Below are 288,358 nucleotides of genomic sequence, written 5' to 3'. Positions count from 1 at the left end.
CTTTCCTGGGTTCAGGATTGTTCTCCATGACTGTTGTTGCCACCACTGTCCCCTGGGGTCTCTTCTGTCTTCTACACAGACCCCATAAATCAGATCTCTTCTGGTGCCTGTTGGCGTATCTTTTTAGGCTATCCTAATATGGAAAAAAATGACTCACTTCTTTTTTCTTGTCTTTCTCACTCCAACTTCAGTTTGGAATGTTTTCTTGGTCTTTGTGGAGGAAATTGTGGGGGAACTAAGATAAAACTGCTGGATTTCAGTCTACCATTCTGGCTCTACTCCTCCATAGTCTTTTCAAGGCTCTTTCTTATGGTATATTATGACTTCTGAAAGCAGGCTTCTTCATGTAGGGAATTTGAATCAGTTGATCAAGTCAAATGAAGTCTTGGCATGGGACAGAACCTGGTTACAATGCCACCAATAATATTTGAATTGTTATTTAGATATTTTTGTGGTATTCCATTGAGGCAAGATCCTTCCACAAAAGTAAGGGGAGGAGAAAGGGAAGACAATTTGATTAGTGTTTTGAAACCATGTCTTCATATCAAAATAATCTTATAAAACCAGATTTTAAAGGAAGAGAAAGATATACATATATGGAGAGGACCCATACAAAATATTGCCTAGGTAGATCAGAGAAATCTATTAAGTAGAATGCTGATCCTGTCTCTTTTGATGGTAACTGATCTTTTGTCACCTAAGAACAAAGTGATATTCCTAGCTTTGGAATTAATACCTATTGGATTTGAAGAATTACTGCAACAATCTTTACTGAGATCTCAGTCATGCATAAGCATGCATAAGAAGCCAGGTATGAGGGGATTTTTCAAGTACATCATAACTGAATAGAACTTTCTCAAGTTGGTGTGAATTCTACATTTTTACACATCTTAATTGTGAAATATAGATTCCCCAGAAGTTTGAAAAGAAAATTGCAATCATTTTCAGATTTTGAATATCATCACTTCATATATCATTGCCTTTATAGGAATTTCTAGCTGTTAAATACATATCCCAAAAACAATTTATGTTCAAGAATATACTTTGTTGTTTCCTTTTCAATTCTAACTTGATCAATTTGATTTATAGATTAATATTTATTATTGGAGTCTCCATATAAGTATAACTCCAGGGTCAAGGCTGCAAGAAATGAGGTGCTTACTAATAAGTGAAGTCCTTCAAAAGTTCTAAGGACCTCAGTATTAGAAAGACATTGAGAAGCTAGTGTAACAAGACAACAACCAATAGAGTGAAGGATCTAGAGTTCATGCCTTTGGAGAATCTTTGAAGAGAACTAGGGATGCTTAATCTGGAGAAATGAAGGCTAAAGGAAGATAACTGGCTTAAAGTCCTTGTAGGTTTGGCAATAGCTAGAGGAATGGGCTTATTCTGCTTAGCCCTAGAAAGAAGGTCCAGAAACAACAGATACAAATTGCAAAGAGGCAAATTTGAGTTTGAAGTCAAGAAAAGTTCCCCTAAAATTAGATCTTTAATGGGATGAGTTGTCCCTAGAGACAGAGTTCCTTGATTGATTCCTTGTCATGTAGGCTGCCATGGAGGTTATTTTTCATATGATTTAAATTAGCTGATGTCTGAATTTCATTCCAACAATTTGTATAATTCTGGTGTTTTAGGAACAAATGACTCTAGATCAGTGTCAACAAAGAAGGACCGAACATATACTGAATTTACTGGGGATGAAAGAAGGGGATAAACATTCATTAATTATCTAATATTAGTCAGCCACTGTGCTAAAATGTTTTTCATACATATTTTATTTGATATTCACAACCACCCTGTGAGGTAGGTGTTATTATTCTCATTGTACAGTGGAAACTAAAGCAAAGAGCCTAAGCCATAGAACTAAGGCTGTGTGAGACTAAATTTAAACTACTATCATCTTCCTGACTATAAAACTGTCTTCTATTCAGTGGATCATATAGATATAAATTGAATAATAAACAGACATAAGAAATTTAGCTCTGTAAATGAAGAGATAATCTAGTCTAAGACTCTCATAGTCCAGAAATTACTCAAGTGTAATTTCTGATAATCAGTTTCTTTGAGAGATTTGACTGCTTTACTGAGCATAGAAAAATATATTTCAGGGCACCTAGGTGGCACAGTGGATAGAGCACCAGCCCTGGAGTAAGGATTACCTGAGTTCAAATTCAGCTTCAGACACTTAATGATTGCCTGTGTGTGTGTGTGACCTTTTGCAAGTCACTTAACCCCATTGCCTTAAATAAATTAAAACAATATATTTCTCAGATTAAATGTCAAATATTTCCAACTATAATTTGTACTCAAAAGCACTTAACTTGGGAAAAAATAAAATCATTTAAATTGACATTATTTCAAAAAGGTAATGCTAACACCCACAAGTCAAAGACTTAAAACAACCACCTTTACCTTTGTCATACTACTGGCTCAACCTGAAGAGAATTGCCAACTGAAATATTAAACTTTTCACTAATACCACAAATTTTTCATAGTTGTAATACTTCAAAAATCCTCCTTTAACTTCATATTTCTTAGGACTCTCAGAAAAAAATTAATATAGTACTTTCTACATTTTTGGAGGCGAACAAGAAGAACAAAGAACAAAGAAGAACTCAATGGGCACTAAGATCCTTTAGATCTCAGATTTAGTCAGATTTCTTATTTGTGGATTCATAGCAAAATTTTTCTAAAACATACAGAAGGATAGATGAATCAAGTAACTGTATATGGAAATCTCAAAAATTTATAATTTTCAACTTGTGTATTTTTTTAAATTTTTTTTTTCCATTTGTGAAAAGGAGATCAGTAAAGGAATCGGTGAGGGGGAGAAAAGATACTATTTTGTCCTTGGCCAAGAACAAGGGATAACAAATGAAAAACTCATGCAATCTGATCAATAAATCTCACAATATCAGGGGAAATGAAGGAGGGTTTTGAATGAATGTTATGTGATGAATTACAAGAAGTACCTGACAAAATGGGTAGGCATCAATAGCTTGTAAAATTTGGAAGTAAATACCACAGAAAATTTGGTCAAGCCCTAGGAAACTTGAAGAAGTATGTATATCTAGAACCAAGTCTCTTAATCTTTTTTATGTGTCATGGACTCCTATGTCAGCATAGCAATGTCTTCTCAGAATAATGTTTTTAAATACATAAAATAAAATATATAGAATTACAAAGGAAACCAAATATACTGAAATAATTATCAAAGTCCTTGGATCCTTTGAAGTCTATCCATGGACCCTGTGGGGTTAAGTGTACTCCAGGTTAACAACCCATGATCTAGAGTTTTGTTTTGTTTTGTTTTTTAATAGCTTGAAGTTAATAATCAACTTGACAGGAATAGAATAAATAACCAAAGAAAGACTTTCTAATTCATATTTATTGTGATAAAAACATATTAACTTTACATATAACACAGATGGGGTGAACAGTCACTTCATCATGTAATGTCTAGAGATTACTTCACTAAAATGGTTTCCAAGCATTGGCTTCTAAGAGTTCTACAACATCATATTTCTAATTTCTTTAGCCAACAGAGCCCTGAACATATCTACTAAAATGTATATAATATCCAGTATAAGGAGTTAAGTCATTACCAGTAGTTGAAAGTTGAGTTAATTTATCAAATGACTATTATCCAAATAAATTTAGAGGGAAGGAAGCATTAGAAAAGAGTTTTTGATGAGGAGAGTGGGGCATGAAAGTTCTAACACACATTCAGTCCAGAAGGGTAAGATTTGGCAGGATGACACAAAACACTGGTTAAAGGAGGAGAGAGGAAGTCTGGGAAGCAAGAGAAGAAAGATGTTCAAAAAATAAGATTATGATATTTTACATTTGTACAATGCTTCATAAAATAAAGCATTTACAAAGTACTAGAGGAACATGGAAGGATTTTCAAATCAGAGCCTTGGCTCTGACAAATAGATGAAAATTCAGATAATCATTCTATCATTAAACATCCAAGTATCTACTATATCTGGGATACTGCTAGCTACTAAGTAAATAAAGACAAAAGTTCCTGCTTTCAAAGATTATACATTCTGACAGGGAGGCAATATGAACATAAATAGGAACATACAAAGCAAATCCAAAGCAGAAGAACAAGGCGACCTCAGAGAATAAGACCTGACAGCAATACTTAAAGGGTAGTACAGGAAGGGACTTATATCAAAAATGATGCTTGTTTTGGGTCTTAAAGGAAATCAAGAGTCCATAAGTCAGATGCATAGGGAGTACTTTCTAGATGTGTGTGTGTGTGTGTGTGTGTGTGTGTGTGTGTGTGTGTGTGTGTGTGTTGGAGAGAGGGTTACAGCTATGTTCTAATTATAGAATTATGCATTTCTTGTATATGTGTCAGAATCATGATAGAAATCAGATTGCTCTAAATGAGAATGGAATCCTCAAACCCTACAAAGAAATACAGAGTTCCTACACAGTCAAGTTCGTTTCTCACTGGGTTATGAGCGTCTACTGAGTGTAGAGAAGGAAATGCAGAAACTATGGAGGACATGAGTTTTATACCTTCTAAGGTACAGAATGCAATGCAATTTCTCAAAGCAAGGATGATACAAATAATGATTAATATCCCTATCAGCCAATGAAGCTTAATACAGTATGGTAAAGTTCCAGCACAATACTTCAAATGCCTTAACTTCAATTTTGTTGAGAAGACTGAGTCTATCACTTGTGAGTTCCTACATTATCTATACTCTCTGCCTCAAAATGGTTCTGAGAAACTTTATCTTCCTTTTCTTCTGTCTCAGAGGAAAATATCTCCTTCCTTTTTTTTTTCCTGAGCTAATACTTTCATCCGTTATTTTGGTCCTGCAAACCTGGTCAAGAACCTTATCCTTTCCCTGACTAGTATTTTAAATCTCCCCTTCACTGTTGACTTCTTGCCTTATGAATAAAAACATATTCTTTATCTTGAAAAAAACATTGACTTTATAATATTGTCAAATACAACACGTCTTCTTTCTTTGGCTGATGACATTCTGTAAGAATGATCTACTGAATTTCCTTACTCTTTGCTCACTAATTCCTTGAAATTAACTTGTGCTTTCCTTCTATTTAAATTGCACTCAAAAATCATTATTGATGTCTTTATTAAAACCAGTGGCTGTTTTCCTTAGCATTCATTCTCTTAAACCTCTTTTTCATGCCCCACATGTGGATATTCCCTAAGGTGTAGTATGGAGAACTTAGATAGATAAAAATAGATTTATGGATGGAAGGAAGCTTGGAGTCCATTGAATTTAGCTCTCTTACTTTACAAATAAGACAGAAAGAAGCAAAATGATTTGCCTAAAGTCACATATGTAATAAATGATATAGATTTTGAATTCAGATCCTCTGACTTCATCTCCAAACTTCTTTCCATGATACAATGCTGTTTCATCTCCTCTGATCTTTTATTTCTACATTTTCTCCTACAGGAATCTTATCTGTTCTCTTGATTTCAAATTTGAGTAGTATGGTAATATGAAAGGACTTTATATATATATATATATATATATATATATATATATATATATATATATATATATATATATATATATGTGTGTGTGTGTGTGTGTGTGTGTGTGTGTATATATACATGTGTTATGCATATATTTCTCCTAGTTCTGTTTGTTTTGTCTTGCTTCTATTAAATGTTTTCCTAGTTTTATATGAGAAACCATTCCCTAAATAATTTCTATTTTAATTGATATTTATTTTTCCAGTTACAGGTTATAAAAGTTTTTCAACATTCATCCACATGCATATGCACATGTTTAAGTTACATAATTTCTTTCCACCCTCCCTTCCCACTGCTTTCCCCTCAGTGGTGAAAAGTCAGGTGAATATTAGACAAGCACATTAATATTTAACATGATCACAGATTAGTCATTTTTGGGAGGAGTAATTGGGAGGATTAAGGGAAAAGAAAGAAAACCACAAGATAGGAAAAAAATAAATAAGAGAAATTTTTTAAAAAATGAATGTAGACTCAATTCACATTTTATAGTTTTTTGTTTTGTTTTGCTTTGGTTTTTTTTTTTTTTCCTTCTAGATGGGAATAGCATTGTGCATAGCCAGTCTCCTAGGGCTATCCTAGCTCGCTGAACTGTTGAGAAGAATTGCAGTCATTAATATTGATCAACTCACAATGTTGTTAATATGTACAGTGTTCTCCTGGTTCTGCTCCCTTCACTCATCATCAGTTCCTATCATTGCATGCTTCTCTAGAGCTGGACCATGTTTGGTTTCTTATAGAACAATAGTTTTCAATAACATTCATATACTATAACTTGTTTAGCCATCCCCTCAATTTAGGGCATCCCCTCAATTTCTAATTGTTTGCTATTACAAGAACTTCTATGAATATCTTGGGAACATGTGGGACTTTTCTCATTTTTATAATTTCTTCTGGATATAGGCCTAGTATTGCTATTGCTGATTCAAAGGACATGATCAATTTTATTGTTCTTTGGGCATAGTTCCATATGCAACTCTCTCTCTCTCTCTCTCTCTCTCTCTCTCTCTCTCTCTCTGTGTGTGTGTATATATATATATATATATATATATATATATATATATGTTAGAAATGAGACTTTTATCAGAACCTCCTGCTATGAAAATTTGTTTCCCAGCTTTCTGTTTTCTTTCTTATTTTGACAGCATTTTATTAGTGCAAAACCTTTTTAATTTAATATAGTCAAAATCATCCATTTTACAATTTATAATGTACTCAATTCTTGCTTTGCCATAAATTTCTTCCCTTTCCATAGATCCATCAAAGAAAGTATTTCTTGGTCTGTTAATTGGTCTATGGGGTCACACTTTATGTCTATCTAAATTTTGTACCCATTTTGACCTTACTTTAGTAAGGAATGAGATATGGGTCTTTGCTGAGTTTTTGTCATACTATTTTCACATTTTTTCCAATAATTTTTGTCAAATAGTGAGTTCTTATCCTAGAAGTTGATGTTTGGGGGCTTGTCAAATAGTAGATTACTATAGTCATTTACTACTATTTCTTTTGAACCTATTCCAATCCATTCATCCATTATGCTATTTGTTAAACAGTACCAGGCAGTTTTGATGACTGCTGCTTTAGAGTATAGTTTTAGATCCAGTACAGCTAGGACTTCATTCCTTTACACTTGCTGTATCAGTTCCCTTGATATTTTCGATCTTTTGTGCTCCAGATAGATTTTGCTACTATTTTTTTCTCGCTCGATAGAATAGTTATTTGGTAGTTTCATTGATATGGTCTTAAATAAGTAATTTAATTTGGGTAGAATTGTCATTTTATTAAAATTGTTATTATTAGAATTATTATTTGAATTATATATATTATTGGAATTGCCATGTTACCTCAACCTAACCATGAGCAATTGACATTTTTCTAAATGTTTACATCTGACTTTATTGTGTGAGAAGTGCTTTGTAATTGTGCTCATACAGTTTCTGGATTTGTCTTGGGAAGTAGATTTCCAGGATTTAATATTGTTTGCACTTACTTTTAATGGACTAACATTTGTTTTGTTTTTGTTTTGCTTCCCCTTTCCATTTACCTTTTTATTCAGCTCTTGATTCTTTTATCTGTTCAATTCTCATCTTTTTATTAGAAAATTTTGGAAGTCCTCTATTTTGTTGAACATCCTTCTTTTCCCTGATAAAATATACTGAATTTTGTAGGGTAGTAAATTCTTGGTCGTAATCCAAGGTCCTTTGCCCTAGGAAGTGTTTGCTCCAGGCTCTCTGGTCCTTCAGTATTGAAGTATTAATCTGATTGTTTTTCTTTGTATTTATATTGCTTTTTTTTTCTTTCAATGGCTATTTTGTCTTCTTACAGATTTGGACAGTTTCCCTGATAATTTTCTGTAAGATGTTTTTCATGATCTTTTTTTGATCTAGGCTTTATCTAGGTTGTCCAATAATTTCTAAAATACCTTTCTCAGATCAGTTTTCCAGGTCACTCATTTTTTAAAAAGGTATTTAATGTTTTCTGCAATTTTTTCAGCCTTTCTATTTTGTTTGATGGAACTTTGTAGTCTCATAGATTCTTTGGTTTCTATTTTGCCCAATTCTACTTTTTAGGGTTTTATTTTCTTCAGTTAACTTTTGTGTTTCCTTTTCCAGTTGGTTAATTTTGCTTTTTGCTGAATTGTATTCCTTTTTCAGTTGGGCAATTTGAGTTTTAGATGAGCTGCATTCCTTTTCCAGTTGATCAACTTTATTATTTTTTTTTTGAAGCATCACATTTTTTTTTTCAGTTGGTTATTTTTGCTTTTAAAGGAGGTGATTTCTTTGGTCAATTTTTCATAATTTTCTTGCATGCCTGTCAGTTCTTTTTTTCTTGCACTCTTCTTACATTTTTAAATTCTTTTTTAAGCTCTTCTATGAGAATTTGGATTTGAGTCCAATTCATAGATTCCTTTGAGACTTCCCTTGTAGGCAATTTTTCACTGCTTTCTGCTCCTGAAGTGGCATTGTTATCATCTTTGTCTGCATAGTAGCTCTCTATGGTGAGCGTTTTTTTAGGTTTTTTGCTCATCTTGATTGTTTGAACTATAATCCTGAGCTTTTGGGAGTATAGATGCAATGTTTTTATGTTAGGACTGAGGTTTGGACCTTGACTTGTCATTGGCCAAGACATCGTCTATGTGGTCCAGGCATTGCCTTTGCAGAGGTTTGCTTCCTCCTTTATGTCCAGGTTGTGCCTATGCAGTGGTTGGTTCCCAACCCAGTCCTGTCTTTGAACCCAGTATTTCCACAATTCAGACTTTGAAGTTGGGATCCTACCTTCTGACTTGTTATATAGCTACTGGCATCTATGTTGTTTTCAGGTTGCTAGAACATGGACTCTACTGTGGATAAAAACCTCCTAAAAACCACCCAGCTAGGCTTTACTTCTTTTTTTCCCCCCAAAGAAACAGATCCTACACAATGTCTACAGATGAAAACTTCTTTGGATCTTATCTTTTTTTTTGGTGGGATCTGTAGCTTTAATGTCTGTGTAGAGACTTCATTTAGTATTGTATATAGAAAGTCTCTGGGAGCATGCTAGCTTCATTCCACCATCTTGACTCCCTCCTGGAAGTCTCCCTAAATAATTTCTAACAGCAAAATATTATTTTTAATGTTTTTGCGAGTAAATGGGGTTAAGTGACTTGCCCAAGGTCACACAGCTAGGTAATTATTAAGTGTCTGAGGTCACATTTGAAATCAGCTCCTCCTGACTCCAGGACAGGTGCTCTATTCACTCAACCACCTAGCTACCCCCAACAGTAAAATATTGTTCCAAATTTGTTCAGACATTACTCAATTGAAAGAAACACCCTAAATTTACAATTCTTTGAGAATGTACAATCACTCAAAAAGAGCTACTACAAAGAATTTTGTGTATATATATATATATATATATATATATATATATATACTTTTTCACTTTCTTTTATATTTTCTTCATATAGAACTAGAGTTATATTACAGGGTTAAATAATAAGCAGTTTGTACTAATTTTTGTAGCAGAATTCCAAGTAGTTTTGATTCAAGTCCTGATTTATATCATTTACTATCTGTATGACCATGGGCAAATTAGTTTCATATTCTATTGATTACTTATATTTTCTTCCTCTGAAAACTCTATTCATATAGCCTTTTACTCAGTTGAGTAATGATGCTTATTTTTATAAATTTGGATCAGTTCCCTAAATGTCTTTGATAAAAGTTTGTATCTGAGCAAAATAATCTTTTCCTAGCACCTGGTTAGAGTTCCAGTTTATTGTTACTGAACCCAACCACCAAAAGTTAACTTGAAAGCTCTATAGATTGTTCTTCAGGACAAGTTTGGCAGGCTTCTCAATGGTCAGAGTTTCCAACTGGCCTTTGGGCTAGAATTGAGACTGCTCTATTCTTGTTCAGAATCACACAGTTTCTGCTACTTGGCAAATACACAGATTGGGGGCTGTGACTGTTACTTGCCCTGGATTGTCACTCTTATGAACAGGTTCCTTTCCCACTCCTCATGGGATCTGTGATCCAACTCTCTCTATATATAGATATAAGCAATAGAGTTGCCAGGTGCTATTAGATCCTTCCATCCTGGACTACTTTTTGTCTTTTGGCATAGCCCAAGGTTTCAATTCAGTTTCTATTCAGGGACTTACCCTCCTGACTAAATACTATCGCTAGTGTCAGATCTCTGTCACCATATGCCATTGGATGATCTCTTCTCGAAACTAATTTTTCTTACATATTGCTTTTTTGATATCACCTTCTCCTCAATGTCATTTAGTGACTAAGATCAAACCAAAACTCCTATCAAGGCTGGTCATCTCCATTTTAACATTGTCAAATTTATGGCTGTAACAGTCCTTAGCCAATACCCTCATTTTATACCCAGAGAAAGTGAAGCAATTTGCTTCCAGATCTTGCTCAAGACTTGCTCAAGATCATACCAGTAGTATGTAGAAGTATATATCTGTTAATTTTAAAATTCAATGTGCTTCCTATTACAATTTCATTGTGCCTTCTCTAATCTATCTTTCTCAGTGTTTCTCCTATGATTGCCTTAACTTTTTTCTGTTTGAATTTTTCTCCTTCCTGGTCTCAGTGACTCTATACTATTGTGGTCCTCAAGAAATCTTGGAAAGTATATTATGATTTCCTACCTCTGTGGAGTTTGATGGCATCTTATCTCAGTCTGAGTTTTTTTTTTTCTCTCCTCTCTACTTGTTTAAATATTACCTATCCTTCAAAGTCTAGGTCAGATTTACTTCATCCATTTAAATTTCCCTGACTACCTTAGCCTGAAATCCTTTAGAATTAACTATGTAGCACTCATAGGACACATGTAATAGAAAAGTCTACTGCCTTATGATATTCCTTTTTCATAAGCATGATTTGACTCCCCCAATTATATTACATGATTCTTGGAAGCAGGGCCTATATCTTATATTTTATTATCTCCCTTTTGTATCTAAGACAGTAATTTCCTCCTAGTTCAATGAACAATTATTCAAAGATTTTAAAATTCACTGAAGTCATATACATATTCTTCCATATATTATGGAAATAACTTTATTTCTTGAAGTCTTTGTCAGTGGTAATCAGATGCTGGCAGAACCTACAACATGCAATGGACCACATGACTTGTGTTTGGGGACCAACTTATTTGAAAAAGGATCTTCTTTTAGCTTGGCTAAAAGCAGAGGTATTGAATGAGTCATGACAACCCATGAAAACTATCTACCAATGTGCAGAGAAGTTTTGATTTGCTTTGATGAAGAAATAATCAAGTCAATGAAGTTATAAATACTTGGTTAACAAACATAAAATTGGTAAGTGATGTTTAGAAGAGACATTGTTAGGTAAAGAACTAACAGAAAAAATTAAAATATATCAAAGTAAGTTCCTCATTAGAATTTTTTTAGGAGAATACATGTTCAGATTTTTCTCTTCTTTCCCCACCCTGCTAAACATGGAGCATTCCTTTCTTTTTTTGTACATATGCCTTATCAAAAGATCTTAGAGGAGATTAGTTTCTGGTAAACAGCTTACTGTGGTACTAATAAAAGGAAACAGAGTTCAGAATGCTGGAAAATTAAATGTCTCAGATTACTTAAATGGTAGTAAAAAATAAAATAGAGCACAAAGAAAAATGGATGCCAAGAACCTTTACATGGAATGTTAGAGACAATAGTCTGAAAATCATGCATGAGACCAGTTTCCCCAATGGCAGCCCATCAGTATGGGTAGCTCCTCAAATTTTCTCTTAAATCATTCTCCATTTCAAGACACTAGCTCTCCAAGTGCTAACCTCACACTTGAAGAAATCATGCCAGCTCACTCTAGGCATGGTAAAACTTTAGGCTTTGAAAGTTTTCTTTGTATACTCCATTGAGGGGTAGGGGGAAATTTGGATGCAGCCAGGGTGCTACATGAGTCTACCATATGGAACTTAAAAGGGAATGAGCAAAAGTTCATACATTCCCAGGTTTTGCACTAGAAGAGAGAACATCAATTCTCTTTTTGCTCAATATAAATATAGTTTTACTGAACAAAAGTAATATAAGCAGGTTTCTGGAGAGAGTTCTACAATGAATCTGCATAAATGTATGCAGTGGGGACTACAAATCTCTTGACACCTATTCCTTGAAGAGATGATAACTCCTTTCTAGAAATGTGTAATTTGAGTAACTTGGCCCATCTTTCCTAGGAAAAAAACAAGGGCAGGGTTGGGGGAAAGGAAGGAATAATCAGGGAGAGAACAGAGAGTTCTCCTGAACTCTGATCCCAACAGGGAGTCGGGAAGGAAAGAAGTTCTAATTTAAAAAAGGAGCCTTACTACCAATAGGCAGATGTTGTGACTCACTAGAAGTATTAAAGATGGACTGTCTGTATGATATATAAGGAAAAGTTTTCATATTTTCTTTCTTCCCCTCAATATCTCATAAGCCTTCCAGTAATAATGCTCAAGAATAAAAAACGGAGTAGGACTTGTTCTTTGAGATAAGTTAGAGAACTGGTTCCTTGGAAATGGGATTAGAACTTCCCATTCATATAACTCTTTAACATTTGGAAAGCACTATGTATATATATATATATATATATATATATATATATATATATATATATATATATATATTATTGTTATAAGATAAAACAATTTTGGGAGGTTGGTATTATTTTTTTTATCAGATTTTACAGATGAGGATACTAAGGTTATCATGGGTTGACTCACCCAGGATGATACAAGTGTCAGAGGAAATATTCCTTGGGGTTTTCTTACTTCTATTCCAATGTTCTGTCTATGCCAAATTAGTAAAAGTAATCAACATTTCCTGGAGAAGTGGCAAGAAATGTAGATTGTCAGGAAAGACTAGCTGTAGAAAATATATAGTGGACAAAGCTCTATCTGCTAGAATAAAGGCAAATGGGGAAAGCCAAATCTCAGGGTGAAAGTAGTGGCAGAGGTTGAGGAACACAAAGGAAAGTAAGAGGACCACACTTGTTGAGAGTTGAGGGATCCTTCAATGGAGAAGTAGATGACAGTAGATGGCTGCTGAGAAGAGGCAGGGTCACTTGATTGGGGGAGGGGGGAGAGGAATTGCAGGAGGAAAGCAAAGGACTACAAAGAGAATATGTATCAGCAGAGCAGGGAAGAAGAATTTGATTGTACTACCAAGGGATGTATTGCAAGTCACACATACTGTAGAAGTTTCTTGGAATTGTTTCTCCCAGAACTACCTTACATAGAACTTTGATTGAAGACCCAGTTCCATCAATTTAAACATAAAACTATTCCTGTCTTGAGTTTTGTGAACTAGGGTGCTTACAAAATGACATAGTATTTGGATTTATTAGAATTTCAAATTTTGAAGTAAATAAGTCATTTGGGTAGGTTCAACAAACTAGAGAAATGAGAGATCCCCTAAGTGACCATAGACCCTCCATGTCAAGAAGGAGACTCTGGGGAAAAAAAATTAAATGTGTTTTAGATTCTTCTAATATTCAATTTGGAGCATATAAAAAAATTCATAATGTTTAAGGAATGATACCGTTTTCCATACTACTCAAATTTAGATTGTGGCACAACTATAATTCTCTCCATTACACACAAGCTCCAATCACTGAAAACAGCTGATGCTTTCTTTGCAATAACTTTTGCACCTATATCTTACTTTGCATTCTACTTTAAAACTCTATCTTCCTCTTAGAGAAAGTAAGAGATTTAAAGGATAGGAGAAAATAAAGACATAAAATTTTTCAATAGTGAATATCAATAAAACTTTCAGAGTTCCATAAATCAATAGTTAACATTGTAGAAAAATTGTGTGTCTCATATGATTTTATTTCATAAATCAACCATCAGAAGGCTAACAGATTGACTGGATAATTACACAGATCCTGAGTCATAGGGATAGATATAAGAAAAAATTTTCATGAACTTAGTAAAACTGGAAAAATAAAAAAAACCAAGACATTGTCATTAGTTCATACCTTATCAAATTATTCTTTACAATTATTTCTTATGTTATGTTTCTAAATACATTTTTGGATGTTTCCATAAGAATATGCAATTTGAATTTCAACAGGTCATTTTATAAATATATGGGTATTCCTGGTAACTAGAGAGTGTGGTATAGAAAGTAGAGACTTAATAAATGTATTAAAATTTATATATAAAATTTAAATATTATTTGAAATGCAAAATTCATAATAGTTATCTATGACCATATATATGTGAGATGGTTCCAAATTTGGTTACTTCATTTGGTGTTTGGTTGGTTCTTATCCTTCATTATCAAAGAAGACCAAAATGACATCATTATATTTGAGACAAATTGCAATTTGTCTGACTATGGTTGGAATGCTCTACCACAGGTAGGGTACAAATAGTCCATATGAACATGTGAGGGTACTTATTCTAAGCTTACATATATCATGTTTCCTTTGACCTGCTTCCAGGCTGCCTTCCTCATAGAGTGCAGCACCCTCCCTGACAAGGGCACACTATGCTGGGTGGTCTTGTGCCAGTGCCTCCCATTCTGTACAATCAATTCTAAAGTTCTTAAAAGAGACCTTCAGGGGGCAGCTAGGTGGCACAGTGGATAGAGTACTGGCCCTGGAGTCAGGGGGACCTGAGTTGAAATCCAGCCTCAGACCCTTGATAATTATCTAGCTGTGTGACCTTGGGCAAGTCACTTGACCCCCTTGCCTTAATAAATTAAAAAACAAAACAAAACCCCCAAAAAAGAGACCTTTAGGATATCCCATTATTGCTTCTTCTGACCTGCTGTTAGGCTTGACCTGTGGGAGTTTTCCATAAAATAGTCTTTTTGGCAAGCATACATCTGGCATTCTAACAATGCTCCCAGCCCATCAATTGCACTCTCTGTTGGAATGCTTGGCAATTTAGTTCAAGAAGGGAACTCAGTGTCTGCAATCTTCACCTGTCAGGTGATCTTCAAGAATCTTCCTAAGACAATTTAAATGGAAGCCATTCAGTTTCCTTACATGGCACTGACACACTGTCCAGGTGCACAGACATATGGCAATGGATCAGCATAATTCTGTAGAACTTTAGTTCGGTAGTTAGTCTAATATTTCTTCTTTTCCACACTTTCTTTCAAAACTTCCCAAATAATTAACAATTCAATTGTCAACCTGCTTGTCAACATGTACCTACTTGGAAAGGACACTGACAAGGCAAGTGAACTTGTCCCCAGTGTTCAAAACTTCTCCATTTGTTGTCACTGATAGTTTTACATATGGATGGTATGGTACTGGTTGATGGAGTGTTCAGGTTTTCTTGGTGCTGATTGTTAGGAGAAAATTAGCACAAGCAGTAGGGAATTGATCAATACTTTGTTGCATCTCAGTTTCAGAGGCTACATTGAGTACACAACCACCTGAAAACAGAAGATCTTGCACCAACTCTCCTTCCACTTTCAAACTGAAGAATGCTGTGGTAGCTAATCTTGATGCCTTGTTCATCTTCAGTGAAGGTGTTTGATAACATGACTGAAATAATCATGTTAAAAAGTATGGGAGCAAGGTCACTCTATTGGTCATCAGGAAATCTCAAAAGCATTGTCCACTATCCAGAACCTGGGCAAGCATGTCATCATGAAACTGATTTACAATACTGATGAACTTCTCTGGACGATCAAACATCTGATGATGTCAAAGTCCTTGATCTACAAATGTTGTCTATAGATCTCTGTTCTGCTGCTAGCATTGTTCCTGGAGTTGTCAGGCAGCAAACCCTATATCGACTATTTCTCTACCCTTTCTGAAGCCACACTGGCTCTCAAGGAAGTGGTCATCTTCCAGGTGAAGGATCAGTCAAATGATAAAGGATTCTGGCAAGAATCTTATCAGCAATGACTAAAAGAGAAATATCCCTGTGATTGTCACAGGACACTCTATTCCCTTTATCTTTAAAGAGATAAAGATGGAGGTATCTAACCTCTTACATTATAACCTGGAAAATTTCAGTCAGTTTTCAGATGATCAATGGACCCCCCCACCTTGTAGATCTCAGCTGGAATAGAATCAGCACCAGGTGCTTTGCCACTTGGAAGGAGCCTGATGGCATTCAAAATCTTTTCTTCAGTTGGAACTTTACTGAGGGATGATAGACTTCAACTTGAAGTAAACATTCAATTGTTTCTGCATTGATTGATGATGGGGTACACTATGGAAATGTTCAGCCTACCTCTCTAAGATCATGTCGCTTTCACTAAATAATGTGAATCCAGCAACACTGAGTAGTTGAGATACACTATAGGTCTTTGGTCCATAAATTGCTTTCAGAGAATCATAAAAGAATTTTGGTTGTTACTATCCGATTCCAAATTTAGATAATTTCTAAATGATGACCATACTGCTAAAAAAAAAGTTATAAAGCTCCAATCATAAAAAGCCCTCCAACAATTGTATAAATGTACAATAAAAATAGCATTCCAATTATGGATTACATTGAGATTTTATACAAATCCATGGGCAAAATAGCTTGAAAATTTTGGATTATAGAAGCAAGTTAAAAATTCAGGGGTCACCCTAAAAGCAATGAAGAAGTTCATGATGTGAATGATTAATCTACAATTGATTATCACTTAAGAACTATAAAATAAAAGTGATTTTAATAATGTTTCAGAGTGCTACTGGACCAGGAAAAAAGGATATGATGAAAAGAAGGAATAATTGAGAGACAGATCATGACCAAAGAGGTAAAGAAAAACACACAAGGTACAACATAAGCACACTATGGGGAATCTATAGGAAAACATGGACAAGATAACAACGAAACAAGGAAGGAAGGAAGGAAGGAAGGAAGGAAGGGAGGGAGGGAGGGAGGGAGGGAGGGAGGGAAAAAAGGAGGAAGGGAGAAAGCAAAGGAAGGAGGAAGAAATTTATTGACCAAAAAATTATACCTGTCTTCTTCATAAAGAGAGGGAGGAAGAGAGAAGATAAATATTTATTAAATATTTCTACATTCCAGACACTGTACTAAGTACTGAGAGTACAATGCATCAAAAAGATGGCCTCCTGGCCTCCAAGAAGATAATATTCTAATTTGGGAAGAAAACATACAAATGGAAACTGAAAGGTAGAGGAGGGAAGAAGGAGAGAAGGGTCAATGAACATACCCAGAACAGGGGAATGATTTTAAAATCCAGAAAGTCAGGTGCTTGAATAAGGTTCAAATACTGGCTGGTCTGGGTCCTTCCACAAAACAGTAGCCCCAGGAAGAATTGGTCAATGGGACAACTCACTTAAGGTAAGACAGTATGGAAAAATTATGTTCTCCATCTTTAGAGTATGTATTGACATAAATGAAATCGTATATCCAACAATTTCAAATTCCTATAGGATACAGAGGAGGAGCAAATAAAAACATGAACTTGAAACCTCCCGACCCCACCACCACTGCTACCATAAAATATATACATGCATAGATACATACATTTCAAGATTGTACCCTAAATTGATTATATGTATATTTTTGAACTGCAAAATGAGTTGGGGAGAGGAAATAACAAACATTCATATTATTCATATGAATATTTCTCTTTAATCTATGTGCAATATTATTCCTGCAAAATTTTCATTATACAAAAATATGCTATTGACTAAAATATGTATGCATTTTATCAAGCAATTTTGTACTTACTAATCATAAAGCAAAAAAAAAGAAGATAAAGAAAACTATCAAGGAAGCCCTAAGTTGGAACCAAGAAAAAGCAAAGCCAATCTGAAGGAGAAGAGAATAGTTCTCTTCCATTATATTCTAAAATTAACTATATTTTGCATCTGATTCTTTGCCTTATTTTAAATATATGGAACAAGATATCCCTTTCAGAAAAAGTTCATCACTTCTAAATTCACTATCATGCTTCCATCCAAACCTTGATTGACACTATCTCCCTCAACATTTTCTGTCTTCCAATTGGAGAGCTGTAGGTCAGTCTAACAAACTCCTAAAGCCTTCCATTATAGGGAACAGAAACTGGAACCTTTTTTGCATCTGCTGAACTGCTTGGTTTCAGCTCCAAAGAAAAAAAGATACTGCTCTATTTGCTTTCCCCCAACTCCCACTTTCCTGCCTTCTTTTGTTTGTACCCCTACATCCCCAATAGATTTTAAAGTACTTTACTACAAGCACACTTTTTATTTGCATTTCCATTGCTTGGCACAGTGTCTGATATGCCACTTAAAATGTTTATTGGATTGAATTAGATTGCTGTACTAGATATTAAGGATAATAAAATCCTGAGAAATATCTATAAAAAGATGGGGATAGAGCACCAGCCCAGTAGTCAGAAGGACCTGAATTCAAATCCAACCTCAGATACTTAATAATAATTGCCTAGCCTTGGGCAAGTCACTTTACCCCATTGCCTTGCAAAAAAACCCCAAACAAATAAATAAGTAATGAATGAATGACATGCTGATTTCCCCATCACTGAATTTAAAACTACAGAATAATTTGTTCTCTAGGAGTCTCTAACAAATATATCCTCTACTCAAAGCATAAAGATTATTATCATATATCATGGACTTTAGAGCTAAATGTGACCTTATATATTGCCAATATCATCTTCATAATTTTTCAGTGAAAGATACTAAAACCAAGAGCATTAAGACACCTTCCCTAAAGGTACACAGGGAGTAAATAGCAGAGCATGGATGCAAACACAGGTTCCCAAAGTTTGGATAACATTGAGGCAAGAGTATGGTGGCTATTGATCAAAACTGTGATATGGAAGCTGTGGTTCCTTCACAGCTCCAGAAATAGATCATGCTCATTTCAAAAGAACCATGAGACCCATTGATGGATGACACAGTTCTCATATTTACATTTTCTTCTAAAAATTAAACAATGAGTTTCTTGAGAGCATGAACTAAGCTTTGGTCTTTCTTGGTATCTCAAGTGTCTGGCACAGAATATTCTTAATTAATTAATTGCTTCTTGGCTTGACTAGGTTTGACTTTGGTCATCTCTAAAACTTCATAATTTGAAAGGACTATGATGAAAAAATGTCCATAGGGCAGTCTTAACTTTCACACAAAAATGTTTCAATATTTGCCTTTTTTGTTATTTTTGACTTGCAGGTGCCAAGATTGAAGAAGGAACTTGTACCAGAAAAGAGCATTCTTAGACACCTTTTGAGGCAGTGGAAATCTTGCAACCAGTTTTTGTTTTGTTTTGTTTTGTTTTGTCTTGTTTACAACAGTTTAAACTTCAGCTACCGTGTTTAAGGCAGTGCTCAAATGCTGACACCAAGTGGTTTGACATGATTGAGTATTGTTAGCATAGCAGTGATATGTTAGTGCTAGTACTTTATAGAGCAAAATATTTATACAGCAAGTCTTATTCTAGCTTTTGGGCCAGAAGGAATGCTGCACTTCTTGATTTAAGTGCAATCCTAAAATGGCGGTAAAGGGAATTACACTGTAGTTTAAATAAATATTTGGCTTTATGATCCCATGGGGCAAAATCACATGCATGCTGGTATGTTTTTAAGGCAAAAGCACTGAAGAAATTTCTTCCTACAAGGTACCATTCTCAGCACTGAACAAAAATGTATCTCTATTCAAGTTCTATTATTTTCATGAGTAGTTTATTTGCTTGGTATGCTTTTCTTTGAGTTGACAGCTTAAGTTTTGAAAATAGACCTCTGAGTCTTCAGAGCAATATATATTAGAGAAATATCTTCTGTTTCCTAAAATATCTTCATTCTCTTCTCATCATAACACCAGTCATAATTAGATGTTTACTTTTAGAAATCTCACAAAACCATAAAGCCCCCTTAGGTAAGAAAGGTCTTTCACATCATCCCACATATGTGTCTTGTTCTGCCACAAAAGACGTCAAATACTAGAAGAAAAGTTTAGCCAATAGACTTGCTTTTGCCCCACAGTCTCGACCTAATATTATTCAGGTTTCCCTTTTAGTGGTGATATAGAAGTTAGCCTTGAAATAGAGTTATACTAGGAGATGGTAAATCTCCAGCTAAAGAGCAGGTAAAACTCAGGCTTCGCAACTGTAACTATCTATAGACCAGTGTTTACAATTAAACCTAGAATATATGAGACAACTAGAGACAAAATAGAACTTTCAAGAACATTATGTAGCAATATGGTAATGGAATCCATCCAAAAAGGGATATAACAGGAAAAAAGATTCATAAAATTCAAATTTATTAAATTCAGAAATGAGGAAGACACTAAATTGTTGTTAATCATGTGGTATTAATAGGAGTCATCTTTAAGAAAAAAAGTTTTTCATATTTTTTTCCATCTTTTTTATTGAGACCTAAATAGAATATGCATATTTGAAATTATCATTGTGGCCAAGTGGTCCTTAACAACCTGTATTTATTAAGAAGAGCACTGTATCTTATTGGTAGTGGTTTTAACACATTAACATATGTAGTACATAAAATAAGGAAGTCCCCATATAACATTCAGTTTGTAACAACACAATTTTCATCTATAGAACTACCTTTGTCTTTATTTGAGCTCTTTCTTAGAATTTATATAGTATGCATATCCATTTGTTCCCAGAAACTGCCTGGTACAGCAGAAAAATAAATGACCACATGTCAGAAAAACATAATTTTCATTCCCGTCTCTCACCTTTTTAGGCATGTGGGTCTAGGTAAATTACTTCATGGTACCCCAGATTCCTACACTATAAAATTTCTGCTACCCATATCACAAGGTGTTTTTGCAAACATTTATATGCCTAAGAAATTACTACATATACAAGAATAAATTAAATGAATGAAACTATATTAAGGAATCACTATATGTCAAACACTGAGTTGTAGATGAACTGTTATATTTGTTCAAGTTTAGTTGAATATTTATGCTAAAGAAAAGGCTCTACTTTCCTGGAGACTTTCATGGTGACCGATTATGTTGGATGAGCATATAATATTGGAAAGAAATCCTATATTCCCTTGAAGTTTATAAACTGGGACTAAATATAGGCTACCCAACTATTCTTACCCTAGAATTTGATTACATAGCATTTAGACACTCAACAAGAGAAAATAACTAAAAACACAGTGGTAGATTTTTTAGTTTCTATCCTTTTTGAAAATATGGCTTAGCAGCAGAGTATTTAGAGATCCAAGGGAAGTACCTTAAAAATACTGCCCAGAGATTTTTAATCTTGTGTCTATAGACCTTCAAGTGTCCATGATCTTGGATATGCACACACACACATGCATACATACATATGTGTGTGTTAACTTTTTTATTGAAATTTAGCATTTTCATTCATTATCAAACATTATCATGAGGAGCAATCCATAAGTTTCATCAAACTTCCAAAGGGATACATTACATACACCCACAAAAAATTAAGAATCTCTGTTCATCTAAAACCTTTTTAAGTACCAAGAAAATTTCTAAAGAGAAGATTTTTTTAAAGTTGGTAATATGTGCACCAGTATCAGAATGGCCAATAATGATGTTTTTCACTTCACATGGAAATTTTGTTATTTTAAGAAACAATATGATTTTTTCCAACATTCTCTACTATTTCCAATGTGAACCAGTAGCATCATGCAGGTATCTGCCAATTAATTAACAAATATTTCTTAAGTTCCTCTTATTTTTCATATATTGTTCTAGGATCTGGTGGTGAGAAAATAAAAAAAATTAAAATAACTACTGCCCTCAAGGAACTTATATTTTTCCATCTATATTGAATGAACCCAGTTTATTATTTATTTGAATGCATTTTCTTCTTTGCTAGCCAGCAATTTGGGCTTGATTCTATTCATAGACAAGTTATTAAAAGGATATTTTTGGCTCATATTAAAATTGAAACTCAGGATTAAAAAGTATTGAATCTCCAAGATGAAAAATTCCAAGAGGTCCTGCATGAAACTCCCAAACTTTTTTTGAAGGCATTATAGAAATCTTAGCCATCATTAGAACAATGAGGAAGAAAGAACATTTTGTTAATAACAAAATCATAGTCATTTTACTCTATTCCCTATGATTATGAACCATGATGAACTGTTATATATGGAAAGTATATGAATTATAATACTTGTATTAAACTTCTGTTTCTAACTGCTTTTGGTTACCAAAACAATGAGAAAGAAAAAAAGACAAATTGGGACAGATGTCCAAATAGTGCCTTATTTCTGTATGTAGAATGTGCACATAGGATTTAAAACAGGATATACAATTTCCTTGCAGGAAAGAATCCTAGGTGGAGTGAGGCAAAGACCAAATTAATTTGAGAAGTGCCTGCTATACAAGGGCCGATGGAATTCAGAATTTCAGGGTCAGGATAATCTGTATTTGTGAACAAAGACAGCATTCATAGGCTGGGGAAATGCTCAGAAACACACAATAAAGCTATGGGCAACATTACAAAACAACTCAAGACTCCCATGTTTCAGAATATTTTCTCTCTGAGAATCAGAGTTTGAATATGAGGAGGCTGCAAGCTGGTGGAGTGGGAAGTGTCTTTTGGAATAAGGAGAAACATGTGTTTAACTCCTACTGGTGAATTATTAATAGTTGTGTAAGCTTGGATAAGTTTCCATTTTGGTATCTCTAAGCTTTACTCTCTGTCTACTCATCTGATTAAATGAGCTACCTACCTAGAGATAAAAGTATATAAAGTCCTTCGGAAGCCTAAAAGTGTTATAGAGATGTTGGGTCTGAAGAAGAGAAGATTTTAGGGAGGATGTGGTAGCCCAAGGATTTGAATGACCATTTTGTGGAAGAGGATTGGTTTTCTTATCTGGTCTTGCACCCGGAACTATGAATCAGGAGTAGAAGTAAACAAAAGGAAAATTTAGACTTGATGAAAGGAAAATCTTCCTAAAAATAAATTAACCAAAAGTTGATTGAACTGGATCAGATGACCATAGATGTTTTCCAGTGTGGAACTGGTAAATGTTTATCAAACAACCTTCTGGAGAGAAAAAGAGTGCCCATTATATACTTGTTGTTTGTTTGATTTGTTTTTGGAGACAGTAGGTCCTTCTGGGGCAAGTAGGTACCACAGAAAATAGGGCACCTAGAGTCTGGAGAATCTGACTTCAAATCTAACCTCACACAGACATACTTGCTGTTCCAGCCTGGACTAGTCACTGAACCCTGCTTGCCTCAGTTTCCTCATCTGTAAAATGAATTGGAGACAAGAATGGCAAACTATTCTAGTATCTTTGCTAAGAAAATCTCAGAAATGGGATAATGAAAAGTCAGACAAGACTGAAGCTACACAATAATAATATAACTTAAACCATTACATATTACCTTTTCTGCATACTACATTCTAAATAAACTTACCTACTTATTCCTCCTCCAAGATATTTTGTTTCCTTTACACAAACCAAAGAAGGCTTTGCATAACCCAATGTCTTTGTTTACAATTATCTCCCCCACAACAATTAATTTTTTAGAAACTGAGTTAAATTTTTTCTAAATTCAGATTAAGGATCACACTATATACTAGGCATTTTCTGATTGCCAACTAGCTGTTAGTCCCGTTCACTTCTGCCAAATTACTTTGTATTTATAAATATAAGTAGCTGTTTCACCTCAGTAAAATGTAATATCCTTGAGAGTGTATGCTTTCTTTGTCTTTGTATCTCCAGTAAAATGCACAAAACACAGTAATTGTTTAATAATTCTTGTTAAATGAATAAATTAACTGACCTCTAAGGGACCCTCCAATTCTGAAATTTTGAATTCACATGATTGTAGAATAGAGTGAATTTAATTTCTCTCAAGAAATTTTCTTTTTTTATTGGCTATCTGGTTTCCAAATAGAATTCTATTTTTCTGAACTTAGAGTTATATAAATGTGAATAGTATCTCTTTCTTTTGCACTAAGGGATTCTACACAAGTGTGTATGCATATGTGTATGGATACGTGTGTGTGTGTTTGTGTTTTTCAGGAGGAGGGGGAATAAGTCAGAGCAAAGGATTAGTTTGTCTATTCTGCCAATTTGTCAGTATATCAACATGCTCAGAGTATCATTCTTATTTCTCATGACTATTTATGAAAAATACAAAAATGAAGGACAACAAACAAACATTGATTATCTGGGCATTAACATACCCTCTTGCTAAATGTAAAGTAGCCAAGGTTTCTGGAAGCAATATTTCATCACCAAAGCCTGCTTTTCATTGTGGTCTAAGCTTGCTCTTTGCCTCATTTTCTTTGAGGTTTTACAGTCCATCTATGTTTGGCTAAAGAAACAATTTCAAACTGATGTCATGGGTCTTTCCTATTTCTGGCTAGATTATGCCCATCATCAGTAAAAAGAGAGCCAGGTTGAAAAATCTGGAAAATTACAAACTTGGCTTCCTTACACTGACTACAGAGGAAATAACAATAATAACAAAGCATATACATATGACATTTAAAGACGTTTCAATCAAATAAACCCCCCCAAAATTAATAGTTATCTACAACAGAGATCTAAATACATCAAAAATAGAACCATAAAAGGTCAAGCTGCTTCCTCAACATTTTTTCAGAATTCAAGCCCATAGAATTCAACCAGCATTTATTAAACTCCCACCCAAAGAAGGATTTATTAAGTACTTCTGTGATTTTCTATATATCAGAGTCTTTTTACTTTTCAAAGTAAAAATCAGGTGTCATCAAGTCAATGAAAATCTTTTCAAAGAGTGATAGCTCTAATTCTATTTTTCCAAAATATTTAAGGAACAAGGAATGACAGGTATACCAAAAGACAAATCTAAAGTATATACAAATATTCTCTGACTAGCATTTTCTATGCATAATATTGTCCTTCTTGATGCTGAACAAAATATAAGAAAAAAGGGAAAAAAGGCTTCCAGAAAGAATAATTTGCAGTCTAAGGTCATAAAACTCATGCGTAATAAGACTGCTCACTAATCCAAGTGAAGCAAAATCATATTTTTAAAAGTTATTCCATTGTCTGATATTGTATGTGCACAATGCATCCTTACTGGCTCTCTTCTTGAACCCAAATGAAAAGTACAGCAAGGTCAGGGGAGATTTCTTTCTTCTTACCTCTCATTCTCTATCATCAAGAGCACATTGCAATAGAATCATCTGGCATTATTCAGTAGAGTTGAAGACCCTAGATATGAAATCTAATTGGTGAATGGAAGTTTCCAATGTTGAAGCCCTGTTAGACTAGGGTATGGATACCGCTTCTTTCCAAAAGTACATTTGCAATGCTCTAGGCCAGATTTCATCTGAGTCCAAAGCTTGGTGGAAATATTTGCCCAGCAGAGATCCTATGCCACAGGATCAACACAAAATCATCATGAGAAAACACATTGGAGTGGCCCCACAGCAGTAACACATATTTTACTTTTGTCATAAGGATTTGCTCTTTTGTGGACCATCTGTGACCTGGTGACTTCCATCTTCACTTCTCATAAACACTATATTTGTGAAAGAATATACCTCAGTTAATGAGGGACATATTTTATTATTTTTCCTTAGTGTCAATTCAGTAAATTCCTGAACTTAGAATTCATTGTATTCTCTGCAAGAGGAGCATCAGAAAATACAGAGTGAACTCCTTCCTCAAAGGTTGCTCTTTCGATTTAAAGACATAAAGACAGGAATGTAATTAAATCTTTAGCCAGTCAATCACAGGAAGTTCTTAGCTGCTCTCATCCAATATTAAATGCATTAGGAAATAACTATCAATTTAATAAATCACTAACAATGACCAATACTCTATTGTATTATTAAATTGTTTAGAAAATTCCTCTGGACTTTGCAATGGTCAGGGAAAACTTTGACCTACATCTTTATACTTTCTTTATATAAATAATTCATTGATTTGAATCAAAAAGGCTCATTTATTCAAAGACATTATTTTAAAAATACCTCATGTCTTTTAATGACAAGAACAATGTCAATTATCGTACATTTTAAATGTATATTTGACACAGTTCAATGGACCTTCCTAAATAGGTAAATTTAATCATATTCAACAGATACTTATTGAATCTGTTAGGTCAAGACTATAAATGAAGGTAAGTGAAGACACTGAGAAAGGGAAGAGAAAAAGCATTTATTACAAAACCTTCTATGTACCCCATATACTTCTCAAAACAAGTCTTTGAAGTGGCTGCTATAATCATCCCCATTTTACAATTGAGTAAACTGAGGGAAACAGAGACTAAGTGGCTTGTGCAGGATCAGTGAGACTGAATTTAAATCATATCTGCCCATTGTGGTTCATTCCAAAGTATAATCCAGAATAAAAGGATTTCTTTGGGCTATGATACATAGACAGGCAGAGAAATCACTATTCAAAAGTTGGTCCATATCACTTACAAAAGTAAAAAAGGCTTATTATATATAAAATAAATGAGTGATTCAAAAATATTTAACACTGAAATGTGGGTGCAGTGACAATAGGGATGTATTCTCAGTTTTTTTTTATTTACATAGAGTTTCTCCATGTCACAATTAAACTATTTAAATATTGCTTGAGATTTCTCTTTATTGACTTTTTCTATGAGTGATTTTGTTTTGGAGTGTAATAATTTTGTATATACTCAATAGAAGTCTAAATTTTGAGTTTAGAAAAAATTTAGGAGGAACAATATAAGTTTACTAATAATTTGTAAACTTTTTGAGGCAATGTTCCAGAAAAGAATGTGCTTTTGCCCTTTGTATCTTTGTCTACATAAGGACTATGTTGTCTGGGCCATGTGGTTTTTCTCCGAAGAAGTGATGGGGTTGAATTCCGGGTGTGGGAGGTACAGGGTTTCACCGTGTGATGCAAGACCAGCCTAGGAAAATGGGGCAGTCACAATGTTGGAGGTAAGTCCGATGTTGACCAGAGGTTAACGTGCTTAAGCTTTTGCTGCTCTCTCTGTCATCTCTCCCATAATTTCAGCAGTGAAGGTTCTGTTTTCTTTCTTAGTAATTATCTCTGACATGCATCTGGCAACTTAATCCATGAGAACCTTCCTGTGGTACTTCAGGTCAGTTTCACCTTGCTGTAGGTAGGTAGGTAGACAGAGGCATCTTTGAGCTGTGGTTTTAAAAGTGTGTTAAGACGGTGGTCCTGATTCCCATGGGTCTTGATTTGCAGGGTTTGTTTTCACTGTGACTAAAATACTATTGACTAACTTTAGTGTTGATAAGAGAGATGATCTAGATGAAACAAGTCTTCGTGCTGCTTGTGTGGTCACCTCCATCAGATTCATAAGGGTATATAGGTTAACAATTGAAATAGGTTTATTCCTATTCATCATTCTGCAGTGATCCATATGCCACTTTTGCCTTTTATTGGGGAATTTTCTTTTAGGTTCTAAAATAAGCAAAGATATTCTTTAAGATTATTCTGTTGCAGAGGAACATATATACAAAAAATGCATTTGTGATAAAATCATATATATATTATATATATTGTACACACACACACACACACACACACACACACACACACACATATATATATATATATATATATATATATATACTTTAAATTGAATTACATTTCCTTATTGAATTCTGTTTTTTTTTCAGAGATATGTGATGATGGGAAAAAGTTAGTTTCAAGAAATCACACTGGGACACTTAAACAACAACTACAAACCTAAGAAAATAATAGCAAATAATATTCATTAACTTCAATAGTATTTTGAAAACACAAACCTGAAACTATCATGTGTTCGCATTTGAAATAGGAAGCCCCATTTTCCTAAAGAAATACTTCAGGATTTCAGGTCAGGGACCAGAGGAGGGTGCAAGGCAGCAAAAATTCATTCCATAGTACAAAAATGTTTCCTTATAACTATTTTTCCTCTTTCTCATTTTTTTAAACATTGGCTTCTTTCCAGAAACCTTTAATTAAGTTGTACTGGAAATGAAATCCAATTCAAGGACATCTTTGCTTTCCCTCTTCCTTTTGCTTCCTACAAACCTCCCTTTTCTGTGTCAAGGGATTCCATCATACTGAGATCTTGGGCAAGAAGAAAATAATCAAGAAACAATGACACAGAGAAATTTCATTTTAACTTGGAAAATATCCTGAAAATAAAGAACTCGAACAACAAAGTACTAGTTACATGGCAAGTGCTGAAGTAATAATACTTGGTGAATTCCTATCCAGAAAATGAAAATTCTCTAAATCCAAGGAAAACTCATTACACCAAATTTTATTCTTGTAATTTTCAGAACTTTTTTTCAGGTTTTTCTCATTTACTTTGAAACTACTGTGAGGAGTGAATTGGGTATCTACATCCACCGTACAAATGCCATTTCAAAGGGCAATTTTTAACTTACTGGAGGGCAAATTCCTCCTGCATATTTTTAAGCAAATGGGAGCTGCACAAGAAATAATCATTTGTTACAAATCACCTCATTGAAATTCTATTTTTTTTTTTTGGAAATACATCCTGGGAAGGCATTGTATGCACTTGAAAATAGAAAACTATCAAAAGAATTCTGATGTTTCAACTTGCACCCAACAAATCGGCAAAGATGACAAATGATGGGTAGAGTCCAGTACTGGAGTGAATATGCATACAATGGGAAAAAATGTGCCATTGATGGATTTGTAAATTGGCTCAGCCCTTTTGGTGAATTTGAATTTGAAATTATGCTAAAACAGTCAAAGAGATGACTATAACCTCTAAAAATAGAAATAAAGGTCACATAAAATCTTTATAATAAGGAATTTTGAAGTAGCAAAGAATTGGAAACAAAGTAGATATTCATTGGGGGTGGATAAGCACATTGTAGTACACAATATAATGAAATATTCTTGTGAAAAAAATAGGATTTACAAAGGAAACATTGGAAGACTTATATGAAGTAAGGCAAAGTGAAGTAAATATTTCCAGAATGACAATAAATGCAATTACAATTTATTTTTATTACTTTTAATTTTTAATTTTAGTTTTTTTTAGTTTTTACAAGGCAATGGGGTTAAGTGGCTTGCCCAAGGCCACACAGCTAGGTAATTAAGTGTCTGAGGCCAGATTTGAACTCAGGTACTCCTGACTCCAGAGCTGGTGCTCTATCCACTGTGCCACCTAGCTGCCCCAATTACAACAATTTAAATAGAAAGAACCATCCTCAAATAAGAATCAAAAATACTTGTTGCACATTACAAAGAAAAGTTTCATCGGAAAGAATAGATATGAGAAGGGGGGAACAATGGAAATATTTGGATCTAGCACCAATTTTCTCTCAGTTTTATATCTGTTGGTATGAAACTATAATATTCCAACAAATGTATATAATTTCTTTTTGGACCCAATTTAATACAATGAGATATGGATTCTTTTGAGACACTGTAATAATGTAGCTCCCAGACCACAAAGTATATTGTTCTCTACATGGAGCAAAAATTGATCCAGTGGGACATTTTAACATCTATTTTAATACTTCACACAAATATCACAGTGTCCTGAAGGAGTGGGAGCTCTCTAATTAATCTTTTTTATCTGCCCTTCAACTAGAGATTCATATCTTTAGGAAACCTTATGGTCAAGATCTATACATCAGTCTAATTTAAAAAAAATTAGGGCACTGGAGTATAAGGAATGGACACATAAACATGAACCAGAAGGGCTTCATGCCAACCTATGTCTGCTCTAAGCATAATTTCCTACTACAGACTGTCATGGATGATGCCAAACATAAAAAAAGAGAATGCATGGGTTGGCCTAGTTGGATCTGATAAACTCATTTGGCTCAGTGCCACATACTACCATCTGGTTGGTACTGAAATGGACCAGCTTGTATGACAAGTCCTTTAAAGGCACATAAAAACTTTTGGATCAGTAAGAAATTTTTCTGCTCCAAAGATAACTTTTCATTGAGTAGTGACATAACACAAGGCTGTTTTTTGAGTCCTATTCATTTTTATTCAAATTTGGAACTCTTAATTCATTCCTGATGAGAACAGGGTTGGATGTGCTCCTGTCATTTGCAGACTATCTAGCTATAATTATTGGCACCTTGAGTTCTATGAAATGTTGAATAATGTGAGTGAGATTATATTGCTTTGCCACATTAGCAGAATAAGAAATTCTTAGCAGAACTATTTTTTTTAAGGTTTTTACAAGGCAATGGGGTTAAGTGGCTTGTCCAAGGCCACATAACTGGGTAATTATTAAGTGTCTGTGGCTGGATTTGAACCCAGATATTCCTGACTCCAGAGCCAGTGCTCTATCCACTGTGTCACCTAGCCACCCCAGATCTGTGTTTTAATAGGACAAAATAGGCATCTTTATTTATTGTTAGCCAAAAAAGGGAGAAAGAATCTCATCAAATCTGTGGTTCAAAAATTAAAGAATTTCTGTGATGTTAGAGAATACAATACATATCTATAGTTCAGAATTTCTAGAGAATAGCATACTACAAATTCAGTCAATAATGATATATTTAATATTAATATTGGCATATATTTGATGAAGTAAAATATTCATCATATCTTGTATTTTTTTCATTTTAAAAATGGTATGGTACCCAAGAATAAATTTACTGTTTTGTATAGAAGAGTTTAAAAGAGTGGTAAGAGATGGCTGGATCTCCTTCAAAGAGCCAACATTGAATCTTCTATCTTTCAAATAAATTGGGGAGGGGGAATAAATTTCCTGCTAGAGGGTCCAAGGGGTGAAATTAATTGCTTCAATGAAGCTGGAAATGCTTTCTCACCATTTCCATAGTGATACAGTGAGAATTAAGAATAAATAATTAACAGAATTAAGCATGAGCCTAATGGTCATCATCATGCCCAAAACTAATAAAGTTAAAGCAAACTTGACTGTTCTAAAATTATAGAAAACACTTCAATTAGGCTTAGCAATTATTTACCATAAGAACTATACTTCATTCTTGTCATTTTAACTTTTGAAAATGTATACTTAGCTATTAAATCAGGTAAAGATGGCAAAATTAAAAAATATCAAATAACAAGCCAACATTGAGATAAGGAAGAATATAAAGTCTGTAATAATGCAGCGATAATGGGGGCTTTAGGAATTTGGGACCTGAATAATCATGTTGTACGTTCTAAATTCAAATATAGTCAAAAGCATTGTAAGCTTATGAGAAAACTTGATTAGGAGAAACATTCACATATGTAGATACGTAGATAAGAGAGATTAAGAGAGAGAAAAAAGAGAGAGGAAGAGATACATTGAACACATTACTTATGTGAGAGTTTATAGATTAAAGATAACTTAAAGAAAATAATTCTTTTATTATTTACATAATTTTATATGCACATAAATTTGTAATTCTTATCTGAAAAACGAGCAATGATTTTCTTTATATGAGATAATGTGAATATTTTTATTATTTGCAATTCTTATTAAATTCAATATTCATAATATATACTATTATATGGATTTTAATTTTTTCCTAAAATATTTTATTATGACAACCTAGTTGGTTATTCAGAAAGAAAATTATGACGTGAATCATGCTTAACCATTGTATACCTAAATATAATGTTAAGCTTGGTTAATATGCTTAATTTTGATGAGATGCCTTTTTCCTTTTCTGTTCTTTGTTAGAAGCAAGACTAATGATTGGAGGTTGTGGCAAAGATTATATTGGAAACAGGAGGTGACGAAAAAGTGTAAGAGACCAAGTTTTAAAAACTATATGGAAAACTGTATTTCTGTAAAAGGAGGGAAAATTTGTCATTAAAACATCATCAAGGGGTGGCTAGGTAGCACAGTGGATAGAGCACCAGCCCTGGAGTCAGGAGTACCTGAGTTCAAATTTGTCCTCAGACATTTAATAATTACTTAGCTGTGTGGCCTTGGGCAAGCCACTTAACTCCATTTTCATTACAAAAAGAAAAAAACCTAAAAAAAATAAAAAACATCATCAATTCAGACTTGTTTTAATATTAACATATCTATATTAGTAAGTTTTTTGCATATATATGGTACTATTTTATAGCCTTGGATATCCAAAATAAAGTCAGTATTCCCATTTGATGATTAATAACTAAATTTATTTTTAAATTTATCTAATTTTAAAGATTTCATAGCTTACTCCTATTGTATATAAATTTGTCACTTTATCATAGTATATTATATCACATATAATCTCTAACATTTTATCAGATAATTTTATATAATCAATAAACAAACATTTATTAAGTACATTTCCAGGCACTATTATATATTAATAGAGTAAATCAGACTAGAAGGACTAAACCTGTGATTTCATACACATAGGGAAATTATAGGTGAGTTAAATCTCTCTACCCATACAAACCAGCACCTTCTCTAAAATCTATAATCTTATAAACTGCCTAGAGCACTGAGGGTTAAACAGTACATATGCCATGTGAGACTTCTATCCACTATATCCCAAAAAAGTGGTACAGTAGAGTGGAGTGGAGCAGAACGGAGTAGAGTAAGTTTCTTGCTACATCCTTCCTTATGGGTTTACAGATGAACAAAATAATCTGTTCTTAGTCACAGAGTTAGGAAGTATCAGGGGGTTTTTGTGTCTCTTCCTAGAGTTAAAATTAATATTTAAATCAGAAAGAAATGAGATCAAAGAAGGAATTTAAATGGTACCAATGCCTTTGCATAGAATGGAAATCGATAAATGTAAACATAGGTTTTGTCCAAGCTGGAATGAAGATCAATTCACATCAGATATGCTGATTATATGCACCTTCTTCCCAATTAATATGTGAATAAGTGATAGAAGACATTCAGAATGTTGCATTAATGCCTTTGAAATCTTGGGTGGTGCTGTCAATATGGTTGAAAGCTATGACTGAAAAATAAAGAGGAGACAGACAATAAACTGATGGCTAAGTGAAAAGAATTAAAACATGGGATATAGGCTATATAGGACAGTAAAGGAAAGGAAACTTGTAGAGATGGGAGAACAGTAAAAATGAAATTCCTACCATACAATAGAATTACAAATAATCTCGTAGGGAACTATCTCTGTTGACCTCATGTCTTAAGAAATCAATAAAACAAGCACAAATTAAATATTTACTATCAGCCAAGAATTTATACTAGGTATTATGAATATAAAGACAAAAATGAAAAAAGTGCCTATTCTCAAGGAGTTTACCATCTTCCAAGGTAGACAATTAACATACATGTACATATACATGTTTTTCTATATGTATGTAGACATGCATTTACATGTGCTTTCTTAGAGATATATAGACATATAGCTAAGTGATAGATAGAGATAGATATGTTTCACCTGATTCCTATTTTCAAGTTTTCATGGCATAATTTTAAGAACGTTGGTTCTGGAATGGAAAACCTGAAACAATTCCTGCTGTCTCTTACTTGTATAAACTTAGATAAGATATTTAACATGATCAACAAATGGTTATACAACTATCCCAAAGAACTCTAAGTAATTGATTACTGTGAACCCAGAGGGTATTTTCCAATAAAATGCCACATGGCTTTTATTCTTGCTAGTGTCTTGTCCCATACTCCACTCTCATTCCAAAAATATATGATTCAAAATAACAATTATTTATCAAGCATTTTTCTCCACAGATTACCATGGGCTCATGGAATTTGCTGCCAAATAGAGGGAAATGATAAATACACAAATGACTGTGATAATTCTTCTCCAGTCTATACTTCTTATTGATCTTCTCAAATCTATTATGCTGCAGAAAATTCTTTCCCCTGGAAGCTCACTCCACTTCTGGACTATACAAATTGGAAGTCATTCCCAATTCGCACCTCCACACACCTCCCCTGCAATTTCTCCCTATACCTGACTAGTTCTTTCCAGATCCTATTTTTAAAGGAGGTGGCATCTCTCCTCGCCACAGTACTTTCTCTACTATGTACCCAGATTGGGTACCTTCACCCATTCCAAAGTTCCCATCTCAGTTCCGTTCATATATTTTTTGTCATTAGAAAGTAAGTTTCTTGAAGAAAGGACTATCACCCTGTTTGTATTTATATTCCTATCCATAGTGAATATATGTAAGAAAGCCTATAAAGCAGTATATCATAAGTGCTTAGTTACTGACAACTACCCAACAAACTGTAAGATTGGTTTGTGCAAAATGTAATAATAGAGCTAAAGGGGAGTCATTGCAATAGTTTCAAGTAGAGAAAGTGATATTTTACATTTAAGTGGTTGGTATTAAACAAGCAAAGTTTGGAGTACTTTAGTAATTTTGCTCATTTTTCCAACATGCCAGACTGCCTCTATTAAAATACATGTCCATTGCAATAAAAGTCAAGTGGTGACTTAGAAAATTGATTCTCTGTATTGGGCAGTCCATGAAGTAGAAAAAGAAAGAAAGAATAAGTGAATAAGATGGGTAGCCATAGAACAGTCATTATAGGATGTAAAACAGAATTCACTGATTTGTCCAAATTATATACATTTGGTTGAGTTGTCTCAGTTAAAAGTCTTCTATTGAGAATCAATGTAGAACCAACCAACTTAAATAATTTCTTTCAAAGGTTGTTTTTTGTTCCTTCAAATCATCAGTCTATCATTTACAGTGGTGGAGTACAGTAGCTGCTCAGTCTCCAGATGTTTTGATTAGTTAAACTCAGGGGAAACATACTCAATTCACCCTTCTTTTCTGATTCAGTGCAAATGTTGGCAAAGTTGAAGAGAATCATCTGCTTCCAGCTGTAGAAACTAAACACAAAGCACATCAACTCTGTGAATAATTCATGCAATTTTTGTCTTCTTGTGTCAGTTTTTCTAAACTCAATATACATGATACCACATGTTTTTGCAGACCAATGAAAACTCATTTACAATTAAAATTCTGAACTTGGAAATGTGAAAGACAAAGCAAATATTGTCTGTTTTTTCCCCTTAAGATTAGCATCAGGATCTCTAAAATGGCTAAAAATTACAATTGCATTTTTCATTTCCAATTAAAACATGGAGATACAAAAAATACATCATATTAGCCAAAAAGTTTTTGGGTATAAGTACCACATAAAATTTTTGTCACCAGCCAGCCATAAAGGAATCTTTTGATCCATCATTTTTATTATTTTTTATGATATTATATTGTCTCATATGTGGAATGTTCTCCCTCTTAACCTCTACTTTGGAATTTTCCTGGCTTCCTTTAAGACTGACCTTAAACACTACCTTCTGAAGGAAAACTTTTCTAGTTCCCAGTGGTTGCCAATGTCATACTCTGAGTTTATCTTCCATCTATTATGTATGTTCTTATAAAAACTTAGGTACTAATATGCTGATTTCTTCCAGAAGAATAAGAGATTTTGTTGGAGAGACTGTTTTATTGCCTCATTTTGAATTATTACCATTTAGAACAATTGCTGAAATGTAATAGGCACTTAATAAATATATATTGACTGAATAACTATAGTGTTTTTTTAAATGGAAAACTATTTTTCAAAGACTTGTCTTTTCTGTTTCTACTTAGGGATAGAAGTGGACCTGGTCATCTTTCAGAAAGCATACTATAATGCTTGTTTGGATTAAAATATTTATTTTTGGACCAGGTCTAAGAAGACTGACTCTCTTTGAGTTGACTGCAAAAATCAAAATAACAAAATATTTTTGTCTTATTTGTAGATGATTTCAAACAGATACAGGATACAGTATCTTTCTATGATTTTTGTTTAGAAAGGTATTGGAGAGATGGTACAGACTCACACCCACATGAATGCACATACACATACACATACACATACAGAGAAAGAGAGAGAGAGAGTCAGAGAGAGAGGGACAGAGAGAGAGAGACAGAGAGAGAGAGAGAGAGAAAGAGAGAGAGAGGATGCCCTGCAGACATTTTTTTCTGAATACTGGAAAGATATTAAATGTGAGTATTATTTAATTTTGTATTTGAATTCTTGGACTTCAGATTCATAGAACATCCTATTATAACACACTGCCTTATAATATAATGTACTTGAAAAATAGTTTTGTAAAATTTGCTTTATTTTCAAAACCAATATGATATAAGCTACTTTTGGTTGAGTTATTTGAGTGCTAACTTCCTCAAGGCAACAGAGAGACAGGTATGTCATTGTATTAATTTTCTAGTAAGACATTTTATTTAGATGAGTGTGACATTTAGATTATCAATCAGGTGGTACTGATCATGTGTCATTAATTTAGATTTTATCAGTTACTGATGCATGTGCAAGACCTTTCTAAGAGATTTCGGTATACTCACTAGCCATAAGAGTAATCAATATGAAAATGCAATTTTGAGGGCGGCTAGGTGGTGCAGTGGATAAAGCACCGGCCCTGGAGTCAGGAGTACCTGGCTTCAAATCTGGTCTCAGACACTTAATAATTACCTAGCTGTGTGGCCTTGGGCAAGCCACTTAACCCTATTGCCTTGCAAAAAAAACCCTAAAAAAATGCAATTTTGAGTGAGACACTAGCTCACAGTCTACTATGGGGCAACATATTCACACAAAATATAAAAATATTAGCACAAATAAAATACAACACAAACACAGTGATAGTGAGTGGTATGTATCAGTGAGTTAATTAGGAAATATCTATGGAAAGAGGTGACACTTGAACCAACCCTTGAAATAAGTTATAATTCCTAGTAATAGGGGTGTAGATATGGATGTAGGAAACAGAATGTTGTAAATGAGAAAGAATAACCAGGTCAGATTGGTTCAAATGCAGTATATGTGAGGGGTAGTGATGTACAAAAATTTTTGGAAAGGTAGATTGTAGCCAAATAATGAAAAGTTTTAAATTCCAAACAAAGAAACATTTTAACCTATAAACAAATGGGAAAAAAATTGAATTGTCTTAAGTAGAGGAGTAATAGGAAAGAGAACAGCTTTAAATGAGATGTACCAATCTCCATTTTCATGAAGGATGAATTGGAAAGGGAAAAGACTAAATAAAGGAAATCAATTAGAAGCCTATTACAGTATTTCCAAGCAAGAGGTGGAAAGGGAATGAATAAGGGCAATTGTGGAGGAAGTAAAGAAAAGCATTGAATGTGAGGAGGTGGAACCAAATCATTGGATAAGGATGGGGTGAATATGTGGGAAGATTTGAGAAAGAATAATGGGTTGTTAACCTCAGGGACACTTCTGGATCATAAAGAGGATTTAAATTTAATGGATGACATTCACTCCCCACTCAAGTTCAGAGGGGAAAAAACAGAGGAAAAGGATACCTTGAGCCCTTTGGCTCACTAGTCATAGGAACTGTAGCAACTGTAACTTTCAATAGTTTTGAGAGAAGCTAGTTTATTATAAAGTGTTGCTCAAAACCATCTCTCAGATGTGCTGGTTTCCTTTGATTGCCTCACTCCATGATTTTGTGGCTTTGGGGCAGCAGTGGTTTTGGTGTCCATAACATTCCATGTGTTTTCCAGTCACTGGGACCATTCCCATCTCTCTTCTCCCAGAAGTTCAAATAGTAAGGTTAGAATATCCATAAAACATGTAGCTGAAGGACTAAAGCCACAATATGCAGGGAAGCAAGGGTTCAGGATTTTCTACCTACAGATATTTTTGTGCTTTTCAGTAGGAATCAAGACTGCTTGTTCATTAACTCCAAAATATGTTTCCCTTCCTGAGAGATTAAACCATTAAATGGACCAATGTGCCTGAAATAATATGTAGGATTCTGGGTGAGAGAGGAAATGTCACTTGAAAGTCAAAGGGGGCTATAATGGCAACCACAAATTCAGTTTATTTAAAGGAGCTTATGAAGTACTGTTGAGTGCTCTGTGTGTTTGGACTATATGCTTATGAGCTCATGTGAGTCTTTTTAATATTCTGAATTTTCTGTGAAGCAAAATAAAGGTCATCCTTTATCTGATAGCCATATATAATGTTGAAAAACTTTTTAACAATTGTAGAAACCAAAACACAAGTTTATTAAGATATTTCTAAAAGGAGACTTCAGATAGAAACAGAGTCAAAATGAAAAAAAAAACCAAAATAAAACTATTGGTTATATGTATATGTGCATACATATATTTATATACATATTTATAGATCATATGTAAATATATACATACATATCCACTAGTAACTTTAGAATACTTCATTCTCACTAACCCTTTGTGGCATTCAGTTTTCTCTTTTTTTTTTCACTCAGTGATGTTCAACTGATTATAAGCTGACTGTTAAAGCAGAATAGTTTTGCCTCCACTTTTGCAGTATGTAATCATTGAGTTTTGCCATTTTTCATTTCCTCTATTTTTTTCTATCATGGCCTTTCTATTTTCCAACTCTGATTCTTCCTTTCTATTTTTTGATTCTTCCTTTCAAAGAGTCCCATGATGTATTAATATTTTCCACCATCTGTTCTGAAGAGTTCATTCACTTGTATTTTTTATTCTTCTGAAGAAACTCTAATTTCCATCATTTTTTTCCTTTTCTTCTTTTATTGAGCTATTAAAACCACTTAGAATTTTACAGGTTTATTCTTAGATGTTTGGTTGTTATTTTAGTATTATTCCTTTCTTACAGAGATTTCTCATTCTTTTATTTTGTTCTTAAATATTTATTGATTTTATTAAGCTATGATTTTTTTGTGTGTGTGTGTTGTGTAGTGTTTTTGCTTAATCATTTCTTTAGACTCACTACCAGTCTTTCTAGGAAGCTTGCCCTATGAAAATTAGTTTCATTTCCTTTTTTTTTTGCTGAACTTTTACTTATTTTATTTGGCACATTTATTGCTGTTTTGAAAAAAGGGAGAGGCTAAGATGAATCCGGTCTGACAACCATCCTGACAGCAGTCTATTCTTTTGCTGTTGTTCTTGTCAAAAATTTGAATCAAGCATTGATACCATAATTAGCAAATAAACAGATGCCCCAATGTTGTAAAGAATGGTTAACATGTGGGATGATGCCAATATTGACCACTGAAACTTCATACCAAATCTAAGAAGATTGAAACTTAATAAGGAAAAATTCCAAGTATCAACTTTTGGATTCAATCAATTATGTTCAAAAGTAGAAAATGTGGGAATTGTAACTACAAATCGTTCACTTGGAGATCGGGGGGGGGGGTGGATTCCAGCATAGTGGTAAGACACAATATGAACTAAAATATTTATCATCATATTTAAATATTATTCCATACCTCTAGGGAGTTTATAATCTTGTTGAGGTGGGTACTCTCTCTATCAATGCTGATCATAACCCAGTCATTCCTGGAAGCCCTATGTAATCCCTTCTCATGTCCCATGAGTAAACTACCACTGCCCAACCTAACAGGGGAACATTCTTTCATATTTTTGACTTTGAAGAGATGCCAGTAATACTTATAGCACATTAGAATGTGCAAATCATTTTAGATCTCATTTGTTCCTCAAAACAATTCTGTTAGATAAATTACCCTTTGTTAATTTGTTAATTCTATCTTTTTATTCACTACCTATGTATTTTGTTGATAATATCCTTTGTTATACTATTTCTATGTAATTCCTATTTTGCTAGATGTCTCAACCTGATACGTTTCATGAATAATTATAGTTGGATTAAAAAAACACAGAAAAACAAATCCTTGAAACAGATTAAATAAGCAAGTTTAGAATGAAATGCATTAGTGCTCAATATTCAATAGTCTAGTGCTTAATGAACCCAGGAACACAAATTACTGAAGAAGGATCACATTGAACAAAAACAGATGGGAAAATTGGATAGAAAATCAAATTGGTCTAACATCTATCAACATTTTTTGGTCTAGGTCAGATCCTGTGAGAAGTTGCCTCTAATGAGTCAGAATGACAACTTGCCTATAGCTTGTAATCTCAGAGTTAAAACATTTCTTTTACCTCACAAATCTGTCACTGTCTTGCTATCTCTTACTCTCTCTCTCTCTCTTGCTCTGTCAATGTCTTTGTCTTTGTCTCTGAGTTTGTATCACTCTCTTTCAACTCTTGCTTTTCTCTTTTCCTTTCTCTCTATCCCTTCTCTCGTTTTCTGTCTCTCTCCCTTTTCTCTGTCTATCCCCTTATATCTCACTGTATTTCCCTGTCTTTATCCCCAAATCCTTGACTTTGTCTCTTGCATTCTATTTTAAATAATAACCTCCCAATATGAAAATGTGGGATAATTGTTTCTATTGTTACCTTCTTAATAATTGTACATATTTTTCTTTTCTCAGCTTCTTTTTATGGAATACATGAATTATTTATTTTTTTACAATTTGTTTTTGAAGTGCTAGAATGCCTCAAATACATCTTTTTTTGTTAAACCATTTTTTATATTTGTAAAAACCTTGTTTTTAGTTTTATTATTTTGCACTGATTTAGAGCTATTTGTTTTTCATATTATATAATTGCATTCTCTTCTGAGATTTCTTATGATTGTAGAATATTCTCTACTATTTGAATTCCTTCATATGCAAAGATCTTCTTTCTGACTGCTTTAAAACTTTACTATTTGTCCTTGAAATTGTTAAATTTACCTATTATTAAATGTCTTGGAGTTTAAGTGTAGTTTTTTTCTTCCCTTTAAAAAGATGATTCATCTATTCTCTCAACTTAAGCTTTGTTTTCTGTATTGAAAGTTCTGGACAATTCCATTAATGGTATTTCTTAAATTACAGTTTTCATGCTTTTACTTTCTTTATCAGCTTCTCCTGGAACATCTGTGGCTCTTATTCTACTTCTGTGTAGCCTACCTAGTTATCTTCAGTCAGTCACATTGACTTAACCATGTGGTATTCTGATTTCGTGGCATTTTGCTTCCTCTTTTGCCAGATTCCACTTTGGTATTTTGTTGTTGTTGTTGTTCTGGGTCAATTATTCTTTCTTACTCAACTAACATGTTCTGGTGCAAAAGCAATAATGAACTCTTTATTGTCAAATTTATTAGATTGACTTACTATGAGGTCCTTTGGGCTTCTATTCTTGACCTTCTCTTTTCCCTTTTACTATTTCACTTAGTTATTTCTTCAAAACCATTCAATTTTTATCTCTTTATAAATTTCCAGATCTGTATGTTATTCAGTCTTAGTCTCTTCTAAGATATACATATATATCTTAGAAGATATATCTTCTGAGATATAGCCATGCATCCTCAACTGCCCTTTATACATTTCAAAATAGATATAGTACACATATCTCAGATTCAACATGTCCAAAACAAAATTCATTATCTTCCTCTTAGCCAAATCACCTCTCTTCTAAATTCCCTATTACAATTGAGGACATGACCATCTTCCTAATCACGCAATATTTCATCCTCATTGTCATGCTGGACTCCTTACTTTCTTACTGTCACTCAGCCCATATAGCCAATCCATTGTCAAATCTTATTTATTTTTTCACAGGAAATTTCCTTCCTTCAACTCACATAGCCATCCTATTTCTTTAGACCCCCATCACCTATTGTCAGAACTATTTCTTCTAATGTACAATCAGCCTTGTTTCTCCCTACTCTAGTCCTAACTCAACTCAATCGCCATGATGACTTTTCTTATATGAAAATCTAACCATGTCATCCTCTTGCTCAAATGTGCTCAAACGTCTGTCTGTTATCTCCAGGATTAAATAGAAATTCTGTGGGTGGTAGACTGATAGGTGCATAGTAAGTACTCAATAAATTCTTGTAGACTGACTGGATTTAGATATAATTACTCTATATTTTTTGGATTTGAAAAATGAGGAAAAATTCAGCAATCTTCCCTATTATTGGTTCTATAGCCCCTAGACCTATGGTAATAAATCTAATATCATAAACTATATCTGTCCAGTAATCTAAACATGAAAAAGTCATTTTATATCTTCAAATGTTAGAAAATAATGAGAGTATATGTTATTTTCAATTATGTGTAAGGAAATAATTCTGAATTTGTTTTGAGATAAATATTTTTAAAAGTTGATTTTGACTTTGTAAAATAATAATGTTCATAAACATAAATAATACATATTGATAAGAAGAGAAGATACTGTTAGGCAGGAAAATCTTGACATTGAATGTTGATTGCAAAATTCTGTCATACAAAATCTTTAAGAAATTAACAAATTTATTGAATGTGATTGTCTAAAAATAAATTTTTAAAATAAACAAATTACCAGTGCTTACTTTTGAAAAAGTGTTCAAAATCACTAATAACCAGAAGATGACAACATTTTAAAAGTACCTGTCTTGGAGTTTAAGTTTAGTCTTTTTTTTCTTCCCTTAAAAAGGTGATTTATCTATTCTTTCAATTTAAGCTTTGTTTTCTGTATTGAAAGTTCTGGACAGTTCCATTAATGGTATTTCTTATATCTGTCAAACTGGAAAATATAGTAATAAAAATCTATACTTGTTATGATGTGGGAAAATAGGCATCCTATTCATTATTGTCATAACTGGGCAATGATTCTAACATTTTCATAAACAATAATGAATTATAAAAAAGAAAATACAATTATCCTTCTAACCTTTGACTCAAAAGTTTCATTTTAAAATTTATATTCTAAAAAGGTTATTTATAGGAAGGAATTATATGCATAAAATAGTCATGATAATATTATTTATAATAGAAAAAAATGAGAAATGAATTATGTATCCAATGACTGATAAATGGGCTAAGTAAATTGAAGTATATATGAAGGTGATAGAGTGGTGGATTTGACATATGAATAAGTAGTATTTACATGAGAGTTTATGATTTGCAAAGTACCCTGTAGATGTTACAATCATGATCCTTAAAACAGTCCTGTGAGATAGGTTCTATTATTTTTTTTTAGATTTTTCAAGATAGGTTCTATTATTGCTCCAGTTTTACAGATGAGGAAACTGAGTCAGGGAGCAGTTAAATGATATGTCCAGGATAACATAATTAATTACTATTTGAGGCAAGATTCAAACTCATATCTTCCTGTATCTAAATTCCATACTGTATTCATTGTACATGCAAAAACATGAACATTAATAACATTCATCATATACCAATAAATGTATTATGAACCAATAGCATGTATTATATAAACTAATAGCATCTGAGGAGGAAATTATGCACTCAGAAGTGGACCAATGCTCACACTGACTTCACAGATACTGTTTGCTAATTATTTTTAAAGAAGATGAATGAGTATATAATCAGACATCATTCTAAGCACTGGAGTCACAAAGAAAGACAACTTAGTTTTCACTCTCAAGCAGCTCACAGTTAAAGGGGAAGATGATACATATAACTATATTCAAAGAAGAATTGGGAAAAGCTTGTTGCAATTGGTGAGATTTTTAACTAAGACATGAAGGTAGCCAAGGAAGATAGGAGGTAGAGATAAAGAGAAAGTCCCAATGCATGGAACATAGCCAGTAAAAATACTCAAGATCAATAGTAACCTAAGACTAACATATGTATGATATTGTAATTTATTTATTTTATTTTTATTTTTGGGGGAATTTTTGCAAGGCAATGGGGTCAAGTGGCTTGCCCAAGGCCGCACAGCTAGGTCATTATTCAGTGTCTAAGGCCAGATTTGAACTCAGGTACTTCTGACTCCTGGGTTGTTGATCTATCTCCTGTGCCACCTAGCCACCCTGATATGGTAATTAAAAAAATATTGTTTTAGGCTAAATGGTAAGGAATTATCCCCAGCACTAAGAGGTGATGCTCCTGCCTTACTATGCTATAGTTAATTCACATTTGAAATAGTATAGCATTCATTTTCAGTTACAATATTTTAGGAAAGCTATTGACAAGTTGCTACTTAGTCTCTCCCTGAAGACCTCACTAGTCCATTTTTTGTATAGTTCTAATGGTTAAGCTTTAACTTCTTTGTTATTGTTGTTTGTCCTTCATCCTCAAAGAAGACCTTGGTTGCAGAGAGTTGATACCATGACATGCATATTAATTGGATTTGTATAGGGGGAGGAGGAGGCCTGTACTAAGCTACCAGCCTCACTTTCTCCTCCAGAGTCACCTGGGTCCAGTGGCCAGATGAGAATCAGGATGACTGGAGAAGATGACTCTGGATGTGAGGCAATCAGGGTTAAGTGATTTATCCCAGGTCATACAGCTAGTGAGTGGCAAGTGTCTGAGGCCATATTTGAACACAGGCCACATCAGTTATCCATTGCATTTGGCTATTCAACTTCTTTGAAATATCTACATGTTGCTTCTAAATCTATCTTTTGTAGCCAAATATTACAGATTTTTAAAGTAATTGACAGTTAACACCTTTAGCCGATCTTTTCTTCAGGCTAATTTCCAATTATTTTGTTTTACTTTTCCTTTTTAAACCATCCTCAGACAGCATAAACTTAAAATTCCTGACCACCCTGATTGCAAGACACTCTAACTTATCAGTGTCATTTCCTAACCTGTACCACCCAGAACTAAACATAATTTTTCAAGTATAGCTTGAACTGTACTGGAATACAGAGGAGCCATAACTTCCTCTTTCCTGGAGGAAGTATATTAAAGTGCACTTTTCCCTATAATTCTTTCAATATTTGACATTTTCCTTTGTTTTAAACATTGCCAATATGATAGATGAGTTAGAACCCCAGGATATTTTTAATAAACTATAAATGGATTGTTTTTTTTTCCCCTGAGAACTATCTGTGCATATATTTTAGTCATTCTAATTTGTTGAGTGATTCATTCTTAAAAATTTGAATTAGATCCTTATCCATTTTGGAATTGAAACTTTTATCACAGAAAGTCATGCCAAGATTTATTTCCCAGTTAACTATTTTCTTTCTAATATTAAGTGTATTTTATTTGTTTATGCAAAGCCCATTTTTAGTTTTATGTAACAAAAAATGTTTTTTTTTTGTGATCTTTTCAATCCTTATAATTGAGACTCTGCCTATTCTACCTCTTGAGACCTTTGAAATACTCTTTCCAGAATCTAGGGTAGATGTAAAATCATGATTATTTTAGAAAGGCAACAAGGACAGCAATATTTGTACCATATTATAAAAGGAATGGATAAAGGAACTGGTGATGTCTAAATTCAACAAAAGGAAACTTGGAGACAGGAGACATAATTGCATTCAATTTTTTTAAGAGCTACATGGGTAAGATAGATTAAAGATTTTTTTATCAGTCTCAGAGGAAAGAACTAGTAATTCTGAAAGGAAGTTAGTGAGAAGCAGATTGAAGTTGATATAGAGGGGGAACAACTAATATTAAGAGTATCTAGAGGCAGCTAGGTGGCATAGTGGATAAAGCACCAGCCTTGGAGTCAGGAGTATCTGGGTTCAAATCTGGTCTCAGACACTTAATAATTACCTAGCTGTGTGGCCTTGGGCAAGCCACTTAACCCCATTTGTCTTGAAAAAAAACTAAAAAAAAAGAGTATCTAAAAGTAGAAGTTGGTTTTCCGTTATTAATATTTTGTTCAGATATATGTTGAACAAGTTTTGAATCAGGAATTCTTCAAATCTGCCTAAAAGCAGGGTTTCCACCATTAGGTCTTACTCTGTCAGGACCCACTCAGGATTTCAAGTGGCATTGTTGGATCAGAAGTCTCCTTGAGGGACTTCAAATACCCGACCCTAAATTGCCCTGGTCAGGTTCATGAATGGCCTGAGCAGTAGTTTGAGGGCATGATGCATATGCTGAGATATTCTGAGTGTCCATTCATCAGCCACTGCTTGAAACTTGCCACTCCTTTCAGACCCAGGAGCCCAGTGCAATTTGGACAGAGCATAAGACTATAGATAGCTCTACAAACAATACAATTATCCTGGGAACTAGAAGGTTAGAGGCCCCAATGAATTGAGATGAATAAACTCTCAATCCTAACTCCCCTATTTCCATTAACTGTCTCTCACCAGAGTCAGCTTTCTTCTCCTATTATCTCTTCCCACTCTTTAATCCATCCAGCTCAGTACTAAACTTCTCCACATCGTTGAAGTTCCCTCTGCCTTCTCATTCATTAGCCCTTTAGAATCTGTTTTCTTTATCACCACATTCTAGATTTCTTTCTTTCAGAATGTTTTTCCCTTGACAAGAACTGGCTTTCTCTGAGTTCACAACTCCATCCCTCTAGTCCAGGGTTGACCCCTTCTTTTTTGATGTCTTGCCACGAAATGTCTCTTCCAGACTTAAGAACAGTGATCAATATATTGATTCAGAGGATCTATCAGAAGCACACCTCCTAAGCTATGATACAATCAATACTGTTGTTATTTTTGACATGGCCAAAATGGGAATCTGTTTGGATTCTTTTTCATTTTTCCTTCTTTTTTCCACTGAGGAAAGAAGAAGGAAGTGAGAGAAAAGTATATTCTTTAATTGAAAAATTATATAATTAAAAATCTCTTCCCTTTGAGGCTCCCTCCATTCATTTATATCATCCTATTCAGATCTTCTCAAAAAAAAAATCACCTTTCAAGGCAATCTCCTTTTTTTTCAAGGAGATCATTATCTATCTAATAGTCAATAATTCCCTTATACTTACACATGAAAATGCAAGCAATCCTGAGGTTTGCTCTGCACTTCAGGATTCCTAGTCCTACCATTTCAGTTGCTTTCATCTCAGACATACATAGGGGTGGTCATTTCTTAGATTTTGTTAACACCCTGGACAATGATATTTTTAAGACTCCAAACTCTGAAAGTTTTTGTTCATAACCTTTTATCCTTCCATGTCTCTCTTCATCACTCTTATTCATCTGTCTTATCTAGAAATTTAAGCTTTTACCTCTTTCCGTTTTTCTAGCTCCTTCCCCTCTTTTATGGTCTCATTAATTTTGCTTTAATCTTTCTAATTTAGTTCTACACTGGTTGCCATGTTCAGAACCTCTTTTGTTAACCAACCAAAATTATGTTTACATCAGGCTCAAATATGAATAATCTCTATTTTCAATTTCTCTACTTCAATACCTACAACAATCATAAAAAATACTTTAACTGCAAATTCATGTTGTTTAATCTCCAGTTAGTTCTCACTGCTACCATTTTAAATGCTTTTCTAATTGACTCCACATATTGCTTCTTTCAGCAACTGTTCCAACTTTCTCTCATCAAGCCCCTTATCTACAGATATTCCATCTCAGAAGATGAAATTGATTCTGACAACTTCTCTCTCTCAACTAAAACTAAGCAAAAAAAAATCCACATTTTGCCGGTCTTTACCCCTTTATTTGGTGGAAGAAATGCCCCCCCCTTTTCCTGAAGAGGATAATTCCTCTCATAATGCCTTTGATCAGATTCTAACCAGTTTCCCATAGTTAAGAGTGCACCATCATTTATTTTCATTTTTCCCACCATTATAAACAGGTTCAAGTCTCCCTGATCCCCAAAGTATACAAAAAAACACATTAAAACAACTTTTTAACTCAATCCTAAATCCCCTCAGTTATTGTATTTCATCTGTTTTACACAGTCAAATCCATATAATCATCTATGGTGGTATAGTAGGTAGAATACCAGGCCTAAAGTTCAATTTTGCCTTCAGTGTGACCCTGAGCAAATCACATCATTCTGCCTCAATTTCTTTATCTGTAAAATGAGCTGGAAATGGAAATTGCAAACCATATCAATATCTTTGCCAAGAAAACACTAAATAGGGTCATAAAGAGTTGGACAGGACTGAAGAAATTAAACAAAAAATAATTTCTTACTTCCCAGTCACTATCCTAACTCTTTGCCTTTGACTTCTGACTCTACAATATTACTAAAATTTCTCTAAGGTTGAATTCAATGACTTTTGCTCTTTTCTACCTTCCCTTTACTTTTTGCTACTTTTGATACTGTTGGCCACCTCTTGCTTCCTGGTACTTTCTCCAGAGTTTAATACAAGAATCTAATTTTCCTCCTACTTCTGATTATCTATCTCAGGCTCCTTTCTTAGATTATGATTACCTTTCACCTGAGTACAAATGTTCAATAATCTATGTACTTGGCCATTTTCTTTCTTTTTCTCCATATTCTCTTCCTTGTTGATCTTATACAATCCAATGAAATCAGTCTTTTTTTTTAAATGCCAATTTAAATGTGTTATCCAACTGGAATTCCCCTCCTTTATCCCAGTCCTGATGTTCCCTATCAACTTCTTTTTGCATATTCCCATCCCAATATTCAATTGAAACCTTCAACTGAACATGAAAAAGACAAATAGATTTGTGAGTGTGTGCACGCACACGTGTGTGTGTGTGTATACATCTAATGATTTCCTATTAGTTCAAGTATAAAATACATTCTTCTGAGACTGAAACTTAATATTCACTGCAATTTTGATTTCAATTTGCTTTTCTAAACTTATTTACTATTATTTTTCATCCATAGCCTATTTCTGCCCCAATTTAGTTTAGTTAGTCTTTTATATTCTTCTGAAAATTTGCCATTCTACTTTCCATAATTACAGATTTCCCTTAAGTCTATAGTGTAAACTCTTCCCTCCTCATTGTAGCCTTTCAGAATCTTTAATATACAGTTCAATTCAGGCATTATTTTCCTCTAGCCTCGGGGGCGGCTAGGTGGCGAAGTGGATAAAGCACTCACTGGCCCTGGAGTCAGGAGTACCTGGGTTCAAATCCTGTCTCAGGCACTTAATAATTACCTAGCTGTGTGGGCTTGGGCAAGCCACTTAACCCCATTTGCCTTGCAAAAACCTAAAGAAAAATGCTAGTCTCTTTCCTCCTCAATTTGACTATGTTGCTTCCCCTTGCCCAGTTACTTTACATTTATCTAGATCTATCTTGGATCTCTTATTAGATACAAAATACTCAAAATACCTTGGATTTAGGTGTTGTTTCATTTTTGTCTTTGTGTCACTGACATATAAGAACATGACTTGTACTTGGTAGATTTATAGATTAGTATTTGGTGATTTCCTCCTAAATTTCAGGTCTGATCATGTTACTTTTCTCTCCATTCAATAAAGTCTGGGGTTTCCCTATAACTTCCATGATCAAATATAAAACCTTCCAGTTAGCTTTCAAAGTTTTAACAATATGATGCTTTCAAGTTTTCTTATACTTTACTCTCTCCTATTTACTCCACATGTCAATGACACTGTACTTTTTATTCTTCACACTCACAGTCATTTTACTGACTGTTGCTCAAGCCTGAAATGTTCTTCCTTATCACATCTTCTCCCTTGCTTCCTGACTCTTTAAAGATAAAATTGAAATCTCACTTTTTACAGGTCTAAGTCCTACCCCTACACACTCATAATGATTTACCCTCTGAGATTGCCTTTAAATGACACAGCACTTTTTTATGTATAAATGTTGTTTGTATGCTATCTCATCCATAAGAATTTGAGTTCCATGGGGACAAAAGACTGTTTTTGCCTCTCTTTGTATTTCCAGCATAAAATCTGACCTCTACTTAGCATTTAATAAGTACTTGTTTATGGAACAGATTGTCTAATGAGTTTAATGGGTCTTTGTTATTATGACTGAAGGTATCATATTAACCTATATGATGCTTAATAAAAGTCATCACATCATCCTAGTATAAGTAATTAATGTAGATTAATTATTTGACATAGGTTGCCAAAGAGAATTATAAATGAGAGAAAGCACAGGTCAGTTATAATAATAAAAATAACTCACATTCATGAATCACGAAGAGCTTTGAGGTTTACATGGCTATTTTAAAAAACAAATAAAAAAGAACCTTGAAAGAGGTGATTTCGGGGTAGTTCGTCCTGTAGGGGTAGAGGATGATGCTTAGGACAGCCAGGAACATTATACAAAGTTATAAGTTGGACTAGGGAAAACTTCAGTTATTTCACAATTCTGCTTGGTAATTATGGTACCAAGTATAGTTGGTATATTACATATATATATATATATATATATATATATATATATACATATATATATGGGGGGGGTAACCTACACATTTATATTACTGATTTTCAAAACTCACGTTTCAAAATGTTTTGAATATAAGTTCTAAACCATGAACTAGTCTCCACAATTTGTGCTAAATACATTTAGTATCCGGAAAAACTAAATAAGGAGTAAAAACTAACATTTTCTCTAGCTACCTACATGGTTTTATAACAAATATCACTAGTCTAAAATTTCCAGAAATAATCCCTTTCCACCTTTTAAAATGTATTCCCAATTATCATCAGTATTTTCTCCAACAGACAACTCAGTTGAAAGTAACTTTTCAGAATCATTAGTTGAAACAGTAAAATCCAAATTAAGGAATTTTACCTATTGTTTACGCTTAATCCAATTTGCCTCCATTTCCTCATGTGTAAAGTGAATGGGAGAAGGAAAAGGCAAACCACTTCAGAATGCTTTCCAAGAAAAGCCCAAATGAAGTCACAAAAAATCAGAGCAGAAAAATGATTGAATAGCATATATTGCATAAATCATGTAAATTGTACTTTTTCCTAGACAAATACTGGTGATGACATTGTTTCTTTTAAAGCCATTTTGAGGAAATTGTCTTGATTTCCAGGAGTTAAAACTTTACATTCTCTCTCTCTCTCTCTCTCTCTCTCTCTCTCTCTCTCTCTCTCTCTCTCTCTCTCTCTCACACACACACACACACACACACACACACACACACACACACACACACACACACACACACACACACACACACACACACACACACACACACACAATTTCTCCCCAAATTATCCTTATTCCTTTATTTGGTGATTCATTACATTCTTCAAATCCAAATATTCAAAAAATGAACTAGGTACAAAGTTATGCATTTTACAAGCAAAATACTTTACTGTTTTCTTTTCAATTGCCAAAGGGAGTTGTAAGTGAATTATTTAAAGAATATAATGTACAAAAGAAAACATCCTTGGATTTTATAAAAATTATATGGAACAGAATTTGAAATCTTTCAATGACCAAATTGTTCCCAAGATGCCATTACTGAGAAACATGATTTGTGCCTAGAATACTTTGTCAGGAAGTTATTGTTTAGTTTCCTCATGGACCTTTACATTCTCTGGTTCTTGAGGGGATTTGGGGGAGAAGGGCCAAACAACCCTTTTTTTCCAAGAAAGAAATAACAATGAAATGGATTTGAACAACTTCCTCCAATTAGGTGTTGTTGTTTTCCTTTTTCCTAACACTTCTACTATGAGAGAACTGGAAAATATCAGGTTTCATTCACTTTCAAAATTCTACTCTGTACTTGAAAATTCAAGCATCTCTTCAAAAAGATCACATCGTGGCACAATGTTTTTGTCAGAGTGATCTTATCTTTGTTCCTCTTGGCTATATCATCTCTGGTTTAAAATCTTACCAAACTAAAAAATAGTTGATCTAGTTTGTAATAAAAAAAGAATATTAAATACCTTTGGTAAAAATAGATATATTTAACAAGATTAGAAAAGCAAATAGTTATACTGTCAAAAAGAGTATAAAAATGTACACAATAAAACAAATAAACCAAGTCAAAGGTCATAGTAAGGATAAGGCCACTGTTCTTCTTAAAGTTTGTCTCTTCCAAATTATGTGCTGTCCAATATGCTCTTCCAAATGGTAGGAATCTTAGTAATCAGTAGGGAAAAATCCAGTCTTTTCTACCAGCATCAAACCAATTAAGTTTAATCCATAATAGCAAAGTTCATTTAAAGACGAAGTTTTTAAAACACAGAACATTCTGATTTAGATAACTGAGTACAGAAAAAATAAAAATATTCCAGATGTTGTGACCTTGAGGCCAGGCATGTGAGTTCTAGATTTAAGGCAGCCAGCAGGGTCAGGTCTTCATTCATGCACAAAGATGTTCTAATCTAATTTCAACCCATGTAATGCCAAGACAACTTCAATATAAAACAGAGATAGCTCAGTAGATACATAGTATCTATGTAACTAGCTAGCTACCTACAGTATTTAAATTTCCCAATGATTGGTGGCATTTTCCTGTCCTTTGATTGGGTCTTCTCACAACAGAGCTGTTACACAACTCATGGTCGCTGTTTGGTGTCTCTTCTTGAAAACACATTTTACGTCCTGAAGATGGAAGGTTCCCAAAGCAAACAACTGAGATTATGGATGGAGAGAATGCTCAAGCCCCATTAACAGAATCAGCCATTGATTGAATGTGCTCTGGGGGAAAAAAAAGGCAGCACATTTCATGGCACTATCCTTCCGTGTTTCCTTTGCACACACAGTCACACTCTTCGTGGTGTTCCAGGAGAACGTCTGTTAGTGATTTATGCAGTCCCCTTACACCAATCCTTGGCTTCAACTGAAGTACCTGAAGGAAGATAATTTTGGTTAAACTTTAAAATAAATCACCAAACATAATACCTAGGACCTTTTATTCAATAAACATTTATTAATATCTATGTGCTAGGTACTGTGCTACTGTTTTTTAAAATTTTGTCATCAAGCCTTCCACAAAACTCATTGAGATATATAGCAGATATCAGCCTCATCACAAGTAAGTTTCATTGCAGCTGTATGTAACTTTGAATGAGCAAGTATATTATCTGATAAAAGAATTTAGTATTGAAAATGGGAGTATTCACAGTAGGAAATTGGAACCAAAAATCATCAACACATACCATCTCTATCGGATAAAATGACAGTGGACTTACACTTGCTCTCTCTGTGTGTATATGGGAGAGGGGGAGAGAGAGAGAGAGAGAGAGAGAGAGAGAGAGAGAGAGAGAGAGAGAGAGAGAGAGAGAGAGAGAGAGAGAGAGAGAGAGAGAGAGATTGGAGTTAGAAAGTCCTAATTTCAAATCTTCCTTTTTTTTTTCATTAATACCAACTGTGAGACACTGGATAAGTCTTTTAAATTCATCAGAGCTCTATACAAATATTTTAGAATGTACAATAGGAATCTGCATTGAGAGAATTTTTAAATTGAGAGTCAAATTAATTTGGATTTTAATTTGAAAATAATAATGGGCTTACAGTTACTCTGTATTTATATGTATGTTGGTGGGTGTGTAAGGGACGGAGGGAGAAAGAGAAGAGAGGTAAAGAGAGAGAGGGACGGTGATAAGTATGGGGAGAAGAATTATTAAAACTTATTATAGGAAAAAAGAGTTTGACTTAAGTTTTTTACTTCTAACTCTATAATAGCAAAAAAAGTATTTAAAATTAATTGCTCTTTTTAGTCCATTTGCAATTTATTAATAATAATAATAACAACAATACCATCACAACAACATTTTTACATAGTACATTCATTTTGACTGGTCCATTCATTCTTATTGTTTTAATATATAAATGAAGTTAGCAAGAAGCACATATTGTTCATGTTCTGGACAGAGTCTCACACCCTGGGACAACTCCACAAAAATGAAAAAATAAAATTACTTCACTGTTCCTCTGGGTGCACAGATCTGAGAACTATACACAACAGCTTCCAGAAACTACTGTTTCTGGAAAGTTGTACCATCACAGGACAGCACATGCTTCATCTTGTGACACTTTGTATTTGAGGGCTAATTCAGAGACAAATTCACAAGAAAGCATGCCTCATGAAAAGCCTGTGTCCAGTTTATGGCCTGGAGTAAAGCCAGCCCCAGTATGAGGTTTTGAAATGGACAAACAGACATTATTTCTCACTTCCAGTTTCTGATCAGAGCCAGAAGTAGAAATGCTCATAAAGCTAAGCAAGTCCCAACTTCATTGAGAACTTATTTTTTTCATGCCAGACTTTCTTAAAGTTAAATTCAAGTTCTAAATTATAAGCTTCCCCCAGATACTAATAATTTTTGTAAACAGACTAAAACCAAACCTTCTCATAACCTAGAATTTATTGAATGGCTTTTATTTTGATCACAAAATGGAATTCCCTTTTAAAATGATTATTAGAGGTTAGAGCATTATGCTTCAATGCAATTATGAAGGAATTATTCTATAGTAGGAAGAGCATTAGAATAGATATTCAGACAACAGAGTTGTCATCTAGTCTTGCTTTTACCACTGACTGCTAGTAGGTGTAGAATCCTTTTAATCTGATTCTTTGAAGCTAAAGGCATGCCATATATCCCTCACACAAAACAAGCTACTCAAACCACCAGAAGGACCACTTCAGGAAGGTGTCATCAGTACAGTCTCCAATCTACCCTCCCTACCCCAAGGCCCAAATTACCAGCTCTTCCTTATCCACAAACAGAAGATGGAATCCTCTCAGAAACTCCTTACTGGTTTATTCTAAAACCTTCAACCAACCCTGTACTTTCAGAGTCACAGACATATAAGATCATAGGTATAAAGGTGTAGAGGACTCAGAGTCCATCCTAAAGTTAATGAAAATGGAAACTAAGGTGTGAGGAGATTAAGTAACCCATTATCCACACTAATAAATAACAGAGAAGAGAGTAGAAATCAGATCCTTTTACTCTGGAATTGGGGCACCATCCATTATATCATACTTTCTTTTCAAATGCTATTCCCCAATTTACCATGGATCCCCATAACTTTTGATATCTACTATCCAAATCAAAAATCATTTTAGGTGAAAATACTTCTTTTTCCCCTCTAAAATCTTTTCAACCATCTCAGTCCTACCCAAACAGAGGGGGGACAGCTAGGTGACACAGTGAACAGAGCACCAATCCTGGAGTCAGGAAGACCTGAGTTCAAATTTTACTCAGACACTTAACAATTGCCTAGATGTATGACCTTGGGCAAGTCACTTAATCCCATTGCCTTCCAAAAAAATGGTTAAGAAGAATTGGCACTTAGCAGTTAGTTGGCACAGTGGATAGAGCCCTGGCCTTGGAATCAGAAGGACAGAAGTTTGAATCCAGCCTCAGACACTTGACTCTTACTAGCTGTGCCACCTTGGGCAAGTGAAGTAACCCTGATTACCTCACATTCAGGGCCATCTCCAGTCATACTGACTTATATCTGACCACTGGAACCAAATGGCTTTGGAGGAAAAAGTGAGGCTGGTAACTTAGTACAGCAACCCCTCACTAAAATACAATTCATGTGCTTGTCATGGCATCACCTTCCTGATATAATGGCCTTCTTCAAAAAACAAAGGACAAACATTAATATACATTACCCAGAGTCCCTACATCCTTCTGTCTTCCCCCTTCTATTGTATTCCCCCTCAATCAACAATCTTTACCCTTTCCCTCTATATCCCTACTACTTCCTAGAACTAATGGAAAAATGGCTGTCTTGTGAAAATGTAATATTCTTCATCATTATTTTCCAACTCTGGCTACTTCTCACAGGTTCCTCAACACACAAGATAAGAAAAAAGTGTCAGTGTCTCTTTTGGTTTTAAACACTTCAATATCTCCTAGAACATTTTACTCAGTCTTTTATTTGTTCCATCATATTCTATCTAAACTATATTCTACTTATTTGTATACATTCCATATGCCTTATATTCAATAGTATGGTTCTTGATGGCAGGGGGAAAAACAACATTTTCTATCTCAGTACTACAAATGCCCAACTCATACAGTGACTAATAAAGATTGTACCAGGTTTGGAGCAAAGAAGACTAAAATTAAAATCTGAACTAATACATTTATTAGCTATGTGAATATCTATTTGTACCTCAACCCTTGTCTGCCTCAGTTTCCTTACCTATAGCATGGTGATAATAATGGCACCTATCTTCCAAGATTATTTTGATGAACAAATGAAGAATTAATATTGAATTATTATTTTATTAAAATACTAAATTAGCACAGTGCCTGTTATAAAGTGCTATATAAATAATAACTAATTAGTACTGATAGTAATAGTGCTAGAACCAATTTCCATAATTTTCATAATTATAATTTCAAATAATACAAAATCAAGTACATGGCATCATTCCATGGAATACATTTTTCACATTAATTAAGACACAAATATATTCTTTCCTCATTGTACTGATATGGCTGAAAGACTTTTTTCAATAGTATTAAAAGATTTGTTTTTGTTGGGGGGTTTTAGGGTATGAGGAACCACACTGATTATCTAAAATGTACTTTAATAAAAGAAAGTAGAAGATAGTGGAGTCACAAAGGGACATTCATAAAAATACACAAATAAGAAAATAAGCATTTCTGATTTTAAAAGATTGAAAGCAACAATGCTTTCATGCATTATATTTTAATCTTGTTTCATCATATTCCCCTCAAAACTTATAAAATTAATTTTAAAATACATCAGTATTAAATACTTGTATTTAATGTGTTGTTGCTTTCTGGAGCACGCACAAAATACTTCAAAATAAAATTTGAAAAGGCAGTTATGAACCTACCTCATGATATTTTTTAGTGACTCTGCTTGGAATGCACTGACATTCATTACAATTGTGTTGACAACAGGCACAATTTCCACCACAGCGTTTTACCAGGAGGCATCCAGGCCAGAAAATAGTATCAGTTCTCTTGAGTTCCTCCCTTAGGGACACTGAGAAGTTTCGAGGAGTACAGCTGTACAGTCTTACCTCCTCTTTTAGGAGGTTCAGATCCACCACTGTAGGGTATAAGAGAAATACATAAATACATAAATGCTCATGCTTTGATTCTGAATGGGTTTCACTGGTTTCCTTTCATCAGAAAGCTAGTTATTTCATGAACAATATCTCTAACAAAGTCGTTCCTTATTGTAGCTTTATTTCAAGGCTCTATGATTTGCAAGTAGGACTTACAGTTCATTTTGCCATTAACAAAGCTTCATTATAACCAAGTTACCAAGAAAGAGATATCATTGTGTAATATGAAAAGGAGAGCCAACAAAACATTTGAGAGCTATAAATAGGAATCTTTATAGGGAAAAAGAGGGCTACACCTTTTAACCCCACTGAAATAGAAACCAGGAGAGCTTGGGGCAAGGGCAGACTTGTGTAAAATGATAAACACTTTGATAAAAAAAAAACACTGTGACATTTAAAGTGGATTGCTGGGATGTCTGCAATTAATGAACAACTTATAGAAATTAAGCAAATGGAAATTTAAAAGAACTTTTTTTGGAAAGGCAAGCTATAGAGCATAAATGAAATAAGGAAAATAATTTCAAGACAGTTGAGTAATATGAGTGGGAAAAGAAATATAGACTAGAACTTGATAAACAAAGAACACTGAATTTAGTAGAATAACTCACATTTCTAAAATTTGAATCTGACTTTTTCAGACCTTTACCCTTTTCTTCTTTCATGGACAAAAGGAATGCCTCATTGATTACCATTGCTTCTATTCTTTTAGTCATTTGGTTAACAAGATTGTGCTTTATGCCTTAAAAGAACTCATACTTATAAAGACTAAACAAAATAGTCTTTCATCAGATTGTCAGTAAATTTTGAAAGAACTATTGTCTTTCATTGCCAAAAGCTATTGCGTCAGTACAATTTTAGTGAACTATATCAATTGCACAAACATAGCAGTGAATGTATCATATATTTATATAGCAATGTGCACACTCTAAACAATTAAGTATGTTTTAGCCATATATATCTATAATATGCATATATATGTACACAAACATGTGTATATGTTAAAAGAATTATAGCTCCTATCTATAAATGATAAAAATATTTTTCAAGCTCTAGCTGTTAGTCCACTTATTTCTGCCAATATTAGATAAAGCCCAATTTAAATACAATGAAAAATCTTTGGAATATTGGTGACTCCTTCATGTGATCTTTCTAAGAATGTACAGGCAAAAATAACTGAATTATTACATTTAAATGATATATTGTCTATTTATTGAAAATGAAATTTGAAGAAAAAAAGAAATGTGATAAGTTATGTGTACAGTTAATGACTACTTTTCTTAGTGTATATCTCTATATAAATTTATTTTGAAATTTCATTCAGGTCTTAATTGGAAAAAAAGAAAAAAGATAAAATTTGACATTCTTGTTTAATTATAATTTCATAAATGATAGGATTCAAACATGTGAAAAGGGACCAAATGAATTCTTAGTTATTTCTTCTTAAGTAGGTATTTTAGGCATATTATGGAATTACAGACCCTTGGCAAACAGGCTAACAGAGAGGTAAGAAGTTTGGTCCACTTATCCTGTGTTTCCTACACCTGTGTTAAGAAGAAGGCGGAGGGAGGTGGTTAGGTGGCACAGTGGATAGAGCACTGGCCTCAGAGTCAGGAGTACTTGGGTTCAAATCTGCCCTCAGACACTTAATAATTACCTAGTCATGTGGCTTTGGGCAAGCCACTTAACCCCATTGCCTTGAAAAAAAAATCTAAAAAAAAGAAGGAGGAGCAAGGAGAGGGAGAAGGAAGAGAAGGAGGAGGAGGAGGAGAAGAAGAAGAAGAAGAAGAAGAAGAAGAAGAACATGACAAAACCAAAAACAAACCTGTTGCTATATTTTAAATATAAAGATTCATTTTCAATTAGGAAAAACTCCTTTCTGAGGAAAATAGAGCTTTAAAGGTATTGGACAAGTGGACTTCTTTGGATTATAATGTATCAAATTTAGTAATATGATGTGCTAAATGAGTTAATAAACTTTAATGAAATGGCATATTTTGACTGGTTTCAGTCAAATCAAAATCATGATATGAGAGAATGGTGATTGGATTTAGACAAAAAGTCTTCTTTAATGCATACCATTACATTTAATGCTCCATTTTAAAGTCACATAATATTTCAAAGGTTTTTCATTGTAATGAATTGGGCTATACCTAATATTGGCAGAAATAAGTTGGATGACTGCTAAGAATTGAAAACATTTCATTATTTATAGATAGAAGTCATAATTATGTTAAAGGCAAACACATAAATATTTGTGTGTTCATATATATGCATATATGGTCATACACATATGTATATACATAAATGCATATACTCCCTTTTCAATTACTACATTCAATTTTGTCCATGTAAATCTGGCTGTGAGAATCTAGGCTAAAGACTTCCATTTGAAGAGGGGAAAAGAATGCCCTGAAGTAAAAATTGTCCAATGCTTATGTAAGGACCATACTTTTTTGGAGTGTGAATGAAGCTCTTAGCTTTCAAAGGACATTCATCTATCTCAAATGGATTTAAACACACTATATCATGAAAGTAGAAAAAAATGACTGTATATGTTCACTTTAAAATGTTTACTTAACCACAATAAAAGGTTAGATAGATTTCCCAAGTGAGCTAAGTTACGGTACCTGCTACAATGTGAAAATTTAAACATACTTTCAACTTAGCTTCCACTCATTTATCATGTTTGACACAAAAGTCAAAAGCCCTTTTTAAGTACTAGCTAAGACTTGGGAAATATGCTGTGTTTTTTTTGCAGTAGCAAGGTATGAATGAAAACCACTGAACCAAGGGAAGGAGGGTAGAGAAAAATGGCAATGTGGAATCCTACTTCTTTAATATAGACTCATATTTTTTACAAAAATGTTTAGTTCATATTTGAAATCTTTGCTATCATGATTTTAGTATTCAAATTTACAGCATTTGATCATCATTTATAAATAAGACAATCTCTAACTCGATGCAAAAGAGGATATTATTTATTCAGCAAGAGATATCTTTTTTACTCTAAGACAGCAGTGTCAACTTTAGGGAATCAAAGAGAATTGAACATTTCCTTTAGAATAAGTATCACTAAATTAAAACAATACCTTCAGAATATCTGGGAAATAGAGAAAATCTTCTAGGAAATATATGTACATATTTGATTTATGTATAATAAATATACATATTATATATACATCCATATATATATATATATTTTTTTTTTCCTAAGACTATGTGATCTTGGTTATACTGCTATTAAAAATAATGGATGAATTTTCAGTCCAATTCCAGTTCAACAAAAATCATAGAATTAAATCTATTATAGGGCATGTTATTATACTTTTTAATATAAAGTTACTTTTAGAAATATTTTATTTTTTCCATTGTTCTTTCTATTCAAACTACTGATACACAAATTCAGTTCTAAGCTATTATATTACACCCTTAGTAATGCAATAGAGGGTGGTCCTTTGAAGATGAATGTGGTAACACTCTGATCTGTTTATTCAGTGGAAAATCTATTTCAATGTCTAATTAGAAGCCTTTCAAAGGTCTACTCTTAACTCCTTTGTAGGATGACTGTCAAAGAGGGAGTTGGGTTTGTCTATATAGATGTTATCCTACACCTGCATTTTAGTTTACTTAAGGTTCCAAAAATATACACTACTTTTATCACACCTACTGTATGCTGAAAATGTTAATGTTTTTGGCAAACTGTATGGTGTTTCGGTGTAGAAAGTGCTAAATGAATATTTGAAAGCTCTGGTTCAGTTGGAAGCTTTTCACTTTAGCCTGCCCTCTGGCCAAATCTGCAGCTAGCTAGAGAGTGTGCATAGTTGCAATAATAAAGACAGAGCTAAAAGGGAGGTTTTGGGGCTCTGATCCAGAGATCAGCTGTCAGAAAACAAAAACAAAAGTAGACTTGAGTTAAGAACCATTTCATCCCTATCTTCCTCTGGTCAATTTAAAGGATAATCTACTCCAAATTTGCCAATGCTAGGCTCTATTCATCTATGTTTCAGCTATGTTTGCAGATCTTCATTTTCTTGTTCTGTGGTGGGAGGGAAGGAAGTGTTGTCTATGTGCTATTCATCATCAAATCTTATAAATATGTAACAACTTTCAGCATCTGGAGGAGATTTGGCTGGCCGTGTACTTGAACACCAATTTTAAATACCAGAAAAAAGGAAACCATGCCTCTTGGCTTAAACAAAGTTTTCTAGTTGGGCAAGTCTGAACATGGTTTGTTGAGATTATAACTCACTGATCCAAATAAACTCCAACTGTCAATGCAGCATAGGACAAGAATGTGGATTCTTTATAGCAGGGTTTAGATGAATTGTCCAGGTACAATTTGCTCATGCAAATAACTCAGATGAACAAAAATTTGTGCCTCTCACATGAGTGATTCTGACCACTATTGCATTCTCTAGAGTTACCCTATGAACCTTTAGAAGACTCATTAATTATAATAATCAGAAATCATTTTTGATAATAGAAATACCACATACTTTTACTTTTTTCTTGGTGTTTGCTCATTTTGGTCAGTAAATAGTACAAATACTTGGAAATAAGAGCAAATGATATGGTAACTTTTTCATCTCAGTACAAGGTCATAGATCTTTGTGTCTCTCTGTGTATATATATATATATATGTCTGTGTGTGTGTAAATATGTGTGTATATGGGGGTGTATATATATATATATATATATATATATATATATATATATATATTTATAGAAAGACTTTTATCCCTGGTGCTAATATTCTCCAATGGAGATAGCCTATATTATTATTAGTAGCTTTATTTTCATGCATAGTCTAGCAACAGTAAGTTTATTTCTTATGTTTATTTTTTATCAATTTTGGATTTCAATTATCTACTCTTAAGAAATAGCAATAATTAGAACTTTGATCTGATCCTCTGTTTAAGTAATCTAGAAAAATAAAGTTTTCCATATCTTTCTTCTCCTCTCTTTTGATTGTCAGGGATTCCTCTAACTTATTCTGCAGCATGAGTTATGTCCTAGAATTTGATTTCTGAATCACTGGGTCTTATGAGAGAATGAGATAGGAGAAGTCATAATGAGGCTAGTTTCTAAAGAGAGAAGATGGTGATCGGGTACCTAAGGCAAATATATGATCTTTAATCTCACAACTCTGAGTATGCTATTTATTTCTTATGTGAATTTACCAGGAGCAGTGAATAGAAAATACACAATCTGAGGCTTGATATTGAAAAGGAAAGGTTACCTCGGGATTTTCGTCCAAGAACATAAGCTTTTCCAAGAAGTTGCCATGTTGGCCTGTATAAGTCTTCTAGATCCAGTTGCCATCTATCTGGTTCAAGGTAGCGGATCAGTTCTTCCAAGGTACCAAAGGCAGCAATGGCATTGTTAAGCAAGTCTAGTGGCAATGCTGAAGGGGGTAACACTGAAGGACTTAGAGCTTCTGTGTGGTGCTGAAAAGAAAAAAAACCCATTTATTAACTCTTCTAAGTAATTCAAAATTGTGATGTCTATAGCCTTTCTGCATTTGTACTAAAACTACAAGAATATTGGTATATGGTACTCATCAGGAACCAGCAGTAATTATTTTTGGAAGATTTATGATCCTTAATTCTCCTTTTTGGTGGTGATAATAACAACAATAGCTTAACAATTTTCAAAGTGTTTTCCTCACAATATCTCAGTAGTTTAATTCAGAGAGATCAAGTCATTTATCCACAGATAGACTGCCAGCTAGTGTGGGAGCTGGGATTTCAGTCCCCCTTTCTCAAAAACTAGTACTCTTTTTACACCATGCTACACAGAATCATAAACTTTAATCTTCACAAAGGGAGGCAGATGGGGATGGCTGACATTCAAATGGAAAACACAAAATGTTCCAATTTTCAAATCTGGACATCAAATAAAGGTCATTGAGTAAAAAGGTTGAGTTCCTTTTTATTTCCATAATTTTTTCATTCATTCAACAGGGATACTTGCAGCACAGTATCTGGATGGAATGGGAATAATGTCCTTAAGGTAACTGAGGTGAAAAGGTAATTTAGGAAAGGAATAAGTTGGAATGTGATGGTGAAGGCTGGATATCTACCAAAGCTTCTAATCTCTTCATTATAATTAGGTGCCTGATCACCATCTTCTTTCCTTTAGAAATTGGACTTCATATCAGGAGCAGTAATTCAGTAGTTTCCAGAAGTTCAATTTCAGATAAGAAAAGAGAGGTCTAGGCTTTTGTTCAGGGTCAAATATCAAGCCATTGTTAGAATTGTTAATCTACTACTCCCTATTCCTAGGCCTAGCCTCCTTCCACTGAAACTCCTCCAGCTGATATCTACAAAAGTCCAGATGCTGCTATAGCAGTTTTCAAAATTGCTCTCCTTGATGGCATTCACCAACTATGATTTAAAGCTTAAAGCACCCTTAGTTTGCATAGTCCAACTTCCACCTGCAGTCAAGCTTTCACTTTATGGTTACAGGTTTGATGATGTTGACTATAAAAACACATTGCAGTTAGAAAAGAGAATTGCCTCTCCTTTCATTTCTTGCAAAGTCAAAATGATTTTATTAAAAAAAAACTATTAAAAAAATCTATCAACCCCAAAACCTTAGTTAGAATTATACGTACTGACTCCTTTCACGTATTAAAACACTTGACAACATTCCAAAGAACAAGTAGGAAAGACCAGGCTTTTGTATTATCTAGAGAACCAACCTAACAGCAATTTACAAGGGAAAAAAAATCCCTTCCACAATGCTTACTTTAAAAGCTTCAAGAACAAGACATGTAATTTAACTCTATGGAATTCCATTAACATACCTGTTTCCAAGAAGAAATTTTTGGGCATCATTGTTAATAATACCAAGTTTACAGATATATGCATTAATACAATTAGAGAAGTTTAGATCTGAAAGGAAACTATTTTTGTTCCAGTACCATATGGTACCTACCAGTGGCTGCCCTCACACTTTATCAGACATTATAAATTTAGGTCAACACAAAAACAGTAACTAAGCCCAAGTTAAAATTAATATTATGTACTACTCTCCAAGACACAATGCTATTGGTCAGACTTTGAAAAAACACTGGCGATCCAAGAATTCCACACTTAGGCTACAAACTTTCTTTTCTTTTCTTTTTTTTTGCAAGGCAAAGGAATTGAATGATTTGTCCAAGGCCACACAGCTAGGTAATTATTAAGTGTCTGAGGTCACATTTGAATTCAGGTCTTCCTGACTCCAGGGCCAGTGTTCTATCCACTGCACCTCCTAGCTATTCCAAAACTTTCTTTCTAGTCCTGTCTTGTACTCTATGTTCAGTTTACTCTAACTAGGTTATTTTTCACATTTCATTTTTGTTCATATATCTTCTACCTTGGTATTTTTCCTTCCCCATATTTGGATGAACTTTTCCACCTCTTAAAGTCAGTCTCTGCTCTTAAGACCCAAGTCAATTTATCACATTTACCATGATGTTTTCCTGTCTCAGTTAGACTAGTTGTTTTCTTGTGCTCAGAGTATTTCTTAACACTTCTTCAGAACTTCTCCTTTGAGTCTAATATATGCTCTTTTGCCACAGAAGCATATATATAAACTACTCCTCCCAGACCTTATCCCAGTCCAGATTAAAAACTATTCAGAACAGGTTCTAAATTTCCTAATAGCTAGCAAAAGATCTTGAATGTAAGAGGCACTAAATAGCTTTCTAATGGTTAGTTTTATTATTGATGCATTTTTTCATAATAATATACATTTCTACAATTAAAATTTTTTGAGAAAGATCTTATAAATTTAACCTGTTTGATTCTTGATGTAAAAAAGGTTAAAGTATTCCTCCTCAAAAGATCAATATGTTAAAATAAATATCTTTTTCCTATAGAAAACTCCTTCAAAAAAAAAGGTAAACTTTCAGATAAGACAAATTTCTAATAGGGCAGAATTCAAGGCAGAATTCAATTTGAGGGGATGGGAAAACGTTCTAGATATACTTGACTTTCAAGAATTTTTTTTTCCTTGAGTGTGCTCAGGCCTCAGGGCTCAAGATAGCAGAAGTTCAATTATTGGTATATTGATGAATCATTGACATGTGTTACCACATTCATGAAATGGTTAACTGACAGAAAAATCAAACATTTCATATTTTTAAATCTACATATATGACAATTTCTTAAGAAAATACCAAATAAATAAGTTTTGTTGGAATTTCAGATTCATTACAGTGAAACCCAACAGAAAAAATAGTTGAATCTATTAAAGGACATCCTCATGACCCCTTGCCCCACCCTCTTAAGTTCAAGGAAGAATAAAGCTGGTTCCTTTTGTAAGTTCTTCTTTCCTAAGAAGGCAAAATGTACCAAAGCAAAGAAGAAAGGGAGTGGAGAGAAAGGAAATGGGAAGAAATTTCCTACCCTCATTTCTTATGATTTATTTTCTCTAACAGAATGCTATTTATCAATGATGACTGATAAGTTTCCTAAGATCCTATTTTCCCCTTTCCTGTTAAAACTTTTAGAACATTACAACTTGATGCATTTTTATTTTATAGTATTGAATGTTTTATCATGTATTATTAGTAAGATAATTACATCTAAAAGTGAGTCAACACTTAGATTTGGTATTCTAACCAAACTGTATTTCAATTTTCATTATTATGTCTATTTCCATTTTGAAGATCATCAAAATACATATTATCATTTGACTGTCTCAAGAATGAAACAATTTCACATTGTTTCACAATAGAATTCATAGTAATAAGCACATTTCAAGATTTAATTTCTTGGCCTAGTACTATGTTATCCAAGATGCTCCTTAATGTCAGTCATTACTATTCAGGAAAAAATACCATACCTATTCTCTCTACCACAGATAAACTCTGAAAGGAGATTCCTTTATACTTTGTGATTCTAAAAGAGAAGGTAGATGGATCATAGTAGTATTTATGAAGAGATTTTTGTACACAGGGGCAATAGGGTGTTTTGGAAAGAACACTGAATCCAGATACAGAGGACTCCAGGCAAAATCCTAACTATGTTATCTGACTGAAAGAAGACTTAAACTCTCTATCTAACAATTTCCTCAGCTATAAAATAGGGGATTCTAATAATCTATAAAGTCATTTCCAGATCCTCACTCTATGATTTAAGATAGATAGGTAGACAGACAGATACATAGATAGATATTATCTGCTTATGTGGAATATAAAGCAAAAGCTGTGTCTTTTCATTTTTCATCTGAATCAGACATACCTAGAGGGATATTAGGGAACACTATGAAGGGAAGAGATTGCAAATTAAGAGTGGGCAAGAGCTTTCAGCTGGGCCACTAAATATGAGACCCTGGGGAAGTCATCTAACCCTTTTGTCTCTTCTCCATTCAAATCTTCTCATCTGTAAAATGGTAGAGAGATTACAGTAAGGCTATAAATGAGAAAGGCCCATACAGAATTGCATATAGATCTCAAGCTTATTTTACATTTTGAATACTTCAAGAAAAGAGTCAGCAGAAGTGGACATAGAAAGCACAAAATGATATCACAGAGAATGAAACTGATTATATTTGAACAGACAGGAAAAGGCTCATTACTAATGTGGGAGTCATTCCTCAATCTGCTGTCTGCATATAGTCAGACTACCAACTCTTTTGAATTGAAATCAAATTTAGTATAAACCTGGAAAAAGAATATACTAAGGAAAACAATATATGGCATGTACACAAAACAATTCAATCTTGATTTATTTAAAGAAGTATGGAAAATAGATATAGAAAAGACTGGCAATTAGGGGGCACAGTGGATAGAGGCCTGGTTTGGAGTCATGAAAACTCTTCATGAGTTGAAATCTGGACTCAGACAAGTACTAACTGGGTGACTCTGGGCAAGATACTTAACCCCATTTGACTCAGCTTCCTCATCTATAGAATGAGCTGAAGAAGGAAATGGCAAACCACTCCAATGTCTTTGCCAAGAAAACCACAATATGGGTCACAAAACATTGAACGTAGCAAAAAAGTGACTGAACATTAAGTCTAGGTAGATGCAACTTGCTACACCAATAACTGCAATTTGGTACACAAATTTCACTGATATAAATTAATGGCAATAACAAGACTGAAAGGGCCTAAGTTAGCTCTTTAGATACTTGCCAAGCAAAAGTTCATAGCAGTCAAAAGCAATACCACTTTAGAATATAAACTTTTTTGTAATATCTGATGATGGTGGAAGATTATGTGCATTAGTGTCTCAAAAAACAAAGAAGTAGTTCATGGCAAAAGAAAATTTGTTAAAATACAACTTATGAATCATTGAGGGCATTTAAAGGGATAGAGGACAACAAATGGAATTTTTAAAAAAAGGAAAAAATCTGCAAATATTTTTATCCTAAACCATTGTCATCTTCAAGAAAAATAGAATTGCTGCAATTTAGTTTTTAATATCATAGTACTGGTGTATTTATAGAGAAAAGAGAAGTGAAGCTAAAGAGAACAAAAATAAAGAAAGTGGACAGATTAGACCAAGATAGAAAAGGCATTATAGTTATGAGGATATAGAGGTATCTATTCAGAAGTCCTCTAAAGGAAAAGAAATTAAAGAAGTAGAGAAGCTCTCAGGCCTTGATCAATTGAAAAGCAGCAACACTAACAACATACAAAATACTGATAATTACTAAGCTATACTATGATTGCTGATTTAAAAAACTATTTTTATATTCATGTTAGCACATATTAACTTTTTTTGATGATAGTATTCCTAGAGAATTTGCTTTTGCAAATTGTATTCCATAGATGACCCACATCTTTATCATCACACAATTTACTAAAAGATATAGAGCATGGGGCGGCTAGGTGGCGCAGTGGATAAAGCACCGGGCCTGAAGTCAGGAGTACCTGGGTTCAAATCCGGTCTCAGACACTTAATAATTACCTAGCTGTGTGGCCTTGGGCAAGCCACTTAACCCCAATTGCCTTGCAAAAACCTTAAAAAAAGATATAGAGCAATAAAGAATATATTCAATTTTGTAATTTTGTTGATTTTTTTTTTAGGTTTTTGCAAGGTAAATGGGGTTAAGTGGCTTGCCCAAGGCCACACAGCTAGGTAATTAGTAAGTGTCTGAGACCGGATTTGAACCCAGGTACCCCTGACTCCAGGGCCGGTGCTTTATACACTATGCCATCTAGCTGCCCCCTGTTGATTATTTTTAAAGTATATTGGACTCAGGAGAACCTAAGGTCTCTTCATATTCCTCCCAAATTATTCATTATTCCTTGAAAACTACAATAGAGATAATCCTGGTCAGCAACCCATCTCATCATAAACATCAGGCGAGTCATAAAATGCAGAGATTTATGTTCATCAAAGATGACTGCCTGACGGAAGAGACCCAGAACATACTCCAATTTGGAGAGAGTTGTGCATGGATGGTGAGATCTTCCAGATTCAAATAGTATATTGTCATTCATCTGTAAGTAGGTGTTTCAGTCAGAGAACTCTAAAGAGGCTTCTGGGAGTGAAATTAGTTATAAAGGATAGGATGGAGGATTTCAGGTACCAAGATAATAACATAGAGTTGAATGAATAATCTATAAAGCCTCTCTATACATATATATTATATATATTACATATTATACATTAAACATTATGTATTTTATATTTAGTGTTTATTACAACTCCAGAAAAAAAAGATGGACTCGGCCTTTTGCAATGATGAGAGATAATAAATACCCCAAAATCTCCATTGATATCTTTGTGTTGACAAGAAATATTGGATAAAACTTTCAATGTATTAGTTGGACCCCTTAAAATAAACTTTTGGGAGAACATTAACAAGGACATGAACATATACATACATGGGACAGAGAATACACAAATGGACAGAATCAGGTTCAGAATTCAATAGTAGGCTGCTTTGCCTTCAGGAAATAAGGAAACTATTTTAATGATTCCAAGCTTCTCTAAAAAAAAGAAGGAATATATTATTAATATCATTATGTGTTCTTATAACATGTAACAAAGGAAAAACTTTAAAGAACAATAAGGAAAAATGTCATCAAAAAATGTTATTGCGTCTAAAGCCTTTAGATTGTAATAGTGCAGTAGTGAATAAACCTAGGACCTGAGTTTGAAGACTGGCTTTTCCAGTGGCCCTGTGACCTTGGGTAAGTCACTTAACTACTATGCCTCAGTTTCCTCATAAATAAAATGAGAGGGCTGGACTAGGGTTTATTATAGAGTTTTATTACAGCTCCAGAAAAAAAAAAAAAAAAGATGGACTGGGCCCTTTGGAATGATGAGAGATAACAAACAGCCCCAAATCTCCACTGGTATCTTTGTGTTGAAAAGAAATAATGGATAAGAATTTCAGTGTATTATTTGGATCCCTTGAGACTAACTTTTGGGAGGCCAATAACAAGAGACACATAGATTGAACAGGTATACATTGTTGTTGTTAAGGCATTCAGTTGTGTCTGACTCTGACCCCCATGGACCATAGCATGTCATTATTGTCCATGGAGTTTTCTTGGCAAAAATACTGGAATCATTTGCCTCTTCCTTCTATAACTCATTTTGCAGATAGGGAAACTAAGGGAAAAAAGGGTTAAATTATTTATTCAGAGTGACCATAGCTAATAAATGTCTGAGACCAGATTTGTACTTGGGTCTTCCTGACTCTAGGCTCAACATGCTATCTCATAGTCCCCTAAAAGCATATATAGGGTTATTCAAATTGAGGAGGCCATTGCGTAAATACAAAATATAAGATAACTGTGTAGCACCCAGAAAAATGTCCATACATATCACACTAGAATGTGACATATGTGGTCATATGAAATGTAAATTAATTTCCCCATGCATCCGTAAATCCAATGGCAATAATTAACTTGTGAGCAAGTTACCCATGGTCTTAAATATCAGAAAACAAAACAAGTTTATGCTCAGAGTACTAATTTAAGAAGGACTTCAAACAGTTGCCAAAATATGGAGCCAATAGAATGCAGTGGGAATAATAGTTTTGATACTGGATTTGCCACTTGCTACTTATGTGATCTTAGAAACGTTATTTTCTGTAAAAAGTGAGGGGTGGATTTGCTCTATAGCTGCTTACTGCTCTAAATTCTACATATAGTACACTTTACCACCTGATTGACCTTAGGACTAGATTTCTTCCTTTGTAAAATGGTCAAACCATATAGGAATTCTTCATTTTTCTGTATCAGATTACTTTGCCAATAGTTCTCTTCTCAGAATAATATTTTTACACGAATATAATAAAATATATATCATTACAAAGAAAACCAATTATTACTGAAATGCAATTATCACATTTTATTTATTTATTTGTTTATTATTTATTTTAGGCTTTTGCATAGGTAAATGGGGTTAAATGGCTTGCCCATGGCCACACAGCTAGTTAATTATTAAGTGTCTGAGGCCGGATTTGAACTCAGGTACTCCTGACTCCAGGGCCAGTGCTCTATCCACTGTGCCACTTAGCCACCCCAATTATCACAATATTTTAAAAAGCAAATTCATAGACCTCACATGAGGAATCACTGGACTAAATAGCCTCTAAGATCTTTTCCAGTTCTAAATCAATGATCTTCTGATCATCCCTATAGATAGGATAAATGTTAGTCATAAAGTTCAATACTCTCTCATCAGGAAAAAAATAGAGTAAACCAAAAATGCTACTTTTAAAACAAAGAGTTTAGAAAAAAATAAATGTCCAGAATGATTGCCAACAGATCAGAATCTTCAAGGGTTAGCCTAACCTGCAGGATGTATTCCTACTTTTATTTATGGAAAAAAAAAATGTACCCTTGTGATCACCAGGCAAAACAGAGCTCTGGATGACATCTGGAAGCTCAAGGCAACAAAGTTTCCTGCCAAAACCAGTTTCCTAACAGATTTCTTCTCCAAAGTTACCCTTCTAAATCAACATTTTTGTGTGTTTTTGGTTTAGTTTGGTCAAGATGTTTCCAGAGTAAGTCTCTTACTTTTACTCAGACAAGTTGACATCCTGTTTGGGATACTACATGTGATCTAAAATGGGATTCTAAACTATTGCTAATTTTGCAAAGAGCAAACTTTCCTTATCTCCAGAGAAGCATATCTTGCCTTTTTATTAGAATTTTTTCGGCAAGTACAATTTTAAAAATATCCCATTTACAATGAATCTTCCTTAGACAAATATACACCATACAAACGTTTACCTTGTGTATCATAGCAACAGCTGCAAAATATTTAGTCCCCACAAAGATTTATGCTGCAGCTTTCTTAGCCAACCTCTTACAATACATTTGAAACTGATAAGAAGCCTTTCTCCTCATACATACCTACCAGAAGGGTTAGGAATGCAGATTAGACTTTATTGTTGCAGTATAAAAACAAAAACACAAAAAAACAAAGTTAATCCTGGAGGTGAGGAGAAGAATGTCCCTTATTGTGTAATACCACCTCTTAAAGGTGTATCTAATCTCATTTAAGTTCTGTCAAGCTGTTATACTGTACATGTATCTGCATTTTAAAGAGCTTAAGAATCAGAAAGGGCACACTGACAGAAATGACTGCCAGGATAAATCAACAAGAGGTTTTGCAGAGACACAAGAATTCCCTGGAAGAATGTCCTCAGAAGTGGTTCTCTGCCCTCACCTTCACCCTTTCTTATGAGAAAACTTCTCCCAAGGTTGTCCGGAATAGGCTGGGTAATGTTTTAACACTATTTTAATACAAACCCAGAAAAAGCAAACTCATAAAATCCCAAACAAGCAAATGTGGGGGAATGTATACAAGGGAAATTAAAATCATGACTCTCCAGAAGATAAATCTTGGACTTGATGGTCAATTGGGCTGACATGAAGCTTTAAACTTTGAGAAATTTTTGCTGAATTAAAATAAGAATAGAAACAAAAGTCTATATTCAAAAGTGTTTTTGATGGGGCATGATGATACAGAATCAATAGAGTCAACACAAAACTCATAATTTTGAGATTCCTCTGGTTTATTCAAATCAAAATTGAAAGTTCATAGAATAATAGAATTGGCATATCTTGGATCAAATAGAGGAGAAGGGAAAGAAGGAATAGATGAGTATTTAAGTAAAACTGTTTGCAAACAAAAGCATGATAATCTATCTCTCAGACCTTTTGAATATACTTCCTTGCTTGAAAAAAAATGATGGATGGAAAAAGATCTTACTAACTGAATTTCATTTAGAATGAAAACTTTCTAGCAAACTAAACATATTTGGAGATTAAATTCATGCCATTTCAAAAACATACTCCTCCTCCCCCCCAAAAAATAGTAATCTCTGATTACCTGATGAAAGAGAGAATAAAACAAACAAAAAACAAATATACAAACACAAAACTGTACCAACTTTCATGATGAATCATGTTAAACAAAAAGAATTCCCTCCCTCTCCCACTTCTTATGAATGTTGTCACAAATCAAAAACATAATTTGTGGATAATAAAAGTATGCACACATACATGCATATATATATATATGCATATACATATATAAACACACACACCAAGATATATACATATACATATATATATATATATATATATATATATATATATATATCATGTAAATGGAAAATAATCTCACAAGGGAGGTCAGGGAGAATTGGGAAGAATGCATCTTCTATAAAATGATATTTGAGTTGAATCTTAAAAGAAACTAGAGAAGCTGGGTGGTAGAAATGAGTTGGAATAGAATTCCTGGCCTTGCGGGGGGAGAGTTGTTAGAGAGCCAGGGAGATAGGACATAGTTGTATGCAAGGGACAAAAGAAGTATTTATGAATCCTAGGATACAGAGGGAGGAGTAAAATAGAAAACTGGAAAAGGAAGAAGGAGTCAAGTTGTGAAAGATTTTAAAAACCAAATAGAGAACTTCATTTTGATTCTGGGGAGAACAGCAAGATATAGTAAGACTTGGTAAGACTTTAGGAAGATCATGTTGGAAGCTGAGTAGATAGAGACTTGAAGCAGGAAGACCACAACAGCTGAGGAGGGGACTGTTTAGAAGTTTGTTCTTTCATAATATGTAATTGAAAAAAAATAAAATATCAATTAAAACAAAAGAAAATGAAGGACAAACATCATCAAGACTCATTCTTTTGCAATAAAAATAAAACAAGTTTATTTTTTAAATGAATGTTGAAAGTGTGATTGCCTTCTTATGTTACCATGATAAATTCAAGAAAAAAAGATACAAAATCCTGAAATTATGCAGAATATCCATAATTAACTGGTGATTTTAACAACTCAAAAATCACTCTAGTATTGTATGGGATTTCAAGGTCTTACTTATTCTGATTCAATTTTCAAAACATTTCCAAACCTTAATCCTCATCAATTCTACATGTGAATTTGCCACTGGATAAAGCAGTTCTAAGTGACCAGATTCTGAATATTCTCTTACTTCCCTAAGTACTTGATATCAGCTGCAGTTATACATATTATAAAACCATTGCTAATCATATATAAGCAAAAAAATATCTCCCATCCAACAAATAGAAAATTCACCAGCAGAGACCCAGCATCATTCTTATATGTAACTCTGAATTTTACCTATCTTTTTCAATGTAAGATCTTCTGAAAATTATGATAGCCCTTGAAACCTGAAGAACCATATTCCCAGAAACTGAGTTCCCCAAGGATAGCTGCCTTCAAAAATTCATAAAAGTAGAAATATTTTAAACTGAACAGATGTGTGTATAAACACACACACATACACACACACACAAGCTTATGTATACAGTAGAATTGAACTAGTGCTTTCAGCTGTTCAATGGTTTCTGATTCTTCATGACTCCATGGACCATCACCCACCAACCTCTGTTATCCTCCACTATCACTCAAAGTCTGTCCAAGTTCATGCTCATCATTTATATAACACTATTAATCTAACTTACCCTCTTCTGTCCCTTTCTCCTTTATCTTTCAATTTTCCCTAATATCAGAATGCTTTCCAATTAGTTCACTCTTCTCATTATATGTCAAAGTATTTGACTTTCCGGTGAGTATCTTATATTAATTTCTTTACATATTAACTCATTTGAATTGGGTTCAATTCTCTAGCAGGATTAACTGTTGAGGAAGTCATTTACACTCTCAACCTAAGTTGAAGAGAATATGGTGCTTGCTATAGTAGGAGTTTCCTATTATAGCAAAATAAGAAGTTCAACTGTTATCCACACATATGCATAGACATGTGTATATAAGTATGCATGTAAGTATGATGCTTGTGCATTTATAAGCTGTTAAAAGTCACATATATACTTAATATTATATTGCTATACATATAATATATTAATAAACCATGTGCATATATGTATGACACAAGTGGACATAAACATATAGCTTACGTTCTCTCTAAGGATAATTAATTTTTGTTATAAGACACATTAAGAAATTTCATTTCATGATTTATTTTGGTATGAGTCAAGTGGAGTGACAGTACCTATGTATGTTACTCAGTTTTCAATGATAAACACACCCAACATTCTTGTAACACACATGGCATATCACAGCTTGTCCTGCCCTGCAGGGAAAGTCTTTGAACAAACTATTTTTTCTCCACAGAAGCAGATTTATATACAGCAGTTGTCTGGGAAGGTGTGGGGGGGGGGGAGGGGGAAAGTAGTGGAGGAGATGGAATAAGGAGAGAAATGAGGACAGAAAAACATATTTATCTAATGCAATTCTCCAAGTGGTTATAACTTAAGATAAATCTATGAAAAGTTTTTTTTTTTTAGACACCAACCTTAGTTCCCATCTTCTCTGACCCAGGTTCTTACTCTTCTTTGTATCATGGACCCTTTCCACAGTCTGTGGAATCCTAAGCACCCCTTCTCAGAATAATGTTTAAATCATTGAAGGAAATGTTATTCTTCATTAACAGATTGAAGAAAATATTATTTTTCCCCTGAAAGTTCATTGGACCTGCTTTGTCCTCTACCCTTATTCCTGAAATCTATGCACCCTCTGGATAGCAAAAATCTTTGGACCCCAGGTTAAGTGCTCTTTTCTGTGAGAAGTTTTCAATGAGCAATAAATGAGTCACAGAGAAACTTCCTGGCTATTAAATGATGTCATGTGAAACATAAAATACAAAAAAAATAAAACCACCTCTGAAAGGTGTGATGTAATATCTATGTTCACACCAAAGCAATAGGTAACAACTGAACATATTTCAGTTATACTTATGGAAGGAAGGAAGGAAGGAAGGAGGGAAAAGATGGAGGGAGGGATGAAGAGAAGGAAGGAAAGAAGGAAGGAAGGAAGGAAGGAAGGAAGGAAGGAAGGAAGGAAGGAAGGAAGGAAGGAAGGAAGGAAGGAAGGAAAGGAAGGGAAGAAGGGAGGAAGGGAAGGGAGGGAGGAAGGGAAGGGAGGGAGGGAGGGAAGGGAGGGAGAGGGAAAATAAGGGAGACTTTTTTAAGAGTCAATATGAGCCAGGTGCTAAATGATTATCACCCTTGTTACTTAGAACAACACTAGAAAGTAAGTGTTATTCATATCCCCATGAAGAAACTGAAGCAAACAGAAAGATTAAGTGACTTGCCTAAGGTCATCCTGTTAGGGTCTAAAGCTGGATTTAAACTCGGGTCTTCTGACTCCAGAACCAGTACTTTATTCCCTCCACCTCCTGGCTGCCTCTTGGTAAACTGTTTCACTTTACCAAGGATACAAAATAGAAAAGACAATAATTAACAATTCCTAAAGAATGAAAGCATGAGAATACAATGGAGAATAATGAATTGTAAGCTCTCAAATATCTAAATGGTCTTTGACCTTGGTAAAGACACATATTATGTAACCAATAGAAGTTCAGCCCCTATTATGTACAACAAGAAGCCCATAAGAACTTGAGGACACAGTAAGTCTCCATTTGCCTAATTTCCTCTCAATGCTAGATGTTGTAAGATGCCTTGGGATTTCAATTCTAGCTTTGCCACTTACTAAGCTGTGGGTTTTTGGCAAGCTATTTAACTGTCCTATATCTCATCAATAATATAGAGATGCTATTACTCACAAAGTTTCTTGTAACGAGAGCACTTTGATAATTGTAAAATACTATACTCATCTGGAGTAATAACATCATCATCCATATATTTCAAGACATACAAAGAAACTGCAAATATTCTCTTATTTTATTCTTATGGCAACTTTGGGAGGCAGATGCTCTTACTATTCCCACTTTACAGATATAATAAGAACAGTTACCATTTCTGTATCACTTGTTATTGTGGACAATCAAATAACACAGTGGATAGAACATTGGATCTGCAGTCAGAAAGATGAGTTCAAATTTAACCTTAATCACTTAATAGCTGTGTTACCCTAGCCAAGTCATTTAACACTTGCCTGCAGAAAACTGCCGAAAAAAATAGCTATCTTCTCAGGTCTCTTCTGGAGGGGCATGAAGAGTTACTCACAATTTGAAGAACTGAATACACAACAAATGTGTATTCACCTTTGTATTGTGCTAAGTGCTTTAAAAGGATTATCTCATTTGATCTTTACAACAAACCAGAGAGGAAGGTGATATTATCACCCTTTAACAGTTGAGGAAATTGGGGTAAAGATGACTTGCCCAGGATCACAGTTTATTTAGCAAGTATCTGAGGCCAGTGCCTTCCTGACTCCCAAGTCCATCCATAATCTCACAGTAACACGAACTGAATGATGAATAAAAATATTACACCTTCCCTAAGATTTTTTTACTCAAATTAAATATTTGCAGTTCTTCCACTTACACCCTAGAAACTGAACCACTAATTCCTCAGTTAATAAAAAATTTCAATTAATCCTTGTCTCATTCCTTGGAAACATGAGGTTTTACTAACCACTTGACTCAAAAGTCATACAGTGTGTTATAGCAGAAAAGTGTTCCAGATTTGATGTCCAAAAACCTAAGTTCACATTCTGACATCTACTATTCACTATTTAACTTCAACAATTTTCTTAATCTCTTCAATTTCCTCTGTATATAAAGAGAGAACAGAGGACTGTCAGAGTCTTTTCTAGCCCTTTGAACTCATGAATTTCACCACTGACCATACCATTCATAAAACTACAAGGACTAAGAGCATTATAAATATTAATTCATTTACTGAACAATTTCTATTCTATTAAATTTCAATAAGAAAATATTTGTTTCTACATGATTTCTCACAAAGGATTTGAAAACTTTCACCAAGTAAATGTTCATATAATTTCAGACATTGACCAATTTTCAAAAATAATTAAGTGAAAGTCATTTGAAAGTGAATATTCACATAGTAAAGACTATCTCTGCCATGGCTTCTGCCTTTTCCTATAAATTATTTACACTTCAAGGTAGTTTATTCTTCATAATTTCTTATTTTGCTGTTCATTGATGCAGATGTGCTGGATGGCTTGTGATGATTTTATGCAGAATATATGGAAATAATTATACATCCGTACTGGCAAAATTGTGGTTTTTATATGCTCTGGTGAACTGTGGTTTCAGCTTGGGCTGCTGTCATTCATAATCTAGGAAGTGGTTACTTTTGTTTTTTAGTTTTAAGTTCAAAATAACAAAGTCTATGACATTGCATTAACCTCATTCCATTGATATTTTAAAGCAAGGATAAAATAATCCTCTAGTAACTGAAGAAATCTGCTTCACAGTGAACTTTGCAAATGTTTCAGGATTCTATTGAGTCCAGAGTTACAGACTGAAGGTATTCATTGCATACACACAAAACAGATTGAAGGAAGCTGGCAAAGTATGGGTTTCCCCCTTTAATTAAACACAGAGGCAGACAGATAGAGAAAGAGAGAAAAAAATTATGCATCTTAAATGGAACTCCAGGAAAATAAATCTCTGAAAATCCAGTAAAACAGTCAAGTAATTCAAAAATGAGGTTGAACAACACAATTCTCTCTTGAAAACTTTATTTTGTTAAAGCATATGAATTTGTTTCTGAGAATGCTTATTTAAATGCCAGTAAAAATATAAAAGGACCAAGTCTTCCTAACTCACTCAGGCTAGAAATGCAGACACCATTCATGGGATTGATCACAAATGTGCACAGAGAATTTTGAATTGCTCTGATTCCAACTTTGGCCACTTTGCCCCTGGTTAGGCAACTGGGCAACAACTCACTCACTCCGGGGAACTCATCATATTAATCCTAAACTAAAGTGGGACACCCAATAAACCTAGCATACAGCTCAGAACTCCAGAGTCTATGAGATCTGCCCTCCCTAGGCTTCCTGGCAACATTAAGTCACAAATAGAAGCCACCACTGGAGCTAAGGGTTATTTTTTGCTCAATTCATCACATCAGCATTAAACAAAATAATGTATTTAAAACACCTTATATGCCTTAAAGCACTCTATAAAATAGTATTATCATTATTGTTATTATTATTATTATTATTATTATTATTATATAAAATGCAAAAATCAAATGCAATCAGAAAACAGTTTGCCACAAAAATGGCAGTCATGCAGTAGAACACCCTTGACCTTTATGTAAAGTATTCATTTAGTAACTGGAAGTTACATGTAATCCTCTAATGGGGCAAAAGAGGAGAATATTTCTTTAACCAGATAATAAGGCGTAGCCACCAACAGAGTCTGTCACCACTTACAGCATTCTAAAATTGTGAAAATAAAAACACTAGCAGATATGAGCTATTATTATTATTATTATGAATTATCATTCATCAGGAATAGCTTATCAGATTGCCAAAGAATATTAATTATGTCCATATTATTCTTAACAGAGTATTGGAAAGGCCACTGAATTTAAAAACATAATACCTAGACTTGATTCCAGATTCATCAATTTACTCTTTGCATGAATTTGGGTAAACCAAGTTCAATGTCTTGGTCTCAGTTTCATTTCTTTGGGTAAGATGATATCTCAAGTCTTACCCATTCATGTTTCTAACAATAAAATTATGTTATATTCTGGCACATGGTAGGTGTTTAATAAATCTTATTCTACCACCACCCCCGCTAATAATGAACAAGTCTATAATATAAAATGGACTGCAAATAATCATGAGATTTATTTATTTTTAAACAAGTGTGGGAAATTTGGCAGACTTAAATTTGCTTACGTGAAAATAAAATATGTTAAAAGGTTGGAAGGAAGTAGTATAATGTCAAGAAAAAATGTCAGTGAATATAAAGTGGCATCTAATGGTGAGAAAACCAAGCATTACCATGTTCAGAGAATTTATATCCTATCTTACAGAAAAAAAAAAGTACATTTGAGAAATGCTGGTCTTGCTACTCTGCTCATTCTCTGCATCTCAGCTTTGAGAATCTGATTCTAATTTTAGTCAATACACCTTTACTAAGATTGTACTATTGGATCTCTGAGGTAAAGATGCATCTTTAAACTAAGAGATAGGATAAAGCATAGCTATACCATTTCTGTTGTTCACAGATGTGGATACAGTTCTAAGAATTCTCTTTCTTTCACTCAATTAAGCCTAAAATCAGAAGATCAGTTTCACATTTTCATGAAGCTCCAATCCAACCAGAAGTCATAACTATTGTTGTTAACCACCTTTTCCCTCTTTTTATTTGATTGGGAAAATCCTATATTTTTCTTATGACTCTCTGACTACTCCTTTAATTTTTCACTAGGTTGAATCTTTCTCCTCTTAAACTGAAGTGTCCATCAAAGTTTTGCCCTTGGAAGTTCCTCTCTTTTGTTAATCTCATTCCCTCCCCACAACTTGAACTGTGGCTACCCTCTATATAACTCAGAAATTTATAACTCCCTCTCTTCCATCTGCCTCAAGCTCATATATATACATGTCTCCGACAGTGAGAAGGAAGGGAAAACATCTCAAAGACAACAAAGCCAGAACCAAGTCTTGACTTTGCTCCAAGGAATAGTATTTTTGACTTCATAATCCAACCAATATTTATTCAATTTCTTATATATGAAACTAGATTATTATATTTGGCTTTTCCTTACTCTTCCCCTGAAATTAGTAGGCAAATTTTATTGATATTTTCCCTATGATGTCTCTCCCTTCCTATTTCCACCACCAAGACCCCGGTTTAAATTCTCATTGGATTATTGCAATTACTGGTACAGAGAAATAATTTAATAAAGGCCCGTGGAACTGGAGTGGAGTACCGTCTTCATTTCTCTTTCTTCTTTCCCCCTCTTCTCTTCTCTTTATCTTCCCTTCACATAACTGCTGCTAACCTTTTTTGTTCATAGATAGGTAGGTGCCTATGTGATTATTCCATTCAAAATTCATTTACATCTTCAATTTATATTTGCAAGAGAAAATAATTTGTTTGATTCTCATGTTAATTTGTGGGTATGCTTCTATTTCATGTATATATATATATATATATATATGCCTATGCACACATGCATAAAAATACACACACACATATATGTGTATATATATATATATATATATATATATATATATATATATGAAATGTATCAATATTCACATGAGTTTAAGGACCAAAATTGTTTAAAACATGTACATACGAGTAAATATCAGACTCTCAAATATAGTTTTAGATTTAAAAATACTTGCTAATTTTCAATATTCAATGGAAGAAAACAAAATTTTGCCTCATAGTTTTTCTAGATAATCAAACTATGAATTGAGAAGAGCAGTATACCAGCATTCTTTTCTGAAAGGTCATAATTCCAGTTCAAAAGATATCAGAAAGTAGATATATGACCAGAAAATAAAGTGATCAGTCTTTGAGAAAAAGTAAGGGCTAGATTAAAGTTAATCAGTGTGCTCTACCTTTAACCACTGAATGCCAAGAAATCTTGCAAATCTTTTTTATATATTTTGTATATATATATATATATATATATAGTTATTAATATATACATATAAATGTTATAGGAATTTATATATATATATATATATATATATATACATATATATATTAAAGTCATAGGAAGATATTGCCAAGGGTTAAATTTGATGAGGAGGAATACATGTATGTGATCTATACCACTGTCCACATCAGTGAAATTGCAGATCTTTTCAAGTGTCTAATTCATCCTTTATCCTTTGTCAAAGTAATCTTTTGCATGCATAGCTCAATTATATCACTTTCTTGTTCAAAAACAACAATAAAAATTAATAGCTCTCTAATGACTACCAAAGAAAATATAAATTTCTTAGTCTTTTATTCAAGGTCCTTCACAATCTATTATAATTTTTCATTTTCTTGTGTTAGCTCTTGCTATTCCTTTCTCATATTCTAAATTTTAGTACATGTAGACACCCCTCTAGTCCCAATCTGTGGTGCACCGCCCCCCCCCCCCGGTCTCTGTGACTTTGTTCCTCTGGTCATGCTTAGCAAATGAAGTTGAGATTCTTTAGGCTGCCATTTAAGACCAACTATAATAAGAGGTTATCTGGACATAATTCCCCACCATATACTCTATCCAAAATGGAGGATATTTCATATTGTAAATGCTCAGCTCTTTTCTACTTCTGTGATTTTGTTTATACATTTCTGGAATGCCCTCTCCTCCCATTCTTCACCTATTGAAAACATTCTGACCTTTTAAACACTCAAAAAAATGCTGCTGTTGTGAAATTTTCTCGAATCTTTCATCAGCAGTAACCTATTCCAACTTCAGATGGGACCTAGTATTCTGTCTAAACTTCTCTTATGATAGATTTAGTTGCCTACTAGACTACAAGCAGAAGTATAAGGACTAGGATTTACCTAATCCTTGTATTTTTGCCTACCATTGAGCATAGTGGATTACAGATGGCAAGAGCTAAATAAATGCATAGTGAAAGCTTATATCATCTACTGTACTATTTTTTTTATTTATGCAATAGCAAATATGCATATGTGAGTAATCTTCAGGTTTTGAGAAATAGAGAAAGATTATTTTGCTGATGTTAATTACTGAAGAATGTTTTTAACTTGAATTGCAGAAAAACAAATACAAAATAAAACAAAAAAATCAAAGCCAGTTTATAAATTGTGCAGTTAGGTGGATAGAGTTCTGGGCTAAGAATCAGGAAGACTCATCTTCCTAAATTTAAATATGACTTCAGACATTTACTGTGTGACCCTGGACAAGTCATTTTACCCTGTTTGCCTTAGTTTTCCCATCTGTAAAATAAGTTAGAAAAGGAAATGGAAAACCATTCAGGAATCTTTGTCAAGAAAACCACAAATAGAACATCAACAGTTGAAAATAACTGAAAAGACTTAACCACCATAAAGTTTACTAGTAGCAGAAATATAAAGAAAGGGAAATATTCGTGGGCTTTGATCCAGAAACTGACTCATAACCATATATGTATAGATTCAAAGAGACTTTCTACCAAATGCCTCACTATTTTTGAGGTTGGTTGCTGACAGATGGATGTTAAAGTTGATGGTAAATCCATCTCTTCTTTTTATTAAATATGGGCTAAATAACTAGTAATGTGAGTTTTTTTTCTGAAAAGTTCCATAAATAAAAGCTATGATCTATTATTACTTTTCCAGGATAGATTCTGAAGATATATATTTTAAAAAAAAGCATATGAGAGGAACAACTGGAAGAAATTAAAGATCCATAGTCAAAGTTGAAACCTAGAATTATGAATTAGGGGATACAAAGGGAAAGTTCTAATTTCCATTTAGGAAAATCTTTTATAAAACTTAATGTTTAATAATATTATAATATTCATAATATCAAGTGTTACAACTGATAAATGTCCACTTCCCTTTATAATGTGTGCTAGTCTAATATTTTTCATGCTGAATTTTTATTCTTTTCAGAAAATATGTGGGATTTACAACTATCTAACTTTATATCCTAACAATTCTAAGACTTTCAAGAAAAGAAAATAGTACCTGAACTTTCAATTTCACATATTTTCCACCCAAATCAATAGGGTTTTACTTTTTAAATTTAAAGATCAACTTCTTCCAGGTTGTACTGCTAGATATTCTTTAAAATTGCAGCTGTACATGAGTTCTGTACATTTTTTTTAAGTTTTCATACTTTCTTTTCTTGCTGAGATATTTTCAAAAAACAGATAGTAATGGAACCTGAACAAAACAGAAATTGTTGTAATTTGAAATAACAAAAACTTAAACGAAATCAAGTAAAAACCCTCTTTTATAAAGACTTATGGGGTGAATAGTAACCTGGATACTCTCCCCCCTCCCCATATGTGCCAGAGGAAATGTTTCTTTTTTTCTATCAGTGTTTCCTCTTAAATATCATTTAAAATACTGTCTAAAGGGCAATTCCACTCTTTCCTTTCCATCTTTTCGAATGCGCATGGATTTAGGTGAAAACTCACTTCCAATATCTCTTCTTTTTTTTTTTTTTGCAAGGCAATAGGGTTAAGTGACTTGCCCAAGGTCATACAGCTAGGTGATTATTAAGTGTCTGAGACTGGATTTGATCTCAGGTTCTCCTGACTCCAGGACTGGTGTTCTATCCACTGCGCCACCTAGCTGCTTTCCCCCCACCTTCTTCCTCCATTTTCCTCCTCCTTCTACTTTATTACTAATTGTGATTTGGAATATGTATTCAAAGGTCAGTATACTTGGAAATCTCTTGAAAATTGTTTGGGCGAAGCTAGATGGCACAGTGGATAGAGTACCAGCCCTGGAGTCAGGAGGACCTGAGTTCAAAACCACCCTCAAACCCTTAATAAATGCCTAGCTAGGTGACCTTGGCCAAGTCACTTAAACCCATTGCCTTAAATAAATAAAATTAAAAAGAAAAAAGAAAAAGAAAATCGTTTGTTTGAAGGTTGATGTCTATAGATTAGGATTGGCAAATAAGATGCAATATACAAATGGAAAAGCAATAGCATTATGCTATAAAGAACAATGAGTATGGTAAATATAAGTAAGCATGTTGAGACATATGAATTGATGTGAAGTAGGCAGAATCAAGAAAATGATCTATACAATTACAACGATGTAAAAGAAATGAACTACAAAAACAATCAAAATGGAATTCTGTGAATCTTTCATGACCTTACTGTAAAGAACCTGACTGTAAAGAAGAGATATGATAATGTTTCAACTCTGACTTCTTTGCAGAGGTCTGTTATAAGTTTGGAAGACTGTATATAATGTTAGATTTTTTTTTTCATATGTTGGCTAATTTTAAAGACTTGCTTTCTCTCTCTATTATATACATATATATATAGATATATATAGATATAGATAGAGATAGAGATAGAGATAGAGATAGAGATAGAGATAGATTATAGATATAGATATAGATATAGATATAGATATAGATATAGATATAGATATAGATATAGATATAGATATAGATATAGATATAGATATAGATATAGATATAGATATATTCAACCCTAAAACTATAAACCTTAAAGATCATGGTTTAAAATAAACTGATAAAAAATAGATTAGATTGAAGTTTTATTCTCTGAATATACATAACAAGAGCAGACATAAACTTAAACTTCTTTGGAGGTCATTCTATTATTTTTAAAAGATATCTCATCAAAGAATATTATCCTTAGACAATGCTATCTTGCCTCAGGGAAGTCACATTCTTTCATGGGTTAAAGTACTAGAAGGATAGGACAATTATTCCTTTCCAAGTCTAAAGGAGGGAACATTCTTTCCAAGATTAAAGGGGCAGGACAAATATTACTTCCTAGGTCCAAAGGAGGACACATTTCATGCCTCACAATAACTAAGAAAATAAACCTTTTATAAGTAGTAGAGTGGTAAAAAAAATTATACTTTTGACAATATATGTGTAATAAATATATATGTACATATATGTATACATATATACAAATATGACTACAAACACATATATGTAACTATATAAAACTACACATAACATATAAGCCTATAAGGAATTATAGCTTTTCTATCCTAAAAAGAGATTGAATGAGTATGAAATTCATAAGGTATAGAAAGAACCCAGAAATGCTAAGCTCTTTATGGAGAAGGAAGGTGGAATGTGAAGGAAGGAGCACATGCTGCAGCAGTCAATCCAAAGTAGAGTATACTGTTATGCTATACTAACCATAATATGAGCAGCTGGGTCTTCCTTTGTTTGTTGAACCCCTTATGGAGTCATAAGGCAAAACTTTGGACAGAACTTGCCCTGCTGAGTATACACATGCTGCTGTTGGGAACTGGTAAATTTATTCATTTTCCATTCACCTCCCTGCACATACAGCACCCTATCTCCACCCCACTCTCAAACTTATATCTACCTTGCAAATCAATATCATGTTCTTTTTGGATTTTCTTTTCTCTTAATATTTGCTATTTGTATTTGTAATGGGTTTTGTCTTTAGATAAACACAAACTAATTTTTATTAGTTTATGGGTGTGGTGGGGAGGTATTGCAATGACTAATAGGAATTTGCAGAGAAACCAATATCTATTCAACAGTTCAGGAAATGATGTCTTACCTAATCTGAGAGCTCTGAGCTTTACTGACTTTATTTATTAATAAGGGAAAAGGATAACATAAACCAACAGAGTCATTGTCATGGGTTGAAAAAAATGAAGTTATATTGAGATCTTTAATTGGACCCTAGGAGTTGCACTGGGAATTTGGAAATTCTCTAAGAATGGAATGAGAAATGGATATATGGGAGAACTGTGTAAAATAAAAGATCAATAAAATTATATCATTTAGAAATATGAATTTTTACAATCTTCTGACTTCTTGTTCATTATGAAATGTGCACAGTGTCTTTTAGACATGTACATAATTACTATTAGCACATAAATCTAAAATAAAGGTTAAATACTGGAACTTCCACTTAAAAGAAAGAGGTATTAAAAAAAATGGAAGTATTCATCTGAGGTGAAAATATGAGGGCATACCCTGATGAAGAATGACATGCTCATACTTTTCAGTGTATTATCCTTTCTATTATTCCATAGGTATCCCCTTTTAAGTTCTGAGTATTCCCAGTGAGTTTAAGGGGATATTTGACAGTGGGCCAGCTAAAGGACAGGCAAGACAGAAGCAGAGGAAACAGAGAGAAAAGAAAAAAATAACAACAAACATTTGAAAAGAAATAAAAAGAATATAAAGGGGGTACTAGAAAGAAAAAATAAAGTAGCACATCTGCTGCAACAGTAGGGGATTGAAATGCCACAAACATTATGCCCATGTGCTCCTTGACTAGGATTAATATGAGTTGTCTCTCCTGGAAAAAATACAGAGGGTCACTGGAGACCAGCAGACCTCATTACTAGTTAGTGGGTCATTTTCAACAATACCCAGTTTGGTCATTCATACACAGGGATATCTTAAGATTATGACACATTTTTCCTGTTTCTTGAAACCTCAGACATAAATTTGCTTCTAACCAATATTAAATGAAATAAATTTTACAGGAAATTTATAGCAAAACAACATGAGGAAAAGATGTAAGAAATGTGCAAAAATATGAAGAAAGGGATTGCACAAAACATGGCTTGGATGCTAGAAATGAAACATAAGAAAATTATATTTAAAAAAGTAAAGACTTGATCATTCAAATTAGATTCTAGTTAGAGGGCAAAATGAACCTTTACAAAACTACAATGAAAGGCAAGATATCATTTACTGATCATAATTTACACTAAATATTTTTGAGGACAATTTAATATAGTTATGATAAAAGTCTGTAGTTGCTACTTATACCACATTTAACATGCTTAAAATTACAAAGACTACAAGAACAGTAGTAGAGATCATATAATAACATTCATATTTAGTTTAGAAGACAGCTGAAGAAAAAGGAAGCTATTTAAATAATAAGCTAAGTACAGAGAGATCTAAAGAGTAGTGTAAAGTCTAAGTTATAAGTCCTTAACCTGATTTCTGTGAACTTAATTTATGTTTTTTAATAATGGCATTTCAATATAAGAGATTTCCTTTGTATTCCTACATATTTTATTTTATTACTTTAAAAACATTATTCTGAGAAAGAATCCATAGCCTTCACCAGATGGTCAAAGGGATCCAAAACACATACAAAACACACAATATTACAACTAATCTTGAGGATTATATATGTATACATTATATATATATATATATATATATATATATATATATATATATACACATATATATATATATATATATATATATGTATAATCAGAACTTCATATGTAGGAAAAATATAGACATGCAAAACATCCAATATATAATAAGAAAGCTTCAGATGAACTTGTAAAAACTTTTCTATAAAAGTCTAATGAAATTATCCCATTAATTAAGCACAAAGAAATTTTTGAAAAGCAAATACACTATGGTCAACATCTATAAATTTATTCTCTTAATTCTGTGGGCATAAGGGTTTAGGAAAAAATGCTCACCTTATCAATGCTCAGACATCACTAACAGAAAAGCAAGTTCATGAAAAAAGCTATCCATAAGGACCATAACGCTAGTCACGTGAGAACAGGCATTATTTATGTTTTTAAGTAGTTTGCTGTAGACTTCTGCAAGTATTGAAGTAAGGGAAAGAATAATTCTTGATCCTGAAACTACACGGTGATGCAACTGAGGGTCCAGTATCTGGTCTTCATATATGTCATTCAACTCCTTTTAATAGAGTCTTTTTATTGTTTAAGAGCAGGTGGATATCAGCATTAAGATAACAACTGGATAGCACCTTCCTTTGCTTTTTAATATGGCCCATAGCTATTCAAAAGAGGGATTTAGGAGTTATCATCTCCCCACCTTGAGGGAATATTTGATTTACTTTAAGTGCTAATGAATCAAATCTAGCTAAGGGAACTGAAAATTTATGCTAAAATATTTTTTTTGAAGAAAAATAATGCTGTTATGTCTGTGGTCATCTTAGAAACACAGAAGTGAGGACAAATTGGAAAGAATTCTGGAATATGATAGCACAGGCATACTACCTAAATCTTAGGAAACATCCATGAATGAGACAAGCTCTTAAACAACATTCCTTGAAGTCTAGCTTATAGTCTATTCTGTACAGTAGATCTTCTTTAGTATGTGTAAAATATTCTTTTTCTAAATAAAATGATATCTATTTAGAAATGAATTGGGAGAGATTTGCAAATTAGTAAATAGTCAATTTATGAAGAAAAAGTTCTTCAACAACATGTGATTGTAGCATCTTTCTTAGTGAATAGAGACATTTTTAAAAAAAGGAAAGCTTCATGCAAAACTTGATATCATCATATCACCATGGATCTTGAAAATATTGGTTTTTTGATTTAACAAGTAAGTATTGCAGTGCACATAAGGTTCTCAGAATCATACACTAAATTCTCTGGGAGGAGAAAAGGAACACTGCCACACATAACAAGCTTATCATTTCTCTAATGATTTCATTGGTATAAGGAACCAGCAATGAGAAATTTTATCTACCAATTTAGGTCAGTACCTTCTCTGTAACTTCTTATCTTAGAGAAATGAAAGATTAAATGATTTATTCAGTCATACTACCAATATATTTGTCAAGATAGGATTTAAACTTTGGTCTTCCTAACTTCAAGGCCAATTCTTTACATGCTATGCTTCTTATACAATTTATCTTGGGAACAACTAACCTTTACTTTAAAGAACTGCAGAGAAATGACCAACATGGGAAAATATAAAACGATATGGCAAAAAATATATGTATAGATGCTAAAAAAGCAAGTGATAAGAGGAAATGATATGAATAGAAATAATCAGAAAAGAATTTTGGAGAAGATAAGTTTTAAGTAGATGATAAAGAGATGCTAAAGTAGATGTAAAAGGAAGCATTGATTTGCTCTATCTTCCAACTGAAAGGTTAGTATTTTCTTCCATTTGGAATGTAGGTGTTAAAGGTGGTGTAATCAGATGACAGATTCCATAAACACTAATAAAAATTAAGAACACCTGCAATAAACTGAGCTAGGAGAAACTGTTTCACTAGTTATAATTTTCTTAGCTTTAGAGGAAGTAAATGGGCCTCTTTTAATTTCCACAATTATATCTATATTAAATAGATGATAGATTGATAGATAGACAGACAGATAGGTGGATAAATAGATTTGAGCATAGGTGTAACCGAAAGGGGAGGGCATTTCTAGGGAAAAGAAAATACCCTGAAATTAAAAAAAAATACAGATTTGCCTGAAACATAGGTTCTATTGGCAGGTAGAATGATAAGATGGGAGATGTACTTTGGAAAGGAGGAGGGGGAAGGGAAGGGGAGGGAGAGAGAGAGAGAGAGAGAGAGAGAGAGAGTTGAGGAGAGAGAGGAGGGAAAAAGGTAGGAGAGGAAGAGAGGGGAAGGAGGTAAGGAGAGAATAGTGGCAAGGTGCTAGAAGTTCTCATTTAGATTCAATATAAATACTTCACTTATTTAGTTATGTTCTAACATAATGAAAATGGTAAATACAGTAGATTAATCTGATCCTGGGGTATCCCACTAAGGTAAATTCCAAGAATGGTACCTAGACATAATGGAAAAGGGTAAAGAAGACTAATCTAATTTTAGGATATTCTACCATGGTAAATTCCACTAATGTTACCCAGAGTCATACTACCAATATAAGCTAAGATAGGATTTAAATTCTGGTCTTAGCTCCAAGGCCAATTCTTTACACAATATGACTCATATATTTTATCTAGAGGACAACTAACATTTACTTTAAAGAACTGGAGAGAAATGACCAACATTATATATATTTTTCATATATTTATTTGCTCTAACCTACTAAGTTTAGGGAGTGTATGGGGGTCCTTGGGCTTAATCAAATGGCAAAGTTCACGAAACTAATAAAAAATTGAGAACACCTGCAGTAGATTAGGCTTGGAGAAACTGTATTCTATCACTAGTTATAATTTTCTTAGCTTCAGAGAAAGTAAACTAACCTTGGTGGCCTAGTCTAACAAATTCATTTTATAAATGAGGAAATCACTGCCAGGGAAGCTTAGGTCATTTGGCCAAGGTAATGTAGTTATAAGTGCAGAGTTGGAACTGGGACCTAGGTCTACTAATTTCCAGTTTACTGCTTTTCCCCACTATACCATGCTGTTTTTTAATATGCAAAGACACTTTCTAGTAGATCATCACCAAACTTGAATACAAACATGGTTGGTGATGGCTTTCCCAAGAATTCCAGGGAACAAAAACTGATCCATGAATCATTCAGCTTAATTCTCTATTCATGCTTAAAATCTGGAGGGAGGAAGAAGAAAGACAAGCATGGTTCTAATGCTGCTTAGTTCCCTCCTTGCTGTATTAGCCCAAAAGAATAATGTAGTTCAGATGTTCTGAATGTGAGAGACTAGTTTAAATGAAAAAAATTGCCTAAGTTTTCCATAAATTAGAGAAGAGATCCAATATATCATTTCATTGAGAGAAAGAACTTCTTAATGAGAAAACTCTTTTTACCAAAGGAGGTCAGTTAAAACCTTCTCTACATTTTGAGTCTTAGAGAGTCACTTAAGACAATGAGTAATTGACTTGTTCAGGATCTCACATACTGGGCTTGGTGGCCAGCTTTCTCTCTATTATACAACACTTCTTATCATGACCTGAAAGCTATAAAAGATAGAACATAAGTGGAAAATATTTTTTTAAAAGGAAGAAATGGAACATCAAGAATTAAGAGGAAAACTAATTTGAAAGCAATGAAAGCAGATAGGTGAAGTCAGAGAACAAGCTAAATTGATTTCAATTAAATTATCAATGTTATTTGAGAACTAGCCTAGTAAACTAATAAAGATGAAGATGTATTTTGAGTTTTAAATGAGTGGCTTATAAAAGAATTTCTGGATATAATCCATTTATAAAATGATCATTCCCATATGCCTTATCTTCCCAACATATGTGGGCAGCAATCATGTCTAATACTTCTTTGTTTATCTGTAATGTCCACAATACCTTCAATAGGGCATAATATGTTCTCAATATATATTTGAAGAGACAAGTCCACCAATTAGGTCTGCCTTAGGACTCATGAGAACACCTTTTGGTCCCAAAACCAGAAAGAACATTCCCAGACCTTTTATTCTGAGGTTGCTTTATCACTGGAAACAAGTCTTTTAAAACAAAGAATAATAATGATAGCTGGATATTTTGAGATGATATAATCAACAAACACTGAATAGGAAAAATAATATAAGCTAAAACGTTGCATATAAAAGCTAATAAAAATAATATAAGCTAAGACATTGCTTATAGGAAATAAAAAGGAAAAATGCCTAAATAATAAATTTATTTTCTCCAATTCTAAATTTTTTAGCAAACATATTTTCCATTTTCAATAACCTCAAACTGATATAGAAATATCTCTAGGTGGATATAAGAAAGGATTACACTTTATAGCCAATAACTGACGCTTACACCTGTGAGAAAATATAAAAGCTAAAGAGAAATGGGAAATATATATCATCACAAAAAATAATTTTTTTCCACTGGGGGGAAATCAATCGCATACCAATTTCTTGACACATGAGATGTGTCTGAGGAGTCATCGATATTGAATCCCATTTCTAACAACTTCTACAGTTTTGAGCATAAACAAATAATAATCACTCTGAGCCTCAGGTTTTTTAATCTATAAAATGGGAATAAAAATGGTAAAATGACACTACCTACTCAAAATGTTGCATTGAAACTTAAAAGAAAGCTTTCTTCAGAACAGGTAGGTGACATAGTAAATAGAACCCTGGATCTGGGATCAGGAAGACCAAATGTCAAATATAGCTTTAGATTCTTATTAGCTGTGTGATCCTGGGAAAAATCACTTAATCTATAAAATATGATAATAATAGTATCTATCCCAAAGGGTTATTGTAAGGATAAAGTGAGATTTTTATAAAATACACAAAGTGAAATATAAATATTACCTATGAAATAATAATAGTAATTATTATTATTATTACTAGTGTGAATCACTAGAAGCAATATAAGAACTGAAATTAGATTTTTTGCATTGATATATTTTCACATTTCCCAATAACCTTATTTTTCTAGCTAACATTTCATTTTGTCACCAAACTGTCCATTTATTATTTTTACTAAATATCTCAAAGTTTTATTTTATTTTTCAGCACATAAAAATCTAGGGTCAACAAAATTTTTAAGTATATATATATATATATATATATATATATATATTCCTAAAATTATTATTGTTAAACTAAATTTTAACTTGCAACTACTTCTCAAAATTGAAAAACCAGAAGCAACTCTCATATCTAAAGGGCTCTATAACAAAATGTTTAACAACTGAAACAAAGGTGTTGTGACCTTTCTATAGGTCAACAGAATTCGTGAGTTGTACTATGCAGTAGTATGCCAGAGTACAGATAACATACTCAATACAACGGGTCAGACCAAAAAAGTGACAATTAGCATGCAAACCCAATTTTTTTTTCCAGGAATAATCTCAATGGAGAAAGAAAACAAAACAAAACAAAAATTACATGGAAAAATAAGAACAAAAATAGAATGAGAAGCAATTTAATCAATCATTAAAAGCATTTAGTTTTCTATTTACAATGGTAAAAATTAAAATAGTCTACACAAAAGGCTACGTTTTGACATTTATCAGTAAGATATAATTGAATAAATTTGTAATCAGATATAAATGATGAAGGGATAGAGGAGACAGAACACTAAGGACTAGAAAGCCTGGAAGGGAAATTCCTCTACAGTTAAAAAATATGGGATACTTGGACAACTAGGGTAGTTGCTTTTATTCTTTTATCAGTGAGAGGATTAAAACACCTTCAAATCTTCACTCATCAGATTCCAGATAGAAAGGAAAATATTTGTGTCAGAATACCACTAAGGAGTGCTTCTAAAGAGTCTCCCAAAAGATGTGTCATCTACTTTAATACCTCCACTTTCAGGTATTGGAAAGTCAAGTTTTGGCATGACTCTTGTCTCTCTTTAACAATTCAATGAATTTCACATACTCTCCCCCTCCCTCATAAAACTCCTAATTACATTTTCCATGATTTCATCTAGGTATTACTAAGTAGAATACATACTTCTAACACTGTCTCAGGGCTCTTTTTTTTTAAAAAAGTCTTTCCAGCTTCTTTTTTTTTTTTTTCATGTTTATTAGCTATTAAAAAAGAATAGTCTTAGTCTCATCAACAGTTAACAAACAGCACCATCTGGAAGATTTGGGGCCAACCAGAATGCCTTCCAATTTGGCCTCGCTTTTCTTTGTGTTTTAAGATGGCCACAGACACAACAGCCTCATTTGCCTTCCAAAAAAAAAAATGACTTTAGCATAAATCTTCAGTTTCCTTAGCCAGATCTGATTTATTAGCACTTGGAGTAACTCAAATATTCTTTCAAGGTGAGGAGATGACAGCTCCTAATCCCTCTTTTGAATAGCTATGGGCCATATTAAAAAGCAAGGAAAGGTGCAATCCAGTTGTTTCCATAATGGTTCTTATCCATCTGCTCTTAAACAATAGAAAGGCTTCTATTAACAGGAGTTGAATGACATATACAAAGACCAGATACTGGACCCACAGTCACATTAAAGTTTTGTTTCAGGGCCAAGAATTACTCTTCCCCTTTCTTCAATGCTTGCAGTACTCTACAGCAAGCTGCAAAAAACATCAATAATACCTGATCCCACATGACTAGGGTTATGGTCCTTATGGGTAGTTTTCTTCATGAGACTGCTTTTCTCAAATTTCATGCTTTACCCATGGGGTTCTTAGCTAGTATCCAATAATTTGAGGATTTTATATTTTGATATCTTTTTAAGAAAATATTTTGATATTTGAATAAAGTTTTTATTATATTTGAATAATTGATTTTGTTTGTAATTCTATGTATTTTAGTTTAAGCATTAAAAACATTATTCTGAAAAAAGGATTCCCTAGGCTTTATCAGAGTACAAAAGGGTTGTACAACACTAAAAAGATTTAGAATCTTTTCTCTAGACTAATATTTTATATCCTGCATATGCATGTGAATGCACATTAAGTAAGGGCAGGGCTCACCAGGGCATTTTACTGCTTCACTATTTATATTTGCCTTTTGGTTTTATTTTCATATTTCCTCCCTTCAATTTCAGCCCTTCACAGTTCAGTTGGGAAAGTTCTTTGAAGTTGAATAAGGTGCTCATAATTGAGCATGAAGCTGTCAACAATTTAAAACAGCAGTGTTTTGACACCTATGGAAAATATACTGACATGTGCAATATTGAGAGTACCTATCAGATAGGTTGCATTTTTTTAGTTGTTCATTTTATAATGAAATTTTTTTAAGTATTCATTTTCTTTCTAAATTATAGTGAACATTTCTGGGCAAAAGGCCAACATTATATCAATGCATGAATGTATGTGTGTGTACATTTTACATATACATATTGCATACAGTGGACTTTTATCAATATTCATTATGAAAATAATACATAAATTTTATTTAAATTAATTCTTTAATTTAATGACAAGCTTATTTGAGTTTAATTTTCCTATTGCATTTTCCTATAGAAATTATAATCTGATTCTTTTGATAAAGGATAAAAAATTTTTAATTTCGTTTAAATTTTCAACAAATACAAGAACATATTAATCATTTAAGATCATTAAAATTTGACAATGTATCAGTAGCTAAATGGAGAATTCTATACAAATGATGGAATGATAGATAATAGGTGACATTTTTTATAGTGCTTCACTTTTGAATATTATAACAAAGCTATGGTGTAGAGACCAAAGTTATCATTACTTCTATCCTAATTCCCCCATTTTACAAACCAGGGAATTGAGGCTCAGTGAGATTAAATAACTTGCTCAAGTCTCCACAGTTTGTAAGTAAGAAAGGATGTCCTAATTCTATTATTCTATTATTTTATGCCAGGCTATCTCATTGATATAAGTGTAACTGAAGCCTGGATTATTCTCTCCCTTAGAGACAGGCATGGTATATGTGAGTCATTGGCATAGGGGATTCCTAAATGAAGTAATTCCTTTTACCAACGCAGATGTACCAATTCACCTTTTCAGCACCTTAGAGTTTAAGACAGTTGCCTAGGGCAACAGCATCAAGCTCAAGTCTAAACAGATCCTTGGGGACTGCATATTGATTTAGAAAACCACAAATTAATATTTATTGCCAACTTTCTCTTTTATATCATCTACATTTCTTGACGTATTCAATTATAACAGTGAGTTATAATACATAATAATTTTCAGTCAGCTGGACTACAAACTGTTTCGATTGCCACAGAAGTGTTTTGATGTCCAAGTTACAGGTATTTTGATTATTAGAAAAATAATTAATGCATATGTGCCACTTTTTAAAGTATAAAAAAGAAATTAATTATTTTTAGAAAAATTATTCATGATATGCTTTAAGTTTTATTCTTCTGAGAACAATTCAGGAGTCTCTGTGGTGGTGGTACCCTACAACAGTACAGCCTTTGCAGCACCTGAGTTCAAATTCTAATTCATATTCATATTTGCTGTATGACCCAGGGCAAGTCACTTAACTCCTCTTTGTCTCAATTTCTACAATAGTAAAATGAGGATAATAATGATGCTTCTCGGGTTCCTTATAAGGACCAAATGAGATGGTATTTGTATAAAAATGCCTAGAAGATTTTCTGGTACAAAGTGGTGCCATATCAATACTTATTCTCTTCCCTTCCTCCTTCCTTCATCAATTACAACAGTACTGTAAAAGAATAGGAGCACCAGATAAAAAAAGGATGAATATGACAAAATGAAGGAAAGGATACATTATACAATGATTTGTGTATTATAAACCCTTGGTGAAATTCAGGAGAAAGCACCAGGATGCTTTAGTTCTGCATTGATTTGGTCTGACACCACACCCTTGGCTTAGGGAAGAGTTATGGGGAAAGGCATGATAATGGTAGAGAAAGGAGGCTGTCCTAATTATAACCTATGAGTAGAATGCTGAGCAATATGTTCTGAGTTACCATCCTTTGTCAAAAAACATGGGCTGTTAATTTCTGCAGCTTATTCAAATGATTTGAAACCTTATTTTTCTTTAAAGTTGAGCATAATGAGGAATAAGTACACTGCTAAATGTTCAATTATTTAAATAGAGCTTTAAAGTTTGCAAATCCCTTTATTATTATGGTCTTAATTTGCACAGCCCTCTGAGATGGATGATATTATTTATAATCTCCAATTTACAGGCAAGGAAAATGAAATTCAATGAGTTTAGGGGAACTTCCCAGGATCTCATCTTAAGTTTAAATTTGACCATTCTGACATTAAGTGATCATCCATCACCAGGGCCTCATGTTGACTTAGAAAACTACATTTTCACATTATCTATGTTTTATTTCATTTTTATTCATTTTACTAAATATTTTTCAATAATATTTTAAGCTGGCTCTGGTTATACTTTAGATTAGGTACTGTTCCACAGTTTATATATTTGGCATCTCTGTTCTAGGGGGCAAAAAATAATATTTTGTAAGATGTCTAAGTACATTCCACATAGTCTGCAAATATTTGCTGGATGCTTGAAAAGAAGGCCATGGAGGTGGGAAGCCAGTCAGACAACATACTTCATGACTTAGGCTAACTCTGATTTTAGCAATTGTTGTTCAGTCATTTCAGTCATGTTTGATTCTTTGTGACAGCAGTTGGGGTTTTGGGGGTTTTTTTTGGCAAAGATATTGAAGCAGTTTGCTGTTTCTTTCTCCAACTCATTTGACAGATGAGAAAACTGAGGCAAAAACAGTTATATGACTTGCATAGCATCATACAGGTAGTGTCTTTCACAGCTGAACTCAGGAAAAAGAGTTTTTTTCTTGACTGTAGACCTGGAGCTCTATCTACTGCCTGATTTTTAGCAGATATCTTTTAATCGACTCACACAGACATATATACCATCTCCAAGTTCTTAATCAACTAGGGCTTTCAAAACAAGGAAAGGAACAAGCATTTATTTATATATTTATATGTTTATTTATTTTTACAGGAAATAAGATTCTATTTTTTTCCCAACTAAATGTAATGGCAATTTTCAACAATTATTTTTTTTTGCTAGGTTTTGAGTTTCAAATTTTTCTCCTTCCTTCCTTCCTTCCCTCTCACCTCATGCTGCCAGAAAGTAAAGTAATCTAATATAGGCTATACATATATATATAACATGCAAAATAGCTTCATATTAATTAAAAATAATTAATATTGTGAAAGAAGAATCAAATCAAAATAGAAAACATATTAGAGGGGAAAAAAAATAATACCCAAGACAACTTTTGAAAATTGAAGCTAGCCAGCTCTGGTCTTCAATTAACCTCCACAGTTCCTTCTCTGGATATGGATGGTATTTTCCATTACAAGTCTTTTAAAATTGTCTAGCAAGCATTTATTAATGGCCCGTAATGAGCAGGCATTGTGTTAAGCACTTTACAATTGATGGCTCTCCCAACTAACCCTGCCAAATAAATGCTGTTATTATCTTTACTTTATAATGGAGGAAACTGAAGCTAATGTTAGTGATATGACTTGCCCAGTGATCCATGAGTGAGGAGGAAGTGCTAACTCAGATCTTCCTGAATCTAGGCTCATTATATTACTGATGCCACCTAGCTTCCTGGATGTAGGAAAAGAGTTAGTTAATCCAAGGCTTCACTTATGCAAATACTATCTCTTTTGAATCTCACATCAGCCCAGGGAAGAAGGTCACTATTATTATCCCCATTTTACAGCTAAAGAAACTTGAGTCAGACAGAAGCTTCACAGTTGCCCCTAGGTAAGTCTATTTCTGAGATGGTACTTGAACTCAGTTCTTTGTAACCCCAGCATAAGCTTTCTAACCACCTAATTGAGTTATCTTGGGCTTCTTATTTGCAAAGCCCTAAAACATGTGTTAGGAAAAAATCAAGTTTGCCTTTTTTGTGTTCTTATTAATACATCTGCCATATAGTAATTTTTGTACTTAAGTTTTACTGTAAAACATATTGCCTTTCTAATTTTTAGATTACTAGGAATATATGAATGAAAAAGAAGAATCAGTAGTGGGAAAATGCCCCTAAACGAAACATATCCTCCACTGTTTCTAAGCAGCATTGTGAGAAACAGGCTAGAACAACTTTCAGCAAAATATGATTTTAGATTCTGTGATCATTATGAAAATAGCATGTAAGATGAAATAAACAGACACAAGATTCATGGGAAGATAGAAATATACCATAAATTCATTTTATAAGAACATATTCACTCACATTTTCTTGATCATTTTCTTGATGTCTACCTTCCTTCCTTCCTTCCTTCCTTCCTTCCTTCCTTCCTTCCTTCCTTCCTTCCTTCCTTCCTTCCTTCCTTCCTTCTTCCATGATGCCCAAACTGGAGATGCAGTTGTGATTCCTGAGCCCTGACCCACTGCTGATTATTACAAAATCCATTACCTGATCAGTTTCTGACCTGGGTTGGTCTGCTTAGGCAGCATCATATTCCTCTGAGCCCAAAGGGTTACCATTTTGGTGCCAGATTTAGCATGAATACTCAATCTTGAGACCTATTAAAGTTCAGAACTGCTGAATCTAAGTGATCTACCAGCCTCAGCCTCCCTAGTAGCAGAGGTTTCAGCTGTGCAATAATACCACACCCTGCTTTGAATACTGACTTACTACTAAACATTAGCTCACTGAATATCTTTTCTGTCTTTTGAATCTCACAATGAAATGCTTTGAGTAAAATGTTTCATTTTATAAAGAAAGTAAAAAAATATAAAATGAAAATATAGGTGTTTTAAGACTGAAATGGAAATGTTATATTCATCAAACCTACACATGACAGCACTACTTTATGGAGAATAATAATGGTTAGATAGTCAACTACTATTTATTAAGAGTTGATGATGAAGTTCACTATACTATAAACTTTTGGAAAAATTTGCAAAGAAGGAATCCTATCAAATTGCTTTTATGACACAAATATGGTGCTAAACTTAAACAGGAAAAGCAAAAACAGAGAAAGGAAACTATAGACCAATATCCCTAATGAATATTGATGCAAAAATATTAAATAAAATACTAGCAAGGACATTACAGCAATATATTACAAAGATAAAAGGATAGTTCAATAATTGGAAGCTATCAGCAAAATGATGATGATGCTGATGATGTTTGTCCTTCCATATCAAAGATGTCCATTACATCAGGAAGATGATGCCATGACATGCACTTGAACTGAATTTGGGTAAAGGAATGCTGTGCTAAGTCACTACTGACTTTCTCCTCCAGTCATCAGAATTCAGTGGCCAAATATGAATCAGGATGAATGCAGATCGTCCCGGATGTAAGGCAATGAGGATTAAGTGATTTTTCCAAGGTCACACATCTAGTAAGTTAAAGGCTGGATTTGAACTCTTAGTTCCTCTGGGTATCAGGGCTGATGTTGTACCCACCATGCCATCTAGCTGCCCTGGAATCAGGAGTACCTGAGTTCAAATTGACCTCAGACACTTGATATTTACTAGCTGTGTTACTTTAGACAAGTTACTACCACTGTTTCTATCACAATCAGGTTTCTTTCCAATCAAACTGATTCATATCTGACCAGTGGACCCAAATGACTCCCTATCACCATTATTCAATATTGTACAAGAAATGCTAACTATAGCAATAAGAGAAGAAAAAAGATTTTGAAGGAATTAGAATTGGCATTGAAGAAATAAAACTATCGTTTTTTTTTAGAGATAATATGATGGTATATTTAGAGAATCCAATCTAATTATTAAAAATAACTAGTTGAAAAAATTTACAGTTGAAACAAGTACACGATGAACAGCTACATCAAAATTTGAGGATATAAAATAAACTTATATAAGTTATCAACATCTCTATACATTACCAATAAAGTCCAGTAGCTAAAAGGTCATGAGAAACTATTTAGAATAACTTTAATAGAAAATAGAAATATTTATAGAAATTAGAAATATACTCAATAGTTTACCTGCCAAGATAAACCCAGGAACTATATGAACACAATTACAACACACTTTTTGCATATATATATACATATATATATATATATATATATATATATATATATGTATATATATGTTTAAGATCAGATCAAAACAATTGGAAAAAAGTATCAGTTGCTCATGCTCATGGGTAGACCAAACCAATATAAGAAAAATGATAATTCTATCTAAATTAATTTATATATTCAGTGCCATATAAAACTGTCAAAATTATTTTAAATAACTAGAAAAATAAAAAAAAATCATTTGAAAGAAAAAAAAGAAAAAAACATCAAGAGAATCAATAAAAACTGAAACAAAAGGTGGCCAAAAATAGTAGATTTCAAACCATGTTGTAAAGTGGTAATAATCAAAATAATCTACCAAAAGGGTTATATCAAACCAATACAATATATGTATCCCAAAGAGATCAAAGAAAATGGAAAAAGAACTTTCATGTACAAGAATATTTAAAGCAATTCTTACTGTGATGACTATTGGGAAATGGCTGATCAAGTGGTGTTAAATGATTGTGATAGAATATTATTTTTTTATAAGAAATGATAAGCAGGATGATTTTAGAAATACCTAAGAAGATTTACATAAACAGATAAAAAAGTGAAATAAGCAGAATCAGAACATTATACACAGTAATACCAAAACTGTACAATGATCAACTATGAATGCTTAGCTATCCTCAGAAATAAAATGATCCAAAACAATTCTGAAGGAGTCATGATGTAAAATCTTATCTATCTCCAGGGAAAGAGTTAATGGATTTTGAATGAAGATTGAAACATGGTTTTTAACTTTCTTTATTTTTCAGTTTGTGTTTTTTTATAATCTTTTCTTTTGTAACATGGCTAATATGGCATATTTTACATGACTGCACATGTATAATCTATATAAAATAGCATTCCTCCTGACAAAAGAGGGTGAAAACTGAAGGTGGGAGAGAATTTGATACTCAAAATTTGAAAAACTGAATGTTAAAAAATGTCCATGTAATTGAGAAAAAAATTTTAAATGGTAATGCATTTTAATTATTTTGGCACTACTATTGACTTCCACAGGACTAGCATATTATGATAATACTTCCAAGTTGATGACTTCTCTTGACCTTGGAACTAATGACAGATACATCATTTTAAAATAATTTAAATTTTCTTAACCTCAACAAGCCAACCTTATTTCCTGTAAAAATGTTTTAACATGATATTGACTGACAAATAACACAATAACATATGTCAAGAGAGGGGGAAAATATGATGCCCCCAACCTCAATGTTCCCTGAGCTGCTTTGTTCTCTACACCCTGAATAATTAATAACTACTTTGGGAATCAGTCATGCATTCTTTACTGGCACCTCCAGCATCAAATGTCCTGATGGTTCCCTCCCAGAACTAACAACAGGACATGCTACACAGAACAATCTCTGCCAAACTGACTTAGGAGAAGACAAGTCACTATTTTTTTTCCCTCCAAATAATGTAAGTTAAGGTGTATGAAATTCCTATAAATTTATAATAATAATAACAATAACAACAACAACAATAATGATAATAGCATAATTACTAATGATAATGCTACTAAATAGTACAATTAATAAAATTGCATTTTGATTCGTGTGACCTAAATACATTCCCAAAAGAAAATTAAGAGTAGGAAATAATGAATAATCAGCATTCACAAACCAAATGTTTCATATTTTGACCTTGAAAGTGAAAAACAAACTATCACAAAAATCAACCAATATCTTAAAAGAGCAAAACTAGAAAATCCTTAAAAGGAAATGCTATTTTTAATTAAGGTATAAGAACATTTCTCTTCATATTACTACCTTATTCTATATCCCTGATGAAATAGAGATAGTAATCTTAGATATGCCTTTTATTCCATATTTGAACCAGATTTATAACTCTACCTTTTAAAACTAATATTAGCTAATACATTCATTAACATGGCTAAGAGAAAAATTTTCAAGTCATCGACTTATTCTAAAAGACAAAAGCAAAACAATTAAAATTCTTTTTTAACTATGTCAGTAATTTTTAAAAAGGTTACTTGTAAAATAATTGGATAATACACTAATAAAATAATTTTCAATTATTACCATATTCTAAAAATAATCAATATGAACCAATCTAATTAGACAAATATTAAATATGGAAACAAAAAATTATTTAAAATGTCAAATTTAGGTTGCTTAAAACTGGTAAATTGGAAGGGAAAAAAGGTTAGAATTAACTAAGAATCTTCAATTCTGTGACTTTTTTCTCTTTAAAAGTATCCACTTGATATTTCTGTTCAGAATGGTAGGAAAAAAATAATAAAAACCATCTAATATTATCTTCCAATTGTATTGAACACAAGATCAATCATGCTTCTTTCCATAACTTTAAAATGCATGTTAGATAGAAACATCCAAAATGTTATTTTGGCTACAGTAAAGCATCTATAATCTATTATAGATTTTTTCCAGAATAAAACAGAAATATTATATCCTTTCTAAGAGATCTGAATATATCCTGTGTCCTCACTGTGTGTGGGCTCCAAATAGAAACAAGCTTGGACTGCTTTATTTCAGGTTTGCTGCATGTCTCCCCAAACAAGCTCTCTCTGTTAATCTACCAGACTTTCTTCTCATGATATGAAGGGGGAAAAATATCAAAGGCATTAACTCCTCAAAAAAAAATCATAACATTAGGACAGAAAGGATTTAATATCAGTTTTTGTTATTTAGAATTACTAAATAAGTTGCATAACTAGAGAAGTTTACATTTTAACATCCCAAACAAAATTAAAATGTTATGTTGTTAAATTTGTGATTTTCATAGAAAAAACAAAATTAACTGTGTTATGCAAGTTTAGAGAAGGTTGAAGAATAAAAAGCAATCCATAAAATAATGAAATGTAGGTGAAAGATTTTATTTCGATGCTTTCTCAAAGTCTAAAGGAATTATGAAAATGAGCACATTTGGTATAGCAACTCAGGAAGTCTTTTGAGGCACAGGAAGGCTGTGACCAAAATAGCTGAAAGGAATTCAAACATTAATGAAATAACAGATCCTTAAAATAAGAAGGTTTTATATATATATATATATATATATATATATATATATATATATATATATGTGTGTGTGTGTGTGTGTGTGTGTGTGTGTGTGTGTGTGTGTGTGTGTGTGTATGCATATATATGGATCATAATATTTATTTTATTCTTCTTTTGGAATTTTGAAATACTTTTCTAGCATTGACTTTGTTTCCTGTGGGATGGACTATTTAATTCTTTATGTTATTATTTCCTACATCTAGCACAGTGCCTTGAACTTAATATTAATGCTAATAAAAGTTATGATAATGATACCTAACAGTGAGGCTGGTGACTTAGCACAGCATCCCCCTCACTCAAATCCACTTTATGTGCTGGTCATTGGCATCATTTCCCTGATGTCATGGTCTTCTTTGAAAATAAAGGACAGCGGTGACTAGGTGGCACAGTGGATAGAGCATCGGCCTTGGAGTCAGGTGTACCTGAGTTCAAATCCGACCTCAGACACTTAATAATTACCTAGCTGTGTGGCCTTGGGCAAACCACTTAACCTCATTGTCTTGCAAAAACTAAAAAAAAAAAAAAAATGAAGGACAAATATCAGTGCTTCTTTTGGATTTTATTTTTTTATGAATAGCATTTTATCTTTTCCAATTATATGTAAAGATAGTTTTTTAATATTGATTTTTATAAGTTTTTGAATTTCAAAATTTTCTTCCTCCCTTTGTACATGCTTTTCCAAATGGAAAGCAATCCACTAGAGGTTATACCTGTGCAATCATGGAATCCTAGTTTCACACAAGTCATGTTAACAAAGAAGAAAAAGGAAAAAATAAAAAAAATCCCCAAAGTGAAAATTACATGCTCCTATCTGTATTCAGATTTAATATTTCTTTCTCTGGATGAGGTTAGCATTTTCTTTCACAAATGTCTTGAAATTATCTTTTATCATTGTATCGCTGAAAGCTAAGTAAGTGATCATTGTACGGTGTTGCTATTAGGTACAATGTTCTCTTGGCTCATTTGAGTGAGCATCAACAAATGCAAGTCTTTCCATATTTTTATACAATCTGCCTGTTCATCATTTCTTATAACATAATAGAATTCCATCACTTATATATTTATGTATGTATATATACATAGATACACACATATTTATATATGTATATATGTATATATGTATACACACGTATATTTATATAGACACACACATTATCTATCTATCTATCTATCTATCTATCTATCTATCTATCTATCTATCTATCTATATTACAACTTGTTTAGCCATTCCTCCTTTGATGGGCATTTCCTCAATTTCTAATTCTTTGCAGAGTTACAAAGAGCTGCTATAAATATTTTTGTACCTATAGGGTTTTTTCCCCCTTTTGTATGATCTCTCTGGGATGCACACCTAGTAGTGATATTGGTTTTCCTTTGAGCATAGTTCCAAATTGCTTTCTACAATGATTTGTTCAGTTTACAGCTCCACCAATAGTACATTCGTATCTCAATTTTCTCATATCTTTTCCAACATTTATCATTTTCCTTTTGTCATATCAGTCAATCTAATAGGTATGATGTGGTACCTCAAAGTTGTTTAAATTTATATTTCTTTAATCAATAGTGATTTAAAGCATTTTTAAAAAATATGACTAAAGATAGCTTTAATTTCTTCAGAAAACTGCTTGTTCATAACCTTTGACCATTTATCAATAACTTGTTTTATTATATATAATTTGACTCAATTTTTCTCCATATTAGAGAGATAAGACCTTTATCAGAAATACAAGCTGTATTTTTTCCTCAGGTTTCTGCTTTCCTTCTAATCTTGGTTGCTTTGGTTTTGTTTGTGCAAACCCTTTTTTTAAAAAATTTAATATAATCAAACCTATCCATTTTGCATTTTATAATGTATTCAATATCTTGCTTGATCATGAATTCTTCTGTTCTCTATAGAATCCACAGGTAAACTAACTACTCCTCATTCTCCTAAGTTGCTTATGGTGCCACCGCTTATGTCTAAATCATGTGACTATTTTGAATTAATCTTGATATATAGTGTGAGATGATGGTTTATGCCCATTTTCTGTCATATTATTTGCCTATTTTCCCAGTAGTTTTTGTTGAATAGTGAGTTCCTAACTCAGAAGTTGGTGGCTTTGGGTGTATCATACAGTAGAACGCTATAATAATTTATTAAGAGTGTCGTGTCTACCCAACCTATTCCACTGATCCAGTATTTTATTTCTTAGCCAGTACCAGACAGTTTTGAAGATTGCTGCTTTATAATATAGATTTAGATTTGGTATGTCTAAGTCGCCTTCTTTTGCATTTTTTCCATTAATGCCCTTGCTTTACTTGACTTTTGTTCTTCTAGATAAATTTTGCTTTTCTTTTTTTAGTTCTATAAATTAATTTCTTAATAGTTTCATTGGTATGGTACTGAATAAATAAATTAATTTAGTCAGAATTGCCATTTTTATTATATTAATTATATTAGCTCTTCCTCCCCTTGAGCATTTGTCTAATGTTTTAGCTCTGATTGTGTTCCTAGGTTTATTGAGGCAGACTACCATGCATTTGTCTACAATTATTTTAAATTGAATTACTCCTTTTAACTCTTCCTACTAGACTTTGTTGGTCAAATAAAGAAACACTAAAAATTTATATGGATTTACTTTGTATCCTGTGACTTTGCTAAAGTTGTTAATTATTTCAATAAATGTTTTTAGTTTAGTATTCTCTATACCATCATGTCATTTGTAAAGAGTGGTAGTTTTGTCTTGTCATTGCTTATTCTAATCCCTTCAGTTTCTTTTACTTCTAATTGTTAAAGTTAAAATTCCTAGTACAATATTGAATAATAGTGGTGACTATGGCCATCCTTGTTTGACCCCTAGTTGTAATGGGAAGGTATCTAGCTTATCTGCATTACAGATATTTGTTAATGGTTCTAGATAGTACTACTTTACATTTGAAGTAAAGTTCTATTCCTTTCTCTCTAGTTTTTTTTTTTTTTTTTTTTTTTTTAGTTTTTTGCAAGGCAATGGGGTTAAGTGGCTTGCCCAAGGCCATGCAGCTAGGTAATTATTAAGTGTCTGAGGTCCCATTTGAACTCAGGTACTCCTGACTCTAGGGCCTGTGCTCTATCCACTGTGCCACCTAGCCGCCCCTCTCTTTAGTTTTTAATATGAATGGGTGCTGTATTTTATAAAAAGATTTCTTTGAATATTTTGAGATAATCACATGATTTCTGTTGATTTTGTTATTGATATGGTCATTTCTGTGGATAAGTTTCCTAATATTTAACCAACCTTTTATTTCTGGTAAAAATCCCACCTGCTCACAGTGTATTTATCTTGATTATAAATTACCATAATCTCTTTGCTAATATCTTATTTAATATTTAGATTAGTATTCATAAGGGAAACTGGTCTATAATTTTCTTCATTTGGCTCTTCCAGGTTTAGGTATAAGTAACATATTTGTGTCATAAGAGGAATTTGGTAGGATTCCTTCTCTGTCTCTTTTTCCAAATAGTTTATTTAGTATTGAAATTAATTGGGTTTCTTTTTTGAAGGTTTTTATAGAATTCACTTGTAAATTCATCTGGACCTGGAGATCTTTGCTTAAAATTTTTGTTTGCTTCAATTTCTTTTTCTGAAATAGAATTATGTGTTTTATTTTCTCTTCTGTTAATCTGTACAATTTATTCTTTTGTAATTATTCATACATTTCATTTAGATTAACATACAGTTGGGTAAAATAGCTAAAAATTATTGATTTAATTTCTTCTTCATTGGTGGTGAATTCATCCTTTACATTTTTGATACTGGTAATTTGTTTTTTTCTTTCATTTTTTAAATCAAATTATTCATTGGCTTTTCTATTTTATTGCTCTGCCCCCCCCAAAAAAGCAGCTCTTACTTTAATTTACTAGTATAATAGCTTTCTTACTTTCATTTTCATTTATTCTTCCTTTAAGTTTTAAATTTCTAATTTAGTGCTTAGTTGAGGATTTTTAATTTGTTCTATTTTAACCTTTTTAATTGCACATCCAGTTCACTGATCTGTTCTTTCTCTGTTTTATTCATACAAATATTTATAGATATACAATTTCTCCTTTATACTACTTTGATTATATCCCATAAGTTTTGATATGTTGTCTCATTATTGTCATTCTCTTAGATGAAATTATTGGTTGTTTCTATGATTTGCTCGTTGACTCACTCAATTTTTAGGATTACATTATTTAGTTTCCAATTAATTTTAGCCTATCTTTCCATCTGTTTATCATACCTAATTTTTACTGCATCATGATCTGAACAGGATGCATTTAATATTCTCCTTTTCTTCATTTTGTAAGGTTTTTAATGCCTTAATACATGGTTAATTTTTGCATAGGTGCCATGTATCACTGAGTAAGGAATATTCCTTTCAATATCTAACTTTTCTATTCTATTCCATTCTCATTCTTATAAGTGTATCATAAAGAGAGAAATCCTGTCCTTCCACTTTCCACATGGTTAAATGTTAGCTGGCCCTACCTAGAAAGCTGACTGAAGTGTTTTTGGCAAAGTCCAGTAAATCTAAAGCTGGATATCTGGTGAGATGGGGCTAAGCATATGGGTTGGTTGAGAACTGTACTTTGCCAATAAAAAGTCTATGTGGCATTATTCATAAGCACAACCATAAGTCAGCATTATCCCATAAGGATACAAGATTTCATTGTTGTTGGGCTGGAGAACTGCACTTAACCCTGAATTCTATATATGGCAATAGAATTTAAACTTCATTTTACAAAATGCTAATGCATTATTTCCTCTCTTGATGTTTATATAAAGCCTTCTTCAACCCAAAACAAAGAAGAAAAGGGGAAAGTGTCATCTCATAAAGAAAGCCTGGTCCCCACAAAATTTCAAGGGTTTTCCCCAACAAAGATAAGGAAACAGATGTCATCTTTAGATAAGAAATCAAACTCCTGGTAAAAATTCTTCCTTGATTCTCTTTGGCATTTAGGACATTACATGCAAAGATTTAGACACAACAAAAATCTTTGCTGAATCCCTATATTATTAGATACCTTAAAATTTCTGAAAGGATCCATGCCAATGCATTTGGGCAATACAGATGAATTTGTAACTCCTTTTTCTAGATAAGTAATTTAAAAGGAAAATAAACTCAGAAAGTTTCTAAGGGATTATGATTTCAGAAGTTGGTGTCATCTTAAATTGACTGTCTTAAAATATTCTTTGAAATTGGCCACTACCATCCCAATGACTTCTGCTAATCTCCATTTGCCAAGGTAAGGAGTCATCTCATCTTTCCCGTTCTCAACTTCCAAGCAAGAATGAAGGAGAGTAACAGTTGCAGTAAGACGGCCCATGCCTGAAGAGCATGACAGATAAAGGGTGAGCAGAGGTATGATTATGATCTTGACAAAAATAAGAAAGCTTAAACTAGATTGAGCTCAGAGGGGATGATCATACCTTCTATTTTTATACATTGAGTCTGAGAATTTTATATAATATCCATTTGGAAATGTCCAATAAACAATTTGAGATGTGTAACAAATGTAAGGAAAAAGGTTAGGGATGGATATCTACAAAGCAATAATAATTAAAGCAATGGGAGGTAAATGTTTGTCCTTCATTTTCAGATAAAACCGTGACATCAGGGAGGTGATGCCCTGACAAGCATGTGAATTGGATATGATTGAGGAGGTGCTGTGCTAAGTCACCAGCCTCACTTTCTCCTCCAAAGTCATCTGTGTCCAGTGGCCTGATATGAAGCGAGATGACTGGAGATGTCCTGAATGAGAGGCAATCAGGATTAATTGACTTGCCCAAGTTCACACAGTAAGAGTCAAGTGTCTGAAGCTGGATTCAAATTGGTCTTCCTGACTTCAAAGGCAGTGATCTATCCACTGCACCATCTAACTGCTCTGCCAATGGGAGCTGATGAGTGAGAAAATGCAAGAGAAGAGTAGTCATCATATGGACAAGACATATTTCCTTTTGTACTGTACATTGACTAGTAGGTTTCCATAAGAAACAGAATTGGAAGTCTAATTAATTGATGACTTTATCATGCTCCTTTGCATGTGACTTAGTGCATTTAAGGAAGCAGAAACAAAGTCCTAGCATTCTCCTCTTTGTGAAATCACAGCAAGGCAGTTCAAGATAACAGAGGACATTTATGTACATTTTTCTCATGGGGAGAAGTTTTAAGTAACTAAATGCTACAAATTTACTCGAGATAATTTACTCTTTGTTTTAATTCATTTTACAAGGGAGATGCTTTGAAGACAAATCTCTTTTAAGCCATGTACAAAAAATGAGTTTGACTTTTACAGTCAACTGGATGAGAACATTTTTAACAGTAACAATAACAAATAACACTAAAGTACAATTAAACTGCAAAGTAAACAAAATACAAACTCAAGGCATCTTTTATTATTGTTATTGTTATTATTATTACTGTTATTATAAAATGAATTTAGCATTTATGGCTATGAAAACCAAGAACTTGTTTAATCCTGATAGATTTAAATTGATGAAATCACTATTTCTAAGCCAATAAGCTTGTCCTGTCAATCCCCACAGAGGACACAAATAAATATACAGAACCTGAACTACAAAAAAGACACACAACAAAGAATAAATTCAGTCATGAGACCATCCAAAGACCACACCTCTATCATCCCTCACTGAAAAAAAAATTGATGAGCCCATTTCTTTCATGAAAGAGAGAGGAGTTATCATTTTAAAGCTCACAGTAGTCTTCAAATACATAAGCTTCCTGCCTTAGACAACTGTGCTCTTCTATATCTGATGTGGACTTAACTTACAGAATCGAGACCAGCAAAAAGTTATATGTGATGGTAAAATGTGTCAAAAAGATACATGCCCATTTTCGAAGGTTCCTGATGACACAAAGGTGTAGTCCTTTGGGTTTTTTGCTCACTCCTCAATTTCTAACTTTGTGAAAGACCAAGGAATATACTATGTACTTCTGTGAAAATGTAGTACAGAAAAACCAAACAAAAACTTTCTAGTCTGCAAATTCAGGTTACTGGAGTTTTAATTTTTGCTGAATCACTCAGTGATGGGACTTTGTAGAATTCATATAAGCTGAGTATTTTCCCACAAAATGAAAGACTTGGACTAGATAATCATGGAGATACATTTTTGCTTTAATATTCAAAACACTTGAGGATATGCAAAGGTTTGGACCATTAATTATAATTAATTAGAATTTGTACCATTATTAGAATAAATGTGAAGGTTTTTAGGTTACAGATAAATTAAGAAAAAGAACTAGTTACAGTATAGAAAAAGTCAAACTGTCAGCAGTGATTAGCAATATCCTAAGACCATTTGGAAATCAAAGAAATCCATTTTAAATTAGGTTTAAATATGATCTAAATACATTTTTAAGAGATGACATTAAAATAAAACCCACAAATACATCATCCATTCCAAGAAAGAACGCCTCTGAGCAATTTAATTACCCTTCTTATTTTAGGGAAAGTCAGGCTATCAGGGCTACCTTACAGTTACAAATACAGTTACAATAGAGGGTTTATCCAGGCTTTTACTTGTGTTGATCAAAGACCTACCAAGAGCTTAAATTTCCCATGCTACAGACTATTTTTACCTGGCATAAAATTAAATTCAATGATAATATATTAGTTACAAGTCATTGGGCAAAGAAAAATAGGTTGTTTTCTTTTTTGTAAGGCAAACGGGGTTAAGTGGCTTGCCCAAGGCCACATAGCTAGGTAATTATTAAGTGTCTGATACCGGATTTGAACCCAGGCACTCCTGACTCCAGGGCCGGTGCTTTATCCACTATGCCACTTAGCCGCCCCTGGGCAAAGAAAAATAGAAGAGGTTCTATTTTGAAGAAATGCATATGCTATCACATTCATGAACTCCTAAAAATATATCTCTGATTCTTAAGAAACTGTAATATTCCAAGATTTTTAGACATTGACAATGACTAAGAAAACATCTGTTCTAAGAGGAATCACAGATTTAAAACTAGAAAAGATCTCAAAGGTCATCTTTCCTAACCACTTCATTTTACAGATGAAAAAGCTGAATTCCATGGAGGTTAAATGACTTTCCCACGGCTACATAATGAGTAGGCAACAGAATTTGAATTTGAACACAATTTGAAGCCAGCTTTTATGATTCTGGTGGTAGAGTGGATAGAGTACTAGACCTGAAAGCAAGAAATTGTATCTGTCTGAATTTAAATCTTCAGACTCTTCAGACCTTAGGCAAATCACTTAATTCTATTTGCCTCAGTTTCCTTATCTGTAAAATGAAATGGAGAAGGAAATGGCAAAACACTCCAATATTTTTTGCTATGAAAATACCAAACTGTCCCCCAAAATTGAACATGATTGAACAGCAACAACAATATCTCTGACTCTAGAGCCAGTGGTATTCTCATTGTACCACACAGGCTGGAGAATTACTCGACTTTAACAGAGAGAATTACAAAATTCCACATACATTATCTGATCTTCTCTCTTCTGCCCATTCAACTCTGACCCTACAACCTGTCTTTTTGCAGTGCATACCCTAGATATATGCATTAATGTAGCAAATCAATAACCCGATCTTCCAATTGAGTGTCTTAGTCTGGACAAAAAGCATTTTTTTAATGCATTTAGTTTTTCTCTCTGTAATTTTTAGGTTGATTTCTTTTGAATTATTTAGGATTCCCATGCAAAGACTCTATAGTTATTGTGGGTTTGATGCAAACACCATGATTCCAGTCACAAAGAAGAATATCTGGATAGCTTCATTATATACTGGTGACTTCTCTTGTACTTGTGTCCAGTGAAGGCCATCCTCTCTGCCATGGAGAATATTCATCCCCCTGTTTTATGCCAAACTGACATCCTTAATTAAGTGAGTACCTGGTTCTAGAGATAGAAGGGAAGAAAAACAAGGAAGGGGGCCCTGAGATCACCTAGTTCAATCTCCTCATTTTACAGATAAGGAAACTAAGAACCAAAGGGGTTAAAACACTTTCCAGAAGCCACTCATCTAAAAACCATCAAAGGCAAGTCTTTAATCAAATACAGTGGAACACATTTATCTCTGTGGTGAAACATGTGCCCTCTTAAGATGTAGTCATATAATATGTACAGTTGACAAAAAAAAATTAGAGTAATTTAAACTCAAGACTATAAAATTTGAATTAATATTAAGTTAACTTTTATTAATTACTAGACAGTTTTGTGCTAATCATGCATGAGTGATCCTTCTTTTGGGGAAGGGAGAATTATTTTTTTCTTTGCTGTAAGTCAACAAATGCATTTTTATAAAAACGAAGAAACACAGTAGAATCTATTTGATGAGTCAGTCATTATATTATCATACAATAATACCATTATATTATATGATAATGAAATAGGAATTTGTGTAAATAATTACTTGCTAAGTTATTTGTCTTATCCTTTTTAGTATTTGCATCAAAGATATATATGATATTAAGTATCTGAGGCTGACTTTGAACTTGGGTCCTTCTGACTCCAAGGTCAGTAATCTATCCACTGTGCCACCTAGCTGGGCAGCTGTGTGACTTTAGGAAAAGTCACTTCTTCCTGATTACCTTGCATATAGGGTCATCTCCAGTCATTCCAATTCATATCTGGCCATTGGAACCAGATAACTCCGGAAAAGAAAATGACTTAGCACAGCACCCCCTCACTCAAATCCAATTCATGTGCTTATAATGGCATGACCACCCTGATGTCATTGTCTTCTTCAAGAATGAAGGACAAACAATATACATAATATGTTTACAGATAATTTTCACAAAGATTTTTTTCATTATGAAAGAATAGGCATAGGATCAGTAGTTATATTCTCTCCATTGCCTTTGGGGCTAATAGTATTGTTTATTTTTTTCCCCATTCTTTAAATATCTTCCTTTTCCAGAAATGGCCTAAAGAGCAATCTCTCAATGTTTTCAAGATTGTACCACAGACACAGCTGTCCTCAGTTTTCATCGACTCTAGCCCTTCTTGTTGACTTTGTCTCAAATCTCTTTTCATCTTTTTCCTATAGCAACACATTAGGGAGAGGCATTTTAGGGTCCAAATAGGGTGATTCCCCTGTCCTTGATGATAAAAGGAGTGTATTTATAGAAACAGTGACAAATTTATTCCATTTTAAAATCTATTTATTGTTTTCATACCAGCTTCATCCATGGCTGCTCTTGGGACAATTTGGTTCACTTATGTCACACACCAACTTTTCTTTAGACTTGATTATTTTTCTACTGTTTGCCCTCAGTTTATAATAACATTTGTACAGCATTTTTTTCATCCTCTTTCATACCACTTGAAAATAATTTTTATTAAAAACTGGCATTGGTATGTCTCTCTATATGGGGAACTAATTAAGAATTTATTAAAGACCTATTATTAAACACCAAGTTCTGTCTTAAGTACTTTTTATAAATATTTGATTCTTACAGCAACCTGGAAAGTAGATTCCCCTTTTACAGTTGATTAAAAAAAATGGACAAATATTAAGTAACTTACTAAGGGTTATAAAACTAATAAGTATTTGAGGCAGGATTTGAACTCAGGTTTTTTTTTTTTGTTTTTTTGATCTTTTTCTTTTTTTAGGAAAATGGGATAAAGTGACTTGCCTGATGTCATACAGCTAGCAAGTATCAAGTATCTGAGGCCTAATTTGAATTCAGGTTCTCTTGACTCCAGGGCCAGTGTTCTATCCACTGTACCACCCAGGTTTCCTACAAATTTAGGTCTTTCTGACTACAAGTCTCCATATCTCCTTTACTATACCACCTAGCAACTTCATGGTGTATCATTCAAGTATCCCCTGGCTACTACAGTTTCTAGATTTCCTTTGTCTCCTCATCATACATACAATTACAACAATTGTATTACATATAATATAATTGCCATGTGGAATTTCTTGCCATTATTTCAGGGAGTCATCAAAAACTGCCAATATGGAAATCATCACTTAACTACTACATACTTATAGATTCAATATATAAGTAACAAATAAATAAAAATATATTTATGCTCTGAGGAATGAAAAACAAAAAGTAACTAACAGTAATGCTTTGGAAATTGTCTTGATAGATCTTGACCATCTATGATTCCTTTATTTCTTCAATTCAATTTAATTTCTTTCAGATTCTGTATATATATATATATATATATATATATGTAGAGAGAGAGAGATACTTTTACAAGCATACTTTTCAAAATGACAAAAAATGTCAGAAGGATATATATTCAGTATGATTATGATATGAAATGAAAAGGCATTAATAAAATTTTTGTTTTTCTTTCACTTTTTATATAATTAATGTCATTGCCATCAAGACAAATAATTTCCATCAGCATTTCTTTCCTAAAGAGACATTCTGAAGAACAAATTTTACTTTTATAGACAAAATGAATTAAAAAAAAAGAAAAAATCAGAATAGCTGGTAACTATGCTCTCAAAAGAATGAAAATGTGCATAATGTTTATGAATATCCTACCTATTCAAAGGGGCAGGATGGGATATGGGTATCTTCTCATAGCTTCTTTTGAACCATGTTTATTCTTTACCATTTTGCAAAATTCACTTTTCTTTCCTAAGTAATTTTTGTTTTCTGGTTTATCAGATACTAGGTAACTGTCATTGTTGTTGGCTCTCTTTTGCCTAGTCTATGCCATTGAGCTACCTTTCTAATTTTTAACCATCACCAAATGATTTTAAAAACTGCTGCTTTAGGGACAGCTAGGTGGCGCAGTGGATAGAGCACTGGCCCTGGGGTCAGGAGTACCTGAGTTCAGATTGGGCCTCAGACACTTAATAATTACCTAGCTCTGTGGCCTTGGGTAAGCCAATTAACCCCATTTGCGTTGAAAAAAAAATCTAAAAAAAACCTGCTGCTTTAGAATATAAATAGCAATATATAAGTATTATTGCCATTTCATCCTAATTCTTTTTATCATTTTCCTTTATATTAATAGGTCTTTTCTTTATTATTTTTCTTTTGCAAGGCAATGGGGTTAAGTGGCTTGCCCAAGGCCACACAGCTAGGTAATTATTAAGTGTCTGAGGCCCCATTTGAATTCAGGTACTCCTGACCCCAGGGCCAGTGCTCTATCCACTGCACCACCTAGCCGCCCCAGGTCTTTTATTGTCCAATGAAAATTTGTCTCTAATTCTATAAATATTTCTTTGATAATTTGTAAACCATAACATGAAAACTATAAATTAACTTTGGCAGTATTATTACTTTTATTACATTGGACAATTTTCCTGCAGTTTATATGGGTTGTATGTGAAATAGGCAGCTATTTTTCAATAAATTATTCCAGACAGGAAAAAATAGATTTTAGGACTAGAATGAAAACAATGAAAACACCTCTGCTTTCATATATTAGATTATTTTTCTTAAGAAAATATTAACCTGGTGCCTAAAAATAATCTAAATGAGAAAGCTACTTATGCCCCAATCACTCTTCCATCAGATAAACCTTACATATTTTATGAATTTAATCTGTGATAAAAATTAAGTCAAAATAGTATGTAGATGTTCTGTGGACAGACCAGTTTCCAGTTTTGAAAATTAAATCTCCTATGATCAAATTTTATTCATGGCAGTAACTAAAAAAGTCACTTTAATTAACTTAATTAATTTCTGCAATATCATACTATGCTAAAATCTATAATTAAATCTCATTTGTTTTGCTACAAGATAGAAAATTTTGATCTCTACCTATGTTACAGTTGAAAAAAAATCGATGTTATCAATCTTGTGCTTATCTTTGGCTAGCATCAGCCAATCTTCTAACTTCTAGGAATAAGAATATCCCATGTGATTCTGAGATTAAGTGCTAGAAGGGATCTCAGACATCACATACTTCAATCTCTCATTTTACAGATTAACTGAGATCTAGAATAGTTAAGGAACCACCCCAAGTTCACAGAGGTAGCAAACTGAAAATTTGAATTTGAATAGAGATCACTTCATTGCAAGATCCAAGAATCTTTCTATTTTACATTACTGTCTTAACTTTGTCTTTAATGTCAACTTAGTATTTTAAGTCTATAGATAGTCAAAGAATTATCAACAGGTTTTTTCTAAATTTTTGTTTCTTGTCTCAAATATATATGACTTTCATTTAACCTTATTTAATAAATAGAGGTATGTAAATTTTAGTTATGAATTCCAGGAAGATAATAATGAGAGTCTATACTAATATATCAGAATTTATCCTTAGACGCTAAAATGATTTTTTCTAAAACCATGCCATAAATACTCTGAATAATGTAAACAATTAGATTTATTAGTTTACACAATGATAACATAAATTATGAATTTGAGGACTCCATCTAAAACCCTACTTCAATGCTTCATGAGCTCAAACAAAGGGAAGGTAAACTCTGTAAGATTCTATAAGAGAAAAAAGGCCTAAAATCCACAACTATCAAAAGATAAAATAACTTTCAAAGAATTAGCAAACAATAAACTCAGAGGGATTTATCATTAGAAGATTGGTCAACATGTTGTTCATTTCCCCCCCATTATCAACTCATGAAATAGGCTTCTAAGATGTAGTAGTGGATGAAATCTGAAGGGTTACTTAGAGTATAGCTGATGAAGCCACTGATCCTTGGAAAAAAACAGGTAAATTTGAGATTCTCTTCATGCATAATGGATCCCTTTGACACTTTACCAATCTCTGATTTGAGTTAAAATTATTGGGGCTAAAATATTTCATCCCCCTGCAGCCAACCTGGTGATGAGCTTCTCATCATGTATTTGGTAGTTTTTAAATCTTAGGAAATATTAGTTCATTACCCATGCTTTTGTAAATACCTTGAACCTGCTTGAAGTTTTTCTCTGTTCACATAAAAAATATTACATCCGAGAGCGACCATGGTATGTAGGGCTAAAGGGCAACGCATCAGAGCCAGGAGGTCATCTATTCCAATTCTATTCCATACTGTGTTCCTACAGTAGAGTCACACAATCTTTCAATGCCTTCCTAAATCTATAAATGACAAATAGATTTCTACTCTGGTCGAGGAAATTCCTGCACTAGAAGTTTCCTACATTATGAAATTAAAAAAATCCCATGAAATATTTTGTAGAATTTCTTTGTTGTGGTTGAATTCTTGGTCAACAACCAAACTTATTACAGAATAAGCACTCCATGATCAATGTGTAAGTTTACATAAATTTCAAACATGATGACAGTAAGTAGGCTGGATTAAGAATTTCAACTCAGAAATGTTCATTTATCATGAGTGCAATTCTTCATTGGGATTGCATTGCCTAAAACAATTCCCAAAGACTTAAAAAACAGAGAAAGCAATAATGAGTGAATTGGTGATTGCATTGATTTGGTGAATTCTTTTTTTAATTTTAATTTTTTTATTGAATTTTACAATTTTCCCCCTAATCTTGATTTAGTGAATTCTTAAGTGAGGAAGCTCCCTCTACTAATGCAAGTTTTTATGTTCTCTGCAGCATATAATCCTAGAGAACTCCCAGGGTTGTCAAATTCAGATAGAAACAAGCTTCCACTAACCCATATGGAATGATCACTGCAGGTCACATATTGTTAGTTTTAAAATACATTGTTACCTAGGTTTTATTTATTTATTTTCAATATTTGCCAACTACTTTTTTTAAAAGTTTTTTCCCCCAAGGCAATGGGGTTAAGTGACTTGCCCAAGGCCACACAACTAGGTAATTATTAAATGTCTGAGGTCAAATTTGAACTCAGGTCCTCCTGACTTCAGGGCTGGTTCTCTATCCACTGCACCACCTAGCTACCCCTGCTAACTACTTTCTAATGTGGTTTGGATTTACAAGCAATCTAAGTGTTAAACTACTCAGTCCTACAGCATACAGAGTTTAAGTGATTTGCTTGGGGTCACACAGACACAGATTGTCTCTCATACAGTACTTCAACCTGGTTTTCCTGTTTCTGAAGCCGGGTCCCAATCACTGCTTCTCTGGAGACAATTGAAAAAAAGAAAAACAAAATACTTCAAAGAGGCTGCCAATACCTAGACTACATTGTGCAAATGAAAGTCAGCAAAGATAAAGTAGTGTCCTTCTATTACTACTACCACCACTTCTACTTCACACTCCTTTTAATTTAAGTTAATTTGGTAGAATTGTTTTTTCAAATCAGAGTGAAGTAGAACAGAGCACATGTTTATTTGGCTGACAATGAGAATGAAATAGAGGGAATAAATAAAAAAATAGTTATCTCATGGGAAAAATAATTCCAAAATGATGCCTTTAGAAGAAAGATACAAATATCACTTAAAGTCATTAGATAGTTCAAAATATTACATCTTGCCATAAGAGAACTTGAATAATGCTATGATAAGAATAATGTGGAAAATGGGAAGAATTAATTTCAACAAAAATTTGCTCCCGGTTTACTAGCTTAAATAAATAAAATTTTCAAGTTCCCTTTGTTATTATTCAATGAAAAGAGAAGAAAAATAATTGTGTTTATGGTACAGAGTACTTAATATAAATACAATAAAGCAAATAAATTAATTAGAATATACATGTCATTTCACATGAAAAAACATATCATCCAATTGATTATATTAATATACATGTGTGTGTTCCCACACACAACCAATTAAAAATATATCATTTTATCATTACAGATATGTTTTAATTTCTATTTTTTCTAATTAGTTGAAGTGCATGTGCTCACACACATCTACCTTTGCATGTGTACATTGCATGAACAATGTACACAAATATACATATATAGAGACAATATATATATATATATATTCATGTGTTGTATCTAAATATGTATATATGTATTTATATAGATAGAGAGTTTACTACTTCCTTACAGGCTTTGCTCTACTAAGGTGTTTTTAATATAAATCAAAGTTAATATTCTAAAATAGAGTGAAGGGACATTGCTTATCTTCAGTATTTTTAAAGACAAAGTATGTTTTAACTAATGCACCAAAAGAACATGGAGCAATTTAAAGCAAAGGAGAGAAAGTGCTGAAATATCCATATACAAATACACTCAGACTTGAGACAATTACCAGCTTTGCATACTTGATCAAATAAATGACTTTTCTGTTTTATTTTCTCATTTGTCAAAAGATAACTACTACCTCCACTGCCTATCTTAAGGTGCTGCTACGAGCAAAGAATTATATTTTTGCTATGAGCAAAAGAATTATTGTCTATAACTATAAAGCAATACCCAAGGATCATGAAATGGCAATAGTAGTGTGACGGACAGACATAAGTAAATTAGAAGCCAGAAGACCTGGCCTAAAATCCTGGCACCAGCCATAGTCTGTCATCATTCCACCGCTTGGAGAGTCAGATAATAATGCTTACACTAAATTCATGCCAAAGGATTAGAGTGAAGAAAATGGTTGACAAACTGTAAAGAACTATAGAAATGTGACTTATTGTTAGAAAATTTACAAAGTAAAGGTGCAATTACTCTCCTCTCTGGAGAAATCTCATTTTCCTATCCTGTTTCTTAATAACTCTGAAGAGTCATATTTTATCAGAGAGATGGTAGAATTCCTTGACTTTCAATATTTTTTTTATTCAACTTTATTTTATTTTAGGATCAGAATTCTCTCCCTTCTATTTCCACCTACATTCTTTTCTTTTTTTTAAATTTATTTAAGGCAATGAAGTTAAGAGTGACTTGCCCAAGGTCACACAGCTAGGCGATTATTAAGTGTCTAAGGCCAGATTTGAAGTCAGGTCCTCCTGACTCCAGGGTCAGTGCTCTATCCACTATGCCAACTAGCTGCCACCATTCTTTTGCAATGCTAACAAAAATAATATTTTTGCTCCAATAATAATTTATTTATTCATTGAAGTTTCAACTTGTCTAAGTCTATCCATGGTATCTCAATTCAAATTATCCATAAAAATCACAATATCATATATGCAGTGAAATGGGGGAAGTTTTTTATTTTTGTTTTATCTTCCCTAATGTAAACATTAGATACAAGCTAGTAATTAACTTTAATTGCTTAAGGGACATCTCAAAGTCACCCTTACCTTCTACCCTTCCCCACAAAAAATGAGCCTTAAAATTATATTACTTACTGGTGCAAGAAGGGTATAATGGATGCAGAACCCAGGTTCAGAAGGAAAGTATTCATCAGAGACAAATCTTATCCTGATTTGATTTCCTTTGGAGATCTGTTTCCCTGGGACAGCACTGGAGCCACACCATCGCCCTAAAATTGTCCCATCACTTGGCTCCTCAATTTCTACAAAGTCATACCTGTAAAGAGGAAAAAAAAATTTGACACAGGTGTGTGCTACAAGACTTGGACAATATTAATTCACATTTTTGGATGCTAAAAACCCACTTATTAAAACTATGAGCTAATCCTAACTTCTACTAGGTTAAACACAAAGTTACATATTCCAAAAAAGGAAACACTGAAGATGAGTTTATATTGGAGGAGAGGGGGTGTTATGAGTCTTTGCTCTTGACTTTTCAAACTGGGCTGCTTACAATGACCAAATTTAGTAGATGTTTTCCAACTGTCTACTTTACTCTTTTATAAAAAACTATAAAAACTCAGTCTGTCCTTAATTCTTAAGTATTTTCCCTTATCACTATGTGAGTATCTGATGCTGATAATTTTACACCAATCTACAATTGCTAATCTTACTTCCTACTATAACTACAAACTTACACTTTGTTGCAATCAGGTCAAGCTATAAGATCTTTCCCTAAATGACATTATATCATTCTCAGCCATCCATCAGTGAAAGGACCATTACTCTGATCTGAACCATACACCCTTCTCAATATCTATCCAAATCCTACTCGTACATTCTTTGAGACCAAGTCCTATTTCATTGTGATCTTTTCTTTACTTGAAATCTATTTGTGCTTCCTCATTTGACACATATACTATCTGACATTCATTACTAAGGTTGCTTGTGTGTATACATACATGAATATATATATACATACAAACACAAGCACATACATACGTATGTATGAACAGATGAATATTAAGCACTAAGATAGATATTAAAGATCATATAATTCAACTTCTCACTTTCCAAATAATAAAGCTGAGAAAAAATCAATCATTTAACATTTTTTAAGCACTTCTTTGTACCAGTGCTAAGCAATGGACGGTGCTTGCTCAAGGTGAAAAAACATTTAAAGTAAATTAAATCAATCAGAATGACTTTTATTAAGCAACAGGCACTATGTTAGGTCCTTGCAATACAGAGATAAAGTGAAACCGTATCCTTCCTCAAGAAATTTATGTCTGTTTTGTTTGTGGAGGGTGGGGGTATAACTTGCGTATATATATATATATATATATATATATATATATATATATATATGCAAAAATATACACAGAATAAAAGAGAATGCACAGAGAATGAACAAGAAGAGAGGAAGTGGTAAAAATGAAAGGAGAAAGCTTTCTTCTAGTAGTTTAATTGTTTAGGGAGGTAGATTTAACATGTTTAAGGGTCAAGAAAGATTTAAAATTTTCCTCTTTTTATTATTAGGGAGTAAAGCTAATCGTTTTCTAAAGTAGATGCAGTATAAGAGCCATCAAATAGGAAGAAGTTAGAGATCAGATGAATTTGGAACCCTTTTGTTAGGGGGAAAAAGATGGTATAGAGACAAGAATACATGGACTTGTCAGCCTAAAAAGGTTAACTCTTCAATAGAGATAAGAAAAATAGGAGAGACTAAGGAATCAAAGAGAAAGATTCAAACCTAGCTACTCTGGATACTAAATTCAGTGTCCTGTTCACCAAAGTCATTTACAATTTCATCTCCACAAGGTCAGTTTTTTAATGCTATTTTAATTTTATTTTTCCAATTATATGCAAAGAGAGTTTTCAATATTCATTCTTTTTTAAGCTTTTAAATTCTATATGTTTTACTACCCTCTCTTCCTTCCCCCTCCCCATGATAAAGAACCATCTAAAATAGGTTGTACATGTTTGCATGCTTGTTTAACATTTTTTCCATATTAGTCAAGTTGGGAAAGAAGAATTACAACTAAGAGGGAAAAAATACCAGGAGAAAGAATAAAAACATAAAATAAACTTTTAAAAAATGAACATAGAGGTGGCTAGGTGGTGCAGTAGATAGAGCACCGGCCCTGGAGTCAGGAGTACCTGAGTTCAAATCTGACCTTGGTCACTTAATAATTACCTAGTTGTGTGGCCTTGGAAAAAAAAAATCTAAAAAAAATGAACATAGTGTGATTTGCTTTGCATTCAAGATTCACAGTTTTTTTCTCTGGATATGGATGGCATTTTCCATTACAAGTCTTTTAGGGTTGTCCTTGATTACTGAACTGCTGAGAGGAGATGAGTCCATTAAAATTTATCATCTTACAATGTTGCTATTAATGTGTATAATGTTCTTTTATTTCTGCTTACTTCACTCAGTATCAGTTTATACAAGTCTTTGCAGGCTTTTCTGAAGTTCACCCTCATGATTTCTTTTTTTTTTCTTTTTAAACTTTTAAATGTATTTATTTATTTTGAATTTTACAATTTTTCCCCTTATCTCCCTTCCCCACCCCATAGAAGGTAGCCTGTTAGTCTTTACATTGTTTCCATGGTTTACATTGATTTAAGTTGAATGGGATGAGAGAGAAATCATAACTTTAAGGAATAAATAAAGTATAAGAGATAGCAAAATTTCATAATAAGATAATTTTTTTTTTTAATTAAAGGTAATATTTTTTTGGTCTTTGTTCAACTCCACAATTCTTTCTCTGGATACAGATAGTATGCTGGATTTCAGATACCCCAAAATTGTGCCTGACTGTTGCACTGAAGGAACACCCACATGATTTCTTACAGAACAATAGTTTTCCATATTCATTTTTATTTTTATTTTTTATTTTTTAGGTATTTGCAAGGCAAATTGGGTTAAGTGGCTTGCCCAAGGCCACACAGCTAGGTAATTATTAAGTGTCTGAGACCACATTTTAACCCAGGCACTCCTGACTCTAGGGCTGGTGCTTTATCCACTGTGCCACCTATCTGCCCCATCCACCTAGCCACCCCTCCATATTCAAATATGATAATTTGTTCATTCATTCCCCAACTGATGGACATTCCCTCTACTTCCAATTTTTTGCCCCTACAGAAAGAGTTGTTCTGAATATTTTTGTACATGTGGGTCTTTTCCCCTTTTTATGGTCTCTTTGGGGTGGTATTGCTAGATCAAAGGCTGTGCACAATAAGTTTGCCCTTTGAGCATAGTTCCATATTGTTAGGTAGAATGGTTGGATCAGTTCACAACTCTACCAATAGAGCATAGGTGTCCTAGTTTCCCCATATCCTCTCCAATATTGACCATTTTCTTTTATTTTTGTCAAATTGACCAATCTGATAAGCCTGGGTTGTTTTAATTTGTATTTCTCTAATCAATAATGATTTAGAATATTTTTTCACTTGACTATATATAGTTTTAATTTCTTCACCTGAAAATTGCCTATTCCTATTCTTTGACTATTTGTCAATTGGAGAATGACTTGTATTCTCATAATTTTGACTTGGTTCTCCCTATATTTTGAAAATGAGAACTTTATCAGAAACACTAGCTGTGAAAATTTTTTTCCCAACTTTCTGCATTCCTTCTAATCTTTGTTGCACTGATTAATTTAAATGTAACATTTTGCAATTTATAATGTTCTCTATTTCTTGTGTGATCATAAATCCTCCTTCCTCCATGGATTTGACATATAGACTATTCCATAAGGTCAGTTTTATACTTCTCTATAGCCCTAACAGAATTGGGGAAGAGGGAGTGTTTAGTAATTTAGGTTCAAGATTAGAACTGAATGAGGTACTTGTAGCCCATCTAACAGTTTGCAAATTGAGTTTACTTAGCCATAACAAGGACAGGATGTTCACAGAGCATAAAGTAGAAGTTGTGAAAAGTATAGCCTTTGTCTTCCTATGGAAATGAGTCAGGATTCCCTTGTTTACTATAGAAATGAGTCTGGACTTACAGGATGAAGAGATATTTTCCAAGTCTGAGGCACTCCTCCTTAATCTTTTTTATGTCCCCTAGGTGACTGGAAATTCAGTTCAAGAAGCATAAGCTTTAATCCCTGAACTAATCAAGTCAAAACACAGTATTTTCTTTCTTTCTTTTTGTTTTGTTTTTCTTTTTTAGGGGAAAACAAAACAAGACAACTATCCTAGCCTATAAAGCAGGGACACAGGGAAGCAGTGCTCTTATCACAGATGACTTCCTAGTAATTTTCCGATGAATTTTGACTCTCTTGCTTAACTATACTGACCTAAAATTAGAGCATTTAAAAAAGATTGGTAAGCATATAAAAATAAATATGTTATAATTGTTTTCTGGTTGTTGAGTTCCTGGTCATCACAGCTTTAACCAAATTCCAATTTCTATTAGGTTAAACATATAATTATATAATATAGAGTATTCCATATTTACAAAATAACTTATGATTCCTACCAGTAAGGAGATCAGAGATATAAACAAATGAAAAATGAATTCACTATATTATATAGCAAAGTCAATAATACCGAAGCCAACTATTATAATTGTTTCAAGACTTGGGAAGGGGGAAGGAAGACTAAAAGCCATAAGAGGGGGGCAGCTAGGTGGCACAGTGGATAGAGCACCGGCTCTGGATTCAGGAGTACCTGAGTTCAAAACTGGCCTCAAACACTTAATAAATTACCTAACTGTGTGGCCTTGGGCAAGCCACTTAACCCCATTGCCTTGCAAAAACTAAAAAAAAAAAAAAAAAAAAAAAAAGACATAAGAGGAAGTAGAAAAATATTTAAGCTCAAACTTTTTTGAATAAGCATTGTCAATTGCTACTTTTAACTAAGAGTGGTATTTATGTGTAGATTATTTACAAGTACTACAATGCTACAATTCATAAAATTGCTGCTTGTTCTAAATTTGGCAGGTAAATCTGGCCTAATCTGAGACGTAGCTCTCATTAGTTCAAGGACAGTTAGATTTCAAGCATTACTAGTAACTTGTATCACACAAGATTTTGTAAATTTTTCTTATGAAGACCACCCCCAACAAAAAAAGGCCAACTTTTTTTCTCCTAGAAAAAGATTCTTGATTTGCAGAGATAAATAAAACTAGAACCTAAAACATAATTCTCCAAAAGCTGTTGGATTCTCTGTTGTTTTCCCTTGTGATTATTTGACCTAGCACCAATTATTCTTTTTCTTAATTTTAAAAAGGTTTTATTTTATCTTGAGTTTTACAATTTCCCCCCCAATCTTGCTTCCCTCCCCCCACCTCCCAGAAGGTAATTTGTTAGTCTTTATATCATTCCCATATTATGCATCGAACTAAGTTGAATGTGATGAGAAGGAAATCATATCCTTAAGGAAGAAACATAACATGAGATATAGCAGAATTACATAATAAGACAATTTTTTAAAATTAATTTTACATAGAAAGTCTTTGGTCTTTGTTCAAACTCCACAATTTTTTCTCAGGATATAGATGGTATTCACCATCACAAATATCCCAAAATTGTGCCTAATTGTTGCCCTGTTGGTATGGGCAAGTCCATTAAAGTTGATCATCATTCCCACGTTGCTGTTAGGGAGTACACTGTTCTTCTGGTTCTGCTCATCTCACTCAGCATCAGTTCATGCAAATCATTCCAGATTTCCCTAAATTCCCATCCCTCTTGGTTTCTAATAGAACAATAGTGTTCTGTCACATACATATACCACAGTTTGTTAAGCCATTCCCCAATTAATGGACATTCCCTCAGTTTCCATTTCTTTGCCACCACAAACAGAGCTGCTATGAACATTTTTGTTCAGGTGATGTTTTTATCCTTTTTTTCATAATCTCTTCAGGATATAGACCCCAGTAGTGGTATTGCTGGATCAAAGGGTATGCACATTTTTTGTTCCTCTCTGTGTGTAATTCCAAATTGCTCTCCAGAAAGGTTGGATGAGTTCACAGCTCCACCAACAATATATTAGTGTCCCAGATTTTCCACATACCTTTCATTGATCATTGTCCTTTCTGGTCATATTGGCCAGTCTGAGAGGTGTGAGGTGGTACCTCAGAGATGTTTTAATTTGCATTACTCTAATAATTAGTGATTTGGAGCCATTTTTTCATCTGGCTATGGATTGCTTTGATTTACTTATCTGTAAATTACCTTTGCATAACCTTTGACCATTTGTCAATTGGGGAATGGCTTGTCTTTTTTTTTTTTAATTTGACTCAGTTCTCTGTATATTTTAGAAATAAATCCTTTGTCAGAAACACTAGTCTCAAAAATTGTTTCCCAATTTACTACATTTCTTTTGATCTTGGTTACAGTGGTTTTGTCTGTGCAAAAACTTTTTAATGTAATCAAAATTGTCTAGTTTATTTTTAATGGTGTTCTCCATCTCTTTCTTGGCCATAAATTGCTTCCCTTTACATAGATTTGACAGGTAAATTACTCCTTGATCTTCTAGTTTGCTTATAATATTATTTTTATGTCTAAATCCTATATCCATTTGTATCTTATCTTGGTATAGGTTGTGAGGTGTTGGTCTAATCCAAGTTTCTGCCATACTAACTTCCAATTTTCCCAAAAGATTTTATCAAAGAGAGGTTTTATTCCAATAACTGGACTCTTTGGATTTATCAAACAGCAGATTACTATAATCATTTCCTGCTATTGTACCTGGTCTATTCCACTGGTCCACCACTCTATTTCTTAGCCAATGCCAGACAGTTTTGATGACTGATGCTTTATAATATAATTTTAGATCTGGTAGGGCTAGCCACCTTCTTTTACACTTTATTTCATTAAGTTCCTGGAGATTCTTGACTTTTTATTTCTCCATATGAATTTACTTACAATTTTTTCTAACTCATTAAAGTAATTTTTGGAATTTTGATTGGTAGGGCACTAAACAAGTAGTTTAATTTTGGTACAATTGTCATTTTTATTATATTTGCTTGGCCTATCCATGAGCAGCTGATATTTGCCCAGTTATTTAAGTCTGATTTTAAGGGCATGCATATTGTTCTTGAGAAAATATTAAAAGGTGTTTCTCCACTTAAGCAAAATTTGAAGTTGTAAATGTCACATTAGATTAAAATATTTTCCAAGGAACAAACAGTACTAACCCTTGATGGCAACTAAGACTGAGATATAAAAGATACTTTCTTCCAAATAAATTAAGCAATGTTTAATGTGCAAATTTTTGCTTTAGAACAATTTTCTGCTAAAGTTGTGTTAAATTTTCTTTTTTTTTCCCATTGGTAAACTTCATCTTTATAATGATTCCCAGATCTCTAAATAGCTGGCAATAAATTCTTTTTACATGTTGGTGCAAGTATGGCTCATGCATTTATTATCTCTGCTTAAGAACCAGTTTATTTTTGTATTTCATTAAAAATAAATGATAGGAACATAGTTATTAAAGGACCACAATGCACTTTGATTTTAAATCTTAGTTGAATTCAACAGATACCACTAATTGCCCCCTCATGAATTTGATGATATCCCAAATCCCAATGTCATATAACTAACTAATTCTTCAATCCATCCATCCACTGTATCATTAATGTCTTTTATTGTCAAAGGTAAAAACATTACAGCATATTATTTAACATATATTTTGTATCCCTTTTATGGTCAGAACATGAAGGATTCTCCCTCCCTTGTTTACATTCTCCTAAAGCTATAAGGCAAAGAAGTCTTTTCTTTTCAAGAGAATGGCATAGAAAATTAATTGTTGGTTGAAAATGTCAAATTTAAGTTTATATTCTTGTTATACTAGCTGTACACTGAGTATGGTATATCTATATCCATATATATATATATATATGTATATATATAATATATATAATATATATATATATATATATATTAGCAGATTTCACAGTTTTCTCTCTACCTATAACACCTGCCTTATAGATTACCTTTTTTCATTTCCAATTTTAAACAAGAAAAGGAAGTTTCTTATTTATATTTGATTCTTACATCTATAGATCAAGAATCAAATTTGTACTCATTTGATTTAGTACTACTCCACAGTCACTTTTAGAGTGAGAGCCTACAAATCTGTAATATGATATGATGGTGAAAATTTGCAGCAAATCCTAGATACTTGTTTCTGTTAAGATGGTATGAAACAACCAAGACCAAAATGAAGGGAAACAATTATCAAAAAAATTTGCATAGGCCACAATACCACAAAATGACACATGAATGTAAAAAAAAAAACAGAAAACACTATCACCCTTAAAAACAGAAAACTTCACATCCCCAGGTGACTATTCTCAAGACTCTGTAATCCTTCTAATACACTCTCAGGTATTATATTGCAATGTGCACAATTGCCCAAATCACTATTTAAAGGATTTACTAAACCTGTTTTATGAGCCAATCAAACATAACTTTCTCACGGCAACCTGATACAGTACATACAGCACTAAGTAGTTTATAATGATTACTCCCTTTCTCTAACATCTCCTCGGGGACCTATAGAGGATTTATGTTCTTTTATGTTCAACAAACAAGTCTGGTGTTGTAGACACAATTTTGGTTCTCATGTGAGAATTTAAAAGTGATGAGGGTAGTTTTCCTCAGTCTTAAGTAGAATCACAAAGAATATTCAAGAAAAATAAATTCACCACCGATAAAAATAAGAATCTCTGGGCATCCTGCCTGCCCAATAAAAATAAACCAATCTCTCAAAATAGACTATTTCTAGTCTCACTAAAATCCTGTCAATTAATTTTATCCCCATGAGTTATCTGAGCTGACAATTCTATGAAAACCTGCCAACAGGTTTAGATGTGGTCCTAAGAAGTCCTAGCAAGGAGAGAGTCTACTAGACTCTGAGCTTCTGTGAAAGATAATGAAATAAAGAAGATGACTCTTATTCTACTGTTCTATAGAAAAACCTTACTCCAGGCCTCCAACTGCTGTGTTAGAATCTCTGCATACAAAACCCCAATTGTTGCCACATGCAGAGATTTGTCAATTAAATCTGAGAACAATAAGACAGTGACAGTCAATAAATCATTGCACATGTTATGGGATACCCTAAAAATGATTTTTAACGTTAATAAAAACTTGCTGTTAAATCAAATACTTTACCATATTTATTCATGCATTTTACTTTCCTCTAAAATAGTACCAGAAATTGATTGCCATTATTTTATGTTTTTAGCCATGAAAGTTTCCTACATCTACTTTCAGTGCCTAAGAGAAGAATACTATGAATAGGAAGATATGCTAATCTACAAACAGGCCAACTACCTTTGGCCAAATTTATAACCACAGAGTATTAAATGTAGAAGGGATAACTAACACATTGAACTTGAGGTCATACCGAAATTCTCAAAATTAGTGGTATCAAACTGAAATAATACTGAGTACATATTAATTTTGGAAATTGCATATTCACATTACCTATGTTTCGTTGTATTTTTGTTTATTTTGATATAAATTACATTTTAATAACAATTTACACTTAATTACTGTAACATTTTGATCTGGTTCAGGCTGGTTTTTAAGATCATATTTGACCATTGAGTCTTGAGACACTTCTCTTCTAAACAAAATACTCTTCAAGTGGACATTGACAATTTGACTGGTAACCTTTAGTAAAGGGATAGCTAATGTTATTTTTATATAACTTTGCTTGTTTAGAAATATATTGTTCCATGAAGTGGACCTCCATTTCTCTGAAATATCAATGAATTCAAACTCTCTTCCATATAGCATATTTCAAATACATTAAGGTAGATATGAATCACTTAAAGCCAAAGGAAATTAGAACTTCTTTAAAAAGGACTTGAAGTCAATGAAAACATATTGCCTGCTTTAATTGAATAAAAGTAGTTGGGAGGCTTTGAGAAAATGACTCTTTTGTATAGAAAAGGGAGCCAGAGTTATTTCTGTTTTGGTAAGGAGATATTTATTCTGCTACTTTGACATTAAGGTAAGAAGTCTAATGCTTTGGTATTATCTTTGTTTTTGCCAAATAGAGGCAAAGTCAACTATCCGGACAAATTATTTGAAGTGATAATACAATAGTAATTATTTCACATGACTCTTTGTGAGATAAATTTAAAGCTATTTGTAAACCTCCCGGAATTATCATTATTATAATTATCCATTGTCTTCATTGTAATCATCATCATCAATTATAAACAAACCACTTTCCATAAATGATTCTTAGTAAAGACTAGAGAGCTAGTTCTGACCCTTCTACTTCCTTGATATGTTACCTTATATGAGGATCCATAGATGCATTTTAACTCCTCATGTATTGATTTCCTCATCAATAAAATGAATTGATTTAAATGATTTCAAAGACTTCTGTTAGTTATAACAAATCATTTTATTATGTGATAAAAACATAATACCCTAATAGAATAAATTAAATGATAACAATGATGATGTGATGATGATAAGCCTTTATATCTGTGCGTCACTTGAGTCTGAAAATCATATATCATTATAGTTAATGACCACAATAAATTTGAAAAGTTTGTAGTAGTAGTATTATGCCCATTTTACAGATACAAACATTTGACAGAAGTAGCAATGTTAGAGGTCAGTCTAGAGACAAACTCTTTGGGCTTTTAGTATATATCACTAAGGATCAAATGTCATTGAAGCTCGGAAAGAAGCTAATGATCATTTATTTAGAATGTTCTAGAATGGATTGAGGTTTTTTCTGACTAAAATTTAACTCAAATTAGGCAAAGAATGGAGAAATATTTCATATAAATTATTTCTTACTAGCCTCTTAATTTTTCAGCAGGGACTGTCCTATTGTTTATGTACTCATTAGGGAGATTGTGGGGAGAAAGACTGTCTTGATTAATTTGAAGAATGCATTAAAAAAACTTTCAAAGCTAAGCAATAAACCAGGGAATATTCTCCGGGTCAGTTGCTGCCACATAGTTCATGTACCTATACTTCCACTGGTTTGAAAGGATATGCAGAGAAAAAGGGAAGGGAGAAAAAAGAGGAGAGAAGAAAGGAGAGGGGGAAGGGAGGGAAGTTCAAGAGAGAAGAGAGGAGAGGGGATTTTAGACAGATATGCAATAATTAATGTATGAATGTTTTAAGCAGGAGATAATATTATTAAATCAAGTTATTGCTTGATATCAAGGTGAATACAATGAACTTCTTTTCCAGTTTCCAGAAATACCTCCCAGAATTGCTCTGATACACAATGTCTGCTGATTACTGAACTACTCCATTCCCCAAATCATTGCAGGACTAATATCAGTTACCTCTACTACTTTTCATCCCTCACTTATCTGGAAATGAAGTCAAGGGCATCAGAGGGCACCTGAAAAGATAATAATGTCTACTAGGAGCTGGGATTCAGTCACGTCCTAAAAGAAAACTCATTTTTCCCCCTAGCACTTTAAAGATAAGAAATTACTTCTCATCTAACATTTTTGTTGACTATGGACAGAATAATACTCTCTAAATAAAATAATCAGATATGGACAATGTATCTATGATATATTATGCATTAATGGATGCAGAAGAAAGATGAACTCTATCCTTTACTTCAAAGTTCTAAAGCGGGAAAGAAGGAGGATGCAGTAAAAAAAAATCAAACTAAACAAACAAAACAAAATTAAACAAAAAAGCCAGTTTCTCTCTAATAGAACTAGGAGTTTTTGCTCAGAGTATGCCAGGTTTGGGGGATTTGGGGCTGAGATCCACAGCATGGTTCCTAGGCAACATAATATGAAATGCTTATTCTATGAGGAGGTGGGAATATTTGTGCTTCATGAAGTAGTTCCCATTTTCCTTACAGTCACATATATCTTTAATTAGAAAAGATGAACCACCATGTGGCAATACAGAAGGGAGCCATATTAAACTGAATCAATATTTTATCCTATTGATCCACTTTATGGGTTAAATAAGCTTCTCTTCAATCAATATTTCCAAGCACAATGATATTATATTGTGTTCAATCCTGAACTTGAATCACCAGACAGGTCTGAATTAGACCTGACTCAGAACCGGGAAAAATGGAGAATCTAAAACGTAGGTCCAAAGTTCACCCGGATAAGAAGGTAGAGAAGGACAAGGTTTATGTGAAAGCCAGAATTGCTGAAAATTTACTGGATGAACACATAACTCCTAATTTGTTTATCTTACTGTTTCCAAATAGTCATTTGATCCACTAGCAGTTAGCTTAAAGGAAGTTTCATTAAATAATACTGGGGTCTTATGGTAAGTTTAATTCCCTGTTGTTTATTATAACAACTTGGTAATGCTTACCAGAACAGTGATTGTCATTTATCTATTGTGACTAAAGGCAATTAGGTGGCACAGTGGATAGAGTGTTGAACCTGAATTCAAATCTGTTTTCAGGAGCCAATAAGCTGTGAGGACCTGGGAAAATAACTTAACCTCTGTTTGTCTTAATATATTGGAGAAGGAAATAACAAAATACTTTAGCATCTTTGCCAAGAAAATTTCATGGGCAGTATGCTCATTATGGTCCACATAACTGAACAACTACTCTTATACCTAGGTCAAAGAAGTTAATTGGAGCTATATATTTTTATTCTGACTTCTTGCTCCTTTGCCCAAAAAGAAAAATGACATTATTTAACTCAAAATTTGAATTGAATTTTGTTCCCTTTAAATTCATAGATTTATCTGATTTCCCTAGGATAGGTTCCTTTTTCTTTGATTCACTTGCAGTTTTTTTTTTTTATATTCTGCATTACATGTTTCATTTAAAGAGTTTTCTTATTAATATATACAGCTGATATATGCCTGGAATAGCCTGTAGGTACCTAAGAAATATGCAGTGGGGATTTACTATCTTAACAGGTAATTAATTGCTCATTATCAAATTAACTAAATGGTAAAAAAATTGTTATAAACTCATGACCATTACTATACTGGATTAACTATTTAGATGTCAACAACTGAGTTTTAAGGATGTCCTAAGTGTCTAAGATTGAAGAGAATTAATTATGGGCTTCTGTTCTCCTATGACCAACATCTGTTCCTTGAAGAACCTTTTAGTGATATCAGTATTCAATAAGTTCATTCTATACTAGATGCCACAAACCTGAATTGCAACAAATTTTATTTATAAAAGTTTAACAACTTGGCCCCTTGTTTTTAAATGGAGTTATCTTTAAGAATTCTTTTTTTTTTTTAAATGAAGATCAAGGGGTAGCTAGGCGGTGCAATGGATAAGGCCCTGGCAGGAGGACCTGAGTTCAAATTTGCCCTCAGACACATAATAATTACCTAGCTGTGTGACCTTGGGCAAGTCACTTAACCTCATTGCCTTGCAAAAGCCAAAAAAACAAAAAAAACAAAAAACAAAAAAAAGAAGAAAGAGAGAGATCAAGTACCATTTTCTATATTATACCCATTAAATAATAATATTGAAAGCTCTAAGTAATATAAAGTTTCTCTTACTTAATCATCTATTGCAATAATGTTGTTAAGTGCCTACACCCAAACCTTTCTTAGGCAATTTCTGCTTCATCTAATAAAACATACTCCTAGAATATTGAAAATCAAAGGAACTTTTGAGACTCTATAGTTCAGTGTTTTTAATCATATATATTTTTTCTTCTTTCATGTTATGGAAATGTTTATTTTATTTCATTAATTAAAATACATAAATTCTTTTTTAAGGTTTTTGCCAGGCAAATGGGGTTAAGTGGCTTGCCCAAGGCCACACAGCTAGGCAATTATTAAGTGTCTGAGACCGGATTTGAACCCAGGTACTCCTGACTCCAAGGCTGGTGCTTTATCCACTACACCAAATACACAAAAATTAAAAAAAAAACTTTTCATTTGATACACGAGGAAATAGTAGCTCTGAGAATCTAATTCACTTGAAAACAAAGGGCTAGGACACAAGTATCTTTCTTTTCTACTTTATAAATATTTTATTTGGTTTCCAGTTACATACAGTAGTAGTTTCTACCAATCATTTCTTTGCAAGTTTTTGAATTTAAAATTTTTTTTCCTTTCCTCCCTTCCCTCCCCTTTCCCCCAACAGAAGGCAATCTGATATAGGCTTTATATTTGCATTCATGATAAGGAACACAAGTGTCTTGACTACTAATTTATTATTCTTTCTACTAATTCACAACTCCCTTTAGCTAACTAAAAAGCTTTCCAAAAGAAGCATTTTTGCAGTCCAGTAGCTTACATCCAAAGAGATTTTCTTTTGTCTTAATCACAAAATAAATCTGGTTTATAATTTTACTTTCAACCTCAAACAGTGTCAGAATACCTAATCAGAATAACTATTTCTAATAATTTTCATTTATACTCTCCTATGAAAAGATAGTTTCTCTGTATTTAAACATCCTCTATTTCTTCAGGATGTAGCTTCATGCAAACACCTTCAAGAAACTTTTCCTGATTCCTCACAAATGTAAATACTTTTTTCAAACTTCCACCTAAATTATTTTATCATATATACATACACACACATGCAAATATGTGTACACACCATATCTATATATATGTTGCATGCAAATAAACATTTACACAAATATTTTCATGTGTATATATATAATGCATATATGTACATTTTTCTCCTCAAAATATAATCTCATTAAAGGTAGGAACTATTTCATTTTTATCTGTGAATTACTAGCATCTAGGTGCTAGGTTCATAAATTCTTATGGATTGATTAATTGAATTCACAAGTATAAAATAAAATTCATGAAGCAGAAGAAAATAAAATTTTAGGATCATGTCTGATTGAGAAAAACTTTATCTACTTAAAGAATTTGAACTTCAAAATAAGTCATTGAAGTTTTTTAAGCAATGGAATAATTTGACAAAATGTATACATAAAAATACTCTATTGATAATGGATTTTGGAAGGTAAAGACTGGAATCAAGAAATTCTATTAGGAATAATAATAAGGGATGAATATCCAGTAAAGCAAACATTGGCAAAAAGAGGTTGGAGAAGATCAGGCCAGAGAAAGGATCATTGGATTTAGTTATCTAGAGGCCATTGGTGGTTTTTGAGAGTTTTGTCCTGGTAGTAACATTTCCAGAGCATATCAGCAAGATATTTTAATAGTGGAAAATGAATTGACTATTATTTTGAAGTGCCAAATAGTGAACAAGAAGTGAAATATTATATGACCTCAAAGTTTCAAAAACCAAACCAGAATTCCTTTTATCTCAGTGGCTATATAGAATCTTACTTAATAGATGTACAGAAAAGTTTATTAGACTAGTCCCACCATAATATTTTATAGAAACTTTTGCTTTGTTTTGAGAGCACCATAAATCAGTGTTATTCCCAGAAAACATATTTCTGCATAGTTTAGCATTCCTGCAATTCAATGACCTCAAAGAAAAAGTTATAAAATTTTAGCAAAAATAATAAAGAAAAATGCTCATAAAATGTGGGATTTCAAGGTTCTATTGGAAAGACATTAAAATCTAATTTTCTTTCAATTAATATCTAATTATCTTTTAAAATCTAAATTTTTAAATGCCTAAAACCACCACCTAAGAGAAGCATGCTGTTGTTTTGGGAGTTCTGTTTTGTTTTGTTTTTGATATAATCTGCCTATTAATGTGCAGGACTTAAATTGAAGATGCCTGACTGGGGCATAGGGCAAGTGAGATTAGGTCCTTTTGTTCTACATATAATTTAGGGATATAAAAGATGCCCTCCCTTCACCAATCCCTTTAAAATTACTCTTTCTCTCCAGATGATTGACTGATATGGGAATTCCACAGTCAAGTGCTTCTAGAATAGTCCTCCTGGGCCTTCTAGGGCTCAGTGCATTTGCTAATAATAATTTGACCTCTCAATCAAAGGGTTCTTCTGTAAATAAATTTCAATAGCCCCATGAACCTGGATAGAAAAAGAATACAAACTTATTTTGATTAACTTCCAACTAAAATTCAGGATCTTCTTCAATTATTTAAAAAACATTTTGAAAATGGATTCATAAGCTTTACCAGGTTGCCAGGGAAGTACAAGATGCAAAAAATTGTTAAGAATCCCCTATAGAGAAGCAGCTAGGTGGCACAGTGGATAGAGCACCAGCTGGAGTCAGGAGGACCTGAGTTTAAATCCTACCTCAGACACTTAATAATTACCTAGGTGTGTGGCCTTGGGCAAGCCACTTAACCCCATTGCCTTGCAAAAACTAAAAAAAATTAAAAAGAAAAAGAATCCCCTATGGAGTAGGATTATCTCATGAAAATTTAGCCTAATATGAATGTGACATATAACATATTGATAAACTAAACTCAATTTTTTTCCCTAAAATATGCCTCATAGCATTTCTCTGAGTTTACTCTCTTGCTTGGCCTAATTTTAACTGGGTTGAATTATGGCTTAAAGCCCTTGGAAAAGTTATATATACTTGCTTATACTTTTTTCTGCTATCACTTCATCTCAACCTGCTGTAATTTGGCTTCCTATCTTGTTATTTAACTGAAACTACTCTTTCCCAAGATACTAATTTATTCCTTAATTGATATTTCTAATGGTTTTTTCAATCTTCAGTCCTCTTTACCTTCTATATATTGTCTCCACTCTGAGTTTACATGGCATAATTCTTTCTTGGATCTCCTCCCACCTATCTAATCTTTCTTTCTATATTCCTTTCCTGGATCAAAACCTCTAGTATATCCATTAACAAAAAGCTATTTCCTAGGTTCTATTCTCTTTTCTCTTATTTGATGAATTAATTTATTACCAAAGGTTCAATTACTATTATTACAAAGATATTTATGCATGAATATAAGTAAACCATATCAAACTATATAGGGTCAAAACATAAAACAATAACATTCCCTCTCTCAACTCAAAAAACAAAAACAAAACAAAACAAAAACCTACTGTTTTGTTCAAAACTATCATTGACGATGTCAAAGATATCACCACCTTTCTGTTCACCCAGATATAGTACCTTGGTTACATCTTTGGCTTCTCAACTCACTCACAATCATTTCTATTTATAAAATAACACTCAAATATATCCCATTTCTCTACTCACAGAGCTTCATTCACTTTCTTCTTTATTGAGGCCCTCAATAAGTCTCAGCTACAGTATTTGAATAGTCTCTTAGGTCTAAATGTGTGACCCATAATAAAAATCTAGTAAATGACTCCTTCTTATCTCTCTTATCAAATATAAATCCCTTTTTATGATGTATAAAAACTTTGAAACCTGGCCCTAGTTTATCTTTTTTAGTCATGGCCCTAGATGTATGCAGAAGGGACTCCTTTCTTATCTTTTCCTTCTCAAAATCCTAATTAAGCTCAAGATTCTGACTAAATGCTACCTTTCATATAAAATATGCCAGACATTACTACTCCAGGTATTTATGGACAGTACTAAGCCACAATGAGCTTCTGAAGTGTATAAAATTATTTATCTGATTAAGGGAGAAAGAAAAGGTGGATAGATTCTCTTTTCCTGCTTCCATTCCCAATGGGATTCACTCTCAATTTACCTAAAATTGCTCTTTCCTCTGTTAAAAATGCCAGGATTTTCATTTAGATTGCCATTTTATTTTACACTCAGAAAGTATTACTGTTTTTCAGCAAAATCTAATAAAATTTTTGTATAACAACATTTCTTTTCATTCAATGACTTTTCTTCCTTTCCAAATATATTGAGTTTTTACTGCTAATTTAATGCCTTTTCACTTGTCAATTGATGAAGTATTCTTGATTCATTTAGATAGCTGTTTTATATGGGATAAGGTGACTGATTCAAACCAACCCACTCTTACACTAACATCACACATAATAAATTAATTTTAAATCTAGGGCCACTCATTATTTCTGTTTTCATTGAAAAAAATTAAAGCTGGCATGAGAATTTGTGAGGTTACTATTTCTAAAGAACAACATTATGGAAATTGTCACAAAAAGTTTATTATTTTTTCATGAAATGAAATGAGAAAATCATCTCACATAAAAGGCAACATTTGAAATTGTTGGCTGATTTGGTCACTGTAATAAACTTTGCAAAGGCAATTACCTCACATTTTATGGCATTAGAAAGAGGAGGAAAAAAAGAACTGGAACAGCGCCTCTTTGGATAAGTGTATCTTCCAGGGTAGAATCCCCAAGGTAGGATTTTTGGCCTTAGTTTTATTTTATTTTCCTCTTTTTCCTTTTAAAATTCTTCTCTCACTCTGCATTTCTTCCTTTCCTCACCTTGTTAATAATACTAGCCCTTCAAGGTGTTTTGGCTTCCAGTCTTCATGCAATACCCTTTAATAGGTTCCTCTGCTACTAGAAAATTCAGTGTCTTATTACAGCAGAAAGTTCAACACCATCTCTATTTCCTTCTTTCTCTAAACATAATTCTTAAATATCTCTCTCCTTGAGAGAAAGGGGAAGAAACACGGTTCAGTGAGTTTATCTCATGTTTGCCACTCAGATCCTCATAAATTGTAACCTTAGCAACTTAACCTTCCTCTGCTCAATTTCTCTACCTAGGAACAACAATCATGTCATTTACTTATCATTTACAAGTTAACTAGAAAATAAAATTAAGTGTGCAGAACGGTTTAAGAATGGTGGGTGGCCCCAAGTCATCTGAGCTTCATCAGTCTTTGTCCCCCTTGACGAAAATGACTCAACAAAAGAACGAACAAGGGAAAAGCTTCCAAAAGCAGCAGACTTCCATTACTGCAGAGATTTATATGAAAATACTATCTTGTAAAGATAATAAAAGCTTTATATGAAAACACTATATTATTTAAAACTTGTGGACAAAATTGAGATTCAACAGCAAATTGCTGTTGTATCAATTTATTTTTTAACCATCAAGTCATCTATAAATAAAATAACAAGATCAGGCATCACATTTACATTTATGGATTTAAACACATATCAATGCAAACTTGAATAAACATGAAATAAAAATATATACATGTACATTCATGTATCATTAACTGGATATACCTAAAATTCAAAAGATTTTGTAGTATCTATTCCATATTGTTGAGCTGATAAACAGTCTTATTGCTTTTCCATTGTTTTTTTTTTTTGTTTTGAAGAGTATTAATGACATCAGAAGGTAATGTCTTGACTTACGCAATTTAAATGTCAGTTGCAAAAAATCAAAAGCCCTCACTATGTTTTTTTAGTAATCAAAGTCTAGTGGCTAGAAAAAAGTAAAGATGATTGGTGATAGTCCAAGATGCAGTAGATAATGTTGGTATCCTTAACTGACCAAACACAGCACCTGCTTCAGAGATGCCTTTATGGTGGATGTAACAAATCCTGTCCATTCCACTAGGGCAAGTCTTCAAATGCTTGGAGTAAACACATTTATTCACTTATGGGTTGAGACCTGAGGATTATCCTCAAACTGATTTAGCCCATCTGACAAAAAAGTTTTACTGGTGTCTGTGGTCATGGAATGAACATGCTGCAGATTCTTGTAGGACACAAAAGATGTAAAAAATTCCTGAAAAGACTTCAGCAGCGCTCCTACTAGAGGTGCTAGTCATGCTAGTTACTAATTACCTTTAGTAATATATAGACATGTTTCATAGGAACTAGCAATGGGATTCCCTTTCTTTCTCTTTTTTCATTTTCAAGTGGCAATATGGATATAATCTTGCTGATTATTTTAGACATTCTTTTTTCAGGGTTTTTCTAAGAAAAAACCAAACAAACAAAAAAGATGACTTCTCATTGTATTTGACAACTTTAGGGCAAGCATATGTGTATATCAACACATGCCTATAAATTATACAATTATGTGTTTTTTTCCTGCTTTAATTTAACCCACTGCTGAACTTCTAAAGCATTCGATAGTTAATAGTTGATAATGAAAATGATGCATATAGAGTATTTTTAAAGTTCTCAAGTGTTTTTAAAACATAGTCATACAACATTAATTCTTACAACATAGTTATTGTTAGCCTTTAAAAGATAAGAAATCTGAGGTTCATAAAAACTAAATGTCTTTCCCATTGTTAAGTGATAAGTATGAAAAACAGAATTATAACCCTGATCTCTGGTGATTCCAAATGCTTTACTCTTTCTACCCACCAATTGAGTAATAGACTTTGTAAAAGTTAAATCTTGTTTATATGTCTATTTTATAAGATATGAGAAACACATTTTTCTCTTCTGATTAATTTGATATTTGCTAAAATATATTTACTAATCCATATATTCTTCCTTTATGAGAACCATCAAAATATCAGTAAAGTAAAAACAACAATATGACCGATAGTATCTGTAGCATGCAGTTAAATCTTTACGCACTTGTCCAGGATGATCAATGTTTTATCCATCCATCTAGCCCTCTATTTCTCTATCTATTTTAATGCTGAGAAGCCTAGAAAGGAACTTCATATCTAATACCTATTACTAATATGAAAAAAATCCTGACCATTTTCCTCTGTAAATAGTCAAAAGACTATTTGATATTTTAAACTAAAACCTTTAAATGATCTTTGGCTTTATTTGTACTGGAGTTCCCTTTACAAAATCAGATGACAATTCCTTAAGAGTTGATGTGGCTAAAAAAAATCTTATCTTGGAATTATGAAGAAATCTAAAAGTCCAGCTAGTTCAGGTCTCTTTGCCCATTTTATAAATGAGCATCATGATTAAATGATTTGCCCAAGGTCAAAGAAAGAATGTTAAGGCTAAAATTGGAACATTGACATCAGGCCTTTTTCACCACCAGAGATTATGCTCCCCTAGAATACAACTTTCTAGGGACATTAGAGGAAGAATTTAATGAAGTCCTTCATATTGTTGCAGTATGTTTGACAAATGGAATAGCAAAGGAAAAAAAATCCCTTGAATACAGTAAATAGATGATCATATTTAAAAAGAGAGATAGAATCCCTCTCTGGAAGAATAGGACAGCTGATTATACCTGCTGGTACTACAAAAAGAAGATTCTTAGAAACTTGCTGACTACTTTATACATTTTTTTAGTAACAAGAAAGTATGTAAAAAGGCATATGCTTTCCAGAAGAACCAGAGGCCTTGGAATTTATAGGGGAAATAAAAAAGCTGTAGACCTTCCTTCCTTAAACTTTAGGATGCTTTTCATTCTAGGATTTATGAATCATACAGGTTAGTGTTTACATTTTACAAAACACAATGCAATAAAATTTATATTTTATTTTAAATGTGTAACATTTCTTTACATGAAATATTCACAACTTTTCAATTGCAGAAGTTTCACTTCGGATAATTGTTCCCAAAGTATCCTATATAAAATCCAATCAAACTCTTTTCTATTTTCAGAGACTATCCCCAATCTCACAGATTGCATAAATGAAAAAAGTTATGTGATATTTTTACAAACTATTAATAAATAAGAACGTGATGAATTGATATTGTGGACTAGATTACTTATTAATTTGAAATGTATTATACAAGAGAAGGCAAAATAGATATACAGTTTTTTAAACATATTTAACCATATTTTTATTTAAAGTTTTAAGTTCCAAATTCTATCCCTTCCTCCTCCTCTCCCTGAGAGTGTAATCAATTATGTGTAATTATGTAAAACATTTCCATAGTAGTCATTTTGTATAAGATGCCAATAAAAATGAAAGTAAGTGAAAATTGCATATTTCTGTCTATATCCAAATAATATCAGTTCTTTCTATATAGCCAGATAATATGTTTCATCATTAATTCTTTGATATTGTCTTAAATCAATGTAATAATGAGAATACTATGTCATTCATAGTTCTTCAAAGAATAGTTTTGCTATTACTGTGCATAGTGTTTTTCTGCTTCTGTTCTATTCACTATGCATCAGTTCCCACATGTCTTTGTGGATGCTTCTGAAATCATCCTGCTTGTCATTTCTTTTAGCACAGTAATATTCCATTACAACCATATATTTCAGCTTCTTTAATCATTTTCTAATTGATGGGCATCCCTTCAATTTTCAACTCCTAGCCAACTCAAAAAGAACCTTAATAAAATATTTTCTTTTTAGTTTTTGCTAGGCAATGGGGTTAAGTGACTCACCCAAGGTCACACAGCTAGGTAATTATTAAGTGTCTGAGGTCAAATTTGAACTCAGGTACTCCTCACTCCAGGGCCACTGCTCTATCCACTGCACCACCTAGCTGCCTCCTATAAATATTTTTGTACAAATAATAACTTTTCTTTTTCCTGAAGGTATATGGAAAATAGACTTAGCAGTAGTATTGTTGGATCAAGGGGGTATGCATATTTTATAGACCTTTGGGCATAATTCTAAATCACTGTATATTAGTGTCCCAGTTTTCCCACATCTGCACCAACATCTAAATTTTCCTTTTTTGTAACTATAGTAGTCAATATGATAGGTATAATGTGGTACCTCAGTTGCTTTAATTTGTATTTCACTGATCAATAGTAATTTACAGTATTTATATAACTATTGTTAGTTTTGATTTATGTGAAAATTTTCTGTTTATATCTTTGGACCATTTATCAACTGAACTTTTATTTTTATAAAATTTGACTTAGTTCTCTATTTGACAAAGGAAGCCTTAGAGGTACTTGTAAAATTCCCTCCAGTTTTCTATTTTCCTCATAATTCTGGTTGCATTGATTTTTGTTTGCGAAAGACCTTTTAATTTCATATAATTAAAATTATCGATTTCATATTTTGTAATGTTCTGCATACCTTCCTTAGTCTAAATACTATCTTTATTCATAAATCTGTCAAATAAACAATATCATGTTCTCTTAATTTGCAAATGGCATCATCCTTTCTGTGTAAATCAGGTATCCATTTTGACCTTGTTTTGTTATATGTTGTGAGATGTTGCTCTATACCTAGTTTCTGCCATTTGGTTTTACACTTTTCCCAGCAAATTTTTGTTCCAAAAGTCTTGGATCTTTGGGCTTACATATACTAAATTACTATGGATATAGACTATAATATAATTTGTATAATCTATTCCACTGATCCATTATTCTATTTCTTAGAGTATTTTGATAATTATCACTTTATAATATAGTTTATGATCTGGGTCAGGTAAACCCCCTTCTTTTTTATTTTTTCATTGATTCCCTTATATGAGAAGGCAGCTTTAATTCACTTCAATAACTTTATATATCATGACATATTATTGATTCAGAATTTTATGGGGAATTTGCATTTTAACATTTAATATTTTCTAACGAAGGATTTTGCTTTTTATTGGTTTAAATATAACTTTATTTGATACTTTGATATATCTGCTCTACATGAATATGTCTGAAATTCTCCATGATTTAATTCTTCAAATAACATTTTATTGACACATCTTGTTTTTACATCATAGTCATTTCCAGATATACCTAATCATCTATTCATAGGCATATTTGAGCCTCTTCAACATTGAGATTTAGGATTTAGGTAATATTATTTTAACAAACTCTTTGCTAAGAAGTTTTCATTCATTTATCTATTTGTCTATCTGTCTGTCTATCTATTTTTTGTTTTTGTTTTTTCCTTCTAGTCTCTATCTTCTTGCAGCCTAACCCGAATTCTATTTTTCATTTTTAGGCTCTATGTGTTTTTTTCTCCCAGTTTCCCAGACAGGTGAAACAATGGATTGAGCCCTGGGTCATTAATCAGCAAGACCTGAGTTCAATTCTAGTGTCAGATATTTATTAGCTGTGTACTTGGGTAAATCACTTACTCTCTGATTTTTTTTTCAGTTAGTTCTATCAACTGTAAAGTGAAGATTATGGACACCTACTTCACAGGACTGGTGTAAGGATCAGATGAAATACAATCTGTAAAGCACTTAACCCTATAAGGCCTGGTACAAATTAAGCACTATATAAATGTTTATTCATTTTCTCTTCCAATTGTCCAATCTCTCTCTTCTCTAAGTTTCTTATGAAATGTAGTATAGTTCCTGGTGAACCAAAGTTCAGTTATCCTCTTCCCCATTTCTATGTTAGTAAATTTGTTGGCTTCATTCATTCTTCCCTCCCTTTTATGCATTTTTATTTTTAAAAAAATTTTGGGGTGGCTAGGTGGCGTAGTGGATAAAGCTCCGGCCTTGGAGTCAGGAGTACCTGGGTTCAAATCCGGTGTCAGACACTTACTAATTACCTAGCTGTGTGGCCTTGGGCAAGCCACTTAACCCCATTTGCCTTGCAAAAAACCTAAAAAAAAATTTGGTAGGACTTTCAATATGTCTCACTATTAGAAATATTAATTCATGAAGGAAAAAATGATATCAGGGTACACAGTCTTACTTTCTACCTTCGTCAGGATCTCTCACTGTTCCTAAGACTGTTGTTGTTGAGTGATTTAGTTGTGTCTTACTCTTTGTGACTCCCTGTAGACCATAGTGCACTAATACTATCCATTAGATTTTCTTAGCAAAGATGATGGAGTAGTTTGTCATTTCCTTCTCTAGTAAATGAAGACAGAGGCTATATGACATAGCTGATAAGGTCTAAGGACAGATTTGAACTCTGGCCTTTCAGTTCTACTTTTACCATCATATTCTTCTCTTTAGTCCAACTCATTCATCTTGTAGAAAAGGAAAAGGAAGCATAGGGAGGTTAAATGATTTAATAAGAGTCATAGAAGCAGAAAATATTGGAATTAGGACATTTAATCAGGTTCTCTGTACCTGTAAACTATCCACTATACCAGACTACCTATAACATTCCATTTATTCCATTGTGTACTTGATGTATACTGCTATGGATATTTAAACCAAAATAAAATGCCATTTATAAAATCACTTCATAGAAAATTTTATATTCTGGTTACTAAAAATACATCACACCACATTGGCAATGATAGTCCTCTTGGGAAGAGAAGATAAATTAGGGATGAGAGTAGGAGAATATAGTACAGAAGAGATAGTAATAGGTAACAGTACTTACTCATCATTTTTTATACAACTATGAGAAGTTAATGGTACCCTTTATTTTTTCAAGTATTCTGTTGTGGCCCCCTCACAATTTTCTCCATTTCCAAGACAGGTAAATATTTTTTTAAATCTATCTATAGTTTCTCTAATACTTCAGCACATTGATGAATAGTGTGAGAGAATAGATTTCTCTCCCCAATTAAGATGACAATGTATACTTAAGTTTTAATTATATGATATTCCTGTCTATATCCTGCAAGTATCATATAGATCATCTGCTCAATGCCTGAAAAACCATCCTTTGGCTCTTTTATTATTTCATGGGTGCTGATGTAGCAGCTAGATAATGAAGGCTATCATTCATTCTTAATACATGACTAAGCCATTCTTTTCTTATCAAATGTCTTTTTTTTCCCTTTTAGTATGAATCTGTCAATTAATTCCTATACACTAATTGCAGCAATTATAGTCTTTGGAGTCATTTATAATTTTTTTTAATGAGTTCATGCCACTACTTGATTTTTGCTTGATTCTTTTGGTTGGTTTTATTGTTTTGGGAAAGCAATGGGATTAAGTGACTTGCCCAAAATCACATAGGTAATTATTAATTGTCTGAGGCTTGATTTGAATTCATGTCCTTCTGACTCCAGGGCCAGTACTTTACTGTACCACCTACCTGCCGCATACTCCTTGATTTGAAGGCATTTGAAAGAATAATATTATGAAAATGTTTATGTGTGTGTGTGTGTGTGTGTGTGTGTGTGTGTGTGTGACAATGAGTATCTTGAGATTGATAGAATGTTGTTCATCCTATTTCCTTATGCTAAATTTTGAGATTGGCTCACTTACTATATGTAGCATTCATACAAAAGGTTAATGGTCTAACTGAATGAGTAGATTGGTTAAATATGACATTTAATCTATAAAGATTGTATTTTGTAATTTTAAAAAAATAAATACCAAACTTTTATGGACTCTCTTTTTAGATCATTACACATTTAATTTGACTAGCATACAGAGATCTCTGTAAAAGTCATGATCACCCATTTAACAAATACCATTCCATTCTCATTTTAAGGTCGGTTACATATTTATGGAATTATCCTTTTCACTTTATCAAAGTTGGTTTGAATTTGTTTACAAAGTTAGACTTTGAAGTTAAAAAGGATATTTTAAAAATACCCCATTGTGATAGTCTAGAGGCATTCTTAATAAGATTAGGGGAGAAATAAGGATGCCCATTATCACCACTACTATTGAAGATCTTATTAGAAATGTTAGCTTCAGCAATAAGAAAAGAAAAAGAAATTAAAGAAATTAGAATTGGGAAGGAAGAGACAAAAGTCACTCTTTGCAGATGACATGATGATATACCTAGAAAATCTCAAAAAACCATATAAAAAACTACAAGAAAAAAATAGTAACTTTAGCAAAGTCACAGGATATAAAATAAACCCTCATAAATCCTCAACATTTCTATATATGAATAGCAAAATGCAGCAGAAAGAGCTAGAAAGAGAAATCCCATTCAATTCCCAGACAATATGAAATACCTGGGAATCTACCTGCCAAGGCAAACATTTTGTAAACAATTGCAAAACACTTCTCACACAAATAAGATCAAATTTAAATAGCTGGGCAAATATCAACTGCTCATAGATAGACCAAGCTAAATATAATAAAAATGACAATACTACCAAAATTAAACTGCTTGTTTAGTGCTGTACGAATCAAAATTCCAAAAAATTACTTTAATGAGTTAGAAAAAAAAGTAAGTAAATACATATAGAGTAATAAAAAGTCAAGAATCTCTAGAGATTTAATGAAAAAAAGTGCAAAAGAAGGTGACTTGGCCCTACCAGATGTAAAATTATATTATAAAGCACCAGTCATCAAAACTGTCTGGTATTGGCTAAGAAGTAGAGTGGTGGATCAATGGAATAGACTAGGTGCAATAGCAGAAATTGATTTATAATCTGCTGTTTAATAAACACAAAGAATCAAACTAGTGGGATAAAAATTCTCTCTTTGATAAAAACTGTTGGGAAAATTGGAAGTTAGTATAGCAGAAACTTAGATTAGACCAACACCTCACACCCTATACCAAGATAAGAACAAAATGTATACAGGATTTGGACAAAAAAAAAACTATTATAAACAAACTAGGAGATCAAGGAATAGTTTACCTGTCAGATCTATGGAAAGGGAAGCAGTTTATGACCAAGTAAGAGATGAAGAACATCATTAAAAATAAACTAGACAATTTTGACTACATTAAATTAAAAGGCTTTTGCACAAACAAAACCATTGTAACCAAGATCAAAAGAAATGTAGTAAATTGGGAAACAATTTTTACAACTAGTATTTCTGACAGGACTCATTTCTAAAATATACAGAGAACTGAGTCAAAATTTCCAAACGACAAGCCATTTGCCAATTGACAAATGGTCGAAGGATATGCAGAGGAGGAAATAAAAGCAATCCATAGTCATATGAAAATCGCTAATTATTGAAGAAATGCAAATTAAAGCATCTCTGAGGTACCATCTCACACCGCTCAGACTGGCCAATATGATCAGAAAGGACAATGATCAATGTTGGAAGGGATGTGGGAAATCTGGGACACTAATACATTGTTGGTGGATCTGTGAACTCATCCAAACTTTCTGGAGAGTAATTTGGAATTACACCCAGAGGGCAACAAAAATGTGCATACCCTTTTGATCCAGCAATATCACTACTGGGTCTATACACTGAAAAGATTATGAAAAGGGGTAAAAACATCATTTGTACAAAAATATTTATGGCGGCCCTATTTGTGGTGGCAAAGAATGGGAAATTAAGTTAACGTCCTTCAATTGGAGAATCTTTAATTAACTGTGTTATATGTATGTGATGGAACAGTATTGTTCTATTAGAAACCAGGAAGGATGGAAATTCAGGGAAGCCTGAAGGGATTTGCATGAACTAATGTTGAATAAGATGAGCAGAACCAGAAGAACATTGTACACCCTAACAGCAACATGGGATTGATGGTCAACCTTAATGGACTTGCTTCTTCCATCAGTGCAACAATCAGGCATAATTTTGGGTATCCGCAATAGAGAATAACATCTGTATCCAGAGAAAGAATTGTGGAGTTTGAACAAAGACTGTTACCTTTAATTAAAAAAAACACCATTATCTTATTGTAATTTTCTATCTCTTATACTTTATGCTTCTTCCTTAAGGATATGATTAACTCTCATCACATTCAACTTAAATCAATGCATACCATGGAAACAATGTAAAGACTAACAGATTACCTTCTGTGGGGGTGGGGAGAGGGTAGCAAGGTTAGGGGGAAAATTGTAAAATTCAAAGAAAAATCTTTTTTTAAAAAAATAAAAATACCCCATTGTAAGATAGAGATCTGCATTCTTTTGTAGATGTAATCCCCAGACTTTACACTGTCCAAGCTCCTCAGAACAAAAGGAATATTTTTCTCCACTAAGATTTTGATTCAGGATTTAAGAAAAAAATAGGGGCATTATATATAAATTAGTACATGATGAAAATTTCCTATTTTTAGTCTGGATAACTGATCATAGAAATATACTCAGTTTCAATGACAAACCAAGAGAATAGAAGTAAAGATATGTTAAGTAAATGGGCAGTAGTAGACTAAAGGTTAGAGAAGTGAGAAAAAATTTACATTTTTAAACCAAGGCAAAATTATAAATCATCTGCTTTTCTTCAGATAAAAATAGGAAATTTTCTGACTTTATGTAATGTTATCTAGTTTATTTCTTAAATAAAAACATTAGCATCTTATCATTTTCCCCAAGACCACGCATAATTATTTTCCTAGTCCAATTTGTCTAAGGTATTTTTGTGTTGGAAGGAAATCACTGAACAAATTTGTCAGATGGACATAGGCAGAAAAATTTTTCACCTGCAAAATAAATGAGTTACACTAGATGAGAGTCTACTAGTAACAAGACCTTAGGTTCATCTCAATTGCTTTCCTCATTTATAGAAAAGAAATAAGCAAATTTTATGCTTCTAGAAGGGAAGGGATTTGACAAAGCAAAAACAAAGAAAAAATAATGAAATGAAGTTAACTTATTGCTACTCTGTGACAATTAGTTCAAAAAACCTTGGCAATACAAATAGAAATGATTGCTATCACACTAGCTATTACAGAGTGTAAATCAAGCACTATTGGAACCCTGCCAGATAAACCAATATTTGACTTTTTTCTCTGTGTATGAACATACATGTGAATAAGGGAATCTGAATTTTCTTCAAATGGAAAATTTTTTTTCAGCTTTTCCATTAAACATAAAGACCTATTTGTGAACTGATTAACAGATATCTTCAGTGTTAAAGAGCACCACCAGATTTTGTAAGTAGTTTTATATCTATTCTAAATGAACTTGAACAAAAGATCAATAATCACAATATGCTCTTTTCAGGTGCTTATTTTTCAAGGTTAGATAAAATTGACTTACCAATAGAATTGGCATCCCCCCTCTTGTGGCTTTATAATACAAATGCCCACTGTCTTGAAAAATATCATTCATTCTTCCCTACCATCATTATAAGGTGAGAGCAAAATAATGAAGTGGGCTATTGAATATTCAATCCTCAATTCATCCTATCTAATAGATTTTTTCAATATTTCAAGCATTTATGATTTTTTTTGTTTCAGCAAAGTTTTCTATCAAAATAAGGTACAATAAGTAGCTTTGCTTATTTATTAAATAAATCATTAAATTACTGTTAAATAAGTTTTGTGCCTCAGTCTTTGACATTACCATAGCTAAAAAAATTTTGACTGGTTGACAACCATTAGAAAGATGATAAACCTCCTCCAAAATTGTCAATCAAGTCCTTGGAAGAAACTGAAATATTATTCCATGATTTTTTTTCATTTAAGAAGATACAGTTATAGATAAAGGTATATACATACATAATCCTATATAATAATCCTGTCAAAAGAAATGTATATTTGTATATGTATTTATATGGGCACTGGTAAAGAATCATAGGCTTCAAGAGACCTTAGCATTCATTTAGGTAGGAGCACTATGGGTGCCTTCCAGCAATCAGGAAAAAAATGCAATTGGGAAAAACTTCACAAAATAAATAAAAATATAATGCAACATATATAATGTAAATTTTTGGTTTTCTGAGTTAAATGATTTACAAGAATATGTTTCTATTTGATTTTGATATCAGTGATCTAGAATAAACCTCAAATTTCTGAGATGAAGATTGTGATGAAAGGAAATTTAAATGATGTGAGATCAGATTTTTTTGTCTCTAAATCCAATACGCTTATTTTTTAGATTTTTTTAAAAAATTTTATTTATTTAAGATAATGGGGTTAAGTGACTTACACATCTAGAGGCAATTATTAAGTGTCTGAGACCAGATTTAAAATTTTCTGAATGTCACATCTTAATCTTTCTATAATATCATATATAAGTCAGAAAGTGAGGTTTATTATTTAAAACATTAATATATTTTAGAACACACCAAAAAAATGAATAGCTAATGATATACCTTTAGATAAATGACAAAGTAGTAGGATCATATCAATAAATTAAATTAGAAAAAGTATGCCAATGTATATGTTGACTCATTATTACATCACAAAAAGAACTCCTTCCCTTAAGTGGTTTAATTTAAAATAAATTTTATTGAAGATTTTTGTTTTTCTTCACTTTCTTCACTTACCAGAGAGCCAAGTCACATAAGAATTTGAATTACTAGGGGTGGCTAGGTGGCGCAGTGGATAGAGCACTGGACTTGGAGTCAGGAGTACCTGAGTTCAAATCTGACCTCAGACACTTAATAATTACCTAGCCGTGTAGCCTTGGGCAAGCCACTTAAGCCCCTTGCCTTGCAAAAAAAAAAACCTAAAAAAAAAGAATTTGAATTACTAAAAAAAAGTTTTCTCCCTTAAAACTGATTCATTGTTCCAAATTTTTATTTTATATTATATTTATATATTTAATATTTTTCTTAAAATGCTAGATTTTGACAATTTAAAAAGAAAGAATTTTTCAATCACTTGTTTATTTACTTAATTAATTAACTTGATTGGATCTTTCTCTCTGCAAGAACAGTGACCAGTATGGTTCAATTCCATTGTTGATTAGTACAGGAATTTTGATCTGTTCTTTTTTCAAATATGCACTAATGTGCCTCCTCTTAGATAGCCTAATAGACTTCTCCTTCAAACCCTCCCAGAAACTCTCCATATTGGTGGTGGATTTACCCAATTAATTGTCTACAGTCCTACTGCAGCTTCGAATTGGTGTTCAAGCAAAACATCAACCTTCTCTCTCCAGTGGCAGGGAATATAGGCATGTAACAAATACCATGGCTATCTCCAGTCATTTAGGTTCATTTTCTTTTTTGTTTTTTTTTTGACATCTTTACCAAATGGAGTCATGTGTTAAGATGGATATACTCCTAAAGAAACAAGTTCTGAGTTTGAATCCAATTAAATGGAGTACAATGATTGGCTGCAATAATTAAATTACTAAGAAAAATAATTTTATAAAATAATGCACGAAGAGCAGTTAAATTTATTTTTAAAATAAATTGCCATATAAACCAGAAAAAATGAACAGAATAATGTAGGGTCTAGAAGCCCACTGGAGTCAGGAAGATCCAGATCCAGGCTATTTCTCCTACATGTATCAACTATGTGACCATGGATACATTTGATAACTTCTCAATGTCCCAAGTAACTCTCACAAGACTATAATTTACAGTCTTGACTGCATTCCATGGAGGGAGCTTTTATGGCAAGAATAGGAATTAGAAAATAAGGTTCTTACATTAGGGAAGTCACAGATCTGTATTGACCTTTCCCTTCTTCCAACAATATAAAAAACATTAGCATCAATAATAGCCAAAAACCTAGAATATTAATTTCTTTTTTCTACTTTCTTTGAAAAAAAAAAGAATAAAAGTTTCCACAAATCAACTAACATACAAAGTCCTTTGCCAAGACTTATATGGGTACCTCTATACTTCTGCTAGGATTATTATAAATATATTATTTACATATATATGTTTATATTTGTGAGTTATTGGTAAATGATTGTAACTGTAAGCTGTTTTCAGTAGCAAATCATTCTGAAATAGAAGCATTCTCATTCCAATCAAAATGGAATAAGCAATGTAATATATATTTTGTAAAATATTTAGTGCGTAATTTTTATACACAAATAAAAATTAAATAAGCATTCATTATAATATAAGCAGTGTATTGTCCTTTAAAAAAATTTTAATAGATACTCCAAGATCTCCTTGAAAGATTTAACTTTTATTATTGGAATATGCTTTGCTAAAATGCATTAAATACTTGAAATTAACATGGGCATTTTCCCTCTCAGAATGAAGATTTCATTTCTTACTTTCTTTAAAACATGAATCCTTGAAATGATTGGTCAGCAGGATACTCCAATCTAAAAGAGTGATAAATGGGTAGATAAAAATCTTTGGAACTAACTAACCATACAAATGTCCCTTTATAATATAGCCTTATACTTAGTCCATGTAAAATTGAACTATATTTCCTGCATCTCGAATTGGAGGTGTTGGCTTCAGCAGAAGCAGTGGTAAATATTTATTAAGCACTATGGGAATGTGCAAACACTCAAGCTCTTCTGCTGGCACATCCCTGGAGACACATGGCCAACTCCCAATGTCCTACTTTGTTCTGTCTCGAACCCCAGATGTTGACCTAATTACTTCCTTGGCTTCTGTTTCCACCTTTCTTTCTCCTGAGTCCCTCCACCAAAAGGAACACAGCAGAACAGGATTATAAATTAACAGCTCTAGCTCTGAAAGATGCCAGTCTTTTTAAGCCCAATTAGTCAACTGAGAATCCAAAGCTTAAATAATCTGCTGAAAAGTGGTAAACAATAGAGACAAGAATTAAACCAGAAATACTGACTCCAAAGCCAATGCAGCCAGGGGGTATAGGAGAGTGACTATGAGACTTGAAGTCAGGAAAACCTGAGTTTGAATCTTGGCTCAGATGTTTACTAAACTGTGTGAACCTGTACAAGTCACTTAACTTCTCTCAGTCTCAGTTTTCTCATATGCAAAATGAGGGCAATAATAACAACAATTTCAGAGGGTTGTTGTGACATCAAATAAGATAACATGTGTAAAATGCTTTGTAACCTTCAAGTGTTATATAAAATCTCGCCATTCTAATACCATACTGTCCCCAGTTGTAGAATGTAGGTTTTTCATCTTTTCCACCCCATTTACTAAATTGGCACACGCTCTTTTTTTGAGGTTTTCTGAGCATATTTACTGGTAGTCACTTCAGGGAAATGTAAAAATAACAAACCCAGGGCAATTGCTAAGCTACCAGACTTCTTCAGAAGCTTATTAGTGATGGTCAAAAGAAGACTTCAAAGAAATGAAAATGAATCTAGGCCCTTCTTTTCTTAGCTCTTTTCCTAAGCTCCACTAGACTTATTCTTCTCATTTTTGTTTTTCATTAATATCTCAGGTTCATCCTCTTTCCTTTCTTCCTTCCCTAAGCATTGACTCAAGTAACATCAGTTCTTTAAATTCATCCATCTTCTATGGGACCAATACTTTCTCACTGGTAAGCAGAAATATTAAATATGGACAATAAATTTTATTAAGGTTCCAGTATGCTTATATAAGGAAAGTACTTAACATCTCTGATGAAAACTAGGCTCATGTCTAGATTGTCAGTGTCCTGAATCAAAAGATTCAGGATAAAAGATTATATACACCTTCATCATAGACACAGCACTGATAAAACTCAGATTGAGAACTGAAGCATATTTTTTTCATTTTTCTTTATTTCTTTATTTTTTGTTTCAAAAAATGACTAATGTGGAAATACATTTTGTGAGATTTCAGATTTGTAGTCTGAGCTCTGAATTTCTTGTTTTCTTAATGGATTGGAAAGGGAGTGGGGGAGAGAGAGAATCTGATTTGAAAATAAAATAAAGTGTATTTTTAAAATAATTTGACAATTGTTACAATGTTACCTGTCTCTTTGGGGATTCCATGTACTTTATTTAAAAAAATACTTAAAAGAGGTTCATAGGCATCATCATATTATCAAAGAATTCCATTACAAAAAAAGTGATGACAATCTTCTCTAGACAATTTTGCTTCACACAAAAGTGATTAAAATGAGAATATTAGAGCTGAGAGATACTACTGTGCTCATTTGCTCAAAACTTCTCACTTTATAGTTGAGGTAGGAGATTGGGAGGATCTGATCTAAAGATGGTAGCAATTTAAAATGAGGAAAGGTAATAATGCTCCTGTTACAGGGACAGAGACAGAGACAAAGAAACAGACAGAAATAATGAAATATGCAGGGAGAAATAAATAACTAAATTTAGAGAGGTAGAATACTATATATACAGAAAGTACATGTCATATATCAAATAACTTATACCACAAGATAAAACTATATATATATATATATATACATATATATATATATGTATGTACATGTGTCATATATATGAAGTAAGTTACTACTCTAAGACAATATAATAGTATTTTTATCTCTATGTATATATACATGTGTATATAAGTGTGTATATATACATATAAACTAAATGTTCTGTATATATTCTTGAGCATATATACATATATATAATAGCAGCATAGTCTGGATATGTACTAAATGCATTATAGTATATATGATATATGTACAGTATATATGAGATATATACTAGATTTATATTAGATATATAATACAATATGACAGATATAGTGTTATCTTGCAGTTTAGTAATCTGATAAATATGTAGATATGTTAATACTCACATAATGATATCTATGCATACATATACATATATCTGTAATATACATATAGCCATTTATTTGCATATTTACATACATATACATGTACCTGTGTACATTGGAAAATATCAGAAGATAAAGATTAATAATCAGTTTTATAGAAGAACAGGATCTTGGAGAAAATATAGATGTTTACAAAGTGGATAAGAAAGGGCATGCATGGGGGCAGCTAAGTGGAGCAGTGGATAGAGCACTGGCCCTGGAAACAGAGGACCTGAGTTCAAATGTGATCTCAGACACTTAATAATTGCCTAACTGTGTGGCCTTGGGCAAGCCACTTAACCCCATTTCCTTGCAAAAAAGAAAAAGAAAAAGAAAGGGCATGCATGACATATTTCCTGTTTATCAACAGCAAAAATAAATGCTTTCATGATTACTATACCACCAAATTATAAATTACAAAAACTCCCTAGCCTCCCCCTCCACCATTTTGAATATTCTTCAGAGAAGCTAACCAGGAATAGAGGTCAGGAGAACCTGATTTCTGATTCCAGCTCTGTCACTATTTTGTTTTGTATTTTTGAGGAAATCTCTTCACTTTTTTCTTTCTTATATGAAAAGTGAGGATATTAGACTAAATGATCTCTAAAGTCCCTTGCAGCTCTAAAAATATATAGTTCTAAGAAAAAAAAAGATCAAAAGTTATGGCAGATTTAGAGCTAAAAGAGATCTTCATTTGGCATAAGAAACTTGCCCAAGTCTCCTACATAAGTAGAGAATAGCAGTAAGAGGCTTCAAACTCTAGGATTCTGAGTTCAATTCTTGCAGAGATACGGTTTCAAAGATAAAATTCAGAGATCCTTGGGGTAAGATAGGTGCCAGACTGGATAGCCATTGTCCATAAGTTAGAATTATGTAAGTTCAAATCTATCTCAAGTGTGTGATCACAAGCAAGTCATTTCATCATTTTTTTCTCAACTGTAAGATGGGGATAATAACCCCATCTCCTGAAAGGGATGTTATGAAGATCAAATAAAATTATGTTTTAAAGTTCTTAGCACAATGAATTGCTTAGTAGACCCTTAATAAATGTTTCTTACCTTCCTTCTCATTTAGTGTCATCTCCCCATTTTACCAATGGGGTAACAAGACCAGGGAGTTAGAAAGGATGATGGAATTGAAAATCATCTGTTCATCCATAGGTTCAAATGCTAGTTCTGACATTTAAAGTTATTAAAGATATTGATAAAGTAGAAGTCATTTCACCACTCCAGACTCTCACTTTCTTAATCTGTAAAAATGGAGTTTTTGATTAGGTAACCTTTAATGACTTTTCTAAAACTATATTCTTAATAGTCCTGGAACTGACCAAGGTTACATAGCTTTAAGCATCAGAAGTAGGTATGGCAGTCAAGTCCCCTAACTCTATAGCCAGTATTTGTTTCCAATGGACCACATACTAAGCCACCACATAACATCTCCACTTATCTAAAGAATAAAAATAAATTTCCCATGTGGATCTTCATTACTACCTGTTATGATGGGAATGAGTTTGGTAAAAATAGAAACATTTAAAAATTATTTATGGGGTAATAAAAGGACTTTCAAGTTTTGTTTCTCCTTCAATATCTACAGGAAAAAATAAAGTATACATTTTATAAAATATAAAGTTAAATAGGTTCATGATAAACAAATGTCAGTGAATCACAAAAAGAATGACCACCCAACCTGGACTGCTGCATTCCCATGTAAAATGTGCAGGGTGATATTTGTGTGCATCTGGTAAGTAGGTGGTCTGCTAATGGGAAAGGTTCCAGATGACATAATGCACAAGTATGTCCACATGTCTCATTCTCTACTATTCAATTCAATAAGCAATTATTCAGCACCTAATATATACAAATCAAAAAAGTCATTTTTTTATGAAATTAAAATATTTATTGTAGAGAGTCAGAAAGACTGGGTGGACAGATAGATAAATATTCTAGCTGAAAAAGAATACTGTCTTTTATACCTATCTTCTCTAGGTGGATAATCTTTTTTCTGCCAAAGGCCATTTGAATAGCATCATTCAACAGCTATATTTGGTCAAACATTTATTTAATTCATTCCTAAAAGCCACCTCGATTTACTGAATTTTGAGCAATGCCAGACTCACCCCTGTATTCAATTCAATAAGCAATTATTAAACATCTATTACATGTAAGTCAAACATTCTTCTTTAAATATAATATTTCAATATGTATAATCAGAAAGATGTTGGAGTAACTGGTGGAAATAGAGTGCTGGGTCAGCAGTCAGGAAAGCTCATCTTCAGGAATTCATATCTGGTCTCAGACACTGGCTGTGAAACCCTGGGCAAAGTGCTTAACCCTATTTACCTCAGTTTCCTCATCTATAAAATGAACTGTAGAAGGAAATGGTAAACCACTAGTATCTTTGCCAAGAAAACTCCAGATGTGGTCATAAAGAGCTGGACATGATTGAAATGACTGAATAACAAAAGCCAGGACAGACAGATGAATGTTCTATCAGAAAATAGATATTATACTTTATGGATAGCTAAACAACTCACTATCCCTCTCTTTCTTTTTTTTTCTTTTTAAATGGAAGCACTAAACATAGCTTTGAACATAGGCATGCATTTCTTATGTCAACAGGAAAGCATACCAGGACAGTGCTGTCATTTATAAATATAACATCAAAATTAAAGCCTATTATATTCTGGGTTTCTACAAACCATTAAGCAAAGTAGGAAGTCATCAAAACTGTTTCAATTGTCTTTGAATTTTAAACTTGATAACTTACTTGCATATGTCATCTTCTGGGTCTTCCAGCCCAAATCTTTCATCAAAAGTCAGTTGTATCCACATGTTTTCCTCTGCTGTTACTAATCTCCATACCAGGACGGTATTCCTTGGGTAGGTATGAGGGAACTTTGGACTGTGAATACTTCCATTCGTGGTCACTGTAATAATCCTCTCATGCTGGGGATCTTGTACTCCTAAAGATACACATACACAAACACATTCGGTAGACTGATCCAAAATTCTACAGAATAGTATATGATTTGATTTTTGCTATTTGACTTGGATTCAAATCACAGCTTTGCCACTTGTTGATTGGACAGTCACTTTTCCCTTCTTTAGGACTATAGCGCAGCTGTAATTGTGTTAGATGCCTCTAAAATGCCTTTCAGAACTAAATCAGTGATTACAGAATCTACAATCCCTTATCTAAAATTTAATGTTTGAGAAAAAACATCATCAGAAGAATATTGTCAAAAATAGAAGACTCAATAGTTTAATATCTCTAACCATCTGAAGACAGCATTCATTTTTATATACTACAAATAAATCCTTCAACTGATGTAGTATAAAATATAGTTATGTCTCAGTCAGGTACTGTAAGTTAACTTTTTGACTCAGTCATTATTTCAATAGTGCAGGATTGCCAGTACTTTATATTCCTTCACTTGTCTGTAATTCAATCTTAGAGAAATATCTGTGTCTCTAAGACTTTAAATGACTCACTGACAAGCATGCAGCATGCAGATAGGGTTTCCAAGTCTTGTTCTCTATCCCTAAGGATATTTCCTTTGGAAATTTCATTGAAATATACTTACTCAAGAAATATTCATCAATTCTAATAAATTTTTATTTCAATTAGTTTTAGAAATGATTTATAAAACCTAAACTGAATGGATATATATTTAAATATATATGGACTAATAATAACTATAAGCACATTTAACTGAATATAGATTGATAGCTGTTTATATTTTCTTTGAGAAAATATTTTCCTATTTCACCATTATTCATAAAACAAAAGCTTTTTTAAAAAAATTCACATTAGAATCATTGACTCTAAAATCTTAATTTTCAGGATTTATTAAATACATAATAATTAGAGAAGATATATAGAGGAAGGGACATCAGAAGTCATTTAGTCTACCACCATGCTATTTTGTAAATGTGTAAACTCAGCCTAGTTAAGTAATATGTACCAAATCTCACAGTTTGAAACCATCAAAACTAAGATTGGGATCCAGGTCTAACACATTGCCTTCTCAAATTTCGACCTAATCTACAAAGTTTTAATTTTGCAGGCCAACTAAAAAAAGATGTAATACTTTTATACATATTAATATTGTGCCTATTTATAATGCATAAACATGCACACAAAAATACACTAACACTTTTCCTACCCCCAGAGTCACTTTTGTACATATAAGCTTGTATTAATATAATTGGATCCTGAAATAATAAAAAGTTAGTATCGACCATTCTATTTAGGAATATCATCCATTCCTGTATTACATTAAAAACAAAGTCTTAAAATTGAAATGTGGGAATCTAGCATTTAAGCCTATCAAATGTCTCATCTCCTTATGCTAATTTGTCCAAGGTCATTCAATACAACATGTACAAAGGGATACATAGGAGTGTGCATCTGTTTGTGAATGTTTGTGTGTGTGTGTGTGTGTGTGTGTGTGTGTGTGTGTGTGTGTGTAAGCTCTTCCTTCATTGTTTTCCCCTATCTCTCTCATAAGATAGTATCCCCTTTCATCCAATCACATCAATTCCTTCTGTTTTCCTATTTTCTTTACTGAAACATGCCCCTTCTCCTTGAGCTTACGAAATGGCTTTTCTCTATACATCCTAATTAAAACAAGTTTCTGGTTCCAACTTTCTGACCAATACAGCTCTTAATCAGAAAAATTATGATCATACTTGTAAAAAGCAATTGAAAAAATTACAACTAATTACATCAGTTTTTGACTTGGAAGTTACTATTAGTTAATACTTCTGATTACTGTCAAAAGTCCTGAATCTTGAAATTTCTTTAGGCAGTTTAAATGTACATGGATGCTGTGATCTCACTAATCTTTTCTTGAGCATCTGTGTACACTGTTAGTATATTGGGCGAATCATTTCAAAGGGAGTAAAAAGAAAGAAAAGGATATATTAATACATTTTTATTATTTATAATAACATCTTTCAAATACTGGGCTTTGTAATGGTGGAAGTACATTTCTCATATATTCATACTCTCATACTATTTTAACATGCAATTAATTGAAAGGACTATTCAGTTTGCAGTACATAATAAAGTTACAGTACTGTTAGTAAAGATTTTCCTAAATAGCCAAAGCTAAAAATTCAAAGCAAATAACTGAACTTAACTGAACTTTATTTCTCCTTATAGCCTTCAGCTTTCAGTGGCAGTTATGTGGGTACATTCCAAACCATATTAATCCCTTCTAAATTTTTGATTATTGAGATATTATTGAAAAAAAGCATATGAAAATTTAAGAGAATTAATTTCTTCCAAGTTTATTAATATATGGTTACATCTCCTTGAACTTCAGTTTCCTCAACTACAAAATGTAAGGTTTGGGTAAATGATATCTAATTTTTCATGCTCTTAAAAGATTCTGGATTCCATAGTATTGCTACATTAGTCTAAATAATATCTGAAAGAATAAATACATCTATTAATTTATTACTAAGGCAGAACTTAAAAATAAATAAAACAATTATAGCCCATCTCCTTCACCTATCCCCAAAGAGAAAATACAAAGAACATCATAAGCACTTAAACAGTAAATCTGTCTCATCTCAAAAAATCCTTTTCAGAATAAGATATATCCTAACCCCATTCCCATGTCATTAGCAAAATCAAATTGCTGAAGAAATTTGCCATTAGAGAAAATATTGCTGTGGAACACTATTTCAATTATCTAAATAATTCAAACAGTAAGACTATGACGAAGAGTTAAACAAGTAGTTTCATCATAAAAATTAATGAACATTTTTTATTCCAGGACAAATGACCCCCACTTTGCCCCAGTTAGATTTTCTGTGATTTCATATGTAAGCTTTTGTTTTCCTGTTATAATCAATACCTAAGTGCTATTTACAAACACAGCAAGGTTTGCTCTTTCACTTACTGTTTAGTAAATTGCAGTGTTACTAAAGGCTCTCAATTCTATTTTTGTATCTTGAGTTAAAAGTTGAAGGTTGGAATGCATATACTTAAATTGTGTTTATTATATCCCTTTTCTTTCTAATTCTGAATCCATTAGACTGTAATTAAATGTAATTTAAAGGCTGAAAATCCATGTCTTATTTGTGGTAAAGGAATTGTAAATGTTCTCTAAAGTTAAAAGGATTCATGCAAAATGTTCTGTGGGTTTTGCCAGGACACACATATGATTTACAGATGACTGTCAAAGTCTTGTGTGTAATCCAAACAACTAGGAACATAATAGAAAAAGGGGGAGGGCAAAATGGAGCAAAGGTCAATAGTATATTGGACCAAACTGGGACCTTTAATTTTCATTTTTATTAATTTAAGCACCAACTTTTGGAAGTTAAAGCTGAACTGTTAAAGAAAGAGATGCATCTGTGAATTATTTAATTCAACTATTATTTCTCTTGTTCCTGAAGAGATTGCCCCAAAAATGTTTCAGTGTATTAAAAAAGGTCAAGTTTTGGCTAGATGATTCACTATTTAATCGAATCTTATAAGGTTTCTTCATTTCATGCCATACTGGTTAAAATACACACACATTTAGCAAAAAAAAAAAAATTATGACTCTAAAATATTTTCTTCCTCAATGTACCATTTTTTTCCTGTTTTATATTGCCTAGTTTTAGGAAAATGAAAGGAAAATAAGAGACTAGATAATGGAAGTCTCATTGAACAGTGAAATAACCAAAAAGCAGGGAATCAGAAAGGAAGAAGAAAACTGTGGGTCTAAAGTAGTTTGAAGTTCAATATGAGTTAAAAGTGACATTATTACTCTCTGCTTTAACAAAGTAGACTTGGAGTCTTGTCTTCAGTTCTAAGCAGTGTTATCTTAGAAAGGTTATTGACAAAAATCCATCCAGTGAAAAATGCCCAGGATAGCTGAAGATCTTGAGTTCATTCAAAAGGAAGATTGTTTAAAGGAAATGAAATGGTGTGGTCAAAGCAAGGATAGCTTTCTATGAAAAGCTTTTCTCTATCTTTTTTTTATTTTTATTTTTTTAATTTAAGGTAATGGATTTAAGTGACTTGCCCAAGGTCACAGAGCTAGGCAATTAATAAGTGTCTGAGGCCACATTTGAACTCAGGTCCTCCTGACTCTAGGGCTGTTGCTCTGTCCACTGTGACACCTAGTTGTCCCTCTCTATCTTTCTTAATGCACAGAAACTGCATATGCAAAGAACTATACTCGATCTCTTTCTCTCTCTCTCTCTCTCTCTCTCTCTCTCTCTCTCTCTCTCTCTCTCTCTCTCCTAATTCAGATGGAGAACATGATGCTTATCACCTCTATGACTCTCAAATAAGAATAGAGATACTTGTCCTTTGTTCCAGAAAAAAGCTAGGAACAAAATAAAAGGTGCAAAGTACATTTTTAACAGTTTTTTTGAATTTGGAAAAACTCCAAAACAATACTACAACACCAAAGCATAGTGATCCAAACATTCTATAAGTGTTTCCATGAGTGGAAGAGGTATTTAAACACAATTTGGATTATATATCCCATTTTTAAAAAGGAATTTTGTATTAAACTAGAGTGTGGCTGATATCCCTTCCAGACAGCAAATTCAGTGAAATTACAATCCCCTTCCCTGGAAGTTAGATAATCACTTATTATCGATATTGCAAACAAATTTCTTCATGGGTATAAACTGGATTGAATGATTGATAACGTCCTTCCAACTCTGACATTTTGTGATTCTATTTCTCATAACTTGTACATAATTAAGAGGTAGCTATATTCATTTCTTTTTATATGATATATCTAAATTACCAATGTGAAATAACAGTGAGATAGGAAACAGTTCATCACAATATGCAGAGTTGTTTTTTAAATTTAAAAACATATTCCTACGTATTTGTGGTAACGAATTATCTTGAAATAAAATGGAAATTAATTGGGGTATGAGGGAACAAACTATAAAACTTACAATGATCAAATATTATACATGTAAAATACTTTTTAAATTTTAAAATGCTATAAAATACAAGTCTTAGTTGATACTATATTTTACTGAGGAGCTAAGTAGGGAATTAAAAGACAATTACATAGGATAATAGATAAATCACACACTTGAGGTTAAAAAGACCCAATTATGACTGGTGACTCACTCTTACTAGCTGAGTGTCTCTTGGCAAGTTATTTAAACTCTGTTAGCCTCAGTTTCCTCTTCAATAAATTAGAGATAATACAAAATGGGGATAATAGTGTTGTGGCGGATTTGTTTCTTGGGTTCGGTTCCGCTTCACAATGAATCTCGATTCAGACTCAGGAATGCAGGTTTTGGAAAGAAAATAGAAATTTATTCAAGTTAGTTATGGCATATTAAGAAAGTAATAGAAAAGTTGAAAAAGAGTTTAAAGAGACCACATGGATTTCTGATTGAATTGGCCAGACCAGCTGGCCAGGGTGCAGCAGGTGGCTGGATGGTAAAGAGGATAAATCCCTTTCTTGATCTCCTTAAATTCTCTTCCAAAGTCCATGGGAGGGGGTGATGACCTGGGAATGAAGCAAGTCCCTCATTGGAGATTTTGCCTTTTGGGGAGGGGTCTCTTTTGGGTGGTCTTGGGTGTTTGGAGGGCTGTGCTTCCTGGCTGCTCTACCAGAAAACAATGCAATCCAAATCAGGTTGAATGTCAGACCCTCAGGTGTGGCCTAAATTAGATGATAAAGGAAGAAGGAAGATTCCCTTTACAAAGCAAATAAAAGATTTACAAAGTTCATCTCCAGCTGATCTCATCACTCCTATGCTCAAGTTTCTCTGCATCAACAGTACTTAGATCATAGGATTTGGAGATTAAAAGAGAAAATATATTTTAAGAACTATTAGTAAGGGGCAGCTAGGTGTCAGGAGTGCCTGAGTTCAAATCCGACCTCAGATGCTTAATAATTACCTAGCTGTGTGGCCTTGTTTAAGCCACTTAACCCCATTGCTTTGAAAAAAAAAAGTATTAGTAAATTGAAAATCCAGTCCAAAGATTGAGGATATATAACTTCAGGAGACCTGTAGCAGAAATTAACTACTTAATTAGGGTTAAAAATTCTCTACTAAGCATATCATTCCTCTAATAACAGTTTTTCCAACTATCTAATGCACTGTGAAATTCTATTTCATGTATAAAACATGCAACTTTGACATGTATTATTAAAAGTACCAGAAACTGGATGACTTGGTAATGATGCAATTAGACTTACCCTTCTCCCTCATTTCACCAAAGCCTGGGATCACAGATTTAGAACTGGAAAAGATCTTAGAGCTCATCTAGCCCTTTATTTTATGGATACAAAATCTGAGGCAGAAATTTATTTCACTAAAAAGTGATGTGGTAAATTGAGAACCTGAACGCAAATCTGACTCCAAACTCTGGCCAAAGGACCTCATTATCTATCTGATTTCCTTAAATTAAATTCACTATTTCACTTAATGAAGTCACAGAAATTTACAAATGGTATTTCAAAAAACAAAACTTTTGAAACAGCACAATTATCTTAAACATCAAAAATAAATTCCTTCCAGTTTTAAATCCCTTATTTAAATATTATTTTATTCACTTTGCTATCTTTAAAAGATAGGGAAAAACAAAACAAAATCAACAAACATAAAAAAATTGAATCCTGACTTCTAGTCCTATTTCTAGATGACCTAAGGAAATCCATTTGATAAACCTTGTCTCTTTATTTATAAAATGAAAATAATGCATCTTTGTCCAATCTACTTTATTTTTCTTTCAAATTTTTTTTAAAACATTATTTATTTAAGGTAATGGGGTTAAGTGACTTGCCCAAGGACACACAGCTAGGCAATCCTTAAGTGTCTGAGGCCAGATTTGAACTTAGGGCCTGTGCTCTATCCACTACCCTACCTAGGTGCCCCATCAATCTACTTTAAAGCAGTCCTGATCTTCACACCAAGTTGAGTGGGAGAGGGGACACTATAACTCTCTCCCACTAACTCCCCACCCCCACCCCACTCCCACTGCCAGGCCCATGCCATTCTTTGTCATCATAGTAAACAATAAGAATGTTTTTTCCCATATAGGAAAAGAAGCTCAGTTGTTATAAACCTAAAAAAAAACTGAATCTAGCTTTGTTTTATTTTATGATGTGATTTTTAATCTAACTTGGCAAAAGTTCACTTAAAATGATAATAAAACAAGATGTTTTTAGTCTTCCTGTGAAGGGTGGGTAAGATTGTTTTGGGGCATGTCTGTGCATGTCTGGGCAAGACCTCAGTAAAAGCTGAGACTAGCAATGAAGAAATACCAACAAAACACTTTTGGTGCTGAAAATACCACCAGAAAGTAACAAAGCTATAAAAATACTGCCAAGATTTGGTTAATTATGCCCTAAGGGAACCATACAACAATGTTATATAATTTCATCCTTTGGCTACTCGGCAAAATCGTTTTTCAACTATGATTTTTCTATTGCTGAGAATGAATTATGCCTTTGAAATGAACAAGATTTTTATTTTTAGGTGACACAAACAATTTAACTCATATAATTCACAGAAGATTTCTCCAAGTTTAAGAATTCTTTCAAAAAGGAATGATTACAAGTTGGAAAGTCCAGTTGCAAATTGACACAATGTTGCCTACTACTACTCTTATTACTACTACTATTACTGCTACCACTGCCACTGCTACTACCACCACTGATGGCAAAGAATCATGGGCATAGGGAGGGTTGAAGTCAGTTGGCCACAAATTTTGTAGATCTTTTGTGCACAGTTAAGGAAATCTTCCTTCTTTCTGTATCCCTCTGTTAAAATACTCCTTTAGTTTAATCTAGGTCAGGGCCTGACCTTCAATCTGATCTAGACTGTGTCTTCTCTTGATTGGGGCAGCTAGGTTGTGGAAACAACATCTGAGACCAGAATCCAAGACCCTTCAACCCCTCCCCAAAAGGCAACTCAACAAGGCGGGACATGAGCCACTCCCAGTCACCACCTCTTCCCGTGGACTCTGAGGGGGAATTAAGGAGATTTCAGGAGGGGCTCAGTCTCTCTTCCTTTCCAGACTTCTGATGAGCCTGGCAGCTGGTCTGCCAAGATTAATTAGCAATCCATGTGGCTTTTCCTTAATCTCTTCTTAACTTTCCTATTACTTTCTTTTGTATTTTAACTTCTTTTAATAAATCTCTATTTTTTACATCTGCATTCCTGGGTCAGAGAGTGACTCTTCACAGCAGAAAATCAAACAAAATTGGCGCTACCACTACTATCAATACTTGTGTCACTACAAACAACTGAAATGCCCTAAGGAAAATGTAGGAAAAGAAAAGTGAGAATGTTCATTCATGTTACAAAAGAATTATTCTATTTGAAACCTTTGGTTTTATAATTCTCAATACATTTAAGATATGATTTAAGTCACAAAGGAATATGAATGAATATGTATATTTTTAAAAAATATAATTGCAAAAGAAACATTACAATGTGGCAAATTATGAATTCATGTGAAGATCAGACTATGAAACTGTAAATTTTTTTAAAGAAAACTGTCAAACAATAGTTTGGTGAAAAGAGAATTTAGTTGCAAATAGTATTTCCCCTGTTTTTTTATGGAATCCCATTTTTAATTATATTTATTTTACCAGTTTTTTAAAAGAGTATTTTTTACTTAATTTGCAATAATACATCACATTCTTATAACTTTGAAGATTCCCAGGAATGTCAAACATCATTGTTTGTGTGTACCTTCTTTTTATGACTCAACCAAATTCAAATTCCAAATACAATGCTAGCATATCCATTAAGAGGCTTAAATTTTTAGTCAATAAAAAGTCTGAAAATGTTTACTTAAGATAAATCTAACTTTTATAATTTCTATAGAGGAATTCAAGATCTTTCATTTCTTTCAAGACTAATTCAAGAAAAAAATTCTTTAAAGGCAAAAATTTTAGGTCTGATAATTGAGTGAGTTTGTATATGTATAGTTATAGTGCACACATATAAAGGCATGTGTAGATTTAGAGATAAACAATTCTGCTTTACACTAGTCATAATTACCCTCAGCATACAGTATTATTGAAAAATTAAAATAAAATGCCCTCATTTGTTTAGCATTATTTAAAGAAATGTACACATACCTTCAAAGTACAAAAATGATATATTATATAGAATGAAGCAGCAAGGGATCATGGATAAAGGGCTAGTCTTATGACCAAAGGGGAAATCTCTAACTACTGTGAACTATATATGGTTCTAATGAGCAAAGGAAGAGATAGGTTTCCATACCCAGAGTTCCTAACACCAAAGAAATTACAGAGCCAACCCTAAAAGCTAAGATAATATACAATAAGCACATATGACTACTTAGTGAATGACTAAAGATACTAAAAAACAAAGATAATAAAAATCAAGGACAAACTTATGCTTCTTTTCTAAAGACAATATAGTCATGAATAGACCATATGAAGACCTGGGTCTGAGTACCACCCTGTGATACATAGTGTCTGTGTGATGCTGAGTATTTACTTAACCTATCAATGCCTTAAGTTTATACAATTGCAAATTGTATAAAAGGTGCCAGTATACACAGATAGCAGACAATTTCCTTATACATCAGTTCTGTATACTAATGAAATCTCAGCTAAAGTATTTATCATCGGTTCTTATAAATGTTACTATTGTTTAAACTATTTTCTTCAGTTCTGCCGTTAACCTTTTCTTTTCCACTTTTCTTTCAAGAATCATGGATGTTCACTTCTCTGGAACAAGCAACAACCTCTGACTAACTTCCAAGCAGATGTGAATCTGCACCTTCTAAAGGGAACTCTGTCATTTTATATTGCTTATACCAATGAAATCACAGTTCAGTACAAAAAGAAAAGGAAACAAAAGTATAACATCATTCATTAAATTTTACTGCATACTTGTTTATTCACATTGAATTTTGCAGCAATATTTTCACACACTTGTAATTAAGGCATAGGATCCTTCTTAAAACTGTTAAATGATTATTCTTCCTCACAAAACTGTGACATTGGACTAGTAATCCACAAATTTCTAGAATAATAATAACAATAACAATAACAAATAATATGACTAGCATTCATATGATACCTACTATATACAACACTTTCCTGTGTGCAAATCCATCATTTTTGTCTTCTGTTCCCATGCTATCTCTAAGGATATTTAGATATATATGTGAAGTTTCTCAGAAAATAAAACTATTAAAAATTTTAGATTTTTTAAAAACAAGACTGTGGTAGGAAACTGGTTGATTTTTTTCAAAGGCAATTGTTATAAAATTCACTATAGCCATTTTTGCAGTCAGAAAGTCTCTGAAGTTTTTGTTGTCATTATTGTTATTTTGGTTTGATTGGATTTTGCTTCAGCACATCTTGTTTTAACTACCTCTAAAGTTGATAATGAAATTGAAAAAAGAGAAAACACATGACAGTACAAGTCTCTTTCTCTTTAGAATCAGGATGATTTTTACATTTCACATTTAAACTGCTTTTTCATGGACACCTCTGGCTTTTCAAACCCAGATCATTTCATCATTCTTCAAAAGCCCATGTTTTCCATAGGTACACCAAGTAGAAGTTCAGAAAGTCCATGTCTGTTCATTTTCCCAAGAAGGAAATGGATCTTCTCAAGATAGGATAACCTTAGCTACTCTGGTGCTAATGAAGGTATATATAAATAGTGTGCAAAGTCAGTTTTTTTTCAAACCACCTGTTTGAAGTCAATCATCAAAGTGAAGGGATAGATAGATTTTGAACAATGAGCAGAAGAGTCAGAGTTTCAAGTTGAAGATTTGGTTTGCATAATGGATTAAGCCTGAATTAGCCTGATGATTCAATTCACTTATTCACTTAGTTCTTCGAATCATAGAAGCTCTGGATATCTCTCTTTTATGCTTTTTGAATTGCTTATTATAAGGATAATCTAATACACCAACAAATGGAGTAGTTAGAAACATGACCCTCCCTGAACTGGAAGAGGCCATTCATATAGTTCTTAGCCTCAAAACCTTTTATCAGAAAAATCTAATTTTAGTTTTTGAGACAGGAATCCTCATAGCCCCTCCAGAAATGGGTCTAGTTTTTCTTTAAGATACAGAAAAGGATGGAATGTTATGCTTGTATAGACATGGACCATGTATAAGAAAGTTACCACTGCTCATGATTTTATTTTGATATGTTTATGGAAATGGTATTGTCTGACAAGAATAAAACCAGTTAATAGATATTTCCTCCATTCTCTAGAGTTGCAGAGGCAGTTTAGATAGATAAATGTACATTCTTTAACTTTTTGTTTTAATATTGAAGAAGGCAAAGTTCCATATTATGTTTCTTTTACTGTTTAATCAAAAATAATTGCATATTTCTACATTCATTCATATTAAAGTTATTCAGTATTACTAATAAACATCTCACACACACATGTATATATTAAAGATACTATGCTTTCTTATTTAGCATATACATTTGTAAAGATATTATTCATCCTACTCATCCTATGTTGATTCCAGAGATTATTTTGAAAAATAAAACAAGTACATAATCAAAAGAAAATTTGGCAAAACTAAAAAGCAAGGAGAAATATATCACTCTTCTTTGAAATATTGAGATTTTGGAATATCTCTAAACAAATAATCAAAAGCATTTGCAAGGAAACAGCAAATTATTTGAAACCAAATTTTAGAGATTCCAATGAACATGTTACAAAATATTGACAGCAATAAATGATTGCTGCATTGAATTAATATTTGATTGAAAGAAGCCAAAAGCACAAGTGTATTTTTAAGAAGACTGAATTTCATTGTAAATGTATTCAAGTTCATCCTTCTCAACTTCATTAAGGGTCTTGACAAACTGACATACCTTTTAAAGTTACATACTAACTTTAATAGGAAAGGAATGTTCTTTTTCTATGTGAAGAGAGGTGTCTTCATATCATTTTCATACCATTAGTTATGTGTAGGTGTAGTTTAAGAAATTAGATTTAAAATTCCAAAATAATTTTAAAGACTTTGCTTACCTTTTAAATGTTCTTTCTTCTATTTTCTATGCCAGTCCAGATGCTTGGGTATAGTTCCTCCCTGCCAGTAGATGGAGATAGTACAGTTGAGACTTTTGGTGATCTCAAGTCCTAGTTTAGATGGCTCAGAATCCTCATTTCAGATGTTGGAAGTAGCCAATTGGAATTATTAAAAAGACATGAGAAATTGCATAAAAATTGATTAACTGAATCAAATTAGCTTTATCATATTTGTTTTTGACTAATCAAAGGGAGTGGGGTCTTGGCTGGCATAGAAAAAAAATCAAGAAAGAGCATTAGCTGGGAGGATGTGTTCCCTTGACTCTTCAGTCTTCCTAGATTCTTGTACCTCCCAACTCCCAAACCATCTTGTAATAAAATAGTATTTAAAAATAGATGAGGTGATGGCTAAACTTTTTTTTTGCTACTTTAGCAGACTGTTGCATGTCATTTTTCTTTAGTTCTGTGAGGTTTGTGGTTGTGCTCCATATTCAAGCAGAAAAACAAAAACTAGTTTCTTCTTCCAACTAGTAAGTCAAAGGGACTCTGGAGACTTCTAGAACTCAATTTTCATGGACACCTCTGGCTTTTCAAACCCAGATCATTTCATTATTCTTCAAAAGCCCATGTTTTCCATAGGTATACCAAGCAGAAGTTCAGAAGGTCCATGGCTGTCCATTTTCCCAAGAGGGAAATGGATCTTCCCAAGATAGGATAACCTCAGCTACTCTGGTGCTAACGAAGGTATATATAAACATTGTGCAAAGTCAGGATTGCTGACATTTTCTTCCTTGAAGAGTTATTCATTTCCAACCAAATTATTTTACATTGACATTTTTATATTCTGATTAGTACAGAGAGATTCCTCAGCTATGATTGATGAAGTAAAATTCATAAAATGGAACACTTTTTTAAAAAAAATTCATTTTTCTGACATTTTCCAAAGATAAAGGGCACTTAAGTAATACTTGATAATGACAGTAAATGATGTTGATAATGAGATGATTTAAAGCTTGATGAATCTATGTAATTATAGTTGCAACTTTTTACCAAAGTAATAAGACTAAATTTTTACTTTAGAAAAAGTAATCTAATCCAAGTTTGAAATGAATCTGAATTTTTACTTGTAAATACCAATCCCCTATCCTTGCCATCACAGAAATTTACATTTTTGATTTGTCTTATATTCAGGACCCTAAATTCCTTGATGTGAGCACAAGCATGTGATAGGAAAACACATTTTAAACACTGAACCAAGCAAGACAAAAATTTTTGTTCAAGAACATATAACATAATTGAAATAGTAAAAATAAAAAAAAATACTATCAATAGATCTTTCAATATGAAAGTCACAGCTAATTTTGGCTTAGGTAATTTATCAGCACTGGCCCTGGAGTTGAGCCATTTGAATTTAAACATAACCTCAGATACTACTGTATGACCCTGGGTAAATCACTTAATCTCAATTGTCTCTTCACCCCCCCCAAATCATCTAATGTCTCATGTTTTCCGGTTTTTGTACTCTATAATTGCCTTAATATTTTACTATCCCTAAGATTCTTGAGAACAAGAGTTGTTTTGCTTCTGTCTTAGAAAAACTATTGACTACCTAGGATATTGACCCACATATGTAGGCTCTTAATACATCATTTGTTTAATTTATTGATTTAACTCAAGGATTAATGTGGGCCCTTCTTCCATTAAGGAATATTTCACCTTTAGCAGATGTTCTTTATGAGTTGCTTTAGTCTAAAATCTGATAACATTAGGGACAACATATTAATGATTCTTGAATGATAGAATACTCTCTCTAAATGGAACCCATAATTGAAGGTCATTCTAGAGAACTCTCACAGATCCTACCAAGATATCATGAGGACAAATTCATCTAGTGTCTATCCTGTAAACTATCAGTTAAATGTGTAATTAGTAACTTAAAGTCAAACAATCTTTTTAGTATTCTTAAATTACCAATAAACCTTCCTTTGGTGTTTACTCTTTAATAATATAACACCAGGCTTTTAAACTTGTCAAACCCCCTTACAATAGTTTGCTCGTAGAGATTCTAGAAACTCTAAGAACAGTTAGGAAACTTCTCTGAATGCCTAGTTATTTTGGATTCATGAAAATCTTGCCAACAACTGTACTTCTGAAATGAACTGATGACAAGCAGGATCAAAATCAACTCTATTTCTAAATTGTTGATATAACTTACTGATTTGGAAATTCTCCCTAAAATTGTAGAGTCTATATAAATTTATGGGAAATTAGAGATTGAGATGTCATATATATTTTTAATTGAGTGAAGATTACTTCTCTTTCAAAATCAGTGAAAGGGAAGTCTTTTAAAAAGATCTCAGGTGCATGAGGTGTTATTTTCAAGGAGGAATCTTGATTTGGTGTATCCAAAGGGTGATATTTAGACTGAATCCTAGAAAACATCTTCTGAGTGAAGTTCTCTGCTTAGAATAGACTTAATTAGAAATATTTTTGTGACATGAAAAGAGACTTCAGCCTCCTGCAGTATTTTAAATTTATTTTTGTGTCATATGGGCACCACTAACTCTTAAATCTGGGACAGAAATGATTGTAATATATTGCTTCAGAACTCTATAATAAAGCTTCAGGCAACCTTCAAATTGCCTCTGTGCAACATCAAATTCTGGGAGGGGAATCCTCCTACCAGTTTTTTATGATCAAAAGCTAGTTATTAAGTAACAAACAAATTTAAGAACAAAACAAAACAAAACTCCCTCCCTGTCTGCTTTGCCTAGACATACTGATTTTGGTCAGTCTAGTTACTTGTTGACAAGTGAATGTATAAAAGACCTTTCTTTTACAATAAGATGGTTGAAGGTAGAAGATTTTAGTAAAACATCTGGCAGCTTTGTGGCTGGACTAAACATCGGGTAAAAGTGAAAATGTTTTCCCAGGAAGAAAAAACAACAACGACAACAACAATACAGAACTAAGATGAATGAATCTTCAGACATATATAAGGTTGTGATCAAATATCTATTCTTTTTAATATACTCCCTGGTGCATTTCTATTCTTGCCCTCCAGTATGCAAATAACCATTTATCTCTTTAAACAATAGTTGCTTTGATGTTTGAATATTTTGGAAGATTTTTAATGAAAAAAATGTAAAAATCAGTCTGTAGAGATAACAGAACTTTATCCCCAAAGGACATTCAGTAAGGTTATAAACTAATTAACTGTGTCACAAATCTATAGTAAGGTAGAGAAAAGGACGAAATTCCATTGTAATATTTTGGTTTTTTTTTTTTACTCTATATTATAATTCTATAATTCTATAATTCATATATATAGAAAATCTCTAATCCAGTAGTTCCCTTCACTGATGCGGCCTGGTAAATCTGCAATTTATAGTCTTAGCTTGGAGGAACATTAGTTACTGACTGGTCCAATGTCACATAGTTGGCTGGACCTGAACTCAGTTTTTATCCAACACCAGTGCCATCCTGCCTATTACTAGTTAGTCTATTTGGTGAAAATTTCATGTGAGGTAGCACATTCCCTAGCAATGATTTACATTTTTAAGAGAATACTTCAGACTTTCTCTTTCTACTTAAACCATTAAGGCAAGACTTTAAAGGAAAGGAAAGATCCTTAATTTCTTTAAGAAAAAGCTTGAACTAAGGCACTTATAAGCAAAATTCAGAAACCTTTCAAAGATAATTCTCTTTTGATAGATAAAGCAAATCTATATAAGGACAATATCAATCTATAGCCATAGTTAAAAAAAAGGAATTTATGCCAAAAGAGTAATCCATGGCATGGGATTATTAGTGCATCCTATGTGTCAGAAATGTTGGGTTGATTGCTACAGAACCAGCAAGCTTTTTTTCATCTAGCAGCACTGGCCCTTTTCATACATATCTGTCAGTTTAAATACAGAAGGCAATGTTTAAGATTTGTTCTTAAAGGGAGAACAAAATGACTTTTTTCTTTTAGTTTTTTTTTTTTTTTGCAAGGCAAATGGAATTAAGTGGCTTGCCCAAGGCCAAACAGATAGGTAATTATTAAGTGTCTGAGGCCGGGCTGGAACCCAGGTACTCGACTCCAGGGCTGGTGCTCTATCCACTGTGCCACCTAACTGCCCCATACAATGACTTTATTAGGGAAAAATACCACCTATCAAACAAGAATAATTGCCAGAAGGCTAAAAAGATACATTTTAAAGTTTCATACTCTCAAGAAGGAAGAGAGGAATGATATATATATATATATATATGTATATATATATATATATATATATATATATATATAAATATATAAACACATATGTATAAGATGAATTTTACATTGGAAAGCAATGATTTTTCTCTAAGAAATTTTTCTGCACACAGTGCTGAAATGCAAATTCTTCATTTACTATTAAGGAAGACTAGAACCTTATATGAATCGACACTTAAAAGAACTGAGGAAAAAATGTTACTTGGTCCTCAGGTTGTTTTTTTGATTTAATTGATGAAGTCTAATTCTCAGAAAACATTTGAAGCAATATTGCATATATGTGTGTTGTTTAGTACTATAGAAAATAGGTCATTTTCTTCATTTAATCAATAAACGTTTACTGAGCATATACTACTTCAGGCTATAAACTGTGCTAAGTGTTAGGGATACCAAGTTGCCCCAAAATGAATGCATGTCTTTCTGAACAAGTCCTCAATAAATCAATAAACATTTATTGAGCACCTACTAGGAGCCTGGTACTGTTTAAGCATGGGAGATATAAAATTTGGCAAAAAGATAGTTCTTACTCTCACAAAGTTTATAATTTAGGGGCTTACAATTCAACAAAAAAGTAGTAAACAAGAATCAAGTTGTTAGGACAGGCAGTGAATTATTTCTAAAACTTGCTTGAAAAAATTTCCTATCACTGATATGCAATTTAAAATTTTACATGCATATATTATCACTATCCAGAGAATCTTAAAAAAGCCTTAAGAACTTTGGAAACCCAGAGAAGAAGATAAGCAGAACCTTGATTCAAAAGAATTCTCGGGGAATGAAAGTTTCTATTTTAGAGTATTAAACAAATATATTTTCTTCTTTCAAAGGTTATTTAAACCTTTTTGATTATTTTGAATTTATTAGCAAGTTATCTGCTTTTAAAAGTATGATTTCAGAAATTACTAAATAATTCTTTGATAAGGCAAGATTATGAAAAATATCTTTATGAATATTAATTTTATAAGTCTATGTTGAATCTGAACTGACTTCCAAGATAAATTTAGGAAGCTGATTTTCTTAGGAATTCTAAGAATCATTAATCATCTCATCATTTGGTTTCTGCTAAAGTACAAGCATGGGCTAAAAAGGGTGGAATTATAAGAGTTAGTTTGTGTTATCTAGGCTGTATCTTGAGGTTAGATATGGAAAATATAGATGACTGAAAATCATTCCAAAACAAATATGAAATTATTTTCTGAAATAATTTAATAATTTAAAAAATTGTCTTGTCTTTCAATGTTTCCAGCTGGTTCCCCAAATGTTATTTAATAACTTTACTGCAATGCTCATATATACACAACAGTATTTCAGGCTTAACTATATACATATATATATATAAATATAAATATAAATATATATATGTAATATATGTTTATTCATATACATTCATATATAAATTTACAAAAATATGTGTATATATATATATTTATATATGTATATCCACAGATGTCAATATTGCTGTATCAGTAATGTCTATATATCATGAGAAAGACACAGAGCAAAATACATTTATTTTATGGTACCATTTTGTTGCATAAAATATAGTAACTTGTTATTAGTTAAATAAGAGGGAGAAATAAGTAGAAGACAATTATCAAAACATAAACTCCAGTAAATGTAGGAGATATTGTGCTTTAGGTACCTCTGTCTCCTTCTCTGCTCAAATCTAGTAAACTCATCCTATTTTATACTTAAAAATAGAGTTAAGATTAAATTATAGTCTCCTGTACAGAATGGAATCATAGGGAATGCAAGGTAATCTATGTAAAGATTTAAATGCTAGCTTTATATTTAACAGAAAATATGGACTTTATATAAAGTAAGACAAGGTAAGAATTTAGCATATGCCAATTACATAAAGAAAAATGAGAACAATTCAGAATACCATGAATTTAATTAGATGCAAAAAAGTCTCTTGTGCTTATGTATTTAACAATTAAAAAATGGTCAGAATGTTATGCATTTGGATGAGTCATAAGTTAGCCCACCAAATGTTGCACTAAATGGAGAAAAAAATCATTCATAACAAAAAAGAATTCCTTTTTATGAACACTTATTCAACTTTAACTAGCATAGCTAATAACACCAAACTTTTCCTCCTGTGGCCAAGATAAATAGGTTCAAGAAATTTAAGAAAGGCTCTATTCTAGGCAATGTAAAGAAATACATTGAATTGAAAACCAAATTGCAGAGTCACAGTCAGTGTTTCCTTATTCCCTGAATAGTGGATTATACATATCCTGTTGTCTTAGTAGCTTGTTTGAGGGCACCATCTTCTTCTCAATTATCCTAGTTCATAATCTTAGACTATTTTCTCTGTCACTTGCCAGTGTTTGTTGATTCTACCTCCACAATATGTTTTCCTTTCATCCCTTTCTCACCCTTACACAAACAGTAATTTAGTTCAGGTCTACAGCTCATCTCTTCTGGACTTCTGAAAAAGATTCCACATTGCTTTCCCTGATTTCAGTCTCTTGTCTCTCTAATTCATCCACCACACATCTGCTAAAATAATCTTACTAAGGCATCCATATGATCATGTCACTTCCCTGCTCAAAACCCTGCATTTGTTTCTCATTACTTACAGAAAAAGACACCTTATCATGGCATTTAAGATCTTCTACAATTTGATTTCCACCTACCTTTCCAGATTTATTTCATACATCTTTTGTTCACAAATTCTACATTCCAACCAAACTAGACTATCAATTGCTCCCCAAATTTAATCCTTCCTATCTCACCTGTAAAGCATTCATAAAATTCATAAGATATTCAGAGTCAGTAATGTTTTTCCTCTTCATCTTCAACTCTGTAAATGCTTATCTTCCTACAAAGAAAAATCTAAAAAAATCTTCTCTGATTCCTCCTAATTGTTAGTGCTCCCTCCTCTTGAATATAAATTCCTTAAGGGTAGGGATTATATTGTGTTTGTCTTTTTGTACAAAATGTTAGGTCCAACCTTGCACATAGTAGGCCCTTTGTAAATCTTTGTTCAACTCAATCCAAACATCCATCTGGTGTGAGTCGGCACATAGCCAAAGGAACACAGAAACATTTTTAATGCTTGAGCAAATGAATCTGAAGGATAACATACTTTTATAACTATCTAATTAATGTTAGGCCCTAGGAAAAAGCAGAGGTGGGTTTTACCATGATTTATCTATATGAATTTTTTTTCAAACAAGAGCATGTGATTTCGTTACTTTTGTAAACAGTCAATAAAGAAACTGCTTCTTTCAATGCAGTTCAATACCTTCTTTGTAACTTGTTTTACAAAGTTTCCTGGGGCACAGAGATTTAGTGATTTATTCAGTATCTCACAGTCAGCCAGCTTCAGAAGTAATACCTAAACACACATCTTCCAAACTCAGGGTTCAGTTTTCTCTCCACTAGGCCAGACTGTCTTTTAATGTTGTATTAGCTCTCTGATTTTTTAATTAAAAACCTAAAATCTTGGATCACTATAGAAATCATCATATGATAATTTAATTGGTCTTTTTTTGTCCATGAAGTTATTAAGCTTCAAAGCATTTTAAATTTAGTTTACCTATTTTTCTCTATACTCTCAGATTTTATTTTTAAATATTTGTTCCATGTTCCATGAACATTAAGAATTTAATCCTTTAGTCAAAGAAAAGCTTATTTCTTCAAACATACTCAGAGTGAGGTGAGCTTGTGGCTTTCAAGTATGATTCTGTTCATGATGCATAATGATATAACTTAGAGAAAATGAAACCTACTCCCATTAATGAAATAGAAAAAAGAAAACTATTGCTTATTGTTTAATAAGCATTAAGAAAACAATTAAGTATATGGATAATAACAATTGACATTTAATTAATACTTTAAAGTTTAGAGAACATTTTAATCCATTATCAGATTTGAAATTCATAACAACCCAGGGCAGTGGAACTATAGATATTAATTACCCTATTTAACAGATGAGGTATTGAGGTTCAGAAAGATTTAGACAACCTACCTATACATCTATAGTTATAAAACTACAAAGTGTACAAGGTATGATTTGAACTCAATCTGACTTTAAATAACACTTCATCTGCAATGCCAGCCAGTAAGGTTCCTTCTGAAGCATTCCAATAGAAATGTCTATGGTACTGATCTTATGAATGACTTCATTGGATTTCTTTCATTAGAACAAGTTTAAATGCATAATCACTAAGGTTTAAGATTGAATATTTTCAAACAGAATAAGAAGATAAATTTAAAGATGTTTTGGAGTTCACAACCAAAAGGTGATAGGCAGTAAGAATTGAGGGAGAATATACAATTGGATACTCAATGAAAAATTTCAAACATCAACAGATATAATGAAACAAGCACTTCAACTTAAAAAAATAAAATCTTAGCTTGAGTCAACCAAAAAATGAATCCTTGAACTCAAGCAAAATATGGAAGAGCCATTTAATCCTAAAATGGTCCATAAAAAAGGGAGAAAGGAAAACAATCAAACATGAGTTGCTTTTAGAAATGCTTGTCTACTATTTGTGAAAATATCCCCCTCACAGTTCCTTTTTGATAGTGATCATCTACCACTGCTATCATCAACAAAATTCCATGTACATATGAATTATTTGATAAATTATCTTCTGTGTTCAATCATTTTCACCATTAGAGATGCAAATTAAGATATTTTAATCTATTAACATACTATCTGAATGTTGCTTTACCAGAGGTAGTCAAGAAAGAAGCCACATCTACTCATTTCCCTAAGACTCTTTTCTCCATAGTTTTGTTGTTGTTTATTTATTTGCTTGTTTGTTTATTTTTATTTTATTTTGGACATGTGTACTTGCAGGTTCCATATTGTTCTCTAGTAACACAAACTAATTAAAAGTCTATATAATTATGGATCTCATTTAAATAACTACCTTTTGTAATTCAGTCTACATATGAATTGTTTGGCAACACGTTCATTCTGGAAAATGAAGGCTTAACCTTTTAGAATATCTCATTACTACAAAACCTAGTATGGGATTATGTTGGTCTTCCCTCTGAAGACCAATTTGACTCAGTTCAGAGAGTTCCATTAATAGTTTGGGCACCAGGTGAGGAATTTCTTGAGCTATAGAAATTGATAAAAATAATTTATATATATATATAAATAAATTTTAATATTCATATGAAATCAGTCACTATGATTCCTTTATTCCTTTAGTTCAGCTGCATGCCATTTAGTTAGAAATTACTAAGGTTCACTAATCCTCTATTATTTTATTTTTGTTTCATTTTGCAAAATAGTGTATTTCATGAAACATTAAAAACCGGGAGAAATCTGAGAACATGTGTATTTTTTAGGTTTTTGCTAGGCAATGGGGTTAAGTGACTTGCCCAAGACCACACAGCTAGGTAATTATTAAGTGTCCGAGGTCAGACTTGAACTCAGGTAACTCCTGATTCCAGGGCCAGTGTTCTATCCACTGTGCCACCTAGAAGCCCCAAACGTATACTTTCAAAAAGGAAGAAAATAACACAAATCTTCAAAGTCACAATATAGTACTTTATGTTTGGAAAGAAAGCAAATGAAAATTTACATGCTTCTTGTTTTAGGAAGTTTGCAATTTTCTTACAGAAAATAGCTTTTTAAAATCACAGAATTTCATATTACATAATTTACATTTTTGGAAAATGTTGAAATTTTATCTTTGTAATTTCATAAATTAACAGAATACTGGTAATATTGGTTATAAGTCCTATTATGGTTGAATTATATTAAGAAAATATTTTATTAATTGTTAGATTATTCACATTCTAATTTTAGAATAAAGTATGTACCACACAATCTACCAGAATAACAAACAATAATGACAATGTTCTTATAAGTTTTTACAGATTCATTATCCAGTCCATAGTACTTAAGCAATAAAACTTTGTGACTAGTAGATTGAATTTAAAAATAAACAAACATAACAACATTTCTGTGTAAAATCACAACAATCATTGACATTTTTTATAATGATATAAGGTTTACAAAACATTTTAAGCATTTCATCCATATTGTGATTCATGGATTTTGGAGTCTCTTTTCATGCTTTGGACTCTGGTTGAGTCTCTATTATTTTCTTGTACTTGCAATATACAATAAAGCAGAGAGAAAAATCTGTTTTAAAATGAAAACAATCTTATTGTTAAATCAAAATGACTTGAGATTTCTAAAGAGATTTTTTCTAGAAAGCACCAGCCTATATCAACAAAATCAAAATAGCTTTGACAGTATCATTTTACACTACCCTGGTTTAGAGATTTCAATCTACTAAGTGTAAAGTTCTTCCTCTCAATGAGCACATTCATGAAAGTTTGTGATTTCTGAAGAGAAAAAAGTAGTTCCAAAGTATAAATTTGATAGTATGTTCAACAATGAACTCTACCTCCCCAAGATATATGGACTGGTACACCTTTAATACAATGCCTGAAAAACAACTTTTTAACTTCCTGAATTAAAAGTCATCAATCCTTTGCATTTATAAACCTGTTTTTACAAAAAAACCTACAAATTTTAAAAAATCATTATATGAATAAATGAAGCAAGGTTAAAGAAACTTGTTTTATTGCCTGAAAAATTAAAATTAAAGATAAAAATTAGTCAATTTGTCTATGATCACCTAGTTCACAGTGAATTTAAGTAGATTCACTAGAATCAAAAAGGACTAAAGCAAGATGGACAATGGCATTCCTGAGTATATTGTTTGATTTAGTCAGGTACCGTTTTTTTTTCTATATCATTTATTTTCCTTCCTTGAATTTGGGATATAGAATAAAGGAAAAATGAAATGGATTGAAAATGTCCTTACCTTTCTACTTCTCCACTTTTTTCCAAATTTCCATTCTCCTATTTTCATTTTAGCCACCATCTAGCTACCATCATAAATCAGTACATAATGATGAGCATACATCTTATTTTCACCTTCTCCTCTTCAAATAAGGTATCCTGATATAAACATTAGCTGTTAAATTGTCTTAATTGGGCTGCATGCCTGGCTCTTTAATCTTATCTTTTTAAAAAAAATTATGAGTTGCCCAGAACACCGAAATGTTAAATGACATACCTGGGGTAACTAGAAGCAGTATATCAAACTAGATATTGGTGACTCTTAGGATAACTCTCAATCTATTATCCTACACTGAGAAGACAAGACCTAAAACAAATGAGAGTAAGAAATATGTGATATTTAAAAATTGTATTTTATAAGTCACAAATGCAAATGGAGGTAAGGAAGGAGAAATGATACATAATGGAATAATTCATGAAAGTTTTAATAACAGAAGGTATTGTGCTCATTCATCCATAGAAATTTAATAAAGATATATTGAATTTAATTGAATTGAGGTGAAATGTTAGATGTGCCTGAATGAATAATAAGATTATATATATATTCTACTTGACAGACTAACAAAGTAGAGAAATTAATAATGACAAGAGGTATGTGTTTAAGTATGTATGAGAGACAGACAGACAGACAGACAAATAGAAAAACAGAATGGTGAGGTAATTGCTTAGCCTTTGAGATCACTACAGATGTTGACTGCTATCAAAAAACTAAGATTTTTTTCCTTGGAAGGAAATGTGGGCCAAATGTGGACAAAATACTAAAAAACTGAAGATATTAACTTGTTGAAAAATGTGCACAGTAAAAGCTTTGTTTTTTCCAGTAGTAATGTATAGTTGTGAGAGTTATAAGGAAAGTTGAGCACCATAGAATCAAATGCTTTCAAATGCTGAGGAAAACATTTGAATGTCATTATTTAAATAAATTAATTTAACCTATTCATTAGAAGATCAAATTCTGACATTAATACTTAGATGCTTTGGCACCATAATGGAAAGATAAGTCTCGATGAAAAAGATAGATGTTAGGAAAGACAGAAGTCAAAAGCATAAGGGGATGATGGCAGGAGGATGAGATGGATGGATGGAAATAATGTGAAGTTGGATAGACTTTGGGAGATAGTGCTTGGTGTGAATATAAACAATGACAATAACAAAGCTAGAAGGAGCAGAAGATAGAGCACCAGACCTACAGTTAGGGAAACTGAGTTCAAATCTGGGCTCAACTGTGTGACCCCCTGGTCAAGTCACAATCTTTCTCTGGCTCAATATGTTTATCTGTATAATGGGAATATTAGCACCTTCTTCCCATAATTATTATGAGAATCAATTAACAAAATATTTATAAAGCACTTAGAATTTATTAAGTTATATAAATGTTACCAATATCATCATCCTCATCATCCTCACCCTCACCATTGTCAACCTCATCATGATCATTCATTTTGCCACTAGCTTCTTCATTAAAAGGGGCAAATATATGCCAAATATATGAATTGCCTTTATACTGATATTTAGTACTGATAGCATTTATATAACTCTTTAAAGTTTTGTCAAGCACTTTCCTAATATTATGTTGTTTTAGCATATCTGAGAGATAGGTGATATAATTATCTCCATTTTCCAGATAAGAAAACTGAGGAAGAGGAAAATTGTGTCTTGCCTAGAGTCACATAGATAGTTGTTAAGTGTAAAAGGCTGGATTTAAAATCAGATTTTTAAGAACCCAGATTCACATGGCATCACCATATTGCCTCAAATGTTCATATTTTATTTCTAAATTCTAGACATTAGTTTAACTAAAGTAAGTATTATATTAGCATATCAAAGTGTCAACTGAACAGGGCTTTCTGGGAATTGTATGGAAATTCTCTAAACTCTAAATTCTAAAATTCTCTAAAAATTTTCCTAACTCAACCTGTAATTGGGATATATCCTTATTCATTAAATGAGGAATAACCACTTCAAGTGAAGTGTCAATCGAAGAATCATTTGCAATTTTGTCAACTGTCATTCCTCACTGTGGACATGAGGCAACTTTTAATTTTACTTATGACACATATATTAGGCACATATCTTCAGTTAATGGAATGTTCATTGCATGCGATTTTATGTTTTTAATGAATTCTCATCTCTTGTGGTGAGAGAATGGAGAATTTAGAACTGGAAGAAGATCTTAGATATTGACTAAACCAACCTTCTGATTTTATTTAGAAGAAAACTGGAACCTAGAGAGGTTCAATAACGTCCTCATGTTCACAAATAAATAGTAAATGATCATTCTACTGTACCATGTCAACAGCTAACAAGAGTTTTGAGAATTTTGTAAAGTGCTTTACAAATGTTATCTCATATTATTTTTCACAATAACCATATAAAGTAGTCATAATTATCACCATTTTCAGATAAGGAAACAGACTCATGGAGTTAATTTATTTGCTCAGGGTTTCACAACTAATAAGTTTCTGAGACTAGACTTGAATTATATTTTCCTTTCTTCACTGGGCAATTTAAGTGCCTTATTACAACAAAGCTCTGTTAAGGGAGAAATACTAACACACTATAGTTTTTTCCCCATTATTTGAATGTAATATACTAAACACTGCTAGGTTGAACATAAGATCTTTGAGATCTTACAGTGCCTCTGAATTATTATTTCTATGAGTATTTATTATAGAGATACAACAGTTAATCTTCTTTTCCTTATCTGATCAATGAGCTTACTGCACCAGAAAAAACATATATCAAGTCCCTTTTATAATTTAGAAGCACTGCATTAACAGAATTAAAATAAGAGAGTTTGATGTAATTGTATTGTGTGACCACTTTTGGAATTTTAGATTGAACATATATTATGGTTTAAGCTACATACAAATATATATATATATATATATATATGTGTGTGACTGCATATAAATATGTGCATATATGTGTACTCATATATCTCTTCTCATGCATTATTCTAAACTCTTAGATTCCAAGGGAAATGTTAATTTATTAGTTGAAGAAATGAATACTTAGTCAAAAACATTTTTTTGGAGGTGCAGTTAATTTTCTTTGTATCCATGGTCATGGATAAGGTGCCTTTGGCTTAAATAATGAGTTCAAGTCTAGGCTCAGATACTTAATTGCCCTGTTTGCCTTCCTGGAGAAGGAAATGGCAAACCACTCCAGCATCTTTTACAAGAGACCTCAAAAAGGGTCATAAAAATTGGACATAACTGAAAAGACTGAACAAAATAATTATTAAGATAAAACCTCAGAGACAACTAACAAAAGAGAGAGCAAATGACAAGCAACAAATAAATAAATGGCACAGGCAATAAATGTCACCAAAGTTCAAATTTTGAGGAATTATGTAAAAATTCAAGTGAGTCATTTTTGTAGCAAAGATTTTTAGGTATTTCCTCTTTGAAACCAATGATTATCTTAGCTAGCTGAACAAGCCCCAGTTTCCTCGTCTTTAAAGTATGGATTATGACACTAATCCTTTCTCATCCTAGAAAGTTTCTGCAAATAATCTTGTCTGTGTCTGATGTTAAAATGCTAGGCTTTACAACTCAGTGAAGCCGTCTTTATATTATATTTTCTACAGTGCAAAAGATATCCACATGAAAGAAATAGAAAAGTTGGGAATTTGATCCTTTCTTTCCAATTCCCTTCTATATAAATATATGTATTTGTTTGTGTGTTTGTGTGTGTGTGTGTGTGTGTGTGTGTGTATCTCTTCTCATTCATTATTCTACAAGGTAAAACAAGAATACCATAGTTCAAAGTATTGCTGTGTTTTGTAATGGATGTAGGGTCTGAGATGAAGGTTATATCTCTAAGTGCTCTATACGAAATTCCTATCCAGCTCTTCTGATTTTCAACCATGAAAAAAATGAAACATTCATTATATTTTATTATATCTCTCTGATTGCATTGTGCCAAAGAGCCATATTAATAATCTATAACAATATAAGTGTCAAACAAGGAGTCTTTTATTTGGGATCAGGGAAATTATTTTGGTTTATTTATTTTATATTATTACCAAAATTTTGTTATAGAGTAAACATAAACCCCTGCTCCCCCCTCAGAAATATGAGAAACCTCAAGAATAGTGAGAGAGAAAAAGAACCATAATTTATTTTGCGTTCAGATTTCAATGGCTCTGACTCTGAGATGAGTTGCCTTCTTTATCATAAGTCCACCAAAGAAGTTGCTTCAATATTTTTCCCACAGTTGCTATTACTACTGTCATTCATTCTATTCTCTCTCTCTCCTTTCACCCTGTTCCTGTTCAAAAGTGTGTTGTATCCGAGTACCTTCCCCCACAATCCTTCCTCTCTTCTATCACCTATTCCCCCCTCCACGCCCTCCCCCATTCCTCCTTATCCCATCCCTTTCTTCTCATTTTTCTCTAGGGTAAGATAGATTTCTATAGCCTATTAATTGGGTATGTTATTTACTTTCTGAGCCATTTCTGATGAGAGTGAAGTCTTACTCATTCCCCCTCACCTTTATGCATTCCACTCCATTGAAAAAGCTTTTTCTTAACTCTTCTGTGAAATATCTTAGCCCTTCTTCCTCTCCATTCTCTTCCTCCCAGTACTTTCCTTTATCACCTATTGACTGCATCTTTTTACTATATTGTGCCATTATAATCTGCTCCTTCCTGTGCCCTGTCTATATATGCTCCTTCTAACTGGTCTTATAAATGAGAAGGTTCCTATGAGTTATCAGTATCTTCTTCTCATGCAGGAATACAAACAGTTCAATATCATTAAGTTCCTCAGTTAGTCCTTCTTGTCCACCCCCTCTATAGTTCACCTGAGCCCCATACTTGGAAATCAAACTTTCTGTTCAGCTTTGGTTGTTTCAATAGGAAAGTTTGAAAGTTTCCTGTTTCATTGAAAGTCCATCTTTTCTCCTGAAAAAAGATGATCAATTTTGCTGGATAGTTGATTCTCTGTTGTAAACCAAGATCTTTTGCCTTCCAGAATATATTACAAGCCCTTTGAGCCCTAAATGTAGACACTGCCAGGTCCTGTTTAATCCTGACTAGAGAGCCATGGTAGTTGAATTGTTTGTTTTTAGCAGCTTTTAGTATTTTCTCTTTGACTTGGGAGTTTTGGAATATGACTATAATATTCCTGGAAGTTTTTCTTTTGGGACCTCTTTGAGGAGGTGACCAGAGATTCCACCAATTACTATTTTATCCTCTGCTTCTAGGATCTCAGGGAAATTTTGCCGTATTATTTCTTGCAAAATGAAGTCTAGGTTTTTTCCTGGTTATGACTTTCAGGGAGCCCAATAATGTTTTAATTATCTCTCCTGGATCTGTGTTTGAGGTCAGTTGTTTTTTTCCAATGAGATATTTCACATTTTGTTCTAATTTTTGGTTTTGGGGGAATAGTTTTATTTCTTCCTTATTTCTTGCAAAGTCATCAGCTTCCTCTATTTCCATTCTGCAGTTGAAGGAGTTATTTTCTTCAGGCAGCTTTTTTTATCTTTTTTTCCACCTGACCAATTATGCTTTTTAAGGCATTCTTATCCTCATTTGCCTTTTGTGTTGCTTTTTCCATTTGACCTAAAGTGGTTTTTAACATATTATTTTCTTCAGTATTTTTTTTGGTATTTCTTTCACCAAATTGCTGACTTGATTTTCATGATTTATCTACATCTCTCGCATTTCTCCTCCCAATTTTTCCTCCACCTCCATTAATTGCTTTTCAAAGTCTTTTTTGAACTCATCCATAGCCAGAGAGCATTTTCTATTTCTCTTAGAAGTTTTGGATATAGAAGCTTCTATTTTGTCATCTTCTGAACCTTCCATGGTACCAAAGTAGTTTTCTATGGTCAGATTCTTTTTTTTTATTTGTTTACTCATTTCCTCAGCCTATGACTGATTTACTGCACTTCCAAGACTGAGGATTTTGGGGGCTTTAATTTCTACAAGGTCTTTTGAGAGACTCTGACTGTTTTCTTGCCTGTGCTCTGATATGTGGATGACCACAGGCCTTCCCCTCTACCATGGAGCTGTAAGAAAGGTTCCTGCTTGGCTATGGAAGCCCAAACTGCAACCTGTATCTGAGTATGGGTAAACAGCAGAGTCTTACCCCAGGGAGAGCAGAGAGGCCTCTGCAGTCTCCCTGGAACCCCTTACTATCTGTGGTCTGCACTCTGGAGGTGCAGGCTGGCTTCCCTGATTCCTGGCTGTAAGTTCTTACCACAGGGCTGCTCTGAGACCTGTGTTCTCCATACTCACTTTGGTGTGACTGGGTTTTCTCTCACCACCCCTTTCAAGCTGTTCCCAGTGATTCCTGGGCCAAGTGGTCTGGAAACTGCCTCCTTTGCCATGGACCCAGGCACCCAGCCTGGCTGCACTGTGCCTGCGTCCTGGTGAAACAGGCCTTTCCTGTGGAACTTCTAAATTGTCTTGGACTGGGAAATTGTACCACTCAGTCTTTCTGTGGGTTCTGCCCTCTAAATCTTGGCTACAGTCATAATTTGATGGCTTTTTGGAGTATTTTGTGAAACCAGTTTCCGGGAATTCCTGCCTTCATGCCACCATCTTGGCTCCCTCAGTGAATTTAAAAAAAAAAAATTTGATAATTGTTTCAGTGTAATTGGTTTCCATTGGAATCCCATGTATCTTATTTTATACCTTTAAAAACATTATTTTGAGAAGTCCATGCATTTAATTAGACTGTCAAAGAGGTTCATTAAACAAATGAACAAAATTGTCTAAATAAAACTAATTTTTCTCTTTAAATGAAAAGTATGAAAAATGATCACTTGATAACTTCCTAAGAAATCCCAGGAAGCAAATAAATAAACAGAAGTAAATGATTCTTTTAAATATAGATTATTAAGGATAATTAAATTTCTTTTAAAAGTACCGTATTCATATATATGAAAACAACATTATTTGATAAAATTTAAAATACATATATGTTTACATATATATATATATACATATACATATACATATATAGCACAATTGCTATATGTAAAGCGCCATTGAGTAATGTCCTATCTTAGCTTACAAAATCCTAGATTATAGAGGAATTAGGGAGGTATAACATAATTCATTAATGCATAATAGCCAAAAAGTATTCATTAATTCAAAGTGCATTAAAGTAAAATTCATGAAATTCTTAGATATGGTCGCTCCTTTCATTGGGAGAGATAAGAATTAATCCCTATCTTTTCATCCCAAATGATTTCTATATCTTTCTAAAAATTCATCTGAAAAACATATTCAATACATTGGAGGTCACTTTTTTGGAGCTCTAAATATTTTATGGATATCAGCATAGTACTTATTCTAGTATCTATTAACTGTCCCTCACTCTTAAGATCAATGGCTAATTGTATTTCTTCTAGGCATAGATTCTTGTTGATGTTTTTTTGTAACACTACTTAAGTTTAAGCCATCATTGAAAATAATTACTGCTTACAATTCCCTTTGCATCATTTGCCTTTCACTTTCTCCAGTGATCACTACATTCCATCATTAGGGGTTATATATCTTCTCCCTTTTTAGATTTTGAACTCCTTGAAGATAGGGATCATCTTTGGTCCCTTTTGAATTCCCAAAATGTAGCACAGTATCTGATCCATTGCAGGTGCACTATAAATGGTATATGATTGCAATGGAATAATTGCTAATAAGAAATGACAAGCAGGATTTCAGAAAATCCTAGAAAGATTTACATGAATTGACACAAAATGAAGAGAGGAGAACCAGGAGAGCACCTACACAGTAATAATAATATTGTGTAATGAACAACAATGAATGACTTAGTCATTTTCAGCAATCAAGTCGTCCAAGACAATCCCAAAGAAATAATGATGAAAAGTGCTATCCAACTCCAAAGAACTGATGAGTTGGAATTCAGAGTAAAGTACATTATTTTTCACTTTCTTCCTCCCTCCCTTCCTTCTTTCTTTCCTTCCTTTTTTCTTTCCTTCTTTCTTCCTTCCTTCCCTTTCCTTTTTGAGTTTTCTTCCACAAAATGACTGTTATGGAAAATATTTTATGTGATTGCACGTGTATAAATTACTGCAAATCTTTTACCATGTCAGGATTGGCGGGGGGGGGGAGGAAAGGATAGAATTTGGTGAAGTTAAAATTATTTTTTCTAGGAGGAAAAACTATTATTATATATAAATGTTTGTTGATCCTATAGTAATACCAAGAGAAATTTTATATTTAAAAGGAAAGCACAGTAATTTTTTTTTTAGTTTTTGAAAGGCAAGGGGGTTAAGTGGCTTGCCCAAGGCCACATGGCTAGGTAATTATTAAGTATCTGAGGCCGGATTTGAACTCAGGTACTCCTGACTCCAAGGCAAGTGCTCTATCCACTGCACCACCTAGCCACCAGTCATTTTTTATAAATATTAAAAACTAGGGATACAGAAAGAAACTTTGATGTTAATGCTGTCAAGTCCTACATGAAGAAACTCCCTCCCGATGAGGGTTGACACCTTTTCTGCAATTCATCATTTTTAGCAATTTTCTGAGAATATTATGAGGTTAGGTAACTTGACCTGTGTCATTTTGTCAGTCTATGTTAGATGGCAGACCTATGCAGACCTTACTGGCTACAACACTAGATTTCTGTGCATGGAAAGTAAATAAATTAACATTAAAAAATCCCTAAAATATACAATAGCAGATGATACATAACTATAGACCTCTCCCAAAACATACAAATAGTATCAACCTTTTGAAAATGGCTTCTGAAGAATTATATTAGCAGTGAAAAATGGTGGTCTGACATCCTCCCAAAAGCAGCAGATTGAAGCAGTTCTTCTCTTCTTGGTAGGAGGAGCATCCTAAAAATCATCCTAAACTTGGCCTTATAAATAACATACCCTCTATGGTTTTAGCTATTTGTTTATGTGACATCACTAAAATAGAGAAGAAATGTAATCTTTCACAGTAGAATCCCTTCATGAAATCCTCCAGGTGTTCTCCTTTAGACAATATTATTATTTCATATGAGATTTCGAACTAGTCCTTTACCAGGACTGAAAATTTAATGCCACATGTAAGAAAACTAAATATGGAAAAGCAGAAGACACAGAAACAAATAACCTTGTAAAGGCAGGATGTCAAGAAGCTGGAAGTTTTACAAGAAGCCATGGGCAACAGTTTTATGTGCTAGAAATATGCAGATGGATTATGATTTGTGACAATAACTGCCCACAACAATGAGCTCACATAAAAAAAGCAGAGTATTTTTTAAAACATAGAGACAGCAAATGTATATGTTTACTTAATATTTCATTTTTACATGATTTATAAAAATAAGCTATCACTATGTCGCTTGTGTCCTTTTGAATTGTAAACTATATAAAAGAAAAAAACAATTTCTATTTTACTTGACACTACATTATTTCTATAAGATTACAATAACCCTCCCCTTACTGGTCAATCATCAACAAAAGACAATCATTATATAAATAATGAATCACAATATTAAGTGATCAAGTCAAACAAAAAGAAATAAAATCAACTGAGTTCTCATGAATTTCTCTAAGCTGTTTACTTTTTTTTCTCCAAATATCTCACCTTACTAGATAAGGGAAGCAAGACTGAGGAAAATTCCTCACTCCTCCAAAAAATAGATTTAACCAATGAATAAAATGGATTCAAAGTATAAAACATTCCAACAGAGTAATCTCACTTAATCTTTTGTGTAAACTCTAAGACATTTACTCAAATTCCAGTATTCCAGCAATTCATTTAAACTATTTATTTATGAGCATTTTTAGCTACTGAAAAGGAAATTATACAGACTTAATTGACAATTTTAGGAAATATTATACCTATTTTTTCATTTCAGAGATATATGAAAGTTTAAGATTCTTAGTAATTCTGAAAACTACAAAGTTGATCTCTGTAAAGAACTCTACACTATCAGGTAAATGTGATCATTATATTTATGCAGAATAATTGCATATAGGTGATGATTATTTATAAAGGGTTTCCTATGTGCCAGTAACGGTGTTAAATGCTGAAGACAAATATGAATTAAAAAAGAATAATTCCTTCTCTTTAGGAGTTTCCCTTCTCATCAAGGAAGTCATCTAAGGGGAGCTAAAAATCGGAGGGGAAGAATATTAGGAAGACGCACAGTGTAGGAATGCAGAGATTCTAAAGCAAAGCTAGGGGGAGGAAGGGGAATGTGGGTACCTCAAAATAGAACTTTTGAAAGGAACAATCCAATGAGAGAAAGTAATCTGCTATAGGTAATACATGTGCAATCATATAAAAAATTTTTCTAGGGTGAGAAAGTCAAATGGAATAAGAATTCCAGAAGATGCACAGAAAACAAAACAATCAAAGAGAATTAGAAAGGGTGTACTATATTTGGTCACTAGGTGAAATAAAGACCAAAATAAAGTTTGTGTTCTCAAAGAGTTTACATACAATTATAGAAAGCACACACTCACAGAAACATATGCACATGCATATAATATATATATATATATATATAATTGTGCATATTGTATGTATACATGGATTTTTGCTTATGAATATTTTTATGTGCTATGTGTGCATATATATGTATGTATACAGAAACAACATAAAAAGCAATTCCAAGGTATCTTCAGTAATCTAATGTATTCACATGAAACTTGTCGAAATAAAAAATAGTTTAATTTCATAATTTGGAAAAATTAAATGTCAGTTATGTTTGTCAATTATTACCAATAGGAAAAATGCTATAGTTAGGAGAGCTATGTCATAAAACCAAATAGGCTAATGAATTTCCTCTCAATTCAGTATACTTGATCTGTAATTTCACTTATTTTTATACTAAATAAAACTTTTTTTAACTAAATATTATAGATCTTGAGTAATTAATTACCAAAAAATCCACTATACTTATTATTATAATCCTTGAGAGTATACAGAGCAATGAATATTTTCACTCTCATTTTAATGAAAATGAATTTGACTGGCTTAGCATAAAGGAAAAGCTCATTCATAACTGTGAATGAATAAAATAGAAATTAAAAATAATTGTTCATCTACTTTGATATTTCATAAAATGAGCCTAAAGATAATACAAATCCAAAGACCAGCTTCTAGGCTAAGAATTCAATATTTAAAAAAAAAATTTCAAAATAGCATGGCAAAAACTAGGCATAGACCCACATCTCACATGATATTCCAAAATAAGGTCAAAACGGGGTGCAGGATTTAGACATAAATATCATAGACCAATAGTTTGTCAGATCTATAGAGAGGGGAGAAGTTTATGACCAAACAAGTGATGGGGAACATTAAAAGTTCCAAATCATGATTTCAACCACATTAAATTAAAAAAGATTTTTTACAAACAAATGAGCCAAGATTAGATGGAATTCAGAAAAGCTGAGATTTAATTTTCACACTTAGTATTTCTAATAAAGGATTCATTTCTAAGACATATAGAGAACTGAGTCAAATATATAAGAATAACAAGTCATTCTCCAGTTGATAAATGTCCAAAGGATATGAATAGACAGTTTTCAGATGAAGAAATTAAAGTTATCTGTAGTCAGATGAAAAATGCTCTAAATCATTACTGATTAGGAAAATGTGAATTAAGTCAACCTTGACATATTACTTCACACCTATAGGATTTGTTAAGATAACAAAAAAGGAAAATGATCAATGTTGAAGAGGATGTGGGAAAACAGGGACACTAATGCATTGTCAGTGGAGTTGTGAACTGACCCAACTATTCTGGAGAGCAATTTGGAACTAAGTTCAAAGGGCAAGAAAACTGTGTGCCACTAAGTCTAAATTCAAAAGAGAACATAATAAAATGGGAAAGATCCACATGGACAAAAATATTTATAGTTGCTGTTTTTGTAGTGGCAAAGAATTGGAAATTGAAGGGATGCCTATCAATTGGGGAATGATTGAATAAGTTATGGTATATCAATGTTAAAATCACAAGCAGCTGGACTTTATATAAACATGGAAAGATTTACATGAAGTAAAATGCTGATGTGAGGTGATAAGAATCTGGAGAACACTGGACACATTTATTGGCAACACTGTGAAATGGACCAACTATGATGGATGCAACTCCTCTCAACAGTTCAGTGATCGAGGACAGTCCTGAGAGACCTGTTATGGAAAATGACATCCACATCCAGAAAAAATAAAATCAAAAGCAATATGAAGTTAGAACACAGAGTCATGTATGCTATGTTCACTTTTTAAAATTTCTTTTATGTTTTTTCTTTCTTTCTCATGGTTTTTTTCCCTTTAGTGCTAATTCTCCTTTCACAGCATCACTAGTATAGAAATATGTTAAATACTATTGTACATGTACAATTTTTACCCAATTATTTGCTGCCATGAAGAGAGGGGAGGAAACTTGAAAATGAATGAATGGTGAAAACTACATTTGCATGTGTTTGAGAAAAAAAAAACAAGCAAAAAACCCACAAAAACAATTTAAATTCCTACTCTCTTTGACTTGACAAATCCACTGTCTCTATCACAACTAATATATTTACTCAAATGCTAAGAAAATCACTTTCTAGATTCTCCAATTGCTCAAAATTTTGCACTTTCAGACACCTGCTATTGTAAATTTCTTTTCTACAAAATTATAAATTAAGGAAACTATTAGAAAACTACATTCTCATAAGATATCTACAAGTATCAACCCAAAAGAAAGGATTCTTTATTAACATAATTGCAAAATTTAGTGATGTAATAATTAAAGAACTTAGTAAATCCCTTTTCAAGTATGCATTTTAAGTGCACACTAATAAGCATAATGGTCCTCAAAAGGTTTGGAGATCTTTACAGAAGAGAAAAAGACTTAATCCTTGCTCTTGAATAGCTTACAATCTGTACACTCACAGTTACTCTTCAAGGATTTTTTTTTGAATTGGAAATTTGTTCCATTGCCTTTAAAACCAATCTGATCACCAATTTGAAGCCCAACAAACACTATACATCCTAAATGGTTCATCAAAAGTCTGGATTGAAGGAATGAATTGAGCAGAGGGGAGGCAGATGGAGATAATGAATTTACAATCATAGTTACTTTGGCAGACAATAACTAAATTGTCACAGTTGTGATATTTTTCCATAAACAGAATACCTACCCTGATGAAATCACAGCTACTTCAAGTAATTAAAAAAAAAGTAGAAATTCTAATTGCTAACATCATTTAAATTGCGAAGCATTTTACATAAACTCACTGATGCTGACAATAAAGTCTCTGCTTTCCTTGTTACAAAATACAGGAATCACAATTCAAAACCCAAGTTTCTCTTGCCTCCAAGTCCAGCCCACTTTCCACTCAATCATGTTATAAATTGCCCTGAAATTAGTTGGGAAGATGAACAAGAAGCAACTATCACGATTTGGCAAAACTTTTCAGGGGATTCTAAGTTCTCTTATCCCACTTCCAATATTTCCATTCAAGTCCTAGTTCAATCAAATGCACTACTGTTTCTCCTATAATGTGAAAGGAATCTTGGATATAAATATAGTATTCATAGGTTTTGGAGCAAGGAGGTAATTTGAAAAACATCTACTGTATTTCCCAATGTATAAGATGCACCTTAATTCTGGGGCCCAAAATTTAAAAATCATACATATATATATATATATATATATATATATATATATATATATATATATATGTATGTATATATATATATATATTTACATAAAGTTATTGAACTCAAGTTTTATTCTTTATGAAATTCAAAGACCTTCTGATCATAGATTTCAGGCATCTTTTGGGCAAGTCTAGTGCATGGACATGTGCTTAGTCTGTTCTGTTTCATGAACCAGAAGCACCAATTGTGTCCTCCTTTGAAATCAGAACTTCTTTTCTGTCAGCAATTCTTGCCTCCTGCTGAACCATCTTTGTGGACACAGGAATTCCAATGGTCCTTTGCTCTTCAATTCAAATCTTCAAATCCCTCTCTAATTCAGGCCATTTGCCTGAAATGCCTACCCTGGCATTTTCAGTTGGGTTTCCTTCTGCCCCTAGCCAGTCTCAGATTGTTTTTTCAGTTGGAGGAGGACCAGACAATTAAGCAGCATGATTTCCATTCACTTTTGCAAAATGGATCACTTTGAACATGAATTCAGCACTAGACAAAAATTTTTTTTGGGCCATTTCTGGGTAGAATGTGGCAAAATACATGTAATAAATGCGAAACAATGAGTGCAAAGACAACAAATCTTTTTCACAAGTGTGAAAAAGTGGGAAATGCAAGTTAAAAAAATTTACAACCACTGTATATGATGCTCCCAATTTTTAGACTCCAAATTTTACTAAAAAAGGGTGCATTTTATTCATGGGTAAATATGGTAATCCACCTCCTTAATTTTATAGATGGGTAAATAAATTCAGATAAATGAAGTCAATCAAGGTCACAGAGGTAGGAGAATGGCAAAATCAGGTACCCACCCCAAGCTTTCTAAGTTGTTATTGATTATAAATTCCCAGACTTATTTTTTTTTAACTTCACTAGTTTTTCAGGTAATTTGTAAGTATTCAATTTATTTGTAAATTTACCAAATTAAAAGAGCCTTTTCTATATTTTTTGTTTGTTTCTTTTTTGTAAGGCAATGGGGTTAAGTGGATTGCCCAAGGCCACACAGCTAGACAAATATTAATCTACAGAGGCCACATTTGAACTCAGGTCCTCCTCACTCCAGGGCAGGTGCTCTATCCACTGTACCACTTCATGGCTTCCTTATCCTTTCTTGATAGTTCATTTCACTTCCAACTGCAAAACGATATTCAACACATTCAATTATAAAAACTCAATAAAGATTAATAGAACTCTTCTTCTTACAATGATTCAAATCCATTTTTAATTATTATCCTATGAATTCTATCCATAATACTTTCTAAAAGACCTTTGTCTCCCCTGAAAAATAAGCACTATCTTTAGTTTCCTTTAACTAAGGATCTATCTCCAACCCACTTAAATCTTTGATGTCTATCTTTCTGTCTATCTGACTATCTGTATTTCTCCCCCACCCCCACCCCCCACCCCCCTCCCCTTCTGAAACCAGTCAGGTCTTGTAATAGTTTCCATTCTTTCATTCTCTTCACTGCTTTTGAGGTTCTTAACTATTTTTTTTTTGTGTGTGTGACATGAAACATTTGTTGTCTGCTGAAGTTTATTAACCCTTTCTCAGCAAAATGCTTTTAAATCCAAAAAATAAAAAATAAGATAATGAAGTTAAGAAATTATATCAAAATATAACTATCAAGATGTTTTTAAAAATCATTTATCTACTCTTACAGACTGCCCCCCCCAACTCTGCACTCTTAGTTGGAAATATCATTATTTCTGATGGATAACTACATCTTCAAGGTTAATCTCCCTATTCAAATCGAACTTTATATTTTGAATTGCCTACTGGACATTTCAAATTATCTATTACCAATGATTTTCTTGATAAGTAGGTATATCAGGTATATTTTCAAGTCTGTGGCATTTAAATTTCATTTTACTGACTTTTCAGACAATCACTGAAAAATTCAACCATCCATTCAGATCTGGGACTTTTATCATTTCTCATGATTTGGAGGAAGTGACCCTCTCTCTCTCTCAATCAAGTTTATAAACACAGATATGCTTTAAGCTTCTCTTCTAGTCCCTAGCTTTGATAGTGGCTTCAGCTATTTGTAAGAATGTGAGTCTTCAAAGATTTACATACCACTAATGATGGCCTTAAATAAGGAGAATCACTCTATAAAGAGAAACTAGTATAAATTCTAACAGTTCTTTACCCTGATCTACCAGAAAGAGTTATGGAAAAACTAAGATAGAATTGATTTAGTGGAAGGAAGTTAAATGGACCTGTAAAACAAATGAATTTGATCATATACTCTATTCATAAAGGTCTTATCCATCTGCTACCACATTTACAATAGAGAACAGCTGTGACTCTGCACCTGTAAGAAAAATACCTTATTTGGCAACATTTTGCCCAGTATAGCCTTTAGTCTCTTTTAATTCTGTTTCTATATAATAATAAGCAAGCAAATAATAAGCAAGCCCTTCACAGTCTGACTCCAACTTATTCTTCTAAACAAACTGAATATTACTTCCTTTCATAAACTCTAAATTGAAGCCAAACTTGCTATTTCCCATAACTATCATTAGATCTGCAGCATTCATGTCTGTTCACAGGCTGTCTCTTATGCTGCCAAATCCTATAGAATTTATTTCCCTCTGATGGAATGGCTGGCTATTTTATTCATGTTTATTGCAATTTTTTCATTTTCAGTGAAAATTCAATTTTTCCTTTTTTTCCATTTTTGTATTCATATCTAGGGCTACAATCAAAATTCAGCCTTAAAGTCTTGATAATCTTATGTATAACTTCATATCCACTCTAAAAAAATCCAAATTAAAGTCTTCAGTGAGATTTACAAAAATATCCCTTTGTTTTTCAAACATTTACAAACTACTAATTTATTTATGTGATCCTGCCAATATGTTTGGGGTATTATACATTAATTGTTATACATTATATTATTGTTATACATTATATACATATATACACTATAAAAATAGGCTAAATAAAGTAATTAAGTATTTAAAGTAATTTGCAAAACCTTCTAGATTGGCAAATATACTTTTGCTTCTTTTAATGGTTATAGTAGTTATTATTGCTTGTTCTTCATTTTTAAAGAGGACCAACGATATCCCAGGGTAATTTCTTGACTGTATTTAATGAGGATGATCTCCACAAAGTTGTCAGCCTCATCTCCTGAGTCGCTGAAGCACAGTGACAGGACAAACATCAGTGACAGGCAATGAGATGCAGTGGATGACTGAGGTGTCTTTATTGTCTGATCAGGTTCTAAGAGCTCCATGGTGCCTGATTCAGTCATCTTATGGGTCTTGGAGCCAAACATTGTCATTCACCCATTCTTTAAGGGAAGTCTTCACATGCTCAGGATAAACATATCTTTAAATCACCCACAGGTTTGAGGTCCATCGATTACCCTCAACCTGATTTAGCCCATCTGCCAAGACAGTTTACTGGGGTGTGACTGCTGTACATTCTTTCTACAGTCTCTTAGATGTGAGAATTGGGTGACAGGTGGGCACATCAAGGATGATGATCAGCCTTGGAAAGATCCTGCTATGTTTACATGCTAGAGGTGCTAGTCCTCCCTAAAAAGCCCCCATACACTTTTTTAGAGGCAAAAGCTCTGAAAAAATAAAGGTGCCCTTGAGAATTTATAGATACTAGCTCCATTTTTATTGGCATTTCAATAACTACTTCTGGAGCAAAATGATAAATATTACATCTGTACACAGATTTTTATGGAGACAAAATATTTTGATGTCAGAGTTATATTCATCCATGTGTTAGTACAGTCTAAATAAATAAAAATCCACTGCAGATGGTTTTGTCCCATCAGTACAGCTGTGTAAGCTATGAAATGCCTACCTCAGATTAATAGTTGTCTACATTCCCTCCTTCTCCTTTGCAAAGAAACAGTGATTTAATTCCTGAAAAAAATTAAGTGGAGCTCAACAATGATACAGCTCTGAATTGAAGGCATGTTGTGACTTTACAGCACTGAAAGTGAAAGTAGTATATTCACATGCATATATACTCATAAAAAATGAATAACCTGCCCAATGAAAACCTACTCAATCATCTCATTGTCAGAGCAATGGTACACCCCCTTATCTATGTTTTCTTGGAAAAGAAGGAGGGCTCTGTAGGTCTCAACATGTTTCCAATTCACGTTTATCTTAGATAAGCCTCTGCTTCATTCATCAGCTGAATCTCTGGAATCTACATGTTTTTCTTCTACATTTTTTTTTTAAAACTCTCTCTGAAAATGTTTGTCTTTCCTGATTCTGGTATCAACCACTGAGAGAGACTTGATCAGAAGCAGGAAATGGCAAGCAACCACAACTTACAAGAACACTTATTAACCTCAAAGGCCAGTTCAGTTTTATGAATGGAAGAGAGGTTTATTTTATCTGAAATCATTCTTCATTTTTAAACTATTCCCCCTGCCCCTCACCTTTAAGTCACAGTTCCTATTTTAACAAAACTCAAGTAAATACATCAAGGTGGCTCAGTAGAAGGCAAACAAAAGAAATTATTAAATGTTGTTTACTAATTGGGAAAAATAGTTCATTTCAGAAGTCACTATGCCATGTTAATTATATGAAATATATTTAATGAATATGTATTTGGAAATTCTAGCAGAGGAAAAGAATTATTCAAAATATCTTACATCTAAAAACCTTCTATCAAGGAAGACCAACTTCTTCAAACAAGCTCAGAATTTCAGAAAAGATGTACTGGAATCCATAAAAAATTAGAGAAACAGGGGAGTTATATTGTATATTATCCATATTAAACAAACCAACCTAGCTAATGGATAGAGTGAAAGATCTAATAACCAATTAATCTACCTTGCACTAAAGTCATCTTCTGTTACCAAAATAGAATACAGAAGAAGACATGAATTTATTCAGTAGAACTAAGGTCAGACAGGTCTTATCAAGTGAAAAAGATATGAATTTGATAACATGCTGCTTTTGACTTTTGAAGAACTACTTAGGTAAGTATGGAAAGAATAAGCATCAATACACTTTACACCAAGTAATGATTTCTATCAACTAATATATAGAGGGTCTTTTTTTAATGTATGATGCTGGGGAAAATACCCACATTGATGAAATCACAGATAAAGAACACACACACACACACACACACACACACACACACACACACACACATATATACATACTCTTTGAAAACATTTAATTTATTTCTTTGTAAATGCTAACATAGAAACAGCTTGGTACATTGGAAAAAGTCACAAGTTCTGAATTGAAATTCTGACTCTCCTAATTACTAGACATTTGACTTGATTGGGCCTCAGTTTTTCATCTGAAAGATGGAACATTGTACTATAAGACCTAGAAGATCCCTTTGAGCTCTAAGTCCATGATCAGACCAGCAGTTCTGCCTTCTGCTTGTGGTAACAAGAGCATAAATTTACCTTTACTTGAGTTTCCAGTTTATTTTTAAAAAGTATCATTATATTAATTAAGTTTCTGTCAGATTCATGAAATCACATTCATTTTTTTCTCTAACATTTGGAAAAATTTATTTTTGTTTGTCTCTCTAATTAATGATCTTTACAAATATATAAAGGAAGCTATTATTTTAAGTGGCATACTATAGAAAAGAAAAAAATCCCCACTGACCATCACTTAAGAGTCTCTCTACACACACCGACTGTTTCATAGCTACAGAAGTGACCCAATATCCAGGAAAATCCTTAAAACTTTCTGTACTTAGTAGCACTGAACAAAGCTGCTTCTTCATTGCCACAAACTTATAGAATATAGGCTTCCCCTATGGCCGCTCTGTTATTTTGAGGTTGGACTTTACTAAAGTAGCTATAAACACAAAAGAGCAGTTATATACATATGTATTTTTAGATGTATGCATATAAAAATTTGCACATTTCAGTATATATACAATAAATATCTGAACCACTCTGAAATATTCACTTTAATAGGAGAAGATAATACATTCTTTCATTGGTTCTCACATGATTAACATTTTTTTAAGACTGATAGAAAGTGAAATTCTCTAGAGAAGTTTATTTGCCTTGAAAGGCTAATTGCCAGGGTTTAAACTGATTTGAAACGTCTCTGTAAAAGTATATGTTTCTTGCAATTTTGAGAATATTCAAGAATAAATCAGTATGCAAAGGAAACATTTTTTCCCCACTTCTTTGGCTGCACTGGAAATAACTGAAGAACATTCTAAAAGTGACTGCAATGTAACCAGAATAAAGTAGGCAGCAAAAGTTCCTATTTGAAAAAAAAAGATATATATATATATATATATATATATATATATATATGTATATACATATATATATGTGTGTGTGTGTGTGTGTGTGTGTGTATCATCCCTCATGTCTTTAAGATAAGTAGAAAAATCCTTAGTTACTGAGGAAAAAGGATAACTTGATGAGCATCTCAAGAAAGGCTACTAACCTTGCCATCAAAATGACAGCTGTCTTTAATGACTATCTATCTATCTATCTATCTATCTATCTATCTATCTATCTATCTATCTATCTATCTATCTATATCTACCAAATGTCAATCCTCAGTCGAAGTTCTACCATTTACAAGACTCAAGTGTGAAGTCATTCTACCTCAAAGGCATCTCCTCATCCAAATTCACCATGTAACCAAAAAGCAAATGTAATCTGGCTGATTTCCATCAGTGTGACCGAATTAGATCTCCATTAAATCAGAGAAATTGGGAGTTTAAGGACTATCATGAATGTCTAAGGGTAAATACTATGAATTGGTGATAGAGGATAAAGGAAATGCATATTAAAAGATAACTACAATGACATTGTCTGTATTCAGAGTTCATGCTTACAAATTCTCTCCATGTAACACATAATAGTTCTCTGGGGAAATTTCATTAACTTATATTTAAGTAAGATTTTATCTGATTATCACAATTTATTTTTAAGTTAATTCAAGTATATTTGAAAGCTTTAAGAAAGGGGAATTTTAACAAGTGTATCCTAGATAATTTTCTTTTATCCTCTATTCACAAGGTCTATGACTATGACTATTCACTACATCTATCTTTGAATTAATTTTTACAGTGAAAATATAAAGTATCAAACATAAGGTTCATTAATATGAAGATTCTATTGACAGAAAAGTTTTTAATATCTATAGGAAAGAATTATTATTCAAAGGAAGTCTAATGGTCTCTAGTTAGATATTGGCAGACCTTAAGCAGCATGATCATATATATAAATAAAGGCTTTTAAAATATTTCAATTAAACACTATTGTATTCTAACATCTTATTTTGGTCATCACTGTAAAGAAGATGAAGATATTAATAAAAATCACTATAAGATAAATTACCAATTGCATTTAATGGTGTCCTAAAGGACATTCATCTTAATGACTACTCATGATATACATTCATATAAGGGATACCAAAATTACTGTACTGATGGAGGAATATGGAATATAGTCATAAAGTGCACACAACATTTTTCTTAAGCTATAAAGTGTGTACTATCCAAAGGATCAAATCCAGAATTATAATTCCTTTGTTTTAATTAAAATTTCATTTTCACTGAATTTTATCTAATTTTATTTAGGTTATTATAAAATCACAAATGCATATAATTCATTGCAGTATAAAAGGATCTTTCAATATTATTTCCAAACCTTTGGAGCCAAGTTCCCATATTAGAGTGTTGGACTTCTGTGGTGCCTAACTTTCCAGGGTCCTCATGAGACTTAAATGAGAATGTTTCTAAATCATTTTACAAATTAAAACAATATATAAATATCAGTGATTAGAAGTATTATCGTTATCTGTCTGTTCCTCTAGGCTTGGAATTAGGAAGATATCACCATACAGAGATCTTTTTCTAGCCTTAGGCAAAGGCTCTCTTCTAAAAATATTGTTCCTGGAAACTTCCACTTCTCTTCACTGCCTGGATCTCATTCAATTACATTTGAATACAATTAAATTAAATTTGCTATACTTTATTATGTGACTCATATTTGAAGGTCTTCTATTATACTATATACAGATATAGCATTTATAGTTTATTTTAAAATAGGATTTATGACAATTTGTAAAAATGCATTATCCTTACCTTTAATTAGGAATAAGGCTTTATATTAAAACACTAGTTCAATGGCTAAAACATCCTTGCTTTATATCATTTTTACTTAAACCTGGAAGATAGAGAATGGCAAAGAACATTTGAGTAAGGATCAACAGAAGCAGAAACATAAAGTGATATTTTAATTGGAGAATTACAGAGAACTAAAATAGAAAGAAAAAAATAGACAGGATGAGAAATCCAAGAAAGAGACCATAAGCCTGGCCTGGAGGCATATTAAACTAGTAATGGGGTGGCTTCAACTATCTTGACATGTAGGAGTTCCCTCTTTATTCTAAACAGAGCAACAAGTAATTTCTTGAATTGCCTTAATGATAATTTAATCCTTCTCCTTAGAAAAACCTACAAGGGAAATCTTCTATTCTGGATAGTATTTTGACCAAAAGGAAGCAATTGGTTGCTAATTTAGAAATGAGGGAACCTTTGGAGCCAAGTGTTCAAACCAAATGCTATTGTTTATGTGACAGAAGAAAGGAAAGTTGTGAATAGTTTTTGAGAAGGTGAAGTTAAAGGATTCAAACAAAGAAGATCCTTTTATGGCCTAGAATTTAACCTAAGAAGGACCAAGAAGCAGAGTAAGCTCTCAAGAATGAAATTTTGAAGACACAAAGAAAATTCTGATAACAAGGAGGGAGAATTGTCTAAAGAAACTGAATCAATATTCGCTAAGAATTCACATACCAATAACACATTTTTAAAAGACATGAAATTAAAATATAAGTGATATAGTAACAACATATAAAAGTAACATACATTTTTAGACATTTTTTAAAGCATAGGGAAAAAAAGCAGTAAAAGAATGATTTTGTTACATTCTCTAAATTTTCCTATGGTTATAATTAATTAATAAAAATAGAATTATAAATGTAAACATATTAATCATTCAGTTATGCTTATAAAATCTTCATATGTCTTTTTAAAAATTATATAATTCTAAAAACACAAAAATGCTTTAATACATACATGTATATATACGCACATACATATCCATACAGTACCCAACAGAAACTCAGCTTATTATATAACCCTCTCTCTTATTTTTTGATTACTGGCATATTTGCATTTAATTATCATTGCTAATTTCTTAATGAAAGAAGAAATATAAAGCATATTATATTTATTTACGAACAATTTTTGGATTGTTAAACCTCTGAAAGATTTTATGCTAGTAAAAAAGCTAAAAGCAGCTAAAAAGACTGCATATTTTCACTTTTAAAAAAAAGTTATTTTGAGGGGAAATAATAGGACTAACCAAGGGTTATCTATGACTTCTCCTAAGCAAAGATAGACTGATATTAATGAATGATAAAGACAAAACTGCTAAACTGTTATAGTTTCTTTTTTTCCCTATCAAGCAGAATAATCTTGGGAAGGAAAAGACAAAACAAGAAATGGTTACTAGAAAACTGATATTCAGGATTGCTGGATAATGGGCGAAAAGTTGCAAGGAACTAGGTGACATCATCTGTTCAACATGCACATTTTACAGATTGAGGCTCAAGAGGGTTAAATGAGAAAGATTATTTTAAAGAGAAAACATATGTACTCTTCATGAATGAAAGACCAGCCACCCAGAGGAAACTTATTCACTAGGTCACCAAAGGAACTTGTAGATGTGGTTGCTGAGCCACTGTCAAGTAACCTTTGAGTGATCATGGAGGACAGTGAAAATAACATCTTGAAGTTAGATAAATATTCTATTTTTAGAAGAAACTATGAAAACTGACAGCTAGTGATTTCAAGTTTTTAAGAAAAATTCTAGAGCACATTATTAAAGAGTTGATTAGTGAATATATAGAAAAAGAAATTGTGTTCATAAAAAGAGCTAAAATGAATTCATCAAGAACAGATTATCCCAGATTATCCCATTATCTTCATTTCCTTTTCTATTAGCATTAAGTAAACTTGGATATCAGGGGAATACTACAGATATGGTTTAATTAGATTTTATCAAAGAATTCAAAGAAATTCTCATACCATCCTTATCAAAAGATAGAATTATATAGATGTGTTGATAGTAGCATAAGAGATTTAGAATTATTGGATGGCTACATTTAAAAAGTAGTTATTAATAGTTCGATGTCAACTTGAAAGCAGGTGGTCTCTAATGGAGTAGTCTGTCATGGCTTGGACTATGTTATTCAACATTGTTTATAAATGACTTGGATCAATGCAAGAATAGCATATTTATCAATGTAAGAGTAATGCAAAACTGAAAGAAAGAGAGCTATTCTGATATGCTTAATGGCAGGTAACCAAAAGACCATGAGAGGCTAAATCATTGTGTCAAAGTAACATGAATATAATGGCATACTGTTATCTCATGGGAAAGAATTAACTTAATGATCACAGAGAAGCATAGGAAAAATATATGAACTGATCCAGTTGAATAATGTGAAATACATAGAATCAGGAAGCCAATATCATTGATGGAAATGGAAAGAACAACCACCAGCAAATAATATGCACTGAATTCAGGTTATGAATCATAATAGTGAAGTCTGGATTCAAGGAAAAGGCAAGAAAATTATCTTTCTCTGTTATTTTCTGAAACAGTGGGTTATCAATATCATAATTTAGTCAAAAATAATACATGAAATCAGAAACTATGGATGCACATCCATAGTTCACTATGTGAATTTGCATTAAACACTTCCTTCTTAAGGCCTCAGTTTTCTGATTTGTAAAATGAGGTGATAAGACTAGAAAGAGTGCTGAATTTGGAATCAGACAACCCAAATTCTATGCTTCTTTATTAGATTTATTAGCTATGTGACCTTGGTAAAGTTGTAGGATCATAAAATGAGGATATTAGAACACCTATGAGGATATTAGAACACCACTTCTAATGTTCTTTCAACTTTAACTCTATGAACTATGCTTTTATGACTGATAATTTCACTTGTTCCTTAAAACTCACACATTATACCAGATGAAAAGCAAAATCTTACCAAAAATTGTGGATAGGATTTTTCATTCATTTATCAATGTATGTCCAATGAAGACAAAATGTATCATCTATTCCCTACTTCCCTGGGTTGAATATAATAACTATATACTATTGTTAGACAAATGTTCAATTCAAAATAAATAAAAAGACATTTGTAAATGTCATCAATAAAATTTTTTAAAAAAATTATATGTACATCCTCAAGGAAGACATATACATTACTGTGGAGATACGGTATCTGAGCTGAAAATGGATATTTTCTTACTGGAATCATGCTAATTTCTCAAAGATTTCAATACAGTACAAAGTGTGATAGCACTAGCTAAATTCACATTCTTGGAGACCATTCCTTTAAAGCCTTCCTCCAAAAAAACCCAATGCATTATAATAACAACTTTTATTCTTGACTTTAGAATGGGCCTGTGGTTCCTTGTAGCCTGGTGAATCTAAGTGAACTAGGCTGGCAGGAATGAAAAAAGAGGTCTAATCTTCTATATGGTAAAATCATATATGAATTCTGAAATATTCAAAGGGGAAGACAAAGTACACTTGTGTGAGAAAAAAACAGCTTGAAACAGTTCTAATGACTAAGGAGAAAATAATCCTTCATTTTAATGAACTGAGAGGACCTATTTATTTAAAAACAGCTCTGAGGCAAGAGCACTGATTGATAGAAAGCTGTAATATATTGTCACCCATCAGCTCATTGGCATGTGACTCTTTTCAATGTTTGAAACAATAAAATAACGGTTTGGTACTTGGGTACTTTGGGAAAAATGTAAATTGTGTTTTACAAAATGTTATTGGTGGGGTTTTCAACAAGATTTGGAGATGAGTCATTATTTATGAGTAGATCCTGATTGTAAGGCATTAGAAGTCAGACAGGCGAAACCAGAAAAGATGAAATGCTAAAATAGAGAATAAAAGAATGAGAAGTACCTGCAGAAAGTACCTGGTACCTGAAGAAGGTACCTGGTACCTGAAGAAGGAAGTTAACAACAGAGATTGCCTAATACTCTTGGAAAAAGCAAAGAAGAGAATCAGCAGATAATAATAATCTCTTTGGGCTGACACCAGCTAGTACGTGCAACTGTTCTGTAAGTTTTTTTTTTTTTTTGATTAAAGAAGACATCTGGAAGCTCATCCGAGAAAGCAGACTATGGAGGTGTGAAGAGGTCATTGGGCCCTCCTTAGCCAGCAATAAGAATCATTGAGTAAGGATGGATAAACATTGCCAATGCTATGTGAAGACTTGGATGGCTTTTCATCAACAAATGAGAAAGATTGGCCCAATGAATAAGGCATACAAACAAAAAGAACTGATAAATTAACAAATAAAAAACAATTAAGGACAAAACAGAAATTCTATAAAGAAAAACAGAAGAAAATTATTAAATAAAAATTAGTTTTTTTTTAAATAACTAAGATAATTACCTGTTTGTTTAGAAATCGAGTATATTTTGAACCTTGAAAGATTTTAAAAGAGATGAATAGTAAAGGAAATTATTAGAAATTATTCTCACAATTACATACCAATCTGATACATGAAATGAAGGAATATGTACTAAAGTATAAAATAATCAAATTAATTGAATGAGAAATACAGAATTCAAATGATCAAACCTCAGACAAGATAAAAAATAATTTAGCAAATTGTACATAAATTCCCTTTCCCAAAAATAGAAACAATAGATCTTACAAATTAATTATATCATATGTTAAGGAACAATCAACTTCAATATTACTTAAATTTCTCATAACATCAAGAAATCATACTGGTCAAACTTCTATTATGAGGTAAATATTATTTTAAAATCAAAACTTGGAACAGATAAAAATAGAAAAAGAAAATTATAGCTAGATCTTCAATGAACATTAATGCCAAATGTTGCAAAAAATATTAGCAAAGAGGCTATAGAAACATTTTCAAAGTTTGTATGTGTGACTAGGTTGGATTTCACAACCAAGAATATAGGGCTAGTTCAATATTAGAAAAACCATAAACATGAATAGACCACACTGATAATAAAAGCATAAAACTGGCATAATTTGCAATGAGTAAAAGTAGATTATCATCTTTCAGAAATAAATTTACAATAACATTTCCAGATTATACCATAATATGTCACAAATGAATAGGACACCTAAATATAAAAAGCTATATCATAAACAAATTAGAAACGTAGTGAAGGAGATAGCCTTCATTGTTATGGATAGGGAAGAGTTCTTGACCAAACAAGGGATAGAAACAATCACTGGAGACACAATAAACAATTCTGATTACATAACATTGAACAGATCCTATAAAACCAAATACATGCATTTAAAGTTAGAAAAGAAATGTTTAAATGAGAAAAATAATAACAAATTTCTTTGATAAAGGATTTATATCCAATATAGTGATCTGATTCAAATTTAGAGAAGTCATTCCCAATATCCAAACAGTCAAAACATATGAAAAGGTTATTCTAAAAGAAAGAAATATGGGCATGCAGTTAAACTGCAGATTCTAGCAGTCAGACTGGTGTTGAGGGGAGTCCAAGGAAGCATTGTCCAGAATGTTGTAATATGTGTACACAGTTAAAACTTGCTATCCACAGGATCTCCAGTAACAAAATCTCAGGTATGCATCAATGAACTCTTATGTTCTACAATATGGTTTTGAATTCTCTGCCATTTCTGGCATGACTCAGAACCTGTACCAGCACATATTCCATATCTAGATCAGTTTAAATAGACAAATGAAGAACTGGGTATTAACCCTGATGATGAAGACTAAAGAGAAGTCATCATCACTGCAACTTGGTGCTACATACCTTCTCATTTTTTAGTTATCCCTACTAATATTTAAATCAAATATATATTTAATTGATGTTCTTTTCTTTTATCAACATCATTGTTGTTTCACAATAATCTCTTTTCATTGTCAAAAAGAAACATACATTTCAATAATCATATAAAAATGCTCCAGATCAATAACAAAATAAATGTCTATTAAATCAATTTAAGTTCCATCTCACACACATATATGATTGACAAAGACTACAAAGGAAAAATGGAAACTGTTGGAGTGGTGGAGGATGATAACAAACAAGACCAACAATAAATAAAGCTATTCCCTGGGCTAACCATTCTGAAAAACAAATTGTAATTATACTTCAAACAAACAGAATATCATTGTATCTCAAAAAGAACAAGACAGAAGGAAAGGACTCAGAGTAGAAACAAAACAAATGCCTATCAACTGGGAACTGGATGAGCATATTATGGCATATAAATATAATGTGATATTATTGAACTCAAAAACAATGGATTTGGAGCATTCTAGGAATGACTGAACAAACTGAAGCAGAATGCAGTGAACTAAATTAGATGAACTATTTATATAATGGCTATCTTAAGGTAAAGGAACACAGTTTTGAAAGACATATGGACTTCATTCGATTAAATGATGAATTTCAACTACAAAAGACTGAAGATTAAACATGCTTCCCATTTCTTGAAAAACAGGTGATGAACTAGAGATAGGGATAAGAAATATATTTTCAGGCATGACCAACATATATTTTTTTTGTTTCTATGTGCATGTATATATATATATATGTATATATATGTACGTATGTATGCATGCATGCATACATATGTGTATGGACACATGGGTCCCAGTGCAAGTTTACATATGGTATTGCACTTATAAACATTCATATAAGATGATCACCTATAAATAGATGACATATGTGCTGCATGTTATATGAGCAGGTCTCATATAGAGGAATGAGAAAATTAGAGGGAAATAATAGTGCATGAGAAGGAGCATCAACAAAACTTTAAACATACAGAGAAAAGTAGTTCAGAAAGGGACAAAGACAAGAAGGGCAGTGATTCATTCTAGCATCAAAAGTAATACATATTTTAAAAAATAGTGCTTGTAATAGATTAATAGTTTTAAAAACAATAAATTCTGCTCTTTTGCATGGGAATGCTTCCAATGTTGATTTTTTAAAGTTTATAGAAAAATAGGGAATGTAGCTATTACTAAGTTCATATATCACAAGAAAAGGTTCTACTTTTCCCAATATAGTAAATAAGGCATAAAGTAACTGAGACCACTGTATATTCTGGGGTATAAAAATGAAAACATTTAAATTATTTTTATGAATGTATGTTTTAAAACCATAAAATTGTATGTAGTTCATTTATCTAGTGACAAGTTAAGCATGTAACTTAATTTACCACAAAACCAAACTACCTCTGATGAACACTGTTGCACAAAGTTTAGAATTTTCCCTGCCCAAAGCTTGCTATAATGCCTTGTCCTGGCTCTGACCTGAACATCCTGTAGATAATATTCCTAGTGTGAGATGCTTGAATGTTTGATTTTCTTCACATAAAAAAATTTCAAAACATACCTTTTCTTTCCATTGAACAATGCAAAATTTACATTGAGCAAATTTTCTTTCTAATCATGATAAAACTTTTCATAACTGGTTATGTGCTTGCAGAATATGCCAGAGGCAGAAAGCAGACATTTGGCTGCAGCTGGGAATGTGACAGACAAAACTCTAAACACCAAAGAATGATAATAGCCTTGAGTCTTGGGTCTCTAAGATTTCCATTTTCAAGCCAGATCATTATTGCTAACAATCAGGGGCTCAGATGGTGTTAAAGTCTAATGCTAAGGAGCAAAGAATCACATTTTACACATGGTCTTCAAGTTAAGATATTACTGTCACAGGCATCTGGACAAGTGATGACTGATCCACTGTAAATTATAAAACTTTTTAAAAGAATCCACTAACTAATATGCATTTCAAATGAAACCAAGTAGGAAAGGGAAAATATTATAATTTCTCATTTTGAATTTGAAATATGGCAAAGAAATAGCAAGCACAATGAAACAATAAAATAGAATTTGATAGTCACCGCAGAATTTAACTTTTCCATCTTAAATCTGATTAATTTTCTATGAGGCAGTTTGATAGGGACAAAGTTTTTTTTAAATTATTTATCCTGGCCCTTTCCCAGTTCATTCATTATAGATGCTTAATGAAGCCAAAGTTAATTTTGGTGAACAAATGAAACTAAATAAGTTACAGTAGACTACACTGTCAGTTTTCTTTACGCAAAGCAATCCAGAAAGTAAAAACAAAAAAAAGTTAAACTTTCTTAGAAATACAATATTTCAGATTCTTATTTGATATGTTTTAAATAATTCTAAGGCAAAACATTATCCAGATTATGGTGCACATAGAAGAAATAAGAATTTGAAATAATGTACACTTGTCCAAAAAGGATGATAATATTTTATCTAAGATAAGGAATTGATTTGAAAAACAGCAAAAAAAGATCCCCTAAATCAATGTTTGTCATTTCAGTCCAAATAGTTATTTATATTCTTAAAACACAAAACCCAGAAACTCCTAAAATGAACAAGAAAATTTAATTAGAATTAATGTGATTTTAAAAAGGACAAAAATGCTAGCAGAAAAAAGGTACACACACACAGACACACACAGAAAGCAATATACTAAATTTATTTAAGATTTGATAGGGATGAGCATCAAGGGCTCAAATCAAAGACTGATTTGCCCCATAACCTTCACCTGTCACTCCCTTTTTCAGAGAAATTCACCAATATCTTCCCTAGAGTCTCCATCGAAGAAAAATATCACAGTTAGTTTTGTTGTTCTGTTCCCTGTGGTTCTCCTCCCCCACCCCCAATCTTGTAATCTCCCACAGGATAGTTCCCACTATCTGCATTTACAGTGGACAAGATGATGGTATACAAGGATAAGATCCCGAAGAAGGAATTGTGTTTGTTTTCCTGTGCAAATAGTCTGAAGAAAAATGACCAGACTTTCATATATTAAAATTACTAAAGTGAACATGGTCAAATTTTCATGATTAATTAAAATAACTCATGATTACTATTACTATAGTTTTTACAGTAACTGCCTAAAATAATAACTAGAAATCTCATGAAATAGAATCTTGATCAATTATCTTCCATTTTTATATTTCAATGAAATTTGCTGTGTCATGAATACCCTTACTATGCACAATTAAAGAATGAGTATGAGCTATTTACAAGTCACTTTCAAAGTCTAAATAAAACTTAACAGAGCCTATCAAGTTGTCTGATTTTTTTTTTCTCTTAGGAGAAAGAGAATACAAATAAACCAGGTGAGGTAACTTAATGTTTGTACTTTTTTTGCTTTAAAAATAAAATAACAATAATAAACTTGTTCCTGATATCTGTCATGCATTCTACTTACTGTGGCAGATGCATTCACTTATGAAATTCTGAAACTATTTACAATATAATATGATACACAATAAAATATGATTCCTATCCTTTAAAGTCATTTAGCTGTTAATACTAATAAAAGACAGAAAATCTTCTCTTAGAATTCAACATTTCAAGAATACTTGTTAAAAAAGTTTATATTCTGAAACCTTTGGCAATGTATTAAAATGTCCATACTAACATAATTTCATGTTTAAAGAATTTATAGCAAAACAAACTCAAAATACAAATAACTAAAAAAGTTGCTAATTAGAGAATTTTTTTAGCTCAGGGAAACCTTTTGATTAATGATTATTTAAAATGATTTTTTTCAAAAATGATATTTAGCTTAAAGAAAAATCACTAATTCTACTAAATTATATTATTACAATCACATATTTAAAGTATTATATTAGCATTTATAAATAAAAAATTATCTTAACAGATTTGAACAGGAAGGGACTTCAGCTTTCATGTAATTAAGCCTCCTTGTTTTACAAGTATGACAGCTATGCCATTGTAAAGAGTTATAAATACAAAAACTACATAGGTCACCCTCAGCTAATTCATTCTCTCTCACATTCATTTGTGATGCCTTGCCAAGTCTACAGATTTTACCTTTATACCACCTCTTGCATTCCTTTTTTCTCTTATTCAACACTGTCACTTTCATTTTGTCATCCTTGGACTATCTCAACAACTTGCTGGTTGGTCTCACCTGCTCAAATCTACTCTCACTGCAGTTCAGTCTTTACTCAGGTGGCATAAAGTGCAGGGATTATCATCCCTTTCTTCCAAAATCCGGTAGTTCTCTTTCAACTCTCTTTGATAATAAAAAGCCCTTTACAACTTGGCTTCCTCCTACTTTTTTTTTTAAATCTTCTTACACCTTATAATCTTCTCCATATACTCTGTTGTCCAAAATATTGCCATAATGCTATTCCTAGAACAAGATACTAATTCAATAATCAAATACTGTATTAAGTGATGGACATGAAAAAAGACAATTCCTGCCCTCAAGGAACTTAAAACTAAAAGGGGGGACAATCAGCGGACAAACATCTGCCAAATAAGCTATATACAGGATAAATAGAAAATAACAGAAGGAAAGCACTGGAATTAGAAAGGGATGGGGGAAGCCTTCCTTGTTTTTCTGTTCAAGAGATCTGAAGAAAAAACTGACCAGACTTTGGAATACATTTCTATAACTTAAAATCATTGAAATCCCACAAATGGGCATTTTCAAGACTGGGCATTCCCCCATTTCCTTAATACTTTCCCTTTTGGTTTCTTCTTTCTAATTTTCCCTCTTCTCATCTGAAAATCCCATCTGCTTCAGGAAGTCTTTTAAGATTTTGCCTTAATTCTAGAGTTTTCCCTTTGTTGATTATCCCCAACTTATTCTGTATGTATCTTGATTGTCTGTTGTCTCTTTTGTTAGACTGTGAGATCCTCATGGACAAGGACTGTCTTTTGCCTTTCTTTTTATTCATCACATATAGCACTTTGTCTTGTATATAGTAGGCATTTAATAAATGGTTATTGACTGGATGATTCTAGTATTTCTTACTCTTAATAACAAGAACCATATAGCACAGAGAGAATATACAGATTGGAATTAGCAGAGACATAGGTTTAAGTTCAACTTCATGTTCTTTTAAACCAGTCAAAGGAGGGTCAAGTCATTTATTATTTCAGAGCTTCACTGTACTCATCTGGAAAAAAGATAATTGTAGTACTAGTCTCATAGCTTGTTGAGAAGTTCAAATGAGGTAAAATGCATAGTGTTTTGCTAGCTTATAAATGCTGATTGAAATAAAAGGTTATTAATTCCATGATACTGAAATATAACTTTTTTTTTTTTTTAGTTTTTGCAAGGCAATGGGGTTAAGTGGCTTGCCCAAGACCACACAGCTAGGTAATTATTAAGTGTCTGAGACCAGATTTGAACTCAGGTACTCCTGACTCCAGGGCTGGTGCTCTATCCACTGCGCCACCTAGCTGCCCCTGAAATATAATTTCACTATTGATTATTCCCCACAAAATTTTTTCTGAAAATTGTAATATTATCCTAGATGTCTAAATTGTTATATCTTTAAGTTGCAGGAACTGAATAAGAGAGTAAAGTTTCAATTTTACTTTAAAATTCTTTTCAATGGAAGATGGGAAAGTCAAAGATAGTATTTAAGATTACTTGTCAAACTGCTTGAAGGATGAATATTTCCAATTATCTAGTAACCAGAAACAAGCTGAAATAACCTCAGATTAATAGTTTAATTTTAAGAGTTACTTAAGGCATTTTTTTTAAATGTTTTTTTTTTTTGCAAAGCAAATGGGGTTAAGTGGCTTGCCCAAGGCCACACAGCAAGGTAATTATTAAGTGTCTGAGACTGGATTTGAACTCAGGCACTCCTGACTCCAGGGCCCGTGCTTTATCCACTGCGTCACCTAGCAGCCTACTTAAGGCATTTCTGAAGAAAATTTCCCATTTTCCCTCCCCATTAAAAATGTTACTTGATGCTCTAAGAATGGGGAAACTTCTTATACTACCAAAGTACTAACTTGGCAGATGAAATTTGTTTAAAAGTAATTTAAAAGGAGCAGCTAGGTGGCGCAGTGGATACAGCACCAGCCCTGGAGTCAGGAGTGCCTGAGTTCAAATCCGGCCTCAACTCCTTAATAATTTCCTAGCTGTGTGGCTTTGGGCAAGCCACTTAACCCTGAAGCCTTGCAAAAAAAAAAAAAAACCCTAAAAAAAATTTTAAAAATCTACTATCAGTTACAATAATTCTGTCTTTAATGTTTCAAAATCCTTTAAAAATCTTAAGAATTGAAAAAAATCAAAACACACACACACTCATATAGACATGGAAAGAAATTCACAACCAGGACATTGTCAAGAGTTATTAGAAAAAAGTTATCCTTTAAAAAAACAGCATTTATGGATCAATATAGATTATACATGAAAAACAAAAGGAACTATGCAATAAAACCCTAAAGTTTGCAAACTATTAGCATCTGCTAAATATCTGGAAAGACAAAATCAATTGGTAAGAACTATACATTTGAAACTCTTCATCAACTAACATACAATTAATTTCCATATTACCAATAGTAGCTTGTATTCATCCATAAAGCAATTGACAAGTATTCTTAAGTAGTGTCTTTGGCTTTCCCATGTTCCATTGAACAGAATTTTAAAGAAAACTAAAGTTTATACTCAGCTCTCTTATCCAGCTGTTTCTTTTCAATGTTCTTGAGAACATAACCCGAGCATAATCACTATTGTCCACAACTTTGCAGATATACTTTGATTCATATAAACTTAAGGGCAATGATGTAAGTAGATATTACTTTACCCAATACCAATGATCTCTTAACTACATGGAATGAAAAGCTTCCATAAAATAGATACTTAGGGCAAAAAATCAAAATGCTGTGGTAATATAAGTGTAGTAACACATTGTCCTGTCTGCTACTGATATTGACCCAAAGACTTTTTCAATGAATGTCCACAAGATGAATTTTATATTCTGATACTTTTAGGTGTAGACTTACTAGCTATATGACCCTGGGCAATTCACTTCACCTCAGTTTCCTCATCTGTAAAATGAGCTCGAGAAATAAATGGTAAACCATTCAGTATTTTCACCAAGAAAACTCCAAAGGGGTCATGAAGAGACTGACATGACTGAAAAAGGACTGAAGACAAAAAGTAGATTTCTACAAATGCAATAGTCAAAGGAACATTAAACATAAATGAAAATATAAAAGAATTTGTTCAAAGACCATTTCTATTTTACTACCATAGAGAAAAAGATTAGAATAAGGAAAAGAATAATACTTGGTAAACATACATGCAGCTATATAAAACTTTAGAAACATTATCTTATTTATCTATATGACAATTTTTTAAGTAGGTAAAATATAGCCCTCCATTCCTATTTTAATGAAGAGGAAAAAGAGGTTGAGAGAGATTAAATTACTTCCCCATAATATACAACTAAGATGCATTAAAGACTAGATTTGAATACATTTCTGCCTCTAGATATAATTTGGGGGAGAATAAATGAACCTGGAGTTTCTTGGCATTCTCATGGGAGAAGGGAGCCTTAGCAATTCTTTGAATATACAAAGTTATGACACTTCAGCTCCAGCATCAAGAAAGATTCACTATAGGTATAAGATGAACAGGAACTACAGCTTTGGGGTTTTGAATCAACATGGCCATACTGGGGAAAAGTTTTCCAAATGTCCTAAGTGAAAGACGAGGGTTTTTCCTTGTTTTGTTCTTAGGATGTAAATATTTGGGGTAAGTTACCAGCTTATTCAAAGAATTTTTAATTTCTACCAAAAATATTATTTCAATGCTGTGATCTTATTCATCCAAGCACTCCCTCAAACAATAAACACCCCAGACCACCCATGCCTACTTATCCTGTCTTGCTTTTGTCTGTTTCATTCTGTATATTTGCCTGAAGAGGTCCACTCAACATTCTGGGATCTTTGTTGGAGGTCTCTCCATATCATGTATATAACAACAGGACCAATCACACATTATTTTGTTTCCCTCTGACATTATTTCCTAAAATGTATTACTTGAAAATTGTAAGGGGTAGCCAGGTGGCACAGTGAATAGAGCACTGGTCCTGGAGTCAGGAGAACCTGAGTTCAAAACCAACATCAGACACTTAATAATTACCTAGCTGTGTGACCTTGGGCAAGTCATTTAACCCTATTGTCTTAACCCTAAAAACAAAACCAAAGAAAATTGTAAGCTCATTCACTTCCAAAGTATATGACATGTGGGCTGTTTCTTTTACTAATCTGTTTTCCTACTAAATTAACAAAACGATAATAAAAAGGTTGATAACATAACTATAGACTTTTGAGAAATGAAGAGTTGAAAGAAGAGGGAATTTTACCAAATTCTCCAGAGACATTATTCTAGGGTGAGAAAAAGCTAAAAGAAGTATAAAAAAGGAATTAAAAAATTGTACCCTACATACTTGAGTATGGTCATATTATTGACACTCCAAAGAACAATTTATCTAACCCCAGAATTTCAGTAGGTTTTCTAGATTCAGAAAATATGATATTACAACCCAACTCTTGCACGTGCTACTTTTCATCCTGTATAAACTGGAATGCTGTTAAATATGCTCAATCTGAATGCCCATTTTGCTATTGTCAATTATATATAATTTATTGACTCTGTGCTATCATTCTTCTCCAGAATGTATTTTTATTTTCATAAATTTTAACTTAAAGTTTTGTGATGTCATCCTTTGGTTGTATGAGATCCTAGAATGATGATGAAAGGGAAAATGCGCAAAATGGAGAGCTTCTTTTTCCTTTAACTTACCTACAAGTTCTTGTTTAAGCCATCCTGTCCTCTTTGAAGCTTACCTTAATGATTCCTCCCTTTATTGACTTCCTCCTTTTCTGGATTCCAATATTATTTGTTTTTTTTTTTTTTGTTTTGTTTTTTTTTTTCTATTCTCTTCATCATCTGACATCTTTATCATCTCAATATAGCTAGAATGCTTCTCAAAAGAAATACTATCTTTAACTTTTTATCTTCCATAGCATCTTTCATCAACAGAGCATAATTCTTAACAATACTTGATTGATAAGGAAAGAAGATATGCCAATACATCAAAAATAGTACAAAAAAAACCTTATAGCTGCACCCAAACATTCAGGAATGCTTAATCCAGACAACAATGCAAAAATAAGAAGTGATATAGAAGAGTGAACAGTCATATGTATAGTCAAAAAGATCCCTATATTTAAAGTTTAATATCTAATACATGTATGATACCTGTGTGAAGATAGACAACTTCTCAGGGCCACATGCAAAATCATATATTAAATAAAAGGAGTTTCTATATAACTAATGCCTCTTTATGAATAAAATCACCCATATTATATCCATATTCTCTTAGAGAGATCTTTAACTTGCTACTTCCATCCTTTAGTAAAGTAAATTACAGTAAAATGTAATTTTAGAAATAAATTTCCCCTCTTTTTGGCACACACTGTATGTAACATGTCCATGTCATCAATAGTCTAGTGATAATATATACTATATATTTTGATTTGTTGGTTTGTTAGTTGATAGACAGAGTTTATCATTAGGCCTGTGTTCCAATATGGCAAAAGCTTAAAAATCCTGAGGTCATTCTCCCCACCCCCTATACATATATATATATATATGTATACTGCAAGACAGCATCAGAGTAGAAGTTTAATGGAAGATTGCTAATACAGATTTCCAAAAGAACATGTCACGAAATACTATTGAAATGAACAGTCTCTGGTGGAGCTGTGAACTCATATAACATTTCTGGAGAGAAATTTGGAACTACACCCAAAGGGGAACAAAAATGATCATACCCTTTGACCGAGCAATACCGCTATTGGATAACCCTAACCCTGAAGAGATGATTAAAAAGGGTAAAAACATCACTTGTACAAAAATATTCATAGCAGCCCTGTTGTGGAGACAAAGAATTGGAAATCAAGTAAATGTCCTTCAATTGGTGAATGGCTTAGCAAACTGGTATATATATATATACATACATATATATATGTACATATATATACATATATGTGTGTGTGTGTGTGTGTGTGTGTGTGTCATGGAACACTATTGTTCTGTTAGAAAGCAGGAGGGATGGGATTTCAGGGAAGCCTAGTGGGATTTGCATGAGATGATGCTGAGTAAGATGAGCAGAACCAGAAAAACACTGTAAACCCTAACAGCAACATGGGGGCGATGATCCATCTTCAAAGACTTGCTCATTCCATCAGTGCAACAATCGGGAACAATTTTGGGCTGTCTGCAAAGGAGAGTGCCATCTATATCCAGATAAAGAGCTGTGGAGTTTGAACAAAGTTCAAGGACTGTTCCCTTTAATTTTTGGGAAAAAAGCAGATATCTTATTGTCTGTTCTTGTTATCTCTTAGACCTTTTGTCTCTTCCTTAAGGATATGATTTCTCTCTCATCACACTCAATTTAGATCAATGTACAACATGGAAACAAAGTAAAGACTGACAGATTGCTTTCTGCGGGGGAGGGGGGAGGGAAGTAAGATGATTCGGGGGAAAATTGTAAAACTCAAATAATATCTTTAATAAAACAAGATATGTATATAAAAAAGAATATGCCTTTTTAAGACATAAACAAAAAATGTAATTTTGGTCATCATTTTTAAAATAAAATCAAGAAGAGGAAAAAAATGAACAGTCTAACCATTTATCTTTAGCATTAAAACTGAAAGAATATGAATGTATTCAATAGAATCTATAATTATAAAGACAACAGCACGGAAGACATCTATCTATGTAGCTTAGCAATCACTTTAATATTTCCAGGATTTATGATTTCATAATGTGCTTATGCCTCCTCTGATAAAGCAACCCACTAGCACTACCAGGAAATAATTTTAAAGAATTGTTATGGGTGAAATGATTCAGCACTTAGTTGTCAACCTTCCAGTGGTGGACCTTTCTCAATTTAACCAAGTTCAATCTTAGATAAAAAACAAACCATTAATTACCTGATACATACTCAAAACTTGATGGGAACTAATGGCATTTTCAATTCTATGAGCATAGACTTTGGGAACTCAAGGTCACTTTTGACATTGAAAAAAGGTATTGTATTAAAACTAAGGTGAAGGCAATGCAGAAGAGAAATTATAAATGAATAATGGGAAATACCAGTCCCAGATTTGGGGGGCAGAATATTCAATGCAAAAAGAAAATCTGATCAAATTCAACAAATGTTCAGGCTATTGAAATCCTCTTGTACTGAGCAAGCCAAGAGAAATTGATAAGGGCTCCTCAATACAAATACACACACATACAAATAGCATAAAAATATTAGTAAATTCTAACTAAAGGCAGGAATGGGAAAAATGTCAAAATAAAAAGACTATTTTAATTAGTGATTTTTTTCTGAACAATAAAAATATGTAAATAACAAATAAATGTGTTATGCACAAATTTACATACTCCAAAGAATTGGAAGTACAAGAAAAGATACCATACTAAAATTACATGGATTCATATTTTCTGTGATGAATCAGAAAGCTCTTCACTAAGATTATTGTTATATCAAATTATCAGTCTATAGTAGAAGCATTGATAGAATGCTAGATAAATCCATGTTTCACTCAAGCACTTCTAGAATCACCAGAAGAAATTCTAAGACATTCATTCTACTAGGAAAAAATGGGTTAGAGTTAAGGTATCATTGATAAATAAGTCAGAATTCTGGGTATTTAGAAAGTTCCAAAATGTTTTAATAGCATATTGGTGTTTTGAGAAGGATAAAAAGCGTGCTTTGAAAATATCACTCACCATAACTGAGCAGGAGATTATTTCAGCATCAAAATATTTAACAAACAGAAAAAAGGCTCCAGATTTTTGGCATAAGCTGCCCAGGAAAACTAATGAAATCATTAAAAGGTCTTCATGTGAATAGTGAATAAAACAAAAGTAATACTTGGTTTTATGAAATCTGGAAAAAATGTCCTTTTACCCAGAGACAACAATATTTTAGAGATTTGAAGTGCTGCCAATAATAAAGTTTGACCTGACTACCATCTCTCTCCTCAAATCTCTCGTAACAACACATCATATCTATCTGTGAAGTTTGTGTATACTAATCTATAGTGGGTTTTTTGCAAACTTATTTTATGCCCCTAATACACTAGAAGTTCAATAATGTGTCTACATCTTATTTTTACATTTATAATCCAGAACCTAAAATAACAGTCTGACATTCTGAGCATCATAACAATTGATATTTCTTTCCAGGTTGCATCTGGACATCTTCTACTTTACCCCATTCTCTCACCTTAAGCTCTCTGCAAACTTTGGAATTTCCACTTGAGCAAGTAGCCTTTTCATACTCTCCCTCTAAATAGATGGTCCTCCCAGAATTTTCATTTAAGGCAGCTATGTCTTACTCCTCTCCTAGACAGATTCAGTACTTTATTTATCATGCCTCAACTTTCCTCCCCACTTCCATCTTTGTTTCATCTCCCCCCAAACTTTAGTCATTTCAGGTTCCATTATCTTTCCCCATTAGAATGTAACCTCCTTAAGGACTGGAATTATCTTTCTGCATGTATTTATTTTCCATGCTTAGCACTATGCTATGCCTAACACACACAGTAAATCAGAAATACATGTTTGCTGATGATTTTAGAAAAAAAAGAATAGAATTGCACAAAATAATGAAGAATGAAATGGATATAACTGAACCAAGAGAACATCTATAATAACTACAATATTGTTTTGGCAACATGTTTAATCAAATAAATCATTCTGACTACTATAAATGCCAAAATTAACCAGAAAGGACATATGAAAGAAGAGAAAGAATCAATAAAAAGTATGTATAGATGGATTTTACATTTATATACATATTTGTGCCTGATGGTAGCCATCTCTAAATTGCATAACAATTATAAATTAAAAAGTAGTGGTACATAACAGATTTTCATTTTCACGTGCAAATAGCATTTTTTAAAAATTATACTGTGTTAAGGAAATGCTTGATTCATTTGACAAATTTAAAATAAATAAAATTTTTAGAGATAAATGCTTGCTGACTGTTGTGCTAAAGCACTAGGGATACAAAGACAATTCAATATGGACCTTGCCCTCAAAAATCTTACACACTCCTGGGGGAAATATGATCACTTATTTGTGAGTTACTTTGAGAGCACAAAAAGCTCCCACCTTCTATTGGCTATCTCATTACCAATGTTTCATCTACTATTTCTAAGTGGATGATTTCTAATCCAATAGTCAGCTCCTATTTCTCTCTTTAACTTCTATCATTTCCAATAATTTGCTGGACCTTTCCACTTGGATGTTCTATAGTTAATCTCTCTCTCTCTCTCTCTCTCTCTCTCTCTCTCTCTCTCTCTCTCTTCATATATATATATATATATATATATATATATATACATATATATATATGTATAATACAAGTCATTATTTGTCTTCTAAACTCTTCCCTTTTCCTAACATCTCTATTTCCATTAAAAGTAAAATTACCCTTCTAGTCACCAGTATTCACAACCTTAGAGTTATCTTTGATATTTTTGTTTTTACTTACCCTTCCCTCACCATTTCTAATCATTTACCAAATCTTAATAGTTTTACCTTCACATCTCCTACATCTATACTTTTTTTCTATTTGCAGCTAACCCTAATTGAGGTTCTTGACATCTTTCACTTAGATTATTATATCTTTATCTTTGTCTCCCTTATCCCAATCCTATTCTTATAGTAGTCTAACTTTTCTTAGAAACCCTTACCCCTTTTAAGATTTAAGTGCTATTTCAACATAAGCTCTTCATGATTTCCTCACAACTGTTTTATATTTCCTAAAAGTCAATTCACTTTGTAAAGTTTCATGTCTATCCAAATTTCATTTTCCAGAATTGGGATACAAGCACTTTAAAACAATCAGCTTAATTTTTGTCTTTATATCTTTAGCATTCAGCAAAATACTTGACTTCTATGAGAAGCCTAACTTGAGAAGTCAAGTATTTGCTCATTATTAAAATGTCTGCATCTGAACATTTACATAAGCTTCTTCCCATGCTTGGAATGAACTTCTTCCTTACCTTTACCTCTTGAAGAAATCTAAAAATTCCAAGAGATAGAGTTGCATTTTAATAATGAGCAACTCTATATACAGAGACCTACATAACAAGAGGTCATCATCATAGATTTGTAATAGGTAACTCACATTTCTTGAAGTCTAATCATAAACTACTTTGACTTCAATTCAGTATTCTATTCATAACCAATAGAGACATTTTCAAAGTTAGAAAATTTTAATCATCATTCAATTGTCAATTTGAGGGATGCTATGAATAAGAAGAATGGCATACTCTATAAATGAATAAGTGAAAAAACTGCCCAATCAAGATTTACTCTTATAAAAACTAAATTTTAAAATTTCTTATAGCCTCCCTGATTAGGTATTTAAAATAAAACATAATGATGAATAACACTTTCTAAAGCAACAGTTAAAATTTCTATGGCAATTCAATTTTCATCAGCAATGTAACCTTACTAACATCTGTATTGATGCTATCCAAATGGAGAGTTGCATGGTTTAAAAAAAATTAGGTCATCAATGGTAAAAGAAAAATTAATGTGAGGAATCAATTTGTCCTTAATTTATGTCAAAATCTTCTGCAATGTGAAAATTTCCAGATTTCCTGAAGTTAACTAGCCTCATACAATCACTAAATACATGAAAAAAATCACATTATAAAGCATAAAGAAAGACATTTCTACTTAGCACAATTCTCTTCATATTTTAATTAAGAATAAATAAACAAATAAACAAAACTTGAGGCCATTTGCCCAGAGCTCTTTATCTTCTTGCATCTGATGTCACCCCCTACTATGTCCTGCTTTACTTCCAATGTCATATGAAGTGGTGGCCCTTGTTCTTGCTATCTTCTCTTTATCCTGTCCATCCAATCTTCTTCAGTGTATTGTTATTGTCCTCATACATATTTTCCTACATGCTATCTCTTTCCTGCTGCCTATCAACAAGCCTATGTCTCCCCTATCATAGAACAAAAAAGCCACAAGAGAGAAATCTCATCAATTTTATCATCTATGCTAACCATTTTTTATATTTCTCTCCTTTCCTCTACTTCTCAGATGAACTCCTAGAAAGGATCATTTTCATTTCATGTCTCCACTTTCTGAAAGTTAAGCACTAACCTTTTCAGTCATATAGGATAATAACTTGGAGCTTCGATACAATAAGACTTAGGGAACATACTATATATTATATGTATCTTGTCAAATGATTGGATTTCAGAGAAAGGGAAGTATTCAGAATGACTTCAGTTATAGGTCTGGGAGAGCAAAAGTTGCTGATGTCCTTAATAGAAAGAAAGACATGTCTAAAAGGTGAGGTTGAGGTGGGAGAACAATAATGAGTTCTGTTTGGAACGTGTTTGTTCAAGATGGCTATCAGACATTACAGTCAAGATACTTAACTAGAGTTCAGGAAAGAGATTTGGTATAAATTTGGGAAATTTCTACACAGAGATTGTAGTTGAACCCATGGAACCTGACAAGCTCACAAAAACAGATTATAGAGAAAAGTGTCCAACACTGATGTTTGGGATGATATTCTTGTATAGGGAGTATTTAGTTTTTCAAAGATGCCTGAGAAGGAAAGGTTATATGAGTAAGAGATGAATCCAGAGAGAGCAGGGCCTTTAAAAGATCTGAATTACAGAAGGGGTAAAATCAAATGTGTGATTGTATTAAATCTGGCACTAAATATGGTGATTCCATGGGAACAGGAGGCCACCAGGATGCCTATGGAAGGACAAACTTGCACAGGTAAGAAATAGTGGGTCAAAACTTTGGTGCAATCAATGGAAGGGGCAAGCTTAATGTAACAACCATTGTATTTCTAAAATGGGTGAAATAGGGCAATCAAAGCTATAAAAATAAAATGCTTGCTAACATTCAGTGAGGTTAATGAGATTGTAAATCAGATTACAATGCCTTGAGTTGTGAATAGAAGGTGAGAATATAAAAGCAATAAAGACAGATCTATAAGACAACACAGTTGGGGGGAAGAGAGAAGGAAAGAGAGATTTTTAAAAGAATTAATGCAAAGGCGGAAAGCAAAAAACATGAAAATTGAGACAATTACAGTCTCAGAGAGTTTCTAAAATCTTATATGATGGGAGATTATATGTCATTATTATTTCAGAGGCATTACTTCTCTATGGTTAAAATATAAACAGAAGATGCCTACTCCCCAAAAATGTTTGTTTGAAGTATCTAAATAAGGTCTACACTATTATGATGTAATGACAATAAAACTGTCTTACAAACTAAATAAACATTCAACTATCAAATTTTAAATCTACAGAAGAATTAAATCTATTCTGCTTTTCATTCTGTTCAAGGGAATCAATAATAAGCTAGTGATGTAGGGTGTCACATCAAGTGTGGGATACCAGGCATGCCATTTGAATATTCCATACCTCAATTTCCTCATTTGTGAAATACAAATAGTAATTCTATATTATGTCTTTTTCTGCATTAGTGAAGATGAAACACGATTAAAGATGTGAGAAAATTGAAATGTTTTTCATTTACACATAAGAAAATATTTTATATTACAGCATAAATAAATTAGTTAATCCTTCCTCCCAACTCCATAGTGTACTGCTATTGCCAACTGCTACAGTCCATTCTGTAACTAGAATTTGAAGAAGGTTTGAGGAATCAAAAACCAGCTTGAAATTCATGAGTTCATAGAGAGAGATGTGGGAAAGGACCTAAAAATTCATCTAGTTTGATGAATTTTATAGAAGAGGAAAAATGAGGTACAGAGAAGCTGTGATTTTCTAAGCTCATTGCAAGAGAGAAGTGAGATTCAAAACCATATCCTCTTCTTCCAAACATCATGTTCACACTATTCTTAGGATGAAGGGTAAAACATTAACAGTCTGGGAAGAAGGAAATTTCATATTACAACATAAAAGTATATCCAAAACCTTTAAGCATTTCTCTTGAAAAAGCTCTATCTCTCTGGAGATATTATTCACCATATATTTATTACAATTCAACTATTAACAAATAGACTGTCCCAGACATTAGAGAATCAAAGACAACATGAAAAATAAAAGCCCCCAGCAGCAGGTTGATTTGACATTTACACATTATGAAAAACAACTTTTTACAATCAACTTTTACCTCAGGTCTAAGATAGACATCTATCTCATATCACTGGGAAGAATGTTAGTGTACTAGATCATATGTTATAATAGAACATGGGTCTCTTGTCTTACTCATGTTGTCTTTGAGACGGTCTTTGTTTCTGCTGGTGTACAGAAAAACTTTCAATTTTGTTGGATTAAAAAATAAGTTTTTTCTTTCTTTCTTTTTCTTTTTTTCTTTTTTGACAAGGCAAACAGTGGCTTTCCCAAGGCCACACAACTAGGTAATTATTAAGTGTCTGAGTCCAGATTTGAACTCAGGTACTCCTAACTACAGGGCCTATGCTCTATCCACTGCACCCCCTAGCCACTCCCAAAATAAATTTTTTTCAAAGAATTATAGAGTTGAAAAAATTTTAAATCATCCGTCAGTTATCACTTTATTTTTTATATTAGGAAACTGAGGCCTACAGAGATAAAGTGAGGTTCCCAAGATCTTTCTAAGTTGAATGGCAAGGTTGATTCTGAAGTAACCATAGTACATTCACATACACACATACAAACACACGCAACATACACAAGCACATACATATTCAGACTTTGATATCACTTTTTTTTAGGCTTTTGCAGGGCAATGGGGTTAAGTGGCTTGCCCAAGGCCACACAGTTAGGTAATTATTAAGTGTCTGAGACCAGATTTGAACCCAGGTACTCCTGCCTCCAAGGCCAGTGCTTTATCTACTACGCCACCTAGCCGCCCCTGATATCACTTTTTTATGTAACTTCTAACTCTAAGTGGTAGGGAACTTCTTTCTCAAACATCCCCAGCTTCCAACATAAATAGTCATAAATCAACAAGTATTATCATACCCTTACTATGGGGCCAAGCATTATGTTAACCTGGCACAACAAAAGACAAAAAGCTATCCTTGTTGTCAAGTAAGCTACAAGATAAACATAGAGTAATTGGAAAGTAATCAGAAAGGAAGATATTAGCAATCTATACTTGAAAAAAATCATCTTGTCAATTGAGAAGAAGATAGATTTCAGTAGGAAGAGATCCTACTTAGGGAGACCAGTTAGAAGTTTTTTCAATTGGACTGGGCAGGAGAAATAAAAAAGGAATTAAATGACGTTTATGGGGGTGAAGGTAGAGAATGGTATGCATAGGAGAGATGCTGTTTAAGTAGAAAGGACAAGATTTATCAGGCAAATTGAGGAAGACCACAGGTTAAAGGTCTGGTAACTGGGAGAAAAGTGTTGTCAACAGTAATATAGAACTGAGAGAGAGAGAGAGAGAGAGAGAGAGAGAGAGAGAGAGAGAGAGAGAGAGAGAGAGAGAGAGAGAGAAGGATTTTGGAAAAAGATAATGACAGGACGGATAGTAAGGTTGAGTGTCAAAGCAGAGATAGTTAGTGATATATGGATGCTGGCCATGATTGAAGAAAACCCTTCTATTTAAACTTTTTTATTCCAAATATCCTGAATAAGTTATCAGATCAAAAAATTATTGAGCATTTTTCATTTTGTTCAAAAATAAATGAAAATAGATTTAGATTTCCTAAAAAATATCTAAAATGCTGAAAATTAGAAAAATATTCTTATTTACTTTTAAATCATAAGTTAATGGTCAATATGACCTGAAAGGACAATGATCAATATTGGAAGGGATGCAGGAAATCTGGGACACCAATACATTGTTGGTGGAGCTGTGAACTCATCCAAACTTTCTGGAGAGCAATTTCAGATTATGCCCAAAGGGCAAAAAAATGTACATACCTTTGTACCCAGAAATACCACTAATGGGTCTATACCCTGAAGAGATTATGATAAAGGGTAAAAACATCACTTGTACAAAAATATTTATAGCAGCCATGTTTGTGGTGGCAAAAAATTGGAAATTAAATGAATGTCCTTCAATTGGGGAATGGTTTAACAAATTGTGGTATATGTATGTCATGGAACACTACTGTTCTATTAGAAACCATGAGGGATGGACATTCAGGGAAGCCTGGAAAGAAATACATTGTACACCCTAACAGCAACATAGGAGTGATATCAACCTTGATGGACTTGGTCATTCCATCAGTACAACAATCAGGGACAATTTGGGGCTGTCTGCAATGGAGAATACCATCTGTATCCAGAGAAAGAATTATGAACTTTGAACAAAGACCAAAGACTATTACTGTCAAATTAGGAAAAAAATTATATTATTATGTAATTTTACTATCTCATACTTTATTCCTTAAGTATATGATTTCTCTGTCATCACATTCAGCTGATATCAATGTATAGCATGGAACCAATGTAAAGACTAACAGGATGCCTTCTGTGGGGGGGTTGGGGGAGGGAAGCAAGAATGGGGGAAAATTATAAAACTCAAAATAAATAAAATCTAAAGAAAAAAGCTCACAAGAAATAAAGTGAAAGAAAGAGAAAAAAATCTTAAGTTAAAAGATTGTAAATATGCAACTGGATTTTTACCACATCTAGTTTCTCAAACATGGAACCCACTGTGTGTCCCCCCCCCACATAAGGGAACCTTTTTGGTTAGCTACCTGTGTTTTTTAAAGTAGTGATACTGAAATGTTTCATCTTTTTTGACCAGCTTTCTTTTTTGCCATCTTTTCAGATGTGTTCTTTTCTGTGTCTCCTATCTTCTGAACTGGAAAACATGACTTAACTAATTAGACGAGAAGGATGATCCTTCCCCTTCTCTCCCCTTTTTATTCCAGTTCTGAAAAATGGCTCTGGGGAGTGTTTGTTTTTGCTTTGTTGTTTGTACTAAGTTTCAGGTGCTGGAGGAGCTACCTGAGAATGGTATCCTTGGAGCAAGAATTAAAGGCTGGTGTCTGAGAGTCTAGATCAAGATAGATTTTTGGTCTTACTCTGTATTCTATGAAAACTCAGCTAAACTGTGAACCTAATGCCCTTCCACTCCCTAGAGACTGAGGTTATTAAAGGGGGAGAGGATTAAGTCTCCCATATGTTGTGGGTGGAGTGGGGTAGAGTTTAAGTTCCTATATTTGTGATTATACTATTTGGATGTTAAGAAATTCCTCTGTAAAAGTTCAGTTATGTTACTATGTAATTCACTTTTTATATTTATAAGTGAAATTTTAGAGAATACTTTGTGTTTTAAGATTTTTTTTGAGAAATACAGTAAAAGGAATTATTTTCCTCCTATGCTTTACTGTATTGCAAAATTACCTCTCCAACACATGACAAAGAATGAAATTCAAAAGTATATTTTTAAGAGTGGAGACAATGAATAATGGAAGGTGACTTCTTGGGTTTTCCATTGCATTGCAATTAATAATTCTTAGAAAGTAGCTTGGAGGGGAAAATTTGAGTTGATTTATAATCCTTGCTTTCTATGTTGCTGGACTTAAAAAAAAATCTAAATGTGAACAAAGACTTATCTTACAAGTTCCATAAATAGAACTAAATATGAACAGGTCTCTAACTTGAGAATTTGCTGACACTAATACTTTCCTTTTATCAACTTGTTCTTTAGCTAGGCACATTAATATACAGAAAAATGCAAATCTGATTTTATTTTAATATAGCTGACTAATTAATTTTGAAATTATCTTGACAATGAATATAACACTCTTAAATATGTTCCATTCTTTTTCTTTCCTAATCCTGATTGGGTCTCAAAAGTATATTTAAAGACTTATCAGAATTCAATTCAACAAACATTTATTAATATAAACAATGTATAAGACTAATTTCCATGAATATTAAGAAAAAATAAACAATCTTTGACTTCAGAAGTTTATATCCTATTGAGGAGATATAATGTGTACCTCAAAGCAAATACAAAGTATAGGAGACTAATAGAAAGTGATACCAAAAAGTAATGAACTAGAGGCTACTATGTGATCCAGTGTATAAAGCACCAGCCTTGGAGTCAGAAGGATCTGAATTCAAATCTAAGTTTAGACACAAACTATCTATGTGACCCTGGGCAAGTATTTCACTCCAAGTGCCAAAAATAAAGGGGCAGATGGCTAATAACTGGAAGATGAGAAAAAAGCACTATGGCACAAGAGGTATTTGAAAAATACTATAATCAAAATTAGGATTTTTTTCAAGGTGGCAATGAAGAGGAAACATCACCTAGGGACTAGGGAATGGCAGGTGAGGTTCAACTCTGCCATACCTACCACCCCCTCATTGTATGCCTTTGAGACATATATGTGTAAAGGCATAAAGGTGAGGAATGAATATTGCATATAATTTATTGTGTGCAGTTGGGAAAGATAGATTGAAAGCAGATTTAGAAGGTCTTTAAATGTTAGTGGAGTTAAAATAATATTCTAAAAGTCAGAGATCAGCAAACCATAGCCGGCTGGCTACCTGTTTTTGTTTATTAGTCACTAGGGGGACACTGCAAGGGTCTTTACACCTATACTTTAGGAGTATCAACGGGGTAGATGAAAGATTGAATGGAAGATGGAAGAGAGTAGATTTAAGGGAAACTTCTTAGGACGCTATTGCAATATTCAAGGGGTAATAAAGTCTACATTAGGAAAGTGGCCATATTAATAGAAAGAAGATAGATGCTATAGTGACAAGAATCAATGAAGGAAGCAACAAGCAATCAATAAGCCCTTACCAGGTGCCAGTCAGTGATGGGTGTAATGGATAGAAAGCTGGCCTCAGAATCAAATTAGCCTCTAAGATACAATGATTCTGTGACTGTGGGCAAGTCACTTGGGATTTCAATACCCAAGTATTTTGAAGACTCTGATCTGTACTGGCTAAACAAATTCCTTACTAGTTGCACCCTGCATAGAGGGGGAAAAAAAGTCTAGCTTCTTTAAAAAGTTTCATTCACCATACTAGAAACTGAGGATACAAGGATAAAATATATTCATGTATGTGTATGTAAAGATATATACACCTGTACATTCAGATATATATATATACATATATGTGTATATATATTTATGTACAATGAGTTCTGGTTGGGACAGTTTTTATGCTTAAATTTTTGAAACCTCTATAAATAGCTTACCTATTTCAAGTTCTAGGAAGCAAAATCCTTTTTGAATTATTCAAATAAAATATCAATCAAACATATGATTGCCCAACTTAGAAATAGGGCCCAAACTATATGATAGTTAAAATTTTTAAAGAAGTAATTGAAATATATAAGAATAATATATATGGCCAATAAACAAATGGCTAAAAGATAAAAAACAAGTAGGTTTCAATGAAAGATATTTAAACTATTAACTGTCATGTGAAAAATATATCAAAATCCATATTATATAATTACAAGGTAAATGACTCTGCTGTTCAATCTCTTACCTATCAGATTGGCAGATGACAAAATGGAAAATATTGGGGAAGTGTTGGGATAACTGTAGAAAAAATACATTGTTGATAACTGGGAATTGGTCCATCATTCTGAAAAGTAAACTCTGCTCCAAAAGCCTGCATTCCCTTTAACCAAAAGTTTCCACTAATATACCTATATCCTAATGAAAATAAATGTACAAAAATATAGAGTAACAGCTCTTTTGTAACAATAAAATACTAAAATGAGGGAGGTGCTATCAATTGCAAAATAAAGGAACAAATTATGTTCTATAAATGTCATTTATATTATTGTACATTAAAAATGAATAAAGGAATGGTTCTAAAGAAATCTGGAAAGATTTGTTAGAACTGATTTATAGTAAAGGAAACCAAGGAAGGAAAAAATTCCTTCAATAGCAAAATTGTAAAGAAAAAATAACTTTGAAAGACTTAATATCCCTAATGGAGGCAATGACCAACCATGCTCCAGGGGACTAATAATGAAACACCCTACTAACTTCCTGACACTAGGGCAATAAAATCAAGTTGAAGTATGGAACATATATTTTTGGGAAGTGTTTTGTTTGACAATACTTATTTTCTAAATGATTTTCCACATTTTCTATTTTCTACAAAGGAATGATTATTCCTTTATTGGTTTTCAAAAAGTTTGGTAGGGAGTAAGGGACTATCAATAGTGTTTTAAAGCCAAAAAGAAGAAAGCATTAGAAATATTTATTTTAACTTCACAGTAGAGAACAGAAAGGAAGTTAGGAAGAAATTCTTCCTTCCTTCCTTCCTTCCTTCCTTCCTTCCTTCCTTCCTTCCTTCCTTCCTTCCTTCCTTCCTTCCTTCCTTCTTTCCTTCCTTCCTTCCTTCCTTCCTACCTTATTTTTTGACATTCCTTAAATTAAGAATATATATATGCATTTATATTTTATACATATGTGTGTTTTTTAAGCAAAACTCAAAATAAAATAATTTTTGTTCTATCAGTCACAGGCAATCTAAAGAAGGTGTATCTAAGACAATAATACCACTGACATGTCAACCCAACGCAAGTTTCCAAAGGCACTTTTAAAAACATCATCCCACCTGAACCTCACAGTGATTTGTGGATATGGAGGGAACCTTGACTGCTAGAAGGATATACCAATGGAGTCCCAGCTCTGGCAGATTCTCCCAAGCTAGGAAGGCTTTGTTTCTGGTTCAGGAACAGATTCTATCTGTTGCATAAAAGTCAGTCCAGTTAAGCTTTGAAATTTTCATCAATATCAAGTTGGCCAGTAGGTTCAATAATGAATTTTTTGGATATTGTGACTGAGAACCCCTATGCTTTGAAATTTTAGATTAGATTTTATGATTAAAAATTGCTATATTAAGATTTAATAAGTTAAAAAAAGATTTTAATTAGCTTACCAATGAGAACTGCATCCAAATCTGGACAGTGTTGAATTCCAAATGTACTTTATGCACTAGTGATTGACTAATTGATAATTAAATTAAGATTTTGTCTTTAATGTTATCATAGATTTATTTTTAAGTGTTACCAAAATATTTAGAGGAGCTGTCTTTATGAAGACATTAAATGCTTTATCTCCCAAAAGCTTTTACTGAAATGTTTCCAAGAAGCACAGGTACCTATAATAGAGATACTTTTGTTCCTAGAATGTGTAGTTGCCAACAACCCCAAAGCAGTAACTGGCAGAGAAATTTACCCTGGCTTTTCCAATGCTAAAACTATGGTAGCTCACAATTTAGTCAAAACATTAGTTATTCAGGGATCTATCATTTTGTTGATAACTCAGAAATGAAAAAAGTCATTCCACTTACAGAAATCTTAATCATTTATGACAAAGGTTTGGAAAGGTGCTTGAGTCTGAGGATGTAAATGTCATGACCATAGAGTTAATAAGTCTAAGAAAAAAGAATCTATCACTGTAATCACTTTATCATGCTGACTGACAGTTGGTTATTTAAAGTTTTGTAAGTTTGAAATTACTTTAAAAAGAAAAGGGAGTGGGGCAGCTGGGTGGTGCAGTAGATAGAGCACCAGCCCAGGAGAACCTAAGTTCAAATTCGTCCTCAGACACTTAATATTTAGCCAGCTGTGTGGCCTTGGGCAAGCAAATAACCCGGTCTCCTTGCAAAAGAAAAAGAAAAAGGAAAGAAAAGGGAGAAAGAGAGATAGAAACAGAAAATGAGAGAAAAAGATTGAGAGGGAGAGAGAGAGAGAGAGAGAGAGAGAGAGAGAGAGAGAGAGAGAGAGAGAGAGAGAGAGAGAGAAGAGAATATTATGGTAGATAGAGATATAATCTTGGATCCAGAAAAAACATAGGATCAAATAATACTTTAAGACTATAAATTTTAGAGGAAAGCCATAATTTGCAATGGTAGGTGGTATTACCAGTACTCCCCTATACAACTGAAATTGTAGGTCTATTTCCAAATTCTTTCCCTTATTTTAAATTTTAAGCAAGAAAATAATTCATTATGTAATGTATATATTTTTTAATATAGATGAGTCATCCTGCTAGGAAAACTTAAAAATCAACAATGTAAATATGTACAGCTAAAGTGACACTAAATTGAGATGACTATGTCTAATTTAAAAAGTTTTGATATTGTATGAGTAATATAATATAGGGATAAAGTTAAAAACAAAAAAAAACCTGTTGGAATTTCCTAGTTCTTACAAGTTTAGAATTGTTTCTAACATCACTTCTTAATTAAAATATGCTCTTTTCAGTTCTACACAACAATGTTAAATAGCTTCCAAATGTAGCCCAAATGCTAAACAGGCAAGAGAAATCAGTGAAAAATACATCAAACTCATTTAATTCAATATATGCGTACACTCTTCACTACCACAGGTTGAACCCCCTCTCTGATTCCCAAGGTGACCCTTGGTAGCTAATATGAACATAGAAGTCCTCATTCTGAAGTCAGTCAGTATAAAGAGACAAATTTAACTAATCTGGTATTCAGATGACACTCATAAAGTCCATTCCCAGGCCTAGACTTGAAGTCTTTCCAGTTCGGAAAACAAAAGTATAAACCATGATTTATATAAGGGTATGTAAAAGAACCAGAGGGAAAACAACATTACCATTTACTGGTATGACTTCTTTTAAAGGACAGATATGTTTCTAATAAGTTGTCTCTAAGTTAAATGCCAAATCATATTTCCCCATGGCCTCCAATTATTAAATTGGACATTTTTCTCAAGGAAAGAAAAATTGCTATGAGGCACATATATACATACATACACACATATATATATATATATATATATATATACATATATATATATATACATATATATACATACACATACATTCATTCATTCATACTTATGTGGATATACATTTATATAAATTTAACCTTTATATGCATTTTTAGGCTCACAAAGTACTACATGTATGTACTGTAGTGTTTTTTAAAGAAAATATCCAATTGGGGAGATATGATCAGATATTGTGCATAGAAGGGAAGCAGGTAACTAAAGGTCATATATAGAGGAGTCCTCTGTACTTCCTATGCTGCAGGACTGTCAATATTTTCCACCAAAAATATTACTTTGCTCCCTTAGGTCTTCTTCCTTCATGGTCTCTGCCAGACTGTTGGATACTGCTCTCTGCCAATCTTGCCTAGCCAGGCACTATATGCTAATCCAGGTAGAACTCCATTGAGTATTTATGGAAAATGAAATTTCTCTCCCCATTTTCTGACTTCAGGTATATTTCTCAGCTACCTCTTCTTCATAGATGGAAAATTAAACTCTGAATCTTTTTATCATAAAGTACAGTGATTAAACGATGTTTTTTTTTGAAAGGAAACACCTTAACACATGAAGTCATTAGATGAGTGAAAAACTCTCAGTGGCTTTTCTTGCCATTAGGAGAATCTGTATGTTCTCAGAGTTTTGGTTGAAAATGGATTCCTTTCTCAGGCATCGAATTCTTTGGAACATTAAAGTCATAAGGCACTAAAGATTCAAACCCAAATTCTCTAACTCCAAATTCAGAGAGATGTTTCCCTCTTAAATAGATTTTTAAAAATTGTGGAAGGCTTTGAATGGTAAGCTAAGAATACTGCATTTTTATGAATAGGAAAAATAAGCCTATGAAAGTTTCATTCAGGAAAGTAGGGTAATCAGACTGATTTGGATACACTTTTGTATTGCAGATTACTTCTCACAATGCTTCATTTTTTACTGTATCTATGTTTTCCATTAGATTAAAGCCTATACATACCATCCCTTCATATTGTAAGACTCTAAATTCTATTTAGTCCTATCCAGGTAAAGGCAGAAATGGAGACCTAGATTGGAAAGGGAGAAGATTGAATAGGGCATCCAGAAGAGAAAATAATAAAGGAAGAAGGTTCAAGTTTAATTTGTTAGCTGATAAGTATAGAACTTGGGGTATACCCTAGGGTAATGAAGGACAGAAAACAGTGAATACCTAAAACCTTTATTTTTGTAAAAACAATGAGAAAAATCATTTAATGGAGTTATTTAAAGGATTTATAGTACACTGTTCTGGGAACAGAACTCTTGACCATAATAGACCTTCTTCAAAACTCTACTTACATGAGAAATCAATTTTTAACCTATTGGTTTTCATAATTTGTGGTTGCTAAAGGACTAAATGTTTATCTATTTGATAGTCCTAACTGAGACTCTTATGCTAACAATTCATGGTTATTATTTACATGAGAACTTAGCAAGATCTCTACAATGACAAAAAAAGCAGCAGACTTTTTTCTTGTTATTTTCACATGGGAGAAAATGCATAAGGACTTGTAACAGACTTTCAATGGTAATAAATATAAGTCCATATAAGGGGCAATTTTGAGATGAAGGCTAAATGCTATATTCAGATTGATATCATTTACATGAATACAGGCTACATTTCAAAAGCCCTAGAATAATATATCTATTATATATTCATGCCATTAAATTGGTTGTTTAATCTCATCTGGTCAACTCTTTTATAAATAATAATAATATTTCAACTATTTAATAAATTGTGTATTTTTAATTATGCTCAAATAACTCAAAGTAGAACTTATGGACAATGAAGAAAAATAAAGGAAAAAATTAAAAAGGAAACTCTTCCACTGGCTGGGATACAGGAGGGAGTTTTGTATAAAAGGAAGATGGGTTTTAATGGTGAATTTCATCAAAATGTAGGACTGTAAACTCTACTTTTCTTGGTAATAACTCACAAAACACACTACCCATTTCACTTAAAAATGTGTTTGCCCAAGACTGAATATGAACTGTCCCTAGTATGCCCTCTCTAAAAATACATTCTGAAAAGAAAAGGATCATACAAAGAGACAAAATCTTTCCCATTCCTTCCCCTCTTTTTCTTCAGTGCCCCATAAGTAATGATGAGTATTCAATTAGGGTTAACAGGTCAGCAAATGCTATAGAAAGAACCAGTCTTGACCTTTATTCACAGCACAATCAAAAGTATCTTTCAACAATTAAGTAACAGTGACTTATAGGACATTTGACAACATTTTAATATACTCAGTCTCACTTCAAGTTGCCATTGCTTTATTTTTGTCCACTTCTCTGCTAGGTTTGGTATATATATATACCCTGGCCCAGCCTAACCCTCTTCCAAGAGGTCCTTTCAAGACTTCTATTGTCTAGAGGCATCATAGTACATTCTTTTCAAGGGGATCATCATCCCTCCTCAGATAGGCCACACAAGTTGGAATTCCCTAATTTCTCATGTGATAAATAACATTTTTCCATTTATCTTTTTCAACTTCTACCAAATATTTTCTTTTAAATTGAATGACTTTACATTCCATATTTAAGTTAGATTTACAAAGATCTTTCTTTTTTTTTAAAGAAAGCACACCTGATTTTCCACTTCATTTATTTTCTGTTAGATACACACACACACAAACACACACACACACACACACACACAGAAAGAGAGAGAGAGAGAGAGAGAGAGAGAGAGAGAGAGAGAGAGATCTCAAGCAAAAAGCTGTTCATTTTCTATAATTACAGTGTCTATGCATTCTCCCAGGCCATCATCTATGCTTGAGCCATTCTCTCTCTCTCTCTCTCTCTCTCTCTCTCTCTCTCTCTCTCTCTCTCTCCTAAAAAACTGAAATATTTCTTTTTCTTTTTGTTCAAAGTCAAAGTCAACCTTCCTTGATGTTCCCAGGTTGAAAAAACTGATCTCTTCAAACTCAGAAGATCTACCGTACCCTAAACACATTTGGCTTGGTATTATACTTATTTATGCATAATTCTGAACCTCTTACTCCCAACCAATACCTTGAGGGAAGACAGGAACTATCATTTTTCATCTCTGTTTCAACAGGGACTAGCAAGATAAACACTGTAGGCATTTTATCAATCAGTATTTAACTCAACAGATATTTATTGTTACTAAAGTCCACTTTCACATTCATGTCAATTTTCATTTTAATCAAACATTTGCTTAGAGTTTAAACTAAGCAATAAGAGAATTAAAATATTTGAAAGCCCAAAATACTAGTTAATATATATTATTTAAATGTGTAATATCTAGTCAATTATATTTAACAGAAAATCTAAATCCCATTCATCTGTAAAATCAAATGTTATTAATATTAGTTTCTAAATTTAAAAAAGCCTTACCATATTAATAGAGATCTGAATATATTAAAAAACTGAAAAGGTTGAGATTTTAATGTATTAATGAAAATATTTTAAATCCTTTATTTATAATACACAACAGAGTAAATGCTGATCATAATTCTTTGCCTATCTCCAGGAATTTCTATTTACAAAGCAAGTAAGAGAGTGAAAAATTACTATTAACCTACATTAGATACAAAGGTTATTGATTAGATGTTGAGCCTGTGGTACACTGATATACAAATTGTGAACATCAGGTTTCCGAGATCCTGAATAAAACATCATCTACTATAAGTTTAAAACCCCTATGTATACTTGTCCCACCATCAAGTTAGCAGTTTCCCTCCCTGTTCTGTTAAATACTAAGAATACTTTTAAAGCAAAGTGAATTTATGACTTGTAACAACAACAACAACAAAAAAATTAGAACTTAAGAATTTTAAATGTTTGGCATTATTATCTTAAAATGAGCCCAGTTCTATGCACAATTTCTTTATCTTGTTTTAAAAGATAAGATTGAAAATATATCTGCAAAAATTTATTGTAAATATTTGAAAACCTCAGCCCATCGCAGACATTCTCCATGATGAATACAGGTAATGAAATAGAATGTTGGTTTAAAAATTCTGAAAATCAAATTCTCTTATCCAATAATAAAATGATCCTGAGTCATTCCTTCTGTGTTAAAAACCCATAATTATATTTAAATTTTTTTTATAAAAGTCTACAGAAAAAGGAGCCACTACCTGTGGAGATCCCAGGGAAGTGATTCTGAATAGACAAAATTGACAGGAATTGTGAAGACAGAATTCTGACCTTTAGAACCCGAAACCAGATGTATGAACCAATTGCTCCGCAAACATGAATTCTTTTGTATTATGGGGAAAATGGCAAATATTTCCTGTTATTAAAACATTTAGGGATTACCTTGACCAGACTAATGCACAGCTTCAACAAAGGTAGTTACGGCAAAGTGACAATAAAAAGATTGTTAAGAGTGCCCTCAAGCTAGAGGACAAAGGGGATTATGTTTCTACTGGAAAGAACAGTTAAATTACAGGCACACATCCATGCAAGCTTACATTGTCCAAGATCACATTAACTTCTTTTGTTACTGCTTTCCACTCCAGGACACTTGACATATAAAATCACCAGGAGTTCAGTTCAACAAGTGGTGATGAAGCTTTATGATCAATCAAAAATAATGGTCTCAGGGCAAAAGAGAATCTTTAATGGTAACGTGCCTTAACTGTTTATTATAGCTAAGATGACTGGGAAACTCAGAATGGACAAATGCAAAGCTGTTAATATTGGAAATCAAGCTTTCTTTCCCTTGGGTTCCTTGAATTCTCAAATTCCCCTAAGTCTTTAGACCACCCAGATATTAGCTAGTCTAACTACCCTTCTGAAAAAAAGTGATGGTTTGTATTCAGTATTGCAGTTTATTCTTGTGGAAGGATATGGCTTTCTTTAGAATTTAGAAATAGAGGAAGTTAATGGAGATCACAACTATTAGAAAATGAAAAACACTTGAAAATAGAAAGTATTCCATAATTATAGTAAACCTTAAAATATCTTAGACAATCATTTGTTCTTTGAAATTTATCCTAAAACAATATTAGTATAGAATATAGTTTGGAAGGCAGGTATGACATAGGAAATTGCATCTAAAATTTTGTGAAAGATGTTTAAACAAATTGATCATTACAGGACTATAGTTGCACACTGCAGAGCAGCATTCAAATAGTGGCCTAAGACTAGGGCAATATGCATGCCTGATAAATCAAAACGTTAGGGAAGATTACAAATGGGATAGTCACTAAAACTTACACACAGGAAAAGAAAAAATTATATTTCTAAATGGAATGAGTTTTGAATTTGAACATATCAGGACATAATATAACAGATACTTCCCTGATTGTATGGCACAAGAGCAAATTCACTGATTTTCTGATCCTCTGTTTTCCATTTCGAAAAACTGAGATAATACTTGTACACTTACTGAAAAGGATTTTTCAAAGAAAATACTTTATAAACTTTAAAATATCCTGAAAATGTGAGTTATTTTGATGATGAAGATCTTACTTCTCTTCTCAACTTCAGAAACTTATAAAAAATTCATATTATACCTCCTTTTAGTAGATTATGAGACCAAAAAAGGTGGAAAATAATACAAATAACATAATACCAAGCTTTCTTTCAGTCCAGTTAAAAAAACAACAACAAATAATCTATGGGCAGGCAATATGAAGTTCTCCTTTGCTCATGTCAACTAATCAATCAACAAGTATTTATGAAGCACCTTATTTGTCAGACATTGTATTCGGTACTAGTTATACAAAAGCAAAAAAGAAGTGAAAGAAGTGGATGTTTAAAAATTATAGAGAAGAAAGACATGTAATTACCTGGTTTCCTGGTTGCTATTGAGGATTTCTAGTACAGATTCTTTTTCTTTTTAGTTTTTTTTGCAAGGCAGTGGGGTTAAGTGACTTACCCCAGGCCACACAGCTAGGTAATTATTAAGTGTCTGAGGCTTTGAACTCAGGTACTCAGGTACTCCTGATGCCAGGGCCGGTGCTCTATCTACTGCACCACCTAGCCACCCCTCTGGTAGATATTCTTAACTTGAGATCCATGAACCATGAACTTGGATGAGGGAAAATATATTCTTATTTTTCACTAACCTCTAACTGAAATTTAGCGTTTCTTTCCATTTAAAAACATTATACTGAGAAGGGGCCCATAGATTGCATCAGACTATCAAAATGGATTCATGATACAAATAGGGTTAAGAAATCCTGAGTTATGAAAAAAATGAACTATGTTCAATGGGCTGTACTTGGAGGTTTAAAAAATAACCATTATCATTAATATACACTATATTAACATGGGTCCAAATCCTTGTCCTATGAAAATCTATAATGGAGATAGGCCATGTTAAAGGAAAAGGTATAGAAATTATTCCTCATCAATATGAGTGGTAGAAAGGCCCATACTCAATTACAACAGCACCTTTGTCAATAATCTTATCCCAGTTTCATTTTCCAAATATCATCAAAGAGATTAGAAAAAATTTAAAGTATCAAAATTGAAAACTGGCAAGGAGAATAATACTGAAGTTTCCCCAATTCAGCTCCATCAATTTACAGATAAGGAAATTGAGGTTTTGGCCTATTAACTAAATTGCCCAAGATCACTTGGTTAATAAATGACAGGCAAGTTTGAACCCCAGGTACTACTGTTGCAGACTGATTTGCATTTATTTTTATATTTATTTTCTATATACTTAGATATTTACTTGTTTTTTTTTTCTAAAGCTACATGTAAAAAGGAATTTGTTTTTGTTGAGGTTTTTTGGTCTATGTTCCTATGTACCACAAAAGTAGATGCCTAATAAATTCTTATTGACTAAACCAAAACTTTTTCTCCTTAAATATTTCAGGAAAAAAAGCTGTTTGGTTCTTTTAGGTCTTTTTAAGTCTAAATTTTCTGGATAATTCCCTGAGTTAGCCACCACATTTTAAATGGAAGAGACAGCTGTAGCAGGGATAATCTTCTTAGAACAAAAACCTGCCAGGCTGCAAGTTCTCTAGGGACTAGAGAAAGGAAAAGCTTCAGAACCAGGGTCAGTAGGCAAGGAACTAAGGAATAGAATTTGCTAAGAACACTAAGATTTCTCTTTTGATCTTGATATATCCTAATATTTGGGGAATTCATCTGGGTACTACAATTAGTATATATTTTCAATGTGAAAGCTGGTTTAAAAGGAGCCTCTATTTATTTAAAAAAGGTGAGATGAATAATAAAAATGGAGGTTTAAAAGTACTGCTAAATACAGTCCCTTGAGGTCTAGTTGTTATGTTTTAGTCTCATTCACTAATTTACATCTAACTAGTAGTCATCTAATGGCCTTTGGTTGAACAAAGTCCAGAGCTAGATCATTAATTAACTGGAGACAAGTGAGATTTTTAATCCAAAAATACTTACTTTCCTGAATCAGTTACTTGGATATACAAGTCATTCTCTAACATTATTATATATGTTGTGTCCTTATTTTTATAATAATATCCATTTGTCCTGGAAAGCAAACAAAACAGAACCTCACTGAAAACTAATATGCACTTACACTGGTACATTCTTTTGGACAGACATCTTATAGTATTGACAATGTGAGCATAGGCCGTCATTTTTAATGCTCAATGAGTCAGTTTCAATAACCAAATAAATATGGGGGGGGGAGTAGGCAGCCTTCTAAATGTTCTACTTGAGGATATTATTATCAGCTAAGTTTTCAATTTTTACTACTATTAGGTTTTTCATTTACCAAATTCAAAATAAAAGTATAATTTATAAATCACATCCTGAGAGAAAAGGTAACTTCTATATATAAATCACGCAAAAATTTTCATTTCACTACAATATTCTCTTTATGTTATTTATTCACTATGGAACATAGTGTATAAATATGCTTTATGAATAAATGTATTCTGGATTTAAATAACAATTTTTGCAATAACATTAAACAAGTCACAAAGAAGGTGGAAAAATATAGGTTTCTTAAGAGTTCTGGATGATGGGGGTAAAATATGAGGAAAAGAACTAACATGAAAATAAAGTTTTCTTTTTTAAAAAATAATGCTTTCTGGGTGCGGCTAGGTGGTGCAGTGGATAGCACAGACCTTGGAGTCAGGAGTACCTGAGTTCAAATCTGACCTCAGATACTTAATAATTGCCTAGCCGTGTGGCCTTGGGCAAGCCACTTAACCCCACTGCCTTGAAAAATCTAAAAAAATATCCCTTTAAAAAATAATGCTTTCTTTATTTGTTTTTAACATTCATTTTTTAAAAAAAAAATTCTTCTTCTCTCCCACCCATCTGTGAAATTTTGGGAAGGAAATAAAGGTGATATCAATTATACACATGATATATTTTTACAATACTCATGTTGCAAAGAAAAAAAGAAGAAAAATTAAATAAAATATATGCTTCAATCTGTATTCAGATTCCATTTTTTAATCATAAGTCCTTCAGAATTATCTTGGATCTTTATATTAAACAGAATAGCTAAATCATTCACAGTTGATAATTGCTATAATATTTTTATTACTGCATATAATGTTCTCACAGTCCTGCTTACTTCACTTTGCATCAGATTATTTTTTTCTTAAAACCATTCTATTTGCTATTTCTTATAACAGAATAGTATTCCACACAATCATAAATCACATCTTATCCAACAATTTTCTAATGCCTCCAATGAGGCATCCCCTCAATTTCTGATTCTTTCCCTAACAAAAAAAAGGCTGCTAGAACTATTTCTGTAAAGATAAGTCATTTTCCTTTTTCTTTGATCTCTTTGGGCTACAGACCTTTTAGTGGAATTGCTAAGTCAATAGATATAAATAGATAATACCCCACTGCGCATAGATGCAAACTGTTTTCTAGATTGGTTGGATCAGTTCACAATTCTAGCAACAGGGCATCAATATTGCAGTTTTTCCACATCCCCTCCAAAGTCGATCATTTTCCTTTTCTATCATATTACAATCTTATATATGTAATGTGTTACAACTGAGTTGTTTTAATATGCATTTCTCTACTCAATAGTGCTTTAAAGCAATGTTTTCACATTACCATTGTTAAAAAAATTTTCTGATGACTGCATGTTCACATCCTTTGATGATTTATGGTGAAATGATTCATATTCTGAGAAAATTTACTCATTTATCTATTTGAGAAATGAGGCTTTTATCAGAGAAACTTATCATAAAATTGTTTCTTTTCAGTTTCCTGCTTTCCTTCTAATTTTAGCTACACTAATTTTACTTGAGCAAACCCTTTTTAGTGTAATAAAAAAATCCATTTTACTCCTGTGGTCTTCTTTTTTCCCCTTGTTTAGTTAAAAACTCTTCTCATCTATATCTGACAGGCAAAAATTTCTCACTCTCCTAATTTACTTAGGATATTAGTCTTTATTACTGAATCGTGTACCCATTTAACTTTATCATAGTATAAGATCTGAGATGTTGAACTGTACCTATTTTCTGTCAAACTACTTTCTAGATTTCCCTGCAATCTTAGTCAAAGAGTGAGTTCTTGTTGCAAAAGTTAGATCTTTGAGTTTATCAAATACTTGATTATTATTGTCATTTACTAGAAAGTGAAGGATTTTTTGTTTGTTTTGTTTTGTTTTTTTTAAACAGTATAGGCAGAATAATTGGTGACACTGCAAAGATAAATGAAGGTCTGGAAAAAGTGGTACTGAACTACATAGGAATTAGAATGCAGAAACTATTAGCAGGAGAGAGGGACCAATTCCAAATCAATGAAGTGGTACCACATGTACAAAATTTTTTTCAATATTGCAAGACTCCAGATCCCTTCTAACAAACCCCTTAGGGCAACAGTAGAACTATGTACATGCCAAAAGAACTGCACTGCCTATTTTAAAAGTCAGTAATGAAAATCTGGTCAGAAAGGGGCACTGAGGAGGTTTATAATTTTTACAGATATATAACCTGTTCAAATAATATATAAATATATAATAATAGTATAATTAATGTATTATAGAAAAATTATTGGATATAGAGTTAAAAGACCGCAGCTTAAGACCAAATTTCCCCCAGTGAACTATGTGACTCAAGTCAAGTTCCATACCTTCTCTGGACCTCAAGTTTTATTTGTAAAACAGAGAAAAGATGGGACGGCTAGATGGCAGTGGATAAAGCACTGTCCCAGGAGTCAGGAGTACCTGAGTTCAAATCTGGTCTCAGACACTTAATAATCACCTAGCTGTGTGGCCTTCGGCAAGTCACTTAACCCCATTTGCCTCATAAAAAAAAAAAAAAAAAAAACTAAAAAAAAAAACAGAGAAAAGAATATCTACGATGCTTTCATCACATGCTAATTGTGAGGGTCAGATTTATGTAAAGCATTTTATAACTGTAAAGCATAAAGCATACCTTTGCAATTAATGAATTGCCCATTCTTGCATAAATGTGTATATAAACATACAAATATACATAGTGAATAGAAAAGTAGATATATAGTATTTATAAAACTATTTCTAAGTATATATATATATATATATATATATTCACACACACATATATATTTGCCTATATGTATATTATGTATGTCATATGAGTCACATCCAAGGTTTTAAAAAGGCAATCAATATCTCTTTTATAAAGTCATTTTTATGGTATCAAAGAGCATAGTTGAATATCACTTGCCTAAAGGCAGGCAGAAAAATCCCATGTTGACCATAAAAGGGCTGGGTGCATGTTCTCTAGTAGAAAGTATATGGGATCTTATTTACAGAAGCATAAATACATGCCATTCCTTTGTGCTCACAGGCACTGCTGTAAAGAAGCCAGAATAAGGGAGTTTAACAGTTCAATGCAAATAGAATTCAAAACTTTTCCCATCATCTTTAAAACAGTATATTTTTTCAATTCATACTAAATATCTTCAGTAATGACAATACCTACAAAGCATATGATTATAGTAATCCAGCCATAAGAAGAACTTGAATCATAAGCCCTTACAATTCCAGAAAGAAAAACAAAATTCATAGTTTGCTTAAGTATACTTATATGTATATTATATATTGTATCAGATTTGTGTTAAAATACTTGAAAATGACCACCTGAACTGCTGCCATAATATCATATCAATTTGTAAATGATTAATAATTTGGAATGCTGATTAATTTTTCAATTAAATTAAGGATTCAGAAAAATGAACCAAAATAATCAAAGATGCTTTTAATATGAGACATTGCATAACATAGGAAAGAAGTTAATGACTTGCCATATTAAAATAATTTTAACACTGTACAATTGTGACCAGAGAACCATGTAGTGATGGGTAGTTTACTATAAAGTATAACTCTCAAATTATTAAGGAATAGCCATTTTTCAGATGTTACATGCTTCCAATTTGTTAAGTATTCCTTCTATGACTTCAAAGTCCAAGACAAAAAGCCTGAATATCCAAGGATAGAATTTAGAGGCACATCCCTGGACAACTCCCCCTTAATTGACACTGATCTAATAATGAATATTATTGAGCATAACTGCTCAATCAGCTTCTATAATCTAAATCACATTATTCAAAAGAATATAACATGATAAGGACAGGTTGTCAAGTGTTTTGCTAAAATGATATACTGTATATCCTAATAAATACGCTTAAATCTTTGAGTTATTATGACACTACTCTTTTGTGATTTTCTACCTTTATTTTTCTTTAATGTTCTCTGGATCATCTTCCATGACCTAACCCATAAATATGAGTATATGGAACTTCCTTTATGTGCTTTCAAGGTAATGTCTTCATCTTGATTCCAGAGGTCCACTACTATCTATAAATCTAAATAGCTGACTCAAATATCTTCATTTCCATTTCTCATCTCTCCCTTGAGCTCCACTCCAATTGCCTGCTGGATAGCCCCAATTGGATGTCAATAGGCTTCCCCATCAAACGTATCTATCTTTACCCTAAACCCATTGCTCTTCCTAATTTTCTCATTTATGCTGAGGGCACCAACATTCCTCTGGACACATAGATTTGATATGTGGGGGATATCCTGGACTCCACATATCTTGCCTGACCATATTCAATCAGTTGCCAAATCTTGCCAATTCTACTTTCTGGACATAAATCACATCTCTCCTCTGTATTCTTAACACAACCACCTTGGTTCAGATCTTCATCATCTCTCACCTGTACTACTGCAATATCATCTTACTTTGTTTCACTGCTTTATGTTTTCCTTCTATTATCCATTTTCCGCATAGCTACAAAAAAGCAATATCCCTAAAGTTCTGATCACTTTCCTGCTCAAAATGCTTCTGTGGTTCCATATGTATTTGTAAAATGTAAACTCCTTTGTTTGACATTTCAAGCTCTTCATAATCTTGTTCCTACCTGTATTTCTAGATAGATTATATATCATTCCCCCTTCACTACTGTTTGGAATCCCCTACATTTCATCTACGACTGCCATGTCTTTACATAGACTGTCCTTAGAATAGAAGTTCTACTGCATTGATATCTTTTGAAATCACTAGTTCACTTCAAGACTCAACTTGAATCTAATTCTATATGAATCTAATTCTATATGTACTAATCAATTCCATCTCATTCCCATTTCTAGTGATTATCTTTAGGAAATTATTTTGTATTCTTTTACTGGTATCCATGTTGCTTATTTAGAAAAGAGTTTGTTTTTACTTCTTCAGAATTCTAGCAATGCACTTTCATACAGAGGCTTTTAATGATATTTATCCTTTGTCCTCGAAGAAGTCTATGACATCAAGGAGGTGATATCATGACAAGCACATGAATTCTATTTGAGGGACAAGGTGTTATGCTAAGTCACCAGTCTCACTTTCTCTTCAGTCATCTGGATCCAGTAGCCAGATATAAAACAGGAATAATGGAAATGGCCTTGGATGCAAGACAATCAGGGTTATATTACCAAGGTTAAGGTTAGACAGCAGCAAGTGTCAAGTGCCTGAGGCTAGATTCAACCTCCTTTTATCACTTAGTTGGTAAGAAAGGACTTTTTTCTTTTCTATATATTTATTAATTATATATATATATATATATATATATATATATGCACATATGTATAAGCATTTATCCAAATAGTTACTTTCTTATCCTATTTTTTGTTCATAAAATTTTCAATTTCTCATCATCAGAATTATCTTTTATCTTTTGGGATCATCTCTGTTCCTAGTTTGGTTAAGAATGCCAGTACATCTCAGTGATAACTTTGCATCGCGAAACCTTCTGGAAAAGAATAGAACAAAGGCCATATTCTTTAGCAAAAACTATCCTACATGGAAGCCCAAAAGAATGGAAAAAGACCCAGACAGACAATGGATATTCATTCTATTAATTTTTTTGCCTAATAGCTTAAAATGGAATGAGATGTTATTCCAGAAGGGAAAATGATTGAAAGATGAAATAATTAATTTCCCCTCAGTCAAGAATCCAAGCCAAAGAGAAAATCAAGGACCTGGAAAACTCAAATCAAATTTGATATAAAGGAGCTAATATATTCTCCTTTCTCTCCATGCAGAGAAAAGAATAATAAATTTATGAGAGTTGGTTAATAAAATTGGTTACCCTTCTAGGTAATGTCTACTATCACATAATGTAACAGTTTACCATAGGAAATAGATGATATGACCTTGTACAAAGGAAAATGAAGAAGGAATTGCCAGAGTAATTATTCATTTGGCTAGAATGTTAATAACCCATGATCCTATAAAGAACACCCTGTGAATTTTAAAGAGTCCACAGGATTAACAGTTCTCTCTTCATATCTGAAAAAAATATATACAATTTCACTTTTGGATGACATTCCAACATTGGTTCAATATCCTTCAACTACCTATAACACTTCTAAGAAGGTTCTAATTTTTTTACAGTAAAACTGGGAATTTTAAGGGCAGGAAGTAGCACAGTGGAGAGAGTTCTGCATCTGGAGTCAGGAAGATCTCAGTTCAAATTTATCCTCACTTAAGTTAGGCCACTTTACACTTGATTGCCTCAGAGTCCTCTGTAAAATCGGGATTATAATAAAATCTTTTCTCTCAGGGTTGTGTGAGGAAGTACTATATAAATATAGTTGTTGCTATCATCAACAGCAATATTAGGGACTCTTTTGATAGTCTGAGGAAACCTTAGACCTCTTTATTGGATGTTTCTTAGTGTATAAAATAAATTATATAAAATTACAGAGGAAACTAGTTCATAGATCACCTGGCCGAGAATCCCTAGTTTCATCATATACTAATTAAATTTAACTCAATCGATCACTAAAATCTAATGAGATCAAACATTGGCTTCTTTATCTTTACCATATTAGGGACCCATATTCATGGATCCATTTACAAAATATCTCTACCTTCTCTTTGCAGCAGTAGAAAGCATACTCTGATCTTTATGATACATATCCTAAATTTATTTAAATATTATTCATAAAAATAACCCAATGCAGACTTTAAAAGAGTAATCTGTTATATATAGAAATTGAGTGTTTGTCCAATGATATAGGAAAGAACAAGAAATATCATGTTAATTATCATTTAATTGCAATTAAATTTAAATTTAACAAAATAAATATTTATTTAATTATTTATGATAGGCAAAGTCATGTACTTTGCTAAATAGATCAGAGACTATATAACACATGATCCTCTCCCTTAAGGAGTTTAGAATCTGAATAAGATGGGAAGGTGTTTGGGTCAAGACAAGAAGATAATATAGCAAAAGGTAAAATATGACAAGATGCAAAAATACAATAAGTAAATATCACAAATGTTCCAAAACAGGAGCAGACATTTACTTGATTGTTGTTATAGAACTGGGGGATGGGGTGAGTAGAAAAGGAGAATGGATAAATCAGGAAAAATTGTAACTATGAAGACTGTATTTGACCTGGACCTAAGGGATGCATAATATTTCAGAGATTAAAAATAACATAATTAATAGTTCTTTAAAATTTATTATTCCTGGTTTTACCACTCACAAAAAATGGAAAAGCAGTTTATAAAAACAGTGAAGGAAAATGAGGATTTACAAAAAGACTGATACATAACTTCATTCAAAATTTCATTCCTCTGTCACTGAAAGTGTTAAGAAAGTGTATAAAGGATAGTGGGGGGGAAGCAAATATACAGACATACAAGATCTTTGTAAAAGGAAAGTAATATCAGGGGTAAGGTATTTGCTGTGGGAGGGATCAGAAAAAGCTCTTTGGGGTAGTGAGATTACAATTTGTAGCTTCAATGGGCTTGTTTAGAATTGACTATGATTTAAGGCTAAAATTATCTACTTTAAAATAATAGGAAATAATTTTAAAACTTTGTGATTTTTATATTAATTAATCATTCATGAATGTTTAAGTAGCCTTCTAAATTATGAGAACCTGCCAGCCCTCTCCAACCCTTTCCCCACAAAGTTACACACCGATCACATCTTCACCTTTGTAGCATGCTTCTACTACTGCCAAAAGAGTCAGTTTGCTAATGCTTTTCCCTAGTCTTACAACCCTACTGTCTCTCTTTCTCCACAAAGCTCTCTGTCTTATACTCCAGAACATGAAAACCCTTTCATACAGCTACCCAAACATTATTATCTGATTACAGTCTTGCTATGGATCTTCTTTCCTCCCATACCCACCTGTTATGTGCCAAGCACTATGCTAAGAATTAGAGACAGGAAAATTCTAGAGACTTCCAGCTCCATATAGGTCAATCCAAAAATTAGTATCAAAATTACTCTCAAGATGTGTCAATGGAGGAAGACACAAGCATGTGAAGATAAAATCCATGCATAATCTTAAAACCACACTTGGTCAAAAACTTTATATTTGTTCTTACACTCAGATATACACACACAAATTCATATCTAATGAACCATCTAATGGAAGAGACAACATTCGAGCAAAATTATACAAAACAAGCATTATAAGGGATGAATAAGAAATAATTAAAAGAGGGAAGTCACTAGAAATAAGAGAAGATAGTAAGATTTCCTGTGGAAAAGGATATTTTAGTTGGAACTTTGAAGAAGCCAGGGAGATCAATATATTATGGGTTAAATAAGTTGGCATTTTTTTTTTTGTTTTGTCTTTTTATTCTTTTGGAGGGAGTAGTAGAGTTCTAGGATCCATCATCTATAACACTGTTCTAAGAAGGAAAACAAAAGCACATTCTGAGTTCCAATCATATTGGAACTGAATTTCTGGAACATAAGCTATTTTTAAACTTGGGGACTTCCAGCTCCATATAGGTCAATCCAAAAATTAGTTTCAAAATTACCCTCAAGATGTGTCAATGGGGGAAGACACAAGCATGTGAAGATAAAATCCATGCATAATCTTTTTTTTTTAGGTTTTTTTTTTTTTTTGCAAGGCAAATGGGGTTAAGTGGCTTTCCCAAGGCCACACAGCTAGGTAATTATTAAGTGTCTGAGACCGAATTTGAACCCAGGTACTTCTGACTCCAGGGCTGGTGCTTTACCCACTACGCCACCTAACCACCCCCATGCATAATCTTAAAACCTCACTTTGGTCAATAACTTTATATTTGTTCTTACACAAAGATACACACACAAATTCATATCTGTGAACAATCTGTGAAATTGGGAGATCATTTCCTTTTTTGTAAATTACTGTTACCAAATATCCTAGATATTCCAGGACAGTGCTGATTTTTGACAGCCTATCCAAGGAAGGATCTACAAGATGCCAAAGGAATTCTGTCTGTAAATAGAGGCAAACTCATGTGCAGAAGGGAATTTCACATGTCACCACAGATAATTGGCTTATTCTTCATCTTATTCCAACAAGCCGGGTTCAAGCCAGAATTCTGTCAGTCTCAAACTAAAAGTCAAGACATCGCCACCAGTCATCCATTTAGTTCCCACTAACTGCAGTTCTGATGAAGGCTACTTACTGTGTTTACTTCTTCCAGACCTGTCCAGGAATCCACATTACACAGCCTCATATTACTTAAGACTGCTTTTCTTCTATACAGCATGTCTGAAATCTAAAGTAACTTTTATCTTTCTTTATTTTTATAAAAGAAGCTTCCAAAATACAGCTAAAAGATATACATTTGAGCCCAGCTCATCATTTCCAGTGACCTCAGGGAGTAAGAGTGTGTGGTCTCAGTGTCAGAGTGAGTTTGTTCTGGCAAACCCTAACCTTCCAGCACCTCTGGTCATTTTCTAATAGATGCTGGGTGCTAGAGTATCTAATGATTTCCTTTGAATTGCCAATTAATCTTATTGCTTAGTTTGCTTCACCTTCATCTGTTCGTTCTCATAAAAGTAGCAAGTTGAGGTCTCTACATACCATAGAGACTACCCCAGATTGTTTCTGCAAAGACAGCTTTTTTTCATGGTTCATAACTCACATACTTTTATAAACACAACCCTCAGAGTGTGTGACTTAATGGCATTTTCCAGATGTTTAAAGCAATTGTACAAAAGCCATATTTTCTTGATCTTTAAGGCTTAGTAGGAGGATGCGTGGAGTAAATATTAAGCTAAAATTATTCTAATCTACAGGAAAAAAATAGAGTATGGGGGTTGGGGACCATATGGTGCCAAATGTTGGCAGCTATATTCTTTCTTCTCAGACAAAAACTCTTAGGTCTTGGGAAAACAGTATCTCTCTTTAGGTGCCAAAAATAACAAAGATAACTGGTGCAATGATTCTGCCATGTGGAATGCAGGGCAATACAGCCTTCCCAGCTTTGAAGGTTTCATTGTCCAGTGTGTTACAGACCAGCCTTAAGAAGCTGGGCTCAGACACTCCTCAGGCAGGGTTCTCATCTCAGGCTTTAGAAGTCAAATGATTGATCTTACACCTAGAATATGTTATTTTAGAAAAGAACTGTTTAACAAAAAATCAGAACCTTGTAGTCCACAAGGAAGGAATCACTCCAGCTTTATGACTGTGGCTTTGTCTGAATCATAGATCCTCCCCAGGGAGGTTTATCGCTCTGCTAGCCAGCCACAAGACAAGTGCAGAAATCGCCAGTGGCATGTGCAACTGAAATATGAGAAAGGTGAGAAAGGATTAAATATGGAAGAGTGGAAGCTCCAACACTCCACATTTAAAGGAGATTGGTGCCTCCATTATTTCCTCAAGAGAGAGCTTCCTTTGTCAATGATCAGAAGAGAAGGAGCCATACATACTCAGGCACACTCGTTTTCCTAGGCTCTTGTATTAGAAATCCTAGAAAGTTTCATTCTTCTTTTAAATAAGGAAAGTATTTAAATGTGCATATAGTATAGAAAGTGAGCCATTTGAGCTGAAGAACAGGGGGGAAAAAGTTGAAAGCAAGTGTTACCTCCTGCCTAAGGGTATAGGGGTATAATCTCTTGATTAACATGCAAAGCTAATGGGAAAAGTACCTAATGCTCACTTGTTTCTTTCCTTCAGAGCATTAACACCATTCAAGTTGGTCATTATGGAGCAATAAAACACACACACTCCCCCAATGGCCTGCCCCTTCAATGTTCCTTTATAACAAACCAGCCTCAGGAAATTATTAATGAGGGGTTAGGAGGTTACACAGCAGCTAAGCCCGGAAGAATGTCTATGGAAAGAAGGCACTACCTATCCAAGAGGGAATAGAAATCCTGTTTTGTGAGGACTGGTAGTTCAAACAGGAATTTCTAGCTAGTCACATAGTCACATAACTTGGAAACATTCTCTCTCTCCTCTCTCTCTCTCTCCTCTCTCTCTCTGTCTATACTATTTATCTCTGAGTATGTCTATGTATATCTCTGTCTCTCTCTGTTTGTCTTTGTCTCTACCTCTCTGCTGGTCTGTCTCTGTCTCTTTGTGTCTCTCTTTCTTTCTCTCTCCCCTCCCCCCTTGTGATTAAAACTAGTCTTAATGGTGTGGTATTTTTTCTACTCATTTACTCTCCAGTCTGGGATGGAAAGGAAGTGCTGGAATTGCCTTATTTCCAGAAATATTTAAGCACATTTACATAATGGTGCAGGTTTGGCAGATCTTTAAGGAATGTTCAAGGACAACTGGTATTCCCCTCAAGTACTAGATTACCTTGATCAAGGTAAGGAAAGTCATAGAGAAAGAACACAATTGGTAATATTCATTAGCAAATAAGGAAAGTCTGACAAAGTCAGTGTATTTCTCCCTGTTTCTGGGCAACCAATGCTAGAAAAAGTAAATTCACCAAATAGTGATAATAGTTAAAGAAACCTCACTCAGCTTGGACTAAGCAGTCTTGTGGTACATTGGAAAGAAAGACACCAGAGACAGAAGACCTGGGCTCAAATTCCATCAGTGATATAGCTGATACCTGTGTGATTTTGGCCAGATCATTTTATTTCCTAGGTCTCAGTTTTCACATCTGCAAAATGAAGGAACTAGACTAAATGAGTGTCTAAGATTCCTTCAAATTCAGAATCTATCATCTGAAAGTAGTTAAATAATACACTAAGGCTAAACGTGATTCAGACATGTTATTAGAATTTCAATAGAACTTTTTTTTTTACACTGAAACAAAAATGCTAAAAAATTCCAACAAAATAGAAATATATGAAAATAGAAAAGTAAAAAATAAGCTCAGTAGTTCAATATGGAAATAATTTTCATTAAAAGGGAGAAGAGAAAAAGAACAAGCATCAATTAAGTAGTTTATTGTGTCAGACACTTTGCTAAATACTTTATAGATATTATATCAAGAAAGGTACCAGATTAATAGAAAACATCCTTGACTTACTTCTGGGCTTGCTATTTGCCCCCAGTAGAATGCTGTGAAGATTTACAAAGATAGACAACTTCCTTTTTTTTCATACTAGTATATTCATACTAGGGAATTTAATACACACACACACACACACACACACACACACACACACACGCACGCACACACACACACACACACACACACACACACACACACACACACCACAAAATGCCCTAATTTTCCAATTCCTCAGTCTTCACAAATATCATTACTACTCCTTCCCAATCTACAAATCACACACCTACAAAGTGCTCCACTTCTCTAATCTCAGATCTTACCTAAATGACCATCACCTGCTGTCATTCCACCACTCCCTAGTGATTCAAAATCCAAAAATTTTTTTTACCCTTATCTGAACCCTCTAATATCTCCATCCCTGGTTCTAAAATCTCTCTTTCCAGTCCAATTTCAGTGATACAACATGAGACCCCTCTTCTTCCATCTTCTTCTCAAAATCAATTGACATCTTTTCTTTACCCCAGTCTCTGACAAAGAGGTTGACTTTCTTCTGTCAAAGTCAACACCCTTCCATTTATACTTTATCCCGTCTTCTCCCAGATCTTGTAGGAGATTGCCTCCTCAGTGATTTTCTTCCTCTCTTGTCTTCAAATACTCCCCTGACTTTTTTTTAATACTGGTTCTCTCAGCACTATCTTCTTACAAGATAAAAATTTGCCCCCATTAAAATAAATTACTCTTTACTATCTCCTCAAGTCATCATTCTAGTTTCCACACTTATTTTTCAGTCAAACTCTTTTAAAAAACCATATAAACTTACTATTTCCTCTTGTGTTCTCAATCATCTCCTCAATACTTTGCAGTTTAGTTTCCAATATTATTAAACTGAAACTGCCCTCTCTAATGTCATCAATGATTTCTGACTTGCCAAAAATTATTCTTTTCTTAAAAATCATTTTTCTCTACTTATTTCCTACAATTGTTGACATTGTTGACCACTTTGATGCTCAGCTGCTATCTCATTCTAAAACGTTTCTGACTGCCTGGAACTTCCAAGGCCCTCAAACATCCAAGAATGACAATGACCTAAGAATATGGAATACCCCTGTGTTAGGGCAGCCTCTTTCCTCCCATTGGTCATTTACTCCTAGGATTCTAATTTTGTGTAGGGGTGCAAGTCAACCAATCTTCATTCTTCCAATTCTGGCCATTCTTCCAATATCAAAGCATATAATTTGATTTGTATGCTGAAAAATCTCTTCCTCAAAAACCACTTTTAATCACTTACCTTTCATACAAACACACAAAACACATACACATACAAACATACTTTTTCGTCTTCCATCAGAAGGCAATTTTTCAAATTGCTGATTGTAAGTGTAACAATAATTCAGGATAATTGACTTTATCTCTAATAGAGAAACTTATTATATAGTTCATGTACAACTCTAGTTAGCCCCTTACAGATAAAAAAAATCAAAATGCTGACCAAGAAAAATATTTTTTAAGAATATGAGTACTAAATGACATGATCAATCTAAACATTATTACTTAATATAATATTCAGTGATATTAAAAAATTAACAAACAAATGTATTTATATATTCATGTATATGTAATTTGTTCATATGGAGATATTTATGTAGATATTCACATATGTCAAGATATATGTGTAATATATATATATGTATATATATATATATATATATATATATATATATATATATATATGAAAGAGAGAGAGAGAGAAAATTTATGTATGTCACATTCTATGCTAAACCCTTGGGATGATACAAATACAGGGTAAAAAAAAGCTTCTAACTTCAAGTATTTTATTCTAATGAAGGAACAACAACATATAAAATGGAGCTGTAAGGAAAGCAGGGGTGAGGGAAGGGGCAGGAGACTGGAGAGTAAAGAGTAGAGTCAGGAACTTGGACACTTCATGAAATGAAAACTCACCAAACAGAAAACTCACCAATCAGAAAGTCAGAGAAGAAGGTCAGAAGGCATTGCCATCTCTAGAGTAAGAAGGCTGATGAGAAGAAAAAATCCTAAGAACAAAAGGAGGAACACTTCTCACAAAATGAAGGACCATGCCAGAGACTCACCAACTGAAACAATTAGAACAGAGACAAGAGAAGGAGATCCAAGAATGGAACATAGTCAATTATCATTAGAAGATCAGGAAGGTAAAGGAAATGAGAAGACACAAAAATTGTAATACAATTAGGAAGAGAATCAAGAGAACCTGAAGTAAAGAAAGGAGAAATAATTTAATAGGAGAAGGATGCTCAGTGTTATCAAATTCTGTGGAAAGGGGAAGGAAAATGATGAATGTAGAATGTAGGGACAAATGAATTCAATGATTTGGAGGTAATTGATATTCTTCCCTCAGAATCTTGAATACAGGTGCTGCTTCACTTGGGTAGCCTCAACATCTAATGTCTGGTACAAGTAAACACTAAATAAATGTTTTTTTTGAATTATATTTAATTTAAAGAATTAACTAAAATTAAATTAAAAAATAAATTATATTAAATTTAAAATTAATTTGCATGAAGAAGTTATTCTTGAAAAATTCTCTTATTTTATAAATGAAGGTATCCTTTTACTCTGCCAGAGTTAGAACTATTTACCTTTTCAATGTTAAAAAATAAAAAAATGTTTTAAATGATTCTTTAATTTGAAATTCATATACTCACATATATAATACATTAAATATTCAATATACTTGGCTTTCTTTCATCATTGTCACTGCATTATGCTTTTGTAAAGTTAAGAAGCCAAAAGGCTCTATCTAGTAATACATTGTAAGATGTTTAAAATTTTGATTTTTAGTAGTTGATTTCAGACAAGATCTTGGAGCTTTAGAAAGAGGTAGTACATTGGGAGAAGGGATGGATATATTCAGATGAAATCATGGAGCTGAACATGTTCATCTCCCTCTCCCAATGAACTCCTTTCTAAACTTCATACTTGTAGAATTAAATGACTATGAAAAGAAGGGGTTTATTCTCTAAGGAATCTGAAAGTTTTTGTTGCCTGAAATTTGTAGGGAAATATAGGCATAAACTTTGCAGCCTAGGAAACATCCTCTGTAAATAGTGGATGGTATGGTTTTAATTTGAATGTGACATCATAAATACTGGAGCACTGAATGTATGCCTTCCTTTGAATTTAGAACTCTCTCTCTCTCTCTCTCTCTCTCTCTCTCTCTCTCTCTCTCTCTCTCTCTCTCGTAAGCTTCTGTTCTGTACAAATGCCAAAACTAAAAAATTCTTGCCCAAGGTTTCCTCTCATCAAAATCTGAAAAACTCAACTTAATTTCTTTTAAAAATATACTACATTGGATGACTAATTTGAAGACCCTCTCAAGCATTTCACCCTCAATGTCAGTAAATCAAAATTGTCTGTTTTCAAACCCGAAGAGGAGATCTGCAATTCCAAAGTACCCCCAAATCCAAAATGAAGCCAACAGTTTGTATATACATTTTTTAAAATAGTCCATGTTTACATGACTGATCTCCCTGTAAAAACAGGGACACTTTTTTATTACATGTGTTAATGCATATCTCAATATCCAATAAAAGACAAGAATAAGTCACTGTTCAATTAAAAAAAATGTTGGGAAAACTGAACAGTAGAACAATATTAAAGGGACACAACTGCATTCCTCTGTATTATTATAAAGTGTAATCAATTCAATTAGATGAATAATTTTATTTAAGAAACAACCCATACAAATTGAAAGCAAACACAATGACATGTCAACCTCAATTGTATTGAGATTTTTTATTATTAAACATATATGAAACTGTTAGAGATCAACTAAATGGATCTGATTACATTTTTAAAAATCTATATAGCAATACACAATACAACTAAAAGAAAATGAATAAAGTAAAAAATTAAGACAAAATGTAATTGACATATCTGATAAAAGCATAACAGTCCAAATTTATAAGACACATAGGCAAAGGAAGAACAACAAACTTGAATTTGTTCATATGACTGCAGGAATAGGGGTTATTGATAACTATCTGAAAATTGTGAATCTTTTCTAATAATCAAGGCAATGAAAATGAAAGGTGACTGATGATTTCACTTAACAAAATAGCAAAAAATAAAATGAAATAAAAGAGAGACATCTCAGTACTGGTAAAGTTTCAAGAAAAATTTTAGAGTTACGTGGTTAGTGAAACTATACATTAGTATAGTCTTTCTAGAGAACAAAGTCTTCTCATAACTTTTTTTATGCAGTGATGCATTCTTGGAAATTTTGCCATAAAAATAATGGAAAAAACAAATAAAATACATATTTATACAAAAATATGCAGAGCTTTATTAGTAAAACCAACAATAAGAAAAACCTATGTATCTGTTTCTGTAACATTTATATTATATTGAGGTAACAGAATACTATTTAAACTTTAAAGATGTAAAGACATAAAATGTCAACATAAAGATGAAAAGACATAAAATAACAGCATAAAGAAACAAAACTAGAACAGCATGAATACTTACTGAAACAAGCCATACTAAGATGCAAAAATGGAAAACATAGAAAGGTGATTTAAAAATATTATGTCACAAATAGTTCTAATCATTTAGTTATATTGCATTGCTTTTATTCTGGCTAATTTTTGTCAATATCACCATTTAAAATACACTTTTGAAATGACAAACAACATTGATAGTTCTCTGCACAATAAATTGCACTCACATAGTTTACAAAAAATAGTTTTCCAAGAAATTATACTTTTGGGGTTTTTAGTAATAAAATCACATTTTAAACAACCATTAAATTAAACAATCCAGTGGGATTCCTTTACACACTTCTCTTACTGAACCCATGCAAAAAGGAGTCAGTCCTATAAAGTTATTCAATATGAAGTCAGACATTAATTGCATCTCCTAGTTGTGAAATCAGACATGGAATTCTTTTCAGAGACTATTAACAGCGATTTATCACACCAAAAGAAAATAGTAATGCATAAATTACTTCAGTAGGCCTAAGGGACTTACCCTTACTTACAAAACTTAGGTTAGAGTATTATGAGGTACCCAACTAAACATAACAATACTAATTAACTTCTCCCTCCTCTCTTTACACAAGCATTTGTAGTAATGTTACTGCATAAAAACATTTGTGGTATTATCACTATTGAGAAATACTAGATGGGGAAAATGTAAAACAATATAATTCTTCTAAGCTAATATATGAAAAAAAGATTTTACACAATTAAATTAAGGTATGAATTTCTGATTTAGTATTTTAGTATATTTAGTATTTTTCATGTCTTCCAGTAATACAGCACTGACAAGTTTACCTGTTGCAAGAGGTAAGAGCATTGCCTTTTTGTTTTCTTTCTCTGGACAACACCAAGATAAAAGTGAAAAGCAAAGGAGGAGGTAGGATTTCCAAATAATATGCCACACTTCTAGCTTTTTTTAAAAAAAACTGTTTGTTCTTCATTTTCGAAGAAGACCATGGCATCAAGGAGGTGATGCCATGACAAGTATGTAAACTGGATTTAAGCGGGGGGGACTGTGCTAAATTACCAGCCTCACTTTCTTCTCCAGAGTTATCTGGGACCAGTAGCCAGATATGAAAATCAGGATGACTGGAGATGGTCCTGGATGCTAGGCAATCAGAGTTAAGTGACTTGCCCAAGGCACACAGTTGCTAAGAGTCCAAGTGTTCAAGGACTGATTTGAACTAATGTCCTCCTGACTCCAGAGTCAATGCTCCATCCGCTGCACCACCCAGCTACCCTTCTACTTATTTAAAGTCACTTAAGATTCAAGAGATCTGGGTCTCCATCTAGGATTTACTAACAGCTAGCTGTGGACCGTTCACAACTTTACAAGAAGTGTAAATAAGATATTAATTCCAAGTGGAATTTAGGGTAAAAAACTATTTATCTGTAATAGAATAAAAAAAAATCAGAAACAGAGCCCTAATTCACTAATATGTTAGTGATTTGTCAAATACCAATGATACCATTTTAAATATTTGGGCATAATTTAAATGGTATCTCAGAAATGAGAACATTACTCAGAAATGGAGAGTACTACGGTACACGATATGAGAAGAAAATTGCTGAAGATAAGGGTTTGAATACCAGTTTTGCTATTTATAACCTGTGTGGTTGAACAAGTCATTTTATTGGGTCTCAATTTCTTCAGTTATTAAAAAAATGAGAGGGTTAGAGTGGATTAGATAATCTCTTAGATTCCTGAAAGCAGGGGAGTGACATGGTCAGATTTGTGTGTCAGGAAAATTATTTTAGCAGTAATGTGGAAGATGGATGGCTGAGGTAAGGGAAGAAAATCCAGGAGTATAATTAGGAAGGAGTCTGGGTAGGGGGTGATAAGGAGTTCTCTAAGGAACATAAGTAATATATGAGAGATGGTGAGAAAGTTCTATCAAGGCTTGGCACCTGACTTTGTTTTGGATTCATATAGAACATATACCTAGTTATTATCTTATGTGGACAGTTGAAGTTAACATGTGCTGGCTCCCATGAGTTAACATGAGCTGGCTCCCAAGCAGTTTTAAGAGCTACTTAGGAACCTATGTTTGCCAGCTGCCTCTGAGGACAGGGTCTGTACTTCCAGCAGAGAATTTGGCAAGCCTGTGGTGGTTTTTCCCCCTCCTGTGGATTCTGAAGTCATGTTATAGGCTACAAAGCCAGAAGGAGACAAATCAGGTTGATTAAAGATGACCATACGTCCTACTAGAGTTTCCACTAACCTTATGTAAACACAAGTCCCAAATAATTCCATTTCTAGAAATATCTTTCTCAAATACTCTTTTCATCATGTCACTCCTCTCATAGGAAACCTAGAGTAGCTCTCTCTCCCCTACTATATTAAAAGCAAAAGCTTTGGTCCAGCATTAAAGAACCTTTTATCACTGCATTTTATGCTTCCCCTGTTCCATCTATTCATTTTTCTCACTTTATCAAAACTTAAATTTTATCTCTTCCAGATTCTTTATTTAACAATTCTTTGCACTTTTCCCACATGTTATCTGAATAGTCAATTTCCCCTATATTAGCTTGTTGATGAGTTACTCTGTACATATGTTCTTTAAAAGTTTTATGCATGTTTCCTCAATCACTAGACACATACTGCTTGACAACAGGAATGAGTCTACCCTTTATTATATTGTACTAGAGCTTTAGGATAGTGCTCCACAAGAGGAGGTATTTCACACCCAACATGAACTGGTTGATCTAACATAGGTAAATGGGAATCCAGGGAGTAGGATACCAAGCCTCCTGCTGAGATCAAAAGAAGCCAAATCTAAAACAAGTATTTGAGTTTGTTCCTCAATTATAATCTATCTAGCTAAGTAGCCCCTTGTTATTTGTTCAAAAAAGAAGCAGGTCTCAAACTATAGAGAAAAGCTGTAATAAATATATATATATATATATATATATATATATATATATATATACACACATACATATACACATACACACACACACACACATATATATATATATATATATATATATATATATATATGTATCCATGTTCATTGTTTTTCAAATTTTTTCAAGTGTGGTGGGGTTATTTCCTTTGCCAGACTTTCCAGAGCACTAAGTTTCCAGTAGAAGATGATGCCATCACTATTTGAAACTTTGAAGTCTTACTGGAAGGAATCTTGGGTAAAAATTAATCATTTCCTCTTAAGGATGAACAGGAGAGCCAATGATTATTGAATAACATTACAGGGTGAGTAAATTCTATGATATTGACAGGAACTGTTAAGTTTCCTGAGTTCCAGTCTTCACATTCAATAACAGTGGACAAACATTTATGAAGCAATAATTATGCCAAGTTGTCAGAAAGACAGAAAGTTTAGATAAAGCATCTTTGTTGAGGGAGAAGGGGAATTACATATACAAATACTTCTAATACAAAATAATACACCATTCTTACATGTAACGTTTATATAAATAGAATGCTGTGTGAGGTTCAAAAAGGTGGGGGGAAGGGATTATTGGCAGGGGACAGGAGAAAGCACTTAAGGGCATTTTAAAAGGATGGGTAGGATTTTAGCAAGATAGAGTGAGGTATTCTAAGTACAGTAGATAGGAGTAACAGCACAGAGTTGGGGAAAAGTACAAGGTTAGTACAGGAAGAAGTAGGTTAACTCCTTTTCCCTGTTAATGGAGCTCACAGTACATGAAGAGGTATATTATCAGGTGAGTATAAAATAATAGGATGGCAATGGGTTGTGATGAGGAGTTTGGCTCTTATCGAGGAAGGCAATAGAGAAGCACTGATGAAAAATTGTTCCAGCAACTTGATAACAAATAGCGCTGAACCTACAGTCAGAAAGATCTAAGTCAAATTTGACCTTAAGACTTTCCAGCTGTGGGACCCTAAGCAGGTCACTTCATCATAGTTTCCTTATCTATTAAATGGAAATGATGATAACACTTGCCCCAAACCCTGATCCCCAGAATTATCATGAGGATCAAATGAGATAATAATTGCAAATTCCTTAAGGCACCACCTAATACACCATAGGTACTATCTATATAAGTAGTTGCTATTATTTATTATTAATGATATTAATGATATTGCTGATAGAAAGAAGGTACAGATTGGTACATTTGTATTTTTTAAGTAAAAATGACATAAATGGAGGTATTAATATGTGCTTTGTTGCTATTCCCTATGGACTATGAGATTTTTCCATCCTATTTTTAGTTGAAATATTCATATAAGTTGTCTCCCCATAAAAATGGAAGTTCTCTGAGCTCTAGATTGTCTTACTTTTTCAGATTTCCCATAGTTTTTTTAAACAGATTAAACAATTAAAATTAGTGACTCTATTTATTCAATATATTTATGTAAGAATGCAATTGAGTATTAAAGGGAATCTTCACTATTCAATTTTGGATATATGTTATAGATGCCCCTTTTGAAAGTACTTTTTTTAGATTTTTCAGTTCTTTCAACTCTTTAGCAAGCTTTTCAGAGTAAAAATGAATAGTTTGGATTAGCAGAGCTGCTTTCCAGTTAGCAAAAACACCTAGGCATAGGACATATTATTTCAAATCTCAAATATGACAGCTGAATGATACATCTGCCTAGTTACAGCAGCTGCTATTCCAAGACTGGAGTTGTTATAGCCACTGTTAAGTCATAACTATTGTTGGATTTCTACTTGACATAACTGTAGTTATGAACATACTCCTATATGCCAGGACAGTTATTTTATAATTAGTCCAGACATGCCTGTGCCCAGAAGGAAAATTTCAATTTCCATCGTATTTCTATTTTGTTTCCCCTGGAACAGAACATAGTGCTACTATAAAATTATGACATAATTCAATTTTACATACAGGAGTTGTACAGACAGATGCCCGTTATCCAAGATGGAACAAATTTATAATGCTAAATGCTTACAAGTTTAATTATATGCTTTCAACAGAAGAGTAAAACATTAACAATGGATTTCAAAATATTACCAAAAAACTAGTTTCAGTCCTTATTCCCAAGGTAAACCATGGTCAAGAGCCCATAAAACAGAATACACACCCCTGAATTTAGACTGCAAATCTATCACTTAAACATCTAGTAAATGACCCAATTTGTTTACATGGCCCTGTAGCTTTTTATGGCCTTTCTATAAAGAAGTTATTACATCCATTCGCTTTATTTTGTTTAAGAGTGTTTGAATGAGCCCCAGAACCACAAGCCAGTTAAACAGGCTCTCTTCAGATGGATGCAGCCTCATATAACTCACCACTACCGGGGAAATTTTCAGAACAATGTTTGCTGTTTGGAAAGGACCCACATTCCCCCCACACCAAAAGCATTTCCTGTACCTTCTGTCATTCTAAATTTTCAGCAAAGATATTACACAAATTCCCTTTTCCGTTTTTTTTTCCAAGTAGAATTTAGGTATTAAAAAAAACTCTTGCCAGAGATTTGCACCCCAGAATAATCTGGCAAAGGTCTGACTGATCTTGTAGAAATTTGCAAATGGAGAGTTGGCAAAGAAGTACAAAATACAGATGGCCTAATTTAATTTCTAACACATAAATGTTGCTTCTAAAGAAAACTATTTTGGGGGCAGTCAGGTTAATTGAGTATCCAACCAATGCCTGTAAAAGTTATTGATACAGAATAAACATAAATTTTGTTCCATGGAAGTGGACTCTCTTATTTATAGAACTTCTGTCTAAAATTCCTTGATTCATTTAATTCTCCAGTTTCCCCACTTCATAATTGCACTTGCAATCTTCAAGGAAAGCTAAAAAGTACAGGAAAGTAATGCTTGCTAGGAGGTAAGCATCAATCTTCAGTCTGGTATTGTAGCTCCATCACTAAATATCTCTGACCCTACAGACACCTGCTACTTTAAAGACTGCTGCTTTTCTTCAAAACAGACAGTTTGACTGCTTAATATTAAACTAAACAATGCAAATAAACACTTGCTCTGAGCTAGATGCCATCTCTAATATACCAGAAACCACATTTAAAATTCTATGTGGAAAAAAAGATACATTTGGTTCTGAGCATCTTCCACTACCCTAAAGCCTTTTCTATTGTAGCCCATGACCCCAAATATACATTAACATCACTATCTATGTTGTTAGGATTATCACTGTGCCTCAGTTTTTATATTTATAAATTAAGTGGTTTCTGGAAAGGTTCTTAAACTAGAGCCCATGAACTATTTTCGTTTTAATTTTTTGTTGTTATTTCAATATGACTTATTTACTTTATAGTCAATGTTTTTTTTTTTTATTTTAGCCACTGAAAAACAAAATTATATGATAAAGGGCCCATAGGCTGTACCAGGGATTCATGGAACATATTTGTTAAGAACCTCTGGATTAGAAATCTCTAAGGCAGTTTCCAACTTTTCTATGATTAATCCTCCAAAGCACCACAAAACAAAACAGCAAACAAAATAAAAATGCACAAATGTGGATAGCTCCTTTCTAAAGGGAGGAAGTTTAAATTCTTTGGATTAGAAAGAACAGAACCCTCTCCCTTCTTCCTTCACCCTCCTCCATCTTTTAATTGATTGCAACCCGTTTCCAAGAAGGGTGTTCTCTGCTTCAAGTGTGCCCCACCTCCTGAATTGCTGGGCTGCCTAAGCATCATTTATGAAGTCCCTTTCAATACTTACTCTATGTTCTACCTATGCATACAAAAATTTACAAAACTTTGATAAATTATTAAGGTTTTACTGTCAATGTTCATTGTCATGAATTACCAACAAATATCATACTCGATCTTATCTGTTCCTTGGGATAATTGACTCTAATTGTGATGGAACCTCTTTGGGGGTTCTTGTGTTTTGATAAATACTTGGTTAACAAAGTACCAGAGGGTATTGATAGTCTACTGTATCCTTAGGCATTTTGTCTCCCACTGGTAATCATTTATATTTTAATTCTAGCACTATAAATGAACACTCATTGCAATTTTTAATCAAAATGTAATGAGAATATTTTTTAAATGAATATAGATAAGGAAATTGGAGGTGCATTTTCTGAGTTCTTTTCACGTTTTAAGCAAATGTGCATACTGGTCCACTGATTAAAATATCCTCAAATGTCATCAAAAAAGAAATAACATTTTAATGACCTCCAATTTTCATTCTAATTCCCTGGGTCCTATTGAGCATACCATGGCTGAAAGTAAAATAAGGAACCCTTCATTTCTCAATGAAAAAAAAATTAAATGAAGCAACTTTTTTAAAAGAATGATATTCCTAGAAATATTTGGCAAAAATAACCAGAAGAGAAGTCACATGAAGTAAATAGTAAAATCCAATGTGCTCTTTAGATGAGTGCTGGACTCTGAAGTGGGTCAAAAGGCAGGTATAGAGCCCAGCTGGGGCCCATTAAGAAAGAAAAGCACCTCTCCACTATGAAAACCTTGACTTACTCAAAAAAATCTTCCACTACTGCATAAGACTTCGCTAAAATAAAGAGTATCACACTGAATAGCCCCAGTACATTAGGATATCTCATATGGCAGGACTAGGTACCATGCATTCCAGGTCTTTAGACAAAAATTTCCAGTCCTAAGCAAATGGCCTGACTAATCCTCCCTAGAATACTTTTAAAGTAATGATATAAAGAGAGTAGTGTTCACTACACATATCTCCAATTTTTGTTTTTTGGTTTTGTTTTGGTTTGTGTGATTATGTGGCTGTTACTTTGTTTTTGCACTATAACAGGTTCACTAAACTAAGAAACTAAGTGACCAAGTTGGTAGAACTCTGGGTCTAGTCAGGAAGATATGTGCTCAGTCTAAATATACTTACTACCTGTGTGACCCTAGGCAAATCACTTAATTTGTCTGACTCAGCTTTTAAAATTTTTTTTTATCACAGTTCCCTTATTTATTCAAAGGGCATAATCTAGACCTTCAAAGAGTTGTTTGAAGGATTAAATGAGAAAATAATTACAAAGTGATTATCAAAGTATAAAATAAGCATTATATAAAAGTTATTATTGTTATATTATTATTACTATTTATTATTATTATTATTATTATCAATCACTGTTTACTAGAACATCCTTTATGTTACTTATTTACCTTGAAGCATTCCTTAGGAATATTTTTTTTTCTGTAAAGTTAACTCTTAGTTTATATAAAGAAAGGTGTATGTATATATGTATGTATGTACATTATATATGTCTCTTTAAGTCATATTTCTACTACAAATAATTATTCTGGCTTATTATAAACTAAGCTAATTATGTTTTTGTTTGCCTATCTCTCGAAGAACAAGCACTGTCTAAAATCTGACACCCTCAGACAAAGTCCTATTTTCTTCACCCTTGTTTACAGTCAACTACTTAACAGTTACTATAATATCCCGAAGGTTTCATTTAGTCATTAGAAATGCTTGCAAGGTCTGTACTGGAGAAGGGATTAAGATACATGTGTTTGGTTTGTTTCATTAGAATTGAATAAATGTCATCACATAATGAATTTGTTGAAGTGGTTTATTCTATATTATCCTATATTTTATGATACAAAACTGAGAAGTCATCAGGTTTTGGGGTTGTTTTGGTTTTTTAAAGGATCTCCAAAATAGGATACCAAGCACACACATGCTCAAGTAATATCAAGTAGACATACAGAAAATCACAGAACCCAAATCACATTTAGATATTAAATGTTTAAATTAAGTGTTAAATCTGAAGACTTGGGGCTTAAAAAGATAGCTACATTTTTTTTTTCATGAAGAACCTCAAGCACTAAAAAGTGCAGAAAAATTCTTCTTTACTGCATTTAAATTTCAATTGAGAAAAAGAGGGAGGGAGGGAGAGAAAAGGGAAAAGGAAGGAAGGAAGGGAGAGAGAGAGAGAAGGAGGGAGGGAAGGTAAAAAGAAAGGAGGGAAGGAAAGAAATAGGGAGGAAAGATGTAAAGAAAGGAAAGAAGGAAGAAAGGGAAGGAGGGAAGGAGGAAGAAAAAAAGGAAAATGTGCTTACAATTTGAGTTTTTGAGCTAAAATGAAGTTGAGTCCTATGGGTATATATATATATATATATATATATATATATATATATATATATATATATTATACATATATTATATATAATATATATACTTATTCAAATTTGGTATGAATTTTCCTTCATCTATAAATAAAAGAATGGTTTACTAAACAACAAAATATTTTGAACTTTAGAAAACTGTCACAAAATGCAGATTGCATCAATCATTTGAAGATATCAGTGAAAACATTTCCTATAAATATTATACTCATTCAGTCTCATCATCTACAAGAGTGCCTCCTTGAACATAGCAGTTCCTTGATAAACGTTTGCTAATTGAATTTCCAGAAAGCAGCATTCAAAGGTTGAAAACAGAATTCAATATCTGAAACACTTTTTTCTTATAACAGAAGAACTCAGTAAGTTTTATTGGGATCAAATTCTTTCAGACAGTCTCAAAAACACCTGCCTATACAAAAATAGTTTGGTAACCAACTCCTGTTTATCTCCTACAGTATTTGGCAACATTTAACTTCTAGGGTTTTAGAATTATAAGTCACATTTATTATAACTCCATTAAAGAGAGACAACTAAGTGAGAAGTGAATACAATATTGCTCTGAAAATATGGTACAGTACTAGAAATGAGAGCATGTCAGAGCTAGGGGAAAACAGAAGCTTTACTTTATTCACTGGTAGAACTTTTCTGGGTTTTTTGCAAAAACTATTATGATGAAAAGCTGCTTTTGCTGGGTCACTGACTCTTCTTGGCTTGGCTCCCTAGAGTTCCCTTTATGTCTCAAGGGTCTTTTTTCTAGGAACCTGTTGAGCATACAGGGGAGCTTATATAGAAGGGCAATAACTGAACTCTTCTTACATTTGCAAATGATGGTTTACTCATTGTTCTGTTCCTAATTGTAGTTACTTTTGACCCTCTCCAGTCTAGTCCCTTTATTTTCTCCCTCTAAAGGAGAGAGGAGGGAGGAGAATTTTCTTCAGAAAAGGATACCTTTACCTCTAGGGTAAGATAAAAGTTAGCTGAAAAAGGAAAGCTAGAACAGCAGAAAGTAAGGCCAGACCAAAGTAAAACACCCAGAAAGCAGGATTAGGAACTCAGACCCCAGGAGGAAAACATTTACTTTAGGAACTCGATAGTGGTTAGAATGATTACTCAGCACCATGGCAACAGGAAGGGCCTGTTGCAAGTGAGCTCATAGTAGTCAAGAGTCTCAAAATCTTAGGTCTGGAAGTGGTACTTATTAAATTACCCAGAGGGAAAAATGAGGCCTCAGACAGGACAGCATTATTTAAAGCACGAACAAACCTGTACTCATCAAAGTTTCACCATACCCACAAACCAATGAAATACAAATACAATAATCAATTCACTATTTAAAAAGGCTATTTCTAATGACACTTTGAATTTCTTTAGCTTTTCTTAATCCTTAAATAAACCATTTTGCCCATCATAAACCTAAAAGTGTTATTTAAAAAATAAGCCAGTATTACTATGGGCCTGCCCAAGGTCACATAACTGATCAGTATCAGAATGAGACCTTGACATCCCAAGTGTGGAGTGTTTTGTTTTGTTGTTTTTAACTACAGTAAGTAGCCCTTTGGAATACAACTCTAACTTTGTAAGTTAATGTTTGCTTAACTTGATAGTGTAGACAAGGAAAGTATTAAGAACACTAGCTTTAGAACTGGAAAACCTAGGTTTAGATCTAAAGTAACCTTAGGTAAGTTTCCCTGGATCTGTTTCCTCAATTAGAAAATGAAACATTTGGAATAGCTCTAGATTTATTATCCTACAAGATATAATTGGAAGAGCAAACACAATTTGAAGGAATAGATAGTTTCAGTATCCAGTCATCTTAATAATTTTTTTTTAAATTTCAGTTTCTAAGAAATGAAAAACCTAAAAGTACTCGAGAATTAGAAAATTTAAAAGAAGAGAGGAAGCTCAGGGATCATCCCTTCCAGTCACTTCAATTTACAGAAAAGAGAAGCAACTAGGCCCAGGTTATTGGTGATATTAGTAACTAGAATAGAGTGTTTCTAAAATACCCCCTAGTTCTAACATAGCAATAATTCATTGCATAAGATATGTTCTTAGCCTTAAGTGAAAGGCCCCCAAAAAAGTAAAGTAAAAGATTGCTACGATATGAGAAGGGAGATTCCACCCTCCATAAGCAATTCACAAATGCAAAGGCCAAAATCAATGGCCAACCATTCATATAGTTTTACCTGGTTTGTGTTGTCTAGTTCTACTTACTGATCTGGGTCAGTCATCTGATACCAAAGGAATTAAGAAATGTTTACAATTTAATATTCAAGTAATTTATTTTTAGTTTTTGTAAATTGTTTCATAAATTATGTGGCAAAATTTCATATTGATTTTGCTTAAATAAATGATGTCTATATTTTATCATTGCCTTAAAGAAAGGAATACTTTTGTTTGACGTTTGCATTTTCTTTCATAAAGCATTCCCTGCATGTTTTTGACAGCCTTTGCCAAATGCGCTCAGTTCTACCAATAACTTAGCTTGGCATATCATTTTACTTCTTTGACCTTTTTCTCCTTACCTATAAAATAAGAAGGTTGGACTAGAGGACCTGAGTTATCTCCCATCTTTAAATCTATGGTCTATGATTTATAAAATGAAAAGGTTAGAAATTATCCCTAACCTCCATTCCAGGTATAAAGTCTTACAACTTTTGCTATTCTAATTAAGTGATTCCCAAATAAGGCAAACTGATTATACTACCTTTGGGCCAAGAGAATACCTTTGGCATCAACTACAATGCTTCTACTCATCAAGGTGCTTTCAAGGGACAGCTAGGTGGTCCAGTGAATGGAGCACCTGTCCTGGAGTCAGGAGGTCCTGAGTTCAAATTTGACCACAGACACTTGATAATGACCTAGCTGTGTGACCTTGGGCAAGCCACTTAACCCCACATCCTTGCAAAAACTTAAACAAACAAACAAAAAAGAGGCCTCCAATCTCCTCACTTCAAAGTCCTTAGCCTCTTCCTTGGACAAAATGGCTCCTATACACACTGTTTTTAATGAAGTTTAAAGCTCCTTTTTCTAGGAAATCTATAGAAAAGTAAATAGAATAAACAATATTCAAATAGGAGCTACCATATTTAACACGAATCATTGAAGAAATAATTATTTGTTTTGTTATTTGGTAGATCTTGATTCTTTCTGGTCATGTGAGATAAATGTAGAACTGACTGGAATGGAAAAAATAGATCTAGTAGTCCATCTCTCTAAGTTATTATTGATATATATATATATATATATATATATATGTAAATGTGTGTATGTACATATATATATATTTATTCATATGTACATATGTGTATATATATATATATATATATATATATATATATATATATATACACACTCTGTACAATTAGAAAAACCCCTGTGGGAGAGGTAAGAATTCAACAGAATTTGAATAGTTGTAGGGGGAAGGAAATGCATTCCATGAATGGGTGGAAACATGGGCAAAGGGTCTGAGTCACAAATGAACTCAATCTTTTGTTTGGGGGAAGGGGAAGAAGTTGTGCACAGTAAGAAGCATAAAGTTAGTACCTTGGTGATGAGAGAATATATTCAGATGATGGAAGATTTGTAAAGTGGAACAGAATTGGTATTTGGTTCTCTAGGCAGAGTTGAGTCATTTGAGGTTTCTGAGCAAGGAAGTGACATAATGAAATCAGTGTTTTAAGGGGAAAAATTGGTGGCAGTGAGTTGGATAAGACTAGGAAAAAGAATGAAAAACCTCTCAGGACATGGTAATCAAACAAGGAAAAGGAGATAATAGAAGTATTTCATGGTTGATGATCCTATTTCCTTTCCAACTTCATTTTTTATTTCTTTACAATCTGTCCTTATTGATTGACTAAAATTATTTTTTACAGTGTCCCTAATACTCTCTTCTCAGGGAACTCCAAATTCCTAATTGTCCTAATTCTAATTTATTTTTCTGACACATCTGAAACAGTCAGCCATCCCTCCTTATTGATACCATTCCATTCCATTTTCCTAGGCTGATTTTTTTTCATTGATATCATCTGCCTTTTTGTTCCATTCTTCCCTGCTTACTCTGCTGGATGCTCATCATCTTCATTCCCTTTGAATTTAGAAGTCCCTAAGTTTCCATTCTTTTCTCTGTTCTCATTTTGCCCTTCAAGATTTCATGCATGATCATAATTTTAAATATCACCTTTATGATTCCCCCTTCTCAAACTCTTCTTAGCATTCATACCATTCCAATACTTTCAAATACTTGTAGAATATCTTCACTTTGATATACTGCTAACACTTCAGCTTCACTAACAATAAATCCAAAAACTAAACTAAACCCCAAACTACCCTTTCTCAGTTTTTTCCTGCTGCTGGAACCATTCTTTCCATCACCCAGGTTCAAACTCTCATTCATCTTTGGATCTAACCCTTTCCTCCTTTCCTTTCCTAATCCAATCTGTTAGCAAGTCTTGTCAATTCTATCTCTGAAATATCTTGCACATCTTCCTTCTCTTCTTTGCCACTATGAACACCTAGCTCAAGCCATCATATTTACTTCCTTGGACTATTGCAATAATTTAACTCCCCTTTCTATATTTCCAGATTCTTCTCCAGCTCATACTTTTCATGATCAGCAAAGAAATCTTCATCATGCAGAATTTGAGTGATATTCTTGCTTGACAAAACAAACAGATAAAACCAACAACCTTTAAAGATCCCCTATTTTTTAATGAATAAAATAAAAAAACCCATGGTTAGCACTCAAGGCTCTACAAATTGGGACTATTCTGCCTCTGTAGCCTTGTCTCCCACCATTCACCTTCTGCTAGAATCAAACAACACTTGGTATTTCCCATACACACCAAGTTGACAATTTATTAAGAATATGATTATATCCTATTTTGTACGCCCTTCTCCTGTGCTTTTTACATAACAGATACTTAGATATTTATGGAAAAAACTGAAAAAAGGAGAGAAAAATATGATATCTTGTTGTCATCTAATCAGGTCAGTATTCATTTAATATTGAATGATAAAGCCTTCATTAGAAAAAAAAATAAAAATAAATTGTCTGCAGGCATCCTCTGAGCTCTATGGGCTACTATGTGGCACAATGCATAAAGTACTGTGCTAAAAGTCAGAAAAGGATCTTCCTGAGTTCAAATTTGATTTCAAATGTTTACTACCTATGTGACCCTGGAAAAGTCATTTAACCTTGCTTGCCTTCTTTTCCTCATCAGTAAAATGAACCGAACAAGTAAATGGCAAACCACTCCAATGTCTTTGAAAAGAAAACCCTAAATGGTATCAGGAAAAGTCCAACATCACTGAAAAAATGACTGAACAATAAGAAAACTCATTTAGCAGCCAAATGATACTAAAGCCCTTGATAGAAACATGAAGCTATAAATAACATATCCCAGATAATCACTGAAAAACATCAATGTAATGAAAATGTTTTCGTACTATAATTTTCATTTAAATGAATATGCAAGTTCATTCATATTGTCTTTTTTGAATCACTTCATAAAGTAGGTTTATAAAGGAATTAAATGCATAGGAACTCTTTATTCAAGGTACCATGTTCCTTGAAGCAAGTGCTCTAAAAGTGATTTTATCACTTTCCCGTGCTAAAATTATTTTTCTATATAAGTAAATCTCTAAAATTATAATAATTAATGAACAAATATGGAATATACCTAGTCTGCAAGGTAAGGTCAAGTTTCATTCCAAGACTGAATTTTGATAATTTTCCTAAAAACATATTTTCAGAGCAGAGGCTCAAGATTCCTGTTCATAGGGATTCTGATCTTGTCTGTAGTCTGTCTTCTATAAAACTATGTACTGAGCCATCTTCTGGTTTGAATTGGAATATGGTGAAACAAAATAAATTGTCCTGTAAATCTTCAAGATCCTTCTCTTGAAAATAGCCAGAGGGTTTCAAAAGAAAGTTGATGAAGATTTAGAAAGAAGCCAATTGATTTGGATCTATTCAAAGTCAAAATTACAGTCCGTCCTCTAAGGTCCAGGAAAATAAAAAATCAACAAAGGAAAAGGAATAACTTACAGGAAGGTCCTGTAGGAGATTAAAAATAGAATAAAAATTAAAATGAAAATCTAAAATTAGATCAAGTTTGGGAACATTGCTACTAAATATAGTATAGAATTATCCAAAACAATAACAAATATATGTAATCCCTTTTACATTTTTTCATAGCCTTTCAAATCATTAAAATTCTACTGCACAGTGACTTTTTGCTTCCAACGATATAGAAAGATAGCAAGTCATTTAAATATAGACTTTTTAAATTATCTGATTACTCTAATATGACTCATTTGAATCATTAATCCTGACATTTTTTTCTCTTTATCTCAATGTTTTTAAAAGACCATACAAAAGTAAAACCTTCTGTTATTAGATGGACCCAGTATATTTCATAACTTAGCCTCCTGAATGAAAATGAATGAACCATATAGCAAAGGTAAAATAGAGTAGGGTTAGTCATTTAAAGTAGCTTGGCATAAAAAGAGTCTTGACCATAGCACATCTTGAATTGGCAGGATTAGAAGAGACAACTCCTTCTCATGTTTTCCTAGCATTAGCATATGTAAATCACAGGCAGAAATTTGAGGTAAGGGTAAGCTCTATGGCAATAATAATAATGGTAGTAGTAGTAGTAGTAGTAGTAGTTATTGCTGTTGTTGGAGTAGTAGTAGTAATAGCAGTACTTTGTAGTAATTGGTAGTAGTTAGTAGTAGTCAGAAGATTAACACCCTAGCCAGACTGAGTATAAACACTCAAGTCAAAAAAAAAATACTAATTGACACATAATAACTTTTTAACATTGGCAATGTGTACATACATTTCATACATTATCTCATTTGAACTACACAATTCTGTGAGGTCTATACTAGGGATACAATTATCTTCATTTTGCATATAAGGGAACTGAGGTTCAAAGGGTCAAGGTGATGTTTGTATCACACAGCTTTTATTAGAATTACAATTAGAAATCATCAATCTTAAGTCTTTCAAAATCCAAGTGCAGTTAGTCCTATAAACTTTGTAGGGGGGGGATTATAGATCTATAGATGAAATGAACTTTTTTGAAGCCATGGAATCCAACCCCTCATTGTATAAATGAGGAAAATGGACACAGAAGAATTCAGTTTTAGCTAGGACTTGAATCCAGGTCTTCTGGATTCAAGTAAAATGTCTTCATCACTACACCATACTGCTTTATGCCCCATGAGTATTAGTAGGACCCTAGGGTATGCTCTGGCACCACCATTCACAGAATGTTTGTATTGGCAATGGTCATTCTTTTCATAGAAAATATGAGATTTGAAAAAAAGGAACCTTGAGTTAACCTACATGCCATAAGGTTTCCAGTAGAAGGAACAGGTGTTGGATCTGGAATTTTTGGATTTGCATTACATCTTGACTTGCCATCCCTGAACCATGTTTCCAATGCCATGCTCATTCTTTGCCCTAAATGTCTAGATCATAAGCCCTCTATCTTTCCCCACCCTCAAATTGCCTTGATTTCTGTCAAATAAAAAGAGACTGTTCTGATCAACTAATCTATTCTAAACAGAATCATGTAACCATGTTAGAGAAATAGTAGGACTATTATTAGTCAAGATATTTAGAAGATATTTTATTAATTATGTAATTCTTTGTCATACTTCAAATAATAGTTGTGGATGGAGTAATTCCCATACAGATGTGTTGCATCAATATGAAAATTCAGACAATGTTTAGTAAGGACAACCAATTAACATAGCAAAACTCCTAACCTCAGGAGATCCACTCCTCTCAGCTTTCCCAGTAGCTGTGATTTGCCTTCATCCCTACACCTGGCTTCTGATATTCTCAATAAGATACCTTGAAACTGAACTAGATTTAAAGTAAAAATAGTTACAAACAGCACAACATGTACATGTAATGGAGGGTCACAACAAGGAATGCTACTTTGTATGATTGTGCATTTTAATGCTAGAAAAATACTGTTCCCAATACTCACCTGCATATTTATTTTCTTGAATTAAGTAAAAAAACGTATGTTTCAAAGGTTTTAAGCTTCCCTCCAGGATAGCGATACAGGAATGCAATTTTCAAACCTTACTTGAGATACCTAAATACTTATCCTGGCTCTGCCTTGACTTTTTGGTCTCTTAACTACTGTTATTTAGCTTAAATAAATGTGGAGAATGAAGAAATGGATAAGAAGAAAGAATTGAAAGAAAAAGGTTAATTAATTTTTCTAAACCAAAAACTGAATTGCACTTTTCCAGTTTCTTAAAATAGTCTGTACAAGAAGCAGTTGAATAGATAGCATGCTGTCCTCTGAGTCTAGAGAGCTAATATATGTGAATTTACAAGAGTCTCAGCTTTAACACAAGCTTCCTTGGCGAGCCTAAACAAATGACAACCAACATTTGTTTCCTTAAATGGGAAATATAAATAATAAATTTATCTTTAAGTGATATTCTGGTAAGTATTTAAAAACCAGTTCCTGGGAAGAAAAATGACCTCACAATATATCCTTAACTTTAGACAGTCAACAAAACAATGAATCAGGCCATTATATGTAGCTTTGGTAACTTCTGATATATAAATTTTCATACTTAAAATTTAATAATCAACTTAAGTTATTGAGTTCCAAGGGTCAACATAAAGATCAGATAAGATACTGTCCAAAAGGCACTTTGTAAACCTTAAAGCATGACATTTCTGCCAACTATTATATCTACATTGCTTTTCTCACATCAGTTCCATATGACAGCTCAGAGTCAAAATGAGTAGAATCTTAGAAGGTAGGAAGACCTGAGTTCAAATTTGACCTCAAACACTCCATGAACTTGGGCAAGACCTCTATTTTACAGATGAGTGATACCAATATCTATTATAGAAATCAAGATTTAAAATGAGATTCAATATTCAATGAAATCACAAGTATCTTAAAAGAGAGGGGAAATATATTTAACCAATGGGGGCTATAAGAAGGAAAAGAAAGAAATGTGACCCACACCAAAGTGCTTTTACTGCCCAAATCTATTCGCCTCTACTTTAATGGATGTTTAAAAGAAATATGTTAAAATTTAACTGACTTATTTTAAACTTTATATATATAACTAAATAGGCATATATGTTATATATATTTCTGTATATAAGAACATACATATATATATATATATATAAACATAAACATATAGTTTATGGATAACAATGGTAACCACTGTTTTACATCTATTTATTGCTAAAAGAAATTGGCAATGAGAGAAGTCTTAAAAGCCATGAAGTAACAAGGTCAAGGAAACGAAACAGTCATGCTGCCACACCAGGCTTCAACATTAATTTTAGTTATAAGATGAAGGCACACATGTTATTTGTAAAAACTTAAAATTTTATAACACAAAATCAATTGTTTGAAAAGTATAGTTTTCATGCAGGACAAATTTTCTGAATTACTAATAAAAGCATAACCAAAGATTTACTTCAAAATTGAGGAAAATTGGGGTAGGAATCAGAGAAGACTTACAACTGTGGGAGAAAATGTTTTTCTGAGGGTATTTTGTTTGTTTTTTGATACAGTGATACTCAATTACATGACAATCTCAAATATCCAGAGAGAGAGGTAAGAAACATTTCATCAAGAAGGCACAAAAAAGGTGAACAGCCAAAATTACGTCAAATCCATACCCTTAAAATCTGTCCAATTTTCTCAAGAGTACCTTGATTCCATTTAGAATTTATGTGCTCTTAATTTAGACATTTTAACAAACTTGATCATCTAATTTCTCAGTCTGTCAGTTTGTAAATAGCAAACTTCAAATCTAGAAGCAGGTACATTGACAATATATGAAGGGCCAATAGGGAAAAGGAAGAAAATAAAACACAAGACACAGGAATGTAAAATCCTTAGGAACCTGTGACCATTTACTGTCCAGGATGAAAGTCCTAAGCCCTTAAATGGCCCTGTCAATCATTCATGCATCTTATAATAATTTAATTATAAATAAGGACCTCTAAGTCATCAAGGAAAGTTGTATTCAGGAATTTCCATTAAGCAGTAAATATATAGGATATATATGTTAGAATAGAGAATAAATTTTACAAATACATGCACATAAAATAGCCCATTTGAAGTTTACACCTTTAAAAGAGTTAAATCAGTTATCTGAGTGTCATTTTTCCCATTCAATTCAGCAGACATCACCTATTAAAAACTTGTGGAAAGAATTCCACGAAATAGGAGAGAAAGAGGATTTAAGAAAGACACACACCATGCATTTAAAGACCTTATTGCCTAATTACGAGACATGAGATAATACGCAAATAATTGTATTATGAAATAAAACCATAAATTCATAATTAGGAAACAATGTATTTTTTTCGGGCAGGTGGTAACAAATCGCAAGTCAAAACTGAGTTAACCATAAAAAAGCTAATGACAAATAACATCTTCCCACAAAACAAAACAAAAGCAAAACTTTCAGTATAGATTGAAAAATAAGGTTGACAGACAGGTAAAAGGGATCTCAGAGTTTATCAATGTCACATAACACATTTAATCTAAGAGTTATGGCATTTGAACCCATGTTTTCTGACTTCAAAGTCAATGCACCATTTCTGCTTCCTCTCAATTGGGGTAGGTCTGAAGCCAGTTCCAGAAGCCCTGGGTGTTCTTGGAACCCACCCAGGCTTGTGGGGATCCTTGAAGTTGAGAATGAACAAAGACCAAAAAAGGATCATCATGGCCATCCTGGATTAGTATGGCCCTCTGGGGGTTGGCTGATTGAAGAACAGGAAGGGAACAGTACAATGACTGGGTGAGACGAGGATAGAGAGCTGGAAGCTTATGTCATTTGCAAAGTAACATCTGCAGAGAGTTTTGTGGTCATAGAATTGAATCATTTTCACAAAAAAAGCTATAACCAGGACTAAATCAACAGCTCAGTTAGAAACATAGGCACAAGGAAAGGGAGTGACATATGGTGAGTGAAGTTAAAAGGAAGTCTATACAATTTAGGAATCTTCTTTAGAAGTCTACCTGCTACCTCTTCAAAACTTACAATTATGAAATAGAAAATCTACCTGAGCATGGGAAGGACAATAGCTCCATACTGCCCCCTAGTGCTCCAAAGGTCCTCTTCTTCTTGGGCCATAAAGGCCATTAGGACAGCCCCCTCCCTACTTCTTGTACTGGGGAGAGCTAAACATAGCAGAAACATTTGCCAGCTGATTAGGATACAAGAGAGCATATGAATCTTCAGAGAAGGGTTGGATCTGATCAAGAAAGGTCGGAATGTGGTCTGACTTAGTGAACTCATCTCATACCTATATCTCATAGCTTCATGGGTAGGTTAACAATCTGAAAATAGTAGATAAAGAAAAGGGTCAGACAGTGACAAGTTATCTGCCCCTCTGTTACCCTAGAAGTGGTGGGTGAATCACAGTGAAAGGACCACAAAGAAAAATAATGACATTAGGTGACAAGTGGGAAGATAGAATTGGAGGAAAACAGAGCCATCAGATAAAAAAAAAAAAAAGATCAGTGTTTTGAATTTGGAGTACTTGAATTGGGAAAAAGCTATCTGATGAGATGCAATAGTTTTAAAGGGACTTATATTTTACTGAAACAAGGTCAAACTGTTAGTCCGATATCATTCTCTTCAAATTATAGATGGGTCTCTGCTTCTTTTGATCACTTTTCCAGGAGCCCTTTCCAATTCCTCAGATTAGAAACTGACTCTGGGTTACCCCTTTGATCAAGCAGGTGCTGTATGTCATTCCATTTGAAAGTAGTAAAAAAAAAACCAGCAATATTAATCTCTCCAGTGCATTTGACAATAATCTACATCATATATTCTATTAATTCAATTATCTGCAAAAGATCCATGAATTCATGATTTTATTCAATTTTGCAAACTGGCTTGAATCATCCATCTAATGTCTCAAGTTCAAAGCTGAAGTGTTTAGCCACCACAGTACTTAAAACTGTCTTTTCAGTTATAGTGGCTTAAAGTTATCATGTACTCCATCCCTGATTTTCTAGGTATGTATTTGTGTTGGTTTGGTCTGGACAATGTGAAGTAATGACATTCCTGCATGCTTAAGAAATGTCATACAAACTAATATAAAACATGTATATTTCTATTTTTTTCTTGCAACATTACCAGTCACCACTTGAAAACAGGGTGTTTAATAGTCTAATTTTAGACAGTCTGCATTAACATTGTGGTTTCATGGGCAGTATAATATTTCTATTTACAGAGTGTTCTTAAAAATGACTTCATAATAGTAGATCAAGAGAAAAGGTGCTTCGAAATCGGAATAATGTAAATCATATGGGGTTCAGAGGCTAAGCAAATTACACACCCTGAAGCTGTCCTGGCTCTATGAAAGGGGCCTTTCTCCAGCTCTGCTCAGTCCCAGCCCAAGGGAACTTGCCTTTGAGAGTTTTCTAAACATTTCAGGTACACTTGAAAGCTGAAAGTAATTCTCATTTCCTATGCAGGATTAACTCGTTTCCAGCACACACACAAAATAGTCTTCATTCAACAACACATACAAAAACACAACGCTGGAGTGTTAAGGACTTAAGTGTACAAAAGTGCATTTAAAAAAAATAGTATGTGGAGAGGTTATTTTCAATTCTCTTAAAACGGTTCCAAAATGCCTTTGTATTTCTTTCCAGTCTACTGGTAGTTAATTGTTCCTTTTTTAAACCCTATAGTGCATTACTTAACAAAGGTGATAAGTTTCCTAAAGTGACAGTAACATACTTATATATATATATATATATATATATTTATACATACATACATACATATATGTATATATTCACACACACGAGTAAAGTCCAAACTGCCAAGTCTCATTCATTTTGCCCTCCAAGATAGATTCTCAAACTCTCTCCTAAGGCCACTGAAAGCTTTTGCAATGAGTTTAAATGAAAACTTCCCAGTTTCGTTAACATTTTTCTCCTTCTGGCTAGGCTGCAGTTGCACTCACATCACATTGTCAGAGCCTGGGCAGCTTCTGAAGTTGCAAACTCCACGTAACCTCGGACCTCCCGTGCCAGTGCACCGCGCGCACATTTGCATGGATAGACTATCACTTATGGGCATGTCAGTATTGAACGTACCCACGCACACCAAAAGGCATAGTTTTCATGAGCAAAGACCAAGAACCAACGGAGGGTAAAGAAAGGGGTGAGTAGGAAGGAAGGAAGGAAGGAAGGAAGGAAGGAAGGAAGGAAGGAAGGAAGAAAGAAAGAGGCGGGGAGGGGGGGGCAGAAGTCTTACCGTTTTGTTCCTTGTTGGAGAACTGGAATTTACTACTCAGATTGGACTCAGCCTGTGTTCCATATCTCTGGCTGGCCAGGGCAGATGTCAGCAGCAGGACCCCGATGAGGTGCATTTGGCTGATTAGGGGGAGAGATCACACACAGCAGGCTCTCTTAGATCGACAAGTCCCGAGTCTCTTTCACCACCACCAGGAGAAGGCTGCCTTGGGGTGAACGCACTGAGCCTGCTCTGGCGGCAGAGAATCGCAGGGTAGTTTCCACATAATCCCATCCAAAACTTTTTTCCTAGAGCTCTCTTCTGTGTCTCCAGTTTTGTGTGTGTTTGTGTGTGTGTGTGTGTGTGTGTGTGTGTGTGTGTCTGTTTGTGTATCTCTGTGTTTGTGTGTGTGTGTATAGTATGTGTGTGTGTGTGTGTGTGTGTGTGTGTGTATGTGTTTAAAGGATCAAAGCAAAATCTGGACCTGAACCAGTTTCCCAAGGTTTAAACAATTCTAAGCTGTGCCGAACTGGTGGGGGGGAAGGGGGGGAGCGCTGGTAAAACACACACGCGAGCCGGAGAGAGTAAGGCGGGGGGCAGCGGAGAGGGAAGAGGAGACAAGTCACTTGCAACAACTTCCAAGCACCTGTCAGCTTTGGGAACCAGAAAGGGCCGAAAATCCAAGAAAAAGAAGAGATAGGGAGCCAAGTGAAGTTTGAAAGGAGACGAGCCTGATCAATAACAAAGCTACCAAGGGATGCACGCAGCTTTTCTTCCCCGTCCCCCTCTCCCCTTGCCCCTGCCCCACCCCCACCCACCCCAAAGGGGGGGAGAGGGAAAAAGAAAGAAAAAAAAGTGTGTGTTTGTGTGTGTGTGTGTGTATGTATGTATGTTTGTGTGTTTGTGTGTGTGTGTGTGTGTGTGTGTGTGTGTGTGTGTGTGCGCGCGCGGTAGCAGTGTTTGTCTGCAGAAGCTGGACAGCGGGCGGGTGGGAGAGCCGGAGATGGTCCCAGATGGCAGGGTGAGGAGCGAAGCAGCAGCCCCCCGACCCCCCACCCCTGAGGCGGCCCTTGCTCTTCGTCTCTGTCCCGGACACTGGGGGTCTGGCCGGCGGCTGAGGAGCGAGCAGCGGCCGCTCTCCTCTCCCTCCAGCACCTGGTTTGAGTTTTTACGCGAAGAAAGTTCACCTTGTTTGGGTGATGTACTTGCTTTTTCTTCCTCTTAGTCTCTTTTTTTCAAGTGCAGGAAAAAAAAATCAAATCAGCGGCTCAGGGTCCCCATGGTGCGTCTCTCTCCATCCAGCCCCCCTCCCACCCCCACCCCCTGTTCCCCGAAGCACTCTTGCACCCCCCACCCCCCCACCCGGTGCAAAACTTCGGGACTTCTCCAGTTGTCTTCAGATTGGGAGAGGGAGAACAGGAAAAGTTTGCATGGAGACTCGCTTTCTCCTCCCTCTTTTTTTTTTCTCCCCAGTCCCGTGGCTGTTGCGGCACCCGAGAAGGCTCAGGAGGAGGAGGGGGTGCTGTGGCTGGCCCGGAGCTGCTGGCTGAGGTCCGAGCTGGAGCCCCAGGCAGAGGCGAGTCTGCGGAGCAGAGGCTGGGGGTGAAGTGCCGCGCGCTGCTGGCCCGCAGGCTGCCCAGGCCAATGGGAGAGGGGCGAGGAGGGGCAGGGGGCGGGCGGGGGGCGCGGGGGAGCCCGGAGCCGGGGGGCCGTGCGGAGGACTAGGCGGCGGCGGCGGCTCTTTCTGTCTCTCTTTGTGTCTGTCAGTTTCCCTGGTGGTCTCTCTCATCTCTCTCGCTCTCTTTTTCTCTGTTTCTGTTTCTGTTTCTCCCTCCCCCTCCCGCTCCTCTCTCTCTCTCTCTCTCTCTCTCTCTCTCTCTCTCTCTCTCTCTCTCTCTCTCTCTCTCTGTGTGTGTGTCTGTCTCTCTCTGTCTTTTTGTTGTGTCTCTGTCTCTTCATCTCTCTCTGTCTCTGTCTCTTTTTTGTTTTTGTCTCTGTTTTTGTCTCTGTCTCTGTCTCTCTGTTTTTGTCTGTCTCTGTCTCTTTTTGTTGTCTGTCTCTGTCTCTTCATCTCTCTCTGTCTCTGTCTCTTTTGTTTTTGTCTCTGTTTTTGTCTCTGTTTCTGTCTGTCTCTGTCTCTCTCTCTCTCTCTCTCTCTCTCTCTCTCTATTTTTGTATGTCTGTCTCTGTCCCTGTCTGTCTCTGTCTCTGACTGTTTTTTTCTGTCTCTGTCTGTCTCTCACTGTCTCTCTGTCTATCTGTCTCCCGGTCTGTCTCTCTCTCCCTGCATCTCCGTCTCTCTCTCTCTCTCTCTCTCTCTGTTTGTCTCTATCTCTGCTTGTCTGTCTCTCTGTCTCTGTCTCTCTCTTGGTTGTGGTAGTTGTTTTTTGTCATTGCTCTCTGCCTCCTCCTCCTCCTCCTAATTCTTCCTATTTCTTACCCCATCTGGCATTACAACAGGTGCCCTAACAGAAAGGGACACAAAATAAAAGAGCTGCTCTTTAGTAGCCCCTCTCCTTCACCCCACCCGAAGTTTGTAGAGGACAAAGAGGACCTGATACCAAAAAGAGAGGACGTGATAATAAAAAGAACAAAAATGGAAAAGCTTTTTTCCCCCTCCAACTTCCTTGGCATCCCCTGGAGTTATCACAGCTGTTATTGATTTCAATAGATTGTCTTTTTAGTTTGATTTTTTTTTCCTTAGTGGGCTAGTGGTCATGGCTACCTATGACCTTTGGCTAGAAAATTCAAATGAAAGATTAGTTAAAATTGCCCCCCCCACCTTCTAAATATTTGGAAGTAGATTGGATTTAAGAGTCAAGTGTCCAGAGTTTGGATTTTAATAGGACCCCCCCACACACACACACAACACCCTTCTCCAGAATGTGACCTTGTCCAAGTCACTTCTCCTCCACCTGTGCTTTCTTAGATAATTTCTAAAGTCCCTTTCAATTTATAAGCTCTAATATTATTTGTAACAGTAAAGAGAATGAAACTGCTGGGAGGGGCTCATGGAAAGAAATCTAATAGGCTCCTCAAGTGCAACTCAGAACTGTGTCATAGACAGAACTACATATTCATTATGCCCTGGAATGATTCTATCCAGCCTTCTCCTGAAGTAGAAATGGAACCTGACAGACTTCTTTTTTTTTTTTAGGTTTTTTTTTTTCAAAGCAAACGGGGTTAAGTGGCTTGCCCAAGGCCACACAGCTAGGTAATTATTAAGTGTCTGAGACCAGATTTGAACCCAGGTACTCCTGACTCCAAGGCAGGTGCTTTATCCACTATGCCACCTAGCCACCCCCTCTGAAGGACTTCTGATAGAAAATGATAGAATTTACCTGAACAACTTTCCAAGGTGTTAGCTAATGGTCTATAAAAAAATTCATAGTAGTCTTTTGCTTCCTTGGTAGGAGATCAAGCACAGAGAATGGGAGAGAAACAAATACTAGGTACTGAGGATGGCTATCCAGCTTGATTGTTCAAGGTTAAAGGTTGAAAACAAAAATGCTAAAAAGGGTGGGCACATAGAATATGGAATAGGTGAAATATTATCTGGTTTGATTTGAAATCCTTAATTCTCTCTCTTACCTTACCCTCTTCATCACCATTTCTTTCTCATTCAGCCTCCATAATATATCTCTTATCCATTTACTTTACTATGGTTACATGATCACCACCATAGTTTCAACCCTAATTTGAGCTGTTATATAACCTTGTCCCACAACTGCTATTCCCCTTATCCAGAAACTTCAGGGACTCTCCAAGATAAAAACACAAAATTCCTCAGGTTGGCCTTAACTTTACAAACTTAATGTACTTTATTCCTTGGCCTCAAATTCTCTCTTTTCTATCCTGTTTAGTCTGCATCATTTCCTCTTTCTGTGACCCATGACTGAAAAACACTTTAACCCCAATATATTAGCTTATTAGAACCCCTAGTTTATTTTGAGAGCTTAGATACCATTATAATTTTAGATACCCTCATAATTTTTGAAATTTTTCCTCATCTTACCTCCCTCCTGCAGTTGTTAGTTCTTGCTCCATCCGTAAATCATCAGGTATGTGTTCATCTGTTCTTGCAAATGTTACAGATATTATGCATGCTTGTGTTAGATTGGAATGATAGTACAATAAGAACATAGTAGAGAACTTCAAAGTTGAAAAAGAAAGCATCCTTGGGGTTATCCAGTCTAAAACCTTCATTTTTTCAGGAAAGGAGAATCAAGAGAAGTCAAATGTTTTGCCCAGGGTTTCTAAGGGGTTGCTTTTGGACTAAAAGCAAAGACTTTTTAAAAATTTATTTATTTTCACATTACTATGATAGTCTTATTGTATAAATGTACCCCTCATGCATAAAGATAGAGAAACCTTGAGAAAAATAAAGTGAGGGGGGGGGAAGTGTACTTCTGTCTATTTTTCAGATTCCATCAGCTCTGTCTCTAGGATGGATAGCATTCTTTATTATAAATCCATTAGAGAAGTTGTTTCAATACTTTTTCTCAAAGTTTCTAGTCCTAGCTTCCTTTCCCTCCATCCTATTCCTTTCCACCTCTATTTATTTTATTCTCTCTCTCTCTCTCTCTCCTTTCACCCTGCCTCTCCTCCAAAAGTGTGTGGTATCTGACTATCCTCTCCCACAATCTTCCCTCTCTTCCCTCTCTTCTATACCCCCCCTCTCCCCCCATTCCCTTTCTCCTATCTCTTTCCTCTCCTTTTTCCTTCAGGGTAAGATAGATTTATATACTCTAGCAAGTATGTGTATATTAGTTCCCCTCTGAGCCACTTCTGAACAGAATGAAGGCTCACTCATTCCACCCCCCCCCACCTTCCCCACTTCCACTTCATTGAAAAAGCTTTTTTCTTGACTCTTACATAAAATGTCCTAACTCATTCTACTTCTTCTCTCCCTTTCTCCCAGTACATTCCTTTCTCACCATTGACTCCATCTTTATCATATATTATACTTTCTCATTCAGCTCCCTCCTGTGTCTTGTCAATATATGCTCTTTCTAACTATTCTAATGAAGGAGTTATCAGTATCATCTTCCCATGCAGGATTACAAGAAGTCCAACATCATTGAATCCCTCATAATTTGCCCCTCCTGTTCACCCTCTCTAGGCTTTACCTGAGTCCTATACTTGAAGATCAAATATTCTCTTCAGCTTTGGTAATTTCAACGAGAAAATTTGAAAGTCCCCTATTTCACTGAATGCCAATCTTTTCCCCTGAAAGAGGATCTTCAGTTTTGCTGTATAGTTGATTCTCAGTTATAATACAAGCTCTTTTGCCTTCCAGAATATCATATTTCAAGTCCTAAGACCCCTTAATGTAGATGCTGCTAAATCCTGTGTGATCATGACTATAGCTCCACAATATTTCCATTGTTTCTTTCTGGCTGCTTGTAATATTTTCTCTTTGACTTGGGAGTTCTGGAATTTGACAATAATATTCCTGCAAGTTTTTATTTTGGGATCTCTTTCAGGAAGTGATCAGTGAATTCCCCCAACTTCTATTTTGCCTTCTTCTAGGTTAGCAGGGAAATTTTCCTGGAGAATTTCTTTAAAAATTAAGTTTAAGCTCTTTTCTTGATCATGACTTTCAGGTAGCCCAATAAATTTTAAATTATCTCTCCTGGATATGTTTTCCAGGTCAATTTTTTTTCCAATAAGATATTTCACATTTTCTTCTAGTTTTTCATTCTTTTAGTTTTGTTTTATTGTTCCTTGATTTCTCACAAAGTCATCACTTTCCCTTAGCTGCTTTTTTCATTTGACCTAAACTGGTTTTTAACATGTTGTTTTCTTCAGTATTTTTCCTATCTCTCCTTCACCAAACTACTGATTGGTTTTCATAATATTTCTGCTTCATATTCATTTCTCTTCCCAATTTTTCTTCTATCTCACTTACTTGATTTTCAAAATCTTTTTTGAGTTCTTCTATAGCCTGACATCAATTCCTATATTTCTTGGAGGCTTTGAATATAGAAGTTTTGACTTTGTCATCTTTTGAGTATGTATTTTGTTCCTCCATGGTACCTAAGTAATTGTCTATGATCAGATTCTTTTTCTTCTATTGTTTGCTCATTTCCCCATTCTGCAACCTGATTTTATCACACTTCCCCAAATTTTTGCAGGGTTTTGGAACATACCCTCACAAGCACTCCCCTCTGCTCTGGAACTATGAGGAGGTCCTGCTTTGCTGTAGCAGTATGGATCTGAGTATGGTCAAAGAAACAGAGTCCTGCCCCAGGGGATAAGGTAGAGACCTCTACAGTCTCCCCCGACTGCTTTACCATTTGAGGGCTGAGGGCTCTGAAAACAACTCCTGGGTGACTCCACAGGCCTGCTCCCAGTTCCTGGGGCTGAGGCTAATCTGAACTGGGCCCCACCCCTTTTCTGGTGTGGCAGAGTTTTTCCACTAACTTTGCAAGTTGTCCTTGGTGATCCTTGGGTTGAGAGGTCTGGAAACTGCCCCCCTCCCCAACCCCCATCCTCCCACTGGCTCAGACCTAAGTACCCTCAGGGACCCAGGCATACCCATGGGTTGCTCCTGGAAGACTGGAGCTGGTTCCCACAGTATGAGGCTGCTACTCAGGCCAAGAGGAATTTCCAAGTTGTCTTGAGCTGGAAAATTATTTCACTAAGTCTTTCTGTGGGTTTCACCACTCTAGAATTTAGTTAGAGTCATAATTTTAAGGCATTTGGAATGATCTGAGGGAGAGCTTAATGGAATTCTTGCCTCATTCCTCCATCTTGTCATCACTCCAAAGCCAAGTCTTCAAACTACACAACAATAATCAATCTACCACAATTCAAACACCCTTATTTAAATTCCTCAAAATTGTATTGTCCTATGATGTTACACTTCAAAGTAAGAGAGAACCTCCATGCTTCTTGCATTAAAAATGCTATCTGATATAGTACATGTTATTTCAAATTGATTTTGTCACAGAAAATGTCATCTTAATTCATTGTAAGTTTCCTGAGGCAGAGCAATATTAGGACTAAGAGTATAGACCTGGAAAAATGGATTTGTTCTCTTGAATCTTTCACTTGGAGATCCCCACAAGCATAGAAAATAATTAAAAGGAATTTAAGTCAATCTATCAACCATCTAGCATTTATTCCAAATTTACTATCAACTATCCAGGTGCCAGACTTGGAATAGGGAAGACTTGAGTTCAAATGTGGCCTCAGACACAAGCATATGATTCTGTTAACTTAATCTTGTTTGCCTCAATTTCCTTATCTGTAAAGTGAGTTGGAGAAGGAAGTGACAAATCAAAACACTCCAGTAACTTTGCTAAGAAAATCCCCAAATGGACTCATGAAGAGTTAGATATTACTGAAACAACTGAACAAAAACATGTGAAGAAACTAAAAACCAAGAAGGAAATGATTTGTCCAAAGTCATATATAGCATACTAGTAGAAGAAGTGGAATTGGAACCATGGTTTCCTGATTCTTAGTTCAGTGTCTTTTTTCAATTGACTGGAAAGCTGTGTCACTATGAGCAAGTCTCTTAACTCTTCTCTACCTCACTTTCCAAAATTAGACAATGGGATTTCAGTCTAACTAGATTTTAAAATTGTCATTTATTAAAACACCTACTATCAGGAAGATATACTAGTCAAGGTAGATATACCAAGTAAAATATCACAAAACAGTCTTTTGTCCAGAATATTCCATTAATATCACCTAGTTTATTTGGTAGATGAAATGAAGCAATTTGTAAGACAGAAAATAAGGCTTATTTACTTCAGTCATTCTTTACCACTTATATAAATTCAGGAAATACTTTCTTTTGTTATACACACATACACACACATACATACACATTCACACATTCAAGTATATATATATATATATATATATATATATATATATATATGTATGTATATATCAGATAAAACTACATGAATATGTGTGAGTTATGGCAACAAAATTGTGTAAATCTATTTTGTTAAAACAAGTCATATGTTATAGGCACAAAGGAGAATTTCTATTTGAAGGACACTGTGATGAATTAATTTTGGAAATCAGAGTCCATTTGTAATATAAATACTAATTTCCAAATTTTCCAGGACTGTCAGTCAAAAGCATTTATAAAGCATTTATATGTAACAATTAGAGTGATAATGGAAGTACAAAAAATGACCCCAAAATAATCATCCCCACCATCAAAGTATAGTCTAATGGATAAGACAACATGAAAATAATTAGATATCTATACAGCTTATGCATATAAAATGAAAATAATAGGAAAAGGAAAGCATTAGTCATTGGAGAGGAGGAGGCTGAAAATTCTTTCCAAATGAGGATGGGATATGAACTGAATTTCTAAGAAAGCCAGGGAAACTAAAAGGAGAAGGTGAGGACCATTCAGGACATCCGTGGAGAGCCAATGCAAAGCCAAGGAAATGGGATATGAGTGTATTATTGAAGAACATGAAGGACACTGAAGTGGTTGGATTAATGGA

The 288,358-nt window shown here is 33.2% G+C and overlaps 1 protein-coding gene across 1 annotated transcript; it reads right to left on the bottom strand.

Annotated features, from left to right (window-relative positions):
- Positions 1 to 49,723: 49,723 nt before the first annotated feature.
- Positions 49,724 to 280,662, bottom strand: PDGFC (platelet derived growth factor C). Its single transcript, XM_074229063.1, has 6 exons — positions 279,897 to 280,662; positions 156,772 to 156,967; positions 119,380 to 119,560; positions 61,530 to 61,737; positions 56,054 to 56,271; positions 49,724 to 52,078 (listed from the first exon to the last, which is right to left on the bottom strand). Exons 1-6 carry the CDS (start codon positions 280,009 to 280,011, stop codon positions 51,962 to 51,964), a joined length of 1,035 nt encoding a protein of 344 aa, XP_074085164.1. The 5' UTR covers positions 280,012 to 280,662; the 3' UTR covers positions 49,724 to 51,961.
- Between the last annotated feature and the right edge of the window lie 7,696 nt (positions 280,663 to 288,358).

Source organism: Macrotis lagotis, chromosome 3 (genome assembly GCF_037893015.1).
Source record: "Macrotis lagotis isolate mMagLag1 chromosome 3, bilby.v1.9.chrom.fasta, whole genome shotgun sequence".
Lineage (NCBI taxonomy): Eukaryota > Metazoa > Chordata > Mammalia > Peramelemorphia > Peramelidae > Macrotis > Macrotis lagotis.
This window is presented reverse-complemented; position numbering and strand designations above follow the sequence as displayed.

Excerpts from the sequence above, each read along its gene's own strand:
- PDGFC (XM_074229063.1), bottom strand. The coding sequence starts at position 280,011 with ATGCACCTCATCGGGGTCCTGCTGCTGACATCTGCCCTGGCCAGCCAG. Across the intron at positions 119,561-156,771 it reads CCAGAAGATGACATATGCAA|GTATGACTTTGTAGAAATTG; the intron begins GTAAGTTATCAA and ends TCCTCTTTACAG. Across the intron at positions 61,738-119,379 it reads ATTATACCCTTCTTGCACCA|CACCACACAGAAGCTCTAAG; the intron begins GTAAGTAATATA and ends TTTTCTTTTCAG.